General features: G+C 46.4%; 5 protein-coding genes and 1 pseudogene across 16 annotated transcripts; 2 read left to right on the plus strand and 4 right to left on the minus strand.

Annotated features, from left to right (window-relative positions):
- Positions 1-3,407: 3,407 nt before the first annotated feature.
- On the plus strand, positions 3,408-23,432 carry EEF1AKMT1 (EEF1A lysine methyltransferase 1). 5 transcript variants are annotated; one of them, XM_070800305.1, is made up of 5 exons: positions 3,408-3,542; positions 15,477-15,630; positions 17,185-17,267; positions 21,611-21,891; positions 22,647-23,432. In XM_070800305.1, exons 2-5 carry the CDS (start codon positions 15,484-15,486, stop codon positions 22,814-22,816), a joined length of 681 nt encoding a protein of 226 aa, XP_070656406.1. In that variant the 5' UTR covers positions 3,408-3,542; positions 15,477-15,483; the 3' UTR covers positions 22,817-23,432. The 5 variants fall into 5 exon arrangements, with proteins under 5 accessions (XP_070656406.1, XP_070656409.1, XP_070656408.1 ...); XM_070800308.1 differs by having other exon boundaries at positions 17,188-17,267; XM_070800307.1 differs by having other exon boundaries at positions 3,420-3,548.
- Positions 23,433-24,601: 1,169 nt separating this feature from the next.
- On the minus strand, positions 24,602-55,934 carry IL17D (interleukin 17D). Of its 4 annotated transcripts, none has more exons than XR_011569762.1 (5): positions 54,272-55,934; positions 53,522-53,817; positions 53,183-53,305; positions 51,554-52,705; positions 50,379-51,271 (listed from the first exon to the last, which is right to left on the minus strand). XR_011569762.1 is itself a non-coding variant. In XM_070800304.1 (5 exons), the coding sequence occupies exons 1-5, from the start codon at positions 54,284-54,286 to the stop codon at positions 52,281-52,283; spliced, it is 570 nt and encodes a 189-aa protein (XP_070656405.1). In that variant the 5' UTR covers positions 54,287-55,934; the 3' UTR covers positions 50,379-52,280. The 4 variants fall into 4 exon arrangements, 3 of the variants coding, with proteins under 3 accessions (XP_070656404.1, XP_070656405.1, XP_070656402.1); XM_070800304.1 differs by having other exon boundaries at positions 50,379-52,288; positions 52,578-52,705; XM_070800301.1 differs by having other exon boundaries at positions 50,379-52,705.
- Positions 55,935-58,776: 2,842 nt separating this feature from the next.
- Positions 58,777-120,054, minus strand: IFT88 (intraflagellar transport 88). Of its 4 annotated transcripts, XM_070800309.1 has the most exons (27): positions 119,933-120,048; positions 119,099-119,266; positions 114,338-114,433; positions 110,771-110,833; positions 104,384-104,440; positions 103,240-103,293; positions 102,558-102,621; positions 101,831-101,900; positions 99,248-99,338; positions 97,833-97,937; positions 96,501-96,603; positions 96,003-96,117; positions 91,546-91,777; positions 90,522-90,592; positions 84,032-84,118; positions 83,545-83,644; positions 80,873-80,959; positions 78,025-78,211; positions 77,062-77,170; positions 75,348-75,498; positions 74,500-74,615; positions 73,086-73,138; positions 72,150-72,215; positions 68,725-68,831; positions 62,626-62,692; positions 59,304-59,414; positions 58,777-59,085 (listed from the first exon to the last, which is right to left on the minus strand). In XM_070800309.1, exons 3-27 carry the CDS (start codon positions 114,425-114,427, stop codon positions 58,964-58,966), a joined length of 2,478 nt encoding a protein of 825 aa, XP_070656410.1. In that variant the 5' UTR covers positions 114,428-114,433; positions 119,099-119,266; positions 119,933-120,048; the 3' UTR covers positions 58,777-58,963. The 4 variants fall into 4 exon arrangements, with proteins under 4 accessions (XP_070656410.1, XP_019827084.2, XP_019827085.2 ...); XM_019971525.2 differs by lacking the exon at positions 119,099-119,266 and having other exon boundaries at positions 119,933-120,054; XM_019971526.2 differs by lacking the exons at positions 104,384-104,440; positions 119,099-119,266 and having other exon boundaries at positions 119,933-120,051.
- A 7,051-nt stretch (positions 120,055-127,105) lies between these two features.
- On the minus strand, positions 127,106-134,727 carry LOC109567052 (uncharacterized). Its single transcript, XM_070799960.1, has 2 exons — positions 133,780-134,727; positions 127,106-127,431 (listed from the first exon to the last, which is right to left on the minus strand). Exons 1-2 carry the CDS (start codon positions 134,725-134,727, stop codon positions 127,237-127,239), a joined length of 1,143 nt encoding a protein of 380 aa, XP_070656061.1. The 3' UTR covers positions 127,106-127,236.
- Positions 134,618-191,194, plus strand: CRYL1 (crystallin lambda 1). 2 transcript variants are annotated; one of them, XM_070800311.1, is made up of 8 exons: positions 134,618-134,775; positions 137,687-137,794; positions 152,543-152,669; positions 175,098-175,259; positions 177,063-177,257; positions 186,284-186,389; positions 190,208-190,314; positions 190,643-191,194. In XM_070800311.1, the coding sequence occupies exons 1-8, from the start codon at positions 134,726-134,728 to the stop codon at positions 190,751-190,753; spliced, it is 966 nt and encodes a 321-aa protein (XP_070656412.1). In that variant the 5' UTR covers positions 134,618-134,725; the 3' UTR covers positions 190,754-191,194. The 2 variants fall into 2 exon arrangements, with proteins under 2 accessions (XP_070656412.1, XP_070656413.1); XM_070800312.1 differs by lacking the exon at positions 134,618-134,775 and adding an exon at positions 136,378-136,812.
- A 32,153-nt stretch (positions 191,195-223,347) lies between these two features.
- On the minus strand, positions 223,348-230,784 carry LOC109567053 (snRNA-activating protein complex subunit 1 pseudogene; annotated as a pseudogene).
- Positions 230,785-254,712: the final 23,928 nt, after the last annotated feature.

Consider the following 254,712-nt stretch of genomic DNA (forward strand, 5'->3'; position numbering starts at 1 on the left):
GGGGACCTTAACCCAGGTACATCACCTGGTATTGGAGGGAGCTGTAGATGGTCTTAGAGGCCGCGGATGTAAAAGTCTGGTGGTGTTTCTTGGATACCATCTTTAAAATCCTAGTGCTCTCTTAAAGTACAGTGTGTTTATAGTGTGTGGTTTATGAATGATGACTTTGGTGAATTATTAGATTATGAAACATTTTTGTATGTTTCTTAAACATAGGATCCCAGATTGGGTCCTGTGCATTCTCTGTAATCTCAAGTGGCAGTTGTTTTAAAACTTAAATGGAAGCAAAGGGCGTATTTGGTGATAGCAAGGAGAAAATCTTTTGCTTGGGAACACCATACAATACCAGTGGCAGCAAGCACTGTCATTTCTAGCACATAAGTCAACATCCTGCTGAACTCTTTCAGTGTAAATTATTTTTAACATCTAGCAAGAGAATGAACTGTGATTAAGTCATTGACGCTTCTCAGAGCTGATAAATGGGAGGAAAAAAAAAAACCTGAAGGAAAGAGAGGGGTTTGTTTTGTTTTGTTTTATATATTGTGGTCTTGCCATGGAACATGTGGGATTGGCCCCTCACCCCTGCTTTGGAAGCACAGTCTTGACCTCTGGACTGCCCAGGAAGTCCCACAGAGAGAGTTTAAGCAGGGACGTGCTAAATACTTTTATTCCTGTAGTAGGTAGTAGTTTTAAGTTTTGGTAGTGTTCACTCTTGATTGCTTTGCCAGGTCAGTCTTCAGATATTCCCCTGAGTAAGCCCTGTCTCTCAGGCCGCAGTTTTATTTGCACAACTGCTCGTAACTGCACTGCCCCTGTTGGTACTTTCTCAGGACTGACCTGGTGAAGCTGTTGGGACTGGCAGAGTACAGGGTGGAGACACAAACTCAGTGTCGGGCTAAGCTTCTCAGGGTTTTCATTGATTACGGGTCTGTCATGTGTATCATCAGTCAGTCAGTCAGTTCGGTCACTCAGTGATGTCCGACTCTTTGCAACCCCATGAATTGCAACACACCAGGCCTCCCTGTCCATCACCAACTCCTGGAGTTCACTCAAACTCACGTCCATCGAGTGGGTGATACCATCCAGCCATCTCATCCTGTCGTCCCCTTCTCCTCCTGTCCCCAGTCCCTCCCAGCATCAGTCTTTTCCAATGAGTCAACTCTTTGCATGAGGTGGCCAAAGTATTGGAGTTTCAGCTTTAGCATCAGTCCGTCCAAAGAACACCCAGGACTGATCTTTAGAATGGACTAGTTGGATCATGCTGCTGCTGCTGCTGCTAAGTCACTTCAGTCGTGTCCGACTTTGTGCGACCCCAGAGACGGCAGCCCACCAGGCGCCCCCGTCCCTGGGATTCTCCAGGCAAGAACAGTGGAGTGGGTTTGCCATTTCTTTCTCCAATGCATGAAAGTGAAAAGTGAAAGTGAAGTCGCTCAGTCATCAGATCAGATCAGTCGCTCAGTTGTGTCCGACTCTTTGCGACTCCATGAATTGCAGCACACCAGGCCTCCCTGTCCATCACCAACTCCCGGAGTTCACAGACTCAAGTCCATCGGGTCAGTGATGCCATCCAGCCATCTCATCCTCTGTCGTCCCCTTCTCCTCCTGCCCCCAATCCCTCCCAGCATCAGAGTCTTTTCCAATGAATCAACTCTTCGCATGAGGTGGCCAAAGTACCGGAGTTTCAGCTTTAGCATCATTCCTTCCAGAGAAATCCCAGGGCTGATCTCCTTCAGAATGGACTGGTTGGATCTCCTTGCAGTCCAAGGGACTCTCAAGAGTCTTCTCCAACACCACAGTTCAAAAGCATCAATTCTTTGGCGCTCAGCCTTCTTCACAGTCAGGCCACACAAAAGGAGTAATTCCTGAACTGAGATTGATTTGAATGTATCTTTCTAGTCCAGTTTACTTGACGAGTAGTTTCCCTTTAGTTATTTATTTATTGGCCACATGGCTTGTGGGATCTCAGTTCCCTGACTACAGATTGAAGCCAGGGCCTTGGCAGTAAAAGCGCTGCATACTGACCACGGGGCTGCCAGGGAATTCCTGCAGTTTCCCCTTTGTTTCAATGATAATAAAATTGCCTCTTGGTATCTTAAATTTTTTCTATGATTTGCAAAACCTACTAAATTACAATGCAAACGTTTCAGCTGAAAGAGTTGTAACTATTTGAACTTCTGACAACTGTGGTCACTTTAATAAAAAAAAGTAATACACATTAAATGGCAGATAACTATTGTCTCACATACGGTGAAAGCAGTTGAAACTTTGAAAGCTTAAAATATTATAGATCTGTTTTAATCCAAAAATAACTTGCTTTAACATAAATAAGCCTTTCTGCTGAATAAGCCAAGGCAGTGTGTCCTATGTATGGAACACTACTACCTCTGTAAAAAAATATATACTGCCATAAAAGTCAGTTATTGTCTCTCAGCGCATATTTATTGTTCTTTTAGCTTGATACATGTTTTCTTTCCTGCTGCTTTCCTAAATTATAGCTGGTTTTGACGTACGCAGCGTAGTGGACTTGTCATCCAAACAAAAAATGAAAGCATGGTTTGCCGTAAGTTTGGGGGCCGTATTTAAAGTGGAAATTACGGTATTCCCAGAATAGCAAACCTGTTTTTAATTTATATCCTCACCTTATACCAGAAAGGATTAAAAGTATTCAATAGAAGGTAACGTGGGAAGATGACGGGATTGGTAAGGAGGATGAGGAGAAAGCGGGCAGGGATGCTGCATGGATTGGTGGCCCTGCGGGAGAACAGTCATGACACCGCTCGGGGTCTGCAAGCACCTCCAGTCCGCGCGCAGGCGTCGGCTCTGACCCGGCTCCGCGGAGGCCGTGCTCCCGCCCGTGAGTCGTTGCACACAGCGCTGCTGCTTCATGAGGGGAGGGTTTGCCCAGCTCGTAGGCGGTCTCAGAACGGGGACCGCGTCTTCGGGTCGCGGGAACCCTCGGTGTTAGGCGGGGGTCTACCGTGGCTCCGACAGACGCACCGCGGAGGGTGTGCGGGGTTTTATTTAAAGGCCTTCTCTAACGCAGCGGTGGCTATGTCTATCTCCCCATTAGACGGAGGAGGCGGAACAGACGGGGCCTTGCTGCTTGTGAAACGTACAGTGAAGTGCAAACGCCAGGTCTCTTGGTGCGCCTTAAAACCTGCAGCGTCTCTGCTGCCCCGGTCCTCGCGGACACGTGCTCAGCCGCGCAGCTCCCGGCGCGAGGCGGCCCTGCACTTGGCGCGGTGCCCAAGGGCCTCCCGGGAGCGCTCGTCTGCGCGTGCGCGGACCGGGCCAGCCCGCGGACCGGGCCAGCCCGCAGCCCCGCCCACGACCCGGCCCCCTCCTACCCCGCCCCGCGGGACTGCTGTGCTTGCGCGGACGCGCCCCCGCGCACGCTTCCGGCCTGGCGGGCCGCAGTGCGCACGCGCAAACGCAGCTGGCTGCCCGACCAGGCCCCGCGGGCTACGGAGCACGCGTGGATTCGAGCGGCGAGTGGAGTGAGGAGCCCGCGCCGACTCCGCTCGTCCGCGTCTCCCGACACGGTCAGGGTAGCGGCTCTGGTACTCGGGGCCGGGCGGAAGGGGTTGGGAGGCGCTGCCGTCTCGGGTGTGCTCAGGTCGGCCGCGGGGCCGGGCCCGGGCGCGTGGAGCCGCGCTTCAGCCGGGGTCTCAGCGTGTGGAGTAACGGCCGTCTCCAAGGCGTGGAGGGGAGGGGGGTGGTGTCTGGAGGGGGGCCGCCTGGGCGTGTTCCGGGAGGCGGGGCGGTTGTGGTGGCAGCCCGTGGCGGTGGACGGTGTGCGTGTGGACACCGGGGTCGCGGGCGGCGTCGTTCTGTGGAGGGGCACGGGGCAACCTGCCGCCCCTCGTCGGCCCCGTCCGCCCGCGTCCCTGTAGAGGCCCGGATGCTGGAAATATGGACAATTTAGAGATCCACCCTCCACACAATTTTTTTTTTTTTCTTTTTCAGCTATGAAAGTAGTTTTCTTAATCTGCTGTTCGGAATTATTTGCTTTGAAGTTAAAGCCAACTTTTTTGTTTTCATGTTTTTATTTCTAAGTAATTAGCTAACAGATTTCAGGTTGCAAATTGAAAGCCATTGTCAATCCACAAATGCAGCTGTGGAAACATCCGTACGCATTCATATGTGTACACAGGAAAGTATGTGGACTCGCGCACTTTTCCTTGCCCTTCAGCTGTTCCAGGCAGTGTCGTGGTGCAGCTGGAATCAGGAACCGACTGTACCTGCAGTCTCTCGCAGGAGACGTTGGATTTTAATATTTGCTAAAGTGGTGTTGCTTCTTTTTTATCTGAGCACTTGCTGTTGGCATCTGCCAAGGTGTGTGTGGTGTCTTCCCGCACTCCCGCGAGTAATCTGTGGCTCTTTCTCTGGCTCGTGAACGTGATGGCAGGCCTGGGAGATAATTTAGACTTTCTGCTCTTGACAGCGGAGAAGGCAGTGGCACCCCGTAGGCTGCAGTCCATGAGGTCGCTGAGGGTCGGACACCACTTGAGCGACTTCACTTTCACTTTTCACTTTCATGCATTGGAGAAGGAAATGGCAAGCCACTGCAGTGTTCTTGCCTGGAGAATCCCAGGGACGGCGGAGTCTGGTGGGCTGCCGTCTGTGGAGTCACACAGAGTCGGACATGACTGAAGTGACTTAGCAGCAGCAGCAGCAGCAGCCCTTGACAGAGCTTTCTAAAAAGGGAAAGAGAAAGCCACCCGCCTTTGCTTTACCTTGAATGAACACACACTAGGTCGTTAGGTAGGGATGCTCCCAGGAGATTGTAAGCGTTGTGAAGGAACACCATTCTGAGCAAATGTTGGTGGCCCCCCATCACCTCAGGTGAACTGGTGTGGTCTCTGGGAGACAGGTGGGCACCCTGGAAATACCTCACATCTTCCACTGAGGCTCTGAAAATGCACAGGCAGCTACTCAGCGTGACAATTTCACGTTTATACATGTGCTGCCTTGGAGTGTATGATCCAGTTTTCTGGGGGTGAAAGGTTTCATATTTTTGGGGTCTTTGGTCAGAGTAGCTTGAGTGAGTTGAAGAAATTACATTATCTACAAACATTATTTCCAAACCTACAGAAAGGGATAAAGTTTTTTTTGTAATTTTCAATACAATTTTTAAGAATCATTTTAGCCTTGAGCGCAGTCTTTGTTCATGTTTGGCTGTGTCAGGGCTCAGTTGCTGTGTTTGGGATCTTGTGTCATATTTAGCTGCAGCATGGGATCTCTTAACTACAACACGTGGGATCTAGTTCCCCAGCCAAGGATCAGACCTGGGCCCCCTGCATTGGGAGCAGGGGAGTCTTAGCCACTGGACCACTGGGGAAGTCCCAAAAGGGGGTAGTTTTCTTGATAGGTATTTTCCTCACTGGAGCATATTAAGTTTACCTAAGATGCATAAAGCTGTTCAAAGAAAACTGAACTGTCGTCATATATTCAGCTTGACCCAAAGCTGGCAGAGTCAGAGCTTTCTCCTGGACCTACTGTACTTTTCTCCTCCATATTACTTAAAATCATAATTTATGGTAATTTTCATTTTCTAAGAAGAGGACAAAGAGAAAAGATAGTCAAGGCTTTCTCTCCAAGATTCCTGAGACCTCTAAGCTTTCTTTTACTCTGACAATGAGAGGAGATGGGAGAATGGCAGTATGTTTGTTAGCAGAATAATCACCTTGCTCAGACATTTTTAGGATTCCCTGTCTAGAGTAGTAACCTTTAGAGAGATCCTGAAGGAAAAGAAAAGATGTGTCTTGTGGGTGTCCCTGGAAGCTAGTAAGCATTTGGACGACCTCTCAGAAGGCACTTGGATACATGTACTTTCATCACGTCCGCACTTCTCCCCACAGTAGAAGCTGGGCCTTCCACTTAGCAAGGATTAACATATATTTGACTAACTGAACAAGACAGAATCCTTGCAGTAGTGGTGCATTTGATTCATTAGAGCTGATCTTGGCAAAAATGTGAAGTTAGAAGGACACCTTTTGGGGAGTAAACCAGCTTGTGACTGAGATGGAGGTGATCTCATCACCTCTTGATCCAGCGCTGCAGGGAGCTCTAGAAGTGGTGCTCATGGAATGGAAAGCCCGTGAGTCCCCAGAGACTTGACTTTGAAAGGCAGTGTTCGTGGGACGTGTAAGCGTCAGGTGCCCTGTCATCGCGTGCGTGTCGTTCTGTACATAAACCTGCCCCAGGTGTCATATTCCATGATGAGGGTATTTGCATTCCATGGTTCAGCCCTGTGGCTTCGCTCTCCTGTTACTAATGATTGTGAACAGTGCCCCTCATCAGAGCACTAAGTCCACCCCCTTAGCAGTTCTGCTCCATTTCTCAGCAGCTTCTAGCACAAATGTGGGACCTTTGGGCAGCCCTCGCCAGGGTCTGGTGCCCAGTCAGTGGGCATTCTCTTTCCCTCCCAGACTGTAGCAGCTTCTTAAAAAACTCCTGTTCCCATGTGTAGCTCTAAAGCAGGTGAATGCCTGGTGTGTAGCATCTAGAGCTGTTATTGTATGGGTGATGCTGGAAAGGCTTGCAGTCTTCCATCACGTATGCACACATACATGTGCCAAAAGTTAAGGCTGTCAACTTTGTATTTTAAGAAAAGTTTTTAATTAAGGAATATCGGTAGAGACCAATAAGTAAATTATACTTTTATTTTGAAGTAAAAGAACTGAAGCAAGAAGTAACTTATTAAGGAAATAACCTGTTCATGAAAAGTATTTGTGTGAAGAAATACCATTTAAGTCAGTAGGGAGAGTCAGAGGGTCATGAGTGATACAAGAAGATGTGATTTTGGAAACTTTGTGGAAGAAAACATTTCCTTGTTTTTTTCCTATTAAACAACCCTGTCTTATAACAAGTTGGTTATATGATCGTGCATTTCTGAATCATTGATTAAAATCATTCGCTTCTGATTTGAGTTGTGGGTTCTATAACTCTTCAGCTTCCCTGCCCTCATCTTTCTTGTTTTTAAGGTGAATTATAAAACTTTAGAGTTTATAAGTACAGTATACTTTAAGTCATTGTTCTGTTAGCTGAGCTCACGTGTTTGGTCTTGGAGGGCCTGGCTTCCCTGCTGTTTGTGATCTCGTGGAGTCTGTACGTTAGCATCAGTGTCTCTGGCGACCCCTGTCCCTGTGACGTGCACAGAGACTGCTTTAACTCCAAACACACTCTGCTTCTGGGCGGCCTTTGGTGGTCTGCAGTCGCTCAGGGGTGCCTAGTAGTGACATTAAAATACCCACTAGCTGTCTGATGCTATGTTAAGACTGCTTATCTGTTACAAGGGTGTTGGTCCTTTCAGCAGTTCTTTGGACATACTGATCACTGGACCCCCTCTGGAAATGTCCCAGCCCCGTCCTGGAGCAGGCAGGAACCTGTGTCCCGAGGCCATCTGTGTGATTTCTCGTCGCACTGCTGCATCAGGGCACCTGGGGCACGGGGACGTGATCATCAGATGCAGGCAGTGATCTTCTCCACTTGCCTTAGAAGAAACAGACACTACTATGCGGAGCAAGTTTTCAAGATTCTTTGGTTACATTTTTTAATCACTTCTCTTTCATGGTGAACAAATGTTTTCTGTTAAGCTATGTGAGAACACAAGAAAGAGATCTTGCTTGTTTTAAGGGCTGTCCTTTCTATTTTACAAATTCTAAAGTATGGTCAATATCTCCTCCCTGTACTTTACAAACAGAAGCCACCCTGGGATGCTTGGTACCCTTGCAAAGCTGATCCCATCCACAGACTCTGTCTGTTTATAGATGTGTATGGAGTCTGTGATGACAAGAAGGGTGACCTGGAAGCATTCAGTTGCTTCCCAGAAAGCTGATGAGCCAGTCTCGTGGCATGTTTGATGCATGAGTCCCGTGTCATGACAGTTTCACCACAGTGTCAGTAAACAACCCATCTGCCTCATGTAGAACTGACTGGAATAGTCCGTGTCAGATGAGACATGTGTTAAGGTTGATTTGATCTGGTTAACAGATTGGACAAAATGATGTCTCTATAAAGAAGAATCACTTTTGACCAGATGCCAGAGGCTACGATGTACGTAGATTTCCTTGGATTGCTTTTTGAAGTCAGCGTTTGCTTCTCCGGCAGTGTTCTCTAAATCGTTTGTGATTTTGTAGATCCATGCCCTTTGAATATCTGTCACATGCAGTCCCACATTGACTGTTCTTTTCCTTCAGCATTTTCAGTGAGCATCATAAATGACAGTTGAAAGCAACTGCCCAGTGGTTTGTTGATTCCTTAATTTTAATGGACCTTTACTAAAAATATTAAGTGTTGGAGCCCTTAAGGATCAACTGATAAATGAGAATTTCATATTTAGGTTTCATGTAGAACTCTGTCCAAATTCTTACTCTGTATCTTGTGGGGAGGGGAAACAAGTCAGGGATTTACTTTTGCAAAAACACCTGATAGATTTTATATTCATCATTTATAAAAAACTTGTTTTGAAAGCATTAAATTTTTTTTTCATGATTCTGAATCCTGAAATACAAGACCAGTATGAAGCCTCTTTGTACCTTGCAGCTCGGTTTGCAGTGTTCTTAGACTTTCTCAGCCCTGCACAAAAGCTAATAATCTTTCCCTTTATCTTTTCTTCTGGGACAGTGAGCATGGTTCACTTGAAGGTGTATCCCATCTCTGTTGATATTTGCATTATGTTCATGCATTGTTTTCTTAACTTTGTCCGTACTTTTTAGGTCTTTTAGCGTATTTAGGACAGTTGGGGTCTTTGTCTAGCAGGAGTGCTGTGTGGCCTTTTTCAGACATGGCTTTTTTCTTTTCAACGGGCCATGCTTTGCTGTCTCTTTGTATGCTTTGTTCAAAGTGCTTTTGTTCATACTTTGTTTATAAAGTATGATTTTGTTCATACTTTGTTCACAGTATGATTTTGTTCAAAGTGCTGGAAATCAGATTTTCCCCCTTCTCCAAGATTTGCTTTTTCTGTCATTCTGTTGTTGTCATTGCTATTATTATAGTCTGTTTTTGTGCTAAACATCAGCCTGAGGAAGCTTGAGGTCTTTCTAAGCCCACACCTTTTCCCGGGCATGTACATGCACCTTCTAAATCCCTCCACGTATGCGGTTGCTGTTTATAATGGTCTGGTCCTTAAATATGTGGCCCGTGAAGGGGGCGGGGTGGTCGTAGCGCTTTAAATCCCCGCAGAGTTGCCTCTACTGGGGGTGGGGGGGTGGAGTGCTGCAGCAATGGCTGCCTGCCTCTGCCTCCATGATCAGAAGTACCATCAGCAATCAAAATCCAGGTTCCCAGTATTTGAAGAAAGGGGTCTTTATTGCCCGCTTTGCCCCACTGGTTACATACACGCTGCTCCTGGAGCTGTTGGAGTTGCGTTCTGAGACTCCAGCACGGCTGTCTGCCTGGCGTCCGTTCGTCTCAGGGCTGGAGGGGCTTGCATCTTCCCCATAGCTTAGCTCTCAGGTGCACGTGAAAGTCCTCTCTACCCTCATAGGATGTTTTCCCCTTCCGCCCACTGTCTGAGCAGTAAAAACACTGTCCCCGTTTTCTTTCTGCCTCCTTGTTTCTGCATGTGACCAGTCTTATGTGGTGCTTCCCGCTGTGCTGTGACTTGGATTTCTAGAACTGGCAACAGCAAACTTTCAGTGGCATTGACCTCGCTGTGTCATTGTCCTCACTTAGCTGTATAAGTTAACCCCTGAGCATAAAACCTTCCTGAGGCAAAAATAAGGAGAAGGGATAGGAAGCCACTGCTGAGTTAAGGGCCCAAACTGACTGAAATTAACATTTTAAGTCTTCTCCTGGGAGTTGAAAGCCTTTGAATAGACTAATGATCCAAAGCAGTTCCATCAGATAGATTGTGCCAGTACAATTCTCTCAGTATGGAGATAGTCTTCCCAGATCCTTCTAATAACTTTGTACACACTCTAACCATTCCTTCCCACCTTTAGATCCCACCTTGATGATGTCTACCTTCTGAACAGTCTCATCTCTCTGACCACTTTATTTTGTGCTCTGAGATGATAGATCTGTTAATCTGCATTTTGTCTAAAAGTGATCCAGTGATAGCTTGTTCACTTGTGTCCAGCTCTTTGTGACCCCGTGGACTGCAGCGTGCCAGGCTTCCCTGTCCCTCACTGTCTCCCAGAGTTTGCTCAAACTCATGTCCATTGACTCGGTGATGCCATCCAACCATCTCATCCTCTGTCGTCCCTCAATCTTTTGCAGCATCAGGGTCTTTTCCGATGAGTCAGCTCTTCACATCCAGTGGCCAGAGCATTCAGCATCAGTCCATCTTAATCTGTGAAGGTGACAAGTGACAAGCCAGAGCCAGTCGTGCTCCCTGCACACAGCGTTCACCATGCTCGTCATTTCCTGTCACTCTTCGTAGTGTTGCTTTAATTATTGATTTCTTGTGGTCCCTCTGCTGCCAAGTAGTCACATGAAGGTATTAAACTAGTGGTCACCACAGATTCCGTACTGTCAGTGAGATGCTGCAACTTGAACAGTACTGAAGGTAATATTTTTGTTCCTGTTGTGTGCCAAGGACGATTAGGTGGTTTGTAGATAGTAACTCATCTAATTCAGAACAACTCTATTAAATAAGTTTTAACATTATCTCCATTTCATAAATGAGAAAATTAAGGCATAGAAGAGTTAAATACTTGCTTAAAGCTATGTAGTTAATAAGTGGCAAAGCCATGATTTACACTTAGGTAGTTCAGCTCCAGTTCTTGCTCTGAATCCAGTATTGTTTTCCTAATGTCTAAATAAATAAGAGCAGAAATGCTTTTTCACAATCAGTATAAAAAATACCAGGTATCTGCTTCAGGTAAGAGCTGTTTGTATAAAGTATTAGAACCTCTCCATCTTGAGATGAGTCTGTGCAGAAATTATAGATCGTTCACTGTGAAACACTGCAAACATTTAAGACTACAGCCTGCAGCAGGAAGTTGTGTCGTGATGCACGACCCTATACACACACGTGTGTATTTTTTGCTAAAACATTTCACAGAGCACTACTGACTTCTACTATGAGCTATACATGTACTTGGATACATTCTTTTCTGTTTTTAAAAAATCTTATATTTTCCTACATTGAATTCATATCTTAATGGAAATCATTGTAGTGTGAAAAGTGTGGGTAGAAAAATAGATGAGTCCTTTCATGAGATTTATTCTAAGTTCTTTGAAAAAGATTATTACTTGGGGAAGGCCCAAACTGTTTAGAAGCCATTTCAGACACTTTTTGGTTACAGAATTAAGTCCATGGGTCTCTGCAGATAATATAGTAAACATTTTTTAAATTATGTATTCCTCACTCCCGGTGGTAACCACTATCTTTAATCTTTGGTTTTTCATTAACTTGCTTTTATCCCCATGTTTCTGAACTTCACTTAAATAGAATTATTGATACTATATGTATTCTGTAACTTTGTGATTTAACATATTCTTAAGATTGATTCTTGTTAGTATATATGGCTGTAGGTTTTTTTTTTTTTAACACTGTCATGAACTTCCACTAGGAGTAACAAGACTAAATTTCCCCTCCCATCTGATAGAACTGAAAAAAAAAAAACAGGTAAAATATGTGGGGAAAAATGTCTTTGAAGATAACGGGCACCAGGCCACAAAGGTCAGTGGTCCCTGAAAAAGGGAAATGAACAGACTGAACCTGATGGTTACTTCGTCTTACTGCCCGAAAGACTTTTCAGGCCGCTACGCAGGGAAGGGAACCCAGGGACCGCTCTGAGTTGAGGAAATACTGATAGATTCTGGGGAAGCCTCATGGGAAGCAAGCAGGGCAGAGTGAGTACAGAGGAGGAGCTCCAGAGAACTGCGGTACAAGAAATGTTCATTCAAGCACACGGAGAATGACAGGTGATGGCAGTATTAATCAATACAAAATGAAGTGCAATGTAAGTGGTTACGATGTAGGTTTTTTTAAAAGATTTTTTAACAGTGTGCTGTATTTCAGTTAAGTTCAGTCGCTCAATCGTGTCTGACTCTTTGCAACCCCATGGACTGCAGCACGCCAGGCCTCCCTGTCCATCACCAACTCCCGGAGTTCACTCAAACTCATGTCCATAGAGTCGGTGATGCCATCCAGCCGTCTCATCCTCTGTCGTCCCCTTCTCCCGCCTTCAATCTTTCCCAGCATCAGGGTCTTTTCCAATGAGTCAGTTCTTCGTATCAGGTGGCCAAAGTATTGGAGTTTCAGCTTCAGCATCAGTCCTTGAATATTCAGGACTGATCTCCTTTAGTATGGACTGGTTGGATCTCCTTGCTATCGAAGGGACTCTCAAGAGTCTTCTCCAACACCACAGTTCAAAAGCATCAATTCTTTGGTGCTCAGCTCTCTTTATAGTCCAACTCTCACATCCACGCATGACATGACTATTGGAACAACCATAGCCTTGACTAGACGGACCTTTGTTGGCAAAGTAACGTCTCTGCTTTTGATATGCTGTCTAGGTTGGTCATAACTTTTCTTCCAAGAAACAAGTGTCTTTTAATTTCATGGCTGCAGTCACCATCTGCAGTGATTTTGGAGCCCCCCAAAATAAAGTCTATAACTGTTTCCACTGTTTCCCCATCTATTTGCCATGAACTGACAGGACCAGATGCCATGATCCTAGTTTTCTGAATGTTGAGTTTTAAGCCAACTTTTTGACTCTCTTTCACTTTCATTAAGAGGCTCTTTAGTTCTTCGCTTTCTCCCATAAGTGTGATGTCATCTGCATATCTGAGGTTATTGGTATTTCTCCCAGCAATCTTGATTCCAGCTTGTGCTTCTTTCAGCCCAGCGTTTCTCATGATGTACTCTGCACATAAGTTAAATAAGCAGGGTGACAATAGACAGCCTTGAACTGATTTGGAAACACTTTGTTGTTCCATGTCCAGTTCTAACTGTTGCTTCCTGACCTGCATACAGATTTCTCAAGAGGCAGGTCAGGTGGTCTGGTATTCCCATCTCTTTCAGAATTGTCCAGTTTGTTGTGATCCACACAGTCAAAGGCTTTGGCATAGTCAATAAAGCAGAACTAGATGTTTTTCTGGAACTCTCTTGCTTTTTCCATGATCCAACGGATGTTGGCAATTTGATCTCTGGTTCCTCTGCCTTTTCTAAATCCAGCTTGAACATCTGGAAGTTCACGGTTCACGTACTGTTGAAGCCTGGCTTGGAGAATTTTGAGCATTACTTTACCAGCGTGTGAGATGAGTGCAATTGTGCGGTAGTCTGAGCATTCTTTGGCATTGCCTTTCTTTGGGATTGGAATGAAAACTGACCTTTTCCAGTCCTGTGGCCACTGCTGAGTTCCAAATGTGCTGGCATACTGAGTGCCGCACTTTCACAGCATCATCTTTTAGGATTTCAAAGAGCTCAACTGGAATTCCATCACCTCCACTAGTTTTGTTTGTAGTGATGCTTCCTAAGGCCCACTTGACTTCACATTCCACGATGTCTGGCTCTAGGTGAGTGATCACACCATCATGATTATCTGGGTCTTGAAGATCTTTTTTGTACAGTTCTGTGTATTCTTGCCACCTCTTCTTAATATCTTCTGCTGCTTTTAGGTCCATACTATGTCTGTCCTTTATTGTGCCCATCTTCGCATGAAAACTTCCTTGGTATCTCTGATTTTCTTGAAGAGATCTCTAGTCTTTCCCATTCTGTTGTTTTCCTCTATTTCTTTGCATTGATTGCTGAGGAAGGCTTTCTTATCTCTCCTTGCTATTCTTTGGAACTCTGCATTCAAATGGATATATCCTTTTGTCCTTTGTCTTTCGCTTGTCTTTTCTCAGCTGTTTGTAAGGCCTCCTCAGACAACCATTTTGCCTTTTTACATTTCTTTTCCCTGGGATGATCTTGACCCCTGCCTCCGGTACAGTGTCACAAATCTTCATCCATAGTTCTTCAGGCACTCTATCAGATCTAATCCTGTGAATCTGTCACCTCCACTGTATAATCGTAAGGGATTTGATTTAGGTCATACCTGAATATCTAGTGGTTTTCCCTACTTTCTTCAATTTAAGTCTGAATTTGGCAATAAGGAGTTCATGATCTGAGCCACAGTCAGCTCCCGGTCTTGTTTTTGCTGACTGTATAGAGCTTCTCCATCTTTGGTTGCATATAATCAGTCTGATTTCAGTATTGACCATCTGGTGATGTCCATGTGTAGAGTCTTCTCTTGTGTTGTTGGAAGAGGGTGTTTGCTATGACCAGTGCATTCTCTTCACAAAACTCTGTTAGCCTTTGCCCTGCTTCATTACTCCAAGGCCAAATTTGCCTGTGGTGTGTTTATATCAAATGTAAAAATAAGACGTTGGACAATAGTAACACAAAGGCTTGGAGGAGAGAAATGGAAGTTATATACAAATCGTAAGGTTTTTGTATAACACAGAAGTGGTGTAATGCTATTTGATCGCGTGCCATGATAGATAGCCTATAAACCTGTAATCCTTCAAGTAACTACATAACAGTTACAGGTGGCAAGCCAGCAGAGGAGAAAAGGAAATGTTTTCCATGTGATATAGTACCCTACTGTAGGAATACACAGCAGTCTGTTATATTATGTAATGTCCAGTGAGTGGACATTTCAGCAGTTTTAGTTGTTGCCAGTACACATTTCCACTTTGAACGTATTCTCCATGTCTATTTATGTGAATCACAAGAGTTTCATATAGTTATATGATGCAGAATTTCTGAGTTTGAAGCAGAGGTAAGGTAATATTGTTATCCAAAATGTTTTCATCAGTTTACATTTCAGCAGCAAAGTAGGCCGTTTCTATTATTCTACACCCCCCAAAACATTCGGTGTTACCTGTCTTTTCCATTGTAGTCAGTCTGGTAGGTGTATGGTTGTATCTCATTGTGATGGTAATTTGCATCCTCTCTCATCTCTTAATTTTCCTATCTCTTCCTCTACCCCTCCTTTACCAATCCTTCACTTGTCCCATTGTAACACCTAGGAGCCTTAGGTCACCTCAACAATGACATTCACACATAAAAAGCTCTGATTCAGAGTCTACTGTGAATTATCTGCATGTGACCACTGGGGTACCAGAAGAAAGCAAAACATCTTTACAGATTTCATTCTGCAAGGAGTCATAAAAATGTGAAAAGTCTTATTGTGAAAACTGTATACATGGAGAGAGTAAGCATGCATTTATTTGTTCAGCTTTAGTTAGTGGAAGATCTCTGCAGACATATGTATGCATGTGCTTGGCTGCGCCCGGTCTTTGTTTATGGCACGTGGCATCTCGTTCCCTGACCAGGGATAGAACCCGGGCCCTGCACTGGGAGTGTGGGGTCTTGGCCACTGAACCACCAGGGAGGTTCCTGGTCTCAGAAATTTTAAATACCTGTTTTCCTGATACAACTCACTTCCAGTTTGGATCATTGCTGTGAGTTAATTTTTTTAATTGTTTGATGGAAAGGAAAAACACACTAACATCACTTGACTCATTCCCTGCAGGTGTGAGATGAGTGACTCCGAAGACGAGGGGCCCCCCCAGCTTTCTTCATACGCCCTTGCAGCTCTGCAGGAGTTTTATGCTGAGCAGCAGCACCACCACTCTGACCTCTGTGGTGACGACAAGTACAACATCGGGATAATAGAAGAGAACTGGGTAAGTGACCATGCTCCGCATCCATCCGGACGTGTTGGCAGTGTGGAGTGTGTTCTGTACCTAGTCCACTGTTGGTCTTTACCCCACCTAACAGCCCAGTTTGTCTCGCTTGTCACTAGGAAGCTGATAGCCTGTTCAGTAGCTAAGACACTGGGAGTGCAGATTTTCCTCATTCTGACCCGGACTGCTTGGTGGTCAGAGGAGGGGACGTTTCAGATAGGGGAAGAGAGCGTGTCCAACAGACTGTACTTCTTGTAGACAGATTCATTCTGTCAGTTTTTACTGGAGCACAGCATTCCTTATGGGAAGGGATCATTGCAGTAAGGGGGCAACTGGTGTTAAACATGTGAAAAATTGATGAAAGGGGTTTTAAAGAAGATATTAATAGTTCCTGGTGCACAGTATGTATTTTAATTGTATTTTTATGAGCCAAATAAAAATAGGAATTTTTAAAAGTGAGTTGAGGAAAGCTAACCTAAACTGTAACGTAGAAATCTACCTTTTTTGAAGCATAGTTGAGAAATAGATGAGGCTTGAAATTTCTTTGACTACCTTAATCATCGATCTGCCTCTCTTCATCACTTTGCAGCTGGGAGGTGTGTGTGTGCAGTCTTTGACATTTTGTGTCAAGTGTAGATCTAAGTTATATAAAGTTTATATTATTTTATATAAAATTATATAAAATTCATCATCTGTTTGAAATTGGGACAGAAATGTTTCTTTTTATTTACTCTGGATGTTCCACCTACTCAGATGCCTCTAGTTTTCTTTCGTCATGTTTTCGTCTTTAGCTTGATGCTTTGAATAGTAAATATTAGAAACCTGAGTCCACCTTAAGGTAGTCTTTCTCTTTTCCTTTTGCTTGCTTAAATACTATGTACTTTCCGATTCTGAAAGTAATCTATGGTTGGTGTAGGAAATAGGTAAACATGAATAAAAAAACAAGTCATAATCTCACTACCTGAATTAACTATTTGTATATTTTTGGCACTTGTTTTGTTCACAAAAATGAAGAAATCTCCCAGGAGGCATGAGTGAAACTTTTAGATGTAGGTGACAAAGAAGATCTTAGAACCTTCTGGAGAAAAGCATGTCACCTCCAGTGTCTCAGGACGGGTCACATTGCACTTTTCAATAGCTTTATTAGAAACTAGAAAAAAAGTGAAGCACTGCCTTCAATATTTAGAGTGAAAATTTCATTCAGTCTAGGATTCTATGCCCAGCTGAGTTACCAATGAAATGTGAGGATAAAATGTTAAATGTGTAAGACATGGTAAGTCTCACAACATTGACTTCCCATGCACCACTTTTCAGGAGCTACAGGATGATGTTGGGAGAATTAGGGATAGTTTCGGAGAACCCAAGCAAATGCAACAGTGGTTTGTTTATTAACTCTAGAAGAATAGGAGGTGCCATACCAAAAGGAAGTGCAGAATATACTGCATGGCCCAGCACTGACACTGGCTGTTGACAGAATTCGTTTTGGTAAATAGATACGAATTAAAAGGACACGTGTATGCCAGGTCTAATACAATTCACTCGTTCCTGTCACAGCAGCTGAGCCAGTTCTGGTACAGCCCGGAGACGGCCATGCGCCTTGCTGAGGATGCAGTGGCAGCTGCCGGGGAGGGCGGCAGGTGAGATACTGGGTTCTCTTCTCTTTTGCCTTTTAATCTAAAGTAATACTTTAAATGTCCTTCCTGGATGAGAGATGGTTTGTAAGAAGGTTCACCTGTAATCTGCAAAACCTGTGGTTGATGATTTGAAGACCACAAGGAATAAAGAATGCTTTCCTGTCGCCGCTAGGGGCACACTCAAAACCCTGTTCCATGTAAGTCATCTTCATCTGTTCCTTAACATTTTTCTATTCCTTTTATTCCCCTGCTGCTGCTGCTAAGTCACTTCAGTTGTGTCCCGACTCCTAGCGACCCCATGGACTACAGCCTACCAGGCTCCTCCGTCCATGGGATTTGCCAGGGAAGAGTGCTGGAGTGGGTTGCCATTGCCTTCTCCTTTATTCCCCTAGAATTGCTTTAAAAGAAAAAAATCTTAATGTTTGATCTTTCTGAAATTTTGAGAATTATAGGTTTTGTTAGTTTGGTATTTATTTCTGTCAGAACTTTGTGTGCATGTGAAGTCAAATGGTCCTGAAAGACTTGTTGAACAAAATAATCCTGCCGAGGTCCTGCCCCGGCTGATCCAGGGTATTCAAAGCGGGGATGGCGTCGGCGACCTATTTATTTAAATATTTTATCAAAGATATAAAGAGTAATAGGATGAGGATAGCTCAGTAGGAAAATTCAGTGGAGAAAAGAGGCTGAGTAGCTTGGTTTACGCGGGAGACCAATAAAACTTCAAGACAAGAAGTTTGCATCACTTACGTAGGCCGCAGGCGTCCTTCCATTCTCCCGAAGGAGAGGAGACACTGAGGCCTCCCCGGTTGGATCTTAGAAGCCCAGGCATAATTAGTAAGCATGGGGGGTTCCGAGCTCCAGATGGAGACTCAACCAGAGTGAGAGAGCGAGCGACATGGGGAGACCAGTATTTTGAGAAACTGATCCTAATTCTTTATTTTCCAGAGTCTGTTTTTATACACTGAGATGTTATACTAAAGTCACGTGGGGACAGCAGTCCTGACTTTTATTAAAGTCAGGTGCTTCACACAAATGTATACAGAGGTCTTAGGGGTGTTACATCATCTTCTGGCCAGGGGGGGGCCTGCTGACAATTTACGACCCTCTCCTTGTGACAGCGGTCAGTCAGCCAGGACACTTATTTCTCCAGGGGTGATTATTCTTAAAACAGACGCCACCCAAGTAAAGTTACATTCCTATAGGGTGAGGGTGTAATGGGTTTTAGTTAAGGAAAGAATTTACTTAGCCTAAGGTCTAACGTAGTCTTCTGTATATTCATTAATGTGTGTAAGGGCAGGGGATGTGGAGACTTAGCAACAAACATTGGCTCAACAAATGAAAAACCCTTCACCAATACAGTTTCTAATCAGCCCATTATACTTATACTAATAGTTTCTAACTTTTCTAAGGAACCTGTTTTTAGAAGGTTTAAAGCATCTCCTGCCTCTCACAGTTGGGAGGCTGTGAGCAATCACATGTGGCCGGACAAGCCTGTCAGGCAAGCTAGAGAACCTTCAGAGGAGTTTGTAGGTTAAAACACTCTTATCACGTCCAGGAATTATTATTAACTGGAGCTCTAAGTTAACTCCTTCTCTGAAAGAGGTGGTGGGGGACAGCCCCCTGTAAAGTCAGAGGTGTAGGTGAGCACAAAGTAGTAAAGTAGGCAGGCTCTGGTTATGGGGGTAGATGCTCGAGGAGTTCCAGGGGGACTCCTGAGGCTCGATCCCGCCTTTGCGTATGTCGAGCCTCCTTCCTCATGACCTTTGCCACGGGCGGAGTACGTCACTCTGGCCCCCAACATAATCCATTGTTAATTTTCCCCTTGTCCCCCACTTGCCTTTCAGCTCTTCTACAATTCTAAACCTGTTTATATTGGCACTTGTTCATTTGTCACTTACAGACATCTCACCTTAAGAGACTAAGGATTTAGCTTCTTCATCCTCCACTGCACACAGGTGTGCTTCCTGTCCGTGCTCCCAGTAGTTATATCCATTTTTATGGTTGGACTCATTGGTAATATTTTTTGAGGCTCTTGCTTCTACATACTTCCCTGGTGGCTCAGCTGCTAAGAATCCGCCTGCAGTGGGGGAGACCTGGGTTTGATCCCTCAGTTGGGAACATCCCCTGGAGAAGGGAATGGCTGCCCACTCCAGTACTCTGGCCTGGAATCCCCATGGAGAAGTCCATGGGGTCACGAAGAGTCGGCTACAACTCAGCAACTTTCATGAGTGATAATTAGTTTGAAATTTCCTGTTTTATTCCCTTGGTTTGGGTTTCATATTAGTAGCTTCATAAAATGACCTGGGAAGTGTTACTATGTTTGTTTCCTGGAAGTGATTGTGTAGAATTGGTGTTAGTTATATCCTGTCTTGGTTAAATAGGGTTTATACGTCCATATCACTAACCCTCAAATTCTCCCAGTGGTGTAAATCTCTTAACCAACGAACTTAGACATATTTCAACTCCTTGGAAAAAATACTCCCCCCACCCCCCTGGCTTTGCCACCTCTTCTGTCTGGGCTGGTGTACGTCCGGCTCTGGTCTTGGTATTTCCCTCCACCATCTACCGAGTGTCCTCTTATCTTTCTTGTTCTGACCTTCCTGTATCCAGTATCCCAGTCCTTAGTTCACAGCTTTATCTTGGTTGGGTACATCCTTCAACACTTTTCACTAGAGGGAAATTTTAAAAACCTGTCTCAAAATATTTTTATTCTACCCATTCTCTTGATGTGTTAGTTATTGAGAAGTACAATGCCATTCTGATTTCTTATGAGAAACCTGTTTTTTGCACCCCTGCCCCCTGCTGGCTTAGGGTTTTCTCCTAATGCCGTGTTGTGTGTCCTGGCATGGTGCTTTCATTTGTCGAAAGGGGTGGAAACCTTTCTGTTCTCATAACTCGGGTCCTCCAGTTTGGGAAAATTGTCCTTTTTTTTTCTTCTGTTCTTCTTTACCTGATTCATTTTTCTTTCTGTCCCTTTCACATGTTTTGTCTTTCTTACCTGACCTTCTGGGAAAATTCCTCAACTTTATCTTTGAAACTTTCCACTGACTTTGCCATTTCTGCTGTCCTGTACTTTATCACCTGTAATTTCTTAGGTCTCTGGATATTTATCAAGGTATCTTGTTCATCCTTCTGAGGACATCACATTACAGGACTTCTTCTCTTCACAGTCTCTGACTCCAGCATGCCTCTCATGTTTTATTAATATTTTGGCTTTAGTACGCACTGACTCTCCTGAGTGGTCTGCTGACCCTCTGCTGTGTGCTCCTAGTTGAGATGGGCACGCTAAGGCTGGAAGCTCTGATACATGGGCAGGCTTTCTCTGCTTGGTGTCTGCAGTTAGCTGGTGTGGATCAGCTGTTTTCCCAGGAATGCCCGGTCAGTAAATCCAGGCTTTTTCTTGTGGGCTGGTAAGAGCCCCAGAGCGAGCCACCTTCCTTCCTGGGAGTCACGCATCTCGTTGACCTCATTCCAGGAGGTCAGGGCTCCCAACATCTGGTGGGTTTAATGTGATCCTTGCCATTCCACACGGCCCTTCACCACTAGCTGTGCCCCTACCCCCATCCGGACAACATCCTTCCCATTTTCTCCCACAGTGTGGAGGCTTGGTGCAGAGATGAGAATCCTGGGTCTTTTCCTCTTCGATAGACCTTCCAAAAACAGTCCCCCTGCCGCCCCTTCACCCCTACTTCTTGAGCTACCTGGTTTTCAGCTTCCTGAGCTGCGGGTGCTTTGGTGTTGGCGAGGCTCCCTCTCAGCTTTCCTGGCTGCCAATTTGGGATTTGGCTCCCTTGGGCCTGCAGAGTCAGAAGCCACCCAGACCACACCCTTGCCTGTCAGCTTCCTGAGCATGTTTCCTTTGTCTTCCCTCATTGTCTTGCTGTTGGAGGTTTCCTTCTCATGATTAATTGCTTTGAAGAAGCAAATCTAAATGAATGTGTTCCCTCTGCATCTTTATCTGAAAGTCCTAAGGCTTTTTCTTTATATATTAAATATATGAATATTACCAAATAACTTGAAAATATTTAGTTTGAGGCTTAAAAGTATTTGAAATAAATGTTAAAAGAGACCAACAGGAAAATAACAGGTAAATTCAGGTCATGGGCTGCGTAACTCTTGTACCTAATGTTTCACATTTTTTTACCATGAAACATACATTTCATACTCAAAAATTATGAGTTTGTAGATCTGTAAACACCAGATTCCTCCCAAAATTCACTGCTGTTATTACTTTAGTTTGTAGTGTGAAGAAAATCTGACATGGGCTATACTTTTTCAGTGAAGTGGTTATTTGCTGCTGTATGCTATCACAAAGCTCATTCATGAGCTGGGTCTCTCTGTTCCAGAATAGCGTGTGTGAGCGCCCCCAGTGTCTACCAGAAGCTGAGAGAGCGGCACAGAGACGATGTCTCCGTCTGCATCTTCGAGTACGACCGCAGGTTTGCCATATACGGAGAGGACTTTGTCTACTATGACTACAAGAACCCTGTGGACTTACCTGAGAGGATCGCCACACACAGCTTTGACATCGTCGTGGCAGATCCCCCCTATCTCTCGGAGGAATGTCTTAGGAAAATGTCAGAAACCATCAAGCTCCTGACCCGGGGAAAGATCCTGCTGTGCACAGGTTTGTGCTGGCCGACCACACACCCTGTGACCTCATTCCACTTATCTCCCTGCACCCTGGGGCTGAGGTGCTGCTGCCTCTCGGGGCCTGTTGAGAATTCTGTGGCACGACGCCCAGGAAGTGGGGTTTGGCGCGAGGTGAGGGCACCGGGAGTGCTATCTGTACTCAGCAGTGTCAGTACTAGTAACGTGTCTGGCTCAGCCTCTCTAGCTGATAAAGAAATATGCAACCTCTGGGGTTAAAGTGGATGTCAGAGGTCAGAGCAAGATGTTAGATGGTTTACCAGAACAGAAGATGTTCTCACCGGTGAGGGAGGGGGATTATCCTGGCGTTTCAAAATGAAAACATGAGCTGTAGGTCCCCCTACTTTCAGGCCTGCAGCCCCTCGCTCCCCCTGGTGCAGAGGACGGGCTGGAGGGAGACGTGCAGTCATCAGCCAGAAGCTGGTACAAATGTGTTTGCACAATTAGATATTACTCAGAAAGGGGCTGCTGAGTCCAAGTTGGAAAAAGTTTTTAGTAAAATTATCTTTTGTTACTTTGTAGAATATAAGTAATTTTTACAATTTCTAAGTATCTCAGCTTTATAGAGGCAGAAAAATTCTTGATAAAGGGAAAAATAGTAGGAACTTGGCAAAAATGTTGGAGGAAGTAAAAGGATAGAAAGCAGTGACCTTCCCCCTATTGCTGAGTGGAACTGGCAGCTCCTTGCCCCGGCCAGCGTGGCTCTGAGGCTTGTCTGGTGGTTCTCCTCAGGTGCTGTCATGGAGGACGCGGCAGCAAAGCTGCTTGGAGTGAAGATGTGCAAGTTTATTCCAGAACACACTCGAACCCTGGGAAATGAGTTTCGCTGTTTCGTGAATTACAACTCCAGGCTGGACTGTAATCTGTCAGTGCAGCTCCCAGTACAGGAAGGACCCAAGTGACGTTTCCTCTCTGAAAAACTACCACCTCCCCTGTCCTCATTTTCGAGGTAAAGACATTATGATTTCCTTAGGATGTCCCTGGAGCTCAGGGTGCTTTTGCCAACTTGAGTCTGTAGAATTATATCTGGAAGAACTTTTAGACCCCATCTAGTGGAGAAGGCAATGGCACCCCACTCCAGTACTCTTGCCTGGAAAATCCCACAGACGGAGGAGCCTGGTATGCTGCAGTCCATGGGGTCGCTGGGAGTCGGACACGACTGAGCGACTTCCATTTCACTTTCATGCACTGGAGAAGGAAATGGCAACCCATTCCAGTGTTCTTGCCTGGAGAATCCCAGGGACGGGGGAGCCTGGTGGGCTGCAGTCTATGGGGTCGCACAGAGTCTGACACACCTGAAATGACTTAGCAGCAGCAGCAGTCTGCTCTCCTCACTTAACACAGGTAAAGAGCTGTACGTAGTGACCAGCCAAGACCTCAGCCCCTGGCTCTAACAGCCAGGGAGTTTGTAGTTGAGGATGCAGTTTGTGTCCAGAAGAGGGAGGGCACATGCCCAGTAAATATTTGTTAAATGTTTCCATTCAGAGAGAAGGTGCAAATAAAGGTTACCTTTCTGGATCTTGGTGGGGAAAGTCGATTCTTCCATTGGGTATGTGCTGCCTGTTAACAACTAAGGTGAGCTAACCTGACGAACACAGTTAATGGAACTGCTTTATTTTTCACATGCAATACATTTACTCTCCTTTGTCCAGTGCTCTGATGTTTGCACTATTTATATTTGCAGAGTGGCTGGAAAATGTTATACAATAGTGGCAACTGAAATAATTACCCAAGGTTTGAAGGCAGTTTTTCTTTTTGTGTATTTCTTTGTTGTTGACCTGAACCCTTCTGAAAGGTTCAGATAATATCTAGTGGTGTATTCCAGATATACCACCACTAGGCTTACCGTATGTTGTTATTTCCAGAGGTTGAGCACGGAAGTAACATTCACCCCAAGCTGTAGAGAACTACCCACAGGTTTCAGTTCTGAATTTTTATTTGGAAAATATGAATTTTGCTCAGCAATGTTTTTCATGTACAACCTCTGTCAATATATAATACAAACTGGAAGTTCTCAGTAAAGCTTCCATTCAGATCAAGCCAAGGCTGATGGTAAGTGGGGAAGAGAGCACATAAACAGAGGCTGACTTCACAGTTGCTCTTAAAAACTTCAGCCATAAAATTAAGACCTTAATAAACATCGTTTGCTCTAAGAACTAGTTGAGACCATCAAAGCTGAGTCCAGAGAGAAAACCACAGCCAGCATGCCCTTCACCTACCTGTAGGTGTTACATAAATCGAGTTAAGAAGGTCTCACGTTTACAGATAGTTCTGGGGTTTAGCTGCAGTGCTAGAAGAGGCTCCATTCCTGCATTCTGGAAACTGTAAGTCTGCCCACTTAATAGCTCCTGAAGCCCTTAAAACTAGCCAGATACCTGGGAATTGGCACAGACCTTACATACCACGCTCTGACCTCACTGCCTCTTGTCCACAAACTGGCCCCTGACTTTGAAAAGTGAAAAACTTTCTACCTGTATAAACCTGTGGTGATTTATATCCTCATGAATAAAGACTGGGGTGAGCTGAGCTGCCCATAGGGAGGGCAGGTCCTGTCCAGCCATGTCCACTGGTGACCAACCGAAGAGTTAGCCTACCTGAGCTTCTAAAAATTCCTGCTGAGGAAGTGAAAACAATGTTTATAAAATGTTTACAGGTCAGGTAAAAACAATATACTTGCTCAAAATGGCTAATATGAAAATACTTTGTTCCTGCCCCTATTGAAAAAAATAGCTGAATAAACGGATTACACTCTACTTTTTAAAAAAGACTGCAAGCATCAGTCTGTCCTCTGAGGCTCACCCCTCCCGTGGTCCTGGGGGGCGAGGCAGGCCACCCTTCCCAGTCCCCATCACCTTCCGGCCGCCCTGCGCTCCTGCTCGAGGAAGTCCGGGGCAGCCCACCACAGGATCCAGTCCGGTCCTGTCCACCGCTGGGCACGTTTCCTCGGGCCCGGGGTCCCGGGTGGGCGGTCAGGGCCGGGCCGACTTGTCCAGGCTGGAGTTGGCGGCGTCCGCATCCTTGTCCGGCCCGGGCACGCAGGTGCAGCCCACGGGCACAGTGACATACTCCTCGACGTAGACGGCGCGACCGCCTGCGCAGCCCGGGGTGCGGCGCAGGACCACCGCAGGCACGAGCACTGGGGCGCTGCGCAGGCGCACGTCCTCCTCCCCGCGTGGCCCGGTCAGGCAGCCCCGGCACAGGCAGTAGGCCTCGGGCAGGTACCGCGGGAAGCGGCCCGGGTCGTAGGAGATCCTGCGGGGAGAGGGCGGCGCTGGGGCCCGGGCCACGCTCCCTGAACCACGCCCGGAGTCTACCGCACACCCCGAAAAGGGAGATGCCCCTCCTCAGCCTGGAGCCTGCAGCTCCTCCAAGGGTCCTGTGGCCTCCCACCCCGAACCGCCAGACCCGTTCAGGAGGCCCAGACCCAGGTCCCTCTGTCCATCAAGGTCCACCCACCGCCCTGCCCACGCGAAGGGGCTGAGTGACACGGAGAGGGGGCGGGCAGGCCAGGACTTGGAAAGTGAAGGAGACCCTAAACCTGACCACTCCATGTTCCTCCATGTCACCCTACTTCCTGGTCAGATGCCAAATCCAAAGCGTCAGCGGCCCACGGCGGGCCTACAGCCGCCGGCGGACTCTGACCACACCTCCCTGAAACCCGGAAGTCACTAGTGGGGACCAGCACTCCTCCCTAACATCCCCCACGTCACAAGGTTGCCATGACCCCAGACTCTCATCACTGTTCATCTGCCCTCTTCTAGAGCCTATCCCTTGTGACCCTTTAGTCTCAAGAGTCACAGCTGTGACCTTTGACCTCATGGGGGACACACTGTATGCCGGTCACACCTGGGAAGGCCCCGGAATGCTAGCCCCACGGGAGCACAGGACAGAAATGAACCAAACGAGATCAGCCCAAGGGGACCTCTCTGGACTGGTCTTCCCTGGCCTGCAGTGCCTGGGACTTCCGGGCAGCAGCTGAATTAAGAAGTGTCCAGCTAAGAAGGACCTTCACACAACCAGTTATGGAAGCACAGGTGCGGGAAGACACGTGACAGTTGACAGGGTGGGGAGGTGGAACCTGACCGGCTGTCAGCGTTGGAGGCAGGAGACCATGTCAGCCAGGCTAACTGCCCACAGCCTGGGGGCAGCCATGGCCCCTGACTTGAGGGAAGGTCCATGGCTCGCTTCCTCCTTTGGGTTCAGCATCTTTAGACACTGATGGAGCAGATGACTGAGCAGGAAGACCCAGAAATGGCATCTTGGCAGCAACAAGTCCACCTGATGACGCTGAGTACAAGCCACTTAGCAGGAAAGAGCTAGGACGGTCTGTGTGGGGTGATCTGTGGCCCCAGGGAAGGAGGGGGGTGCTTAAACTCAGGGACCACGCACCTGCCCCCAAGCGCCTCACTGCCCAGAGGGACATATCCGAGTCCTTGGCCACCACATGGATGTGGGGATAAGGTCAGGTGACCAAGACAGGCATCGCAATGGAGAGGGAGAGCCAATTCAGGCGTGGACCGTCCCCCGCCCCAATTCTCTTCTCATTGCTGTAGGGGGTGGGGGCAGAAATCTGTTGAGTTGAGCAGGAGGAGGGCGGCAGGGCCGGCTGGCAAACACCCCTGTCTGCCCCAGGACCTCAGATCCACACCGAGCCTGTCCAGTGTGCACACACAGGGCTGGTAACATGTTACGAGCTTTTCATCACTTAACTGTCAGCCCTGCCTTTGCAAGAGCTTTACCTTTCCAACTCTCCAAGCCCTGAACCGCCTCATTCCCATCCTTCAATGAGGGCACAGACCCCCCGGAACGCCTCCAGGCAGGAGTGGGGGTCACGTCAGGAAGAACATCAGCTCCTCCATTTTGCCTCCAAAGGCCTCCACAACCTGCTCCTGACGCACACCTCCCTGAGCTTGGGCAGACTGCCCGGTCCCGTAGTGGGACGCCTGGTGGGGGCCACGGCTGAGCTTTGCTCAAGGTTAATGAACTCTCCCCCATACTAATCTCATTTCTTAAGGTCCAGTGCAAGTCAGAATCTTAGAGAGTTTTCAGATTGCCTTAATCAAAGTTAACCTTGACTTTCCCCATATTCCTACAACACCTGGGGCCTCTCAGACATAAATGCACCTTTTCCTCCCCTTCCCCTGGGAGGGAAAGGTGAGGGCTGCACCTGTCGTCCCCTCTTGCTCCAAAGCCCACCCAGTGCCGCACAGCAGATGGTGAGAGGGTGGGTCTGACTCGACCCCTCAGCTTCCTGTCATTCACACCTTAACTTAGCATTAGAAGGACAAGAAATGTATTATAATATCTCCGCTCACATTCAACAAACACCTGAGTGCCAGGGATGTTTCAGGCAGTAGGAATACAGATGAAATAATACAGTCATCTGTTGTCCAAGGACTCACTCTCTCCGGGGTAAATGTACAAAGAAACAGTTAACCCAGCCATGGCAGCACGAGCGGCTTCCTGGCAAAGCGGAGCCCGGGTGGATTGGTCCAGGTGGAGGAGAGGAAGGGCCTCTGGGCAGAGGTCAGAGCCTAGACTTGGGACCACGTCAGTTAGGAGGGGCCACCCAGGAGAACTGGTGCAGCTGGAGCCCTCAGTGGAGGGTCTGACCCTGAAGGCAGCAGGGTGTTAAAGGAAGAAGTGACCCAGTCTCCTGGAGTTTAGGTCCCTCGGGGTACAGAGTGGAAGACAGGCTGAAGCCCAGGAGAGATCTTAGCTGAAGAGGGAGATTTTTACATTATTAGCACATGAATAGTAGTTAAATAAGATCATTCATGGAAGTGTAGAGAGAAACTCAACAGGTTTCATTCCAAGAGGGAAAAGAGGCAGGGCAATTAAATATTAAAAGAGCCTTGAAAAAAAAAAAAAAAAGAGCCTTGAGAAACCACCAGCAAAATGAAAAGGCAGCCCGCTGAACAGGAGAAAATATTTGCAAACCATATATAAGGGGATAATACACAAGATACACAAAGAACTCGTGTAACTCAAAACCAAAAAATAAAAATGTGATTTAAAAATGGGCACAAGACCTAAACAGACATTTTCCCAAAGAAGACATACAGATGTCCAACAGGCACATGGACAGATGTCCACCATCACTAATTATTAGACAAATGCAAATTAAAACCACAATGAGATGTCACCTATATCTGAAAGAATAGCAGTCATCAGAAAGACAAGAAATAACTATTGCTGAGGACACAGAGAAAAGGGAACCTTTGTGTACACTTCGTGGGAGTGTAAATTGGTGCAGACACTGTGGAAAATAATACGGAGATTCCTCAAAAAAGTAACAATAGAACTACTATATAATAGAGCAATTTCACTGCTGGGTATTTATCCAATGCAAACAAACACCACCTTTAAAGACATATGATCACTGCAGCATTATTTACAACAGCCAAGACATGGCAACAACCTAAGTGACCGCCAGTGGATGAATGGACAGAGAAGACGCGGTATATATGCAATGGAGTATCGTTCAGCCATGATCAAGAATGAAATCGTGCCATTTGCAACAACGTGGATAGAACTTGAAGGCATTATGCTAAGTGAAGTCAGAGAGGACGATAAACACCGTGTGATCCCACTTATATGTGACATCTAAACAAAACACAATCATAGACACAGAGAACTGACCAGTGTTTGCCAGGGCAGGGAGTGGAGGGTGGGCAAAACGGTACAGGGCGTCCATGGTACAAAGTTCTGGTTATAAGCTGTGGGGATGCACAGCACAGCATGAGGACTAGTTAACGATGCTGTGGCATATTTAAGAGTTGCCAAGACAGTAAACTCTTAGGAGTCCCTTGGACAGCCAGGAGGTCAAACCAGTTAATCCTAAAGGAAAGAGAAAGTCGCTCAGTCGAGTCCAGTGGAATTCTCCAGGCCAGAATACTGGAGTGGCCTAGAGGAAAACAGGCAAAACACTCTCCGACACAAATCACAGCAGGATCCTCTATGACCTACCTCCCAGGGTAATGGAAATAAAAGCAAGAATAAACAAATGGGACCTAATAAACTTAAAAGCTTTTGCACAACAAAGGAAACTATAAGCAAGGTGAAAAGACAGCCTTCAGAATGGGAGAAAATAATAGCAAACGAAGCAACTGACAATTAATCTAAAAACTATACAAGCAGCTCATGCAGCTCAATACCAGAAAAATAAACGACCCAATCAAAAAATGGGTCCAAAGAACTAAACAGACATTTCTCCAAAGAAGACATACAGATGGCTAACAAACACATGAAAAGATGCTCAACATCACTCATTATCAGAGAAATGCAAGTCAAAACCACAATGAGGTACCATCCCACGCCAGTCAGAATGGCTGCTATCCAAAAGTCTACAAACAATAAATGCTGGAGAGGGTGTGGAGAAAAGGGAACCCTATTACACTGTTGGTGGGAATGCAAACTAGTACAGCCACTATGGAGAACAGTGTGGAGATTCCTTAAAAAACTGGAAATAGAACTGCCTTATGACCCAGCAATCCCACTGCTGGGCATACACACTGAGGAAACCAGAACTGAAAGAGACACGTGTACCCCAATGTTCATCGCAGCACTGTTTATAATAGCCAGGACATGGAAGCAACCTAGATGTCCATCCGCAAATAGATAAGAAAGGCGTGGTACATATACACAATGCAATATTATTCAGCTATTAAAAAGGATGCATCAGTTCTAATGAGGTGGATGAAACTGGAGCCTATTATACAGAGTGAAGTAAGTCAGAAAGAAAAACACCAATACAGTATATTTACACATATATATGGAATTTAGAAAAATGGTAAAGATGACCCTATATGTGAGAGAGCAAGAGACACAGAGATAAAAAACAGACTTTTGGACTCTGGGAGAAGGTGAGGGTGGGATGATTTGAGAGAACAGCATTGAAACATGTATATTACCATATGTGAAATAGATCGCCAGTCCAGGTTTGATGCATGAAACAGGGGTCTCAGGGCTGTTGTGCTGGGACAACCCTGAGGGATAGGATGGGGAGGGAGGTGGGAGGGGGGTTCAGGATGGGGGACACATGCACACCCATGGCTGATTCATGCCAATGTATGGCAAAAACCATTACCATATTGTAATTAGCCTCCAATTAAAATAAATTAATTAAAAAAAAAATACTGGTGTGGGTAAAGCCTTTCCCTTCTCCAGGGGACCTTCCCAACCCAGGGATCAAAACCAGGTCTCCTGCATTGCAGGTGGATTCTTTACCTGCTGAGCCACAAGGGAAGCCCAAGAATACTGGAGTGGGTAGCCTGTCCCTTCTCCGCAGATCTTCCCAACCCAGGAATTGAACCAGGGTCTCCTGCATTGGAGGCGGATTCTTTACCAGCTCAACTACCAGGGAAGCCATTCTAAAGGAAATCAACCCTAAATATTCATTGAAAGGACTGATGCTGAAGCTCCAATCCTTTGGCCACCTGATGGGAAAAGCCAACTCACTGGAAAAGACCCTGATGCTGGGAAAGACTGAAGGGAGGAGGAGGAGGAGGCAACAGAGGATGTGATGGTTGGATACCATCAACAACTCAATGGATATGAGTTTGAGCAAACTCTAGGAGATAGTGATTTATCATGGTGATCATTTGTTACATATGCAGATATTGAATCATTATACTGTACAACTGTAACTAACACAACCTGTCGATTATATCTCAACAAACTAAGAGCCTGAGCAGAGAGACTAAGTGCCCGAGCATTGCTGACCTGGTTTACACCTCCAGATGAGTCGGGTGCAGTAAGGAACCGAGTCCCAATTAACAAGTGTTTTCATTTGGATGAGAAATTATATGATTGCTTAAAAAACATCAAACCCTTAGAGAGGGACATTCAACAAAACAACACTCCAGCATTGTTTTAGAGTGTCACAAAGTGCCACGACAAAGGATGGAGGGACCGTCACAGACTGAGGGCCCTGAGCTGCCCCAAGGCTGGACCCCAGGCAGTAAAGAGGCACCGCCAGGACCCTCTGCCCGTCCCGGAACCCAGCACCGCCTTCACACGCGTCCTCATCGTGCTGAGCGGTGATGCTGATGTCTGGGCAGAGGGCATGGGGATTTCCTCGTGCTAGTTTCACAGGTTTTTCTGTTACTTTGAAATTATTTCAAAGCATAGGATTAAATAATAAGAGAAAAATTTTTAAGTTTTAAAAATATGAGACAAGAAAATCTGAACCAGACTATTTGAAGATATTAAGGAAGTATTCACTTTGAGGTGTATTAATGGTACTGTGGTTTTGTTAAGAGTCCTTACCTGTTAGATAAACTACCAAACTTGTGAGTGTGTACACATGCACGCGTGCCTACACACACACACACACAGTGACCATGTGCCTCTGAACCTGACACTGTCAGCCAGGGGTCAGGACACTCCGCGCAGGCCCCGAGGGAGGCCTAGCAGTGAGGTGAGGACAGAGAACTGCTGGGCAGGGAGCAGCACACCTGGGGGAATGGCCGTGCATGTGTGGGTGCACATGTGTGTGCAGTGGGGCAGGGACCTGTAAGAAATCTGTGAGGTGGCAGGAGCCCTGAAGCCCAGAGCAGAGTCTGGAGTTCCGTCCCTTGGAGCCACGAAGGGCTGTGAGTGGCAGACAGGCTCAGGGCGACACGGGGGTGCTCAGGCAGTGTGGACACCGCCACGGGAGGGACAGAACTGGCCTGGCAGAGGCCCTGCACAGCTTCCACATTTGTGACCTAAGTCTGACCTTGGGGCACAAAGATCCCTTTCGCGGCTGGGGTTTCTCTTTTGACACGGGTGACAGTCCCCGTGTCACTGGCTAGGGGACCTGACGGCTGCTTGGATGCAGCGACGGGTCAGAAGCCTCATCCGACTAAAAATATCCACCCCTCTCCCACCAGTCGGCCTTGGGGACGCGCTGGCCAAGGCGCTTGGACAAGACCCCCGCCCATCATGTAGCATCTGGGTTCATGGCCAGGGTTTCTCTCAAAACACAGAGATGCTGCCAAGGGAGGGGCACCACGCATCCATGCCATGGCACCCAGCACCAGGGGGCCTGTGGGGACCACAGCGGGGAGAGGGGAGGGACCCAGATGCCTCGGGACACAGAACAGATGCACATTCAAGCGGATCCCCCGCAACCTCCTGCCTTAAGATCCCAGAAAGACTCTTGACTGGAGCACTTTGTGAAGAACACTGCCATCAAGAGCCACCAGAGGGGTTGTCCCTGTCACCAACAAGGACATACCACAGAGCTGCTCTGCGTGCGCGCCCGCCTAGGGGAACGGGAACCGGGCCAGGTCTCCTCTGCTGGGACCCACATGTGAAGCTTGGCCGGAGGCAGCGACAGCTGGCCGGCTTAATCCAGGAACAAAGGACGTGAGGAGGGGATGGAAACCGAGCCCAGAGGAATGTGGGTGACGGCAGGGCCAGGAAAAGCCGCCGGGCCCCAGACCATAGGAAACAATTTGAAGCAGCTCATGAGGACGGTGAGCAGGTCGAGGACAGAGCTGCCGAGTCAGTGCACAAACCCACCCTCCCTCTTTGCAAAACACAAACTAGTCCACAAACAACAGAGGCTGTGGGGTCGTCTCTTTCACAGCAGTCAGTCTCAAGACCCCAGACCCCAAAGCCGGGAAGAAGTGGGGAAAGGCCCTCCGCCACAAGCACTGGAGGAAGTGGCCTCAACAGCCCAGGGTCCCCAGATCCCAAGGTCAACAGACTTTCTTAAAGGGGTGGCCTGGAATGAGGGTCCTGAACCTACAATTTCATTCTGACCTGGATACCAACCAGCAAGAGGGGCACGTCACTCCCACTGGTTCTCGGCAAAGTGGAGGTCCCCCAGCTTCCTGAAGGCAGGACTGATAAAGTTACATTTTTACCAATGTTTTCTGCTTTAAAAAGATGCCTGTAATCCCGAGGTTCCAAGGTATCAGAGACTCTGCCCAAAGTAATCTGTCAAGTCGTGCAGTTCTTGTCAATCTCTTTTAAAACTTGGCAAGCTGACCCTAAAATTCACACAGACAGAAAAGGGCCCAGAATAGCCTAGACCGTGATGGGGAAGGACAGGGGGACCTCCCACCAGCCATCAAGGTAACAGCTAGTAACAGCAGTGGCCCTTGGGGAAGTTTAGGGGGCATGTTCCCTTCCCAAGAGCCGGAACGTCTCCTGCATGGGTGCAACTGGGGCAGAAACCAGGCTTCCAAACTGGTTTCCAGAAGCACATGGTGACGTGGGGCCTGTGACAGCCCTGACTTCTCACCCTTCAGGCCACACCCAGGAGCTCAGCCCTCTAGCCACCAGGAGGCCCAGGACAGAAGCCCCCCAGCTGGGCTGTAGCCCCAGGCACCTCGGAGGTGGGGAGCGTTTTCCGATACACTTCCATCTCAGGATGCCCCCCACCACCCGCTGGGACACCCCAGCCGAGGAGTCTAACTAGAGCTCAAGGCCACTGCTAACCCAGCATGGACAGAGTGGTGCTGAGACTGCCAGACATAGCCAGGCAGTTGAGCCCTCCCCAGGGCTTGGAGCTCAGCCCAGGGCCAGGCCTGAAAGCCCCCTAGACAATCCTGCCCAGCCAAGCGGAGGGCACCAGGCCCAGGTCTGAGGCCACGAAGCACCAAGATGGGGTCTGTGGTTCTCTGTGGAAAAGGCCCCACAGCTGGGGGGAGGGAAGGGGACGAGGGGACAGAAGACCTCAGCACCGGCACTTAGGCCAAGCCAGACAGGCCTTCGACATGGCCCTGCCTGACAGGAACCTGGGTGGTGCATCCCAGGGGAGGGCCGTGGGGAGGGCAGCAGGCCTGACCCACTCAGACCCCGAGGCCACCCCTTGGGAGCACCTGGCCCCATGCCGGTGAGGACAGCCAGGGTCAATCACCCCAGGCCGAGGCCACCATGCTGCCATCCTGAAGCTGAGCCAGACCCATGGGGTTCTCTGCCCGCCAGGCTGGTCCCCATTCCCATCCCTGCAGGGGGACCGGAGGCTCCCCGGGGCTCAGCCCCACCACCGGGGGTCTTGGAAAGGGTGAACCCACTGAGGCCACAGCAGTCGCGCCCACCTGGAGGTCAGGGAAGAGCCCGGAGACACTGGAGGACCAAGAGCTGCCCAGGGACAGAGAAGGGGCCAGGTAAGCCAGAAGTCCCTGGCCGTCTCCTCCCTCGGGGCAGATGCCACGCATTCTGGGCAGCCAGCAGGTCTCTTCAAAGGAAAACAGAACTCTTGCCACAGAGGCTCCAGGGAAGCAGCAGAATCTGGGGTCGGAGCCATGTTCTCGCGCTGTCCCTGGGGTGAGCGGGCAGGCCACCCCCTCGTGAGGAGCTTCTGGAAGGTTACCGTCTCCCTGACCTCGTCAGCTGGGGGCAGCGCACGCACCGCCCTCCTCCAAGCCTCACCAGGCGGCTCTGGAAGATGGATGCCAAGAGTTTGTCCACCCTCTGCCTGCCCGGCCCCATGTTGGCCTGAAGAGCACAGACACTGTATCCGGACATCAGGATCTGAGAAGTGACTACGTCATGGAACAGTCATGCACCCAAGGAAACCACGTAGAGCAAGACCCAGCAGTCGGAGAAGACAACCTTTAAGGCACAACACTCTCACCCTGTGACAAGGCTCCCAATGGCACTTGTATTTTTACTCTCAAACAGTGGTGGCTGGAGCCAAGCCTGCTGTGCTCTGAGAAGCTTGGAGAAAAAGAAAAACGATACAGGATCTTGACTTATTAAAGTCATTTATCCGTAAAAATATGCCAGGGAGTCACGCCAACATTTAACAAGCAGGTTTCAACAATGAGCTTGTCCTTTCTCTACCTCGGAGTCTGAGGATGCCCGCCCCCACCCCTATGTGTCACATGCTGTGGCTGGAGGCCACCCGCCTGGCCCTCTTCTCCCTCCCTCCCTGCCCTTCGTAACAGAAAGGACTCAGCGCCCGCGACGATGTGTAGACAAGACACAGACCCCGGTGAGGGCTGAAAGCTTCCTTTCTAAGTCATTAGGACAGTGAAACAGCCCCAGGCGGCAGTGAACTTGCAAAGGAGACAGAGACATGGCTCCCCAGGTTCAAAGACGCAAGGGCTGAGGGCGGGTGGGCCGGTGCTGCCCCCTAGCGGCCACCCCTGGGAGCCCCACTCCTGCCCATGGGCACCGTGCCCTAGGTGCCTGAACACGGGTCTGACCCTGCACTAGGGGAGGGAGGTCTTAGAGACAAAGCTAAGCAGGGAGACTAAGAAAGGGGAGGGCTGTCCCCAGCGTCAGGCTCTTTACCTCTCTACTCCACTTAATATTCTTTTACCGGGACTTCCCTGGTGATCCAGTGGCTAAGACTCCATGCTCCCAGTGCAGGGGACCTGGGTTCAATTCCTGGTCGAACTAGACTCCACACGCCACTACTAAGACCCCGCACAGCCAAATAAATACGAAAAAAAAAATATTATTTACAATTTTACAGTTCTTTTACAGTGAAGAAAAAATGATGTCCAGGGCATAGCCCTGGGCAGTGGATTCCACGAGGGGGCACTGCGAGGAGGGCGGCTGACGTGGGGTCGGGGGTGGGGGTTGGGGGAGAGAGCACCTGTTTCAACCTCCTGAAACCAACATCAACAAACACCCACTGAGGGGCTCGTGGGAATGAGGATGACCCCTGTGGGCACCCTGCTGGCCTGGCTGGGACAGGGGTGACCCCCTCCAAAAGCTTTTGGTGTTCCACCCCTGCTCCCCAGTTACCTGCACAGAGTTTGGGGTGCAGAGAGCAGAGCCAACTGAGTTCTCGTGGGAAAATTCCACTTTGCCACCGCCCCCTAACCCCGGGACGCCCGTGCAGGTCCCCCAGGCAGGCTCATCCCCCCGGCCCCACAGATGGCGGCCCCCACCCCGCCTGTCAGGTCCTCGGCCTCCCCTGCTGGTCCGCCCCCCTCCCTGTTCTGCTGCTTTCTCCCTCCGTTTATTCCCGAGCTGCTGCTTGATCCATGCGCTTGTCTACTACAGAATAAACGTAGGTGTGGTGACTTAAAGATCCAGGAGGAATCAACAAAGAAAAGTAGCAAAGCCTAAAAATATAAACCCCAAAGGAAAGTTATCTTTAGACTATACCCAAAATTGAGGAATATAAACAAGTAAAAATTACACAGCGTGTTGGAGGGTATTTATCTTTGGGGAGTCAATACAGCAATGTGTATCTTTAAACCCTAATAAACCTGTGTTCTTATAATAGGTTCCTTAATATGTCAGTGTAGCTTAAAAATATCTATTGAGCAACCACACTGATTTTATTTTTGTCATATTTGTTTCTAAGCTTAAGAGAAATAAACAGGATGCCACAAAGTGAATGAGAAAATATTTTTCTATTCTGGAGGCTGAATGTTGCTTTTCTAAGAGCCCATGGGTGGGAGCACAGCAGGGGAACAGTGGCCTCTGCACCTGCATCCTGGCTGGGCCCCCGCCCCGTACACCCAGGCTCTGGGTCCCAGGGCTCTGACCTCCGTGCAGCCTGTGAGAGCGCACGGTTCCCGCCAAGCCAAGGCTCTTGGGAAATGGGCGGCTGTCATGACCCACTGAAGCTCCGTTTCTCCAGTGTCTGCTCTTTCCTCATGACTGGTAAATTTCCCTTTCTGCTTTCCACTGTAAAATTCAGATGCTTTGCCCAACCCCTTTTTTTGGAGCTTGGCCATGATGGTGGAGCAGGAAGACCACGAACTCATGTCCTCTCACAGGCACACCAAAATGACAAACATTTACACCAAAATGACAAACATTTACAGAGCAGCTACTGATAACACAGACCAGAACCTACCAGGAAAGATGCTCTATGACTGAAGGTAATGACACTCAGGCTATACACAGAAGCAAGATACTATACATAGAAAATCCTAAAGACACTACCAGAAAACTACTAGACTCCGTGAATTTGGTCAAGTGTCAGGATACAGGGCTTCCCAGGTGATTCAATGGTAATAAATTGGCCTGCCAATGGAAGAGATGCAGGTTCACTCCCTGGGTTGGGAATATCCCACATGCCTCAGGGCCACAACTCCTGAGTCTGTGCTCTAGAGCCCGGGAACCACAACTACTGAGCCCATGCACCCCAGAGCCCTCACTCTGCAACAAGAGAAGCCACCGCAATGAGAAGCCCACACACCACAACTGCAGAGTAGCCCCATCGTCACAACTAGAGAAAAAGCCTGGGCAGCAATGAAGACCCAGCACAACCAATATTTTACAAAATAATAACTAAACAAAAAATTTTTAGACTTTCAGGATACAAAATATACATTCCTATACTCTAGATGGGGAAACAATGGAAACAGTGACAGACTATTTTGGGGGGCTCCAAAATCACTGCAGATGGTGACTGCAGCCATGAAATTAAGACACTTGCTCCTTGGAAGAAAAGCTATGACAAATCTAGACAGCATATTAACAAACAGACATGCTTTGCCAACAAAGCTCCATCTAGTCAGAGCTATGGTTTTTCCAATAGTCATGTATGGATGTGAAATAGTTGGACTATAAAGAAAGCTGAGTGCCAAAGAATTGATGCTTTTGAACTGTGGTGTTGGAGAAGACTCTTGAGAGTCCCTTGGACTGCAAGAAGATCAAACCAGTCAATCCTAAAGGAAATCAGTCCTGAATATTCATTGGAAGGATTGATGCTAAAGCTCCAATACTATGGTCATATGATGCAAAGAACTGACTCATTAGAAAAGACCCTGATGCTGGGAAAGATTGAAGGCAGGAGAAGGGGACAACAGAGAAGGAGATGGTTGGATGGCATCACCAACTCAATGTACATGAGTTTGAGCAAGCTCCAGGAGTTGGTGATGGACAGGGAAGCCTGGCAAGCTGCAGTCCAGGGGGTCGCTAAGAGTCAGACATGACTGAGCAACTGAACTGACTGATATTCTAACTAAACAAAATATTAGAAAGAGAAATTCAAGAAACAATCCCATTTACCATCTCATCAAAAAAGAATAAAATACCTAGGAGTAAATCTACCTAAGGAGGCAAAAAACCTGTACTCTGAAAACTATAAGATGCTGATGAAGGAAATAAAAGATGATACAAACAGATGGAAAGACAGAACATGTTCTTGGATTGGAAGAGTATTTTTTAGATAACTGTACTACCTACCCAAGGCAATATAGAGATTCAATACAATCCCTATCAAATTACCCAATGGCATTTTTCATAGAACTGGAACAAGAAATTTTTAAAATTCACATGGAAATACAAAAGATCTTACTCTTGAGAAAGAAAAACAAAGCTGTAATAATCACACTCCCTGACTTCAGACTATACTACAAAGCTACTGTAATCAAAACAGTATGGTATTGGCACAAAAACAGACATATAGCTCAATGGAACAGGGCAGAGAACCCAGAAATAGACCCACACACCTATGATCAACTCATCTACAACAAAGGAGGCAAGAATACACAATGGTGAAAAGACAGTCTGTTCAATAAGCACTGCTGGGAAAGCATGTAAAAGAATTAAATTAGAACATTCTCTAATTCCATACACAAAGATATGGATTATTAAACACCTAAATGTAAGGCCAGATACTACAAAACTTGTAGAGGAAAACACAGGAAAAACACTCTTTGACATAAATCATAGCGGTATCTTTTTGTTTTGTTTTTGTAGTATCTTTTTGAATCCACCTTCTAGAGTAATGAAAATAATAACAAAAATAAACAAAAGGGACCTAGTTAAATTTAAAAGCTTATGCACAGCAAAGGAAGCAATAAACAACCCACAGAATGGGGGAAGATATTTCCAAACAATGCAACAAACAAGGGATTAATCTCCAAAATATACAAACAGCTCAGGTAGCTCCCCTTCATGGATCACAGCCTTGCCGTGATGAAGGGGCTTGCGTAACTAAATGAAGCTTTGAGCCACGCCATGCAGGGCCACCCAAGATGGATGGGTCATGGTGGAGAGTTCTGACAAAACATGGTTCACTGGAGAAGGGAATGGCAAACCACTCCAGTATACTAGCCATGAGAACACCATGAACTGTGTAAAAAGGCAAAAAGGTATGACACCAAAAGATGGTCAGAAGGTGTCCAATGTACTACTGGGGAAGAGGGGAGGACAACCACTAATAACTTCAGAAAGAATGAAGCAGCTGGGCCAAAGCAGAAGTGACGCTCAGTTCTGGATGTGTCTGGTGGTGAAAGTAAAATTCGATACTGTAAAGAACAGTATTGCATAGGAACCTGGAATGTTAGGTCTATGAATCAAGGTAAACTGGACGTGGTCAAGCAGGAGATGGCAAGAGTAAACACTGAGATCTTAGGAATCAGCGAACTAACATGGACGAGAATGGGTGAATTTAATACAGATGACCGTTATATCTACTACTATGGGCAAGAATCTCTTAGAAGAAATGGAGTAGCCCTCATAATCAACACAAGAGTCCGAAATTCAGTACTTGGGTTCAACCTTGAAAATGACAGAATGATCTCAGTTCGTATCCAAGGTAAACCATTCAACATCACAGTAATCCAAGTCTATGCCCCAATCACTAATGGTGAAGCAGCTGAAGTTGAACACTTCTATGAAGATCTACAAGACCTTCTAGAACTAACACCAAAAAAAGAGAATGGAATGCAAAAGTAGAGAGTCAAAAAACACCTGGAGTAACAGGCAAGTTTGGCCTTGGGAGTACAAAATGAAGCAGGGCAAAGGCTAACAGGATTCCGCCAAGAGAATGCACTGATCATAGCAAACACACTTTTTCAACAACACAAAAGATGACCCTACACATGAACATCACCAGATGGTCAATACCAAAATCAGACTGATTACAGTCAGCAAAAACAAGACCTGGAGTTGACTATGACTCTTATCATAAGCTTCTCATAGCAAAACCACTAGGGAAACCCACTAGGCCAGTCAAGTACAACTTAAATCAAATCCCCTATGAATATGCAGTGGAGATAGGGAATAGATTTCACGGGATTAGATTTAGTAAACAGAATGCCTGAAGACTATGGGCATAGGTCCATGATACTGTACAGGAGGCAGCGAACGAAACCATCGCAAAGAAAAAGAAATGCAAGAAGGCAAAGTGGTTCTTTGAGGAGGCCTTACAAATAGAGGAAAGAAGAGAAGCGAAAAGCAAGGGAGAAAGGGAAAGGTATACCCAACCAAATGCAGAGTTCCCGAGAACAGCAAGGAGAGACAAGAAGGCCTTCTTCAACGCAAAGAAATAGAAGAAAACAACAGAAAGGGGAAGACTAGAGATCTCGTCAAGAAAGCCGGAAATATCAAAGGAACATTACATCCAAAGATAGGCACAGTAAGGGACTGAAATGGTAAAGATCTAACAGAAGCAGAAGTGATCAAGAGATGGAAAGAATACACAGAAGAACCGTACAAAAAAAAGATCGTAATGACCCGAATAACCACCATGGTGTAGCCTCTCACTCGGAACCAGACATTCTGCAGTGTGAAGTCAAGTGGGCCTTAGGAAGCACTGCTGCCAATAAAGCTAGTGGAGGTGACGGCATTCCAGAAGAGGTATTTAAAATCCTAAAAGATGATGCCGTTAAAGTGCTGCACTCAATATGCCAGCAAATTTGGAAAACCCAGAAGTGGCCACAGGACTGCAAAAGGTCAATCCTCATCCCAATTCCCAAGAAGGGCAGTACTAATGTTCAAACCACTGGACAACTGCACTCATCTACCATGCTAGTAAGGTAATGCTCAAAATCCTCCAAGCTGGGCCTCAGCATTAATGAACTGAGAACTTCCAGATGTTCAAGCTGCATTTAGAAAAGGCAGAGGAACCAGAGATCAAATTGCCAACATTCGCTGGATCATGGAGAAAGCAAGGGAATTCCAGAAAAACATCTACCTCTGTTTCATTGACTATGCTAAAGCCTTTGACTGTGTGGATCAAAACAAACTGGAAAACTCTTAAAGAGATGGGAATACCAGACCATCTTACCTGTGTCCTGAGAAACCTGTATGCGGGTCGACAAGTAACAGAACCCTGTATGGAACAACTGACTGGTTCAGGATTGAGAAAGGAGTACAAGGCTGTTTATTGTCACCCTGTTTATTTAACTTATACACAGAGCACATCATGTGAAATGCTGGGCTGGATGAGTTACAAGCTAGAATCAAGATTGCTAGGAGAAATATCAACAACTTCAGATATATGGATGATACCACTCTAATTGCAGAAAGCGATGAGGAACTATAAAGAGCCTCTTGATGCAGGTGAAAGAGAAGAGTGAAAAAGCTGGCTTAAAACTCAGTATTAAAAAAAACTAAGATCATGGCATCCAGTCCCATCACTTCATGGCAAACAGAAGGGGAAAAGGTGGAAGCAGTGACAGATTTCCTCTGCTTGGGCTCTGAAATCACTGCAGATCTAAGATCACTTCAGACAGCAGCCCTGAAGTTAGAAGACGATCGCTTCTTGTCAGGAAAGCTACGAGAAACACGGACACTGTGTTAAAAAGCAAGAACACCACTTTGCCAACAAAGGTCCATATAGTCAAAGCTGTGGTTGTTCCAGTGGTCATGTATGGATGTGACAGCTAGACAATAAAGACAGCAAAGCACCGAAGAAATGATTATTTCCAACTGTGGTGCTGGAAAAGATTCTTGAGCATTCCTTGGAATCAATGAGATCAAACAAGTCAATCTTAAAGGAAATCAACCCTGAATACTCTTTGCAAGGGCTGATGCTGAAGCTGAAGCTCCAATATTTTGGCCACCTGATGCAAAAAGTTGACTCATTGGAAAAGACCCTGATGCTGGGAAAAGATTGAGGGCAAGAGGAGGAGGGCGATAGAGGATGAGATGGTTGGATGGCATCACTGATTCAATGGACATGAACTTCAGCAAACTCCGGAAGATGGTGAGGCACAGGGAAGCCTGGCGTGCTGTAGTTTATGGGGTTGCAAAGAGTCGGACACGTAACTTGGTGACTGAACAATAGATAGCTCAATATCAAAAAACCGAACAATCCAATGAAAAAATAAGCAGATCTACACAGACATTTCTCCAAAGAAACCATACAGACAGCTTAAAAAGCACATTAAAAGATGCTCGACATCAGTAATTATTCAATTCAGTTCAGTCACTCAGTCATGTCAAACTCTTTGTGACCCCATGGACTGCAGCACGCCAGGCTTCCCTGTCCATCACCAACTCCTGGAGCTTGCTCAAACTCATGTCCATCGAGTTGGTGACACTATCCAACCATCTCATCCTCTGTCATCCCCTTCTCCTCCTGCCTTCAGTCTTTCCCAGCATTAGGAGAATCAGGAATTATTGTCTAGTAATAACTAATTATTAACAAAATGCAAGTTAAAACTTCAATGAGATCTCAAACGGGTCAGAATGGCCATCATCAAAAAAACCTACAAATAATAAATGCTGGAGAGGGTGTGAAGAAGAGGGAACCCTCCTACACTGTTTGTGGGAATGTAAACAGTGCAGCCACTGTGGTGAACAGTATGGAGATTCCTTAAAAAACTAAAAACAGACATACCATATGACTCAGCAATCCCACTCCTGGGCACATATCTGGAGAAAAGCATAATTCAAAAAGATACATGCAGCCCAATGTTCATAGTGGCACTATATACAACAGCCAGGACATGGGAGCAACCTAGATGTCCATCAACAGATGAATGGATAAAGGCGATGTGGCACATATATACAATGGAATATTGCTCAGTCATAAAGAAAGAATAAATAATGCCATTTACAGCAACATGGATGGATCTAGAGATTGTCATATTGAGTGAAGTCAGTCAGAGAAAGACAAATATAATATCACTTATATGTGAATCTTAAACAAAACAAGGGTAGAAATGAACTTATTTACAAAACAAAAGTAGAGTCATGGATGTAGAAAACAAACTTATGGTTACCAGAGGGAAAGGGTACGGGGACAAATTGGGAAACTGAGGTTGACATGTACATGCTACTACATATAAAATAGGTAACAAGGACCTGGGATCTACTGTATGATACAGGGAACCCTACTCAGTATTCTGTAATAGCCTAAATAGGAAAAGAATCTGAGAAAGAATCGATAAATGTATATACACATATAAGTGAATCACTCTGCTGTACACAGACTAACACAACACTGTAAACCAACCACATGCTAAAATGAAAAAGACTCAGATGCTTTGCCCACCACTGTCCCCCTCCAGCTTTTTCCAGGAGCTCGGCCATGATGGTGGAGCAGGAAGACCCCAATCTCACGTCCTCTCACAGGCACACCAAAATGACAAATACTTACAGAGCAACTACTGATAACACAGACCAGAACCTACCAGGGAAGACCTTCTACAACTAAAGATGTAAAGAAGGAACAACGGTGACACAAGCCGAAGGGCTGAGTCACAGCACAGCTGAGCCCCGCACCCCTGGGGGCAGGGGGTGAGCAGCCCATAAACGGGGGGACAACTACATTGCAGAAGTTCCCCCACTCAAGGAACAAGAGGTCTGAGCCCATTCCGGGCTCCCCAGCCTGGGGATCCTGTGCCAGGAAGACGCGCCCCTGGAATGTTTGGCTTAAAAGGCCAGTAGGGCTTACATCAGGGCATCCCTGAGGGCCCGGGGCAGGAGCAGTAATCTGAGAGAAGCCCAGGTCAGCTCCCCTGTCTACCAGGATGCTGGAGACTGAGCTCCTGGGGGCCACAGTCACGGGCATGGCCATTCCTTGGAGCTCCTCCCACCACATGGATGATGGTGCTACACATGCCACCGTGGGTCTGCTCCAGTGTGTCACCGGCCCTGCCCTGGCCACCGCCTGAGGCCCCAGTACTGGGACTCCTCAACTAAACGGCTAACTGAGCAGAAACGCAGCCCCACCTGCCAGCAGACAGGCTGCCCTAAGACCCCTGGGTCCTCTGCCCCCCTAGACTCACCAGTGAGCCGGCAACCAAGCCCAGAACCCCTGGACCTGGCCATGCCCTCAGGACCAGTGCCAGTAACTGGTGGGCTGACACCAGCTCTAGGGTCCTAGGGCCTGGCAACCAGCGAGCCCAGGACCCAGCCCCCCGAACCCTGGGTCCCCACCAGCCCCAGGACCACGGAAGCACCGAGGTCTGCCATGGCAGGACACAGCCCAGACAACGCCAGCCCTGAGATGCCTGGGCCCCTCGGCCAACTGCCCCACCCTCCCACCAGCAGGCTGGCATCAGCCCAGGTCCCTAAGGCCTGGCACCATTGATCTGGGACCTGGCTCCACCCATCACTAAGCCAGCACTTGCCCCAGGCCCCACCCCAGGCTCCAGTCCCCCCCTCACCCCCAGGCTACCATGAGCTCTACACATCTTGGACCCCTCAGCAAGTCCCCCAGGATCCAGCATCACTCATCAGCAGGCCAGCACTGGCCCTGGGACACCCTGCAACCTGTAGCAGCTGTGTCAAGAACCCAGCCCTGTCCCCCAGCAGCTGACACAAGATCCAGAAACACTGGCCCCAGAGCACCCCACCCTGGGATTGCTCCCTGCCAACCCCACCATGGGCCAGCACTGTCCCTGGGACCCCCAGGCCCTGTAGCCATACTCCTTATGACCAGCCCACAGTGGCCAGCAGCCTCCACACAAGACAAGGCCTAGTACCAGAGCCAACCGTACCAGGGCCCCAAAACGCCTCCCAGGCTGCCCACAGCGGTCAGCCCACCACAACAGAAAGACACAGGCAGCTCACAGAGGGTTCACTCCAACATACGGCTCTGGTGACCAGAGGGGACCTGTGTGCTACAAGAGGCCACTTCTCCAAGGACAGGACACACACCAACCTACCAGATACATGGAAATAAAAACAGCTAACTAGGCAAAATGAGGCAACAGAGGAACACATTCCAAAGCAAGGAACAAGATAAGAACCCAGAAGCACTAGGTGAAATGGAGGCAGGCAGTCTACTTAATAAAGATTTCAAGGTGGGACTTCCCCGGTGGTCCAGTGGTTAAGAATCCACCTGCCAAAGCAGAGGACATGAATTCAATCCCTGGTCAGGGAACCAAGATCCCACATGCCACGCAGTGCGACCAAAAAACAACAAAGAAGAAATTTTAAAATACCCAGATACAAATGAAAACAAAGGGCCAATGATTCAAAATTGATGGGATGCAGCAAAAACAGTTCTAAAACAATGAGACAGGACACCATAAAACTCTAAGAAGAGAACACAGGCAAAACATTATCTGACATAAATCTTGCCAATGTGTTCTTAGGTTGGTCTGCCAAGGCAACAGAAATAAAAGCAAAAATAAATAAATGGGACCTAATCAAACTTACAAGGCTTTACTTTTAAAATCCTTTTTCATTTTAAAAAGCTTTTAAATGAAAAGACTACCTACAAAAGGACTGGGAGAAAATATTTGCAAATAATGCAACCAATAAGAGTTTAATTTCCAAAACACACAAACAGCTCATACAACTCAATAACAGAAAACCAAAATACCAAATTAAAAAAGTGGGCAGAACACCTTAAAAAGGCATTTTCCCAAAAATGCTATACAGATGGCCGAAAGGTACATAAGAGGTGCTCAACACTGCTGATTACTAGAGAAATGAAATCAAATCCACTCAGAGCAGTGAGAAGGGACATCATTAAAAAGCATATGAATAACAAATTCTGGAGAGGATGTAGAAAAGATGGAACCCTCCTACGCTGTTGGTGGGAATGTAAACTGGTGCAGCACTGTGGGGAACAGTATGGAGGTTCCTTAGAACACTGAAAATAGAGCTATCATATGACCCAGCAAGCCCACTCCTGGGCATATATCTGGAAAAGACAAAAACTCCAATTCTAAAAGACACGTGCACCCCAGTGTTCACTGCAGCACTATTTACAAGAGCCAGGACATGGAAGCAACATAAACGACCATCAAGAGAGGAAGGATAAAGAAGATGTGATACATATATACAATGGAATACTACTCAGCCACGAAAAACAGTGAAATAATGTCATTTGCAGCAACATAAATGGACCAAGAGGCAATCATACTAAGTCAAGTCAGACAGAAAAACAAATACCATATGATACCACTAAAATGTGGAATCCAAAATGTCACACAAATGAATTTATTTACAGAACAGAAACAGACTCCCAGACACAGAAAATAAACCTGCGGTTACCAAAAGAGAAGGGGGGAGGATAGGTTAGGAGTTTGGCATTAGTATACACACTACAGTATATACAATGCGTAAAAAACACGGCCCTACACCATAGCACAGGAACTATATTCAATATCAATAATAAAACATAATGAAGAGAATATGAAACATATATATACACACACACACATGCCTATATACATGTATATCTGAATCACTTTACTATACACCAGAAGCCAATACAACATTGTATTGTGTGTAATGTAATCAAATGTAATCAAAATGTAATAAAAACTACACTTCAATTAAAAACGAAAAAAAGGAGCTTCCCTGGTAGTCCAACTGGTGAAGAATCTGCCTTGCAATGCAAGGCACACTGGTTCAATTCCTGGTCCAAGAAGATCCCACATGCCTTGGGGAGCTCGTGTGCCACAATTAATGAGCCCAGGCTCTGGAGCCCAAGAGCTGCAACTCTTGAAGCCCACGTGCCTACGATCCACAACAAGAAAAGCCACTGCAATGAGAAGCCCTCACACCACAACCAGAGAGCAGCCCCTGCTTGCTGGAGCTGGCAGCTGGAGAAAGCCCTCAGGTAGCAACAAAAAGCCAGCACAGCCAAAAATAAATACATAAATATTAACTTAAAAACATACCTAAGGGCATTTGAACAAAAAGTATGAAGACTATTTCAATAAGTATTTTTTAAAAATTAAAAAAAATAAATAGTTCTAGGAGGTAAGTTTATAGTGACACACACTCAAGAAACAAGAAAAATCTCAAACAACCTAACCTTGCACCTAAATGAACTAGAAAAAGTAAGAACAAAACCCAAAGTTAGTAGAAGGAAAGATAAAATCAGAGCAGAAATAAATGACACTGAGACAAAAAAAAAAAAATAGGAAAATAAAAAGATCAATAAAATTAAGAGTTGGCTCTTTGAAAAGATAAAGTTGATAAGTCTTTATCCAGAGTCATCAAAAGAAATTTTGGTTAAAACCAAAAATGAAAAAGGAAAAGTTACAGTTGATACCACAGAAATACAAAGGATCATAAAAGACTATTACAAACAACTCTATATCAATAAAATAGCAAAACTAGAAGAAAAGGACAAATTCCCAGAAATGTACAATCTCCCAAGACTTAACAAGGAAGAAACAGAAAATATGAACAGACCAGTAATCAAATTGAATCAATAACTTTAAAAAACACCCAACAAACAAAAGTGCAGAACCACATGGCTTCATGGGTGAATTCCAGCAACATTTAGAGAACAGTTGATCATTCTGAAGACTATTTAAAAAAAAAAAAAACTGAGGGAAGAATGTATCTGAATTCATTCTACAAGGCCAGAATCACCTTGATACCACAACTAGACAAGGATATCATACAAAAAAGAAAATTACAGGTCAACATCACTTGATGAACACATGCAAAAATCCTCAACAAAATATTACCACACTGATTCCAATAATACACTAAAAAGGACCACACACCATGATCAAGTAGGATTATCCCAGGGATGCAAGGATTTTTTCAGTATCAATAAATCAATCAGTGTGATACACCACACTGACCAACTGAAGAATAAAAATCATATGATCATTTCAATAGATGCAGGAAAAAGCTCTGGATAAAATTCAAAATCCATTTATGGTTTAAAAAAAAAAAACGAAACTCTCCAGTCCTGGGTATAGAGGGAACATACCTCCACATATACTGAGAAAAATGGAGCTGGAAGAATCATACCCCCTGACTTCAGACTATACTACAAAGCTACAGTAGTCAAAACAGTATGGTGCTGGCAAAAAAAAAAAGACATATTAGCTCAGACAGGATAGAAAGCCCAGAAATAAACCCACATACTTATGATCAATTAATCTACAACAAGGAAGCAAGAATAAACAATGATAAAATGATAGTCTCTTCAGTAAGTGCTGGGAAAACTGGACAGCTGCATATAAAAGAATGAAATCAGAACATTCTCTAACCTCATACACAAAAATAAGCTCAAAATGGATTAAAGACCTAAATGTAAGGCTGGATACTATAAAATTCTTAAGAGAAAAACATAGGCAGAACACTCTTTGACATAAACTGCAGCAAGATCTTTTTGAATCCACCTCCTAGAGTAGTGGACATTAAAACAAAAACAAACAAATGGGACCAAATTAAACTTAAAAAGTTTTTGCACAACAAAGGAAACCATAAACAAAATGAAAAGACAACCCATTGAATGGGAGAAAATATTTGCAAATGAGGCGACCAACCAGGGATTCTACCTTTAAAATACACAAACAGTTCAGGCAGCTCAATATCAAAAAAGAAAAAAAAAAAAAAAACCCACAACCCAATCAAAAAATGAGCAGAAGAACTAAATGGACATTTCTCCAAAGAAGACACACAGATGGGCAAAAAGCACATTAAAAAATGCTCTCAACATCACTACTTTTTAGAGAAATGCAAATCAAAACTACAATGAGGTAACACCTCCTAAGAACAGCCATCAATAAAAAAGTCAACCAACAATAAATGCTAGAGAAGATGTTGGAGGGAATGCAAGTTGGTGCAGCCATTATGGAAAACAGTATGCAGGAAACAGAGCTAACGTCTGATCCTGCAATCTCACTCCTGGGCATATATCCTGTCAAAAAACATAATTTGAAATAATACACGCACCCCAATGTTCAATGCAGCACTATTTACAATAGCTAAAACATGAAAGAAACCTAAATGTCCATCAACAGATGAACGGGTAAAGATGTGGTACATATATACAATGGAATATTACTCAACCATAAAAGAGAATGAAATAAAGCTATTTGCAGCAACATGGATGAACCTAGAGATTATCATAGTGAAGACAGAGAGAGACAAATATATGACACCCCATATATGTGGAAATCTATAAAAATGTAAAATGATCTTATTTACAAAACAGAAACAAAGTCACAGATGTAGAAAACAACCTTATGGTTACCAGGGGAAAGTGGGTATGTGTGTGTACACACACACACACATATAAGTGAATCATTTTATGGTACACCTGGAGCACTACATTGTAAATTAACTATACTTCAATTAAAAAATAAAAAAAAATAGAACTCTCACCTCTAAAACAGAGAGTTGATTTTCTAAAAAATGTGGAAAAGTAAAATTCAAGACAGAAAGAAAGAAAACAAGAATGCCCACTCTCACTACTTTTATTCAACATACTATTGGAAGTCCTAGCCACAGCAATCAGAAGAAAAAAAAATAAAAGGGATCCAAATTGGAAAGGAAGTAAAACTGTCACTGTTTGCAGATGACATGATACTACACATAGAAAATCCTAAAGATGCCACCAGAAAACTGCTACAGCTCATAAATGAATTCAGTAAATTTGTAGACAACAAAATTAATATAGAGAAATCTGTTGCATTTCTATACATTCACAACAAAAGGTCAGGCAGAACACTGACATAAATCATAGTGATATTTTTTCAATTCTTTTCTTAAGACAAAGGAAATGAAAGCAAAAATAAATAAATTTACAAGCTTTTGCACAGCAAAGAAAACTAATAACAAAGTGAAAAGTCAATCTACTGAATGGGAGAAGATACCTGCAACTTTTAAAACCAATAAAGAATTACTATCAAAAACATACAAACAACTCATACAACTCAATATAAAAAAAGAAATTAAAAAAGGGCAGAAGACTTGAATACCCATTTTTCCAAAGAAGATATATAGATGACCAACAAGCACATGAAAAGATGCTCAACACTTCTAATCAGGGAAATGCAAATCAAAACCACAAAGAGCTATCACCTCATACCTGTCAGAATGGCTATCATCAAAAAGATCACAAAAATCAAATGGTGGTGAGGATGTGGAGAAAAAGGAACCCTTGTGCACTGTGGGTGGGAGTGTAATTGGTGCATCCTCTATGGAAAATTGTGCACATTCCTCAAAAAACCAACAATAGGGCTTCACTGTTAGCTCAGTGGTAAACAATGGTGGTAAACTGGTGTCTAACAAGAGACACCAGTTTGATCCCTGGTCCAGGAAGGTCCCACATGCCTCGCAACCACTAAGCTCATGCACCACAGCAACTGAGCCTATGTTCTAGAGCCTGGGGGGCCGCAATCACTGAAGCCGACGTGCCCTGGAGCCTGTACTCTGCAACAAGAGAAGTCACCACAATGAGAAACCTGTGTTTCAGTGCAAACTGAAACTGGAGAGTAGCCCCTGTTCGCTACAACTACAGAAAAAAGCCTGCACAGCAACGGAGGCCCAGCACAACCAAAAGTAAATAAATAATTTTTTAAAAACTAGAACTGTTATACCATATGATCCAGCAATTCCACTCCTGGATATAAATCTAGAAAAAATGAAAAACGATACATGTACCCAAAAATTCATAAAACATTGTTTACAATAGCCAAGACATGGAAGCAACCCAGGTGTCCATCAACAAGCAAATGGATAAAGACATGGTAAATATATATAAGGGAATATTAGCCACAGAAAAAGAATGAAATTTTGCCACTTGCAGAACTGTGGACAGATCTGGAGGGTAATATTCAGAAAAAGACAAACACTGTTACCCTTTTGTATGTGACATCTTAAAAAACAGAAAAGAAGCAATAAAACAAAACAGATACAAAGAGCAAACTAGTGGCTGGTTGCCAATGGGGAGAGGAAATTACCGAAGGACAAGGTAGGGATTTGAAACTGTCATAGTTACTCTCCAACTCTCTTCCATGGAAGCTGGACCAGTCACACCGACACTGGGTTGGGAGACCCTTTCCCCTCACACACCTGCAGCCCCGCCTGATGAATGCCCCACGAGGAACGGTCTCTCGGCACAACACTACACCTGAAGGCAAGGTCTGTCCAGGACAGTCCACGGCCTCTGTCATCCTTTCATCACATCTTTTTCTTGGTTTGTAAGCACTCTTTATAAAACAAGCTCTTTGTCACATGGATTTTGTACCATATTTTCTTCCAGTTTGCCGCTGTATTTTTTTTTCAATTTTGCCAAGAAGAAATGGCAGATAATTATGCAATTAAATGTATCGATCTCCTCTTTTGTGACTTTGGGGGTCTCTTGTATAATGTCCTTTGTTGCTCAGTCGTGTCCAACTCTTTGCCACTCCATGCAGCCCAACAAGCTCCTCTGTTCATGGGATTCTCCAGCCAAGAATCTGGACAGGGTTGCCATTCCCTCCTTCAGGGGATCTTGCCGACCCAAGGATGGAAGCCAGGTCTCCGGTACTGGCTGGCAGATTCACCATCACCTAGCAACCAGGGAAGCCCATTAGAGGACTGGAAACTACTAAACAGGCCTTCTCCACTGAAGAGTATGAATATAATTGACCGCTCTTTATGTGTTTTTGTGGTTTATTCTTCCCACTTAAGTCTTTGAGTCATCTGGAACTCATTTTCATACAGGGGTGAGATCCAATTGCATCTTTTACAAGCTGGTTACACAGTCCCAACACCATTTATCAAATGACCTGTCTCTCCCTTAAAGACACTGAAAGCTACCTTATAGTCCAAGTTTCTATTTCAAAGCCTACCTTATTCCCATAAAGTGGTCTTTTCTGTGCCTTTCTGGTCTGGCGAGTAGTGGCTTCATCCAGTTCCCTTTGTTCTAGCCTTAAACACCACTCTGAGTCTGAGCTGACTCCACACAAGTAAGGCCACTATTCTGCTCAAGACCTGCCAGGCAAGAACACCTAAGAAGCCACCCCGCCATCCACAGCTTAGAATAGGTTCTTGGCTGCCACGTGCACGACTTTTTCTAATCTTCACAGAAACTCAGGAGGTCGGGAGGCAATCCGAGGTTGGGGCGGAGAGGGGTCCCCCAGCAGCCAGCCACCGGCAGCCCAGGCCCCGCCCAGAAGCCAACCCCCTGCAGAAGGTAGGGCCGGCTGCCACTTCCTCATAAGATGCACTCTCACCGGCCTCGAGACCCGTGAAAACCACACAGGTGTAACTCCTGCTCCTTGGCAGCACCCAGGACACTGGCTGCTGTTCTCAACAATCATCTCTCTCCTCCGAGGCCTCCCTCTCTGGCCGGGGATTCCCCTGGGGAGACAGGGGCTAGGTCTCCACACACACACCCTCATGCCCCCAACCCCCAGTCTCAGGGATGAGAACCAGCAGGCCCAGCTCTGAAAACTCATGTCTTCGCAAACAAGCTGTTCCTCGTGCTGCTGCTAGAAGACACTGCAAGACAGATGCGTGGCAAACACGCCCCTCATGGTCCCATGGTCACCGGGCCTCACCTGGCCTGAGAAGCAGCTACCCGCCTGCAGAGAGGAGTGTGTTGTCCACGATGACACTTGGCACACAAAGGGTGTACAGGAGGCTACATGAAGGGGGGCCGGACAAGAACCCACCCTCGGGCCCTGGGCGTGGTGGGAGGAGGAGGGAAGGCAGAGACCAACGCCAGGATGAGTCCTAAGAGTATCAGAACGAGCAGAAGCAGGGAGCAAGGGGAGGCGGGAAGGTGGGGCTGAGACCAGGGAAGCAGCCTGGGGTTCTTTACGGGTTCCCTGCACACAAACCCCAGCGTGGATGTCTGTCCTGAGCCCCTACCTCCGGCAATAGCCATCCTCCACTCAGCCTGGTCAGTTTCACTTCCCGAAGCAAGGCTGTTCCAACTGGTCCTGCCCTCACCTCCTCTACGCCCCAGTTCGAGTATCCATGTTCTCTTCCAGTTTACCCTGCTCAAGGACAGCTTCCTTGAATGAAAAACACCCTCAAGGATAAATATCAACTTTGCAACCCTGCTAAAGTCAAACCTAGGCCTGTGCTCCCACCACACACATGCACACCCGCACAAGCACATATATATACAGGCCTGGGTCCCTCACTCTCCTCCTTTCCTCCGGGTCACCCCTTCCCTTTCTCGAGGCTTCGGAGTGAAGGCTCCCCCGCCTTGTGCAGTCTATGAGGGCCTTGGCACGGGGATGGCGGGGAAAGAAGGGGACAGTCACACGTGTGCTGACACTGCAGCCACAATGGCCCTGTATGCACGCTGCTCCTTTCCTCCGAGATGACCGACCTCTTGAGAAACTATGGAAAGATTTCCAACCTCCAAAGTGCCCGGCGCCGCGCGCATCCTCACCCCGCCAACCACGGCATGCTCAGCTCCTTTCCTCCCACCTCAGTTACTCTCTGGTGACCCCCACCGCCCCTACCGTCGGCCACGGCTAGAAGACTCGGAAGATGCGTTACTGAGATCCAATGTCCAGCTGTCCCTGGACGGGCACAGGCACCCGGAAAACATCTGCAAGACCCGCACGGGCCGACGGTACAAAGCCCTGTAACAAAAGCCCACCCGGCTCGGTCCCCCGTGGATTCCACTTAACCACGTACCTGGCAAAGAGCAGGTGCTCAAGAAACCCTGGGGCGTCTGGCAGAACTACGAATTCCCCGGAGGACGCGGTCCCCTCAGAGGAAGGTGCAGGGCCTCTGCGGGAAGGCCTGCTCCGAGTCCGGGCCCCTGGCACCCCCCGCCCTCCCGGCGCCCCTCTCACCTGTAGGCCCAGGGCGACACGCTGCGCAGGTTGGTGGGCGGCCGGAAGCGGCGGTCGGCGGGCCTGCCCCCGGCCGGGCAGCTGGCGTTGCGCGCCTGCTCGCGCGGGCCCAGCTGCAGCGTGTGGTGGAAGGCGCCGAGCACGCCGGCCGCCAGTCGCCCGTACAGCTGCTCCAGGAGCTCCTCGGGCCGGTCCGCGCAGCCCCGCGCCCGTGCTGGCCGCCGGCCCGCCTTCGGGGCGCCCCCCGCCCGGCCCGGCGACAGCGCCAGCAGGACACCGGCCACCAACGCCCAGACCTGCGGGACAGGCCGCGCTCAGCGCCGCGCGCAGGAGGGGCCCGCACCCCCGGTCTCCCGCGCCCCCCATCCCGGGTCCCCGCCCCGCGCCCTCCGCCTCTGGGGCCCCGTCCCGCGCCCCACCCCTGGGCCCCGCGCCCCCGCCCGGAGGATGGGTGCGGACCACGCCGGGCCCCGCGCGCCCTCCCCACCCGTGCGCCGTCCTCGGGGACCCCGCGGCCCTGCCCCGCGCCGGCCCACGCGCCCCTCGCCGCCGCCGCCCCGAGCCGGGGTCCGCGCGGAGCGCGGGTGTGCGGTGCGCGTGTGCGTGTGCCGGCCGGGCTGCTGCGCCGCGGGCTGCGAGTGCCTGTGACGGCGCCCGGGCCCCTCGGCGGCCCCCGCGTGTCCGAGGCGCGCGGACCCCACGAGCCGCCCGGGCCCGGGACTGAGTCGAGCGCTCGCGCCGCGCACTCACCGGCGGCCCCAGCATTGCCGCGAAGTGGCTCCGGTGGTCGCGGAGGCGCGGACACGTCCGAGCGGAGCCGCGCGGCGCGGCGCGAGCGGAAGGAGGCGCCTCGGCTGGAAGGGAAGTCAGAGGGTCCGGCCGCGCGGGAAGAGCCCCGGGACGACGGGCACCTGGAGAGGAGCGCGCGGGCCTGGAGGCAGCCTGTCTCACCACGCCTTCCTGAGGGACTGGAGACTTAGTGTTCCGAACCGGGTGGGGAAGCGGCCGTTTGTCCTTCCCCCAAACGCCCAGGAAACGGCCCTTCTCTGCACCCACCCCCGCCCCCCAGCAGCTCAGAAAACCGAGCACCAAACACCCGACCCAGACTGCCCTTTTGTGGCTGGAAACCGGCACCTTTGGGCGCACCTTTGGGTGTCTGGACGCCTGCTCCTGAAGCCGGGACTCTACGCACGAGCAGTGGTGTGAAATAAGACCGATTCTTTGTAAATAAAGACAATATACTTACCTGGAGGGATTCTACTTCAAGAACAACCAAACGCGCTCGCTCGTTATATAAATCTACCTTAATGCTTTTAGGTGGCGGCCTGGTGAATACGGTCATTTCACAGCAGTTATACTTCGCCAATAAAAACAAAAGAATGATAAGAGCTGAAAGGTTTCCGAAGGTACAGAAAATACACGATTTATGGTTCCTTGAACGGTTTCTAGCTTTGGTATTTGCCTTGTAAATCATTGGTGAAAACACATTTCAGTTATGCTGTGTAGAAAAACAACACTTTTGTATGCCTTGAATACCCTATAACTGAAGAGGAATCGCCCTATCTACTGCTAAAAAGCCCACAGAAATTGCCAATTTAAGCAATTAACAGCTTGGTGAGTAAACGTTCCTTTTGAGGTTACTTTTTTGACTAGTAGATAAATTGTGTTGTTTCCTTTACGGTAAAATGGGAATAAACATAGCAATGCACAAGCATATTGTTTGTGGGTTGTTTCCCCCCCCCCCCCCCAATTTGGTAAAGGTGTGGGAATACTTTGAAAGGTAAGGCGGTACAGACCAGACTGTTCCCTCTGCATTATTCAACGAAATACCTTCCACTGTCTGATAACTCGGCAACTTCTCTCTCCTCCCTTGTTACTTGGAAACGAAAATATTTATTTTCCAACAGTTTTCATTTTGTGAAAGGTCATAAACACTGAACATGCTCGCCCACTTGATAGAACATACAATTAGTCTTTTTGATACTAAACAAAGTTGAGAAATTCTAACAGATGCAAAATCCAGTAGTCAGTACCCTCAGATCAGAACATACTTATGAAGTGAACATACTTATGAAATAAACATGTTAACAGTTCAAATCCCACCTTAAGACAAGTGAGAAAAAGGGAAGGAAGTTCTCAAAAGCCCAGCCCTCCATCTAGGCACCCAGAGCCACTGTGGGGGCAGCTGTTTCCACTCACCTTCTGGGTCAGGGCAGACCAGAACTCCTTCCCTCCTGTGAAGGTCAGCGCCTCTTCCTCTGCCGTGTCCTCTGTCAGCACCTGGATGTCCCACCCCTGCTCTTCACTCCCCACCTTGGACACCTGAGGAGTCTTTCAAAACTGGCCTCCAAGTAGCTACCCCGGCTCCACCCACCGTTCCCCATCAGGTCTCAGGTACTGGAGCGTGTGGAGGCCCATCCCTCTCCCCCGCCTCGCCCCTTGCACACACACCCCACCCCCCACCTCCAGGTATGATCATTGTGGATACCGGTTCCCAGTGCAGCCTGTGACTCACCTCAGGCACTAGCACTTTCTTCCCTCATCTTCTGCAATTCTCTGACCTCTGACCTTGCCTCTTCACCATTCCTTCCCACCCCAACAAGTCCTGGTGTCCTCCCCGCACCGTTCAACAGTTACCCCAGTCCCTTGATCCTTTTTAGCTACTCTGTTCAGTTCACACAGCTGGCTGACCACACACAGCTGTTTACGCCACATACCTGAGGCCTCCACCCACACCCCTGTGCATCACACTTCCCGACTCACGGTCTCTTTTCCCAAGATAACTTGCTTCCATGTCTGGCCTCGGATCTTTGCTCCCCTTCACCTCCATGCCCCGGGCTCTACACACTTCTTACTCGTGCTGCTTCCAGCCCTCCCATGACCTAACACCCACAAATTTCTGCTGTTCTCCCCCAGGAATTAGAGCAGCAGCCCTGGCCTGGGGTGACCAACGGCCTTCCCCCTGGAACGCCCACCTCCATAAAAGGCAACACCAGCAGCCGCTCAGCTCCTCAGCAGCAAGTGGCCATCAGCCTCCCTTCTGGGCTTCCCTCATCAGGACTTGGGTGTGCCTTTCTCTCACTTGTCAGGGCTGCACTGAACTGTCAACATGTTTATTTCATTAAGTACGTGGTGGTGTTTAGGCGCTCAGTTGTGTCCAATTCTTTGCGACCCCTTCCTCTGTCCATGGATTCTCCAGGGAAGAACACGAGTGGGTTGCCAGTTCCTTCTCCAGAGGATCCTTCTAACCCAGGGATTGAACCCAAGTCTCCTGCACGGGCACGCTCCACTTCCTAAACATGGGCTGAATTGGACCAATCCCAACAGCTCTCACTCCCAGAACAAGGCCAGCCCAGTGACCTCTCACCCAGGCCTCTGCGAGTGGTCCCCTCCCCCATCCCCATGACACCAGTGGGGTCACTTTCTAGAAGATAAATCAAGTCACATCACTCACCTTCCTCTCTGCTGTTGCTAGAAAAGACCTACTCCTGCCTCCCTGGTGGACAGCGGCTCCTTGCCCGCTCCCGAGCACACTGCACCCACCACATCTAGCCCCAGACACTCTAGCTCTCTGCCCCCAACACCCCCAGATCCTCCTGCTTGTGGGTTAGCACCTGCTCCTCCTGCCCAGGGCACTGCTGCCCTTGAATCATCACCTGGTACTGATACAAACGCCTCTCCCAGAGGGGTTCCCAGATCATCTCCTCCACCATCAACACTCTCCTGATGCGCCTTCATTTCATCTTCTGACTGCCCTCATCAGAGCTGTGGTGTTCCCAGTAGTCACGCGTGGATATGAGAGCTGGACCATAAAGAAGGCTGAGTGCTGAAGAACAGATGCTTTTGAAGTGTGGTATTGGAGAAGACTCTTGAGAGTCCCTTGGACTGCAAGGAGATCCAACCAGTCAATCCTGAAGGAGATCAGTCCTAAACAGTCATTGGAAGGACTGATGCTGAAGCTGAAACTCCAGTATTTTGGCCACCTGATGCGAAGAACTGACTTATTGGAAAAGACCCTGATGCTGACAAAGATTGAGGGCAGGGGGTGGCAGAGGATAAGATGGTTGGATGGCATCACAGACTCAATGGACATGAGTTTGAGTAAGCTTCAGGAGTTGGTGATGGACAGGGAAGCCTGGCATGCTGCAGTCCATGGGGTCACAGAGTCAGACATGACTGAGTGACTGAAGAGCAACTGCCCTAGAGCCCACTAAAACTACATTCACTATCTGTCTCCCCGGCCAGAATTTAAGCTCTTTGAGGACTGGGTGGTGGTGTCTTGGTCATGACAGTGTCCTCAGATTCTCCCACACACCAGACATCTCATGTATTTGCTGAACACCTGCCCCATTGGGTCACGACCTTTTTAGGGAGCAGGGAACGTGCTCTAATTAGGTGTTTCTCTCCTGCACCTAACAGAAATGTGCACACGGCAGAAACAAAATGAGACAGATGGGCCCTCCTCTCATGAGGTGTCACAGACAAGCCACTTCTCCTGACTGCCCACCAGTGCAAGTCCACAGGACACGGCCAACCAGTCAGGTGCACTGCGGAGGACGCAGGCAGTCCTGGCCTTGACCCCGCACCCAGAGTCCTGCTGGGGAAGGCCCCTTGAGGCTGCCATTGCTCAGGTGGTTGGTGCTATGAGGCTGCAGGAGGAGGCGATTACAGAAAAGATTGAGAGGCTTAAGATCTGGTATTTCCTGTCACTACACCTTCCTGCCTTCAAGACACAACTGCTTCACTAGTGCTGGAGCCCCCACCAGGCAAAACTTCCAGACTCAGTCCCCAAACACCAAGCAAGTTTGCTTGAACAACAACTCATCAAGGGTATATCTGAGCACAGTATTTTTCAAGCCACAAACCGTTAAGTCAATACCGTGCTTTCACTAATACTGTCTAAGAAATTACAGAAAAGAGCAGCACATACCTCAGTAATTAGGATACTTACGTGGGTGTGGGTGCCAGGTAGTGCTGCAAGATTTACTTCTTGTCCAAATTTCATTGTTACTGTTGTTTAGTCACTCAGTTGTGTCCGACTCTTTGTGACCCCTTCCTCTGTCCATGGATTCTCCAGGCAAGAATACTGGAGTGGGTTGCTAGTTCCATCTCCAGAGGATCTTCCTGATCCAGGGATTGGACCTGAGTCTCCTGCCTTGCAGGCAGATTCTCTACCACTGAACCACTAGGGAAGAAGATTTACTTCCTACTGTGGATCAGTGTGTTCAAAAGGGTAAGTCAGTCGCTGGCCTAAGTGTTATTTTCACGTTTTTATTCCATTAAAAACAAAACCTAAACCCATAACTCATAGAACAGAATACACTTATTAAAAGTTTGGACAGTGTGCAAAATTAAAGTTTGGATATTTAATCCAAAGTTCAACATGAGTATAATCTTGTAAGGTGACTTCTTTCCTTTAATAAATAACACATTAAAATTATACTATTCTGGAAGCAAATCATCTCCTAACTCTTCATCAGCAAAATCATCCTCTTCCATTCTCTTTTTGGCTGCAGTTTTGGGTCTTTCTATTTGAGGGCCAAGCGGATCCACATAGAAGGCGTCTGGGTTTCAGAGCAGATGGTGACATTAGAGGAACAGGAAAAACAGCAAATGTAGAACCGGTTAGACTCACTGTCAACAGTAAGCAACCCAAAGTGAGCAGGAATGCCTCCCAAGTTACGAGAAGCTTTGTCTGTGTTGCAGAAATTCCTACTGACCCCCAGGAGGATGTGTCTGCCCCTCCGCCATCCCGGCAGACCCACGGGCCAGGGGCACTCACCTGGCTCCTTGTTGCTGCTGCTCTCATAAGGCTCGTCTGTGCCAGGCAGTGCTCGAAGCTGGGCACTCAGTCGCTCGCCTTTGCTGCCAGCGCTACAGTTCTGGCCACTGTCTGGAAACGGAAACAACAGGTGTTGAACATGCCGGGGGAACACCACACTGCATTATGAATCTTACAGTAGAGTTATCTGCCAAAAAACAGGCTGGTTGTTTCATCTGACACCCAGTTTCCAAGGGATGTAATTCTTGTCTTCTGAAATTTTTAAGAAATTCCTTGGTGGGAACCTCTACTATAGTCAGAGCATCACTTGAGTAGTCTTTACATGGCTCACATCCTACCGGATGCTGCAAACACTGGCGAAGGTCTCCCAGTTTGGGGGGAGGGGCTGGGCCACCACCTGTGTGCAGCCTGGGAGCCACCGCAGCCTCACAGCCTCAGTGGGCTAGGAGGCCACAGACTCTCACTGGGTGGCCATGGGTCTGAAAAGTGGCAGCAGTGACCTCTCACCCACACAAGGTCGTTCCTGTAAAACACAGCAGCGGTTTTCCGGGTGTGGCCCTGGGACCACCACAGCTGGGACTGGGTCAGAAACACAAAGTCCCAGGCCCATCACTGGCCAGCTCAGAGAGGCTGGGGTTGGATCTGTTTTAACCAGCCTTCCCAGTGACTCTGATACACAATAAAACCTGAGGACCCCTCGTGAGGAAGGGCACTGAGGTTTATAAAACAAATTATTGAGAAATAAGGCTACAATGAGACCAGTCTGATGCACAAAAAAGAACCATTTTAAAAGGCCCTCAAACATTTCAAAAAGAGTAATTTTGTACAAACTAATAATTCTGATTATATGTTCCCTATGGTCCTCTCTCCTAGGCAACACTTTACAAGTCCAGTTGTAGGCATGGCATTTATTTCAACACACTACACTTAAACCAGCTCAGGTCTGGCCTCAACTGGACTCATGAAGAAACCCCTTTCCCCTTTGTGAACTGTGATTCTCACCCAGACAGAAGCGCCAGAGATGTCCACACTGAGACGTGAACACGCATCACTGGGTCTCCCGGGACAGAAGTGGAAGTGGTAGGACTGGGCACCCTTTAACACGCAGGCTGTGCTGTTTCTCAGTGAGCAAGTGAGGGTAGGGGACGCTGCTTAAGGTGGGCCATGTCCATGGGGGCCCCATGGTGCTGTAGGAGGGGCCCAGGAGGTGAAGTGGGGAGGAATCCAAGTGGTGCCACAGCCTGGTAGACTCAGACCCCAAAGCCAGGGAGAGCCTGGCCCCGGGCTTGAGAGAACTGGAGGCAGAGGCGCTGACAGGCAGGCTCCAGGATAGTGTGGGGGCCTGGGGAGGAGGTAGGGCCATCAACGATGACAGAAAACCAGGAACAAAAAGGCAAGTGTTGGGAGAGAGAAGCAAGAGAGCCGGGTGCCACCCCAGGGCCAGGCCTTGACACCTGGCCCATCGGGAAGCCCAGCTTCAGCTCCCAGAAGCTGTTTGTGCACCAGGACTGCCTGTTTGTGTTGGGCTGACATGAGCTGGATGAGAGAAGGGAAAATTTGCTAAGAAATAGCAGCAGCAGCAGCGGGGAGGCCCCCAGGAGGCCCCTCTCCGTACAGCTGTGGCCCTTCTCAGCCTAAGGCAGAATCCCAGGGCCTGGGGACACTCTCTGAGGCTGGACACTGCCCTCTGGGCTCTGGCTCAGCTTCAGCAGCTCTCAGGACACCTGGCTAGGGGGGCCGGAGCTTCCAAAGTGGACTTTAAACGTGAGGCCTTCTAGGGGCCTCAGCCACACTGCACAAGCCCATGATGACCTGGGAAGGCAGTTTGGTGGTGGGTTTGGGAGGAACCGATTGCTTACTCTGAACCGAGGACTTCTAGAGGGAAGCGTAGGATCCTGAACTTCAGTAAAGAACTGATGCTCCCCTAGGGTTATTCCTTAAAGGGACACCCAATTCAAATGTGCTCATAGCCCGGGAGTTTGCCTCCTAAGAGCAGGGGAGCGGGAGCAGAGGGCTGCTGGGGCCCTTCCTAGGATCTTCTCATGGATGCACAGGCTGATCCACAGTTTCCCGGCCACTGAGAACTGTTGGTGCATGCAGGCCCATGTTCCTCATCTACAAGCCCAATTCCAAACGGCGCTATAGCAGGTTTCTGGGGGGAACACAGCTTCATGTCAAGAATAAAACCTGCCTTGACCTGAAGCTATCCCGGGCCATAATTTATCCTCAGTGTAAACATTCCCATTTCACTGAAATAATGAGATGTCACCTGATACTGAGGTGATCCCCAGGGGTGTTACATAGCTGGAGTTCCCCTGGAGTAGTGGGGCTGCCCCTTGGGGCATCCAGGCGCCTGGCTGCCTGCAGTGGCTGCATACACCTGGGGAGCAAAGCCCTGCCCTCAAGGAGAGGCTGTCTGGGCCACAGCCCCGCTCCGCCAGGCAGTGCCCACAGTAGATCAGGGCTCGTGGGTCCTTCCAAGTCGATCCTGACTTCCTTGAGGGCAAGGGCCTTGTCTCATGTCGTTGGCACCCAGTGTGCAGCCAACAGTAATGAAGGAATGAAAGGAAGGCCTCCCTAAGCTGCAGGCCAGGCCTGCCTGCGTCGTGCCCCCTGGACCACAAGCAGACAACAGGATTAAGTCAGTCCTGTGTGCATGGCGGGGCTAAGTGTGGACACAACTTGGATCCCAATTTAGCACTTGGTTTTCTAATTAGTTTCCTTAAAACCACCCAACTTCCCCTAAATATAACTTCTACTATCCCCTGAAATAGAGAAAGAAGGTGGATTCTGTTGACGGGGAAAAGGGGGAGGAAAACATAACAAATCTTCTTATTAAGTAATGATGTCACAGAGCAGGAACTCAGGAGCAGCCCAAAGCAGCAGGGTTTGCATGGCTGGTCCAGAGGCATGCTGCCCAGTGCCCAGGCTGGCACCACTTCTGCACTGACATGCAGAGGTCCATCAGCATCCTGTGAAACCCCTCCTTACAACATCCATCTGAACACTGTGACACAGCAAACCTCACTGGTATGGACACTTGCGATGATTTACCCAACATGACCATTTACTCATCAATCAGCAGAAACAGGGCTGGTTACTTAACAACTAACACCTGCAAACACCTGTTCATAATATAGCAGGCTGATGCTTAGAAAAGTAACTTAAAGTAAGTGAGGTAAGTGACTAAAAGTGAAAGTAAGTGAGGTTTGCTGTATATAAAAAAACAAATAGGACGTTTCTGGATTGTTTCAAGGGGCTTGCAGAAGCCAGTGCACTAGGATCTGCCCACCCCGGCCTCTCCAGGGTCATGGACACTCACCACTGCCCGCACTCCCGTCTCTCCGGCCGCGGGGACACCCGCTGCTGTCCCGGCCAGATTTGATGCGCTAGAGCAAGAAGACCACATGTTAACAAGGACACGCTGGACACAAGTCCTGTTTCAGCGAAAATAAGAATATCCTGCAGGGACCACCATAGCCAAGCGTTGATTTATTGTTAAAACGCAGCCCCCAGGCCTGACTGGTCCTGCCTCCCAAGCTGGGTTCACGTGACCTGCCCTGGAGCTGGTCCCACAGGAGGAAGGCCCAGCTGTCCTGGAAATGAGGTGGGAAACCTGGAGACCCCAGTCCCACTACACACACGGATGGCACTCGGGCTTAACAGGGCAGGGTCACCCATGCTTCTGCAAGTAACTTAAAAACCAAGTACTTTCCAGATGTGAAAGCTCAGATCTTAAACACAGCAGCTAAAAAGGTGGAGGGAGAAGGGGACTTGAGAGAGTGTTGTTTCTGCTTTAGCCCATGTGACAACACTGGACCAGAACTGTTTCAGGGGGGAAAGGACAGCAGAGCTTTGGAATTCACCTTCCACAGTAAACGCACTATTAAATCTCACAAACACCTAAGGTCTGCCCAACAGTCTACTTTCCTAGATATAAAGCACCCATAAGTCATAAGAATTATCTCCAAACTGTGACATTCTTAGGTTTCTTTCTGAATCTTATGGTTATTCTGTGTTTTGTTCAAGTTAGAATCTTTGAATTAATACTGAACCTGCCTCCAACACTGTCAGTTTCTTGTACGTATAAAGGTTTGTTGAGAGAAAACAGTATTCAGTGAATAGAAACAGACAGTGTTGGACAACTATTTACAACTGAATTAAAATTTCTCAACAAAGGTTGATATCTTATTTAGATCTTTAATACTATGAACATAATTCCATAAATAACTCAAAGGGCACATTATTTACACCCTCAAACCTGACAACTCTCCAATTTATTTATAAATTATCAGGTCATGGATGGGGTTATTGATAATGTAGTCTGCTAGGAAGAAGAAAACACTTTTTCTCCATGATCCAAGACTCAAGTCTGTACAATGAAACACTCCTAAAACTCCAGTCTTCTAAATATCGGTAAACGTGTTCAAATTATTTTCTTTTAAAAAGAAACCTCGCTGGGAACCCCATCTCTCCCTTTGCCTCCACAGACAAAATAAAACCCAAAGATGATGTAACAAAATAAAAATATTTATATCTATACTCTGATTGTAGAAACTTGGTTTTCATCTGTGCTTAGATGTTCAGTCACGTCCAACCCTTGCGATCCCATGGACCATAGCCCACCAAGCTCCTCTGTCCATGGGATTCTCCAGGCAAGAACACTGGAGTGGGCTGCTGTTTGCTCCTCCAGGGGATCTTCCCGACTCAGGGATCCAACCTGCATCTCCTGTGTCTCCTGCATTGGCAGGAGAATTCTTTACCACTAGTGCCACCTGCGGAGAAGGCAATGGCACCCCACTCCAGTACTCTTGCCTGGAAACTCCCATGGACCGAGGAGCCTGGTGGGCTGCAGTCCATGGGGTCACTAGGAGTCGGACACGACTGAGCGACTTCACTTTCACTTTTCACTTTCATGCATTGGAGAAGGAAATGGCAACACACTCCAGTGTTCTTGCCTGGAGAATCCCAGGGACGGGGGAGCCTGGTGGTGCCATCTCTGGGGTCACACAGAGTCGGACACAACTGAAGCGACTTAGCAGCAGCAGCAGTGCCACCTAAGAAGCCCATAGGTGAATAATTACCAGCATATTTAAAAGACTTAGGCAATGATAAAATAATTAAACTCATAAAGACAAATGTCCATATAATCTTCCTCCCAGTAGGGAAAGAAGAGGGACACCTGCGGGCAGGAGGGACAGGTCCAGACTGGGGGAACCTCCTGGAAGAAGAGTAATGGAGCAGGTACAACAGTAACGGCTTACTGAGGGGCCCAGCCCCACAGCGAACAGGGCGGGTACAGACGCAGGCCCAGGGACACAGGCACATTTCAGTGACTGAGAAGCCTGTCTCATTTCTTTCTCAGCAGGTGGTCTGTGCTGATGCCAGGAGGAGAGACGCTGCCATCTTCTCAGAGTTTCGACACCTCATCAAGTTCCTGGGAATCTGGACTGATCTGGAGGAGTGAGGTACGGATACAGGACTGACATGTGAAGGAAACAGCTATGTGACAGAACAGCCACAAAAAATGACAGGGGTCTGCCTTCAGGGACACTGTAAGCTCCCCAGGTTGTTCTGCTAAGTAGGGGGAAAATGCAGGGTATAAGCAGTATTTCGTAAAAATCTCACTTTTGTAAAAAAAAAAAAAAAAAAGTTCCCATTTTAAAATGTGTATTGAATATATGTTTGTATATATTTATAAAAATGCTTGGGAATATAAATACCAAAATGATAATAATAGTGATCTCCAAGTCATGGTTTAATGATTTTCAGATTTTTCTCTACACATTTTAATTTGAATACTACTTACAAAAGTCATCTATCTATATTTTTAGAATAACACTTGTCTTTCCAATAACATAAAAAAAAAAAAAGAGAGAGATGCCATTCCCATTTTGGGGGAAAAATGAGAGAAGAATGTAAACAGAGGAGTGTCGGAAGATGGCATCCTCCCTGCAGTGAGCACACAACACTGCTCCCCCACAGGGACCCACCGTGTAGTGACCTCCGGCCACACTGTCGCCTGCCCCTGAGAGTGGCCACAGGACTCAGGGGTGGCGGTGGGGCTGCAAACTCTCCCAGTGACTGGATGTTGCTGACATCCAAGTCTGTGGCCATTTTCTAGCAATGGGACAGACTGGGACAAACCTGATTTCACTGTGGACAGTTTCCGAACGCTGACTGGGGGTAAGAAGGACAAAAGCCCAGGGTTCTGTCCACCACAGGGCTTTTATTCCCTAAGAGTTAGAGCCTTGTCTTAGAACAAGGAACAGATGTTAACAAGAATCCTTAAGAAGACTGACTTCAAATTCAATAGAAAACAGAACTGAAGACCTTTTTTTGTGGCTTCAGCTCCAAAAAACCCTAGAACATGGCTGCACCTTCCCGCCTCTGGGCCAGGCCCTGAGGTCCAGCCACACCCTCTCTGAGGACCACACTGTGTCTGTGGGCTGGGCAGAAGTGACCTGCATTCTTTCTATTCTCCCACCAGGTGACCAGCTTCTGGAACACCTTCCCCATTTGACTGTTTCCTGAACAGGTGAACCTAGGACTAGCACAGGGCGACGGAAGCCCACAAGGCCCCCAAGCCTCAACAAAAGGCACCAGAGCCTCACCTGGACAGTGTCGTCCAGTGCAAACCACTACATGCTTTGCACCAAAGATAAATGTTATATGGGTTACCCTCTGGTTTTCTTTCTTGAACTTTGTAAATGCAATAATATATAAAATGTGCAAAACATTCTTGCTACTTTTATTACAATTTCCTTTACAGTCAACTTAAAGCTGTGCCTTTAAGAGTTCTTCACATGGACTCTTTTTCCGTAATATAGAAAAAGGAATATAGAAATATAGCCAAAATGGTTTCTGCTCAAATAGCTTTAGGAAATAATTGGAAACTTAGGGGTAAGTACCAACTACATTTTATATTAGTTTTGAATGTCCCATGGTATTTTAAGTTGGCCAAAACAAAGAATTTCTTGAAACTGATTTCTCTGGGGTGGGTGTGGGGGGATGGGAATGACAAATATTAAGACAGGAATTCTTTTATTTATTAATGTTACAATATAACTGCTTTACAATGTTGTATTAGTTTCTGCTGTACAACAACATAAATCAGCTGTATATATGCATATAACTCCTCCCTCTTGGGGAATTCTCTTTTTGAATATTGTAAGAATTTAGAAATTCGATTTCTAAAATTGAACAAATTATGAGTATGCTTCATTTTTGGATGAGCAATGAAAACTTCCTGCATTGTGTAAACTGTCTCTCTCCCGTCCTCTTTTGCCTCCTAGTCATTCCCTTTTATTCTCTACTTCTCTCTAGTTTGGGCTAACATTTTTCTCTTCCTTGTTGTATTTAAAATAGTCTTCAATTTCAGCTCTTTTGTTTTGCTCTTTTCCAGTTGTACAGCAAAGTTTCACAAGATTCTTGCAACTAATGTTTTTATGTTCAGGGAAGCAGAAACACAAAATGCTGAAAACCCAGCACTGCTGTGGGCTGCAGTGTCCCACCCTGTCCAGCTATTTGTCACTGCCCCCAAGGAACAGGGCACAGGGTCCCTCCAGGCCCAGGAACTCGACCCAAAGCACAAAGGGAGAACAGTCATCTTCTCCATAAATGTTCCAGAAAAGGACACACTGCTCTGAAAAGTCAGTCCACAGAAACGAACTTCCAGCTTTAATATCTTATACAGGATCTAGGGGCTTGGGGAGATCCATTATCCTGACCCACATAAACGTGAATCCATTTACCTGTCCTATGGTGGTGGTTTAGTCGCTAAGTCATGTCTGACTCTTTGTGACCCCATGGACTGTAGTCCTCCAGGTTCCTCTGTCCATGGGATTTCCCTGGCAAGAATACTGAAATGGGTTGCCATTTCCTCCTCCAGGGGATTTTCTCGACCCAGGAATTGAACCCGTGTCTCCTACAATGCAGGTGGATTCTTCACCTTCTGAACCACCAGGTCTACACAAATCGTTCTTCATTTGAAAACAGTTTTTAAAGTCCATGACCTAATTTATTTTGTTTACTTTTCTCTTTAAATCAGACTTTGTATCCTAAGCTGGTGTTTGATCATTTGAAGGTAACCCTTCAGAAGCATAACTCTAGACCAGTGTTTCTTGAACATCGTGGATTAAAAAATTACCTGGAGAACTTGTTTTTAAAACACAGACTCCTGGACTCCAGAGATCTAACTCTGGGGCCTGGATAGGTATAGGGTGGGGCCCCTGCTCTGTAAGACCAAGTTAAAATTCTTTTAGCTTGATGAGGTTTTCCCAGGTGGTGCAGGGGTAAAGAAAGTGAAAGTGAAAGTCCCTCAGTCACGTCCGATTCTTTGCAACCCCGTGGACTACAGAGTCCATGGAATTCTCCAGGCCAGAATACTGGAATGGGTAGCCTTTCCTTTCTCCAGAGGATCTTTCCAACCCAGGGATCGAACCCAGTCTTCCGCATTGCAGGGGGATTCATCATCAGCTGGGACGCAAGGGAAACCGAAGAAACTGGAGTGGGTAGCCTGTCCCTTCTCCAGGGGATCTTCCGGACCCAGGAATGGAGCTGGGGTCTCCTGCATTGCAGGCGGATTCTTTATCAACTGAGCTATCAGGGAAGCTGCTTCCTAATGAAGCAGAGGTAAGAGACACAGGTTCAGTCCTGGGTCAGCAAGATCCCCTGGAGGAGGAGATGGCAACCGACTCCAGAGTTCTTGTCTGGAGAATCCCATGGACAGATTTTAAAAAGAATAAAACAGATCACATCCTCCAAGCAAACACAAGATAACCACATTTTGAAAGCAAATATGGAACTTAGGTTTAATTATCTAAGGTAATTAAATTCTTGAAAAAGTTTAAGCTTAAAGAATATATTTCTTTCTATGAAAGACAGATACTCAAAAATAACATTAAATTTTTAAATAGTCTAGTCTCAAACACAGGAGGGAGTACTCACTTTCAGAAGTAAAAATACTGCAGGGAACACAAAAGCATACAACCCTTCCGGCATCAGCACTATTCTCAGTGCCATGTCCTACTATACAACAGAGCAGCCCAACAAAAAACCACCACTGCTACCCACGAGTCCCTGCATCTTGGTTCCTACAGGCGTGGACTCTCCAGCTGAAGTCAGGTCTATAAATTAATCTGTGGTTATTTGTAGCGGGAAAATTACCATTGTTAGTCTATTAGTAGCCACCCACCAAGGACTACATTGAATCTAATGCACTTCCTCTGATTAGGAACAAGGTTTTGACAGAAATTTATGCTAAAACTACAGTTTCAGTTCTCTCCTTTCACGCTAAAGCACAAAAATAATTTCAACTTAGTTTTATTGACAGAAGCCCTGACATCACTCAGATGAGCACAAAAGGCTGACGTTTTCATAATCAACAGACAGCAGTTTTCAGCTTATTCATGTGAGATACCTGTTCTCTGATTTCTTTCATTTTTTCCAATCTCTTTAGTTTTGTTGCATATTCTTGAACTTCTTTCAATCCAATGTCTGTGCAGAGACGGACCAAGAAACGTAGACCTAAATTACGAAAAACATTTTCAGAGAAGTGTTTATACATGGTGTTCAAAGAACAAATCAATACACTTGATCCTCGGGGACACAGTCTGAATGATGCTCACAAACAGTGTTTGTTTCTCCTGAAAAATCTCTGCAGTTTGCCTTCCTGGCCTTCGGAGAAGTGGGCTCCTTGAAGGAGGGCTTAGAACGATTCGGCACACCAGCCCGCTGCCCTTCAGGGGAGACCATGACATCTACAATTCAAACCTTTAGCTCCTCACCTGTTTCTCCTTTATGCATTTACGACTCCTGACATGTTATATATTTATTGTCTTTTCTTTCCCACTAGAATCCAAGCTCCACAAGGCCAGGATTTTCATCTGTCTTGTTTTCTGCCATGTCCATAGGGCAGGAACAGTGCCATGTACCAGCACTGCAGTCACCTGATGACTTTTCTGGGTTCATCAGAAAAATACTCTGCTCAAAGTGAGGCTGCACTTGGGTGCAAGTGTTTCTCCTATGCTAGCATCAAGGTAGGCTACTGACTACACCTGTTCTGAAAATTACCCAGGCCCAAGTGTCCTGGACATTCCTTGTGGCATAGATCATCGTTCGACTTTTATAAGGAATCCTAAACTCTCTTTAAAGAAAGAAATGCGGCCTTGCTGGGAGGCGCTCGATCTGCTGCACAATGCAGAGGTGCTGTGACTACTGTGGTGGTCCTCCACCCATGTCAAGTGCGTCCCCAGGGGACACCTGGCAGCACCCAACAGAAGGTATGCAGCTGGCACTCTGTGGGTGGAGGCCAAGGATGCTGTTAGACATTCTAGAATCCACAGGACGACCCCACAACAGAATTATGCAATCCCCAACGTCAGTGGTGCAGACGCTGGGAAACTCTGCCTAGCAGACTGCTGGGTTTCCACTTCCAAAATGGAATCACTATTACTACTACTACTACTACTACTACTACTACTACTACTACTACTACTACTATAATGGGCTTCCCTGATAGCTCAGCTGGTAAAGAATCCACTTGCAATGCAGGAGACCCGGGTTCAATTCCTGGGTTGGAAAGATCTGCTGGAGAAGGGATAGGTTACCCACTCCAGCATTCTTGGGCTTCCCTTGTGGTTCAGCTGGTAAAGAATCTGCCTGCAATGTGGGAGATGCGGGTTCAATACCTGGGCTGGGATACTATAATGATTATTCTATCACTGCTCTGATTTAATGTCTAAAGCATCAGTTTCCCAGTGTGGCCAAGCTTAAGAATTATATTAAAAGTTGTTAAAAAAAGAAACAGAAAAAAAATCACACATCCAGCTCCACTGCAAACCTGAAGGAGACTCTCTGTGGGCTGGGCTATAGATTTGTGGTTTTTACAGGCTTTACAAGTAATCCCCATGTATCCTGTTTTTTTGACTGGTGTTTGGAAACTGCTGTGAGCTAATGAACCCACATCTGAGCAGCATTACAAAACCCCTTGCTCCTAGGCTCCTTTCAAGGCCGTAATTCTGAACTCTGCTTTTCACAAAAGCCAAATTGAGAAAAATATTACTGAAGGAACATGCAGCATATCTAACCCCTGGATTGGACTGTGCCACTGAAAACTTGGCCCAGAAAAGATATGTTTTTACTGAAACGTGCCGTTTTGTGTTCAGTCATGAGGACAACACTCAGAATGGTCTTTTCACACACGTATTCTACTTGTTGCAGGGATGTTAGCAGGAGCACTGATGTCTCTCAGTGACCTTGCCCACCCTCCTAGGCATTTCAACACGACTGCAGCAAGAGCTGAACAGATCTGCTTCCTCCAAAAGAACTACTTCCTATTTTGCTCATAAATAGTAAAGATTTCATTCATACAAACCACTGTGTTTTCTCTTTTTCCTTTAGCCCCAAGGCTGCTGCTGCTGCTGCTAAGTTGCTTCAGTCGTGTCCGACTCTCATAGACGGCAGCCCACCAGGCTCCACCGTCCATGGGATTTTCCAGGCAAGAGTACTGGAGTGGGTTGCCATTTCCTTCTCCAATGCATGAAAATGAAAAGTGAAAGTGAAGTCACTCAGTCGTGTCCAACTCTTTGCGACCCCATGGACTGCAGCCTACCAGGCTCCTCTGTCCATGGGATTTTCAAGGCACCAGCACTGGAGTGGGTTGCCACTGCCTTCTCCGAGCCCCAAGGCTACTCAGGGCCAAATACAGTTTACTGAGAATATACAACCTAGAATACAGTATTCTTCTCTGAAAAGTCCCATGGACAGAGGAATCTGAGAAGTTACAGACCAGAGGGTCACAGAGAGTCAGACACAACTGAACAACTGAGTAAACACACAGAATACAGTTATTTTGTCCTCTTCTGGATCCTGATCTTGTTGTTACTGTAACACTGCATTGTTACTTCAAATTGCATCAAATCCACTGTGCAGTAAGATTAAAATAAATAAATATTTTATACAAAGCCAATTTTTTAAAAAGGAAATAAGATATAACGTTTAAAAATAATCTAATAAAACTTCATTTGCTGTCAGTATCAGCAAGATTATTAGCATTCTATTATCATAAACTCTAAAGGTGTATTTTCAACCTCAAAAAGTTATACATTAAATGGATAGTTTAAAATGCCTTTTCTATAAAATACTAGAGTTTATAAACTTTTAAAAATCAATAATAAACCAAAATCTAGTCTTAAAATTTCATAAAGCTTTGAAATATAGATATCTTTGCTATAAAAGAGAATTAAGTGGTATATTTATTTGTTTTTAACTGAAGCCTCACTTTAAAAAAAATTCTTTTTTTTGGCCAGGCTACGGAATTAGCGGAATTTAGTTCCCTGACCAGGGATTGAACATGGGCCTTCAGCAGTGAGTAGGTGAAGTCCTTTCCACTGGACTGCCAGGAAATTTCCCAGTGATGTATTTAAGTCCACCAACAATTAAATTCTATAAAAAGGTGTGCATGTGTGCTAAGTCACTTCAGTCTAACTCTTTGTGACAATATGGACTGCACTCCACCAGGCTCCTCTGTTCATGGGATTCTTCAGGCAAGAATACTGGAGTGGGTTGCCACACCCTCCTCCAAGGGATCTTCCCAACCCAGAGACCAAACCTGCATCTCTTAACATCTGCTGCATTGGCAGGCAGGTTCTTTACCACTAGCACCACCAGGTACTTGCATAGTCAATTTTTCTGATCCTATATCACATATTTGAATACATGTACCACAAGTTATAGGTTGGTATCTACCTATGCAGCTACTGTAGCAAAGGTAATTATTACATCTTTAGACATAAAATGTGAGGACGTATGCCCTCACAAGTTATAAACTGTAGTCCCACTTACATTCTACATTTTCTGGAAATTTTCTGTGAATATCTTTATAAGTGTCTAATGCTTTCTGGTAGTTACCTATAAGTAAAAGAGAAAACAAACAAGCAGTTATAGAAATTCACAGGATTCAGCCAAGGACTAATTTAAATTCCATATACTGGCACTTCACTGGTTTAGAAGAATGACTTTCATGCTTGCCACAAGTGTAAGTAACCATTCTTAATACAACCTCTGGAAGAAAATGCACAGATAAATTGGAAAAAGGGGTAAAAGCAGATGTAAACCAGTGATGGCTGAAACTTAGTTCTACTTCTTAAAATAATTTGAGAGACTAATTGCAATGTTATTCACCTGGAAAAGATGAAAAATAACTTGTTTTGCAGTTTTTATTTTGAAACATTAATAAGTTTATAGAAGGCATTTTATTTTGTAATAAAGTAATTTAGCTTCACATATTAGCAAAGAATAAAAAAAAGTGAATTTTGGATCAAAGATGTTTGTGAAAATCTCAGGAAATAGCTTTGGCCCTGTGTAGGCCTCCGTGTATAAGAAGGCGGCCACCCTCAGAGTCTGGCAGGAATGACGGAGGTGAAGCAGGAGAGTCCAGCTCAGGTTTGCCGGGTTAGCTGAGGCAGCTTCTCTTCCCCTGACCTACACATCAGAGCTCAGACCGGAGGACCTCACACACACACTTCACAGACGGGCGTTCTGTGAGTTCAGGCAACTGATGTAATAAAATGTGTGTACACAGCAAGGTTGTACTGCCAACAGGAACATAACTTTTTTCTTTATTGTGGTAACCACTGTGTCTTTCATATAATGCCTCAAATATGTGTGCTTATCAAAAGTTAATATTAATAAATACACAAAGTCAAAACACATGTACATACATAATGACCTAAATGACAGAAAGAAGCAACATATATTAAAATGAATAAGAGCATTTACCACTTCTTCTAAAACAACTAGCTACCATCAGCTGCCATTTCACTTGTGTAGGCCTATAAAAGAAATAAATTAGATGAAATTAGATGAAACAAAAATAATCTGTGGTCATACAACTTTATAAAGCCTATTACCTATACCTATTACCTATACTATCTTCTGATTACTTTTTGATATATGATTAGATCATCTTTGTTATTAAAAACAGCATATATATAATGTCCTTCACCATCATCTGCTGTATTTATATCAGGAAATTCAGATTCAGAGTCCTTCAACCTAATTCACACCTTATTTAGATGTAAGAATAAAGCTCACCAATCTGGGTAAAGTTCTCAGCATTCTATATTAAACCTTTGCCAGTTCTTTGGCTTAGTACCTCAGGCTTGGAAAATGAGCTTTAGGCTTGCAAATTCAGTACCTAATGGCAATTTTTGACCTTGTATTTGAACAATTAGACTTCAACTAAAAAGAAAGTAAAAAAGAATTCTACTCATCCTTTTTTTATCCCCTTAAAAAGAAATAAATGAATTTTTTTTTCTAAAATAAACATGACCAGGATTTCTAAAGACCACTATTAAAAATTTCTAAGAAAAAAATTTGACAAAATAAAAGACTAGAGAATAACTTAACGCTCTCCTCACTTTATTTTTCCAAATCAAATATGTAGTTGCTTTACAGTATTAGTTTTAAGTATACAACATAGTGATTCAAATGACTCCGTTTAAAGTTGTTCTAAAATACAGGCTATACTCCCTGTGCTGCACAATATGGCTTTGTGTCTTATTTATTTTACCCTCATAACCACTCCCTCCCCACCTTGTCCTCCACCTCCACTTGCCCCACATTTAATGTTAAAATTCAAATACAAAGCAGAACATGGTATAACCCAATTATTTTTGAATCAGACATGTATAGAACATTCTGATATGAACTTAAAGCCATCTTTAAAAGTTTTATTCTTAATATATAATATATGGAGAAGGCAATGGCAAACCACTTCAGTGTTCTTGCCTTAAGAACCCCACAAACAGTATGAAAAGGCAAAAAGATATGACACTGAGCTGTATAATGTATATCAATTATACATTGAGACAAGTGAAACATTTCTATTAGGGTTCTTTCAGAAATTAAACTCTGCCCTTGGCAGAGTTTTCTAATTGATAAAGAAATAATTTTCCAATTGATAAAGAAATAATAGTTGCTTGCTGAGATGTGAAAAACACAAAGTACCTTAAAGAAATTTTTTTTAACTTGTGCATAAAAAGGAAATATATTTATCACAATAAAGACTGAGTCAAATGAAACACAGAAAATGGAAATGATGCATGAATGTTCACTACAGCCGTTCAGGAGAGCAGTAGGTCTATCAGATTTCAGGCATTTAACTAAACACAAAATCATAACAGTTACTTACTGTATAAGAGAAGCTCTTTCAAAGTACTGAATGGCTTTTTCACAAAACTGGGTGTCAATGTAATAGGCCCCGAGCCACTCGATGACCTCAATGTTGGACGGGAAATACCTATACGACTGGAGAGTGAACTAGTCAACAGTTCAGTCTGCAGCATTTACCACTGGCCACAGTAATTTACCCAGTGTGACATGTCTTAATTAAAACACACCAGCTGTCAGAAGCACTGTACAAGCTTTGAAACTGCACAAGATTTGGAGAACTTAAGATTCGCTTGACACATTTTTCAGTTACCTATAAACATCTTTTTGATGTACTGATACACAATCTGAGTCAAATTAAATATGTAATAGACTCAAAAGCAATGAAATCATCCTTCAGGAGAAAAATGAATTTGAACTTTTTATTTTTATTTTTTATTAAAATCAATCAAAAACTAACTTTATATTCCACAGATGCTTTATTTTAAATCACTATTCATTTAAAAGCTAATGCTGCTGCTAAGTCGATTCAGTCGTGTCCAACTCTGTGCGACCCCATAGACGGCAGCCCACCAGGCTTCCCCGTCCCTGGGATTCTCCAGGCAAGAACACTGGAGCGGGTTGCCATTTCCTTCTCCAATGCAGGAAAGTGAAAGGAAGTCGCTCAGTCGTGTCTGACTCTTAGCGACCCCACGGACTGCAGCCTAGCAGGCTCCTCCGTCCGTGGGAGTTTCCAGGCAAGAGTACTGGAGTGGGTTGCCAGTGCCTTCTCCGTTAAAAGCTAATAAGCATTTCTAATTTTTAAAACTTAAAAGGCCTGCTGTCTTCTTTAAAACAACTCATAGAAGGTAGGCGAGACCACAAACCCACCTCGTAGTAGTACTGGAATGCTTGCGACTTATCCCCCTCGCTGTCATACAGCCCTCCCAGTTTAGACAGGGCCCTGGAGTCAGTGGGAACAACGCTGATCAGCTGCATCAACCATTCCATAGCTTGACTGGGATCTTCCATTAACTCGTATCTTAGACAATTTTAATTAAGGATAACAAAATTTTTCTAAATTCATTGATCAAGAAGCAAACCTAAAGCCAACATTTCAATAAAAATGTTTCTTAGTCTATACTAATGTGCTATGTAACACTGTTTACTCCAGGTTTTCTTCAGGGATGAGGATGAAAAATGGGGTCTCACTGGAAACAGCACTTCTGTCCCTGTGTACACCTTGCTTTTCCTTCTGCTTCATTACTACCCACTAAGATCGCCACATTTCTACAAGAATTAACAGTGTGCTGTTTTATTCAACGTCTTATCCAAAATTTGTTTTTAACAAAGACATGTGAATGCTGTGTTCAATTATTCACCCTCTCTTAACATGAGCAACATTTTAAAAGAATGGTTTCTGTGTACTTTCCGATGAGTTTTTCTCTAATTACAGTACAAGCCCAAGACAGCTTTTTGTAGCTCTGTGCCTTGTAAATCCTCTGCATACATTAAAATAATTTATTCATACCAATACTTAGACTATTAATTATTTTGTATTAGCTACCTTAATGAAAATATTTCAATCCAAAGTTTCACTGAAAAATAAGTCTTCTGTTTTTAATGATGACAAACATGACATCACAAGAAAAACATAAAAATAAGGAAATGTATTCAAATAGTCTCAAACACATCAATTGCTTGTCTGGATCCAAACTGATCAGGAACAAGACACCAGCAGGTCATAACAGTGACATCTCAGGAGAAAGAACTCGGCAAAAAAAAAAAAAAAAGGCTAAAAGAAATAACAAACACTATCTGCTCTACAACTAAAATTTTTTACCCAAAAATTTTTATCTACTCTACCAGAACAGGAGACAATATGTAAAACATTATTATTTCTGATTTTTTGGCACGATGCACAGGTTGCAGGATCTTAGTTTCCTGGCCAGGAATCAAATCCAGGGCCTGGCAGTGAGAGCACACAGTCCTAACCACTGGGCTACCACAGAGCTCCCTGAAGGGTCTAATTTATGCTCAGTGAACAGCTGTGTGGACTTGACATGACACCCAATTACTTCAATTATTATTTCTAAAGATTAATAATAGCTGCCACTTCTAAACAATTCCTCCTATAACGCACATGACCCTTTAAAACACGATCACTCAAATAATATTTTCATCACATATTAAACTGCTGCTGCTACTGCTGCTGCTGCTAAGTCGCTTCAGTCGTGTCCAACTCTGTGCGACCCCATAGATGGCAGCCCACTAGGCTCCTCTGTCCCTGGGATTCTCCAGGCAAGAACACTGGAGTGGGTTGCCATTTCCTTCTCCAATGCATGAAAGTGAAAAGTGAAAGTGAAGTCGCTCAGTCGTGCCCGACTCTTAGCGACCTCATGGACTGGAGCCTATGAGGCTCCTCTGTCCATGGGATTTTCCAGGCAAGAGTACTGGAGTGGGGTGCCATTGCCTTCTCCGATTAAACTGATAGCTAGATTTTAAAATATATCCACATCAATTACTTCACTGGTTAAGCTTATCTAGTAAGTGGTACTCAGTCACCAGCTGAGTGAATTAATGAAACCATTCTTAAGGAAGATACACATTTGCTATCTGGTAAAGGACTTGGGCGCTATTTCTTAGGATTGCATGAAGTTTCAGGAAACAGTCCAAAGCTTCATCAAGCCGGTTTAGCTTCTTATAGGTAAGGCCTTGAGAAGAAGGAAAAGAAAAAACATAAATTATAAATACTAGCACTGGTAGTAATTTTCTCAAAGTAACAGAATGAATATTTAAACATAGGTAAATATTCATCCAGAAGTCAAAATAAAAATGAACACAATTTGTTAAAAAGGGAGAGAAGACAGGAAATTCCATTGATGTTTGGCAGACACCAAAACATGCCCAAAGCTTTCATAAAATGGAGGGTGGGGCAGGAATGACAAATGGATAGAAAGGACATAACAAACAGTTCAGAAACAAGCTGGGTTACAGAATTCAGTCACAGTGGGCATATAAAGTTGAGGACAACTAACGGACAAGTCATAAAGGTGCCAGGACAAGTGACCACGTATGACAAAAAATCCAGAGTCCTCTATTGAATTTTTTCCTCTTTCAAATAAATTCATAATTTATTCGAAAAACAGAAAAAACAAAGCTATATAAGTATGAAAAGAAAACAGAGGAAAATGATTTTGTAATCTTGAGGTGGGGAAGGGCTTCGTAAAGCAATAAACAAATGAGCCAAAAGTTTTCAAAAGCCAAATATGACTACATAAAACATAGAAAAATTCCCTTTCACAGAAGAACTAATAAAGCTCCTTCAAGCAATGGACTAGGAGACACATTTAAATGCATGAAGAAGCTAAAACAGTGCCTGGTGACTGACCTCCCGCCCCAAGGGCTCTACACTCGCCCGTCTTCTACCCCCCCACTTCCTTCACATGCAGCTTCACTGTCTGCCTATGCCACTAAAACTGCTCATTCCTCCCTGCCGGCTCCTCTCACCCAGCCCCAACCCAGGAGGGTGGAAAAAAAAAAAGGGCAACTTTCCCATTTTACTCACCAATGTTATAAAGCGCTTCAGTGCAAGAACAGTCATTTCTTAGAGCCTCTTTATAGAACTCGGCTGCCTTCTCATAGTCTCCATTTGCAAAGACTGTATTCCCTTTATTAGTAAGAGCCGACGGATTATATCTGTCAGAGTTCACAGCTAAATCTGCATAGCTACTGGCTTGTGCAAATTCATTTTCCTAAATAAAGTACCAAACGCACAAATTACCTGAAGCTCTTCTCACCTTCTCTGACTCTTCTGAGATTACAGACATGATAAATGGACTTTCTGAAATTACAGATAGGAGAAACACACATTTTACATATCCTAGTCTTGCCAGACTCATCCTATAGAAGGGTTTTAATCATCAAGAAGTTTCTTATGAATGACTTCTCCATAGTCATGGTCTGAACACCCCACCATTCAGAAGTCAGTGGCTCCATCTCCTGTCACCACAGATGGAAGGTGTGAGCTCCCCACACCTACAACACCTACACAGCTACCAAGGCACCACTGCCCCCATCACCACCCTGGCTGCATGGCCCATGGATCCCTGTCACCACAGTCCACGGCCTCCGCTGCATCACCAGTGTCACTGTGTCACTGCCTGATGAGGACATGGCCGTCCTTCACCTGCCCTGTGCAGGCCTCTCACATAACTGCTGGTGCCTCGTCATCTTGGCTGAGGGAGGGACCCAGCTTCCCACCTCCCCTCCCCTGTGGTTCTTGTTCAGCGGCTGTGGGGCTCCAGGATGTGAGGCAGCACTACCCTCCCCCTCCCTGGTGAAGGTCCTTCCTGATCTCCAGCTGCAGGGCTGGTGTGGAGACGCCCCTGGGCCCCAGGCTGTCCTCACTCGCTCCCTGCCACAAAGTCCAGTTCTTCCTCCTGCTGATGACCATGGCCCGGATCTGTGAGGGCAGCCGCGTCCCAGGGACCTCTCCACCAAGATGACGGGCACTGGGGTGTTTCCAGCCACTTATGGTTATCGTGAGTGACACTGCTCTGAGCACGCACATATGAGAATCTGTGGGGACTCTGCACTATGATTTATGAATCAGTACCTATCAGCCGGGTGCTGCTGCCATAAACACTGAAACATGCAACACTGTCTACTGGATTAGGTTGCAGGAAAAGCAGTGAGGGGCTGCTGCAGAGGCGATGAGCCACGAGTGGAGACTAGAAATGGCTTTGAGCCTGATGAAATGGCTTTGAGCCTGATGCTGTGGCTGGATGACCTCAGGGTCCTGGGAGGGAGGGGAGGAGCAGGGTGGGGAGAGCAAGACTCAAAAGCAGCCTCGAGGACAACCAAGGCCTCCACACCCTCCCCCCCAACCGAAGCCTCCTCCCCCCGTCCCACCCCTGCACCCTCCCCTCCCTCCCCTCCACACCCTTCCCTCCCTGAACTCTTCCCTGCCACCCCGCAACAGGACAACAGACTCCATGAGCACAGGGGCCTCTGCTCTCAGGGACCCTGGCAGATGAGCAAGCAGTGCTGTGAGACAGAGGGAGCACCTCCCAGCCTCAGGTGATGGGGCTCCAGGTAAATCCAGGCCCTTCAGGCAGGATGTGAGGGGGCCTTGGTGACATCAAGCACTAAGTCTTATTACAGAGCAACAGACCCCACACTGGACACAAGCCACACACCTTGGACTCTGTCACCCACGTGACACCCCAGACTGGTCACTCTACCTCAAACACTCCCTCAGAACCAGGAGCAGCGAGTCACTGCTCAGAGGCTGCAGTGGCTCTGCTCGGCTGACCACTCAGTTCTCCTCCTTGTAAGTTTTTCTTGGTCTCCTCCTGCACACTCATCCAACCTGATAAAAATCTGGTCAGGAAGTAAACCATCTTCACAAAGTCTACTGAAGATTTTCTAAATCTAACGGACTGGCTGCAGCGGAGACCGGTCCAGGAACAGCTGGGAACGCCAGGTTCTGGCCTTGCTGTCAACCCGTTCATGACCCTGGGGCAGGCAGGGGCCCCTCCTGGGAGTAGCTGTAGGTACAATGGCCCAGACCTATCCCAGCAGGGAAGGTCCTCAGGGTCAGCTGAGGCGTCAAGTGATGGCATGAAGGCCAAGCCCTTCCTCTCCCCTCCCTGCCCCTGTAGGACCCCTACCTCCAGCCTGGGATCTCTGTTCTCCCACACTGGCTCTCTGCTCTCAAGACTCCTGCTTCCCTTCATGCCTCCCACCCATCAGAGTCATCAGGCTGTAAGCTTCTCCTCTCCTGTCTCCATCTGACTGGCACTCTGGCCTCCTCGATCCCCACCCCTGCACTCTGTGCCCCACTTGCTCCCTGGACACACAGCTGCTGTCTTCATACCAGAGCCGGGCCTTCAACAACAACAGTTACTCTCACAGTTCTGGAGGCTGGAGGGCAAGGATCGAGGGGCCAGCAGGCCTGGTGTCCAACAAGAGCCATGTCCAGACCTGCAGGTGCCCACTTGCTGTGTCCTCAGAGGGCAGGGCTCTGGTCTCCTCCTCTTCTAATAAAGGCACAAATCCCCTCACAGCCTTGGCTAAACCTAAGTCCCCAGCTCCAAATACCATCACACGGGGTATGAAGGCTGCAAATATGAACCCAGGGAAGATGGTCCTCCTGTTCACAGCATCTATTATCAAAGTTTAAACCTCCAAGAGACAACCAGCCAAGTCCATCTCTCATCCTGACGTCCCAGCTGGGATCAGTTCCAAGGTCCTCATTCCAGGACAGCCCTCGCCCTCCTGTCCACAAAGCCAGTCCAGCACCCCCCAACCTCACCCTGGTGTCATGCTCCCCCAGCTCCTCCAGAGCCTCGCCTTGGCACCAGCACAAAAACACACGGCTCAAATATGTGCTTGTGAAAAGCAGAACTCACCAAGTAATACAGGAAAGAGAGGTTGGTCGCAGCTGCACTCTTCACTCTACTGTCCTTTTTTTCAAACATTTTTAAGGTCTCCACAGCCTAGAAATGAAAAATCTTCAAATTGTTACCCTGGTAACATGACAGCACTTAGACTGAAGTAGGGAACAAGATTAGCGTACCGGGACAGAGGACCCGGAAAGGCCAGGGGTGGCTAGTGTGTTAAGGAGAACAGGTGACAGGTCAGGAGGTCAGTGATTATCAGGACTTGTGAAAAAGGACAAACTAGAAACAGTTAAAATTTCACAAAGGTCCCATCACTTCACGGCAAACAGATGGAGAAGCAATGGAATCAGTGACAGACTATTTTCTTGGGCTCCAAAATTACTGCAGACAGTGACTGCAGCCATGAAATTAAAAGCTCCTTGGAAGAAAAGCTATGACATACCTAGACAGTGTATTAAAATGCAGAGACACTACTTTGCCAACAAAAGTCCATATAGTCAAAGCTATGGTTTTTCCTGTAGTCATGTATGGATGTGAGAGTTGGACTGTGAAGAAGGCTGAGCGCCAAAGAATTGATGCTTTTGAACTGTGGTGTTGGAGAAGACTCTTGAGAGTCCCTTGGACTGCAAGGAGATCAAACCAGTCCATCCTAAAGGAAATCAACCCTGAATATTCACTGGAAGGACTGATGCTGAAGCTGAAGCTCCAATACTTTGGCCACCTGATGCAAAGAGCTGACTCATTGGAAAAGATGCTGATGCTGGGAAAGATTGAAGGCAGGAGGAGAAGGGGGAGACAAAGGATGAGATGGTTGGATGGCATCGCTGACTCAGTGAACCTGAGTTTCAGCAAGCTCCAAGAGATGGTGAAGGACAGGGAAGCCTGGCGTGCTGCAGTCCATCAGGACACAACTGAGCGACTAAACAACAACAAGACATAGTGAAGTTACGAACACAACTGGTGGGTCCACAGCCAATTAGATTTGGCTGAGGGAGCAGTGACAGTGGTTCTGTGAGCCTGTGATGTAGTCAGTGTTTACCTGAAGACGACCATCTTCTCTCAGAGAACAATTAGAAAAGTCAGATAATTCACTAAAAATACTTTTGAGGGCACTGGAGAGCTACTGAGGCAACAGAATTTGAAGCCAAGATTCAACAAACACTGAGCCTAAATAAGCACAGTGAAAGAAAAGGCTGAGAAACATTCTTAAAACATGAGGGCCCTGTGGATGGAGGTGAAGAGAGGGACAGACATGATTGCAGCCCCAGGAAAGGAGACACAGCTGAGCAGCCTCAAAAGTGGGACAGGAGCGATCCTGGAGCATTACAAAGTAACCTGCTGCAGATCCAAGTGTGACTACACTCTGCGGCAAGAAGACTTTAAAGCATGTTCTTAACCCTCTGCAAGTCTGACATGTCCCGACCAAGCAGGACACATGGGATGTCAGACTTAGAAGAAATAACAAAAGTATTTAGAACCTCCAACATCGACTTAAAAACATGGACAGAATAAAAACATATTTCATATTTTAAGATTCTAAACTATAATATTCTGAAAAGACTAAATAATTAAATTCTAATAAAAGGAACATTCTCAGGTATTTTTGGCTCTGAAGTAGGCAGTTTTCAAAATGTTTTTTACATGTTTTATGAATGTCTCCAACATTTGTTTTTAAAAGTAAAATAATATAAATGTATTTATAAATGAAACCGATAAAAGTTAACTTAATAAAATTTAGTTGTAAATGGAAAAACAACGAAAATAAAGTGTTAGTTTGGGGTTTCCCCCACCCCCCCAAGAAGAATTGTTGTGGTTATTCAGATGCTAAGCCATCTCCGACTCTTTGCGGCCCCATGAACTGCAGCACACCAGGCTTCCCTGTCCTTCACTATCTCCCGCAGTTTGCTCAAACTCATATCCATTCAGTTGGAGATGTTATCCAACCATCTCATCCTCTATTTCCCCTTTCTCCTCATGCCCTCATTAGGAAAACAGGTAAATCTGTGTTTTGGTTTCTTTTCCTGGCTGATGCTATCTGAAGCTACAGGCTTCAGCTTTCCTGAATGTGTCCATCTACCACCACTGGCCTTCACCCTGTCCATGAGCAGCTCTAATGGAGTTCTTTCTCTGCTATAAAGATGACCATAGGGACCTCCCTAGCAGTCCACTGATTAGGACTCTGTGCTTCTACTGTTGGAGGCATGGCTCCATTCCTGGTCAGGAACTAAAATCCCTGCAAGTTGCCTAACATGGCCAAAAAAAGAAAGAAACAGGAGTAACAGGTCAAAATTAAAAACACAGCATTGTTAAAGGAAATTATGTTTAGAAATAAAAATATTACTCTACTTCAGAATAATGACAGGTAATAGTATTCTAGAAAAGAGTTTCATAATAATATCACTTTGATCAGTTAACATGAAATTCCATCTAAACACTTTTTTTTGGCTGGTTTTATTCATGAAATGAGAGCAAGTGCACAAGCCAAGCAGACCCAGCAGGGACAGTGACAACCGGGGCGGGGGGGAGGCCAGCAGAGCTCCATCTCACCCGCTCCATCCAGGGTCTCCTCCCCACGGCTGACTGTATTCAGACGTACCCAAACACTAGGCTGTCAGAGCCAGCAGGGCCTGGGAGGGGAGAGGGGCGGTCCCTGTGCATTTAAACACTTTTTTAAAACTTACCTGATTAAAGTCCTTTTGTCTCAGGTATGTAATTGCTTTGTTTATTTCCAGATCATTTGCCAGCTCTACATACTGAGAGGCTTTCACAACTTCAACACACCTATAAAATAAAGCATAAAAAAAGTTTATTTTAAGGGACTTCCCAGGTGGTACAGTGGTTAAGACAATGCACTCCCAATGCAGGGGGCATGAGTTAGACACCTGGTCAGGGAACTAGACCCTACATGCTACAACTAAGAGTTCACATGCCGAAGCTCAAGACCCCTTGTACCCAACTAAGACCTGGTGCAGCCAAATAAATAGATATGTAATTTTTAAAAACGTTATAACTTTTAGAGTGTCCTTTGCTAATTTACCATATAATATGATTTGCTTCATAAGCAGAAATCACTATTTGCAATTATTTATTCATTTTTCTAATACCAAAGTTTTAAATCAATAAAAGAAAACGCCATGTCCATCCAATCACAGTGAATTTCTCTCTTACCAGTCATAACCTACAGCAAAGGATGTTTCAATAACAGGAGCAATGAGTTTTGCAGCTGTCATGATATATTTTTCTGCCATGGCTTTTCTACATCAAAAAAACAAAAACAGATTTATTTAGAAATATGGTATAAAAAGTTTCAATTTACTCCTTAAAATATAAACTTATGCTACTGGAGAAGAGCAGAGAAACAGCTCTAGAAAGAATGAAGCAGCTGGGCAAAAGCGGAAACATTGATCAGCTGTGGATGTGTCTGGTAGTGAAAGTAAAGTCTGATGCTGCATAGGAAGCTAGAATGTTACACCTATGAATCAAGATAAATTGGATATGGTCCAGCAGGAGAAGGGAGAGTGAACACTGAGATCTTAGGAATCAGTGAACTAAAATGGATGGGAATGGGTGAATTTAATCAGTGACCATTATATCTACTACTGTGGGCAAGAATCCTTTAGAAGAAATGGAGTAGCCCTCATAGTCAACAAAAGAGTCCAAAATGCAGTACTTGGGGGCAATCTCAAAAACAACAGAATCATCTCGGCTCGTTTCCAAGGCAAACCATTCAATATCACAGTAATCCAAGTCTATGCCCCAACCAGTAATGCTGAAGAAGCCGAAGTTGAATGGTTCTATGAAGACCTACAAGACCTTCTAAAACGAACACCAAAAAAAGATGTCCTTTTCATCATAGGGGACTGGAACACAAAAGTAGGAAGTCAAGAGACACCTAGAGCAACAGGCAAGGTTGGCCTTGGAGTACAAAATGAAGCAGGGCAAAGGCTAACAGAGTTTTGCCAAGAGAATGCACTGGTCTTCCAACAACACAACAGACAAGTCTAGACATGGACATCACCAGATGGTCAAATTCTTTGCAGCCAAAGATGGAGAACCTATATACAGTCAGCAAAAAAAGACCAGAAGCCGACTGTGGCTCAGATCATCAGCTCCTTACTGCAAAATTCAGGCTTAAATTGAAGAAAGTAGGGAAAACCTCTAGTTTATGACCTAAATCAAATCATTTATGATTATACAGTGGAGACGACAAACAGATTCAAGGGATTCGATTTGGTAGGAAGACTGCCTGAAGAACTATAGATGGAGGTTCATAACATTGTACAGGATCGGGTGACCAAAACTATCCCCAAGAAAAAGAAATGCAAAAAGGCAAAGTGGTTGTCTGAGGGGGGCTTACAAATAGCTGACAAAAGAAGAGAAATGAAAGGCAAAGAAGAAGGGGAAAGATATACCCATGTGAATGCAGCACTCCAAAGACTAGTAAGGAGAAATAAGAAAGCCTTCTTAAGTGAAGAATCAAAGAAACAGATGAAAACAATACAATGGGAAAGACCAAAGATCTCTTCAAGAACACTGGAGATACTAGGGGACTATTTCATGCAAAAATGGACACAATAAAGGACAGAAATGGCAAGGACCTAACAGAAGCAGAAGAGATTAAGAAGAGGTGATGAGAATACACAGAAGAACTACACAAAAAAGGTATTAATGACCGGGATAACCATAATGGTGTGGTCACTTGCCTAGAGCCAAACATCCTGGAGTGTGAAATCAAGTGGGTCTTAGGAAACATTACTGTGAAGAAAGGTAGCAGAGGTGATAGAATTCCAGATGAGCAATTTTAAATCCTAAAAGATGGTGCTGTTAAAGTGTCCACTCAATGTGCCAGAACATTTGGAAAACTCAGCAGGGGCCACTGGACTGGAAAAGGTCAGTTTTCATTCCAAATCCAAAGACAGGCAATACCAAAGAATGTTCAAATTACTGCACAATTGCACTCATCTCATGTGACAGTAGGACTATGCTCAAAATCCTTCAAGCTAGGCTTCAGCAGTACATGAACCCAGAACTTCCAAATGTACAAGTTGGGTTTAGAAAAGGCAGATGAACCAGAGATTAAATCACCAACATCTGGTGGATCACAGAAAAAGCAAGAGAATTCCAAAAAAACATCTACTTCTGCTTCAATGACTATGCTAAAGCCGTTGACTGTATGGATCACAACAAACCATGGAAAATTCTTAGACATGGGAATACTAGACCACCTTATCTGCCTCCAGAGAATCCTGTATGCAGGTCAAGAAGCAACAGAACTGGACATGGAACAGCAGACCGGTTCCAAATCAGGAAAGGAGTACATCAAGGCTGTATATTGTCACCATGCTTATTTAACTTATATGCAGACTAACATCATGAGAAATGCTGAGCTAGATGAAGCACAGGCTGGAATCAAGATTGCCAGGAGAAATATCAATAACCTCAGATATGCAGATATACCACCCTTATGACAGAAAATGAAGAAGAACTAAAGAGCCTCTTGATGAAAGTCAAAGTGGAGAGTGAAAAAGCTGGCTTAAAACTCAACATTCAGAAAACTAAGATCATGGCATCTGGTCCCATCATTTCATGGCAAATAGATGGGGAAACAATGGAAACAGTGCTCGACTTTATTTTTTTGGTCTCCAAAATCACTGCAGATGGTGACTGCAGCCATGAAATTAAAAGACACTTGTTTCTTGCAAGAAAAGCTATTAACAACCTAGACAGCATATTAAAAAGCAGAGACATTACTTTGTCAACCAAGGTCCATCTAGTCAAGGCTATGGTTTTTCCAGTAGTCATGTATGGATGTGAGAGTTGGACTATAAAGAAAGCTGAGCACTGAAGAATTGATGCTTTTGAGCTGTGCTGTTGGAGAAGACTCTTGAGAGTCCCTTGGACAGCAAGGAGATCCAACCAGTCCATCCTAAAGGAAATAAGTCCTGAATATTCATTGGAAGGGCTTCCCTGGTGGCTCAGAGGTTAAAGTGTCTGCCTCTAATGCGGGATACCTGGGTTCGATCCCTCGGTCGGGAAGATCCCCTGGAGAAGGAAATGGTAACCCACTCCAGTATTCTTGCCTGGAGAATCCCATGGATGGAGAAGCCTGGTAGGCTACAGTACACGGGGTCACAAAGAGTTGGACACGACTGAGAGACTTCACTACTATTCATTGGAAGGACTGATGCTAAAGCTGAAACTCCAATACTTTTGGCCAACTGATGGGAAGAACTGACTCACTGGAAAAGACCCTGATGCTGAAAAAGATTGAAGGTGGGAGGAGAAGGGGCTGACAGAGGATGAGCCATGAGAGTCGGACACAACTGAGCTGAACTGAGCTGCTCCTTGGAAGAAAAGCTATAACAAGCGTAGACAATGTATTAAAAAGCAGAGATATCACTTTGCTGACAAAGGTCCATCTAGTCAAAGCTATGGCTTTTACAGTAATTGTGTACGGATGCTAGAGTAGGACCATAAAGAAGGCTGAGCACCAAGAATTGATGCTTTTGAACTATGGTGTTGGAGAAGACTCTTGAGAGTCCCTTGGAAATGGACAGCAAGGAAATCAAACCAGTCAATCCTAAAGGAAATCAACCCCGAATATTCATGGAAGGACTGATGCTAAAGCTCCAATACTTGGGCCAGCTGATGCTACCAGCTGACTGGGAAAGACCCTGATGCCAGGAAAGACTGAGAGGAGGAAAAGGGGGCGACAGAGAATGAGATGGTTGCATGGCATCACTGACTTAATGGACACGAGTTTGAGCAAGCTCCAGGAGATGGTGAAGGACAGGGAAGCCTGGTGCTGCGGTATATGGGGTCGCAAAGAGTTGGACACAACCTAGCGACTGAACAACAACAATAACAAGAAGCATAAACACTGTCTACAGGCAGCTATGCTAGCAATCTATTTACAAATCAGGTTGAAAACCACAACTGGGAAATGGGATTAGAAGGCCATGACGACCTGTGGGATCAGCAGTTCTTGGTCTATGATGCCTCTGATGAAAGAAGAAAAGCAGGGAGTGGAAGGGGGTGGGAGGGACTCAGGGGACAGACACAGGACTCTGCAGCTGAAGCTCTGGGACCTACCGTCTGGGGAAATAAAGGAGTGAAAACCACCACTGAAGAAGCTGTGGTATATACTAGAACTGAACTGCTACATGTCTCTACAGAGCTGCCTAATCTTCACCTTTCATACAAATGGAGTCAGATTCATGTTTACTGTAGCATATGTCAGTATTTCATTCATTTTATGGCTAAATAATATTTCATAGTATGGATGGACCAGATATTTTTTATCCATTCATGTTGTGGACATTTGGGTTGCTTCCCTTCTTGGATGGCTGCTATGAACATTTGTTAAGTGATTGTGCAGATGTATGCTCTAATTATAAGCATGGTCATAACTGGCCATTGAAGCATTTTTATCATGGTTGCTTAAAAATTTATCAAATAATTTTAACATCTCTGTCATTTCAGTGTTGGCATCTATGGACTGTCTTTTTTTTCACTGAGATCTTCCTGGTTCTTGGTTTGGTGAGTGATTACTGATCAAAACTTGGACATTTTGAGGAGTTCCATAGCAACCTAGTGGTTAGGGTTCTGGGTTTTCACTGCCATGGTCTGGGTTCAATTCCTGGGTCAGGGAACTGAGACCTCCTGCAAGCTGCAGCACAGCCAAAAAAAGAAAAAAGAAAAGAAAGAAATTTTGACATTTTTGGGGTGTGTATATGTGTGTGTGTGTGTGTGTATATATATATATATATATATATATATATATATATATATAATGATGGAATATTACTCAGCCATAAAAAAGAATGAAATAACGGCATGTGCAGCAACACAGATGGACCTAGAGATGATCATACTAAGTCAAATATGCTGTTTATATGTGGAATCTAAAAAAATGATACAAATGAACTTATTTACAAAACAGACTCACAGGCATAGAAAACAAAGGGGAATAGGGAGTGTATACATATATATTAATATATAGAGAGTAAATCAACTGTTTCAATAAAAAGTTAAAAATAAAATAATGTTCATTCAAGATCTTCAATACTACTTTCACCTTGATTTTAAGGATTTGGAAGTGATGTATTTTAAAGAGGCAAATGCTTTTGTATTTTATTTGGGGGAAAAAAACTGATAGGTAGAAAATAAAAAGACTGAATTTTATTGAAATCTTCTGTTTTTAGCTGTCTTTCTTGACATCACTCCAGCAGGCAGAGAAGAGATATCACCTCATCACTTGCAGATAAAGGGAGACGCCCACATTCCCCACGGCCTACTCTGACCCTCATCTTGTCCTTTGCAGCCCCTGGCTTTCTGACTCCCTATTTCTTCAGCTCCGAGTCTGGGAAGCATGAGGGGATCACTGCCAGGCTGCTCCTCAAGTCACCAGGGCCCTTGCTCATCTGCCCTCTTGTCTCTACATTTCTTCTCATTTTGTTTTATATACAATTCCCAGGGTTTTTATTTGTACTTAGTGGGACTAACATGGAAAAGTACATCTACTCCATCTTTCCAGAAGGATAAGCTTAATTTTTACTGTTAAACTAACTTCTAAGGATTGAGGGCTCTCCATACACAGAGCTTCCCCAGTGACTCTAGTGGTAAAAAACCTGCCTGCCAACGCAGGAGACCTAAGGGACATGGGTTAGATCCCTGGGTCAGGAAGATCCCCTGGAGGAGGGCATGGCAACCCACTTCAGTATTCTTGCCTGGAGAATCCCCATGGACAGAAGAACTTTGAGGGCTACAGTCAAGACGGTCACATACAGTCAGACACTACTAAAGCGACTTAGCATGCATGTATACATACAATGGAGTATTATTCAGCCTTAAAAATGAAGGAAATCCTGTCACATGCTAAACACAGATGAAAAGCCAGTCACAAATGAACAAATACTGTGATTCCACTCAGATGAGGTCCCCAGAGCAGTGGATTTCATATAACAGACAGCAGAGTGGTGGCTGCCAGGGACTGGTGGGTAGGCAGGAGTTGGAGGGGGCGGTGCAGTGGGTACTGAGCTGCAGTGTGGAAGATGAAGGCTTCTGAACACCAGTCACAAATCAATGTGAATGTTCCAATACTTAACACTATCTTTGAAAAGAAGAATTATCTACCATGGTTGAGATAAATTTTACGTTATATGTATTTTACCATGATTTAAAAAAACTGAGCCCTCTCTCATACGATATAATTCCTAAGATGCCCAATGAATACTCAGTATTAGAATGTTCAAGCCATACTTGACAGAGACTAGGTACCATACTGGAGAAAGGAAGAAAACATATAAAGAGAAAGAATTTTGTCTTTGGGAGCTGCAATTTAACTGGGCAGGATAAAAATACACAGAGATATGTTTAAACAAAGGTAATATGAACAAAGTCCTAATACTGCACCAGATGCAGAGGGAAAGCAAACTACAGAGAAACAGAAACTGAGTAAAAATAACTGGGATTAACATGAGGACTAAGATTATTTTGAAGGAGAAAACAGAATTCAGTAAAGACAGAAATGGTTAAACAGCACTATTCTAGAAATATATGGAACACAACAAGTTTTGAAAGGAATAATCAGAATGCACATTCAAGTCTCTTAGAGAAGTTAAGACCACATTTAATCATTAAGTGCCCAAAATATTACCTTTCACGTTCCATTTGTCTCAGATGATCATTTTTTATAGCTTCAATCACTAAATTAGTATGTGGGTCATCCTGGGGGAAAAGTGAGGGAATCAGAAGTAAACACTGAGCACTGAGTGGCTAATCAGCCTCAGCACTAGGCCACTGTACACAGTGGAGAGTGAGTAGTCTTTCTGAACTGTTTTCCTCCTGTGAAGCGGAACTTTCTTTCTTTCTTCTGATGACCTGTCATACTCTTCACTGAACTAATGCAGATTCTAGCAGCTGACACAAGGTCAGGCTGGAAAGCATAGGACCAAGAATATGGAAGCCATGGTTGTCAGTACAAACGGGTGAAATCCTAAGTCACATGTAATTGCTTTAATGACATCAGTAACTTAGTATGACCCTACATTGACCTCTACTTCCTGTTGAAGACACGGATGATTTCTTTCACTACATACATTATTTTTTCTCAATATGAAAGTTATATATGATATTTAACATCTACCCAGCATTTACTATGTTCCAGGATTAAGCATTTCACATGCACTCCCTCATTCGATCCTCACAACCCTATACAGCAGGCTGTTGTAATTAGTGCTATTTTAAATACAAAGGACAAGGAGAATAAATATTGAGCAGTGGGGCCAACCACCACACTGCCATTCCCTTGTAATGCACCAAGAAAATCTACCAGGTTCCTTTTATGAAATCAACATTACTATACCATCACGATCTATCAACATGGACAATTTCACATGATTTGACTTTACATAAGATAACATTAAGGAATGGTAATTTTTCACAAGATTCTCCATTTTGTTTTTTGAGTAAAATTGTGCAGTCTGTTTAAACCATAATCTCCAGCCCTATTTCAATAGTTCCATTGTCAACCTAATCTAAATAACATGAAAATGATAAAACACATTAATATAGGACTGGCAGAAAACTGAAGAGTCATCCATCCCAACTTCATCACTTCTGGAGACAGAGAAGCACAGCTAATTAGGAGCTGGCTATGTAAGAGTCTTCTTCATACTCACACTTGGCGAAATGTATTTATCATCTTCATCAATTTCTAGTGGAACAGCAATCAGTTTTTGGAATGACTTCTTCATTTTTTCTCGATCTCCAATGGCAAAGTAACTAAGAATCAGATTGAAGCCTGCCTTCAGATTCGGAGCCATACTCATGATGTGCTCAAAAGAAGAGATGGCGTCCGAATACTGCCCAGTTTTAATAAATGTGACTCCAATGTTCTGCATAATTTTAATCCTGAAAAAAAACATGGACTCCTTTTAAAAGTTTGAACTCCCCAGCTGGCAATCAAGTTATTCCACAAATAATTTCCTCCTTTTCTTTGCCATGTTACTTCTTGTTTTGTTAAAGATTTACTGAGGTTTATTTTACACATTATAAAATTCACTTGCTTTAAGTATGTGATTCAATAACTATTGCTGTACTAACACAGTTGTGAAACCACAGTCACACTCTAAGTCATTTCCATTTCCCTGGAAAGAACACCTGTGCCCACCTGCAATCACTCCTCAGTCTAGCCTCCTGCCCCAGGCAAACGCTGATTTCCTTTCTGTCTCTCTGGACTAGACTTGCCTTTCTAGACATTGCATGTGAATGGAGTTATACAGCATGTGATACCCTGTGCCTTCATTCAGTTAGCATAATTTTTGAGGTTCCTCCGTATCTCAGCATGTAAGAAGATGCCATTCCTTTTTCATTGCTGAATAGTATTCTACAGTGCAGCTATACCAGGTTCCATCCATTGACTATGTGATAGATACTTGGACTGCTTCTACTTTTTGGATATTATGAATAATTCTGCTACAAACACTCATGTACAATCCTTTGTGACGATATGTTTTCGTTTCTCCTGGTTATATACCTAACAGTGGAATTGGTCATATAGTAAATTTGCATTTAAATTTTTAAAAAAACAACATTATTTTCCAAAGTGTCTGTGCTATTTTATATCCCCAGTGCATAAGGACTCTCATTTCTCTGCATCTTCCTCAGCACTGATCACTGTCTATATTTGATGACAGCTATTCAAGATGGGCTCGATAAAGGACAGAAATGGTATGGACCTAACAGAAGCAGAAGATATTAAGAAGAGATGGCAAGAATACACAGAAGAACTGTACAAAAAAGATCTTCACGACCCAGATAATCACGATGGTGTGATCACTGACCTAGAGCCAGACATCCTGGAATGTGAAGACAAGTGGGCCTTAGGAAGCATCACTATGAACAAAGCTAGTGGAGGTGATGGAATTCCAGTTGAGCTATTTCAAATCCTGCAAGATGATGCTGTGAAAGTGCTGCACTCAATATGCCAGCAAATCCGGAAAACTCAGCAGTGGCCACAGGACTGGAAAAGGTCAGTTTTCACTCCAATCCCAAAGAAAGGCAATGCCAAAGAATGCTCAAACTACCGCACAATTGCACTCATCTCACATGCTAGTAAAGTAATGCTCAAAATTCTCCAAGCCAGGCTTCAGCAATACATGAACCGTGAACTTCCTGATGTTCAAGCTGGTTTTAGAAAAGGCAGAGGAACCAGAGATCAAATTGCCAACATCCGCTGGATCATGGAAAAAGCGAGAGAGTTCCAGAAAAACATCTATTTCTGCTTTATTGACTATGCCAAAGCCTTTGACTGTGTGGATCACAATAAACTGTGGAAAATTCTGAAAGAGATCGGAATACCAGACCACCTGATCTGCCTCTTGAGAAATTTGTATGCAGGTCAGGAAGCAACATGGAACACCAGAGTGGTTCCAAACAGGAAAAGGAGTACGTCAAGGCTGCATATTGTCACCCTGCTTATTTAACTTATATGCAGAGTACATCATGAGAAACGCTGGACTGGAAGAAGCATAAGCTGGAATCAAGATCGCCAGGAGAAAGATCAATAACCTCAGATATGCAGATGACACCACCCTTATGGCAGAAAGTGAAGAGGAACTCAAAAGCCTCTTGATGAAAGTGAAAGTGGAGAGTGAAAAAGTTGGCTTAAAGCTCAACATTCAGAAAACGAAGATCATGGCATCTGGTCCCATCACTTCATGGGAAACAGATGGGGAAACAGTGGAAACAGTGTCAGACTTTATTTTTCTGGGCTCCAAAATCACTGCAGATGGTGACTGCAGCCATGAAATTAAAAGACGCTTACTCCTTGAAAGGAAAGTTATGACTAATCTAGATAGCATATTCAAAAGCAGAGACATTACTTTGCCAACAAAAGTCCATCTAGTCAAGGCTATGGTCTTTCCTGTGGTCATGTATGGATGTGAGAGTTGGACTGTGAAGAAGGCTGAGCGCCGAAGAATTGATGCTTTTGAACTGTGGTGTTGGAGAAGACTCTTGAGAGTCCCTTGGACTGCAAGGAGATCCAACCAGTCCATTCTGAAGGAGATCAGCCCTGGGATTTCTTTGGAGGGAATGATGCTGAAGCTGAAACTCCAGTACTTTGGCCACCTCATGCGAAGAGTTGACTCACTGGAAAAGACTCTGATGCTGGGAGGGATTGGGGGCAGGAAGAGAAGGGGATGACAGAGGATGAGATGGCTGGATGGCATCACTGACTCGATGGACGTGAATCTGAGTGAACTCTGGGAGTTGGTGATGGACAGGGAGGCCTGGCGTGCTGCGATTCATGGGGTGGCAGAGTCGGACACGACTGAGCGACTGAATTGAACTGAACTGAACTGATTCTACCTTATTTCCAACCACTCCTTAATATAATCCCATTTCAACTAAATCCCTTTATTCATAATTCTCTGACCATCAGACTATGGTGTTTCCCAGCCTTTTCTCAGTGTCCTTTTGTCTGGAATGCCATCTCTGCTTCACTTCAGTAACCAACTCAAGTGTACCTCCTTCACTAAGCCTTTCCTGACCTTTCCTGAGAATTCCTGTTCTCAGTAATTATTCCTGCAACTTAAGAAATATCAATAACCTCAGATATGCAGATGACACCACCCTTATGGCAGAAAGTGAAGAGGAACTAAAAAGCCTCTTGATGAAAGCAAAAGAGGAGAGTGAAAAAGTTGGCTTAAAGCTCAATAATCAGAAAACTAAGATCATGGCGTCCAGTCCCATCACTTCATGGCAAATAGATGGGGAAACAGTGGCTGACTTTATTTTGGGGGGCTCCAAAATCACTGCAGATGGTCATTGCAACCATGAAGTTAAAAGACGCTTACTCCTTGGAAGGAAAGTTATGACCAACCTAGACAGCATATTAAAAAGCAGAGACATTACTTTGTCAACCAAGGTCCATCTAGTCAAGGCTATGGTTTTTCCAGTGGTCATGTACGGATGTGAGAGTTGGACTATAAAGAAAGCTGAGCGCCGAAGAATTGATGCTTTTGAACTGTGGTGTTGGAGAATCCCTTGGACTACAAGGAGATCCAACCAGTCCATCCTAAAGGAGATCAGTCCTGGGTGTTCATTGGAAGGACTGATGTTGAAGCTGAAACTCCAATATTTTGGCCACCTGATGCGAAGAGCTGACTCATTGGAAAAGACCCTGATGCTGGGAAAGATTGAAGTCAGGAGGAGAAGGGGATGACAGAGAATGAGATGGTTGGATGGCATCTCCGACTCAATGGACATGGGTTTGGGTGGACTTCGGGAGTTGGTGATAGACAGGGAGGCCTGGTGTGCTGTGGTTCATGGGGTTGCAAAGAGTCGGACACGACTGAGCGACTGAACTGAATTACCATACTACCTCTTGACTGTGGATTATACTATATAATACTATCTTTTTCTAAAATGTTTAAATTTTTGGTCTCACCTGGGTTAAAAGTACCTGAAGGGCACTATGTTCTATAAGTTAGATAACTGCAGATGATAGTGAGATATATTGCATAATTCAAAAACAAATGTTTGCAAAAAGTGGCATTTACAAATAAATTAACTTTCTCAAGGGAACTGCACTGTGCCCAGGAGAAATTATGAACAGTAAATATCCTAGAAACTTATGTTCCCCTAGTTATTACCAGACTAAGATAACTTACTGTTTCTGCTCTTAAAATATTATAATAGGAAATACCCCAGCACATTCCCTGCCCACCTCTTCTAAGAGTCAACAGTAACCCTTCCTTCACTATTTCCTTCTTGAGCTCCGGTAAGAATATAAGGAATTAAGTATCCAGTCTCGCACTCTGGAGTCTGCTATGTTCTAAACAGCTGCTGTCTGATTTGTGGTGGGCAGTAAGTTGCATTACAGTGCTAATGGCTTGGAGAGTTATTTCCTATATAGGCCCATTAGCTTAGTTTTATTCCAACTGATCACATATCATGCCTTTAACCTTTAGCTTCCATCATACAAATGCATGCAAGGGTCAGACCAAAATATTACAGCTATAAGAAAGATATAACACCTCTCATGTACACATACCACAAAGTACTCAGTCCACTGGCAACATGTCAGAAGAGTGACTTTGTTTCTGAAGAATGACAAATTTTACAAACTTACCTCATTTCTTTATGGACACTTGGAATTTGATCTAAGGCCATTCGGTAGAATTTAATGGCTTTGGAATAATTTCTTTGCTTTAAATAAATATTTCCCATATTCACTTTCAACCGTCCTAATTTAAAAAAATATTAATGAATATATAATATCTGATTTCTTTCACTTTTTCTATGAGACTAAAAAGTACACAGTATAAATGCTAAATATAAACAACAATCTCTTGTGGATAAATTCTACAAGGGAAAGCATGTTCCATGGGGTTGCTATGGCTAATTCTACTTGTGATACAGAACACAGTCTTCATTTACTATTAGGCAATATGTCTCATACCAACTATATTTTTTCATTTGTATTTGTGTGAATTTTCATATCCTTTAAGCAGGACACCATCATAAATTTAACTTGCTTAGAGCACAGATCATTTCATAACTGAGGAAACTGTAAATTAACACTACAAAAGAACTATACTTATCAGAAAAACTAACTACACACACCTACCTGCATTGCTAAACATCTTATTTTTCACTATAACTTGATATGTGTTTAGTGCTTCAGCATACATCTCATTAGCTGAATACTGACTGGCCAAGTTGAAAAGAACCTAAGGAAAAAATATTGCAAAGAAACATACAATGATCATCTTAGGTCCCTTTTGCCTATCTTTCTAGAGATTAAAATACTATAATAATGTTAGTTGCCTCTATCAAGACTCCCAAACCATTAAGAAATGAATTCACAGACAGTATCTTGCGTTCCAACATGAACCAGAACATTAGGACAGGTGGAGCTATCCTCTAAATTCCACCTAATTTTCCATGTATTCTTTCTAGTCAAAGGATTTGCTATCCTTTAATCTCAGGAAGACCCACAAAGAGTCTATGTGTATTGTTAGTATTGCTGGTAATAAAAAGAGTAAAGAAGATAGTGGATCAAATTCTCTTTGAAAACATAAACATTATGTGGAAATATCTTAAACCTTGATTTGTAGAGTATTGCTGCTCTATATGCAAATTTATAATTTAAATAATTGAGCTATAGTAAAGTATGTTCCTAGAGGAAAAAGATGATAATTGTAAATTATTCCCAAATCTAAAGATTCCATGGAATCTAAAAATATTAACTATAAATAGTAAGCATCTAAATTCTTCTTCCTCCAAGTTTCAATGTCCTTTTTTCCAGTTGTTTAGCATATGAAGACTTCTCCTACTGAAAATACAACCTTTTAAACATCAGTATATATATATGAAAGAAGTGTCTTTTCAGAATTGAATAAATTTTGCTAGAAACTAGCTGTTTTGTTTTTTTTTTTCCCTACTATCCTCACAGAACACTGTCTTATTAATCTAGTTTGAAGCTCTCTAAGACATAGACCAAAAAGTCCACGTTCAAATCTTATTATCTAACTATGTTGTTGACGGATGTTCACTAGACTTATTGTGGTGATCATTTCATAATATATACAAATATCAAGTTGAATACCTGAAATTAACAGAGCATTGAATCACAATTATACCTCAAAACAAAACAAAAGGAATCTTGTCAAAGTAAGCACACTGAATAGAGCCCAAATATTAGTAATCTTCAAGAGTCCTTAGCTGGAAGGTTTACTAGTATTTACTACAGTATTAAAAATGACCAAATTAAAGAAGATCACTATACAGACCAAAGATGAGAGTGGTCCCATTAACTGAAGAGCATTATTAACCTAATTCTGGGCACCTTAAGTCCAGTAAAGCTTAAGGAACAAGATAAAACAACAAAGAAAAAAGACTTCTGGAATCTATAAATTCTCACCAAGATAACCATATTCAACAGGCACTTTGTACTTACTGAGTAAGTTAAATCCAAGTTGATGTTCTCTGGCCTTGTAACTTGTTCTCGTTGCCTCACCAGGACTCTCTCCTTTCTGCCTGCATCTTTTGCCTTTTCCAAGGCCTGAAACCAAGTGTACATGGTGTCAACTCCTTCACAAACTCACATAGCTCTTGGTGCATCAGAGGCGCCTGTAGCTGCATTACCCTTACTTCCTGGGTGCTCTGAGCGTTCCTCCCATAAACTCCCCTCCTGTCTAACCGTGAGCTCTCATCCCTCATGGCAAGTCCATGTGTCTTCTCTGGGAAAGAAGGGGAAGCACAGGGTGGGGACTAATACCTGGAGCATACCTGCCCACACTGAGTTTCTCATCACCTCTCCTCCTACCACTTTTAGGTCTGACCATGCCTACCTACATGTCTGACCTACCAGCGTTAGGGCTTCCCTGGTGGCCCAGCCAATAAAGAATCTGCCTACAATGCAGGAGACCTGAGTTCAATCCCTGGGTTGGGAGGATCCCCTGGAGGAGGAAATGGCAACCCACTTCAGTATTCTTGCCTGGAGAATTCCATGGATAGAGGAGCCTGGCAGGCTACAGTCCATGGGGTCGCAAAGAATCCGACATGACTGAGCAACTAAAACTTTCACTGCATGCCCCTCTACTTCTTTTTTCCTTTCAGCTTCTGAATCTTTGGTGTTTTAATTCAATCTCATGAGACAGGAATTTAGGTGAGTTTGTTTGGTTTCTTGGATGCTCAAAGTACAGATAAGCCACAGATAACTGCTACCTAATAGGACAACAGATCCTCAGTTTCACTAAGATCTTACTCAGAACATTAAGAACCTTTAACTGATTTCCACGGAGAGACTGACCAGTCCCATTAATGCCTTAATCTGATAATTAAGTCACAGAAACTGTATCTATGTGGTGTGATGATCAAAGTAATGTGAACAAAGCACCTAAGAGAAAAAAAATTAATTAAAAAAAAAAGAGTTGGATTCCCAAAAAGCAAACCATGAGTTTTCAGTTTTACTTATGACAAAATATTTTAGGGCAGTGAGGCTTAAATAAGAAAAAAAGCCCTAAGTACTTTTTTTATGGATCACAGTAGCTCTGCCTTTAGCAGGCTGTGCATCAATCCAGTAATCCACCAGGCTGAAAAATTTAGTCAACTGATACTGAATTTTCTCCCCTCCTTAAATGACCAATGAGAAAAATTACAAAATCAGCCAACTGTTTTGACATCAGAGTTTATGAAGCAGAGTTAAAACTGTAGGCTCTCAAAATAATTATTTCAGTGAAAACTCCAAGGCCAGTCCACAGCAAAATGAAAATATTTATCTAGATGTGTGCATGTATGGGTGCATACACAAAAGTAGACACATACTCACACACTTCATGATCTTGAATCTTAACCAGTTTATGGACTTACCAATTTTAAGTCTCCACAACTGTTAGCAATACAGCTTTCTTCTACCAACTCATTTACTTTCTTCTCTAATTGTCTGATCTTTTCTTCTGGACTGTTAAAGAAAAAACCAAGCATATTCTGAATCATTCAACCACTAATAATATATATGAAATTTAACTTACTTTTAACATAGTCCATCATATGCTCATTAACTTTAAAAGTAGGTCACAGATAAGACAAATACATAAATGGCAATGAACAGTAAATGTATCACTCTTTTTAATAACTACAGTATATATTCATAATAATAGTAAATAATAGCTAATGTTTTTTCAGCATAAGGGTAATTTAATTTTGAGCTAAATGCTTTACCCTAATTATGTCACTTAATCTTCAAAAAAATATTTCATACAAGTACTATCGTTATTTCATTTAACTGACAGGGAAACTGAGGTTTACAAAGTTAAGTACTGGCAGTCCAGTGGTTAGGACTCTGCATGCTTCCATTGCAGGAGGCTCAGGTTCAATCTCTGGTTGGGGAACTGAGATCCCACAAGTGGTGTGGGGAGGCCCAAAAAAAGAAAGAAAGAAAGCTAAGTATTACGCCTGAGATCATACAGCTGGTAAGTTACAGAGCCAAGGTTTGAACACAAATAAGGTAACTCTGCTGCTGCTAAGTCACGTCAGTCGTGTCCGACTCTGTGTGACCCCATAGACGGCAGCCCACCAGGCTCCGCCGTCCCTGGGATTCTCCAGGCAAGAACACTGGAGTGAGTTGCCATTTCCTTCTCCAATGCATGAAAGTGAAAAGTTGAAAGTGAAGTCGCTCAGTCGTGTCTGACTCTTCGCAACCCTATGGACTGTAGCCCACCAGGCTCCTCCGTCCATGGGATTTTCCAGGCAAAAGTACTGGAGTGGGGTGCCATTGCCTTCTCCGAAGGTAACTCTAGGGCCCATGTTATTATATTGTTAATACCATTCCTGAAGGGAAGTGGATCCTATGGCAAATGAAAATTTTATCAATGGTGGAATAACTGAAGCCCCCATAAAAGAGAGAAAAATTATTATGATTTACTACCAAATAGATACCAGAGTTGGGTTTTTTTTGGCCAAGGAGCACGGCTTGTGGGATAACCAAGGATGGAACCCAGACTACGTTAATAAAAGCCCGGAGTCCTAATCACTGGACCACAACAGAGAACTCCCCACAGAGACTTCTAACAAGGTAAAGAAGTTTAAAAAATCTTGACTCCATCAGTAGCACACGAAGTATCCCCAAACCAATCACATTTTAAACCAGCCTGTTGTTTCATTACCACTTTCTTCCAACAAAGTACCACAACACTCTGTATGTACATCACTGCCTAAACAAACTTCTACTACAAATACATCAGAATAAACATCAATTCTCCTAATTCTCTTCAAACAGACTTTTAAAAAGAATACAGGAACAAATTAGGTCTATAAAATCATATTCTTCAGTAAAACCTGGGATTAAGGCAACAAATTTATTTATAGAGATCTGCAAAATTCTGAGTAAATGAATACAATAGATGGTGGCTTTGTAAAAGTTAGAAAGTTCAGAATTTAAGTACAGAATTCTATTTTCAAGTTGTCTGAAACATTCTAATAAATGTCTTTAAACAGTGCTTACAGAGTGTTACTTTTAAGCCTAAAATGTCAATATAAAAATTAAAAGCTAAAAATCTGTAAGAGAACTGCATGAAGACAGTGGCAGTAACTGCCCCATCCCCACCAGACACCAGGAGAATGAACCCTGTGTGCAGACCCTGTGGGACACCCCCACAGGCACTCGCCCGCCACCCTGTGTTCTGAAGCCAGGCTACAGAAGCGTCTCCTTCCCCAGCCAATCATCTGGTTCCATCAGATACCTGTGCTGAGATTCTGGCCAATGAGAAACAAAGACAATCTGCCCCGGGCAGATGTCTCCCAGAAAAGCCTTTGCTTCTCAAAGGGGACCTGAGACTGGGCATCTTCTGAGTCTAGGTGTGAACGACTACATGAAGGTTCCAGACTCCCATGACCCTCTTGGAATCATGAGGACAGGAAGTCCTTGAGAAAAGCCAAGAGTGAGCACACTGTGAGCGTTGGCTGCTGTTATTTGAAAAATGTATAGATTCACAGTGCTCAGGTATCAGTACATGCTACACAGCTAAATTTACGCCGTAGCTTTTAGCTACTCTCTACTAGCATGAAACTAATACTATAAAAAATTAAATTTCTCAATATCAATATAACAAACATATATTTTCTTAATTTTTTTTTCTTTGAAGTATGCTTTTAAAATAAGAATATCTATTACACACACAACCACATTTGGCCTTCAAGAGAATCAATACTGGCACCCATAAAAATGAGACACGCCTTCAATGTGCTCCAGTAAAACTGCACAGATTCATGGGGCTGCCTTTCTTAGACGTGAGTCTCTTCCTAGACGCTAGGACAATGCTTTGATTACTATTCTGCTGACACAAACTTTCAAAATACGTAAGGATTATGTAGTTGAGAAGTAAAAACTTCTCAAAGAAGTTTTGCAAAGAAGACATGCAACCACCATAGCAAAGAAGCACAGGACTTGCATACCTGTCTTCATTCCTGGCCTCCAGGGGTGGTGCCGGGCCCCACGACTGTCCAAGAGGGTCAAACGCAGAGCCTGGGACACAGCAGTCAAGAGGTCACATTCAGTGTGCATCCACACAATCAGAGGAAATGTGAAATCCTGCGCATGCTAATTCACCTATTTATTAAATGGAATGGACCTTTTTTATGCTTATATGAGTATTCTTTATATTGAGTAACTGGTAAGATTTTTAACATACATAAAACCATGTAAATAAAACTGCATTACCATGTAAAAACAAAAATACATACTCAGTACTTATTTCTCCCCACAGTAATCTATCTCTGTTATGAATTCTTAACTGTCAATCATGGGATTAATAACCTGGTATTGGCTTTTTAATTTTCATTATTGGTATCATAAACATTAATTTTGTCACAGAAGTTTTATTTTAAAACTATTATTTAACTTATCATCTATTTAAATACTATTTTCACTTTTGATTCTTTAGCTCTAACTCACAGACAAATTTTCAGTGCGCAGCGTGGCATGATCTGACATGACATGCAGTGTGACTACACCTCAACCGAGATGCAGAACACTCCCACCACCCTTTTCCTGACTCTAATCCTAAAATAATCAATGACATGTTAAGTTTTATTTAAAATGATAATATATTTAAACATACAAAAACAGTTTAAAAATTAAAAGATTTGAAAAAAAATTAATAGCTGAAATAATGTAACAAACCTCTCAAAGCTCCCTTGGTAAAGCCAGCGGCTCTCACTGCTGTCATGGGTCTAGTAACTCCATCCTTAGGAGAACAAGAATCATTTAAAAAGTGTTCTTACATATGATCTACCTCTTATTTACAGTTCTGCACATGATACACATCTTAATAAAACCCCAGTCTTGAACAGAGGTTTATAATCCCTCCCTACTGTTCCTCACTTCTGCCTCCTCACGTGTCAACCTGTCTGAACTTTTCCTTTGTCCTATAAAATTTCAATTCTTCAGTCGAACTGGACTTACTCCCAGTTTGAAAAGAAAAACACTCTTTTGGGTTTTCAGTAGTACCTTATATAGCTTAGTAGCTGGCTACTCCCTACTTTGGGCTGGTCTCCTGTAGGCCTATGAGAGAAACCATAGAAGCCACTGGAAATGACAGCGCAGGAGAACCGGGTCCCAGAGTCCATCCTACAGACAAACTAGAAGGCCTATGTCCATTTCCCTGTGGGATTTCACTTGAGACCTGAGTAAATAGTGATAAATCCAGAGACTGCCACCAAAGATTTCAAGCAGTTCAAATATTAGCTCACAGTTTAAAGAATCAGGGTCACTATGTAAGTAATATCTTAAAAAAAAAAAACTTTGGTAATAATATTCTAAATCACAAGAAAGGCCCAAGATGCAAACCCACACATGGGGATACCTGAATAGCCCCTGTCATCGGTCTTCCCATTGACGACGCCAGGGAGGTCTTGGACTAGTGAACAAAAAACTAAGTTAAAATGATTCCAAAAAACTTCTACACTTAATTTTATAAACCAAGCTATAAAAGTTTCTTTATAACTTTCTTTCCTTCATTCTACTGGCAAGTAAACCTTTTATCTCCCAAGGATATAGGATCAAACAATAAAACTCTAAGACAGGCATCAGCAAACTACATCCCTCGGCCCTTATATGGGACAGAGCCACACTCCCTTCGTCTACATGCTGTCTCTGGCTACCTCTCCACAGATGCACAACTGGGTCTCCCAGAGCCTAAACCTCCCGGGCTCTTCACAGAAAAGCTCGCTAACTCCTGTTCAGAAACATCACCAAAACCAAATTCATGAGTGATACCTGCTCTGACTGATTAATAAATGGATGTTTCACACAATACACTGTTATACAACGTTAAGGCCACTCTCTCTGTCCACAGGAAGGGGACAACTGGAAGGCCAGTGCCCAGGACTCTAGGTTCTGAAGCCATCTTTACGACCCCTAAGAAATATTATCAGAAAGACTAGGAAATGCTATTTCATCTCATTCCTTCATTTTCCTCCCATTTCTCTACTATTTAGCAAAAGTGAAAACATCCAAACTATTTGTAATTTGGGCCAGATTCAAAAGATTTTATGGATTTTTATATAGCATCTTTCCTCCAAAGATCTCAAATAAAAGCAAGACCCAATTATATATGCCTCTGAAATTTTTCTTCAATTTTATTTTTTCATGTATTACTTAGTAAATTTTTAGAAATTATAAACATTACATTTATATAAGACTAACTTCACACAAAATACACAAATGTAATACACATGACACTTGGTTATATGATATAGAAAATGAAAGGTCAATCAACAAACACAATGTTTACAGACAGGAAAAGATAGCAAAACATTTTATTTACAATCAAAATGACTAGAATATCCAAAGTTATTTATCAACAATTTATAATATTCATCACTATTCAAAATGGAAAATACACCTGGATCATGAGCTGAAAGGTAGCCAGACTTATTTAAAACTGCCTAAAGTGAACTTATATATGAGAAAATGTATCTTCATATCTTCAGCTTAAGAAAACATACCCCATATCCAGTAGCTACAGGTCTAGAAACTGCTGTGCTTGGTATTTTAGCAGTTATCTTGGGGAGGAAAAAAAAAAATAGTTAATAGAATTCAGATCAAGTTATATAATAGAAAACTGGAAAAGAAATGGAAAATACAGACTTATCAGTAGGGAAATATTTACATAACATTTAGAATAATTTCTTTTAAATTATTCTAAATATTAAGGAGCTGGAGTATTTTAAGTATTGAGAAGGTCTATTTTGGAACTCATCTGAAAGGAGAAAAGGGACTTTAGAGTGACCTGTGGGTCAGTGGGATACAGGAGTCTCCAATGGACACACCTACCATTAATTCTGCATGATTATTACCACCAGACACTGGGTCTAACAACAGACACTGGATCTGGAGTCAGGGACCCTGGGTTTGAATCTCAGCTCTCCCTCTACTTGCTGTGTTTACTTTACCTCTCTGAATATAAATGTTCTCATCTCTGAAATAAAGATACAAAGCATGTTGATCACAAAATTGTAGTCATAGTTGATCACGGAGCTTTTCACAGATGCACTGGGCTGAACAGACAAACCCTAGAGGGGGTCTGCTGAGGGGGGCAGCCCTGGGACTCCTCCAAACTTTAAACTGTAACCTCATAAGGCTTTACTCAGACTGGAAGGTCAATCAGCCTGTGTAAGACCTGAGCCCAATTTAGAAACATTTCACATTCAACTGGGTTGAGGTGATTCAGTGTTCCAAGCATCTCTGCAGCCATACACAAAAGTAAATTCTCTCCAATAAAAGACACCTGCCCAGATAAGGCTGTTGAGCATCTGAAATGTGGCTCAGGCAGTAACATCTGGATTTTAAATTTTTACTTACTTTTTAATGATTTAGATATAAATAGCCACAACATGGCTAGTGGTTATCATTCCAGACAGCACAGACACATGCTTTAAATTATCTCTAAAATATCTCACTTACAATGTCTGGCATTCAGTCTAAAACAACCAAACACATAGGAGCAAGAGTCCCTAATCAAAATCCAAGAGAAACAAAATGGAAAGACATGCAGAAGGGGAATCATATGATGGAAAGAAATATCAAACACAGGCTCTGACCAGCATGCTCAACATGTTCAGTGAATCAAAAGACAAGATTGACAATTTCAGTACAGAACTGAAAACTACGGAAAATGGATTAGTGGAAATCCTAGAACTGAAAATTATGTAAAAATTTGGCATTGTCCAGAAAGTAGTAAAATATTAAATTATACTAGACTTTGATAAGTTAAAAGATGAGTACTGTAATCTTTACAAAAACACTAAAAGAATGGTCAAGGAATGTAAACTCCCAAGATAACAGAGGGAGAAATGTAATAAAAATCAAACAAAAAAAGGTAAGAATGGAGAGAAATAAAACATAAGGAAGGAAAAAACAAAGCAAATACTAAGGCAACAAATGAAACCAATTTCACTAAATGTAAGTAGATGAAATACTTCACTAAAAGAATAAGATTATCTGACAATATTAAAAAAACAGAATTCTATTCATGTTGCTAATAAAAAATATTTCTCTAAGAAATATATCTCAAATACACAGATCTGAGAAAGCTGGAAGTGAAAAAATGGGGACGACATACAATGCAAACACTAGACAAAAGAGCACCTGGGGAGCTACAGCAATGTACGAACAACTGACGAAACAGACACAAAGCACTACTAGCTAGAAGGACATTTCATAACAATAAAAGACAACATAAAAATATATAAAACAAAAACCTAAACAAAGAAATTCACTATCATAGTGTATGATCTATTTTTCTCATTGATAATAATAGAACTTCAATTCCCGCGTACCCCCCCCAAATCAATAAAAATACTGAACATTTGAACAAAATCATTAACAAACTTGACCACTGACAGATAACAGGTCTTGGAAAAACATGAAAAGGAAGGATGTGGGTCCCAGCAAAACTTTTCTGTGAGAACAAACTGAAGGAAAGAGACTATTTTTCTGTTTAATCACTCACTAATGACTAGATCTGTTCTTCCAGTTTTTACTCTTGGCACTGGACTGATCTCTTAGAAAGACTAGATTCTGTGTCTCCTTGCTCCTTACTCACCCCGCACCCTCACCCACAAAGCCTTTCCTCACATACCTCAAGGCTGATCTTAACTGCACACATCCTTAAATATTCAACTGTACATTTATCTCCTGACTGTCCCAACTAGGAATAAAGAACTTATCTTTGTGGTCCCAGAGCAATTTATACTCTTTTTACAACACAAATTACAATATGCCTTGTAATTTCTATTTGTGTCCACTTTACTCTTTGCCCAGTGCCTCTCCTATAAAAGTTGCACAGTTTTTTCCCATTTAATACAGTAAATAGGGTGTGATGACAATATCATTCAAAGGGGTGGCGACCTACTCTCTGTCCTGGTTACAGGTAACTGTGAGACCTCTACTCCCAGCCTTGTTTCCTTTCTATAACATGAGGGTCTCTGAAGTCATTTCTAAACATCAATGAAGGGCCAGCTTGGAGACATTATCATATATAGTGATTTGTTGATACACCAAATCACTATCATATATAGTGACTTGTTGATATACCAAATCACTAAACTGAAGGCTTTCACTTATTCACTAAGTTGTGATATAAAGATCTGTGGAGTACCCACAGCAAACAAAGAAAAGATCAATAAATAAGACAGTTTACCTCTTCTAAAAGGTTACAGTCTTGTCATTAGCCAAGTGCAAGAACTTAATCTAGTTTTCCTTTCCATAATGAAGGTAACCTTAAAATTCAAATACAGCTTATGGAATGTGTAGGCAAGAACTGACTTTACCCAAAGAGAGTACTGGCTTTGCCCTTCACTACAGGTGGGTGATCTGTATGCCCCTGTAATGTCCTGCCTGATACATCCCTGTTTCCCTGGGGGGCTTTGGCCACCAGACAGTCTAACTCCCAGATATATTAGCTTGAACCTCCACGAGGGGCTAGAGACTAATGGGCAGCCACAAGGACAGTGTGTGATGGAGCCCCATTAACACCTTGGACATCAGAGTCATGGGAGGGCCTCCTTGCCGGCTCTACAAGTACCGTCACCACACAGAGGGGTCGGGGGGGTTAAAGCCACCCAGGGCTCCACAGGGAAAGGGCAACCAGACCCCCCATGTCTGACCTCCCAGACTCTGCCCCAGGTCTCTCTTCTCTCAGCAGATTTAACCTGTATCCTTCTCCTGAAATAAACCGTTAAGTATAATAGCTTTCAGTGAGTTCTTTGAGCCTTTTCAGAAAATTACAGATGCTGAAGGTGCCTGCAGCTGGAATTAGAAGTGAGGACAGTCCTGTGGACTGCCGTGCTCTCTAACTTTGAGGAGGGAACCCCACAAATATGACAGGCAAGGTCCTTCCCACTGGAAGTGGTTTAATGCAGACCTTTCATTATTGCAGAACAGTTAAGTATGGTGGGAGGGAAGAGGCCCTGACAGAGTGAGGGAGGCCAGGTGGGAGGACACGCCAACTACAGCAGGGGATTCACTCCCTAACAGCCTGTCGACCTGGCACTTCTGAGCTCTTTTAGGTAACTTACTGTGGGGTGGCCTGCTGCCTCTGAGATGCTAGGCACTGGTCCAAGTTATGAGAACTAAAAATATCTCCAGGCAAACATGTGCCAGGGCAGGTGGGCGAGTGAGCACTGAGAACCACTGCTCTGGAGCCATGGGTGGGCAGAATACTAGGCATAGAACTTTCTGTACTTCTCACTTTACCTAGTGCCAACCTTGTTTATTTTCAACTACAAAAGACACTCGGTAGAGTTCACGCACTGTGGAAGGCAGAAGTCTATTCTCTGTGTGACATATAAAAACTTTACTAATAACACTGAAAACAATCACTTTAGCCATGTATATACTGGTGGAGGATTAATTAGTGGACGGTCATTAATCCAAGGGAGGTGTAATTTGCAACTTAACCCCCAGTGTTTTCAAAGATCAATATTTACATAACATTAAAAATTAGAAAGACAAATTTTTTAAAAATAATGTTTTGGTTAAACATATCCCAGTGTCTTACATAAATAATATTTATATTCTCAAGAGCATAAAAATTCTTTGAAATTAACTTACTAGATATACTGTAAACTATAAAACATTGCTATAAGAAACTGAAAAAGAAATAAATGGAAAGGCATCCTGTATTCAAGGCTATAAAACTTTATATTGTTAAGATATCTATATTGAACTTCCCTGGTGGTCCAGTGGTTAAGACTATACCCACCCTATAATTGATTGGAAGTGGCAAAAGTGGGCATTATTCCTAATTCTAGGGGAAAAGCTTTTGGTCTTTTACCACCAAATATGTTGTTAGCAGTGGGGTTTTCTTATTTATCATGGTGAGTTTCCTTCTATTTCTAGTTCATTACGTGTTTTTATTGTGAAAGGATGTGGAATTTTGTCAAGTTCTTTTATTGCATCAATTGAGATGATTTGGGCTTTTTTTCCCTTCATTCTATTAAGGTGACATATCACATTGATTAATTTTTGTCTGTTGATCCATTCTCAAGTTCCAGGAATAAATCCCACTTGGTCATAGTGTATAACCCTTATAATATACTGCTTTGGTTTGCTTATATTTTGTTCAGGGTTTCTAGGTCAGTATTCAAAAAGGATATTTGTAATTTTCTTGTAGTGTCTTTGCCTGGCTTTGGTATCAGTGTAAAAGTTTTCAAAATATATTCTGGATTAAAAAAAAAAAAAGAATTGGGGACACGGGTTCGATCCTTGGTCAGGGAAGAACCCACATGCCTCAGGGCAACTAAGCCCATGAGCCACAACTACTGCAGCCCACATACCCTAGAGCCCACAGTCCATAAGAGAAGCCACCACAACGAGAAGCCCACACACTGCAACTAGAGAAAGTGCATGTGCAGCAACAAAGACCCAGCACAGCCAAATATAAATAAATTACTTAAAAAAAGATATCTATATTACTCAAAGCAACGCACAGATTCAATGCAATCTATACCAAAATCCCAATGTCATTTTTTTTTTTTTTAAGAAATGGGAAAATCCAACCTAAAACTCATTTGGAATCTTAAGAGACCCTGGAGAGCCGAAAAATTTTGAAAAAGATCTAAGTTGGGGGACTCCTATCTGCTGATTTCAAAACATATTTCAACGCTACTGCACTGGAAACAATGTGGTGCTTGCATAAGAAACCAACGGAAGGAATGACTTTCAACAAGGGTGTCAAGACCACACAAGGGGGAAGGTCAGTCTCCTGAATGGCACTGAGAATACTGGATATCCTCATGCAAAACAATGAAATTGGACCCTTAATCTTACAGAACATTCAAAAATGAACTCAAAGTAGATTAAAGGCCCAAACATAAGACCTAAAACCTAAAAGACTATAAAACTGCTAGAAAAAAAACAGAGGAAAATTTCATGGCATTGGACTTAGCAATGATTTCTTGGATATGACATCAAAAAGCACAGGCAACTTAAGCAAAAACAGACAAATGGGAGCACATCAAACATAAAGCCTTTTGTGGGTCAGAGGATCCAATCAACAGAATAAAAAACAGCCACCTACAGAATGGGAGAAAATATCTGCAAAGCATATATCCAATAAAGAACTCCTACAACTCAACAACAAAACATTAAATAACCCAGCTTAAAAAAGGGCAAAATACTTGAACAGACATTTCTTCAAAGATCATACACAAATGACCAAAAAGTATATGAAAAGATAACATCACTAATAATCGGAGAAATGCAAATCAAGACCACAATGAGAAACATCTCATACCCATTAAAACTGTGACTATCAAAAAACAGAAAATAACAAGTGTTAGTGAGGGGTAGAGGAACTGGAGCCTGTGTGCACTGCTGGCGGAACTACCATACAATCCAGCAACCCCACTTTCAGATATACACCTCGAAAACAGGGCCTCAGGATATTTGTGTCCCCAAGTTCACAGCAGTGCTGCTCACAACAGCCAACAGGTGGAAGCAACCCAAGTATGTGCAGAACAAGATGTGGTCCATCCAGACAATGAAATGTCATTAAGCCTGAGAAAGGAAGGAAACCCGGACACCTGCTACACCATGGATGAACCTTGAAGACGTTATGCTGAGTGAAATAACTGTTAGATTCCACTTACGTGAGGCACCTAGAACAGGCAAATACTTAGAGATAGAGAGTAGAAAGGTGGGGCCAGCAGCTGGAGGATGTTGTTGTTCAGTGAGGATAGAGCCTCAGTTTGGGAAAATGGAAAGTTCTAGGGGTCTGTTTCACAACAATGGGAATTAATTTAGCACTCCCAATGTGTACGTTTAAAAACAATGAACAGGGTAAGCTTTGTTAGTTGTTTTTTTAACCATAATAAAAAAAATTCACTTACTGGAGGTCTTCTGCCATGACTAGTTCTCACAGCTTGCTGAAAGGCTGTGTCATTCTCCAATTCCTAAAACAAAATGGCAAATTTAACATTCAATGTGAGGTGACAAATTTTTAAAAATGTTTAACCACTACTGTTTGGTGTTTAGGGTCCTCTAGGATCCATCTTTCTACATCTGCTGACGTCCACGTAGGGCTCAAGGACTCCTGTCCTCAACTTCCCCTTTACAGGACACGAAATACCAAAAGCCCTCTCTCCCTTGGGGAGAGGAGCACTGACAATCTAGTCAAGTTCAAGGACACAACTGGCTACTGGTTCAATGGGTACTGTCAGCGTGCCTGGTCCCAAGATCAAGTCTTTCTTGTCTCTCTCTTCCAAGTCAGTGGAGCAGCAAGAACAGAGAATCACCCACTCCGTCCTTTCTCCCTCCTCTCTTCTTCCATATCCTGGGCTGTGGCTACTAGCCTTACCTGAGAAGCTGAGGACAGAAAAAGCTGCATCCTCTCCCAGAAATTGGGCAAACTCTCTTGTCTCATCTCCCAAGTGAAAATGGTTTTTCATCTCAGGGAGAGGTAAAGTCTGAGACTCAGACTGGAGCCAGCTGAGGCTCCACTGAGTCCAACCTGTCATGCTTTGGAACCAAAGGCTCAGCTGACATAAAACGTTACTGTGCTTTGCTGATTCCTGACCGGTGCTCACGTTCTCCCTCAGGAACCTGAGGAAAGTCACATTAGTCAGGGGCAAGTTACCAGGGCTCCCAGGTTTCCTGGACAAAATGCTATTTTCCAACTGTCAGCATAACCAGTCTTTGCCTCTAGCTCCTTCACCACCACAAGCTCTGGGTCCAGCCCTCTATAAACATCAGTGCACACTTCTCACACTCGCCTCTGACTCACTCCAGTCTACTTCCCACAGAAATATACTTGCCGATTACTAAAAAACAAACAATACACTTAAAAAAAAAAAAAATAGAGTCAGTATCAATTAGCTTTTTAAAACCCTGGAGACAATGTGTTTTTATTACCTGGATGTACTTTACACATGAACAAAATACAACGTACTTTAAACATGATTATGTACAAGCATTTTTTAGTTTTACTTCAAATAATCTTTATAACCTTCCATATCAACTACATAAAATGAAGTAAGTACAACACTGCTATATTTAAAATGTATTACCAACAAGGCCCTACTGTGTAGCACATGGAACTCTGCTCAATGTTATGTGGCAGCCTGGATGGGAGGTGGGTTGAGGGGGGAGAATGGATACATGTATATGTATGGCTGAGTCCCTTCAAAAGAAAAAAAAAAATGAAGTACACAAATCTCACTCAGCCATAGAAACCAGGCAACTTTCATATGAGTGTAAGCCAAGGGCCCCCTGGGCACACCTTTTAGGAAAAAGAAGTCTAATATTCCAAATTATTAGTAAAATTCAATTAATCAACTCAAAAAAGTCTAACTAAATGATAAACTAAAACCTATCAACAAATTCTCTAATTACAAATACCAAACTAACACAACTTTTGTCATTTCTTTTCCTTTGTTCATGATTTGATTAACAATTTGCATGATCTATGAACACCTTAGCAACTGTTTCAAGTAATTCAATTATATATTAACTTATTCCAATTAATTAAAAGGAAACCATGAGTAAACCAAATTTTTATTTTTCTGTGTAATTTACTTTTGTGTATGATATTCTGAATATTTGCTTCAAGTTACTAATAGATAATGAAACCACATTGTAATGACCTGAAGAGTTAGGCAGTTTATCTGATATTATTAAAAACGATTATGATGATCATTTTTGCACTTGTGGGACTCTACCCAAGAAATGTTTGATCACAAGGTAAAAAATTACTTATGCATAAAATTGTTCATTGTGTTGTTGTTATTAATAGGGGCAGAAAACTATAAATAACTATCCTATAGTCAGAAAGTAATCAATTGTATATAGTCAGTATTATGCAGCCATTAAAACTATATTTAAACTTTTAGTATCATGAGATATTGTTTATGACATGGCCAAAAATAGATAAGCAAACAGAAAAGTAACTGTCAGTTCAATTCCAAACATTCTAAAAGAAAATTCTATGTATATGCATGAAGGAAAGACAAACAAAACATTAGCAGTAGTTATTTCTGAGTGGTGGGATTATGGACAATTTTGTTTTCCAACAATGGGCATATGTATTTTTTATACATGTAACTTTTATAACTGGGAGAAAGGGAAAGATTCAATGGCTTTCATAATTAACACTAACTTAGGAAAATGCCCATGTTTTAATACATATTTTTAAAAATTAGTCTGTATAATCATATCCCTGTATACAGATGTTTGTATTAAATATATAGGGAGGGACACACCTATCTATATAAAAAGACAAGGAATACAGCAAAACATGGGTGCTATGACCTGCTATAGTACAGGTCATCACCAGGTAACAGTATTTGTCATTTTATTTTTTTCCCCAATCTTCTGTATTTTTCAAATTTTCTATGATAAATAGTATCTCCTAGATTTTTATTTCATACAGAGTAAATGAATAGTTTCTATTTTCTCTTCTTGCTTTCTAAGTCTCAAATTCACAAACCATCATTCTTCTCCAGAGGAAAAAACTTCAAAAATGACTGAAAGCCATGTGAAACTCGAGAATAGAATGTAAGTTCCTAAATTAAAGTCCTCTGAATGCTAATATTTGATTCTCACATACTAGCAAGAAAATTTAATGCTCACATCCTTCATCCTTAAATTGTTTCACACACTAATTCAAGGTAAATTTATAAAGCAGCTTCTTTTGGTTTTTGTCTTTTACAATTTGGAAACTGTAACTCTCACAATGTAAACAGATTTAAAATAATCAAATAATTGTCTTAATAACAATTTCATCCTACAATTACTATACTACTAATTAAGCAGATATAGGCTTGTTGACATAAGTTAACATTCATAAAAGGAAAAAAGCAGGTTACAAAACAGTACACACAGTATGATACCATTGTCTCCAAAAACATATAGACATACAGTGTACATATATATACACACACACACATATATTTCTGCATAGGGAAACATTTAGCATTAAGCACTGTAACTTAGTTGATGTTTATCTCTGGGTGGTAACAGTTTCTATGATTTTAATTTTTTCTTTTATTCTCTAGTTTTTCTATAAAATACTTGTATAATTCAATTCAAAGAAGAAAAATAACTCTACATGACATTTCAAATTTAGGGCATTAAAAAAACCGATTTTAGGCACCTCAAGGGATCTAAGTCTTTTAACATACATATTCAGATAACTAATGCAAAAGAATACAAAAATATAATTGATCCGAATTCTTTTCCATAACATTTTTTCACATCTCTATGCTTTTCCCTTCTGCTGCGATTATTACTATTGGTAGAAGTTAGTACAGTCTTTAGTAATAGTACTTTTCTAGGCTTTTAATCAACTTAACTTAATCTAAAGCATTATATAGCAGAACCATCAAATCCAAAATTTTCACAAACCAGCTGGTTAGCAAAGACCAAAGTAAAAACCAATGAAACAATTTTTTTTTTTTTACCTCGGTATCATAGGTTGGATTGTAGTCATTATAGCCAGAATAAAGATCATCTTCATCTGTTTCTGGGGCCAGGTGTACATTTTGCATCATTTGTACCTATGAAAAATCACTGTTGTAAATGTATTCTTGAAATAATTCTTAATTGAAATAAAGTATAACAACCTTTCTGGTCAAATTTATGTCTACATATGTTATGGCTTAAATGTTTTTCGTGTCAAATTCTTAAAACTAGGTATCAAAACAGACACACAAGTCAATGGAACAGAACAGAGAGGCCCCAATAAATCTGTGCATTTAAAGTCAATTAATTTATGACAAGGGACCCAAAAATAAACAATGGAGAAAGGATAGTCTCTTCAATAAATGGTGTTGGGAAAAACAGCCAGCCACATTCAAAAAAATACATCTGGGCCCCTACCTTATACCATATACAAAAATCAATGCGAAATGAGCATAAGACTTGAAACTATAAAACTTGTAGAAGTAAACATAGATGGTAAGTGCCTTGACATCGGTTTTGATGATATCTTTTTTGGAATTGACACCAAAAGAAATGACAACAAAACTAAAAATAGGTAAGTGGGACTAAATCAAACTTAAAAGTTTCTGCACAGCAAATGAAATCATCAACAAAATGAAAAGGTAATTGGGAGAAATATTTGCAAATCATGTATCTGATAAGGGGCTAATATCCAAAATATATAAAGAACTCATGTAACTCAACAACAACAAAAACTCGATTGAAAAGGTAGAGGGGACTTCCCTGGTGATCCAGTGGCTAAGAATTCGCCTGTCAATGCAGGGGACAAGGGTTCGAGCCCTAGTCTGGGAAGATCTCACATGCCATGGAGCCTGTGCTCTAAAGCCTTTGAGCCACAACTGCTGAGCCCATGTGCCACAACTACTGAAGTTGGTGAGCTCAGAGCCTGTGCTCTGCAACAAAGAAGCTATAATAAGCCCACGCAACACAAAGAAGAGCAGCCCCAGCTCACCACAGCTAGAGAAAGCCCTCACACAGTAACAAAGACCCAAAAATAAATACAATATTTTAAAAAATGGACAGAGGACCTAAATAGACATTTTTCCAAATCAGACAATACAGATAGTCATGAAAAGATGCTCAACCTCACTAGTCATCAGGGAAATAAAATCAAAAACACAAGGAGATAGCACCTCACACTGGTTGGAATTGTTATTGTCAAAAACACTAGAGAGAAGCATTGATGAGGATGTGGAGAAAAGGAAACCCTTGGGCACTATTGGTAGGAATATAAGCTGATGAAGCCACTATGGAGAACAGTATGGAGGTTCCTAAAAAATTAAAAATACAGTTACTGAATGATCTAGCAATTCCACTTCTGGGTATTTATCTGAAGCAAATGAAAATAGTAACTCAAAAAAGTATCTGCACCACTATGTTTGCTGCATCATTACCAACAAGTAAGATATGGAAACAACCTAAGTGTCCATTGATGGATAACTGGATAAAGAAAATGTGATACACAAACACATGTGCACATACACAATGGAATATTACTCAGCCCCCCAAAGGAAATTTTGCCATTATGATCATGGATGGATCTATATGGCATTGTTGTTTAGTCACTAAGTAGTATCCTATTCTTTTGCAATCCTATGAACTGGAGCCCACCGGGCTCCTCTGTCCATGGGATTTCCCAGGCAAGAATACTAGAGTGGGTTACCATTTCCTTCTCCAGGGCATCTTCCTGACCTAGGGATCAAAACTGCATCTCCTGCATTGGCAGGCAGATTCTTTACCACTGCACCACCTGGGAAGCTTAGAGGGCACTATGCACCACCTGGGAAGCTTAGAGGGCACTATGCTGAGCGAAATTAAGCCAGATAGAGAAAGACAAAAACTGCATGATCTCACTTATCTGTGGAATCTAAAAACAAAAACAAGGGAATTCCCTGGCATTTCAGTGGTTAGGATTCAGTGCTGTCACTGCGGAGGGTCTGGGTTCAATACCTGTTGGATGAACTAAGATCCCACTAGCCCCATAGTTGAGTTCAGTCACTCAGTCGTGTCTGACTCTTTGCGACCCCATGGACTGCAGCACGCCAGGCCTCCCTGTCCATCACCAACTCCCAGAGTTTACTCAAATTCATGTCCATCGAGTCGGTGATGCCATCCAACCATCTCATACTCCATCATCCCCTTCTCCTCCTGACTTCAATCTTTCCCAGCATAAGGGTCATTTCCAATAAGTCAGTTCTTCACAACAGGTGGCCAAAGTATTGGAGTTTCAGCTTCAGCATCAGTCTTTCCAATGAATATTCAGGACTGATTTCCTCTAGGATGGACTGGTTGGGTCTCCTTGCTGTCCAAGAGACTCTCAAGAGTCTTCTCCAACACCACAGCTCAAAAGCATCAGTTCTTTGGTGCTCAGCTTTCTTTATTGTCCAACTCTCACATCCATACATGACTACTGGAAAAACCACAGCTTTGACTAGACAGACCTTTGTCGGCAAAGTAATGTCTCTGCTTTTTAATGTGCCGTCTAGGTTGGTCATAACTTTCCTTCCAAGGAGACAATGTCTTTTAATTTCATGGCTACAGTCACCATCTGCAGTGATTTTGGAGCCCCCAAAAATAAAGTCTGTCACTGTTTCCATTGTTTCCCCTTCTATTTGCCATGAAGTGATGGGACCAGATGCCATGATCTTTGTTTTCTGAATGCTGAGTTTTAAGCCAACTTTATCATTCTCCTCTTTCACTTTCATCAAGAGGCTCTTTAGTTCTTCTGCACTTTCTGCCGTAAGGGTGGTGTCATCTACATATCTGAGGTGACAGATATTTCTCTTGGCAATCTTGATTCCAGCTTGTGCTTCAGCCAGTGCAGCATTTCTCATGATGTACTCTGCATATAAGTTAAATAAGCAGGATGACAATATACAGCCTTGATGTACTCCTTTCCTGATTTGGAACCAGTCTGTTGCTCCATGTCCAGTTCTAGCTGTTGCTTCTTGACCTGCATACAGATTTCTCAGGGGGAAGGTCAAGTGGTCTGGAATTCCCATCTCTTGAAGAATTTTCCACAGTTTGTTGTGATTCACACAGTCAAAGGCTTTGGCATAGTCAATAAAGCAGAAATAGATGTTTTTATGGAACTCGCTTGCTTTTTCGACAATCCAGCAGATGTTGGCAATTTGATCTCTGGTTCCTCTGCCTTTTCTAAAACCAGATTGCACATCTGGAAGTTCACGGTTCGTGTATTGCTGAAGCCTGGCTTGAAGAATTTTGAGCATTACTTTGCTAGCGCGTGAGATGAGTGCAACTGTTTGGTAGTTTGAACATTCTAGAATCCGCCTGCAATGCAGGAGACCCTAGTTCAATTCCTGGGTTGGGATAGGCTACCCACTCCAGTATCCTTGGGCTTCCTCTGTGGCTCAGCTGGTAAAGAATCCACCAGCAAAGTGGGAGACCTAGGTTCGATCCCTGGGTTAGGAAGATCCCCCGGAGAAAGGAAAGGCTACCCACTCCAGTATTCTGGCCTGGAGAATTCCATGGACCAAGTCCATGGGGTCGCAAAGAGTAAGACACAACTGAGCGACTTTCACTTTCACTTTGAACATTCTTTGGCATTGCCTTTCTTTGGGATTGGAATGAAACTGACCTTTTCCAGTCCTGTGGCCACTGCTGAGTTTTCCAAATTTGCTGGCATATTGAGTGCAGCACTTTCACAGCATCATCTTTTAGGATTTGAAATAGCTCAACTGGAATTCCATCACCTCCACTAGCTTTGTTTGTAGTGATGCTTCCTAAGGCCAACTTGATTTTGCATTCCAGGATGAACTAAGATCCCACAAACCCATAGTAGAGCCCCCAAAACAAACAAACAAAAAAAAACCTACTGCAGTATAAACAATGAGCATGCTTTAGTTCTTTAGTGCATTCTTTAGTTCTGTACATTCTTTTTTTTTAATTGTTTAAAAAATACAGAATTTACAGAATTCTGTACAGAATTATCTGTACTAGCTTTAGTACAGACGTGTATTTTCAATTCTATTGAGTGTGTGTGTGTATATATATATATATATATAGGAATGGAATTGCTGGCAACATTATGTTTAACTTTTGGAGGAGCTGCTAGGCTTTTCCAAAGTGGCTGCACCATTTTACATCCCACCAGCAGTGAATGAAGGTTCCAATTTCTCCATGTCCCAGCCAACACCTGCTACTGGCCCTATTCTGATTAAAGCCACTCTAGCAGGCAAAAAGTGATATCTTTATGGTTTTGATTCAATTTTTGGTTTGATTTCCTTAGTGATTAAAGATGCTGAGCAACCTTTCATATGCTTATTGAAAACTGTAACTTTTTTTCTTTTCAGATGCTTTGCCCATTTTTAAAAATTGGTTTTTTGATCTGATTCATATTGATATTTGACAGAAAACAACAAAATTCTGTAAAGCAATTATCCTTTAATTAAAAAAAAAAAAAAAAAGAATTCCTTAGGAGTACCCTGGCAGTCCAGTGGTTAGGACCCCGCACGTTCACTGCCATGGGGCCTCACTCCCTGGTCCCACAAACCAAGTCTTGTGGCACGCAAAAAAAAAAAAAAAAAATCCCTATATATTCTTTATATTAGACCTTGTCAGAGAAACGATTAGCAAATATTTTCTCCTATTCTGTGCAAAATCCACAAAAGCAAATGTCAATCATATATAAATGTTCATTCCAAAATACCTCCAGAAAGTATTAAGTTATGATAGAAGATATATAAAAAATTTTAACTTACAAGCTCTAGGTCAGGTAATGTGAAACCAATGGTTCGCAAAGGTTAGCGTTTGCCAGAAACCTACGGATTTGTTAAAATCAGATTGCCACTCCCCGCCTTCACCAGTTTCTTATTCACTGGTGGGAGTCATCACCCTCATTCCTTGGAGTGTGGAGTTCTAACAAGTTTCTAATCAGAAAAAAAAAAAAAAAGTTTCTAATCAGGTGTTGCTGATGCTGATGTGGTCCACGGAGCACACGTTGAGGACCACTGTGCTCAAGGAGAACCTCCTGATTACAAGCCCCACTTAAGTCAATTTAGTTTACACGTCTGTCAGCAAAACAAGCCGCTTTACAACTGGAGATCCTTTCATCTGAGCTAACCAGACCAAAAAAGTTCATCTATGAGAAACTCGGGCTAAACCGACACGGTGGGAACAAATGCAGAGAGTGCGAGTGGGGAAAGGTGAGGCGCCCAGGTGAGGCGGTCGAGCTCCACCAAGGCCCGGTGCAAAGGCAGCTCCCGGGACGGCGCCTCCTGGACTCAGCGCGGGAAGTCCCCCCGGGGCCCCCGTCCCGACCGGGTCCCCCGGGGTCGGCACCAGACAGCCAGCCGCCCAGAGGTGGGGGCCGACTCCGGCCTGGGGGCGCCCACCTCTGTGAGGGGAGCCCGAGCTCGCGCCTCTCTCACCCGCCGAGCCTTCCCGGGAATTTCAGAACTTCCGGTCACGAACTCGCGGTGAGGGGTTTAGGGCCGCGCGGGGTGGGGGAAGGGCAGAGCCCCCTCCCGTGTCCCACCTCCACGGCCCCCTCAGAGGGCGCCTGGTACCCGCGCCGCCCCTGGGCCCTCCCCTACCTCGCCGCGAGTGGAGGAGGGCGACCGCAAGCGCGGCGGGGCTGGTGCGGCCTTGGCGGGACTCTTCAGAGAGCGGCGCGTCCGCGGCGTTGCCACGCGCGAAACCAAGGAAGCCGCTCCCACAGTGCTCCGCGAGAGGGCGGGACCGAGCCTTTAGAGCAAGAGAGACAGGCCTGGAGGGCGGGGGCGAGGGCCTGAGGGGCGGGGCCTGAGGCGGGGCCTGGATGGCGGGGCGGGGCCGGTCCCGTGGAAGTGGGCAGGAGGAGGGGCCGCACAGAGGCGGTCCTAGCGAGGCGGCGGGGATGGCGGAATCCGGCACAGGGAACCGGAAGGCAAGGAAGCCACAGTCTTCTAGATCCTGATGAACTCAGCCGGAGGCCGGGTCACCGGCGGGTGGTGCTAGTTGCTGTGGAAAGCTCCGGTGGCTGCGGCACTAGCCCGTGGGTCCTGGAAGCGCGTCAGGGCCGCGCTGGCTGTCTGGACTCACCCCCAGCCCCACCCTGCGGTTCTCCTTGCAGAACCAGCTGGAGCCCGGGAGGCTCTTGGGGGCCTCCCGCACCTCGTGGTCCTGTCTTGTGTGTTCCTGCCCTGGACACCCCGGGGGTGGCCTGAGTCAGCCCAAGGCCATAATGCCCATCACCTCAGTGTGATGCTCAGCAAGAGAATGAGGAGTGGACTTAATAACTGGTTCACATCATTAAAGTTTCTCCTACATTTTAAAATAAATCGGCAAGGAGGCGTCTAAAGACACCAGTAATTAGTGACTTTTAAACTTTAAGTTTTAAAGTTTGAATTGTGCTGGAGAAGACTCTTGAGAGTCCATTGGACTGCAAGGAGATGAAACCAGTCAATCCTAAAGGAAATCAACCCTGAATAATCACTGGAAGGACTGATGCTGAAGCTGAAGCTCCAATACTTTGGCCACCTAATGAAAAAAGCCGACTCATTGGAAAAGATCTTGATGCTGGGAAAGATTGAGGGCAAAAGGAGAAGCGGGCAGTGGAGAATGAGATGGTTGGATGGCATCACCGTCTCAATACATGAGTTTGAGCCAACTCCAGGAGATTGTGGAGGACAGAGGAGCCTGGTGTGCTGCAGTCAGTGGGGTCACAAAGAGTCAGACACAACTGACCGACTGAGCAACAACAGACTTCAAGTACATGTGGGGAGACAGTTCTCCATGAGTGTCTTGTTTCTGTTCTGGACCATTGTGATGGTTACTGTAATTTTCAGCTAGACTATGGTACCCAGTTTTTTGTCAAACACCAGTCAAGTTGTTGCTGTGAAGGTGTTTTTTAGGTGTCCTGGCAGTTAGGTCAGTAGACTTTGAATAAAGCAGATTATCCTCCATAACGTGGGTGTGGGTGCCATTGCCTTCTCCGTGTGCCACAGCTAAAGGACCCTAAACGGAGGAAACCTCAGTCTTGTGATGAACTATAGGCCAGCACGGGGCTCAGCGTTTGCCCTGGAGGCAGACATTATCTCTACTGTGCCAGAGAGCCCAACCTGCCTTTTGCACTGGAGGGAGGAAATGATCTGTCTTCCAGTGCATGCGTGTGTGTGTGTGCTCAGTCATGTCCGACTCTTCCCGACCTCATGGGCTCCTCTGTCCATAGGATTGTCCAGGCAAGAATACTGGGATGGGTTGCTATTTACCTCTCCAGGGGATTGTCCCAACCCAGAGAACAAACCTGCATCTCCCTGCATTGTAGGCGGGTCCTTTTTCACTCTGCCACCTGGGAAGCCCTTCCTGTACAAAATTCTTTCAAAATACAGTCTCCATAGAGACTGAGTGGAAGAGAAATGACTTTAAGGAATCCACTCTGAGGTTATGGGAGCAGCTGGAGGCCCAGGGCAGAACTGATGTTGTGGCTGAGTCTGAAGGCAGCTGGAAGCAGGACTCCCACATTCCCTGGAGATGTCAGTCTTTCCTCTTAGGTCTTTCAACTGATTGGACGAGGCCCACCCACCTCGAAGAGTTGGACACGACTGAATGACTTCACTTTCACTTTTCACTTTAATGCATTGGAGAAGGAAATGGCAACCCACTCCAGTGTTCTTGCCTGGAGAATCCCAGGGACAGTGGAGCCTGATGGGCTGCCGTCTATGGGGTTGCACAGAGTCGGACACGACTGAAGCAACTTAGCAGCAGCAGCAGCTGTGACACAAACTCACTGCCTGTGCAGCAGCACTGGGCTACCCCCTTGGGACTCAGGAGGCAAGTGGGCTGAGGGGGCATGAAGTCGAGGCTCTCGCTGGCAGTGAACAGTAAGCTCCTGTCCCTGAGCTGGTGCTTTCTGCCGCAGTCACACACCAGCTAAGCTCATCAGCTGGGAGGCGCTCTTGAGAGTATCTGTGCCTGGCTCAAGCCGCTGCTCACGGCGTGTTTGGTGAATTAATTGCTGAACACTGCAGAGCCCCCAAGTCGCTGTGTTTCCATTTTCATTATGTCTTTAGATCTCCCGACTGTAAATTTCCAGCTCCCTCAATTGTCTTTGTTTTGTTTTAAATCAGAAACAGATTCAAGTTCGTTTCAACTTGGTCACCCTTTAAGCACAATACTGTTACTTGCCAGAGTGTGCAGGATCATCTCTTTCGTTTCAAATGTTGTCATGAAGCTACTACTTATTAAGCACATGCCTACATCGCCAGACAACATGCTAAGGTCACATAACTTGTGTTACTAAAATATAAGCTCCAGAGAGAACAGATTCTCGTGTCTGTCCCCTCCCACCCAGAGGCCAGGTAGCCGCGTCATGCTGCCCAGTTTCCTTAACCCCTGACTCTCCCCACTGCCTCTTCACTCCCATCTTCTCTCGCTGTCACTCCGTCTGTTCTCCACATGATCATCCTGCAGTGAAAATCTGATCACATCGCTCTCTGCTCAGAACCTTCTGGAGCCCTCTGTCCCTCCTGGCCTTGACCTGTGAACAAAGTCTAAGGCCCTTCAGGGGTCAGGACTCAGGATTCTTTGTTGCGGCCAAGAAAAATCAATTGTTGCTAACTGAAGCAGAAAAGGAATTTTTTGGAAAGGTATCAGGTGACTCGGAATTGTCGGAGAAGCTAAGGAGCAAGGTTTGGACAAACAACAGCAGATCAGGCAGTAAGACCCAGCCAAAACCATCCCCCAGAAGTGAGTGGCCAAAGCCGTGACTTGCCCTCACTGTCTGCTCAGGACCTGTGTGGGATTTTCAAGTGTCAAGCTAGGAAAATCCCAGGAAAAGCAGAACAAATTGGCCACCCCACTTAGTCTGCTGCTGTGGGTTCCTGCTGGCTCCGTACCATGAGACCTGCCTTCTTGCAGGTGGATGCGTGGTCACACAGCTGTGCTCTGGGCTCTGGCATGTCCTGCTTTCCCACTGGGCCCTGGTTTCGTTCCAGCCCCTGTGGACCATTTCTAATCATCCTGTCCTTTATTTGCCTCCCTCCTGGGTCAAAGCCCCAGATGAGAACACAAGTTGGCTGTGTTTAAGTCAAATGCTAGGAATTCCTCGGTGGTCCAGTGGTTAAGACTCTGCGCTTCCAATGCAGGAGGCACAGGTTTGATCCCTGGTTAGGGAACTAAGATCCCACAGGCCGCACTGTGTGGCCAAAATATAAATAAGTAAAAATGAGGACACCAGTCAGATTGGATTAAGTCCTGCACTCAGGGCCTCCTTTTAGGCCCTCCTTAATCCCTCCTTAAAGGCCCTGTCTCCAAATACTGTCCCATTCTGGGATCCTGGGGGTGGAGCTTCCACATTTGAATTTGGGGGACAGGATTTGGTCCATAACACCTGGTGTATGTGAGGCCCTGTGGATCTACCAGTATCAGAGCTCATAACAGGTCTTTTTTTTTTTTTAAGATTTATATATTTATTTATTTTTTGGCTGTTCTGGGTCTTCATTGCTGCATGGGATTTCTCTAGCTGAAGCAAGAGGAAGCTACTCTCTAGTTGTGGGGTGCTGGCTTCTCATCGTGGTGGCTTCTCTTGTTGCAGAGCACGGGCTCTAGGTGTGCAGGCTTTAGCAGCTGTGGCACACGGGCGTAGCTGCTTTGCAGCATGTGGGATCCTCCCTGCCCAGGGATCAAACCTGTGACCCTTGCATTGTAAGGTGGATTCCTAACCACTGGACCACCAGGGAAGTCCCTCATAACAGTTTTATAGTTACTGTTTATTCATAAAAGTTTATTTAAGTACACCACTGGGTGTACTTAAATAAAGTACAGGTGTTATCACCACTGGGTTCCCACTCCAGCTTGGCAACACTTAGTTTATCTAATAAGTAATTTATTAGGCACTGTGAAGACCTTTCACCTCTTCTGCCCAGAAAAATACCATGAAATGCAGTGATTGCCTGTTAAATATTTAAAATTATCGTGGCAATTTATTTAACCATAAAAGCTAGAAGCCAATTAGCCTGAAAATGTAAATCGAAATTTTTTTCTCTCATCTTTTAAATAAATAACTGAGACCAAGTCTTTCCTGAGGTTAACAACACGACCAATAAAGCTTATCATCCTTTTTAATACTTATTAAGGGGATAGTCACCACTCAATGTCATGAAAATACAGTCACTGAAGTTCCATGTACTCTTTTAAATCTTTTACTGTTTGTAAGACATATTACTAACCTATATTCCACAGGGTGTTTGACCACAGGTTCTCTTTGGGTTGAAATGTGTAAGAGAAGGATTGAGTAGGCCTAATTTTGCATATTCTGCATTGAATGTCCTATGCTGCCTCCCTCCAGAGCCACATCAGTGAGAGTCATATTTCTTAACATGGAAAGCACTGCTTCTCTAACTGGCACCAGCCAAGGCCGGAGAAGTCAACCTCAGGGCCTTTGGGGAGGATTGTTAGACCCTAAATTCTGGGTGGACGGTTTGTGCTAGGCTCAAAAGATTTCTTACATGGAAGTTACAAATTAACTTGAACCTGCCAATAATTTCAATCTGTTCTAAAATAAATGGACATCGGACTGTGAATTACCCTCTGTCCATTCACACCACAGAAACCAGGCTCATTAACTGGTTGATATCAAGAGGTAATATACAAGGCAGTGTGAGACACTTCAGGTTGTACCTATAACCATCACCTGCCCACAGATGCTTCTTGAATCTGTGTCTCCTAGGTTATAGTCTTCCAGCTTGGCTTAAACAAAACTCTTTTCTATTCCTATTATAAATTGTTTATTGATTATTTTCATCAAAGGGGGGTGGGGTGGAGAAGGAAATGGCAACCTTTTACTGTGCTATTGAATGGTTTGCCTTGGAAATGAACCGAGATCATTCTGTTGTGTTTGATATTGCATCCAAGTACTGCATTTCGGACTCTTTTGTTGACCATGATGGCTACTCCCATTCTTCTAAGGGATTCCTACCCACAGTAGTAGATATAATGGTCATCTGAGTTAAATTCACCCATTCCAGACCATTTTAGTTCGCTGATTCCTAGGATGTCGACGTTCACTCTTGCCATCTCCTGTTTGACCACTTCCAATTTGCCTTGATTCATGGACCTAACATTCCAGGTTCCTATGCAATATTGCTCTTTACAGCATCAGACCTTGCTTCCATCACCAGTCACATCCACAACTGGGTGTTGTTTTTGCTTTGGCTCCATCCCTTCATTCTTTCTGGAGTTATTTGTCCACTGATCTCCAGTAGCATATTGGGCACCTACCGACCTGGGGAGTTCCTCTTTCAGTGTCCTATCTTTTTGCCTTTTCAAACTGTTCTCAAGGTTCTCAAGGTGAGAATACTGAAGTGGTATAATAATAAGTGGTATAAAAAGAAAATTAGAAGTTAAAAAAATACTCAGATAAAAATATTTACTTGTAAAGGATTGCAGACAGCTTCGATAAAATATTCAGAGGTGCACATTCTTTAATCTAACGCACAAAGCTTATTTATCTGAGTTCAAACACATTTAATAATTCACACCCAGTTATACTGAGTATAATAACTGCCAATAACCATGACATTACATAGTTACCTATGTAACTATGGGGCTTCTCAGGTGGTGCTAGTGGTAAAGAACCTGCCAGAATGCAGGAGACATAAGAAATGTGGGTTCAATCCCTGGGTCGGCAAGATCTCCTGATGGAGAACATGGCAACCCATTCCAGCATTCTTGCCTGGGGAATCCCATGGACAGAGGAGCCTGGTGGGCTACAGTCTGTAGGGTCACAAAGAGTTGGACACAACTGAAGCCACTTACACACACACTCACACATCTAACTATATATATGTGTGTGTATATATATGTATATGTGTGTGTATATAATAACTACATAACTATTGTTAAGGAAAAGTTCCTTAGTATTAATAAATATTTAAATTCAAAAATAAGATTTTTCTTCACATGAATCTCTCACTTTTAAATCAGTAGAGTGCCCTAGATTTAAGGTAACAAATCTGTGTTCAGAATGAAAGGAGATTGTTGATTAACACAGGGGAATGGGGCAGAGAGAAAAAAGAGGAAGTTAAAAAAATACTCAGATAAAAATATTTACTTGCAAAGGATTGCAGACAGCTTCGATAAAATATTCGGAGATGCACATTCTTTCATCTAATGCACAAAGCTTGTTTATCTGAGTTCAAACACATTTAATAATTCACATCCAGTTATACTGAGTATAATAAATGTTCAGACAACATTTATGGATGGAAACTAGTTACAGGCAAACTGAGGTGCCTCTGATCACTGCCCCCGTGGTCCAGGCTGAGCTTGGAGCAAAGTGGGCCAGGGTAAGGGTCTCTTCAGAAAGCCCTTGCTGGAGCTGCATACACCATGCACCCAAGATGCTCAGGCTTCACCAAGGCCCCGCTCCGAAAGGGCAGCTTGTGCAGCATGTGTGCAAAGTAAATTCCCTTTGCCTTGACTTTCCCTTTCTGCTTGCATAACAGCTTGCTTATAAAAAGCCTTATTCCCTAGTAGAACATGTCGATTTTTTCTACTTGCATGACTCCGTAATTAAGTCAGTTTCATAATAACAGATGGGAATTTAGCTTTCTAGCTCCAAAGTAGGATCAGTGAAGGCTGGAACGTGGCCTGGAGAAAAACCTATAACTTTTTATCCAATCCAAAATAAACACTCATTCTCTTATCCAAAATCACACACACACACACACACACACACACACACACACAAACACAAGTATGCTCAAATAACGAAAACTCCTTTAGAATATTGTACAAGGGTATTTTTAATGACCTGAAATAGTGAAATTAAGTGCTTTCTATTGTCAGCATAAATATTTTCATTGCTCTGTGTCAGTTGTGTTCAGGGTTTAATAGTAACGTTTGTTCATTCTTTCATTCATTCATTCAAATGTAGGAGAGTCTTGAGAAATAAGGCATTCCTGTAAGATGGAGCAGGATGGGTCAGCAGCATTAAATCAAATATAAAGTTTAGTTCCTTAGTCTCACTGGCTGCATTCAGCAGGTGTGTACTGGAGACACATGTGCAGAACTTTTCCATCATCACAGGAGGACCTGCCCATAGACTCTGTACCTGTACAGGATGCAGAGATCATTAAACTCACCTCACGCACCACCAGGATCAACTGGAATAAACTACAGATGTTTGTAAGCCCAGAACATGGCCTAAAGAATCATCAGTGACCTGGTCAGTAAATTCTGCTAAATACCCATAACAATACAGTACAGAATGTTGAGAAATGAATTACTGTCGCATTGATGCGTGCTCTTCAAAATTCTCCGTGTGAAGAACAAATATCACTTTACAGAAACATCGTTAGTCATCACATTCATTTGGTTCATGTTTTGGGTGAGTTTGTTTAATTCCAGGGGGAAGTGGGAGCGATTGGGGGAAGATGGTTTTGTGTATGTGTGTGTGTGTGTGTGTGTGTGTGTGTGTTTTAAGCCATGCAACTTGTGGGATCTTAATTCCCTGACCAGAGATTGAACCAGGACAGGGCAGTGGGAGCTCTGAGTCCAAACCACTGGACGACCAGGTAATTCCCAGGCTTTTGTCTCTTTGAGGTGGCTTGTACATAGAATTGTTGAACTGAGCCAAAACGCAATAGGAATCTCTCTTTTTTATTGCAAATGTGTCTCTATCCAGTAATGCCTTTGGAATGGAGATAAAGGACTTTCTCTAAAACCCCAGTAAAGTCAAGGGTCACTCAGGGTGAGGGTCCTAATTGATTGAGCCCCTTATCTTCAGTTTTCTGAGCCTCCTGCCACCCCCAGAATCCTGAGCCCAGACAAAGATAAAATCCTTGAATGACATCTTCTCTGGGTAAACTCAGAAATCATTTGGAAACAAGTCATAGTGATTATAATGGTTATGAAATCCTACCTTTCTGACAAGGAGTTACAATCTCTCCGGACAGAGCTACTATCAAGCACATGAATTTCCCTAGACAATATTTTACTCCTCACAGCCTCTGTCACATATGATTATACAGGCTGGGCACTGCACAAGGAGGGAACACATCACATATTGGGTATCACAGATTTGGTGCTTATCAGTTCAGTCAGTTCAGTTCAGTCGTTCAGTCGTGTATGACTCTTTGCGACCACATGAACCACAGCACACCAGGCCTCCCTGTCCATCACCAACTCCCAGAGTCCACCCAAACCCATGTCCATTGAGACGGTGATGCCCCAACCATCTCATCATCTGTCATCCCCTTCTCCTCCTGACTTCAATCTTTCCCAGCATCAGGGTCTTTTCCAATGAGTCACCTCTTCACATCAGGTGGCCAAAGTATTGGAGCTTCAGCTTCAACATCAGTCCTTCCAATGAACACCCAGGACTGATCTCCTTTAGGATGGACTGGTTGGATCTCCTTGCAGTCCAAGGGACTCTCAACAGTCTTCTCCAACACCACAGTTCAAAAGCATCAATTCTTTGGTGCTCAGCTTTCTTTATAGTCCAACTCTCACATCCATATATGACCACTAGAAAACCATAGCCTTGACTAGACCTTTGTTCACAAAGTAATGTCTCTGCTTTTTAATACGCTGTCTAGGAGAAGGAAATGGCAACCCTCTCCAGTGTTATTGCCTGGAGAATCCCAGGGATGGGGAAGCCTGGTGGGCTGCTGTCTATGGGGTCGCACAGAGTCAGACACAACTGAAGGGAATTAGCAGTAGCAGCAACAGCAGGTTGGTCATAACTTTCCTTCCAAGGAGCAAGCATCTTTTAATTTCATGGCTGCAATCACCATCTGCAGTGATTTTGGAGCCCCCAAAAATAAAGTCAGCGACTGTTTCCACTGTTTCCCCATCTATTTGCCATTAAGTGATGGGACCGGATGCCATGATCTTAGTTTTCTGAATGTTGAGCTTTAAGCCAACTCTTTCACTCTCCTCTTTTACTTTCACCAAGAGGCTCTTTAGTTCTTCACTTTCTGCCATAGGGTGGTGTCATCTGCATATCTGAGGTTATTGCTATTTCTCCTGGCAATCTTGATTCCAGCTTGTGCTTCATCCAGCCCAGCATTTCTCATGATGTACTCTGTATATAAGTTAAATAAGCAGGAAATATAATAATAATAAAAATGATTCCCCAGAAGATGGCAATAAACTATCTTGTTCTAAAAAATCAATGTAGCATGACAATTTTAAGCAGATGGGAATATAGTATCCTGAGGAGGAAGTGTCTTTTTCTCACTTACACAAAGGTGTGAAATAGCTCATTACTTGCTCTCAGTTCAGTTCAGCCACTCAGTCGTGTCCGACTCTTTGCAACCCCGGGAATCGCAGCATGCCAGGCCTCCCTGTCCATCACCAACTCCCGGAGTTCACTCAGACTCATGTCCATCGAGTCAGTGATGCCATCCAGCCATCTCATCTTCTGTCGTCCCCTTCTCCTCCTGCCCCCAATCCCTTCCAGCATCAGAGTCTTTTCCAATGAGTCACCTCTTCTCATGAGGTGGCCAAAGTACTGGAGTTTCAGCTTTAGCATCATTCCTTCCAAAGAAATCCTGGGGCTGATCTCCTTTAGGATGGACTGGTTGGATCTCCTTGCAGTCCAAGGGACTCTCAAGAGTCTTCTCCAACACCACAGTTCAAAAGCATCAATTCTTCGGCGCTCAGCCTTCTTCACAGTCCAACTCTCACATCCATACATGACCACAGGAAAAACAATAGCCTTGACTAGACGGACCTTTGTTGGCAAAGTAATGTCTCTGCTTTTGAACATGCTATCTAGGTTGGACATAACTTTCCTTCCAAGGATTAAGCGTCTTTTAATTTCATGGCTGCAATCACCATCTGCAGTGATTTTGGAGCCCCCAGAAATAAAGTCTGACACTATTTCCACTGTTTTCCCATCTATTTCCCATGAAGTGATGGGACCAGATGCCATGATCTTTGTTTTCTGAATGTTGAGCTTTGAGCCAACTTTTTCACTCTCCACTTTCACTTTCATCAAGAGGCTTTTGAGTTCCTCTTCACTTTCTGCCATAAGGGTGGTGTCATCTGCATATCTGAGTTATTGATATTTCTCCCAGCAATCTTGATTCCAGCTTGTGCTTCTTCCAGTCCAGCGTTTCTCATGATGTACTCTGCATATAAGTTAAATAAGCAGGGTGACAATATACAGCCTTGACGTACTCCTTTTCCTATTTGGAACCAGTCTTTTGTTCCATGTCCAGTTCTAACTGTTGCTTCCTGACCTGCATACAGATTTCTCAAGAGGCAGATCAGGTGGTCTGGTATTCCCATCTCTTTCAGAATTTCCCACAGTTTATTGTGATCCACACAGTCAAAGGCTTTGGCATAGTCAATAAAGCAGAAATAGATGTTTTTCTGGAACTCTCTTGCTTTTTCCATGATCCAGCAGATGTTGGCAATTTGATCTCTGGTTCCTCTGCCTTTTCTAAAACCAACTTGAACATCAGGAAGTTCACGGTTCACGTATTGCTGAAGCCTGGCTTGGAGAATTTTGAGCATTACTTTACTAGTGTGTGAGATGAGTGCAATTGTGCAGTAGTTTGAGCATTCTTTGGCATTGCCTTTCTTTGGGATCGGAATGAAATCTAACCTTTTCCAGTCCTGTGGCCACTGCTGAGTTTTCCAAATTTGCTGACATATTGAGTGCAGCACTTTCACAGCATCATCTTTCAGGATGTGAAATAGCTCAAGGTCCTGTATAAAGTCAGCCCTCTATTATTGGTGAAAATGAACTAATGCAGCTTAATAGGTGGAGAAAAGGAAAAAGAATTATCTAGGGTATATTTTGAAATTCTAGCTTCTAAAATGTCGACTCCTTGTTAAGATAACAGTTTCAATATATTACACGTGCTATATAGTATGGATAATATAGCATAGTTTAAGCTTTCCTAGGCCTCATGGGACCATGGGTATAAATGTGATTTATGGAAATAGGAATCTTTAATTTTGAGGTACTTTTTTTTGCAAGGATCTTGCAATTCCTTTGGATGTTCCTGGAGACTGTTCCTGAGGTTATAAATTCAGAGTTGAAATTCAAATTTCAAATCTTTTGAGAAACACTATTCAATCTTAGGATAAATATAAAACTCAGGGCACCTTAACTGGAAAGAAAAGTTCTGATCCAAGATTCTCAGTATCTCCCTCAGCCTCTGGGAGTCCTGGGCGCTCTGTTGGGGTGAGGGTAGAATGACTTCCCAGCTCTGCAAGGAGGCTCCAAGGGCCATGGGGAAAGTACACAGCAGACCTGCCATGGAGAACTGTGTGGACACACGTCAGCCGACACTGCCCGTGTTTTAAAAGGCATTACATCAATGAATACAGTAACCACCTTCAGAGTGAGCTCTTATCGTGCCCATTCTGGGGCACTGGGGAAGAAACTAAGTTTTGGACTTCCCTGGTGGTCCAGTGGTCTGAACATAGGACTCCATGTTCTCACTGCCGAGGGCACAGGTTCAATCCCTGGTCAGGGAAGCAATATCCCACAAGCCACACAGTGTGGCAAAAAAGAAAACGAAATTAAGTTTTGAGGAATGAATGAACTGGTCCAGATCACACAGTATGGAATGGAGAATCTGAGACGGAAGCCCTTGCAGGCCAACTCTGGAGCCCCAACAGCTGACTGTGAGCCTTTCTGATGCTGACCTGTAACTGTGGTCTTCATAGCAAGATGTTACGTTGGGAATTACAGTCAGTACTCTAAGACATCAGATTTTTAAAGGTGAATTGCTAACTAACCCTAATCCTCACCACAGATCACTTTTTCCAGAGTAAGCTGTCAGGAGAGTTTAGATCTTTGGTTCCCTAACTAACCTTGGGGTAAAGGATGGGAGCTGGACTCAAAGGAGGCGGAGGAGGGATGGTGGGGGTGGGGGTGAGAAGCCATTTGTGCTCTTCTACCTGCCACGAGGACTGTGGGTGGACAGAGGGAAAAGTGGACAGAAAGAGACCACTCAGAGAACTGAGAGTTGGGAGATAGAGGAAGAGTATTTGACTCCTTTTGAACTGTGGTATTGGAGAAGACTCTTGAGAGTCCCTTGGACTGCAAGGAGATCCAACCAGTCCATCCTAAAGGAGATCAGTCCTGGGTGTTCATTGGAAGGACTGATGTTGAAGCTGAAACTCCAATACTTTGGCCACCTGATGTGAAGAGGTGACTCATTGGAAAAGACCCTGATGCTGAGAAAGATTGAAGTCAGGAGGAGAAGGGGATGACAGAGGGTGAGATGGTTGGATGGCATCACCGACATGATGGACATGAGTTTGAGTAAACTCTGGGAGTTGGTGATGGACAGGGAGGCCTGGCATGCTGCAGTCCATGGGTCACAAAGAGTTGGACACGATTGAGTGACTGAACTGAACTGAACTGATTTGACTCTTTCTGGGGAATCTAAGGAGCTAGGAAAAAGTCACGGATTGAATAGAAGCCAGGAGATGGCTGTTACGTTGGAGTCCAATGTGGCCCAAGTTGGGGAGATAGGGTGCTCCGTGGCTGCGGAGCAGGAGGACCCCCTAGGAGCAGTGGGGCTCCCCCCATCCCCCAGGCCCATCTGCCCTCCCTGTATTACTGAAGGCAAGTGAGGCCAAACAATTCCACATGGCTGGAGCTTGTAGCAGACAAGGTTCATTATGGGGCAAAGCAAGGAGAAGGTGGTGGTGACGGGGGCTAACTACGGAGCCTGCATGCCACAACCAGAGAGTGTGTGCCTTGCAACAAAGATCCCGCATGACACAACTAAGACCTGACACAGCCAAATAAATAAATACATATTAAAAAGAAAAAAGAGTATGTGCTTAGTAAGGAGAAAAAGAGATATGGTTCTTAACCTTAAGTCTACAATTTAATTGAAGACTAAACATTAAGCTGACCTGAACACAGTGGCTCTTATGATAGAAACTTGAGTGAATGAATGACTCAGTGGACCAAAAGGTGCTTGCAGTAAGTTCAGATGCTTTAGGAAAAGGGCAGTCACCCATCACCCGGTCGAGTAGTCACAGCTTCAGAGAGGAAGTGGGGCTTGGGCTATTTAAAAGAAGACAAATTTTCAGGTAATTTGTGGTGAAGGCAGCATAGGAGCTGGGACTTCATTATAAATCCAAAGAGCTATGTGAGGGGTTCCCTGGTGGCTCAGCTGGTAAAGAATCTGCCTGCGATGCAGGAGACATGGGTTGGATCCCTGGGTGGGGAAGATCCCTTGGAGAAGGAAATGGAAACCCACTCTAGTCTTCTGTATTCTCCATTCCAGTATGGAGAATCCCATGGACAGAGGAGCCTGGTGGGCTACAGTCCATAGGGTCACAAAGAGGCGGACAGGACTGAGCAACTAAGCCCCCACGCATAGTTATTTCAACATTTAAAGCCTTATCTTGAGGACATCTTTGCTGTTTCACTTTTTTCTTAAGTGAGTTGAATGCCTTTTCAAATGCTGACCCATACCTTGTGAAATTGCTCTGGCTCTGACATTCCTCTTTCCGTTTGGGCTGGGGAAGACAGAGGAAGGGCCCTGCCGGTCAGGGTCACGCGTTTCCGCTGGAGCGCTGCCTTGACCTGGATGGCTGGCGTTGCCCCCTCTGGTGCTGCGCGGACAGCGTGGTCACAGGCACGTGCGGCCAGTTCCTCCGCTCTGTTTCCGAAAAGAGCCCGGGGCGGCGCGGGGACACTTCCTCCTCCTGGAAGATAGACCAGCTCGGCCTCTGGGAGGGGGGTCCAGGCCTTCCAGTGTGGCAGACACCCTCTCCCGCCCCCCAGCCCTCCTGTCTGCCGTCCCAGGGCTCCCCGGCCTCCGCCTCCTCTGTGGAGAAAGGCGGGTCTTCCTCGAAACCAACGACAGTGTGAACCCAGCAGTGGGGCCTGAGCTCGTGCGCCCGGACGTGGTGCTAAGACTTCACACGGGAAAGGAATTCCAGGGGTAAATTTGGGGGTTCCTTTAGCGGTCGCGCCTTGTCCTGGTCTGGAGGTGTTCCCCTCCTTGTGCACGGACTTTGGGGGTTCAGTAGGGAACTGACCAAAACAAAGTGAGTCACTACAGTCCGAAGGGGTAGCTCTCCCACCGGGCTCCCATCCACGTGACGCTCCCGGCACCTCCTCCGTGCACGCTCCGGGGAGAGGGAGGAGAGTGCTCCCCACGCTCGATGGTCTCAGCCGCTGCCCCCACCCCGCCCAGTCCTGAGCTCCCCGCCCGCCCCGCCCACAGCCCCGCAGGCCCTTCGGCCCCGCAGCCCCGCCCGGAGCCCTGCGCGCCCGCGGGGCGTGGAGAGGTGGAGGCTCCGCCCGCGCCCCACCCACGGGCCAGGCCCCGGGGCCCTGTCGCGGCCGCGGGGCGGGCGGAGCCAGTGCCCGGGTGGCGCGCGCCGCAGCTGTCTCCTTGGGCACCGCGCGGCCCATGGCGTCCCCAGGGTCCTCGGCGCCCGGCGGGGTGGCGGTGGTCGGCAGGTGAGGGCTCGAACCAGCGTGCCCGGGAGGGTAGCAGGTGGGCGCGGTCGTCATCGCCCGGGGGGTTGGCGGCGCGGCTCCGATGACCCCAGCGCTCCTCCCCAGGACTGGGCCGGCCCGGGCTACGGCGCGGGGCGCAGCTCTGTTCGGGCCCCGCGGCACCCGGTTGCTGCGCGATGCGGTTGCGGGCGGAGTTGGGTGATGCGGGCCGGGCGGGGACGGTGGCAGTGGGCGCTACGAGCGGACGCAGGGCTGTCGGGCCGCGGATCCGCACAGGTGTGTTTTCTCCTTTCCCGTCCGAGGGATGGGCGCGCAGAGGAGAGGCGGGGCCGCGATCTGGGTCAGGCGGGCGCGGGCGCGGCGGGAGGGTCTCGTGTGCTCGGGCCTGAGGCTGTCGCTGGGCGACCCCGCCTGGCCGGGGAGGGGTGGGGACCCACTGCGCGATCCGGATCCAGATTCACGCCTCCTGCATGGCGAGGGCGCCCTATCCTCAGGGCATCCGGGTTCTCTGGGACTTGGGTGTCGGTTAGCCTCTCAAGTCCCATCCACGGTTTCTGGTTGGTGCTCCATCCTCTTTTAAAACTCCTGCAGTTTTCATTTTTTAAAGAAGGCGTCCACGTGCACCTTTCCGTTGGTAAGCTGGCATAGCGAACTACCCACTGGTCGGTACTTCTTGTTGGTCATCAGGCACACCTTCTGGGAGGTTCAGTGTCGGGTTGCACTGCCAAGGGGCTGGCCTGCCTGACCAGTCACAGCGCGTCCCAAGAATAAGTCTTGTCCGGGCCCCTCCTTGAAGCCCCTTCGAGGAAGGGGTCAGGGTGCTTTCTGTCAGCTTCCCTTGCAGGGAGCAGTGGTCTTACCTGTGCCCGTGTACTTTCCAGGCACGAGGGCTACTGGCTGCCTCCTGAAGGGATATAAAATATAGAAGAAAGTGCACTTTGTTTTGGGCGTGGTGACCTTGCTTGCTTTGCAGCCTTTGTCACGGTCAAGTGTGTATCAACCACAGGCTGAGACTGGCCTGCTTGCTGGCACCCAGCAGTGTTCAGTGGAGTCTAGAGTTGACTGTACAGGGGACCCTTGGACCACTGGCAGGTGGAGGGCAGCCACCTGTCCATTCCCACCAGAGAAGCTAGGGTAATTTACTGTCGGTTCCTCTGCATCAGTGGTACCCAACTGCAGATCCCAAGTTTTGTAGGATTTACCATTTTAAAAAGCCTGCTTCTAGGTGGGCCCTGGGAGTCCAGCTCCTGTTGTTCAGGGTCCACTCTGCCCTTCTCCAGCTCTGATTGTTGTGCAAAGGAGCCGTGCTCTGGGAGTCAGTTTATTTCCAATTCCCCGGGGGAGGCTGACAAGGAATTAAGTTGATTGACTGCAAGAAATTGCAGAAAGTGAAGAGGAATTAAAGATCCTCTTAATGAAAGTGAAAGGAGAGTGAAAAAGTTAGCTTAAAACTCAACATTCAAAAAACTAAAATCATGGCATCTGGTCCCATTACTTCATGGGAAATAGATGGGTTAACAGTGGAAACAGTGATGGACGTTAATTTTTTTGGTCTCCAAAATCACTGCAGATGGTGACTGCAGCCATGAAATTAAAAACGCTTTCTCCTTGGAAGAAAAGCTATGACCAACCTAGACAGCATATTAAAAAGCAGAGACATTACTTTGCCAACAAAGGTCCATCTAGCCAAGGCTATGGTTTTTCCAGTAGTCGTGCATGGATGTGAGAGTTGGACTGTGAAGAAAGCTGAGCGCCAAAGAATTGATGCTTTTGAACTGTGGTGTTGGAGAAGACTCTTGAGAGTCCCCTGGACTGCAAGGAGATCCAACCAGTCCGTCCGAAAGGAAATCAGTCCTGAATATTCATTGGAAGGACTGATGTTGAAGCTGAAACTCCAATACTTTGGCCACCTGATGCAGAGAATTGACTCATTTGAAAAGACCCTGATCCTGGGAAAGATTGAAGGCACAAGGAGAAGGGGCCGACAGAGGATGAGATGGTTGGATGGCATCACCGACTCGATGGACATGAGTTTGAGTAAGCCCTTGGAGTTGGTGATGGACGGGGAGGCCTGGCATGGTGCAGTCCCTAGGGTGGCAAAGACTCGGACATGACTGAGTGACTGAACTGACTGACTGAACCTCTCACACCTTTAACACCTCAGGAAGCAGCCATCTCCACTTCTGGGGTGGCCCTGCTTCCCTTCCCTTCTCCCTCCCCCCTCCCTCTCCCCTCCTGTCCCCTCTGTCCCCTTTCTGTCTCCTGTCTCCCCTCCTGTACCTCTTGTCTTTCTCTCTCTCAACCCTATAGGTGACTTGGAAGTGTGAATTAACTGCTAAAACCTGATAACGTTTTTGTATTTCATTCTTGGGTTTCAACAAAATACAGGGGCCCGGGTTCCACCCTTGGTCAGGGAACCGGATCCTGCACGCCTCAACTAATACCTGGTGCAGTCAAATACATAATGAAATATATAGATATATATAATAGCATCCCCTTGTGGGATTGTTTTCAGATTAATAGAGGTAAGATGTGTACAGTTTTAACATCATCATCTTGAGTGCTGGTGGTGGTAGGAAAAACTGAGGAGGCGGGGGAGATGCTGTCTCTTTTCTCTAGGTCCAGAACTCCGCCAACACTGATCAGTTGGGGGTCCCCGGTGTGTGGACGCCCTGCCCCTCCCTGCTTCCCCCCGGGTCTGAAGGGCACTGCAGTGAGGACCCAGGACCTCTTGTGTGGAAGCAACATTTTTTTTTGGAAGCAACATTTTAAGTGGATATCTGCTGTCAAAACATGGAGTTGTAAGCCATCAGGTGTTTCAGTAACAGGACGCTGTGTGCTCTGACACTGGGCTGGCGCGGAGTGGCTCCACTTTCCAGCTGACCTGCGCCTCTGCCTTCTTTCCCTGCAGCGGGCTCATCGGGCGGAGCTGGGCCATGCTGTTCGCCAGCGCGGGCTTCAGGGTCAAACTGTTCGACATCGAGCCTCGGCAGGTGACCGACGCGCTGGTCAGCCTCAGGTGAGTCCCCTGAGCATGCGGAGGCCCTGCGGCCTCAACCCGTCTGTTCGAGCCCTCGAGGCTGGGGTCCTCCTTCTCCTGTGGGGTCGTAGCCTCGGAGCCGGTGAAGCCAGGCTGAGTGAGACGTGGATCCACCCCACAGCAGGGGCTCAGACTGTGAGGACAGACTTCCGGGGGTAGAGATGTGCGAGGGGGCTGGAGGAATCCAGTGTAGACCCTCGACTTGCGGCCCGAGTGAGTGAGCTGGTGAATGGTTCTGTGCCACATGCCCAGGAGCTGCACCTCCCCTGCGGGCACAGAGGTCCTGAGGTCCTCAGGTGTGTTCTTACCTGTTGCTCTGTATGGCAGGACTGGGATTAACTGGGATAAGTGTTGTCTGAGGTGTGAGAGTGTGCCTACTTAGCAGATGCTGAGCGTTGAGCTCACAGAGGGTGGCGTTTTAGGGACCACCTCAGGAACAAAAAGAATAAGAACCAAAGGAAAAAGGCTGAGACTGGGAGACCAAAGACAGAAGGACAAACTAATTCACAGGTTGCCCCTGCTATGATGCCATCTCTGATCATCTCAGGCCTTGTCAGGTAGTTACTCTCCTGGTTGGGGGCATAGCTGTGCGCATTGATTTGAATGTGCATTTTGTGTAACAGAAGATGCTGTATATCATTGGCTCTTTGAGAAGACAAATGTATAGTGCATGATGTCAGGCTCTAGGCCTTGAGAAATTACATACCTTAGGCCAACTTTGTTGTGTAGCAGATAAGAACCCAAAACCCGGAGAAGTAAAGTTGCTTCTTACTAGAGTAGCAGGTAGCTGGTGGCTAGGTGAAACAGCTTTCAAATTGTGATGCTGGAAACTTCTGAAAGTGCCTCGGACAGCAAGGAGATCAAACCTGTCAATCCTAAAGGAAATCAGTCCTGAATATTCACTGGAAGGATTGATGCTGAAGCTGAAGCTCCAATATGTTGGCCATCTGATGTGAAGAGCCAACTCACTGGAAAGACGCTGATGCCGGGAAAGATTGAAGGCAGGAGGAGAAGGGGACAACAGAGGATGAGATGGTTGGATGGCATCACCAACACAATGGACAGGAGTTTGAGCAAACTCTGGGAGATAGTCAAGGACAGGGAAGCCTGATGTGCTGCAGTCCATGGGGTCGTGAAGAGTCAGACACAACTAACTGAGTGACTGAACAAGAACCGATGAAACATCAATTGAAAGAAACAAAAAGCAAAAAATGAAACAACCACCATAAAGCTAAACACTCCCCAATGCTTTGTTCTGTGCCATTAGGGAAGGAGGGGGACTTGGCGCACAGATCTCTGTTTCCAGGCACGTGCCACTCACCAGGGACACGTGGATGAACAAGACAGAGCTAGTCCTACACATCAGGACAAGTTCAGCCTGGTGATCTTACCGTATGAATTCTCATAGTGACCCCCACAAGGCAAGACCTCATGTGGCTGCAAAGCCTAAAATACTACAATGTGGCTCTTTACAAAAGATTCTCAACCCACATGTTTAAAAGTTGAGATTCTGGTCTCCACTCCTGATGTGTGGGCTTTCCCAAACCAAGCTGTTCTCTGACCCCAGTGTGTGTCCTGCAACTCAGCTCAGCCCTGAGACAGCGTCATGTCCGGCAGGTAGGGGTCTCCATCCCACAGGGTTGCCCCACCCCTCACACTTCAGATTCCAGCTCAGTCCAGTTGTCATCTGTGCTCCCAACCTACTGGCTGTGGTTCCTACCATCCCTTCTTGGGTTTGCTTTACTGGCTAGAGTGGCTCCCAGGCTCAGGAGACCAATTCCCCAGTGGATTACTGGTTTTTTACAAATGGAATTAGGGCTACTGCAAACAAGCAACTCAAGCTTGGGACTTGAACCCATGGTCTTTTAACTGAGATCACACACCTGGTTTCGAGACTTAAGAAGCTCATGTTCTTTATGTCTCCTTGAGAATTCAGTGAGAGACAAAGCGATAGGGAATTGGATTTATTTAGAGAGAAACACACTTCACAGACAGAGTGCAGGCCATCTCAGAAGGCGAGAGCCACCCCAGGGTAGAGCGTTGTTAGCTTTCATGTGCTCAGTCGTGTCCGACTCTTTGCAACCCCACGGCCTGTAGCCCGCCAGGCTCCTCTGTCTGTGGAATTCTCTAGGCAAGAATACTGGAGCCCATTGCCATTTCCTTCTCTAGGGGATCTTCTGGACCCAAGGATCAAACTCTGGTCTCCTGCATTGCAGGCAGATTCTTTACTACTGCAACACCTTACTTATTTAATAGGGGTGGGTAATTTCATAGGCTAATGAGTGGGAGGAGTATTCCAGCTCTTTTGGGGAAGGAATGGGGACTGTCATGGTGCCTGGGGGTGTGTCACTTAGCATGCTGATGTGTTAGAGTGATTGCCTGCAATGTGGGAGACCCGGGTTTGATCCCTGGGTTGGGAAGATCCCCTGGAGAAGGGAAAGGCTACCCACTCCAGTATTCTGGCCAGGAGAATTCCATGGACTGTATAGTCCATGGGGTTGCAAAGACGCAGACACAACTGAGTGACTGACTTTCACACACTAAGGCTCAAGGTCTAGTGGAAGTCAACTTCCCTGCCATCTTAGGTTCTTATCTGTTTATGTCGTGTCCTCGGGCTGTGTCATTGTTTTAAAGGTTGTGCCCTTCCCTCCTGTTTCACTTCCAATCAACACCAGGATGAAGAAATACACAGGAGACATGTGGGAGGCAGGGAGCTTTCCTGCCCTCTGGTGTCCCCCCTCCCTGAATATCCACCTGTTCAACCTGGAGGCTCTCTGAACTCCCTCTTTGGGTTTTTTGGTGGCTCTGACACTTAGACACTGTTGATTAAATAACTGGTGATTGTACTCAGCCTCCAGCTCCTCTCCCTCTCCTGAGGTCAGGGGCAGGACTTCAAGTGCTGGCCCTGAAATTACTGGGTTGGTGATACAAGCAACCAGCCCTGTCCTGAGGTGCTTTCAAAAGTCACCTCATTAACATAACAAAAGACACTCCCCTGCACAGGATATTCCAAGGAGTTTTAGGAGCTCTGTGTCAGCTCTTTGAACACCAGTGCAAAGATGTATGTCACAGCATCACAATAGTAATAGATACGAAGATGAAAATATTAATATTAACACATTTTGTGGTAGTTTATCCCTATTGTTTAGTCACTAAGTTGTGTCCGACCCTGGGACCCCATGGACTGTAGCTCGCCTGTCCATGGGATTCTCCAGGCACGAACACTGGAGTGGGTTGCCACTTCTTTCTCTAGGGGATCTTCCTGAGCCAGGGATCAAAACCACATGTCTTGCATTACTTCTGAGCCACCAGGTTTATCACTGTAGACGTGGAGAAATGGTCCTTTCTTTGCTTCTAGGTTCTTTGGGTGATCTGAGAATTAAACTGATGTAAGGCAGATTGCCTGGAAAATCCCATGGACGGAGGAGCCTGGAAGGCTGCAGTCCATGGGATCGCTGAGGGTCGCACACGACTGAGCAACTTCACTTTCACTTTTTACTTTCATGCATTGGAGAAGGAAATGGCAACCCACTCCAGTGTTCTTGCCTGGAGAATCCCAGGGACGGGGGAGCCTGGTGGGTTGCACAGAGTCGGACACGACTGAAGTGACTTAGCAGCAGCAGCAGCAAGGCAGATTAATAGGAGAAAAACAAATGTTATTCTATGTGGATGGGAGCCCCGTGAAGCAGCGGGGGCCCACAATGAAGCAAGGGGCTGAAGCTTCTGTAAGGCCTGGTGGGTGGAGGGGCAGTCAGGATGTGGGGAGGCGGAGGAGGCCTTTCCTAGGAGGGAGAGGAGACCTGGCCTGCTGTGTGGTGTTTCTTGGGTGAAACACTCTTCTGACCCGGGTCCCCCCACCCCCGAAGTATAAACGTAGGCAGTTGAAGGCAAGTTTAGGAGAAGTTCCTGAACCTGCTGGGTTTTGATTGCCTTTAGATCAGAATAGTCCTTGTGCCACAGTGGCATCTTTTGGGGTGAAAAAACCCACTCCCCTTCATTGCCTTGTGTGTTTGGTGATCTCTGAGCTCGCATGCATTGGCTCTAATCTGTGGAAACCCAGGTCCTGCACGGGTCCTGGTGAATGCCCCACTGGGGGTTTTCTCAGCTACCCACCTGTTTGGGGACAGACTGGGGTCTGACATTGTCTCCTTCGTGCCTGACCTAGGGTCTCAGGCTCAGGTTCCCCTACATGTACCCTCAGGGCAACCCTGCCTTCTGCTGGTTTCAGTTCTTTCATTTTTTGTTGATAAATATTTTCTACTTAAACAACTCCTTTTTATTTTCTAGGTTTTCTCTTTTTAAAATTGTTATTCAGTCGCTCAGTAATGTCTGACTCTTTACGACTGCATGGACTGCAGCATGCCAGGCTTCCCTGTCCTTCATGGTCTCCCAGAGTTTGCTCAGACTCATGTCCATTGAGTCAGTGATGCCATCCAACCATCTCATACTCTGTTGGCCTTCTCCTCCTGCCTTCAATCTTTCCCAGCATCAGGGTGTTTTCCAGTGAGTCAGTTCTTCACAAAGTATTGGAGCTTCAGCTTCAGGTGGCCAAAGTATTGGAGCTTCAGCTTCAGCATCAGTCCTTCCAGTGACTATTCAGGACTGATTTCCTTTAGGATTGACTGGTTTGATCTCCTTGCTGTACAAGGGACTCTCAAGAGTCTTCTTGAACACCACAGTCCAAAGCATCAACTCTTTGGTGCTTAGCCTTCTTTATGGTCCAACTCTCACATCTGTACATGACTATTGGAGAAACCATAGCTTTGACATATGGACATTTGTTGGCAAAGTAACATCTCTGCCTTTTAATAAGCTGTCTAGGTTTGTCATGAATTTTCTTCCTAGTGTGGAGTTCATATAATTTTCACACGTCACAAAGTACTCCCAAACATTTAAAAATGTAAAAGTCACCCTTATGTCTCAAGCCACGGGGCAATAGTGGACTCTGGTTTGCTGACTGACGTACTTTTCATTTCCGTTGTAGTTTCACCTCATGTTGTAGATGCAATTCCACTGCACCTGTAACCAACAGAAAACTAAGATCCCTAATTGAAAAGTTCTTTGTCCTATCTCTTGGGGTATTTATATTGATAGACTTTATTATTTAAGTGTATCATGAAAGAGTTTGGCCACTTTTTAAAGTCCTTTCAGGCATCAAGGAGAACATTGGGAAATTGTAAATAAGGTTTTCTTTTTCTTAGGCTAGATTAAAGGCTTTCTTATAATATTTTCCTACTACTTTGTTTAATTAAGAGCTGATATTTTAAGTATTACTGGTGGCCAGTTAAATGGAGCTTTTGGATATCGGCCTAAGATTTTTGAACCAAGGAACAAACAAGCAACACCCCTTCCAAAAATCAGTTAGCAGCCTTATTTAGGAAAAGCAAATGTCCTGAATTATGTGTCTTTCCTCATGAGTGGCTTTCTTTCTAGACGCAGCCCTCTCCCCCCACCACGTGTAAGCTGACTGCACTTTAATGTGCAGAACTGGTTGTGCTTCTCTGGCAGGAAGCAGGATTTCAGGGTATCTCGTGACACCTCGGCTCAAGTTTTTGCTGGCGAAGCCGGCAGGAGGATCAACTATGAGTCGTGTCTCCTCACCCTCCTTATAGGGGGGAGGTACACTCAATTTTAGGTCTTATGACTTGCATAAGGCCACCTACATCCTTTTTTCTTTTTTTTTAATTAGGGAACTAAAAGATCTTAGATGCCACAACTAAGATGTGGTCTTAAATGCCACAATTAAGACCCAGCACAGCCAAATAAATAAATATTTTTAAAAAGAAGAAGCAGCAGCAGCATAAACAGTGTATCTTCCTGACTAGATTGAATTGACTGCTGTTTGGGGAGAATGGACACATGTATATGTGTGGCTGAGTCCCTTTGCTGTCCACGTAATCTTTTTCTAGCAGAGTAGGAAAACGAGTCTCTTAAAACCTCAAGTATTCAAACTCGTAACAGAAAGGGAACTTGACCTTGGAAAACCCTATTAGCAGATGCTTCACTGGTTGGCTTTTGTTCTCGGGCAAATGCTCAATGCTTGGCCTGTGTTAGGGCTCAAGAATTTGAGAGGGTGGTTGTATTTCAAGAAGAAAAACACAGGTCAAATAAACAAAGTTGAAATGTGGACTCAGATTGGGAGTGTTTTGTTTCTCATGACTTGTGTTCAGTTTCATTTCCACGTGGTGACACGCCGGGCTTGCCTCTCAGGACCAGGACCCCAGCCTGGGCCATGGTGACATCTGAGTGACAGCCCCACGTGGGGGCGGAGGGCCAGCTGCCTGGAGCCCTGGCTGAAATCGCCATCTTTGGGTGAACTCTGCTCGTGTCTCAACTGCCATCTCTGTCATGTGGAGATGGTCATTCTGAACTTGAGTCACTGAAAATGGATCTGCTTTTCCACGTGGACATTGATTTAGTAGACCAGCAGAAGTGGTCTCTGAAAACTGGGTGGCTGCCCTGGGCTCTGTTGCCTCGGTAGCTGAACTTCCTATCCCGACAGCTGGGTCTCTGACTCGATTAACTCGCCACCCAGATCTGTGCATTTGCTTCAACATCTTGAACCTGGATTTGATCTGGATTCCTCTGGACTGGTCTGGTTTGAAGCTGCCTTTTAGTTGTCCATGTAGCTTTGGTTAGAATAACTGAGGTTAATAGATCACAGAGTGGCCTCCCATGGCTCCCATCCAAGTCTTGCTACAGTCACTGAAAAATGTATGCAATCTGGGTGTAGTCATAAGAATCATGCACAAGACATTCATGGAGAAATTTTTTTTAATTTAATTAATTAACTTTTATTTTTTGCTGTGCTGGGTCTTCGTTGCACCACAGGCTTTTCCCTAGTTGTTGTGAGTGGAGGCTGCTCTCTAGTTGCGGTGTGTGGGCTTCTCATCATGGTGCCTTCTCTTGTTTCGGGCCCTCTAGGTGCACGGGCTCAGTAGTGGTGGTTCCCGGGCTCAAGAGCACAGGCTCAGTAGTTGTGGTGCACGGGCTTAGTTGTCCCATAGCATGTGAGATCTTCCTGCACCAGGGATCCAACCCAAGTCTCCTTCACTGGCGGGCAGATTCTTTATCACTGTGCCACCAGGGAAACCATCGCCGAGCGATTTTTTTCAGCTGTATGAAGGCCAGTAAAGAAGAAATAAGTTAGCGGGCAGGAGCCTGTCTGCAGGGATGTAACCAGGACGGTGCAGGGCAGTGAGTGACTGGACCTCCCTGGGCTGAGAAGTTCCCAAGTGACCTGAGTGCTGTCGCCAGAAGCTGACTCCAAGGGGCCGTGGGTCCCGTGGGTCGTTGAACCTGACATATCTGTGTGTTCACAGGTCATGCTGTCCCTTGGCTGTCACTAGGACAGTCCAAATGATTGCTTCATGTCACTTATTGACTCTTCCCAAATAGGAATGGTTTCCCCTTCTCTGATTTGTGTAAGTTGTTATTGTTGTTCAGTCACTAAGTCAGGTCCGACTCTTTTCAATCCCATGGACTACAGCATGCCAGGCTACCCTGTCCTTCACCATTTCCTAGAATTTGCTCAAACTCATGCCCATTGAGTAGGTGATGCCATACAACCATCTCATCCTCTGTTGTCCCCTTCTCCTCCTGCCTTCAATCTTTCCCAGGATCAGGGTCTTTTCCAATGAATCAGTTCTTTGTATCAGGTGGCCAAAGTACTGGAGCTTCAGCTTCAGCCTCAGTCCTTCCAGTGAATATTCAGGGTTGATTTCCTTTAGGATTGACTGGTTGGATCTTGCTGCATCAGTTCTTCAGTGCTCAGCCTTCTTTATGGTCCGACTCTCACATATGCTAATTGTATACTTAAAACTGGGGAGAAGCCAGAGTACTTTGACTGTCTCTGGCTGGTAGGGTGAGGAGTGACTGCTCTTGGGTTCAGGGAGTCACCCCGACGTCCCCGTCCTGTGGGCTCCAGGTGTGTGGACACATGTGTTCTCTGGGCGGGAGGGCTGTGAAGGCTCACACAGGATTAAGTAGGGTGTGGACACAGGAATGTGAGTTCTGGTCGCTTCTCCCTGTGAGGTTTCCCTGGGCAGTGGGTCTGGGCACGCAGATCCCCAGGTCTCCTGTGGCACAGATGGAGGGATGGTCTGCCTGCAGAGCACTGGCCTTTATCTACCTCTGGGGAGGTTTTCAGGTTGAGGTGTCCGAGGCACTGGACCGGTCACCCGCGTGAGTAAGTGGTGTGTTGAGGGGTGCAGCCGTCAGCAGACTGGGGACCGGGCCCTGTGCTGTCAAGCAGAAGTCTCAATTCAGTTCACTCAGTTGTGTCCAACTCTGCGACCCCATGGACTGCAGCACGCCAGGCCTCCCAGTCCATCACCATCTCCCGAAGCTTGCTCAAACTCATGTCCATCGAGTTGGTGATGCCATCCAACCATCTCATCCTCTGTCGGCCCCTTCTCCTGCCTTCAATCTTTCCCAGCATCAGGGTTTTTTCCAATGAGTCAGTTCTTCTCTTCAGGTGACTAAAGTATTGGAGCTTCAGCTTACTGGCCAAACTGATCACATGAACCACAGCTTTGTCTAGCTGGATGAAACTATGAGCCATGCCGTGTAGGCCACCCAAGATAGATGGGTCATATTGGAGAGTTCTGACAAAATGTGGTCCTCTGGAGAAGGGAATTGCAAACCACTTCAGTATTCTTGCCTTGAGAACCCCATGAACAGTATGAAAAAGCAGGTCTGGAGCTCCTGTTTTTAATAAAAACCTTGATATTCTGCCTCTCCCCCGCCCACTTCAAAAAATGATAAAAATGAGATGAATGAATGAAAAAAGAGTGTCCACACAGTGTTCCACAGTGTATGGATGTGAGAGTTGGACTGGGAAGAAAGCTGAGCGCCAAAGAATTGATGCTTTTGAACTCTGGTGTTGGAGAAGACCCTTGAGAGTCCCTTGGACTGCAAGGAGATCCAACCAGTCCATCCTAAAGGAGATCAGTCCTGGGTGTTCATTGGAAGGACTGATTCTGAAGCTGAAACTCCAATACTTTGGCCACCTCATGAGAAGAGTTGACTCATTGGAAAAGCCCCTGATGCTGGGAGGGATTGGGGGCAGGAGGAGAAGGGGACGATAGAGGATGAGATGGCTGGATGGCATCACCAACTCGATGGACATGAGTTTGGGTGAACTCCGGGAGTTGGTGATGGACAGGAAGGCCTGGCGTGCTGTGATTCATGGGGTCGCAGAGTCCAACACGACTGAGCGACTCAACTGAACTGAACTGATCTTTTGAGTCCTGGGCGGTGCTCCACTGCCCTCTAGAGGTGAAACTCGTGCACTGCAGTCACCTGACGAGGTAGTAGCGTATGAGGCCCAGAAGCTGGCTGAGCATCTCACCTTTCTCAGGTATTTATGTTTGTTCCCTGCAAAGCTTGATGCAGAAGTTCTAGAATACTCAGTGTAAAATATTGGAACTAGTGGAACTAGTGTTTTGTGTTTTTTTTGGCTAATATACTATAACTCTTCCAAATCATTTCAGTTCAGTTCAGTCGCTCAGTCGTGTCCAACTCTTCGCAACCCCATGAATTGCAGCACACCAGGCCTTTCTGTCCATCACCAACTCCCGGAGTTCACTCAAACTCATGTCCATCAAGTCGATGATGCCATCCAGCCATCTCATCCTCTGTCGTCGCCTTCTCCTCCTGCCCCCAATCCCTCCCAACATCAGAGTCCTTTCCAATGAGTCAACTCTTCAGATGAGGTGGCCAAAGTATTGGAGTTTCAGCTTTAGCATCAGTCCTTCCAAAGAATACCCAGGACTGATCTCCTTCAGAATGGACTGGTTGGATCTCCTTGCAGTCCAAGGGACTCTCAAGAGTCTTCTCCAACACCACAGTTCAAAAGCATCAATTCTTCGGCACTCAGCTTTCTTCACAGTCCAACTCTCACATCCATACATGACTACTGGAAAAACCATAGCTTTGACTAGATGGACCTTTGTTGGCAAAGTAATGTCTCTGTTTTGAATATGCTATCTAGGTTGGTCATAACTTTCCTTCCAAGGAGTAAGCGTCTTCTAATTTCATGGCTGCAGTCACCATCTGCAGTGATTTTGGAACCCCAAAAAATAAAGTCTGATACTGTTTCCACTGTTTCCCCATCTATTTCCCATGAAGTGATGGGACCAGATGCCATGACCTTAGTTTTCTGAATGTTGAGCTTTAAGCCAACTTTTTCACTCTCCACTTTCACTTTCATCAAGAGGCTTTTTAGTTCCTCTTCACTTTCTGCCATAAGGGTGGTGTCATCTGCATATCTGAGGTTATTGATCTTTCTCCCGGCAATCTTGATTCCAGATTGTGCTTCATCCAGCCCAGAGTTTCTCATGATGTACTCTGCATATAAGTTAAATAAGCAGGGTGACAATATACAGCCTTGACGTACTCCTTTTCCTATTTGGAACCAGTCTGGTGTTCCATGTCCAGTTCTAACTGTTGCTTCCTGACCTGCATACAGGTTTCTCAAGAGGCAGGTCAGGTGGTCTGATATTCCCATCTCTTTCAGAATTTCCCACAGTTTATTGTGATCCACACAGTCAAAGGCTTTGGCATAGTCAATAAAGCAGAACTAGATGTTTTTCTGGAACTCGCTTCCTTTTTCTATGATCCAGCAGATGTTGGCAATGTTATCTCTGGTTCCTCTGCCTTTTCTAAAACCAGCTTGAACATCTGGAAGTTCATGGTTCACGTATTGCTGAAGCCTGTCTTGGAGAATTTTGAGCGTTACTTTACTAGCGTGTGAGATGAGTGCAGTTGTGCGGTAGTTTGAGCATTCTTTGGCATTGGAATGAAAACTGACCGTTTCTAGTCCTGTGGCCACTGCTGAGTTTTCCAAATTTGCTGGGATATTGAGTGCAGCACTTTCACAGCATCATCTTTCAGGATTTGAAATAGCTCAACTGGAATTCCATCACCTCCACTAGCTTTGTTCATAGTGATGCTTTCTAAGGCCCACTTGACTTCACATTCCAGGATGTCTGGCTCTAGGTCAGTGATCACACCATCGTGATTATCTGGGTCATGAAGATCTTTTTTGTACAGTTCTTCTGTGTATTCTTGCCACGTCTTCTTAATATCTTCTGCTTCTGTTAGGTCCATACCATTTCTGTCCTTTATCGAGCCCATCTTTGCATGAAATGTTCCCTTGGTATCTCTAATTTTCTTGAAGAGATCTCTAGTCTTTCCCATTCTGTTGTTTTCCTCTATTTCTTTGCACTTATCTTTTCTTGCTATTCTTTGGAACTCTGCATTCAGATGCTTATATCTTTCCTTTTCTCCTTTGCTTTTTGCTTTTCTTCTTTTCACAGCTATTTGTAAGGCCTTCCCAGACAGCCATTTTGCTTTTTGCATTTCTTTTCCATGGGGGTGGTCTTGCTCCCTGTCTCCTGTGCAATGTCACGAACCTCATTCCATAGTTCATCAGGCACTCTATCTATCAGATCTAGGCCCTTAAATCTATTTCTCACTTCCACTGTATAATCATAAGGGATTTGATTTAGGTCATACCTGAATGGTCTAGTGGTTTTCCCTACTTTCTTCAATTTCAGTCTGAATTTGGCAATAAGGAGTTCATGATCTGAACCACAGTCAGCTCCCAGTCTTGTTTTTGTTGACTGTATAGAGCTTCTCCATCTTTGGGTGCAAAGAATATAATCAATCTGATTTCAGTGTTGACCATCTTGTGATGTCCATGTGTAGAGTCTTCTCTTGTGTGGTTGAAAGAGGGTGTTTGCTATGACCAGTGCATTCTCTTAGCAAAACTGTATTAGTCTTTGCCCTGTTTCATTCCATATTCCAAGGTCAAATTTGCCTGTTACCCCAGGTGTTTCTTGACTTCCTACTTTTGCATTCCAGTTCCCTATAATGAAAAGGACATCTTTTGGGGGTGTTAGTTCTAAAAGGTCTTGTAGGTCTTCATAGAACCGTTCAACTTCAGCTTCTTCAGTGTTACTGGTTGGGGCATAGACTTGATTACTGTGATATTGAATGGTTTGCCTTGGAAACTAACAGAGATCATTCTGTCGTTTTTGAGATTGCATCCAAGTACTGCGTTTCAGACTCTTTTCTTGACCATGATGGCTACTCCATTTCTTCTAAGGTATTCCTGCCCACAGTAGTAGATATAATGGTCATCTGAGTTAAATTCACCCATTCCAGTCCATTTTAGTTCGCTGATTCCTAAGATGTCGACGTTCACTCTTGCCATCTCCTGTTTGACCACTTCCAATTTGCCTTGATTCATGGACCTAACATTCCAGGTTCCTATGCAATATTGCTCTTTACAGCATCGGACCTTGCTTCTATCACCAGTCACATCCACAACTGGGTATTGTATATGACAAAAACCTCAGAGATTGTTCTCCTTAAAAAAAAATTTAACCCCAAGTCCTCCTTGGTGTGATGGCTTGTGATGGCTTCTTCACCCAGCTATCTGGTATCAGGAGAGGCCACACCCGCCTAAGGGATCTTGGACTCCTTCTCTTTGCCATGAAGCTGCTTTTGGTTGAAGATAATAAGAAATCTGTATTTCAGCGCATCTTTCTAGTGGGTTTTTTTTTTTTTCCCTCACAGTAACAATAGCAAAAGAGTTTCCCTTCCTCTATTTGTGGCTAAAACAAAAAGTTTAAAATGCACAGCTTTAAGGAAGAAACAGGACAAGGGAGCTGGCTGACCCACGTGGGCCCCAGCATCCCAGGAACGCCAGCTTCCCAGGGGAGGACAGGACGAGCAGGGACCCCACGGGTGCCTGGGCTCAGGGGTGACCTGCAGACCCTTGACCCAGGCCTGTCCCTCCCAGTCAGTGTTCCCACACTCAGTTGTGCCACAGCCTGGCCTTTCTTGCAGCCCCCAGCCCAGTGACCTGAGACCCAGGCCCTCAGATCACCGGCCATGCTTGAGCCGTCGCCCCATCCCAGGGCCTCCCTGACCTTGGCTGACACCCTCCGCCCCTGAGCGCAAACCCAGCTTGCTGTCAAGAACTCCGACAGCTTAATGATAAACCTGCAGCCTAAAACTATGTAAGAGTGACTGAGTCACTGGCACAGGAATCCAGAGAATGTTCTGGAGCCTGTGTGTGTTTGCTCGTCTGTGTATTTAACATGTCCTGAGTTACAGGCAGGACACACTGCATCGTCTGCCAGGCCGAGATGGGAATGTGGGCCCAGCTCAGGAGTCTTCACCCTGCCTGGTCCATATCTCCAGGCGCCTGCTCTCAGCCCTCTCCCCAGAGGCACTGAACTGAGGCCCAAGAAGCCCTGCTTTCTGCTTCTATGTCCCACAGGCATTGTTGGGGGGCGGGGGGAGGAGGCTGTGCCTCGAGGTATTGGAATCTTAGTTCCCTGCTGCTGCTGCTAAGTCACTTCAGTCGTGTCTGACTCTGTGCGACCCCATAGACGGCAGCCCACCAGGCTCCCCTGTCCCTGGGATCCTCCAGGCAGGAACACTGGAGTGGGTTGCCATAACCTGTACCCCTGGCAGTGGTTAAGCTCGGTCTTAAGCACTGAGAAGTCCCCTATCTTAATAACTGTTGTGTCCATTTTGGCAGTATTAAGTACATTCATAGTGTTGTACAACCATCCATCCACACAACTCTTGTCCTCTTGAAAAACTGAAAATTGTCCCCAATGAAGAACGACTCCCCTCCCACAACCCCCATTCTCTCTGTCTCTGTGGATTCTGTCACTACAGGTCCCTCATATAAGTGGAATCACATGGAATCTGTCCCTTTGTGATGGCTTATTTCACTCAGCATCATGTCCTTAAGGTTCATCTGTGGAGTAGCAGGTGTCAGAATCCCCTTCCCTTTTAAGGCTGAGGAACATTACAGTAGCAGCAGCAACATTACATTGTCACTGTGACAAAAGTCTGTGTAGTCAAAGCTATGCTTTTTCAGTAGTCACATACAGATGTGGGAGTTGGACCATAAAGAAAAATGAGCACCAAAGAATTGATACTTTTGAACAGTGGTGTTGGAGAAGACTCTTGAGAATCTCTTGGACTGCAAGGAGATCAAACCAGTCAATCCTAAAGAAAATCAACACTGAATATTCACTGGGAGGACTGATGCTGAAGCTAAAGCTCCAATACTCTGGCCACCTGATGCGAAGAACTGACTCATTGGAAAAGACTCTGATACTGGGAAAGATTGAAGGCAGGAGGAGAAGTGGGCAACAGAGGATAAAATGTCGGGCATAAGTTTGAGCAAATTCCAGGAGATGGTGAAGGACAGGGAAGCCTGGCGTGCTGATGTCCATGGGGTCACAAAGAGTCAGACATGACTGAGTGACTGAACAACAGCATTCCATTGTGTACAACAGTATTCCATTCATCTGTCTGTGGACATGGAGTTGTCCCCATCTTTTGACCACTGTGAACAATGCTGCTGTGGAAATGGGGGTACAAATATCTGAGTCTCCACTTTTACCTTCGGGATGTAGGCCCAGAAGTGGGATCGCTGGCTCACGATAGTCTTGTTTTTAATCTTCTGAAAAAGCACCTGATGTTGGCCACACTGGCTGCAGCTGTTAAGTCTGTTATGGCCAGTGGTGCTGGGGTTCATTGCTCCACGTTCTCACCGCACTTGGTTTTTCCTCTGCTCTTTCGCTGCTAAGGGCTGCACTGTGCTCTGCTTCACATTTCCTGCTGATTGGTGAAGCAGACCTCTGACTTTGAGTTGTTTTGAATGCTCATAGCTCACTCTCCACTGCTTTCCAGGAAGGAGATGAAGATGCTGGAGCTGTCGGGGTACCTGAAAGGCGAGCTGGGCGCGGAGGAGCAGCTGTCACTCATCAGCGGCTGCTCTGACCTGCGGGAGGCAGTAGAGGGCGCCCTGCACGTGCAGGTGAGTGGGGACACCTGCCCACCCTGCTGGCAGGGCCTGTCCCCGGGGTCCTTGGGTCAAAGGCAGGGGAAGGCGTGGGGATCGTGAGCCCGCAGGTACGGATGGCGTTCACGTGACCAGAAACACTGTCTGCCAACCCCCTCCCACCCCCTTCCCCCACTACCCCTTCCCCAGGATGGAGTTCTCTCTTGGGGGGTTAGAATGTTGAGCAAAAAGAAGGTCTTCTGGACAGCTAACACTTTCCTATTTTTATCTAACTGGATGAGAGACTATGTTGTTGTTTGTTCTGAGATATAAGAGATCACCCAAGAGAAACCCTTTAGTGTCTTGCAACGTTTGCATTTACTTTTTCCAACGACTTCACTCAGAGAATCAGGCCGTCCCCACCGCTGAGGGCACTCCAGGCCCAGTGGACTGGTGGCAGCTTGGTGCCCACACAGGCTTCAGCCCGCCAGGGCCTGAACACAGCTACCGCCCCATGAAGACCAGGTGTCTCCCAGCTTCCAAAACATGACACTTAAGCTGCCCGGGGTTGACAGGGCCTTGCTCCTGAGCTCCTCCTCACCCCATGTCCCGCCACTGCTGGTGTCTCGTCTGGTCTGTGACGCTGGTTGAGCTGAGAACTGGGAGCAAACCAGGCCTGAGCGGGGCTTCTGGTGCAGAGGCCTCAGGGCTGACTCTCCTTCAGTCCACACAGTAGAATTCCTCCTCTCTTCCCGCTCTTTCTACCGCATCCTGTGTCCCGTGCAGTGAAGGGCCCAGGGTGGACGCCAACCCGGCCCTGAGCTCTGAGCCCCTCGTCCTGGCCCGCTGAGGCCTCCATTCCTGTTCTCAGTGGTTGTGGTCACCTCAGTTCAGTTCAGTTCAGTCGCTCAGTCGTGTCCAACTCTTTGCAACCCTATGAATCGCAGCGCGCCAGGCCTCCCTGTCCATCACCAACTCCCGGAGTTCACTCAGACTCACGTCCATCGAATCAGTGATGCCATCCAGCCATCTCATCCTCTGTCGTCCCCTTCTCCTCCTGCCCCCAATCCCTCCCAGCATCAGAGTCTTTTCCAATGAGTCAACTCTTCACATGAGGTGGCCAAAGTACTGGAGTTTCAGCTTTAGCATCATTTCTTCCAAAGAAATCCCAGGGCTGATCTCCTTCAGAATGGACTGGTTGGATCTCCTTGCAGTCCAAGGGACTCTCAAGAGTCTTCTCCAATACCACAGTTCAAAAGCATCAATTCTTTGGTGCTCAGCTTTCTTCACAGTCCAACTCTCACATCCATACGTGACCCTTATTCCAGGCCAGGCTCCATTGCTTCCAATGAGAACAGTAGGAAACCCCTTTGGGGATCAATTTGATACATGATATTTATATGATGGAAGTGAATGCTTACAATGAAGTGTATGATGTGACCTGACAGGTGAGCATGTGACGTGTCACCACATGTTTCCCAGAACAGTGGTATCCACTTGGGTCTGTCTCCACTAGAGTGACTTGGCTTCTTTTCTGAACAGTTTCCAGTGGCCTTTGCTTTTTCCTTTGAGACATTTGCTGTACTTTGTAATCTATTTGTGATGATGGCTGGAAAGTTTCATCTCCAGCCTCAAGTACTATTTTTCAAGCCTTCTGTTGTTTCTTTTCTTCCCTGCAGTGATATGGTATGATCCACGCGGTAACTGGCAGTGTTATTTTTCTAAAACGATCTTTGTGTGTGTTTGTGTTAGTCTCTCAGTTGTGTCCAACTCTCGTTGACTCCAAAGGACTGCAGCCTACCAGGCTCTTCCATCCGTGGAATTCTCCAGGCAAGAACACCCGAGTGGGTTGCTATTTCCTTCTCCAAAAGCAGTCTTTATGAGGCTTATTATAAATTTTCCAGCACTAGCCATTGCAAGGGAAGCCCTGTGCCTTAGTGGTAAAGAATCCACCTGCCAATGCAGCAGACGTGGGTCAGAATCCTGGGTCAGGATGATTTCCTCCTTCCCCCAGGAGGAAATGGCAACCCACTCCAGTATTCTTGCCTGGAGAATTCCCTGGACAGAGGAGCCTGGATAGAGTCGAAAAGAGTGGGACATGACTCAGCAATTGGGCATGAACACATGCAGCTCTTGCAAAGTCATGCCCCAGGAATAATTAACATGTCTGTGTTAAATTTCTTCCTCTCCTGATCCCATTAAAGAAAAAAAAAAAGATTCTGGGTCTTCCCTGGTGGTCCAGTGGTTGGGACTCAGTGCTTCCATGGCCTGGAGCCCAGGTTTGATCCCTGGTCTGGGAACTAAGATAACAAATGCCACATGGAAAAAAAAAAAAAGACCTTGAACCTAAAGAATCAAGGCTCAGGGCTGCATTTGCTCTCCAGGGCCCTCACAGCACCTCCAGTCTTAGTGCTCAGAGACCTCCTGCTAGCCGCCTCCTCTGAGCGACTCTGTATGGCTTCCTCTTTCCCATTTAAGGACAAATTCTCATCGTAGAAAAATTCACCTAGGCTTTTTGGAGACTTTTTTTGTTTATAAAAAGAAAATGATCGTTACTTTAGGGAATTGCCCAAAGGCAGGAGGAGAGCATGTGAATTAACACAAACACTTCTTTAATCACAAACCTTCCAGTAGTGCGAGTTACTGAGCCCCGGGAATCACCGCCCTAGAAATGTGAGTGGTCGATTTGTCTTCCACCCAAGTCCCAGTGGGCAGGCACCTGGGTCAGAAGGTTTCCTCTGCTGAAACGTGGGAGGGAGTGAGAATGGAACCTGAATTTCTAGCACTTAGTGCAATTTTGAAATCAAATCTGGCCTGGCAAGAAAATCTAGCGTGCTGGAGAAATAAGTGTATTCTGAAAAGTTTCTAAAGCATTGACTGTTGCAAAGCATTAAGAGTCATTAGCTATGACACAGAGGCTTTATTTCATCTCTGCAACTTTTTACCTAAGATCCAGGTAGTTAGCTGGTAGGAGCCATGGGAATTTTGGTCATGGAATTGTGAGCTCTAAATGGACTTTCCTTATAGTCAGCACAGACAACTCAGATGTGTTTTTCCATGTCAATGTGAGAATTTGCATCTGAACCTTTACCTCTAAAACTGGGAAAATGCTTAGTCATTTTGGTAAGGACTTTGAGATTGTTAGTAATTACAGGAAGCAGTGTTCGTAATAAATACTATGGTTTAAAATTTATACATTTGCAGGGTCGGCCTTTTTTGGTCTTCTTCCACTGAGACTCAGAGTGATCTTCCTTTTGGTGGGAGTCGGGGGAGAAGGGGGACAGTAGCACTGAGTGTGCCCAGGAGTGCATGTTGAATCCTGAATTTCGTTTTTCCTTTTCCATGTGTGTATTAATTTGTAAAATTGGATTATTATTCACATATAATAAAAGCTGGCAGTTTTAATGTTCAGGTCTGTGTGCTCCAACAAATGCATGTGGTCATGTCACCGCCCTCCCCAGCTTCAGAGCATTTCTGCCACCCCGCAGAGTCCCCTCCTCCCACTTTTCGGTCTGGCCCAGGCCCGAAGCCACTGGTCTGGTTTTGTCCCTGCAGCTTTGCCTTTTCTGTAATGTGGTACAATGTGGACTCACCAGGACTGCACGTGCTTTGTTAGATTTACACATAAACGTGTCCTGATTTAGATGCTACCATAAATAGTACCTTCACAAATTTCAGCTTCTGCTTGTTCATTGCTAGCACATAGTAATAGAGTTAAAAGTGGGTTGTTTGATTTATTTAAATTGGGAGGGTTTTCCATATATCTTTGTTGTTGATTTTGAGTTTAAATCTGTTCTAGTCTCAAAACATACTTGACGTTATTTCAATTCTTTTATTTTGTTGAGGCATGTTTTATAACTCAGAATATAGTCTATTTTGATGAATATTCCACGTGCAGTTGAGAGAAATACATTTCGGAGTGAACTGTAATATGTAAATATGGGTAAAGTTGCTGGATAGTATTATCCAGTCTTTGCCATCCTAATGGATTTTCTGTTACTTCTCAAAAAAATATTTCTAAGAGGTATAAATGAACAATCATAGAGATAAATGAAATGAAATGATAAGAAATGCTCCATCTATAAGCCAGCTGAAAAGCAGGGTGGGGAAAAACACAAAACAAACAGAACAAATGGAAAAGAACAAGCAAGACAGTTGATTTTAATCCAACCCTATCAATAATTACAATAATTACACTAAATGTAATGGGCCAAAACATGCTAATTAAAAGGGTCTGTCAGAGGGGACAGAAGTTCAATACCCAACTATATGCCTGGTTTGAACTGAGAAATGAATCCACAATTATAGATGTCAATACTTTTCTCTCATTGATGGAGAGAAGAACAAATATCACGTATTAGGACATATATCTGGAATTTAGAAAAATGTACGATTTGCAGGGCAGGAATAGAGACATAGACATAAAGAACAGACTTTGGACACAGCAGAGAAGGAGAAGGTCAAATGAATTGAGAGAGTAGCATTGATACATTTACGTTCAGTTCAGTTCAGTTGCTCAGTCGTGTCCGACTCTTTGCAACCCCATGAATTGCAGCACGCCAGGCCTCCCTGTCCATCATCAACTCCCGGAGTTCACTCAGACTCACGTCCGTTGAGTCAGTGATGCCATCCAGCCATCTCATCCTCTGTCATCCTCTTCTCCTCCTGCCCCCAATCTCTCCCAGCATCAGGGTCTTTTCCAGTGAGTCAACTCTTCGGTGAGGAGGTCAAAGTACTGGAGTTTCAGCTTTTAGCATCATTCCTTCCAAAGAAATCCCAGGGCTGATCTCCTTCAGAATGGACTGGTTGGATCTCCTTGCAGTCCAAGGGACTCTCAAGAGTCTTCTCCAACACCACAGTTCAAAAGCATCAATTCTTCGGCGCTCAGCCTTCTTCACAGTCCAACTCTCACATCCATACACGACCACAGGAAAAACCATAGCCTTGACTAGACGGACCTTTGTTGGCAAAGTAATGTCTCTGCTTTTCAATATGCTATCTAGATTGGTCATAACTTTTCTTCCAAGGAGTAAGCGTCTTTTAATTTCATGGCTGCAGTCACCATCTGCAGTGATTTTGGAGCCCAGAAAAATAAAGTCTGACACTGTTTCTGTAAAATAGCTAGTTAGTGGGAAGTTGCTATATAACACAGGGAGCTCAACACAGATCTCTGTGACCATCTAGAGGGGTAGGATGGGGTTAGGGGGTAGAGGGGAAGTTCAAGAGGGAGGGGACACATATTATACTTATGGCTGATTCACCTTGTATGGCAGAAGCCAATACACTATTGTAAAACAATTATCCTCCAATTAAAAAATATTATAAATTTTTTTAAAAATAAGGCTTTATACATAGTATTTTGGCCTCTGAAAGTCTGTGTTCTAATAAAGCCTAGTCTAAAGTGTGTGTGTGCTCAGTCGTGTCCAACTCTGCGACCACATGGACTGTAGCCCACCAGGCTCCTCTATCCAAGGGATTTTCTGGTCAAGAATACTGGAGTGGGTCGCATCTTCCTTCTCCATTACTCTAATATATGGTCCACAAATTTAAAAAATAAATAAAGGCCAGATAGTAAACGTTTCAGGCTTTGAGAGCTGAGTACAGCCTCTTTTATATTTTACAGCCCTTCAGAAGTCTAAAAGCCGTTCTTGGCTGGGGGCCGTAGACTGGCCTGGATCCCAGCCTGCTGGCCCTGCTCCAGTTTGTTGAGGTGCTTTCCTCCCCACGACTTAGGGAAAGGAGTCCTCCATTAGCGCGTCTAGCCTGTGGGCCTTTCCGGGCTCTTCCTGGGGGCGCGTCTCCACATCAGTTTCCGGGTCTGCGTTTGCCGCGCGCTCTCTTGCTCCCCCTGGCGTCCGTGTGCTGCAACTGCAGGATCGCCGAGCGGGACTGAGTCCCATCCACGTGGGGTCAGGGAGAGGGAAACCAGCACCTCGCACCCCGGAGGCAGGCTCGTGGACGTGCAGCTCCTCCCAGGGAGAGGCTGTGGGCTGGGCTTTCCCTCCTGGCCCTGGCAGGGCTGGCTTAGGGGAGGCGCTCGTGGATGACACCCACCTTCACGCACTCATTCTTGTCTGTGCGACCGCCTGGCCCCGCCACCTCCTGGGCTGTGGCCCCAGGTGAGCCCGTCTGTCCATGTCCATCTCCTGCTTTCTCTGCAAGGCCCCTGCGCAGGTGGGATTCGGTCAGTCAAAATCAACGTGATCATTCTCAGTGTTTTTACAAATGACACCTGGTTGATGATCACTGTGTATCATTCTTCTGTATTTTGAGTTGTGTTTTTAAGGTCAGGTTCATTGAAAATGGCGGAGAAGGCAATGGCACCCCACTCCAGTACTCTTGCCTGGAAAATCCCATGGATGGACCACCCTGGTAGGCTGCAGTCCATGGGGTCACTAAGAGTTGGACTCGACTGAGAGATTTCGCTTTAACTTTCATTTTCATGCATTGGAGGAGGAAATGGCAACCCACTCCAGTGTTCTTGCCTGGAGAATCCCAGGGACGGGGGAGCCTGGTGGGCTGCCATCTATGCTGGTCGCACAGAGTCACACACACGACTGAAGCGACTTAGCAGTAGCAGTCATTGAAAATGGAACCTCGAGGTTTACACCCCTGTCTGGCCCTTGGTGGCTTGTTGCTGGTCTTGTGAATTCCCCTCACCCTTGTAAGTGTGGCCAATTAAGACGGAGGATTTCAGGATCACCAGTGTGGGGTACATTGATCTCCAGTGTGGGGTACATTGATCTTTAAGATGCTTATTAAATTGATAAATGAAAACAGGTATTTCACTAGCCAAATTTGTAGCAACGAACATGTCCTTGTCCCAACACTGACATTTGTAATTTGGTTCTAAAGTTACTATGAAACTGAATGAGCAACCCTGCTGCTGCTGCTGCTAAGTCGCTTCAGTTGTGTCCGACTCTGTGCGACCCCATGGACTGCAGCCTACCAGGCTCCTCCGTCCATGGGATTTTCCAGGCAAGAGTACTGGAGTGGGGTGCCATTGCCTTCTCCATGAGCAATCCTACTTCTCCCTAAACTTTACAAAATAGAAGCTCAGATCTCTCTTTAAAAAAAAGCACAGTACCACTCTTTTGGAAAGAAGGGGTGACATTGTAACAAATCCTGGAATGGTGACAAAACATTGATTGTATATAATATAAATATAGATAGAAATCTAGATATCTCTGTGTATCTAAACCTTTCTTCCTATAGTTAGGAACTTAACTATCCCTTATGCCTTAGGAGTTGCAGGTTGCTAAATTAATGCTCAAAGTCAAAATAAGCAAGTGTCTAATATAAACATTTTTATTTTATGAAATCTATTAATGGAATGTATAGATACCAACCAAGGAAATTATTTTTAATCTTATTATTCAGTTGAAAACGTGGTAAGTCCATTTAAAAGTAGCCATGGCATGCATATTTAGTGCTTGAGATGTGAGAGTGGGACCATAAAGAAGGCTTAGTGCGTAGAAACTGATGTTTTTGAACTGTGCTGTTGAAGAAGACTTTTGAGAGTTCCCTGGACTGCAAGGAAATGAAAACCAGTCAATCCTAAAGGAAATTAACCCTGAATATTCAGTGAAGGACTGTTGCTGAGGCTCCAATACTCTGACCACCTGATGGGAAGAGCCAACTCATTAGAAAAGACCCTGATACTGGAAAGGATTGAAGGCAAAAGGAGAAGCGGGCGGCAAAGGATGAGATGGTTAGATAGCATAACTGACTCAATGGACATAAGTTTGAGCAAACTCCAGGGGATGGTAAAGGACAGGGAAGGCTAGCGTGCTGCAGTCCATAGGGTTGCAAAGATTCGGACATGACTTAGCAACTGAACAACGACAATAAATAGTAAATACTTTCGCAATTGTAATATTATTTTCCCTTTTTGCTCTTGGTGGTGGGTGGTCATTGTTTACCAAGAACCTTAGGTATCATACAGCCCATCATGAAGTCCTGCCTTTTTAAGAGATATATTTTAAGGCATATGAGGAATCTGGGAATTTAATATTAATAAAAACCACCCGGGGCAAAACTCCATGCTAGTGAAAGTTCGAGGGCCCTGTGTCCCGCAGCGAGAGCCATGGAGGCCTGGGGTGGTGTTTGTTTTCCCGCCAGCTCTCTGGCTCTGGCTGTTCCTGGTGGCACAGGCACCCGGGGTTCAGATCTGCTTGCTCTGAGCCACCCTGATGTTTATTTTCATTTGAAAGTCAATATTCCAAGACTTGCTGCCTAGCTTATCTGTTTGAACAATTAGGGGAAAACACAGGGAGGTTTCTTTCAAGTTGGTGACTGTCCCCTTTTAGGATTGGGTTCAGACCAGCTGCCCAGAGGAGAGCTGCCTGCCTGACACATGGAAGCCTGGTCACCAGCACAGCCCTGACGGATGGTGTGTGTCGGGCATGGAGGCGTTCCTGGAGGAGGCACTTTCACACTAACTTAGAACCCTTTAAGGACCACCTTGTTCTAGATGGTGCTCTTGCTCTTTCCTGAAGTGACCCTCGGAAGGCTCGGTTTGGCTCTGGCAATGTGTCACCAGTGACAGTTACTTACGTGAGTGGGGTTCCACACAGTGATCCTGCATAAAGCCAGCTGTTAACAGCTGAAAGTGCCAGAAAATATGAAACACATGTTGTCCTTGCCTTAAAACTCCACTGGTTTCTGTCCTGAAACAGAATGGCTGTCCGAAGTGGTGGTTGAGATCCAGCTGCTGTTCCTTATAGATTCAGGGCCCACACCCACACTTTCCTGGGTGTAGGCTGATGTTTTTATTAACTGTCTGCTGCCTCCCTAACCTCTAAGGAGGGAATCCCCTTCTTTAGAGATGAAGAGTTGGAAATGGATGTCCTTTATTAAGAGCATTGTGGTACAACGGAATTACCCTGTTACTTAGACCCAGTTAACCTGATACGTTTGGGGTACTTTCCTGAGACATTATTCCTGAAATGTTAGAATAGGTGAGAGTCATTATTTTAAAAATGAGAAATGAGAAACAAGTTGTCTTGAGTCCTGCCACCCTCACAAAAGACCTGTTTTTCTTTTTATTTATTTATTTGGCTGTGTTGGGTCTTAACTGCGGCACTCGGGACTTTCTTTGCGGCTCACAGACCCCCTAGTCGCGGCTCACAGACCCCCTAGTCGCGGCGCAGGGACCCTCCCTAGTTGTGACTCACAGACCCCCAGTCGCAGCACACCGACCCCCAAGTTGCGGCTCATGGACCCCTGGTTGTGGCTCACGGTCCCCCAGTCGTGGCTCACGGACCCCCTAGTGATGGCGCAGGAACCCCTAGTTGAGGCGCACGGATCCAATAATTGAGTCGCGTGGACCCCCTAGTTGCAGCCCTTGGGCTTAGTTGCCCCTCGGCATGTGGGATCTTAATTCCCCGACCAGGGATCAAAGCCACATCCCCTGCATTGCAAGGCCAATTCTTAGCCACTGCGTCTCCAGGGGAATCCCATGGTACTGATTTTGGTAATGTATTTTCTAGCCTATTTGGGGTAGATTTTTTTCATCACTGGCCTAAAGAAGACACAGAATATGGCAAACGCTATGGTCAGTCGTTGCCAACAGCGTCAAGCTGCAGCTGCCTTGGTGTCTCCCTGGTGCGTTTTCTCTTGCATCCTTCGTCCGACCATTCAGCTGGGACCAAGTGCGTGTGTCCTAGAGGCGTGAGAGCTGTGCCTGGGGACAAAGGACGATTCTGGCTGGAAAGGACTCTCTGGAGGGAAAGCCCATTTTGTGTAATATTCTGGGGCCTGACTCTCATGCAGGGGAGAGGAGGAGAAGGTGCTCTGGAAGTCTCCTGGCTGGGTGAGATGGTTTGGGGCATGGAGTGTACCCCTGTCTGCTCGAGTTGTCACCTGTCCTTGGTCAAGAAAAGGATGGGAAAGGCTGGCACCCTGGCAAGGCCACAGGGCACTTCTGCCTGTGAGAAGCTTACACCTTCCTTGGGAAGTAAGTGGGACTGGAAGTAAATTGAACACACAGCTCAGAGCGGGGAGGGATGAGGGGAGGGTGTGAACGACCTTGAGGACAAGCAGCTTCTGCACGAGGAGGAGGGAGTCTTCCTATATGTCCTTCTTGAGTAAAATGAAGCACTGTGTGTCTTAAGGAAACTTCTGCTGCAGTGACCAGAAAGTTGTAGAATGGGAGTCCATCTGTGGGGTGATCTGATTTTTCGGGGAGAAATGCTGGGAAAAGACACAAGTGTCTTGGAGGTGGAGTTTTGTGAGGTTTGTCCTTTTACTTGGCCATATTTTCTAGATTTTTCGCAATGAACGTGTATTACTTCTGTGGTAAAAAGCACACGGATCCCCTGGCAGGTGCTCTGGGAGCAGCTGAGTCTGTGGTGGTCAAGACCCAGACTTGGGAGACAGACAGATGCGGGGTCCACGGCCCGGCGCATCTCTCCCTCGTTACACAAGTTTCAGCGCGTTCTCAGCTTGTAGGAAACAGCGGTCTCTTTTCTAAAACATGGGTCATACACAAAATGATTATCCTGAGAATTAAATGAAAAGGTGTACAAAGCACATACCACATACCAGCTGCTGTTGAAATGCTCAGGAAATACCAGAGTTTCTTATGCCAACAGCTTAAGTTTTTTTATACCTAAGTTTGAGCTGCGCAGTTTTGGCTTTCTTTCTGGTTATGAAGTATGCGTGAATGTACGTTTCCTGCAAGTATTAGAAGAATCATGTCTATGGCTTTGTGTGCTCAGTTGCTCAGTCGTGTCTGACTCTTTGTGACCCCCATGGACTGAAGCCCTCCGGGCTTCTCTGGTGGAGCCAGAGGAATGTCTGTGGAATTCTCCAGCCAAGAATACTCGAGTGGGTTGCCGTTTCCTCCTCCAGGGGATCTTCCTGACTCAGGGATCAAACCCACGTGTCCAGCGTCTCCTGAACTGGCAGCCTGTTGCTTTCAGTTTAGTTCAGTCACTCAGTCGTGTCCGACTCTTTGCGACCCCATGAATCGCAGCACACCAGGCCTCCCTGTCCATCACCAACTCCCGGAGTTTACCCAAACTCATGTCCATCGAATCGGTGATGCCATCCAGCCATCTCATCCTCTCTCGTCCCCTTCTCCTCCTTCCCCCAATCCCTCCCAGCATCAGGGTCTTTTCCAGTGAGTCAACTCTTTGCATGAGGTGTCAGTAGCTCCTCTGGGAGCTTTCCCAGGCCCAGGTGGGCTGCCCAACCAGGGCTTGTTCAGCCGACTGCGCACTGAGAACCTTGGCATGGGGCGGTGGCTGGGCCTCCCCAGAGCCGGCCGGTGACACCTGCCAGGCCTGCCGAGAGGGAAACAAGCGCTTAGTTATTATGTTAAATGGCCTGTGTGAGTACGTGATGCATCTCAGCTCCTGCAGCTGCCAGGAAAAGGTTCCCACGTCTTCCTGGGAGGCCTGGCTGGGCCCCAGGACCCTCTGTGGTGCTCAGACGTGTCAGGGTTGATCTCGTTGCCGGTTTCCAGCAGCAGATGTGGTCATTGCTTGCTGTGTGGGTGCTAGAAGGGCATCCTAGATGCCCTAGACAGAGACCTTGTCTGTACCCTGATTCTCCAGACGTTTCCTGGTACCTCACTCACCCCCGTCACCTCCCGCCCCCAGGCTGCTCCTTGCCATCAGCACCTGATCCTGCTCCTTTGGACAGTTTGGGGTCCTGCTTTTGTTCTCTTTGCTTTAGATTCTGTTTAGTGGGCTGTTCTAAGCAGTATCCTCTCCACCCCCACCACCCCCCATGCAGTCACCCCCTGCTGCCCACAGGGTTGGGGTGGTTCACAGACCCTGCTTCCTGCTTCCCTCCCCTCCCAGCACCCTGAGCTCTTGTTTCTTTAATAGTTTTGTTTGTTTGTTCTTTTAATGTGGTCCCCATCACATTTATTTTTGTTAAAAATTTTTTTTTTTTTTTTTTTTTGCTATATTGCACAGCATTTGGAATCTTAGTTCCCTGACCAGAAATCAAACCTGTGCCCCTGCCTTGGAAGTGAGAAGTCTTATCCACTGGACTGTGAGGGAAGTCCCTGTTTCTTTAATAGTTTCTTTTTTTTTTTTTTAAGAGTGACATTCAACACATATTTTTAGTGTCTTTGAGAGATCCACACTGTGATTTTGGGCTGTAACTTCTGACAGAATGGATGCTGGTGGCTCCTTGGTTAACAGGTGTCCTTGGGCCCAGAACTGCCTGCCCTGTGTGGTCGTGGTCGCCACAGGGCCATCAAGACTTGAGCACTAGACAGGTGCTGCAAACTGACACAGGTGTAAAATCCCCACTGGATTTCAGTGACTTACTAAGGAAAGAAGAAAATAATGTAAAATATCTCAATAGTTTTTAACACTGATTACATATTAAATTGACAATATTAGAAAGATGCTAACAATAACCCTGTGTACGAGACAGCAAAAGAGACACTGATGTATAGAACAGTCTTATGGACTCTGTTGCAGAGGGAGAGGGTGGGAAGATTTGGGAGAATGGCATTGAAACATGTATAATATCATGTATGAAACGAGTTGCCAGTCCAGGTTCGATGCACGATACTGGATGCTTGGGACTAGTGTACTGGGACGACCCAGAAGGATGGTATGGGGAGGGAGGAGGGAGGAGGGTTCAGGATGGGGAACACATGTATACCTGTGGCAGATTCATTTTGATATTTGGCAAAAATAATACAATTTGTAAAGTTTAAAAATAAAATAAAAATTAAAAAAAAATGACAATATTTGGGTATATTGAGTTGTTGTTTTTTAGTTGCTCAGTCGTGTCCGACTCTCTGCGACACCATGGACCGCAGCACACCAGGCGTCCCTGTCCATCACCAACTCCCAGAGTTTATTCAGACTCATGTCCGTTGAGTCAGCCATCCAGCCATCTCATCCTCTGTCACCTCCTTCTCCTGCATCTTTCCCAGCATCAGGGTCTTTTCCAATGAGTTGGCTCTTTGCATCAGGTGGTCAAAGTATTGGAGCTTTGGTTTCAGCATCAGTCCTTCCAATGAATAAAATGACAATATTTTGATATATTGAGTTAAATAAAATTTATTGGTATAACTAAGTTTATCTGTTTCTTCCTGCTTTCTTAATGTGGCTACTAGAAAACAGCATTGCATATGTGACTCATGTTGTGTTTCATTGGGTGGCTGGTCTAGAGCATGAAGTCTCCTTGGCCTTGCTTTATCAGTTAATTGTGGTCCCTGCTGTTCCCCTGGGCAGGGCCTGCCCTTTTGGTTACTATTTAAAGGGAAATAACCACTTGTTTGGAGAAGGCAATGGCACCCCACTCCAGGACTCTTGCCTGGAAAATCCCATCTGGTGGGCTGCAGTCCATGGGGTTGCAAAGAGTCAGACACGACTGAGCGACTTCACTTTCACTTTTCACTTTCATGCATTGGAGAAGGAAACGGAACCCACTCCAGTGTTCTTGCCTGGAGAATCCCAGGGACAGGGGAGCCTGGTGGGCTGCCATCTAAGGGGTCACAAAGAGTTGGACACGACTGAAGCACCTTAGCAGTAGCAGCAGCAACCGCTTGTTTTACTCACCTCTGCACATTTGATCAAGCCTCTGCCTGGAGCTGTGCACTGTGATTCTGATAGCACGTTTGTCTTCAGACATGGGAATATTCTGAGTGAATATCTGTGAATGTACTGTATGACACCATATCGACAATGCTGTTGATTGTAATATGTCTTCCAATGTGAGAAACACTAAGGAAAACAAATGCATCTTAGAAGGTGACCCACAATATTCTCTAACCCTTGACCTATTTGGTGTTTTGAGTTTCTTCCTTTAGTTAATTTGTAAATGATAAATCAAAATGTTTTGTAATGTTTTGCAAAGACCTTTAGAATTACGGACTTCATGTCAGTGAAGTGGAGGAGTCTGGCTTTGGAGGGGGGCTCCTTACCCAGACTCTCTGCCTCAGCCCCCTCCACTGTAAAATGAGGCGATCATGGAGCTGCTCCATTGTCATGAGAGCTGAGTGGGCATCTGTGAATTAAACAAGCTCCTTTTTATCAGCACCCAAGCAGCGCCTGGCTCAGAAGAAGTCGGCAAAGTGGGCTCACCCTTCAGCCCCTCGGTATCCCCATTTATGACCAGGGAACCAAACTGACCAAGGGTAAACATGCAGTCAGTGGTAGGTCAGTGTTTATCTTCTCATATCAGATTGGGTTTCTGAGCCAGAAGTGAATGTAAGATTTCTGGCTCAGTGATGCATTTTCCCTCACGATCCTGGAATTGGATGAATGTTGCATCTCATGTGAACTCTTTCCCACATCAGCAATTCTCAGAGTTAGAGAGACTGGGCAGGTGGGCTCTCAGACCCAGGAAGGACACCTGGAATTGCCTGAATCTTCGGATTTTTCACATTAAGCAAGTTATAAGTTGGAATTTTTATTTCTGATTTTAAAATCTTGGTTCAGGTTTTCTTTTTTTCTTTTTAATATTTATTTTATTACTTATTTGACCGCACCGGGTCTCAGTTGTAGCACGTGGGATCTTTTAGCTGTGGCATGCAAACTCAGTTGTGACATGTGGGATCTAGTTCCCTGACCAGGGATCCAACCCAGACACTCTGCACTGGGAATGTGGAGTCTTTCCTAATCACATTGTGACCGTGTGTGACCTCTGACCACAATCTGGTATATTAATTCTGTTTGACACTCCTGTTCCCTTTGAGAACCTTCATGAGTATTTTCTTCTTTACCACTTTTGTTTTACTTCCTTCAGAGACGTTTCTCTCAGGCTGGTAGACATGTATAAAACCCTGTTGTTTCAATGGTGACTTAGCGAGTGTTAGAGTTTTATATCCAGTCTTCATTACAAAACACATTTTGGGTAGGAGGAGGAGGTCTAACAAAGGCTTAACATAGATGTAAAAATACTTAACAGAATATTAGCAAATCAGATCTAAAAATATACATCAGTTCAGTTCAGTCACTCAGTCGTGTCCGACTTTTTGCAACCCCATGAATCGCAGCATGCCAGGCCTCCCTGTCCATCACCAACTCCCGGAGTTCACCCAGACTCACGTCCATTGAGTCAGTGATGCCATCCAGCCATCTCATCCTCTGTCGTCCCCTATCGAAGTTATACAAGGCTGGTTCAATACTTGAAAACAAATTAATGTAAACCATTACAATGCACTGCTGTTATTTTTGCTTTGGATGTTCACTTATATTTTAGAGCAATTGAAAACAAAACATTTATTTTATCTTCATTTACTCCATTTCCAGTGTTCTTCATTTCTTTATATAGATCCAGTTTTCTCTCTGGCTAGTTTTTTTTCCTTCTGCCTGCAGACTTTCCCTTAAAATTTATTCCTATTCTTAGATTCACAGGTTGGCTTGGAATGAATTCCTAACCTTACTGTTTTTCTCGGAAAAGTTTTTGTTTCTTCATTTTTGAAAGATGTTTTTACTGACTGTAGAACTGTGAGTTGACAGGTATTTTTTCTTTTAGCACTTAAAAATGTCACTCCATTACTTTCCATCTTCTATGATCTCTCAAAAAGTCTTAATTTCGTTCTTGTATATATTATGTGATTCTTTCTCTGACTGCCTTCAGTATTTCTTTGTCTGCTTTACTCAGCAGTTTGAACATAACATACCTCTTTATCCCCAAATCCACAACCATGTGTGTGGATTTGGGGGTAAAGAAGGGTATTTATCTTGCATTGTGTTCTCTCAGCTTCATGCTTGTGTAATTTGGGATTTTCTTTAGTTTTGGATATTCTCAGCCATTATTTCCTGGAATATTGTCTTCTGCCCCATTCCCTGACCCTAGAAATGTTTGGATTTCAGTCACACATGTGATAGATCATTTGATAATTTTCCTGCAGGTCCTGGATGCTCTGTATATGCTTCTCAATCTTTTTGCTCTTTGTTTTTCACTTTGGCTAATTTCCATTGACTGGTCTGCAGTTCACTGATTCTTTCCCAACTGTGTTGAGTCTACTGATGAGTCAGTCAAAGGCATTCTTCATCTCTCCTTTGTTTTTAATTTTTAGCATTCTCTTTGATATTGTCTTCCAGTTTCTATTTCTCTGCTGAAATCACCCATATGATGTTGTCCACATTTTTCACCCCAGAGCCTTTAGTATTTTTAATCACAGTTACTTAAAATTCAATGTCAGATTGTACCAGTATCTGAATCATACCAGGATCTGGTCCTGTGATCCCTCTGTCTCTTGGGTGTGCACTTTTTTGTATGCCTCATAATTTTTTGTTTTTGAAATCCGGACATTTTGAGCAGGACAGCAGATTTACGCCTGGGGTTTGACACACCTTTCTTCCTACAAGGCTTTTGTTGTAAGGATTTGAGTTGATCTAGTTAGGAGTTGGGCAAGTTTTAAGGTTTGCAAGTTTCTGTAGTCACCCTTGGTGCATACAAGTTTCAAATCCTTAAGCAACACCTGTGTTTAGGGTGTTCTCCCTCACTATGTTCTCCACCCTCAGCTTTCAGTCTTCCCTTTGCAGTGCTCTCAGAGAGAATCTCTTTCCATGTTCTTGCTCTGTCCCTTCCCAGAAGTGTTCTTTTCTCACTAGTTACTTAACACTTGCTTGCCTGGGAAGGGTCTTCTCTTGGGATTCTGATTAAGCCTTTGTCTCGTTCAGGCTTCCCTGGTGGCTCAGATGGCAAAGAATCTGCCTACAGTGCAAGAGACCCAGTTTCGATCCCTGGGTTGGGAAGATCCCCTGGAGAAGAAAATGGCAACGCATTCCAGTATTCTTGCCTGGGAAATCCCTGAAAAGAGGAGCTGGGCGGGCTACCGTCCATGGGGTCGCAAAGAGTTGGACATGACTGAATGACTAACGCTAGCATTCATTCCTCTTCCTCCCCCAGGCATAAGGGTTTTTATTTCAGTTCCCTTCCCCCACCTAGAGTGAGTTTTCAGTAATGGTAGGTTTTGTGCTTTTGTCTGCATCCACTTCAGCGAATTAAGATGTATTTATGTCACATGCTGAAGGACTCAGATGTTGGACCACAGTTTACCTGTATGTTAGAACTTTTCAACATTTCTACATGTTTTTAAAAAATCTTTAAAAAAATTATTTCTTTTTATTTTTATAATTTAATTAATTAATTAACTTTGGGGTGTGCTGAGTCATCACTTGCTGCATGGGCTTTTCTCCAGTTGCCCAAGTGGGGGCCGCTGTCTAGTTCGGTGGGGGCCGAGTGCAGGGGCCTCTCATTGCGGTGGCTTCTCTGGTTGTGGAGCACAGGCCCTGGGCACAGGGGCTTCAGTAGTCGTAGCGTGTGGGCTCACTAGTTGTGGCACACAGGCTTATTGCTCTGAAGCATGTGAGATCTTCGTGGACCAGGAATCAAACCTGTGTCTCCTGCATTGGCAGGCAGCCTCTTAGCCACCACCAGGGAAGTCCTAGAATATTTTAAATTATAATATTTTTTTATGTCAAGCATTTTAACTTAATTGTAAATAAATGATATCCTAAAAGGTATTAAAAAACTTGTTGGAATGAGTTGGGGATAGACACACCATCAGGCCAGCAGTTGTCACCTGTGTCCCTTCTCTCACCTCCATCCCCTATGGTTACTTGAGGAAAGACCTCTGCTGGAAGCAGACCACAGCCACCCTGGTCACCTCGACACCCAATCCCCAGGACATTCCTCAGGACAGCCTGCTCTGCTTTTTACTTTAGAAAAGTCTCTAACTGAGTATAGTTTATTCTAGATTACTATAGAACATTGTTTAGGATTTATAATATGCTTTAAAAGTATTTTGATTTTTAATGAAAAATATGAGGCTTTGGTTAGAGCACAGTGCAGTTTATTATCTGTGATATTGAAAACCTGTACTTTAACACATGCTATTTGTTCTACAATAAGAAGATTTATGGGATTTTTTTTTTTGTAATTATAACATCTACCTCTTGAGAAATCTAGTCATAGTAGTCTATTAATCTGATAGATTTTTAACAATTGTGCTCTTTCAAGAAATAGTGGGACTTCCCTAGTGGTGCAGTGGATAAGAATTGGCCTGCCAATGCAGGGAACACGGGTTCAGTTCCTGGTCCAGGAAGATTTCATATGCTGCAGAGCACCTAAGCCCATGAGCCACAGCTACTGAGTCCACCCTCTAGAGCCCATGACTCGCAACCTCTGAAGCCCATGCGCCTAGAGCCCATGCTCTACAACAAGCGAAGCCACCTCAGTGTGAAGCCTGTGCACTGCACCTAGAGAGTAGCCCCCACTTGATGCAACTCGAGGAAGCCCCCACAAAGCACAAAGACCTAGTGCAGCCAAAAATAAATAAATTGATAAATAATTTTTAGAAATAAAGAAATAGTTAATAATAATAAAAAAGAAATTGCTGATGATTAAACAGATTTCCCAGTATTCAGGTATGGATGTGAGAGTTGGACCATAAAGAAAGCTGAGTGCCAAAGAATTGATGCTTTTGAACTGTGGTGTTGGAGAAGACTTTTGAGAGTCCCTTGGACTGCAAGGAGATCCAACCAGTCCATCCTAAAGGAAATCAGTCCTAAGTATTCACTGAAAGGACCGATGCTGAAGCTCCAATACTTTGGCCACCTAATTCAAAGAACTGACTCATTGGAAAAGACCCTGACGCTGGGAAAGATTGAAGGCAGGAGGAGAAGGGGACGACAGAGGATGAGATGATTGGATGGCATCACTGACTCATTGGGCAGGAGTTGAGCAAGCTCCGGGAGTTGGTGATGGATAGGGAAGCATGACATGCTGCAGTCCATGGGGTCACAGAGTTGGACATGACTGAGCAACTGAACTGAACTGAAACATGTTGAAGCAAGAAATTGCTGATGATTAAAGAGGTTGAAGCAAGAGATGTATTTAGTGCAAAGAGACGGAAATTGTGATGTAGATCATGTCCACCCTCAAGTTGAGAATGGATTCCTTTCTGCCATGGTTACAGTAGGATTTTAGCTCAAATTTCCTTTCTTGCCATCTCTTTCCTGCTAAAATTGGCAAATAGAATTTCTTTGCATGTAAAATATCTTAAGCACCAAAGTCTTCTAGTTTAGTTTTTCTTTCTAAAGAAAGAAGTTCTAGTTTTTCTTTTCTATCTGGAAAGAACATTGAAGACTGTTTCCAGATATTTCGCACTGACAAATGTAGATTTTTCTAGCAACAGGATGCCTATCTAAGATGCATGACTTGCCTTTAAAAAAAAATCAATGAAATTTCATTTTCCCCATGAAAGTATTTGTTTTGGAAGCTGCACAGGGTTGCACAGTGAGTGGATCATCTGCAGAAGTCAGCGCCCTCTCAACCAGTCCCGCCTTTGCCTGGGGATCAGTCCAGAACCCCACCTCGTGGCCACGCCCCCTCCCCAAAACCACCCTGCAGGGTCTGAGTGCTGTCTTTGGTGAATTCTACTGATCTGTGTGCTAAGTCACTTCAGTCGCATCCAACTCTTTGTGAATAAAACACTAAAGTATATAAATTGTTTACTTTAAAAAATTATAAGTAAATGAAAGAGAACAAGTTAGACCTGTAATAATACCATCATCCAGTGTCCTTTTAAGTCTTTTCTGCTGCTGCTGTGTTATCTTCTGATGTGCCGATAACAGTTGTGATACTTGGAAAGTTCCTTACACTTTCCTTGTCCTCAGAATCTGAGCTAGTGGTTGTGTGTGAGATTATCACTTATTATAGATACATCTCTCCCACTTCAAAACAAACAAAACACAAATAATAGCCGTTGCTTAGAAAATGTCAGTTTAATGAAGCAAAGTCAAGCTAGTTACCTTCAGTAGTGAAAGAGAATTTTTGCTGACACTCGAAGTCTAGTGGCTTTCCCTGGACGGGCCCTGGAAAGGCTCCGTGAGCCCCAAGGCACTCTCACCTACTGGGAGCGGGATGTATGTCTAGCTGTTCGCTGTCACTTCCTCCCAGCTGTCCATGGTCACCAAGCGAGAGCAGCCGCTCTCAGCTTCACAATCCACCCAAAAGATAACCGTCCCGAGTAACAGTCTGCAGACCCCAGTTCTCAGACAAGCAGTGAGCAACAGCGAGATGATGAACTCAAGGCTTGACATAGACAGAGGCGTCTTAACCCTGGCCCAGCACAGGGAACACAAGTGGGTTAACAACGATGGCAACAATGAAACTTCAAGCAAATGCACTGTTAAAACCCTTACATAATTGTAGCAGGCTTGGATTTCCTCTGCTTCGAGTGTTCTTGCCTCTTTGATAATCAGACGATCTAAAGAAAGGCATAGAATTTCAGGGGAGAATCTGCAGGCCAGGCTCACAATGAGGCCATTCACAGGGCTCTTTCATTAGCCTGCACAGTATCGGCATCACGATTCATCTCTGGCTTCACTACAAGGCTCCATTTAAACCCAACCCAACTCGCAGACTTAACTGATCCAGGAATTACTCAATACAGCCCGCCAGCTACTGTAGCTTTTCCCCTTTGATAAGGGGTTTAACACAATGGGCTTCACAGTTCTTAAATGACTCTACTTTTTTCACCCGGTCTTTGAGATGTGGTGCTTATGTGACCTTTTGTTCTGAATAAAATTTCACGTGGTGTGACTATATTTTTTAAAACTACTAACAGACCCAATATTGACGCCTTACCCATGGAGGAAAGCTTTTAAAACCTTGTAGATGGTATAGAAATGAAATTCATGTCATTTACCCAGCTAACTTCACTCTATTAGATTATTAGATATTATTAAACCTGAAAATATTTTATTTTGGGGGTGATTTGGTAAAGTTACAGGCAGTACTTCTGCATTTTGCATCGACTTTTGCAGGCTGCTGGTTGTCTTCTGGTTTGTGCAGTTTCTGCCTCCACAGGACCAGGGCACCCTCAGCAAGTTCCTGGTGGGGAGGGCAGTGGGGAGCCTGATCTCAGAGTGGGAGACCATCAGGAATGAATGTATTTGGCCACAAACCACTGGGAGTGCGGTTGGCCCCCATTGCACCTGAGAACTGTGGGTCTCAGACTTCATTGAACACAAGTCATCAGAGTGACGGATAAGCATGCAGGTGCCCCGGCCCCATGCTGAATCTGACTCAGTACGTCTGCAGTGGGGGCCTGAGGATTTGCATGGTTAACAAGCACAGTTGATTCTGTTATCAGACCCCACTAAGAACTATTACCCCAAATTCACCGGGGACTGTGGGAACTCAGGGACCCTTGTTAGTAGGAGTGACTCCTGGTGGGATTTCCTGGGGCAGTGCTGGGAGGGGAGGGTGCACCTGAAGGTCCAGCTAGCATCCCCTTCTGTTCCCAGTCTCTCCACAGCAGGGCAGCAGCTGCCCTGAGCATCCAGTTCCCAGGGACCTGCCTGTGGGCCTGTGTTTGGGCATCTGAGAACGGCTTCCCACAGCCCCCATCCCCCCACCCCCTGCCCGCTCTGCGCATAATCTGAATTTCCGAACAGTCATTATCTGCAATATTTAATCCAAATTTGCTTCTCTACCCTCCTCCGTTACCCCCTTATTAAAATAATTTTAGAGTTTTAGTAACAAAGGTCTTTTTCAAAGGATTTCTGATAAGAAGTGGACTCTCAAGAAGCCTTTTGGGAATTATGGATGTAGCATGTGTTTGCTCATTTCATGAAGATAAGATTTTTCCTTGAAGATAAGTCGATCTGATGATCAGGACACACAAGTGGTGGTGACTATTGTTGATATTCATACAGTTCACCTGCAGTGCTGTTGTGTATTCTGTTTGTAGAATCCACCCCCATACAGTTGGAGGGCTTTTTTATTATGAGAATTTTCAGCCTGACACAGAACTAGAAAATACAGTTCCCAGAGTTACCAAGATCTGTCGTACTTTTTGACAGCTATTTTTCTCCTGTTCTTAAATATTTAAAAAATTTTTATTTTTGTATTTTATATAGTTCTTTTTAAATTTATTTTTAATTGGAGTATAATGGCTTTACAATGTTGTGTTGGTGTCTGCTGTACAATGAAGTGAATCAGCTCTCTCTTGAGCCTCCCTCCCACCCCCCATCCCACCCCTCTAGGTCATCACAGACCACGGAGCTGAACTTCCTGTGTTACACAGCAGCTTCCCACTAGCTCTCTGTTTTACACAGAGTAGTATATAAATGGGGGCTTCCCCAGTGGCTCAGATGGCAAAGAATCCACCTGTAATGCAGGAGACGTGGGTTCTATCCCTGGGTCGGGAAGATCCCCTGGAGGAGGAAATGGCAACCCACTCCTGTATTCTTGCCTGGAGAATCCCATGCACAGAGGAGCATGGCGGGCTGCAGAGTCACAAAGAGTCGGACATGACTGAAGTGACCGAGCACACACCCTGTATATGTGTCAGTACTGCTCTCTCAGTTCCCCACTGTGTTCACAAGTCCATTCTCTACCTGTTCTTGAATGTTGCTGGTGGTTCTCTAATTGGTTCATTTTGGGAAGGACGCAAACACGAGATGCTTTGCTTGGGCCTGAGTGTGGCGACCCTGTGTGATAACGTGAGGTTGTCCTTTTTAGGAATGTGTCCCGGAGAACCTGGAGCTGAAGCGGAAGCTGTTTGCTCAGCTGGACAAAATCGCCGACGACCACGTCATCTTGAGCAGCTCCAGCTCATGCCTCCTGCCCTCCAAGCTGTTCGCCGGCTTGGCGCACGTGAAGCAGTGCCTGGTGGCCCACCCCGTGAGTATGTCCAGCCAGGAAACCCAGCGAGTCTCGTTTGGGTTTCCAGGAGCAATTCATCTCGATGAACCTGCTTGTGCTTTTTAACTGCTTTTTAACATATGAGATGTAATTCATATATCACACAATTCAACTTGTACAATCTAGTATATTTTTAGTATATTTAGCTTTTTAGTATATTTAGCAACTTGGACGTTATCATCATTTTAAAAAGAATTTTATCCAGAATTCCTTGAATTGTATCTTGTATCTCATGCGTTGTGAGAAAGAGTGAACAAATCTTACAGACTTCTGGCCTCAAGTCACTCACTGTCACAGGCCTGGGGTGCTGTGGTGAGGTCGGCCCCCACCACCTGAGTTGATTTAGGACAGGTGGGGCATGTGCTCAGTTGAGGGGGAGAGACCAGGGCATAGTTACAACTATGACTCGGGGAACGGGGAGGCCATGTGTGGTCTCAGCGTGCCTATGGCGCCATGTCTCCTGGAGGGGTCTGAGTGGGCAGAGGGAAGCTGGCTGCCAGGGCGGCCCGGGGACAGTAGGGCTTAAAGGAAGTGTGGGTAGGAAGTCTGCAAGGCAGCCTGCGAGTGAGACTGAGACAGGAGTGAGCCAGATGCACAGAAAGACGCCTTTTACCTGTTTGTCCTGACCTGTGTTCTGCCCCTACAAGGCTCACAGCACTGCAGAGACCCCAAGCCCAACACCCCTGTCTTCCCATAAAGAGAAGTTCATCACGGACAGACATGCTCTCTGTTCTTATAATTCTGATGTTTAAAAAGGCCAGAGGTCACATATCTCTGTAGGAACTCAGTGACTCCAGTCAGGGGGCCAGTGATTCAGCTGAGAATTTATAGTTTATTTGAAGTAGGTGCTCCCCCAGGACAGGCTGGGAGCAGAGGAAACCTCCAAGGTGTGAGGGCCAGCTGGCTGCCCCTCCGGGCTGTTCCAGGGGAAATATGTTCTCTCTCCTGTGGAAATCATTTTAAAATGGATGCCTCTTGTACTTTTTGGTAAATGTGAGATTTTTACCCATTTTCACCCATACTCGGAGGAAAAACATTAAAATACAATATCGTTTGGGGAAAGAGTTTAGCGAGCGTGCATCTGCTTAGTGGTGAGGGTTATTAGCAAGCCTTTTGTCAAATAGCATTTTCTTTAGAGGTAGGAGAACTCTCTCTAAGAATCTTCAAGAAGGATTTCTCAAAGTAAACCGAGAAAACCAAAGCCAAGAAACCACAAGAAAACCAATGCTGGTCAGGCAAGCCGTCCCACTGCGGGCAGACTCTCTTCCTGTCTCAGATGACACTCGGTGCTGAGGCTCTAGGGCGTTGCCTGTGTGACTCCTGGGTGAGATTTGATCGGGGGAGCCAATGTTTGAGGCTCAGCATGGAGACATTAAGGGAGTTCCAGGTTTGAGGAAGATACTACCCATAGCACCGATGCGGTAGAATGGCAGTGACTCATGTGGGAAGAGAAGGCTGGGCGAAGGTTGGGAGAAGCCTGTGAGGGTTGGACAGCTGGTGGCAGAGCCCCGGGAAGTCAGTGGTAAACGTGCAGGGGGCCCACTGGCACCCGTGAGCTGGAACCTCAGGGTTGGTTACAATGCCTGCAGTTCTGCGCCCAAATTCTTTCTTTGTCTCCCCTCTTTGTGAACGACTTTATTCCTCCAGTTTCTTGTCATCGGATGGGCCCCTCATTCCTGTGTTGAACCTGCCCCCCACCCACCCTGACCATTCAGGATCGTGAGTGACACCCCGCATGCCAGAGCCGTCTTCTTAACTCTCTCCGGCCATCTCTCTCCCAAGGTCAACCCACCGTATTACGTGCCGCTGGTGGAGCTGGTCCCACACCCAGAGACGGCCCCCGCCACTGTGGACAGGACCTATGCCCTGATGCGGAGGGTCGGACAGTCCCCGGTCAGGCTCCTGAGGGAGATTGACGGCTTCGCCCTGAACCGCCTCCAGTATGCGGTCATCGCTGAGGCTTGGCGGCTTGTGGAGGTGTGTGGCGGGGCTGGGGCCCCTGGCTGAGCGGGGGCGGGCAGGTGGGCTGGGGGTGGGGTTGGGGGGATGGGAGGGGCAGGAGCCTGGCGGGGTGGGCAGAGAACCAGGTGCCCGATCTATTCCAGAGACCAGAGGCACCCCTTCCTCTCAAGAGATTCCTCTGTACCATCAGTCACAGAGGATATTCACACGTGATGAAGACTTCTATTCTTGCCCTTTCCTGTCATTTCCACAGCATTTTCTCTGTGATGTGCTGAGTTTCCCCACGGTCTCAGACTGCTCCCCACCCCCAGTGGCACTGTTTTTCAAGAGGAAAAAGAAATTATTTTTTGAGTAAACTTGTGTCCTTTAAAGGAACCCCATTTATTTCAAGAGCTTGAGGAAGAAACAGTGGATAGCTTTTAAACTTGTTAGTTCTATTCTTGTCTCACACATAGAGAGGAGTTTATATATATATATATATATATATATATATATTTATATACCTGTATATTTACATATGGACTTCCCAGGTGGTTCTAGTGGTAAAGAACCCACCTGCCAATGCAGGAGACACTGGTTCGATCCCTGGGTCAGGAAGGCCCCCTGGAGGAGAGCATGGCAACCCACTCCAGTATTCTTGTCTGGAAAATCCCATGAACAGAGGAGCCTGGCGGCTACAGTCCATGGGGTTGCAAAGAGTCAGACATGCCTGAAGTGACTTAGCACACAGAGGTTTGTCAGTTTCTTGAAGAGAAGGCTTTTGGTTTCATTGATTTTTTTCTTCCCCCTTATGGTTTTCCTGTTTTTCGTCTCATCAGCTCTGGAGAGAGGGTGTCCCTTCATCCTTGCAGCCAAGCAGGAGAGAGAAATTCTAGAGGAGATGGGGTGGGAGGGTAGGGCCCGCAACTGCGGGCCTGTCGTAGTGGGGAACAAGTGGGGGACACGACCAGGGGTCGGGGCGGGGTGGGCAGGAACGGGCTCCCGGGGCACAGGGTCCCACCCCCGGCCGCGACTGCATGAGGGCTGGTGGGCGCTCACAGCCACTCAGTCCTTTTTCTGTGGCCCGTTCGGCTGCAGAATTGGGCCAGAGCAGCCCTAGTTAGCAGCAGCGCTAATTGGCCGGGAAACACTGACAACTGCAGCCTAGGGGCCCAGAGTTAGGTCTGTGGGTGATGGATCCTGTTGCTGGGAAAGTGCTTTTCAGCTCATCCTCTTAAGCTGATGGGCATGATGAGGGAAGAAGCGCTCAGGTGATAGACTGTTGCCCAGACAGTGGCTGAGCTTGCACTGCTCATAAATTCCTGTCCTGTTGCAAGAGGGTCGTGGAGGTGAGCGGCGGTGAATCACAGAGCCTCTGAGGATTCTCAGTTCGTTGGAATGTGGGGGTGGTAATGAGCTTCAGATTGCTGAGCTCAGGTGTTGTTCACGCTTCTGAGAAACAGAACCTCCAAATGGATATCTGCCCGTGGGTCCTGAGCTGCAGGGCTTCCAGGGCTTCCATTCTGGTGTTCATTTCGGGACGTAGTATCTGCGGTCCGTACAGGACCTTTGGAGAGAGTCCAGGCCTCTGTGGCCCAGCTTTATTCTGGACATGGATGCAGCCACTGTGAGCACTGCTTTCAGCTACTAAGGTGCATCTCAAAGGTCACCTGGTAAAATGAGCAGACCAGGCTTTGTGTGGTAAACTCCATCAAGTGTTTCTGTTGAGTGTAGTTTAGGACAGTGCAATGTTTCCCTGCAGCAAACTTTAATCAAGTCTAATTGCTTACATACCTGATACCATGTGAATACAGCTGTTTCTTTAAATACATGTTTTATTTTTCTATTTTTGGCTGTGATGGGTCTTTGTCTAATAAATGTTTTCATTAATTTTTCTATTATTGACTGTGCTGGGTCTCTGTTGCTGCTCAGGCTTTTCTCTAGTTGCGCTGCAGGAGCTTCTCATCTCAGTGGCTTCCTTTGCTGTGGAGAAAGGCTCTCGAGTGTTCGGGCTCCAGTAGTTGTGGAACACGGCCTTAGTTGCTCCTCAGTATGTGAGATCTTCCCAGACCAGGGATCAAACAGGTGTCTCCTGCATCAGTAGGTAGATTCTTTACCTCTGAACCACCAGGGAAGCCCAACGTTGATTTTTTAAAACGATTTAATTCACTTTCACTTAGAACACAAACATGTCTGAACAACGAACACTAGGTTTTCACTTCTCCCCCCATCTTACCCAACCGCCAGACGGCATCTCCCTCATCCCGCTGGCCTCCTGCTTGGCATCTTGGCATCGTCGTGCAGCCTTTGATTTCAGGAGCGGAGGTGAAGATGGCAGCCTGCTTTTCCTCATCTCTGTCGTGTGAACAAAGGGTCCCTCCAAAGGTGGCGGCCAGATGGGGCAACTCCTCAGGCCTGAGAGGAAGTCCCTTCTCCGGTCACCGCGAGTCTGGTGCTCCTGGGCCAGACCTGCTACGGGGTGGTGAGCTCCTGGCCTCGTCCTGAGAGTGTGCTTAGACTTGGGGGAACAGCAGCTCCTTGGCAGAGGGGGCGGCTGGGGGAGGTGGTGCGGTCCAGGGAGTCTGGGGACGAGAGGACCCGAGGCTGTAGATGCGTGAGGAGCGCTCACACCGCTCTCACTTGGGCTGTGATCACCTGGAGGCATGAGGTCCTTGGCTTTCTTCTCTCCTTTCAGAGCCAGGGTCAGTGTGCGTGCCCCTAGTTCCCCAAGTCCAAGTTCATCCAGGAAGTTTACTACTCACACACACGACCTCTGAGAAGGACCTTCACCGAGTCTAGGGGTGGCGGAGGGAGTTTTTTCCACGAATACCACCCTGAGTGGGTCCCCTGCAGCCCAGTAAGTGCAGGCCCTCCCAGCTGTTCTGGAATAAAACCAGAACAAATGGACAGCGAGGAGGTGAAGGAAAGCACAGGCCCAGGCTGAGCCACATGCTCCCTGTCCCTGGATCAGGGAGTCTGCAGCCCCGACAAGAGGAAGCAAGTTCAAAGCCTGGCTCCAGGTGGTGGGTGTGGGGCTGGTTAGAAGGTTTCTTCAGAGGAAGCTGCTGGAAATAACAGGGCTGCTTCAGCTTGACTCACCTGGCACGTGGCCAGAAGGGAAAAGCGGCTTGAATGAAGTGCTGCTGAACAGACCTTGGCGACACCCGTCTGTGTATTTGGCAGGGAGATTCGTGTAGAAGGATGTGAAGGGAAGTCAGAGGAGTCAAGAAGGAGCTGGGCTCCTGCCTCCATGCCACCACACCCTCCACTGTAGGACTCTCTACATTTTATGTTGTCTAAAATTTAAACTTGAAGGTTTAGGGATTGGGAATTCCTTGGTTTCCCAGTGGTTAGGGCTCCACTGCTGAGGGCCTGGTTTCCATCCGTGGTCTGGGAACTAAGATCCTACAAGCCACATGCCCCCTCCTCGCCCTCAAGAAAAAGTTTAAGGGTTTAAAAAAATAAATTTATTGTCTATTTATTTATTTGGCTATGCCATACAGCTTGTGGGATCTTAGTTCCCCAACCAGGGATTGAACCTAGACCCCCAGCAGTGAATGTTCAGAGTCCTAACCACAGGACCACCAGGGGACTCCTACCAACCTCCAGATTAACCGACACCTGCTTTCTCAGCTGTTAGTTGGAAGAGCCTCCTGTCAATGGCCTTTTATTCAGAGGTCGATGGAACGGGAGATGCTTTTTGTTACAGGACAGGTCTGCAAAGACCCCATGGTCTCAGCATTTTTAAGAAGCCCCAGAGCTATATCAGAAGCACACCCACCGCTCAGCAAGTGTTTAATGTCTTGCATTGACCACTGGGAGCCAATCAGATAAACCAGAGGCCACTCATAGCTGACCTGAGTTACTCCACATGTGACAAACTGTGGAGCCGGAAGGCTGCAGGAGCTTTTCTAAGGCCAGTGGTGGTTTTGCGCAGACTTGAGCTTCCTGGGTGGCTCAGACGGTAAACAATCTGCCTGCAGTGCAGGAGACGCGAGTTCAATCCCGCATCAGTTAATTAGAACTCTTCCAGCAGCGATGGTCTGTAAGAAGTAGACCATTTTTATAACAGTGTTTACTGTTTTATAGGAGGTGACTTTATGAGTAGCCACAGTGGCGAGCAGTAAAGCCCTATTCAAAGGAGACATGCTGCTGATGTATTATTTTAGAGACAACTCCAGCCCCATTAACAGATAAACATAATGAAAACACCAACCACACATTCAATTAAAAAAAAAAAAAAAAACCTGTCTGGCATGCCTGGGGTTACTCTAACAGTGTTTAAAGCAAACGCATTTATGCTAGTGTTCTAACAGCTCTAAAAAAGAAACAAAGTGAGGTGCTGTTACTCTAACACCTGACTGCCTGTCCTCTCCCACAGGTGCTCGGGCAGTGAGAGGTTTCAGCTCCTCTGGTGTGAGCTGACAGGCAGGCCGGGGGCCCCTGATGGAGGTGGGGGGTGGGGTGGGAATGAGTGCCCAGGAGAGGAGGCAGAGAAGGGGGCCACAGGTAACAGCTGGACAGGAGCCTATTCGTCCCGCCCCCAGTGCAGGCGGGAGCTGGCCCTGGAGGTCAGAGGGGCAGAGACTGGGTTGTGTGTGCCTGCTGTTGGGCGGGGGCGGGGGAGCTTTCACTGCTTGATTCAAAGTGAAAGTGTTGGTCCCTCAGTCGTGTCCGACTCTCTGCGACCCCATGGACCTTGGAATTCCCCAGGCAGGATCACTGGGGTGGGTTGCCATCAAACCTCTGTGTAAAGAGCTTCCTTCCCAAGGACCCTCAGTCCTGGCCTCACCGAGCCCCGGTGCACTTGTATTTGCCCAAACAAGGGATTTTGCTGTGAATGGTTTTAAGGTTCAGACTTTTTGTTTCTATTGGCCTCTTTACCACCGGTGTTTTTCTTCCTGAGAGCTTTGTCACGAGAGAAGTAGGTAACACCACTGTGGCCCAAACAGCTCTGGACTGTCCTTTTGTTGTTCAGTTGCTCAGTCGTGTCCAACTCTGCAACTCCATGGACTGCAGCATGCCAGGCTTCCCTGTCCTTCACCTTCTCCTGGAGTCTGCTCAAGTTCATGTCCATTGAGTCTGTGATGCCATTCAACCATCTCATCCTCTGTCGTCCCCTTTTCCTCCTGTCTTCAGTGTTTCCCAATGAGTCAGTTCCTCGCATCAGGTGGCCAAAGTATTGGAGCTTCAGCATTAGCATCAGTCCTTACAACGAATATTCAGGACTGATTTCCTTTAAGACTGTCCCTTGGATCCGCACTAAGTCTTTCCTCTCCTTCCCTTTCATTTTTTGGTTTATTTCCACTGAAGGCTTTATTCTCAAAAATACTCACAGGGAAAATACCACTTCTGTTCCCTACCCTGAGTTAGAGTGCTTTTATTTTTTCTGCGTTCTTGTCTAGTCTGTGTTAAGAATACTTTCCTTGAGTTTTTGTTCATTTTTAACGGCTCGTGATATTTTGTTTCATTGATCTTTTTGAAAAAAATGAACCTTTCCCCTGTTGTGGGATGTTTTAAGGTCATTTCAGGTGTTCTGCCTTACGGTGCCTCTTTGCACGTTCAGTCTCCTCTTCTGGTCCTTCTCCCAGAACGACTCAGGCAGCAGGGTCGCCCCATCCAAAGGGATACCTTACCGGAGCTTGGGCCCACCTGGGGCTGCACATCCCAGGGGCCCTGCCAGCCAGAATAGTCCTCTTCGTGTCTCTCATCACCTCCCCCCACCCAGGATCCTGTCTGAGGCTCTGGACACAGGGGCGGGAGGGTTGTGATCCAGTGCCCTGTTGCATCAGCTAAGCGTGTTCAGTCAGCTCGTCTCCAAGGTGCTCGGAGCCCGGTCATCCTGAAGGAATGGCCCCGCCCTGCTTCCCAGAAAATGCACAGCTCATGGACCGCCAGCCTAGGGGTGACTAGAGCTGGCCGGCAGCACTGGGCAGTCCTTCCTGTGAAGTCCTGTCCTGTCCTTGCCCCACCTCCTCCAGGAAGGAGCTGTGGGTGGGGACGGGCAGAGGGGGCCTTTTTCGGTCTCGCTCTGGAGCCAGTTTCGTGGTGCACGTCGGACATGTGCTGCCTGGCAACGAGTGTAGAGAGGAAACACGCAAGTGTGTGTGCGTGGAGGGAATGAATTCATGGCTCTAGGTACTTCCTCATGAGAAAAGCTGGCCTCCTCGTCACCATGGTAGTTCTTAGTTTAAACTCCACTGTCTGTAACTGCCTTATTCTGAATCTTGGATCTGTACGGGCTATGGGGTTAGACTTTGTAAAGGTGGGCCCGGCGCCCCCAGTTGGGCTTTACCGTCTTGCATTAAGGTCATTCCCATGTGGTTCGAGCTTGACCGTCTCTGGGAATCTGGGGTTAAGCCTCAAGGGGCCTCTTTCCCTGAGACCCCTTGTCCTGAGCCTCTGACAGGGGTGATTCTGGACCATCTCAGGCTTCACTCATTCTCACCCTCAGATACAACATTTCATTGCCTAACACATAACCAAGTAAAACGTTTTTTTGCCTCGGTCAAGACACTGGATTGAGGCCTGAATGGCTCTGGTTGTGGGCTGGGAAACTTGTATATAACTTTGTCCCAATTCCTGGGGGGCAAGTCTGTTCCTGGTGGTGGTGGTGCTGGCTGAGGTGGAGAAGTGTTTGCACAAGAAAAAGTTGAAAATTCAGGACCACATGTGGTGAAAAGTAGAGCAAAACAAAGTAGAAGAAGATCAAGATCTGGGAATTAGTAATTTCTAGAAAAGGAAAAAAAAAGGGGGAGAGAGACCAGGAAAGATGGCAGGAGAAACATGAGAAAAGCAAGTGAATAAGAGGGCATGCAAAATAAATAATTAAATGACAGAATTTAGTAGGAAAATGGGCTGATTAGAAGGAAGACTACTTCTGTAGCTGGTGATCAGTAGAGGAGATAGTCTTCAGGCTTGCCTCACTCAACACATTTTGCATCCCTGAACTGTGCGCAACCCCCAGGACCTCCCCCTTCTTCCTCGTCTCCCCAGGTCCAGTCCAAGTCCCCCGGTGGGTATTTTAGAGATGTCTTCCCGCCTTCTCTCCCTGAGCACAGAGTACCAGACCCGGGATGCCTGAGGGTCCCCTGTGAGGGTTGGCCAAGCAGAGGGCTGGTCATTCTGTCACACACAGTGCTGACGGTGTTTGATACGTGTGATTAGCATCTAGTCAGCTGACTCAAGTAAGGAGATTGTTCTCAATAATCTGGGCAGACTTCATCCAATCAATTGAATGACCTTCAGGGCAGAGCTGAGGTTTCCACCAGTCAATCCTAAAAGAAATCAACCCTGAATATTCATTGGGACTGATGCTGAAGCTGAAGCTCCAGTACTTTGGCCACCTGATGCGAAGAACTGACTCATTGGAAAAGGCCCTGATGCTGGGAAAGATTGAAGGTAGGAGGAGAAGGGGATGACAGAGAATGAGATGGTTGATGGCATCACCAATTCAATGGACATGAGTTTCAGCGAGCTTCAGGAGATGGTGAAGGACAGGGAAGCCTGGAGTGCTGCAGTCCATGGGGTTGCAAAGAGAGCCAGACACAACTGAGTGACTAATACACAAAGAAGCCTACCTCAGAAAATCCATATGGAGCAGAGAGAAGCAGTTAGGAAGAGGAGACATGAAGACTTTTCCCTTTTCTAAACTTGTTCAGCTAATGAATAGCAACTGATAAAAACCTGACTGCCCTCTATGGATGAAGCAGGAGGGAAGGACCCTGAGCCCGGAGGAGGTGTGGGTCCTCCGGACCTGACAGTGTTGGGTGGTGGGAAGCCCTCTGACCCTTTGTCTAGTCAGGTCACTGTCCCCGCTCATGACACTTAACAAATCAAGAATTAACTGCTCTGGGGTGGCTCACTTTGTGGGTGTTTTGAAATCTTTGGAAGTCAGCTCTGAAAGTGCAGAACGTAGTTATGGAAGAAGAGAGCCAAGGCAAACAACATCACAGGCCAGGCTGGCCTCCGGGTCCACATCCCTCACAGTTTGGTGCTGGAATGAAAACCCCAGGCTGTTGGAATGTTGACCCAGGGACCAGGGCTGGGGGATTGGGAATCAGCCATCCCCGCCCAGCTGCCTCTCACAGCATCCCCAGGGGCCAGGGCGGCCCTGGAAGAGGACCAGGCCGAGACATGATATGGGAAGTGGGGCCCCTTGCCATCTAGCAGTCGTTTCTGGTGGTTCTGGGCGGCCCCATAGGCCTCGTGTGCACTGTTTCCTCCTGACACCCCCCTAACCCCCCAGCGTTGTCACCAAGAGTGGAGGCCGGTAGACTGAGCATTTGAGTGACCTGAGTGGATCTGCTCTCATCAGTGGTCATGTGAGCCCGAGGATAGTTTAGGACTAATAGGAAACTTGGAGGACTCTTCCTGCTGACAAGGTGCTTGACACCCTGGTACCAGCACCAGGGGCAGGGAGCCCAGGTTGCTGGGGGCATCGGCTCTTGGCGGAGGATGCGCCAGGACATGCCGGGGGTGCCGGCGGTCATGCAGGTTGTCACCACGCATCCCTGGGCCTTCCCAAAGGAACACATGGGCGGTGGAGGCCCTGTGAACGGCAGCCCCACCTCTGCAAACACACAGCTCTGAGATGCATTTCGTCAGAGAAGCACTCTTCTACAAACTCGTTAAAAGCTGGGCAAGGCCGGGCTTGCAGGCCGGCAGAGCCTGAGGATGGCTTTCCTGCTCCTCCAATGGCCTCAGGTCTTAGATGTCAGGGGACACTTCTGGCTGTTTCCTCTGACACCCTACCCCCTGTGCCCCCATCCGCCGTGCCCCCTCCTCCCCTTCCCTGAAGCTGTGATGGGAGCTAGAGAAGCCAGGACACTGGAGGTGGGGACCATAGGGACAGGAACTGAATTGGTGTCCAACCATTTCACAAGCTGATCTTTTCTCAGGGTTCGTTCGTGTATGATCGCTGTGTGATTCCACATCTGACGAAGCCTGTTCTAGGGCTTCTGGGGTGTTTGGGGTCCTGTTTAGAGAAGTGAGGATGAGAGCAATGGTAACGAATTGCCCTCCCTATGAGCTTACCTCCGGACCCCATTCTCTCCTCTCAGGAAGGTGTGGTGTCTCCGGGTGACCTTGACCTTGTCATGTCAGACGGCCTGGGCCTGCGGTATGCATTCATCGGGCCCCTGGAGACCATGCACCTCAACGCGGAAGGTAGGGGCTGCCGAGGGGTCTGTGCCAGTTGCTGCTTTCATAGTTTGTAAACAGGCTTGCCTTTTCTTAAACTGAGGAGAAGCAGCACCATGTAGGAGACGCTGCCTGGAGGTATGTGTCATGTTTTTCTTTTTCTTTCTTCCTTTTTTTTTTCTTGAGAAAAATAATTCAGGTATCACAAGAAATTGATAGGGAGAGACTGAGAACAGTTAATTCTCAAACAAATAGAAACAGAAGCTGATGAAACTCGAGAACAAACAGCGTTCAGACAGGAAGGAGGCCCTCGACAATTTTTCAAACAAAGCAGCTGATAAGAAAGCCTAATGGGCTGACCGTGATAGTGGTGGACAGATGTAGCTTTCAACTTCAGAGCATTCCAGGGAGCAGAGGGAGTCAGTTCTGAGATCTGGCTCAGGACCGTGGACATGTGCGTGATTCCTCACCATGCCACCAGAACGTATCGGGAATGCCTCCTTTTGGGTGTAGTTTTCGTAAAGCCAGAATCTCAGGTTAAGGCTGGTTACTAGTCTTAAAAGCTATAGTTTATCTGGAAATGGTAGACATATTTTAGGATGTGTTTTTAATCTAATAAAATAGTGCCTGAGAAAGAGGAGGCCAGCGCGCTTACTCTGCCGTGGAGTGCCAGCTGTGAGTGGTGGGTCTGGCTGGCGGGGCCCTGCTAGACTTGCAAGCTAGATGACCTCGTGCAGGTCAGTTCACTGCCCCTCAGTTTACCCACCTGTAAAACTGGTACAGCAGCCGTGACCTTCACAGGGGTGGTGTAAGCCGGATGGAGACACTGGGCTCGAGTCAAAAACGGTGAGATGAGCTAATCTCATGAGAATCTGTTTTTCCCCATCTTTTCTTATTCTGTATAAACAGCTCTTAAGCAGTTAGGTTCAAAGTCTTCTTTTTGGAGGGGGAGGGGGCCTGTGCCACGCAGCATGAGAGATCTTAGTTCCCTGACCAGGGCTCAAACCTGGGCTCCCTGCAGTGAAAGCATGGACTTGTAACCACTGGACTGCCAGGAAAGTCCCTCAGGATCTTCTAGAAAGCTAAGCTCTGTGAGTTTTTGGAAGTGGATATTGTTGACCAAGCAGAGGGCATGAATGCAAAGAAGAGGTGGGTGGGGTAGGGGTGGGGTGGGCAGCTGAGTGGGATGAAAGGTGAAGTGGCTTTTTTCCTTCCCATTGTCAGTGAGATCATTAGTCTAGAGTAATTCCCATACCACTCATCTTTCATGGTGTAGAGCAGCCAAAACTACAGTTGGAAATAAAACCCTCCTTTTTGACCCTAATGGGAGGGGAGAACTTTCCTTCACTGGACTTTCCTTCACAGCACGGGTTCCAACTCGCCACAAACTTCCCGTGTCTGGAGTGAGTGCAGGCTGCTGGCCTAGCAGACAGTGGGCGTTTATCCGAGAGCTGAGAGCCTGCTGCAGAAAGTGGTCTTATGTTGCTGCTGCTGCTGCTAAGTCACTTCAGTCGTGTCCGACTCTGTGCGACCCCGTAGACGGCAGCCCACCAGGCTCCCCCGTCCCTGGGATTCTCCAGGCAAGAACACTAGAGTGGGTTGCCATTTCCTTCTCCAAAGCATGAAAGTGAAAAGTGAAAGTGAAGTCGCTCAGTCGTGTCCAACTCTTCTCGATCCCATGGACTGCTGTCTACCTCCATCCATGGGATTTTCCAGGCAAGAGTACTGGAGTGGGGTGCCATTGCCTTCTCCAGTTCTTATGTTAGTAGGGCTGAAATATTAATTGGCTTTCGAGCAAGTTGGGGGGAAATTATGAATTGTATGAGTTTTACCGTATTTTATTCTGTTCTGAAGAAATGAAAAGCTCTTTTAAAACTACAAGTTTTATAAAAGGCAGTAGGAAAAAAGGTACAAGAAAGCCCCTGGGATTCTCAGGTGACTTCACTGGGGCCACGAGAGAGGAGTGCTTGTTGCGAAGTCATTAAGTAGCCGGAGGTGAAACAGGGCACCTGAATTGCATCCCGAGGCTCATGGTGGGGGAGGAGGGGCAGGGCAGCTCGTTTTCCCCGAAAGTGGGTGAGCTCACAACTACAGCACACCTGCTTGCTCTCTCCTCTCTGTCTTTCCAGCTTTTTCTGTTGGGTGTCACTGCTCCCTCAAAATGGGTAAGCTGTGTTTATGCCTAGATTGTATCACCTTTAGTTTAAATAAACCTACAAAAAGGCACAGTGAAGTAAATATTTAATTTCCAAAAATAGGTAAGTGTTTGGGGCATTTTCCATGTTGCAGACATGCTGCGTATCCAGGAGAACTGGTGGAGGTCGGTGGGGGGCCTCCCCAAGCTCTGAACTGTCCCCCATGCTTCTGGTAAATGCAGCAAAACCCTTCAATTTAAAAGGGAGCGTCTGGAGCTTAAGTGCAGGTGCTGATGTCAGAAAAGTAGTGTGTTTGAATTTTCATCCATCGGACCACTTTCTCTTCTGAGACAAAGTGGGTGTCATCCTTCTTAGAGAGAAGGGAAATGATTTGAGCCAAGTGCAGTTGAAATCAGTGAATTTAAGCTTTCACACAGATGTAGATACACAAAAACTAACCCCACAGAAGTTATGCATCTTTTTTTTTTTAAGGCGTGTCCATTGGAGATCACTTTTAAGTGAATCATGCAGTGTTTGTGATCCTTGGACGAGGGCATGACAACCCACTCCAGTATTCTTGCCTGGAGAATCCCGTGGACAGAGGAGCCTGGCGGGCTACAGTCCATGGGGTCGCACAGAATCAGACACCACTGAAAGGACTTAGCATACATGCACATGCAATGTCTGTGGGGCAGGTGTGAGCCCTGCTCTGGGTTGCTTCACATCCTGCAGTTTGTTTGTTCCCTGTTATCCTTTTAGCCTGTCTGACCCACTGCTGAGTCTCCCTGGTTCTGAAAGACACTGGCTGAGGGCCAGGGCAGCTCAGCAGGTTTGGAGGGGGGTTGTGCTGGGCTCCTGTGAGACCTGCCCCGGGCGCAGGCCTGCACTGACTGGCCTAGCCTCCCTGCCTGGCGGGCAGGGGCGGGCTGGGCTGTGTGTGTGTGCGGAGCGGCCGGTACAGGCAGGCCACCCCGTGTGCGGGCAGCCAATGGCTTCCTCTTGGAATCAGCCTCCCCCACGCACACCTGACGCTACCCTGAGGGCGGCGTCCCCTTTGCCCCTTCAGGGTCAGCCTCTGCTCCACGTGCTTCTCCACCACAGACCTAGGACTCTGTCCTCCACTGAGGCCCCGTGTCGGCGGACGCATTGGGAGGCGTGTGGTCAGGGGTCACCTGCAGCCCCTGGGGCTGGTGGGGCCCTAACCTGGCAGCCACAGCTGGGCCTGCCCTGCGCAGGTAAATAGCCCGTGTAGAGAACCTGTCGCCCAGGAGGTGAAGGGCCAACTAGAGCCCATGGGTAAGAGGCAAGTAGGGAATGGATGCTGTTGAACTTGCCATCTTTGGTTCTCAGGGGATGCATTTGAGTGGTATACACAGGTACACAGGTGACCTCATAGGCACATTGTTGAAGGAGACGTTTGTGGTGCAAAGAGGACTCACGTGACACTTGAGGACTCAGAGCTGACCCTGGCCATCCGAGGTCCCTGAGAGATGCTAACCCAGGCACCGTGGGGGCCTGGAAGTCGGGTCGCTTCTCAGAGCTTTACTGCTGGGAGAGGCTGAGTTCTGACCCCGGTGTGGCTGAGCAGGGTGCGTGTCCCATCAGCCGGCCCTCAACACCCACAGGGGCCAGACCCTGTGGACACACCCAGGTTTGGGTGGAGACGGAGCTCACTGACCCGGGGGTATTCTTGTTTCCTTCTGCTTCCAGGTATGTTAAGCTACTGTGACAGGTACAGTGAAGGCATGAAGCGTGTCCTGAAGACTTTTGGACCCGTTCCCGAATTCTCTGGGGCTACAGCTGAGAAGGTGCACCAGGTATGTGAGCTCCTGCCTGTGAAACAAGGTGTTGCCTGCAGCTGGGGTCTTTGCCTTGACCTCCAGGTTCCTGTTGCTGACCGTCCATGGCCCTGTCAGGGTCACAGGGGACCCTGCGAGCAGTGTGACCAGGGAGCTGGTGGCTCACCCTGGCCGTCAGCTCCCCCCGGGTCTGGGGAGTTACATCAGTTGAGGGTTTGCCAGGCTTCTTCTGTCTCTGAAAGCAGATTCAAGAGTGTGCACAAATAGGAGTGGTTTTCCTTCTGCTTAATTAGTTGTCCTTCACGCTTCTTTCCCCTTTCTCCTCTTTTTTTTTCCCCATTCCCAGGCCATGTGCGTGAAGGTTCCGGATGACGCAGAGCACTTGGCTGCCAGGAGGGCGTGGCGGGACGGATGCCTCATGAGACTCGCCCAGCTGAAGCACCAGCTGCCCCAGTGATGCTGTGGTGACCACTGCCGCCCCCGAGCGGGGACTACCAGCCCTCAGTCCTGAGGCCTTGAGACACCGGGGTGGGGAGGGGGACTGCGGGAGCCCGGCAGAGGGACCCCTGCTTGCTGTCCTCACCCCGGCAGGTGCCTGGAGGGGACGTTCCCCAGGCAGGGGTTGGTTACAGCCGCTGGGGTCTGTGGACCATGGATCCCCCCCAACTCCCAGCAGACAAGAGAGCAAATCGTCTGAAGATTTGACTGCTTACTTTCATGTGATTCCACGTGTTTACATATCATGATTGGTGGTTGTAGTTTCAAGTCATTTTAATCTGCTGCAAAATGTTTTTGTAATTATTTTCTGATCTCTTGCTGAGGACCCTGTGGTCCTACACATTTGAGGAGTTCCCTTCATTTTTCTGATCCTTATTCCAAATAAAAATGTTTGATTGCATACAGACATCTTTTCTTCTGCTCTTTCTGGGAAAGACGTGTCCTGGTGATGGACATCAAGTGACCACGATGGTCAGGTCATAAAGCAGATGCTTTGTTCAGAGCTTCCTGTCTGCCGTTTGGTGAAAACCCACACTTTGGGCTGGTGTTTCCCACAGTGCTGTTGGCCCCAGGGTCAGGCGTGTTGGAGAAGCCCCTTCTGAGGGTGGCGGGCAACCCCCAGATGCCCCAACAGGGAACACACGAAGATAACTATTACCCGGGCCCTGTGTCACCTCAGCCTGGAGAAGGGCTTGGCATGGGGGATGGTTCAGAAAGGGGGTCCTGAGGGTGACCCTGGGCTGTGGAGGCCGCACCCAGGACAGAGGCTCTGGACCAGAGGCTGGGGTGCAAAGCAGAGCAGCACCCTGCAGGGAGGGGCCCTGGATCATACAACCTTCCCCGGGGGCCGCCTCCTCAGCCCCGCTCTCGCCCTCACTGTGTCCTCGTCTCTGGACCTGTCCCAGCTTCCTAGCCTGAGAGGACAGCAGATAGGACAGTGGTCCCATGCTCTCCTGTGGGACCCTCAGCTGCCCTGAGCCAGCCCAAGGCCATCCAGCTGGGGCCGCTCCCCTGGTTCCCTCTGGCCCAGGGGGCCTTCCCAGGCGGCTCACCCCTGCCAGCATCCCTTCTTGTGGCCAGGGCCGGGCTGCCATCGGACAGCCCGCAGGACACCGTGCCCTCCAGAGGAGCTGCAGCTTTCGCTCCTGGGCTGGGCCCTGGGGCTCAGCTCTGGCCTGCTCTGTGCTTGCTGGACCCAGGCTGGGGTCCCTGGAGGGTCTCTTGGTGGGAGAGGAACACATCCCCCACCAGCAAACGTTCACCTGCCCAGGTGACTCTGGACAGGTGGGAGGGACCCCCAGCCTCTCAAGGACGCTCCTGTCCTTCAAGGGCTTCACGGCCAGTCCAGCCCTGGGACTTGGGGGAGTTGTCCCAAGGCGTCCCTCAGCTGGAGGTGGTGACCTTTTGTTTCCTTCTCAACAGGGCAGTCATTTGTATTCTGCTGAGGGAAGACTCTGTTTCCTTCCTTTTGGGCTGGCTTTTTTTTTTTTTTGGTTTCTGCTTTTTTCAGATCTCTGAGCCAGGTCACTGCCCTTCCCCCAACACACCAGATTCCACACCTCCCCCTGGAGTCCGGCCGCTCCAGCCCCACTCCTCCTGGCCGTCAGCTCCTGGGCTGGAGAACATCTCTGGTCCTGGCCCCCCGCCCCGCTCCCTGCACCCCCACCCCCACCCCGGCGGGTGCTGGGTTTCTGCCCAGTCCCACCTCTGGACCGACACAGTCTTTTCGCTTACCATGAGGATCTCAAATGATCCCTTCTGCTGCTGCTGCTGCTGCTAAGTCACTTCAGTCGTGTCCGACTCTGTGCGACCCCATAGATGGCAGCCCACCAGGCTCCCCCATCCCTGGGATTCTCCAGGCAAGAACACTGGAGTGGGTTGCCATTTCCTTCTCCAATAATGATCCCTTCACCTTTTTGGAAAAACTGCCTTTTAATTTTGTGTCCTTAGATACACCATGCTTTTTCTTTTTTTTGTTTCTTCTTTTTTTTGGGGGGAGTGGGGTGTTTAACCTGAATAATTCCCAAAATAACTTCACTTCCACCACCCCTTTCCTTCCGGAAGCTGGCTGGAGACCAAAGTCTGCCTCCTAACCTCAGGCCTCTTGTGAGGATGACCCTACAAGTCTCCCAGAGAGGAGACTGTGGATGCCAAGCACTTCCTCTGTTGCTCTAAGTGTCTTCATGTAGAGGCTGGATTCATGTGCAGTGTGGGTGAGTAGACACGGGTCTGTGGACTGGGCCCAGAGCCCCTCAAGGGCAGGGCTGCAGGACGGGTCCAGCTAGCGGGGGGCTGCTTGTACCCCAGTCTCCCCTGGGCTATTGTACCAGCGGAGACTGGAGGCAAGGAAGGTAATGCCTCCCATCTCAGGAGCAGCTCTGCCCTGCACAAGCGTCCAGGGGCCACCTCCTCCCTGAAGCCCTCTGGGCCCTCTGCCGGTCCCTGAGACCTCCTTGAGCAGCAGCACTCGTCCGACCCCCAGCCAGCTGCAGGGGCCAAGGGATCATTCAAGTCTTGTTTCTGGAGGTATCTCACACAGAGCAGGTTCTCAACAAAACTGGCCCCACAAACAAATGGACTTGATGGTCCACTTCAGGCCTCTTCTGGTAACAACTGGCTGGGTGGCTTGGAGCAACTCTCCACCGAGGACAAACGAGAAATGTGCCCACAGGGGCTTCCCTGGAGGTCCAGTGGTTAAGAATCTGCCCTCCAATGCAGGGGACGTGAGTTCCATCCCCAGTCAAGGAGCTAAGATCCCATGTGTTAACAAAGCAACTAAGCCTGTGCACCTCAACGAGGTCCCAGTGCAACCAAAAAAATTAAAAAGCAACAAGTACACAAACGTCTTCTCAAACAGAAGAGCTAACACAAGATGTGAGGAATCCAAGCCACAGTCTGAAAACCCAGGAAGGACATGCACGCAAGGATACCTCTTGAACAACCAGGGCCACCAGCCGGGCTTTCTCTGTGTCAGGAAGAAAAACAGCTACCACGAGCTAAAGCACAACCAATGTGTCAAAGTCTGTGAGCTCCTAATGCAACTAAGAAATTAAAAACCCTTGTCAATCGTGCTTGGAGCCTCACTCACACATGTGGTGCCCCCTGGGGACCTGGGCTCCTGGATATGGGGCTGGTTCCTCTGTCCTTGGTTCCCTTTCCTGGGTGACCCACTGGGCCCAGGTGCCCCACTGACTGCCAGGCAGCTCTACAGGCCCATCGTGGGGGTCAGTTCCCAGCTCTAAGTCCCTGATGTCAGATCCATAGCCTGAAATCCACCCCCAGATTCACCACCGTGTGTGTACGCATGTGGATACAAGAACTTGCCAAGGCTCAGAATCAAGTCCTGTGTTTGATGTGCACCTGTTTGTGTGTGTGCATGTGTGTGTTTGCATGTACATGCATGTGAGAGCAGGCTAAGCACTCTCCAGCTTGGCACAGGCTGGCATCAACCTGCCCGGTCCTGGTTGGAAGGGATGAACCAGGTGTCCCGAAACCACCACACAGGGACTCAGCTCTGCCTGGCTCTTGTGAAGAGATGGATTCCGGGTCTTTCAGAGTCCTGCTGACTCGGGGCCTCCCCAGCAGGGCCCAGGGATCTGTGTTTTTGCAGGAATTCCAGGTAACACAGGTGGGCAGCCGCAGCCATGCTCCCCCAACCCCTGATACCGTCTTGAAATCTCTGCAAGGCCCCTGGGGGCCCATCTGACCCTGGGGACCCTGACTTGGAGGGTCTTTTTTACACTGAGTTGAATCCGCCTCCTGGATTCGACTAACCCTTGGTTAGTCAATCCCTCTAACCCTTGGCTCCCAGTCAGTCGTGAACCAGCTTCCTGGCCTGCTGACTTCTGACCCGCTCTTTCCAGAACCCCTGGTGCAACAGACCCCAGTGGTCTCCTCTGACTTGATCATGACCTCCTTATACAACTGGAAAGGCAGCTGTGTTTCAAGAAAATGGTACTTTCTATCAGGAAGAAAAAGGGGATCCCCCAAGCATGTGGGCTACAAGTAAACTGAGCCCTTGAGAATTGGCGGCAGGCACATCGTGTTAGATTCCCTATGAAAGCCTAGGCAGCTGGACCTGGTTCGACGTTCGACACTTCCAGGGCTCAGACACCTGCCATGCGGGCAGCGCGATCCCAGAAAGAAACAATGGAGGAGCACCTCACCGGATGGGGTCTGGAAGCCAGAGTCCATGGCGGGCCAGCTCAGAAAATGCTCTTGACGGAGTGAGGAAAGCTTACACTGATATTAGCACATCTTTGAAAACGGGGCCAGTAATTCTTCTCTAAGACTAAGAGTTGGGGAAACTTCCTGATGTAATGTAGGAGAACACAGGCCACCTGAACTCGGCACTCTTCCTGGTGTTAAGGCCACTGCTGTTACTGTGCCTGCAACAATGAATCCAGAAAAATACTCATTCCACTCAAACCCTCAACACAGCTGAGTAAACTGCCTTGCTCAGCATGGTGGGAAGGTGCTTAACTCTGTCGGGTCCATCTTGATTATGGGCTACATTCCAGGTTTTTTTTGCTTGTCTATTGCTTTTCTAGAAATGACTGGGGGATTGTGAATAAGCTGTGGAGACTTTGAGTTGTGTCATCTTCCTCTGTCGTGGGTTGCTCGTAGGGTGAGGGGGGCAGTCAGTTTCTGGCAGGGCCTCAGGCCTGTGGGTTCCAGGTGTCCCTGTTGTGGGGCATGGCCTTCAGCCGCGGCTGAGCTGTGGTCCGTCTGATTTGTCAGGAACGGCCTGTGGGTTCACTGAGCCCCGTCCCTGAGCACAGGCTCAGGGTGCTTGGGCCTCCACCTCTTGCACAGACTGGTGAGGACAGAAGGAAAACTCACACTGAGTCAGTGCTTCCCCCTCCATCTGCCCTGCCTTCTGGAACATTCACCTTTGTCTTCGGCCCAATTTGATGGCCACTTTCTGCTCAAGCACCTGTTTTGCTTTATATTTGGTGACTGGCTGGCTGGTCGGTGTGGAGCTGGCCGGGGTCCCATCCTCCCGGGTGAAAGAGGCTGTGCCTGCACCTGCCCTTCAAACCACTGGTCCTTATGCCTGACCACTCTGTCATGGTCATGAAGGTGGCTAGTCCAACACGAGCGCCCCTCCACAGCTGGGATCAGAACCCCCTGAGCAGCTTCGAGAAGTCTGGAGGCTGTGTCTACACCCCAGACCACCCATCAGAGTTTCCAGGTGTGGAACCCAAGCATCAGTATCATTCAAAGCACCCGGTGACTTCTGTGTAACCAAACTTACTGGAAATGTTTCTTGAGCCCTTGTATGTCTCAGCATGAAAGTGTGAAAGTGTTAGTGACTCATTCATGCCTAACAGCAACCCCATGGACTGTAGCCCACCAGGCTCCTCTGTCCATGGAATTCTCCAGGCAAGAGTACTGGAGTGGGTAACCATTCCCTTCTCCAGGGAATCTTCCCAACCCAGGGATCAAACCCAGGCCTCCCACATTGCAGGCAGATTCTTTACCTTCTGAGCCACAAGGGAAGCCCTGTATGTCTCTACTTTTCATGAATTATTTTTCTTAATTCTATGGTAGCCTCATTATTTTCATACAAGGGAACTAAGTCAGATGATCAAGCATTCCAAGGCCACGTGGACATTCCAGAGCCAGGACTTGTGGCCAGTTTGAACTCAGACCCACACGTTAACTCCACGCTTCATCACGGTACATGGGGAGGGCACGCTTGCAAGAGACTGAAAGTTCAGATTTGAATGAATAGCAGTCTGTCGTGTTGCCATAACTTACTTGCAGTTTTCCCTGTTGTAGGAGAGTCAGGATGTGGTCAACATTTTTACTTTATAAATTATTCTGCATAGAATATTCTCTGCCTAAAGCTAAGTACATCTCTAATTGCTTACCCAGGACAGATTACTGGGAGTGGAATCAGGTTTTCACTAGATAGAAAGGTTTATAAATCTCGGTACACATTTCCAAGGACCCCAAGTATACACGAATGCTGGGTGCACCAGGGCTGTAGGCACATTTTCACTGGGAAATAAACAATGGGTTAATTTCCAGTACATCTTCCTTGTAACGACCTTAAATTGCTAAACTCCACATCTGCCCAGGGGGCGCTAGTGGTAAAGAAGCCACCTGCCAATGCAGGAGATGCAAGAGACCCAGGTTCGATCCTTGGGTCAGGGAAATTCCCTGGAGAAGGGATTGTCAACCCTCTCCAGTGTTCTTGCCTGGAGAATTCCATGGACAGAGGAGCCTGGCAGGCTACAGTCCGTGGTATCACAAAGAGTTGGACCTGACTGAGTGACTTAGCACACGCATCTGCCCATGGGCAGGTGCGTGGGCTTCCTGGTAGGGAGAAGAGGGTGAGGGTTTGTCTGTGTCCATGGCGTGAACTTACCTGTCCTGGATCAGGCAGGTATGTCTGCCGAGGCTGAATCACCCACAGCCAGGAGTCCCCTTAAGCCACCTGAGCATTTCCTTGCCATCTGTGCCTTGCCACAGCTGCCTTGCCATAAATTCTTCGTCATATTTATCCTTGGACTGATTTGTGAGGGTTGATGAAGCAATAAGATGAGATTAAAAAAAACAAGTTCCACCCTTTCTGGACTGACTGCATCCGTGTTTGGTGGCGAAAACAGGAAGCAGCAGGAAGAGAAGGGGGACAGACGGCAGGCGTGTGCAGGTCTGAGGTGCCCAGGGCATGATCAGAGAACTGGTTGGTGCTCTGAGTTCTTCCTTTGACACATGTTTATGACAGGCAGATGACACAGCATTTATAGATTCTTCAAAGCACTGACCCAAGTAGAAAATACAGTGTAAATCAGGCAAGTTTTCAGCACACACAACTCTGCAACACAGTATCCTGAATGTTCCTTCCTTTTTTTTCCCCTTTTTATTTTTGACCGCAAGACATGTGGGATCTTAGCTCCCCAACCAGGGATCAAACCCATGCCCCCTGAAATGAAAGTATAGAGGCTTAGCCACTGGACCACCAGAGAAGCGCCTTTCCCTTTTTTTCCCTCTTTCTTTTTTATTTTTTAAATTATGAAAGTACAATAACATATTTACGGGACACTCGGAAAATAAAAAACAAAGTTACATATTGTTCCACTATATATGATAATATATACTATTTTTTAAACTAGATCAATTATGATTTTTAGTTGGAGTTTAATATTAAACTCTCAAAAATGAATAGAAGAATATATAGAAAAGAAGAAGGCTATATAGTAGACCTGAAAAGCACAATGAACCAATTCAATGTAATTAAGACTTACACAATTTTCACGCAACAGTAGGATACAGATTCTATTCAAGTTCCCATAGACTATAAACTACGAGACACTGGAACATATCTGGGCCTTCCCCTTTTAATTTAATTTTATTATTTACTTATAACGGGGTGTGGGCTCTCTAGCTATGGCCCAAGGGCTCTAGAACAGGGCTTAGCTGCTGTGTTGCATGTGGAATCTTAGTTCCAAGATCGGGAATTGAACCCACATCCGCTGCATTGGAAGGCAGATTCTTAACCCCTGGACCCAAGGGAAGTCCTTTTCTGGAGAACTCTAACACAGAATCAGCAGTTCTTCCAGTTTCTCCAAAGCAGAGCAGCGCTACACAGAACATTTAAAGTCAAGTGAAACATGCTTCTAAGCCTAAGCCTGGAAACCGCTGAAAAGTCAGAGGAACCTCCTGACTCCCCGCGTGAATACAGACCAAACCCGGGTAAAAATGGGTCCCAGTAAATATTATTCTGACAGTTACTAAGCTCAGAACCAATGTCTGTCACGTCCACAGGCGTGAGGAGGTGGCGCCTTCCCCAGGTGACCAGTTGAGAAGGCGCCTCTGTGGTTTTCATCGGCTCCATGGACATATAGCTGACAAAGTGCACACTGACGTTTGTGGTGTGAGTTCTAACAGGCCTGAGTCTGGTTGCAGAACATTTGTTAAAACCTCCAGAACCTGTGTACCCTCGCTCACGCCCAGAGCTGAGTGGACACAAGCTTCCCAACCACGTCCCTGAATGGAGGACACAAGCTGCCTCCTGAATGGAGGTGTTTCCTGGAGTGGCCATCAGGGTCGCTGCCCTTCAGGTTTTGCTTTAGAGCTGTCTACATGGCCTTTCCTAACCCGCTCCTGCACTGACCAGATGTGCGGCCTGGAAAACGGGTGATGTTTGCTGCAAGCATGAATTTTCCCAGAAAAGGCAAGAATGAACAAGTAATAAAAACAGAGGGGGGAAAGTTGGCTGTTGTAGCTCATATTCACAAGCTACTAGATATTAATTAGGGATGGGGTGGGTGCGGGTTGGGGTGGGATGAGGCTGGGGTCTGCTCCTTGTTTGTGCCCCGGTTCTGCACTCAGAGTCCGGGGCAGGTGCAGTGTCTCTCAGGCACCAGGCATCTTACTGGACAAGCTCTCAATGGACTCTGCGTGTTTCCGTTGTACTTTTCAGAGCAACACCACATCATCTTTTCTGGAGAAAACACTTTATGTTGAGAATACAGAGCAGATTTAAAGGACTTGGAGTGAATTTGGGTTTATGTTGGAAACAGACATGCCAATCTATCCCCAGTCAGCTTGCTTTCTTTTCCTTTTCTTAGGGGTACGCTCTGGGGAGAGGGTGATGCCCTCTTCTCTCCTGCCGGAACCCACCCTCAGCCTCCTCCTGCATCTGCAGAGCAGGGCCGGGCCCTCTGGGCAATGGTGGGACCCCCTGGAGAGGAGGAAGGACAGCTGGGCCACAGAGCTCGGGGATGCTTCTTCCTCACCGTGTGTGCTGGGGAAGGCGGGAGGGTAGCGGGTTTGCGCAGACCGTGGTCAGTTCTGTTGCAGAGCTGCACCAGGGCCACATATCCTTTCTCCCACTTCCCAGGACGGTGCCCATCCTGTCTGTGTCCACGGGGCTGGGGGCCTGAGAGGAAGACCCAGGGCCAGGCCTCGTGGGCCAAGATCCTGAGCTCGTGGGCAGTGGACTTGGGGAGAGGGAGGTTCCGTCTGGCCCCGTTTTGGGGCAACCTTGGTACCTCTGCCCGCAGCTCAGCTCTGGTCCTGACCCGCCGCCCACGTGGAAGGCAGGCTGTCACCACACCCGGTGCACAGCACAGGAAGTGGGCCCTCCCGAGGGTGGTGGTCGAGGGTTTTTTCTGTTCCATCCTGAGCTGCAAACTGTCAGGGAGACGAGACGACCACAGGCCTGGTCCCTGTTCTTCCTCCGGGACTTTGTGATCCTCTCAGAGACTCGATTATTATACAGGATCAACCAGTGCCCTCATAGGCTTGGGGGACGCACACCCCGAGTGGTCTGGGGGAGCCTGTGGGGCAATGGCTCACGGGGAGGGCCCTCGGGGGAAGGAAGGGTCTCAGGAGACAGATGGGCTGAAGACACAGTTTGTGGTGAAGGCCCAGAGGGTCCAGCCTGGGTGCAGGACAGGCGTTGAGCCCGAGTGAGACAGAGGGAGGCCCACCTGCCAGACCAAGGCCGGGGCAGCGTGGTCATAAGGCAGAGCCCCTGGCTCCCCATCTGGGAGGCGTTCTCTCCTGATCTCGGGCCTCTGTGTGGGGCCGAGGCCTGGTTCCTGGCACCCATCCTCACATAAAACAAATATGAGTCTTCTTCTCCAGCCCCGATGTGGTTAGGGATCTGGGTCCAATTTGTGGGCGCTGGGGCCTGGGCAAGGGGCAGCCCCTCTGAGAACCGGCAGCCAAGGTCTGGTGGGGGTAAGTGTTAGTCACTCAGTCGTGCCTGACTCTTTGCAACCCCACAGACTGCAGCCCACCAGGCTCCTCTGTCCATGAGACTTTCCAGGCAAGGATACTGGAGTGGGTTGCCATTTCCTTCTCCAGGGGATCTTCCCAACCCAGGGATCGAACCCGGGTCTCCTGCACTGCAGGCAGATTCTCTACTGACTGAGCTTCAAGGGAAGCCTGGCGGGGGTGGGGGGGAGCCTTTTACTGGGAAGCCCAGGACAGGCCTGCAGCTGGGAGGGGGAGGGAAGGCGGGTGCCTATGTGCTCCTGCAGGTCCCTACAAGGTGACTTGGCCAGAGCCAGGAGAGCAGCTGTGGCTTCTAGGCCCGATGGAGATAGAAGAGCGACTTTGGGGCTGGAGGTGTCCAGATCAAAGGTGACATGCAGCCTCCTCAGGGCCCCGGCATTGCTCCAGAACTCACCCCTGTACCTGAGCCCATCTCTCCAGCCCTGATTAAATTGCACTGAAAGCCGCTGATGTCCTGCAACCACCTCTTCCCACTGCAGCTGGTGCAGGCGCTGCTCTGGAGCTGAGCCCTGACTCAGCCTAATCCTGGCCTCGCGCACGGATGGCAGTGAAGTTCGCAGCAACCCAGGATGCGTCAGGAGAGAGAAAGAGGCTTTATGAGGACGCTGCTAGTGGAATCCTTCCTGGGGGCTGAGACCTGGCAAAACTGGGCCAGAACCAGGGCCACCCTGCCGGGCCCTTGACACGTGACCTGGAGGGTCTGTAGAATCAGCACAGTGACCCCCCTACTTGCGGTTTCTCACGGTTGGTTTGGTGGCAAGACAATTAAATGCTTCCCAGAAGGCAAGCTCCTAGGAGAGAGGGAAGATGAACCTCACCTGGTAACTCATCCTGTCTTCCATGTTGAATGTAGCCACCAAAGGAAGACAATTCTCTCGCTCTCCCGTCATCGGAGCCTGGGTCACTCTGGCTGAGACTCTGGCGGGGGGAGCAGTCGAATTCCAAACACAAGAGGAGAGTCTGGCTTCACCCTGCCTCTGTGCTGCCCAGTGAGTGAGCCTCCAGGCTAAGAAGGAGAGGAGAGCATGAGGGCAGGCAAGCGCTATGTGCGTCCCCAGCACACGACTACTGGACGTGAGACACTTCATATCCACAGACTTGTATGATATCTGGCCCTTTCCTGACTTCTGCTTAGAATAACGTTTCCAAGGCTCACCCCTGTGTGTCAGTGCCTCACTCCTTTTTGTGGCCTAATATTCCACTGTGCAGAGGGGTCATGTTTTATTTGTTCATCAGCTAATGGTCATTTGAGTTGTTTTCAGATTACAGCGGTTTTTAAAACCATACAAAATACAGTTTCTCCGCACAGTAGACTTGCAAGGTTGGAGCCTGGGCTCGTGGGGAGGTGCTGACTGGACCCCATGCCCACTCCTCCCTGTGGCCTCAGGTCCCGTCATGGCCAGCCTGCAGGGATCTTGTCCAAGGAACACTGCACACACTCGGAAGTCAGCCAGCCTCACTTTTCCTGACATACTTGTCGATTTCCTTTACAGTCTACACTGAGAAGACCCATCCTGACAGGCCACATCTAGCTTCAACTGAGTCTCCTAAAGAAAGAGAAGGGGCTTCCCTGGTGACTCAGATGGCAAAAATCTGTCAGCAGTGCAGGAGACGTGGGTTTGATCCCTGGGTTGGGAAGGTCCCCTGGAGAAGGGAATGGCTGCCCACTCCAGTATTCTTGCCTGGAGAACTCCAAGGACAGAGGAGCCTGGTGGACTATAATCCATGAAATTGCAAAGAGTCGCAATTGGGTCTAGTAATTTTTTTTTTTTTTTAAGCCATGACTCAATGTTGCCTCGTTGTGCAGCATTTTTCTAATTTGATAAATTGGGCTTTGTTGTGTGATCAGATAGTGAGATAGAAAATATTGATTTTGGTTACAGGCTACAGCTGTGTCTTGGAACCATCTTCACACCAGGTGTGCAGGAGGAAAAGCACTGATTTAACATCAGTTTAGGGCAAGCCTGCCCCTCCACCAAGACATGACGAGGTTTGTCAGTCTTCCAGGGGTCCCTGTAGACCCTCTGGGCGTTCTCCTGTTTCTCCAGCTTCACTCCTGCTGTTGGGCCCCAGTAGAGAAAAACTGTGACTCCCAAACTTTGGCAAAGTGAAGGGAAGGTCACGGCAGGTGTCAACCTCGATCCACTGGAAAAAGGAAAACAGAAGTGGTTGTGTTCTGTGGGAGGTGAGGCTCCTGCGCAGCGTCTCCTGTTTTCAAAGCAGGAACGCGTCCACAGCTAATATTTGGATGGGCCTACAGGCGTGCCTCCCACCCACCGAGGCCTTGGCCAGTCCCAGCAGAGACAAAGGGCTCTTGCTGGGCACCTGGGGAGAGGGGCGGGCAGGGCCTCCTCTTACTCTTCTCGTTTCAGGCGGAGTCTTGCAAAGGGAGCGGTTCAGAGTAGAGCAGGGTGTGGGGCGTCCGCTCTGAGACCCTCTGTCTCTCCACCCAGGACAGCTGGTTCCTCCAGGCTCGGCCAAGGACAACACTGGCCCAGAAGCCTGGGCCACGTGAAGCTTCACCTCAGAGAGGGCGGAGGGAGCAAACAGAGCCCACTTGGTCTGGCCACCTCTTAGCCGGCTCTTCTGGGGCCTCACCCAGGGCAGCAATCATCCGGGCAGCGGCGGGCCGGGACTGAGCTCTGGCCACCTCCTGCCCACAGACAGCGGAGGGTCAGGGTGGGGAAAGCATGCCTGCCCAAGGCTCGCCTGGTGGAGGCATGGCCAGCATAGAAGTGACCCCAGCAGTGATGAACTGTGTACAGGGAGGGAAGGGGAGCACCGCAGGGGTGAAATGGCCAGGTTTTAAGGACAGAAAGTCACCCTGGGACAGCATGGAGGCTGGGGAGGGAGAGGTAGCACCCAAAGTCAAAGAAGCAGGACAGGCAAGGGCCTGAGGCAGTGAGGGGTGGTCTTGAGATGCTTGAGCATGAGTGAGCCTACCTGTGTGTGTGTGGCTACTCAAGTGATCAGTCAGCAATCTGCAAAGTCCTGTGGATATTCCCCTATGGACACTCATCAATTTTTTAATAAGTTATTTTAAGATTGTCAGTTTTCTCACTAAATTGTAAAAGTCATCTCTATTTGACCAACCTTAAAAAGACTTGAATAACTGGAGAGCTGTATTACTTTGCTGATAAAGGTTCTTATAGCCAAAGCTATGGTTTTTCCAGTAGTCATGTATAGATGTGAGAGCTGGACCATGAAGAAGGCTGAGCACCAAAGAATTGATGCTTTTGAACTGTGGTGTTGGAGAAGACTCTTGAGAGTCCCTTGGACTGCAAGGAGGTCCAACCAGTCAATTCTAAAGGAAATCAACCCTGAATATTCATTGGAAGGACTGATGCTGAAACTCCAATACTTTGGCTACCTGATGCAAAGACCCAACTCATTAGAAAAGACCTTGATGCTGGGAAAGACTGAAGGCAGGAGGAGAAGAGGATGACAAAGGATGAGATGGTTGGATGACATCACCGACTCAACGGACTGAGTTTGAGCAAGCTCTAGGAGATTGTGAGGAAAGGGAAGGGAAGCCTGGTGTGCTACAGTTCATGAAGTTGCAAAGAGTCCAACATAACTGAGCGACTGAACAGCAACAACAATTCCACAGCCCTAGCTGAAAAAACTTTGTTGTTTAGCTGCTCAGTCATGTACAACTCTTTGCGACCCCATGAACTGTAGCCCATCAGGTTCCTCTGTACATGGGATTCTCCAGACAAGAAAACTGGAGTGGATTGCCATGCCCTCCTCCAGGGGATCTTCCCGACCCAGGTATTGAACCCACATCTCCCACATTGCAGGCAGATTCTTTACAGCTGAGCCACCTGGGAAGCCAGTGGCTAGATGAAAAAACATAATTTTGCAAAAACAGAGACATTTCACATTAAACTATGGAAGTTTAATGTATTCCCAATGGGAAGCTTTTGTAATGTGAATCTAGATTTAAATTCCATCAAAAATGTAAATAAAGAATCATATTTTCAATCACATATTAAAACTGTCATAATAAAATAGATGGTGCTCATGCACACACATGTAGAAATAGATCAACAGACCAGAGGAGGAAATTTTGAAAAAAATTAGGTGTACATGATAATTCAGTTATTATAGTGGATCACACTGTTGGTGGTGTTGGAATAACTAGCTTGTCATTTGGAAAACAATTCACCCAAATGGTTTGACGCATGTATGGTCCACGTGTTCCCAGCACACAGCAGGTGCAACATGTTTGTGAGTTCATCAGCCAGCTCCATGGTCCTGTGTGGCCAGGAGATATCAGTGCAGAGGAGGGACCAATAGGTCCCCCAGCTGTCCAGCCACCGAACATGCCCAGGGTCCTGCCTTTTCCAGCCTAGGGTCCTGTCCAGGAAGACTTGTGTCACCTCCAGGGCAGTTTGTTCTCTGAAAGACTCCTATTTGAGCACGTGGGGTACAGTGGATAGAGTCCACCCTCCAACATCTGGGTTTACATATGGGGAGAGTCTGGTCCTTCTCCTATTGAGGGAAAAGCCCATCAAGCAACTTACAGTAAATTCACTGGTGGGCTTTCTGGGGAAGCTTTCAAAGTGAAGAATTGCAAAGAATTTTACTAGGTACATTCAACAATATAATTTTAAACAAATTCCACTGAGATTACTTGAGTGTCCAGAAAGGAGGCAGAAAAGGACTGGAATTGATAAGAAGCTGATGAGAGGGCTGCTGAGGGTGAGCAAGTGATGTTTTACAACAGTGTGAGTGCACTTAACGCCCTGAGCTGGTTACATGCTTGTTGGTTATAGATTCATAAACTGAAAGTTCTCAGGGACAATGGGGTCCGGTGATGGCAGGTGTCTGGTTCATGTCCAGTCCTTAAGAGACGTCACCCCTCCATGGCACCTGGCCATGACTCAGTGGCCTTCTCAGCTGCCCCTTCAACTATAAAGCAGTTAAGATGTTTGGTTTTGTGTACACTTTACCACATTAAGGAAGGAGAAGAAGGAGCCAATGGACAATAGTTTGAGCAAATTCCAGGAGTTGGTAAGAAGGGAAGCCTGTAGTCCATGGTGTTGCAAAGAGTTGGACACAACTGAGTGAATGAATGAGTCAAACCAAAGTTGAAACTCAGATCTAACTCTAATATAAACATATTGTGAATGCTGTTGTTTCCAGGGATGTTACCACAAAGCCTTAGCACATTCTAATGGGCAGTTTGTCCAAGTGACAGTCACTCCCCAGGGACCAAGCATCCCTTTGGCCTACAAAGTGGCCAGTTAGCATCAATGATGTGCTCAGTAGATGTTCCCTCACAAGCTGTGGTTTGAAAGGAAAAAAGTCAAACGAGGTAGGTTGTTGTTGGATTTGGTCTCCAAAGCTCCTGACTGGAGTCCAGTTTCAATGGGGTGGAGCCTCAGGTGGTGACAGAGACAAACCCAGGCCTTTCTCTGGAGCAGCCGCAAATCATCACTGTGGCCAGGATGAAGGGTCCAGGGGAGAGCAGTGAGAACCGCCCAGTGGTGCTGAGGCAGGGCATACATGGAATTAGCTGAAACCCGTTTTTCTGGGAGGGGAAAATATGGGTGAGCTAAGTGACCCAAATATACACCTGTACCTACCCATGATCCAGGGATGATAATTCTACCTATGACTCAAATCCTCTCCCTATAAAATGAGTCAAATAGTACCGCACTCCCTTTACATCCTAGAGATGGCGGGAGAATTCACAGAAGCTGTCTTTACCCGGAACCTTGGTCCGGCGTCAAGTACAGTCTGAGTCTTTATTTCTTACACCGTAGGGCCATAGGGGAGGAAGGTTTCCCACATAAAGCACAGAAATCACCCAGCGTGGTCTGAGTTGTTTCTAAAATTCAGTTTCTACCAAGTTTGAGCACTCTTGTTGGTTATAGATTCATAAACTGCAAGATCTCAGGGGCGATGGGATCCAGGGAAAGCAGGTGTCAGCCCAGTGTCCAGTCCCCAGGGGACGTCACTGCTCCTTGGACGGCGCCCCGCCACACCTCCCCAGCCTTCTCAGCCGCCCCTCCATCAGCACGGTGGACTGCTGCTGGGGTTGGTGCACAGCTGCAGACCTGTGACCCATCCCTGATCCAGTCCAACCCTTTCCTTTTAGAGAAGTGGATGCCCAGAGAGACGAAGTGGTGAAGCCAGGATGCAGCCAGGACCTCACCGTGGGTCAGAGGCAGGGCCTGCACGGGGTCTAGGCCTCTGACCTTCAAGTTCATATCTGTGTCGTCGTCCTTCTCACGCCTGCAGGACTAATGAGACCCACTGCACTGATGATGTATCCAGTGAGCAGGTCTGAGAGCCCATCGTGTACCAGGCACTGTGCCCTCAGCTGGCCAGGAAGCAGCTCACAGACCACTCACCCTTAGTCCACCCAGCCTGGGCTGGATCAGAATTCAACCAGAGAGAGGGTGGGGGCAGGGGGAGAGGGAGGGAGGGGAGACGGGAGGGAGGTGGTAGGGGGGACAGATATTATGGCTTTACTTTTTCCAAGATTTAAAACTTCTCAAAGGGAAGTTTGCAAAGTTAATAGCATTACTAATAAGATAACTGCTGATTATGCCCCACTACTGGCAGTCTTGTTTGTGAGTTTTGCATTTCTCCTGTGCTCTTCCTGATCACTGAGCTGTGAGAATCTGTATTTAGAACAGGACTATACACAGTTTTGATAAAAAAAAAACTATTAGGGCAGGAAATTCAACACATTGTTTCAAGTCTCATATCATAGTTTAGGAGAGAAAAAAAGATCTAACGTCATAGTTCTCAGTTACATTGACATTATCCACCGTGAATAAAATGTGAGTTGAAGCTCATCTGTATTACAGAGGGGACAGCACTGGACTCAGTTTCAGAAGCCCGGGTTCTGGTTCTATTTTCCCCAGGCAGGTTGTGACACCGCATGACTCAGCCCTATGCTGCTGACCATTTGCAGAGTGACTTAGTGCCCTGCCTGGCCAGCAAGGCTGTTATTAGGATTAATCACAATAATAACAGCGGCACTGCTATTGTGACTTACCTTCAGCAACACTCTTTCACAACTCTGAGAGGTGGGTGGGGTGGTTATAATTATTAGCCCCAGTTAAAGATGAGACATCCAAGGCTCAGAGAAGTGAAGTGATTTGCCCCAAGTCACCCAGTAAGAAAGTGGCCAGGGTCGGGGGAGCATTTGCTTCCCACTCACTTCTCCAGGGGAGGCCGCTGTGGTCAGAACACACACACTCTGTCCTGGGCACATGGAAGTGCAAGCCGGCTCCTGGCAGGGTTTCTAGGTGTGGAAATCAAGGCGAAGTATTTGCCATGAGCAGTATCTCTGCTTCAACTTTTTTGTGTGCTCCAGGCCAATCCACTGTCCTGCCAGCTCAGGACTGTCTCCACCTGTGGCCTGCTTGTTTCCCTCTGAATGGCACAGTCCACACACACATACACATGCACACACGTGTGCACATGTACACATATGTACTCACACACATACATATATGTACACACAGTCTTGCACAGGCACATGCCACCTACTGCAAACATGACTCCCAGTGGAAGGGCCCTGGATCAGCCCCTCAGTAATCAGGTTGTTTGTTCTTGTTGTTGAGTTTCTGTCTCAGGAGATGGTAATCAGGATTTATGCCGAACACTTTAAAAAGCTCTAATTCTAGGGTCTGGCCCCTGCTGTCGTGGAGAAGGAGGAGACCCGGAAGGTGAGTCCCTGTTCAAGAAAAGGCCCAGGAGGAGTCTTGTATTGATGGGACGTCCAGTGCCCCACACCCACCCCCTGGCTGTCAGACAGCCCGCTCCCTGGGGCTTGGCATCCAAGGGCTGTCCCCCTCCCACAGCTGACAGTCCACTCAGCTGCGTAAAATGGACCAGGGACCCAGTGGAGAAGCAGCCTGTGGGCCTGGGCTAGGGAGAAGACTGCAGGCTCAGGGGCGTCCTCACTAAGGCCAATGTCCATCTAGTGACAGGCAGCCGCCCTGGGGCTGCACAAGACCTGCCGCCCGTGTCTGGGGTGGGGTCCCCTGCATTGCTGAGGGGAGGCTGAGCTGGGACATGGTCACCATCACTCGGGGTATGGGAGGACGAGAAGCCCCCAGGGAAGCTGGTGGAGGCTGTCAGGACCAGGAGCCCAGACAGGTGCAGGGAGGCACACTGACATCCCTGAGTTTTCTGTCTATAAAAATAATATGGACTCTCCTTCCAGAAAAGGTTCAATTTTTCTCTCCTAGGTCCCTTCCCCTCATCCTTCTCCCTGCATGGGATCTGGGCGCAAATTTAGACTGCAGTCGATTCTCCTTCACATCAAGTCCTGAATGAGCCCTCCAGGTCAGCACAAGTGGGTTTGGGCCTGGAGGTTCCTGCCTCTCTCAGCTCTGCAGTTCTCCTTGGAGAACTCAAAGGTCCTCCTTTTCCAGGACCTTGTCGTCCACTTTGATGGTGTGTGCAGAGGGGCTTGCCTGCCCCCCAAACCTCCTAGGTGCAAATACAAACACCACCTGTGCTCACATCCCGGTCGTTCAACTCAACAAGTAAATGTAGGTCCCTCACAACTGTTTCACTCAAGAAAATCATTTAATAAGAATATGAAGTAAACAAAACAGTCAAAATGGAAAAAAATTACAGAAAGAGATTAAAATAGAGCTTGTCGACATAAGGAAACACACTGAGGATCAAAACCTGTTAACTCACAGACGGATCAGAAAAACAAGTGACAGAGCTGGACGCTGATGGATGTGGATGCCCAAGAAAGATGGAGAGGTCTGACATCACCTTAAGGATGAGAAAGATGAGAAAATCTAACTAGAAAGAAGCGAGCAGATGTGAGTAACGAGGACAACCAACAGGGGACGGAGATGGGAAAACTCAGGAAATGTAACAGAGATTGCATCCAAAAGTTGCAACTCGAGAGCATTGTCCAGAGAAAGAAAAGGAACAGAACTTTGAGTCAAAAGAGTCACATTTCAGGAAATTTCCACGCTGGTGGTGGTGGTTCAGTCACTAAGTCATGTCCAACTGTATACAACACACAAAACATGTAGTTAAGCTATCAAACTTTAAGGCAAAGGACGGAGTCTTCAGACCTGGGGCAGAAACATCAAAACACACAAGCGCCTCCCCCTCAGTGCAGTGTGATCCCTGACTTGCCCATGGCATGGCTCACAGATGCAGGGACAGCAGCAGGCATGCGAGGAGACCCAGGGGGCCCTGGGCCCGCCTGAAGGCCACGGAAGAGGCTGAGCAGTGAGGGGAGGAGACCAAGGGCTGAGGCACTGGGGTCCAGAGCCCTCGTGAGCTAAGACAGAGCAGTGCTGGGGCCACAAGCTGTGGAGGCCACACCCCTGCACAGATAAGAACAGGACGGACAAAAATGGTGGGGGGATGGGACAGGGGAGACACGAAATGACCTACACAGTCTCTTGAAGGTGAGTCAACAAAATCTCAAAACCTGAAGCACATACTTTGGACAACCAGCAATACTGACCCACCCTTCCAATTCTTCTTACAGCTTCTCCGTTTAAACTAAGAGTGGGGACTTCCCTGGTGGTCCGGCGGTTGAGACTGTGCTCCCAATGCAGGGGGCACCCACATGCCACAACCAAGACCCGGCTCAGCCAAATAAATAAATATCTTAAAAACCAAAACAACAACAACAACAAAAAAAAAACCAAGGGTGATTTTTAGGAAATAGTATTTCTTGCAGTAAGTTCTGAATTTCAAAAATCCTTCAGTTTAATTTTCTTCTATTAAATTCAAGTAAAAACAAATTTAATAGTTTTAGTAATAATGACGTTTCAGCATGACTGTATTTTTATGGAAGAATCTCTCTCCTTCTGTCCTTCTGTCTTCATCTCTGCCAGGGGAGATGTCCTGTCTAATGTTCACAGGAGGTTAACACAGTCGTCTTTGGGAGTGGAGCTCTGAACACCACTACTCTTCTATGTCCTGTGTTTTTCTACTTCATATCACAAACCTGAGGCTTCCCAGGTGGCGCTAGTGGTGAAGAACACATCTGCCAAGGTAAGAGACGTAGGTTCCATCCCTGGGTCAGGAAGATCCCATGGAAGAAGACATGGCAACCACTCCTGTATTCTTGCCTGGAGAATCCCATGGACAGAGGAGCCAGGTGGGCTCCATAGGTTGCAGAGTTGGACACAACTGAGCAACTAAGCATGCATGCCAGGATCTAAGATCTAAGGATCATGAATACAAGTAGCTAGCTTGTATTTGGGGTTTGGAAAAAAAAAAAGAGTCCTTTGCACCTAAACCAGTTAGTAGTGGCTCAGCTGGTAAAGAGTCCACCTGCAATGCGGGAGACCTGGGTTCAATCCCTGGGTAGGGAAGATCCCCTGGAGAAGGGAAAGGGTACCCACTCCAGTATTCTGGCCTGGAGAATTCCATGGACAGTCCATGGGGTCTCAAAGAGTCGGACATGACTGAGCAACTTTCACTCACTCACTCACTCACGTTTGACAGGCTTGTTAGAAAAGTCAGAAGAATGTGTCATCGCCCGCCAGGACTTCAGCGCGCTGCCCTCAACAGCAGCACCGGCGTGGTGCCAGGTGAGCAAGTGCCTTAAAGTTCTGTGTCCACATGGTGGGGATGGTGTCAGGAGGGAGGAGCTGGCTCCCCTACTTGGGACCGGTCCTGGGGGGCTCCTGCAAGGTAGGCGTACTGCTGCTAGGGGTTGTTTCTCACCCTTAGCACCCCCAGGAAGTGCTAGAGGACCGCGTCTGCCTCTCCAAGGCTGCTTCCAAGGTTCCAAGCTTCATTCACCCCAGAGCTAAGGTAGGAAAGTTGACACGACCAAACACGACATGACAGAAAACAGCTGTCTCACTAACAGAACCCGCTGACTGACGTTACTGACTGCCAGTGGGCTTTGCTAGTTCTGTGTTTCCCGTGTGTCACAGTGGGTGTTGATTCATCACTTTCCTGGTTTTCAGTACTTTGTGGTCATTTATATAAAAGGGGGCCTAATGTTTGGTTTTTCTACTTGGAAAGCGCGGCAGTAGATTTCACTTCTTTGCAGTCAACAGTTAATGGGCAGGCAGGAGCTGAGTTTGCTGAGGTGTGAGGGATGACCAGAGAAGGAGATGAGTCAGTGTGTAATAAAAGGTGTCTGATGACGCCAAGGTGGTGGGTTTTCTTCTGTCTCTTTGTTTGTACTATTTTTATTGAGCATTGGGAATAAAATGCGCACCATAGAGACGTTGCTGCAGAGGGTTTGAGCGTCTTTGGCCTGTTACTTCTGTGTGTTTTTTTAATAATTGTGGACTCAGCTCTGACGTTGCCACTTACATAACCTTCACAAACAACGAGCAGCCATGAAAGCAACCTTGTGTGTGACCCGAAGCACTTTCCTGCTGGGATTCCTTGTCCTGAGGGGATAAGCTGTTCCCCAGAGAGAATGTCACCGGTGGGGAATAGTCCAACGTCCTACGAGGGCCAGTTCTCTTAAAAAAACAAAGAGCGAAGGAAAGCATTTAGAAACATTACTATGAAGACAACTGTCATCTGCTCCTTTAAAGATGAGAAAAATGACAGCACCGTGAAGGGAAGTAGCTCCCTTTTAGGTAAAGCTCTGGCATCCCAGGAGTGTGAATCCCTCACCTGTTGAAATATTTTCATTGTTGCTGTTCAGTTGCTCAGTCGTGTCCAACTCTGCAACCCCATGGACTGCCACATGTCAGGCTCCCCTGTCCTCCACTACCTCCCAGAGTTTGCTCAAATTCACGTCTGTTGAGTCAGTGATATTATCCAACTATCTCATCCTCAATCTTTCCCAAGTTTTGGGTTTTCATTAGTCTAAGTAATACTTGAATATGTAAGGTTCCATCTAGTGGTTTGTGTCTTTAGTGAATGATTTGTGTCTTTAGTGAATGATTCATTTAGAAAAGGCAAAGAAAGTCTTGAAGAGCACTGTTGATGAGTTCCTGCTTGGGGGGTGGGTTGGCTCTGAGGTCATCTGGATTAAAGTCTGTGTCAGCTTTCAGATCAGGGTCTGGAGACCGCCTCCTCTGGCAGTTCTCTCCCGAGTCCTTATGCAGTCACCCCTCCCGGCTGCCTGAGAATGTCATGAGCAACCCCCTCCCCACCCAATGTGGTCCTGTTCCACCACCCAGGGCAGCAGGACTTGGGCCACGGCCAGTGTTCTAACCAGATCCAGCCAGGAACCAGGGGTCCCAGCACATGGACGCAGGTGGGAGGCAGGTGGGAGATGTCACCAAAGGTTCCCCAGCCGCGTGTCTCTCCACCAAGTCACCAAGTCACTGCAGTCGCCCAGTCCAGACAGAAAGCAAACTCCTTCATGCCAGGCTCTCAGCAGCAACTGAAGTCACTGGTCAGCGATGCAGATCCCTGCTGTAGCCCCAAGAATCACGAACACCTGGGGAGTCCTGCTGGGGAGTCTGCTGACCAGGCTGGCTCTGGACCCGGGAGGTGCATCCCACATCCCTCCAGCCAGGGCATCAACCAACGCCAACACCGCACAGGTGAGCCCCCCACTCTCAGAGAAAATGCTTGTGGTTGGGGCATTTTAAGAACTTCTTTATGAAAAGGAGGAAATACAGAAACGGTGCTGCTTTCTATTAAAAAAAAAATTTGAAAATTCTTCTTGTTTTGCTTTGGAGTGAAATGAAGACAAATAGTTGGACCTTTCGTTTTCTTTGTCTCAACTGTCCATTTTTGTAAGAAAGTGAATACAAGCAAAAAACAAACGGCTGTAGAAAATTCTGCCTGACTCAGCAATATCTTTAAAAGTAAATAAGTGCTGGAACCAGGGAATCCCCAGTGACACACACCACACCCAGTGGGGGCTGTGAGCCACCACCCAACCTCAGGACCCCTCCAGCCACACGTTACAAAGATCAGCCTTTGTTTTACCTACTCTTTGCTTTCACATCTTTATTTTTTTTAAACAGCTCTATTGAGATTAACTTACACACAAAACAATTCAAAGTTCACAATACAGTAGTTTTGGAAAAATTACGTTATTAACTTTTAACATTGTAAATAAACATATAACATAAAAGATGCTATTTAACAATTTTTAGGTGTACAATTCAGTGAGTGGCTTTAAATGCATTCACAATGTTTACAACAAGCACCGTTATCCATTTCCGGGTCATTTCCATCACCCCAAACAGACTGTGTGACCTTGAAACACCGACTCCCAGCTCCCTGCACCTGGCCCCTGGCAGCCAGCTTGTGCTTTCAGTCGCTGCAGGGTTGGTGTAAGTGGACTCATGCAGGATAGTCTTCTTGTGTCTGGGTGCTCTCACTGGGCCTGTCCTCCAGCTTCCTTCCTCTGCAGGGTCAGCTGCCCATTGCTCGGTGCACGTGCCCCATGTATACTCCACTCTGTGCATGTACCCTGGGTATACTCCTCTCAGTGCAAGTGCTTGGGGTATACCCGCATATGTAGTGGACACAAGACTTGTTCCCATTGCTGTCATAGCAAAGGATGCTGCTGCGGACAGTCACGTACAAGCATCTTCAGAGCTCTGGTTTTCCATTCTTTAAGGTATATCCCTAAAAGACGCTTACTCCTTGGAAGAAAAGTTATGACCCATCTAGATAGCATATTCAAAAGCAGAGACATTACTTTGCCAACAAAGGTCCGTCTAGTCAAGGCTGTGGTTTTTCCAGTGGTCATGTATGGATGTGAGAGTTGGACTGTGAAGAAAGAATTGATGCTTTTGAACTGTGGTGTTGGAGAAGACTCTTGAGAGTCCCTTGGACTGCAAGGAGATCCAACCAGTCCATTCTGAAGGAGATCAGCCCTGGGTTTCTTTGGAAGGAATGATGCTAAAGCTGAAACTCCAGTGCTTTGGCCACCTCATTCGAAGAGTTGACTCATTGGAAAAGACTGTGATGCTGGGAGGGATTGGGGGCAAGAGGAGAAGGGGACGACAGAGGATGAGATGGCTGGATGGCATCACTGACTCGATGGACGTGGGTCTGAGTGAACTCTGGGAATTGGTGATGGCCAGGGAGGCCTGGTGTGCTGTGATTCATGGGGTCGCAAAGAGTCAGACACAACTGAGTGACTGAACTGAACTGAAATGAACTGGGCATGGGGTCACTGGAGCACGTGTTCAGCTTGTTTAACTTTCTGAAGAGTCACCGGGCAATTTTCCACAGCGACTGCATCATTTCACATTCTGGTACATACCAGAGGTGTACAAGGGGGCTCCAATTTTCCCACATCCTAAAAAAAAAATATATAACCATCCTTAAGGGTGTGAGGTGATGTCTCCTTGTGGTCTTTAAAAACTTCTTATTTTATATTGAGATATAGCCGATTAACAATGTTATGGATAGTTTCAAGTGAACATCACAGGGACTCAACGATACATGTGAATGTATTCATTATCCCCTAAACACCACTCCCATCCAGGCTGACACATAACATTGAGCAGAGTTCTCTGTGCTATAAGTAGGTCCTTTTTGCTTATCCATTTTAAATATAGCAGTGTGTACATGTCCATCCTAAACTCCCTGTCTCTCCTCGTATTTACCATCTTCCCCACCAGCAATCATAAATTCATTCTCTAAGTCTGTGAGTATCTTTCTGTTTTGTAAGTAAGTTCATCTGTATCTTTTCTTTTTAGAATCCACATATAAGGAATGTCATTTAATATTTATTTCTCCTTCTCTGTTGACTTACTTCACTCAGTATGACACTCTCTAGGTTCATTGTGGTTTTATGTTTCTTTAACAACTGGTGATGTTGAGCACCTTTTCACGCATAATACCTACTTAGCATCTGTATATCTTTGGAGATACATCTATTTGAGTTCTATGCCCATTTTCAAATTGGTTTTTCTTTCGTTGTTGAGTCATAGAACTTCTTTATATATTCTGTATTTTTAAGCCCTTGAAAGAAAGTGTTAGTTGCTCAGTCATGTCCAACTCTTTGCAACACCATGGACTGTAGCCTGCCAGACTCCTCTGTCCATGGGATTTCCCAGGCAGGAATACTGGAGTGGGTTGCCATTCCCTTCTCCAGGGGATCTTCCCGACCCAGGGATCAAACCCAGATCTCCTGCGTTGCAGGGAGATTCTTTACTGCCTGAACCATCAGGGAAGCCCCATTTAATCCATCCCTTACTAGATATACAATTTCTAAATATTTTTTCCTATTCAGTAGGGTGTTTTTTGGGGTAACATCCTTTGATGTATTTTAAACCTTCACATGTCAGTCAGTAGCTCAGTAAATTCCTCCTCATTACCAGCCATAGCAGAGTGACTATGAAAGGAAATATAGGGTCATTGAGATTTGCTCCGTCTCTGAAATTACTGATGGATTTCACAAACTCCTCAGTGCACAGGAAGTCTTGGAAGAATGGCTTACAATTCTTATCAGCCTGGCATCAGAATGAAGCGCCTGTCTTATGTCCCAGATCGACTTCTCAGCCTTCACTCCACTGAGTTCTCAAGCTAGGCTCACAGGGGCTCCATGACAAAGGGAGAACAGTTTTGATACTTAAAAATGATCATTTAAAAGAAAAAAGTATTGTCATTCTTTTTCTTGCATTGTTTCCTCCTGCTTTTTGCACCTAGACTCTCCCGCCCTCTTGCTGGTGATTTTTATTTTTAGGTTTAACCCTTGATACTACACCTAGTATTTTTCTTTTCCTTTTATTCTCTCTCTTTTTTTCCCCTCCCACTGGGATTTCCATTAAAACTTATAAAGGTGATACTGCTTAAAAAGATATATCGTTAACAGTAGAACTCAGAGGAGAAATCATTTTCAGGTGACTTCTGACTTTTGATTTTTTTTTTTAAAGGAGTTTGCAAACCACATTACTTGTTTTAATTCACACTGGGATAAACCTCAGTGAACCTCCCTCAGACTGAGGATCTGGTAATAATATGGTGTGTCCACTCTTTCAAATGCCTTTATCTTTTACCATCAAATAAATCTTAGATATTTTCACATGGAGGAGTCAAAGGCCAAAATCCTTGTATTGAAACTGCAGAGAATAAATCACTGGAATAACTTCCTGGTAGGAGTCAAATGGTCAACCAGAACAGAGATAAACCTGGATTTAAGACGTCTCACCTGTCATCACGCCTTGCCCAGGTTATTATAGTAATTAGGCCACAAATAGACCAGCACAGAAGCCTATCTCAGCCAACATCAAGACTAACTTCATCCCCAAATCTGCAGCCAGGCAACAGGGTGGGGGCTGAGGGGTGGGGGTGGGAGCTGTCTGGACATAAGAGGAAGGGCAGTGACAACGAGATGCTCTTGCAAGCTAGCTGGTCCCCAGGCACCGACCACCAGTGACCTTTCAGCTCCCTCCACTCCTCTGTCTCTCATAAGGAGGTGCTCGCACCACTCCTTCCTGACTTCAGGGCAGATCTGGGCAGAGGCCCTGAAAGACAAAAGTAGGGTGGGAAGGAAGATTCGCCTTCATAAAACTGGCATCTGGACCAGAGGCAGAACCTGACACTCTGAGCCTGGTCACCCAAACTCTGTCAGCAGTAACTTCTGAAGCTGAATATTCCTCACTCTTTTTGGCTGTGACTCACAGGAGGAAATCGGTTTTATATCATCTCACACACACACACACAAATATCTAAAACAAAATCTGTACAAAATAATACCTTGCAAAATGCCATGTGTTCTGATGTTTTATCTCTATTCTTATTATTTAGAAAATCCTGGGTGTGACCCATGAAACTGATTTCAAAGCCCGCAGATGGTCTGCAGTGGTTCATAAATCAGGAGGCTTCCCTCAGGCGGCAATGAGTACAAGGACCACCCCCCCAACCCGACCTCCCAGCTTCCCGCTTCAGTCTCCATCTTGGGCGTTTTTGGAAACTCACATGACTTCCTAGATGAAGAACCATCATCTCTGATAGGCTGTGGGTTGGAATGTAGTGTCCACTTACATGTGTCTGCGGAGATGCCCCGGTCCCTCGAGCTCAGGACACCAAGCCTTTTCAGGACCTTGGGGACAGATGGGGCAGGAGCAGGCGCACAGACTCACAATGAGACCAACCATCGAGGGCGGCAGCGAGCGCTGCACACGGCATGAAGCTTGGCTGGTGTGGCCCTCTCATTTTGGGGCTTACATGTTTATAATAAACTTTATTCTGAGAGCAGTTTCAGGTTAGCAGCAAAGTTAGGCAGAAGGTAGAGAGATTTTCCACGTGCCCACCGCCCCCCACACAACAACCCCCACCCCCAGTTATCGATGTTGCCCACCAGATGGTGCATATGTTACAGTTGATGAACCTACACTGACAGGTCATCATCACCCACATCCACTCGCTCTTGGTGTTGTCCATTCTGTGTATAATGTGCCCAGAGCTCTTCTAGTTACAATATTTAGGAAAGAAGGCCTAAAATCCAGCAGAATCAATAAACTGATCTTTTTACTTATAATTTATACCTCATGTATTTGTAAAATACATTTGGTGTAACTTAAAACATGAGGTTGTAAAATAGTTGGACATGACTGAGTGACTAAAAAACAACAAAACATTAGAAAGCATGAGGAAAAGTGCATGCCGAGCCACTTCAGTCGTGTCCGACTCTTTGTGACCCCGAGGACTGTACCCACCAGGCTCCTCTGTCCATGGGATTCTCCAGGTAAGAATGCTGGAGTGGGTTGCCATGCCCTCCTCCAGGGGATCTTCCCAACCCAGGTGTCACTTAAATGTGAGATGACTGCTCTCTGGGGAAGCAGAGAGACCCATAGGAAGTTTTCCTTCTGTTTCTAAGCTGAGGATGGAGCTATTGGATGGTCTTCCACCTTCCTTCCTAACTCTGCTCTCTCCCCATACCTGCTTCCTCATCCCACGTGCTCTCCTTTGGAGCTTCTGGTCCACACCCAGAAAGCACCCCCCTACTGGGGTACACTGTCACCTCCTCCCAAACCTGTCCCCGTCCAAGCGACACAGTTAGTACCCAGACAGACCCACCATCTCCTTGTGTGGCCCATGGGATGAGATGTTGCCTCCACCCACTGCTCATCCAGGCAGCAGAACCACACTGCCCTGATCTCCACATCGAATGAGTCACCCAGCTTTTTCCAGCAGGCATCCTCCTCTGCAGCCTCACTCTGCCCCAGGGCCTGCCCTCCTGGAGCCTCACAGGAGCGTCCTCCAGCCTCCCGTCCTCCATCCTCTGCACTGTTCCACGGGGGTTTCTTGAAAACTGAGCTCTGAGCAACATGCACGGACCTAGAGATTGTCATACTGACTGAAGTAAGTCAGACAGAGAAGGAGAAATATCATATGACATACCTTCGATGTGAAGTCTAAAAAGAGATGGTACAAATGAACTTACGAAATAGAAAGACTCACATAGAACAAGCTTATGGCTGGAACTGGGGAAGAAGAAGGGAAGAGAGAGTTAGGGAGTTTGCGACGGACATGTAACAGTGCTATATTTAACACGGAGAACCAACAAGGACCTCCCTGCACAGCACAGGGAACTCTTCTCAAGTTAAGTGGCTGCCTGGACAGGAGGAGAGTTTGGGGAGAATGGACACATGTGTATGTGTGGCTGAGTCCTTTCACTATTTACCTGAAACTCTCACAATATTGTTAATCGGCTGCTGCTGCTAAGTTGCTTCAGTCGTGTCTGACTCTGTGCCACGCCATAGATGGCAGCCCACCAGGCTCCCCGGTCCCTGGGATTCTCCAGGCAAGAACACTGGAGTGGGTTGCCATTTCCTTCTCCAATGCATGAAAGTGAAAAGTGAAAGTGAAGTCGCTCAGTCGTGTCCAACTCTTAGTGACCCAATGGACTGCAGCCCACCAGGCTCCTCCATCTTCTCTAACCAGATCCTGTGAGTACTAACTGCTGAAACTCACGCGAGAATATTCTCTGCCATAAAGCCCATCAACGGGGCTAGAAAAATCAGTCAGTGTCAGAAGTCCCAGTGTGGGACAGACCCTCAGGGCTGAAACAACCAGCCATCATGAAGCAGCTGGGGTCGACATGCTCCAGTACAGCTGTCAGTTTTGCACGCGTATGGCAGAAAGTGAAGAGGATCTAAAAAGCCTCTTGATGAAAGTGAAAGAGGAGAGTGAAAAAGTTGGCTTAAAGTTCAACATTCAGAAAACTAAGATCATGGTATCCTGTCCCATCACTTCATGGCAAATAGATGGGGAAACAGTGGAGACAGTGGCTGACTTTATTTTTCTGGGCTCCAAAATCACTGCAGATGGTGATTGCAGCCATGAAATTAAAAGATGCTTACTCCTTGGAAGGAAAGTTATAACTAACCTAGACAGCATATTAAAAAGCAGAGACATTACTTTGCCAACAAAGGTCCGTCTAGTTAAGGCTATGGTTTTTCCGGTGGTCATGTATGGATGTGAGAGTTGCACTGTGAAGAAAGCTGAGAATTGATGCTTTTGGACTGTGCTGTTGGAGAAGACTCTTGAGGGTCCTTTGGACTGCAAGGAGATCCAACCAGTCCATCCTAAAGGAGATCAGTCCTGGGTGTTCATTGGAAGGACTGAAACTGAAATACTTTGGCCACCTGATGGGAAGAGCTGACTCATTTGAAAAGACTTTGATGCTGGGAAATATTGAGGGCAGAAGGAGAAGGGGACGACAGAGGATAAGATGGTTGGATGGCATCACCGACTCAATGGACATGGGTTTGGGTGGATTCTGGGAGTGGATGATGGACAGGGAGGCCTGGCGTGCTGTGGTTCATGGGTTCACAGAGAGTTGGACATGACGGAGCTGAACTGAACTGAACTTTAAATTTTCTTCTCACTGGTATCTAGTCCACCCAGACAACAGCAGGATTCTTCCTGAAGGGATATTTCCATTTGATGGATCAAATATAAGGAGAATATAAATAAGAAAATGTGGATAAGAATACAAAAGAGGAGACATCCACATTCTGTATTGGAAGCTCTGCAGCCTGACAAATGCCTGAGGTCCTCTTTTGAAGAGAGGGTCCTTGCATGAGACCCCCAACCTGCTGGGAGGGGACAGCCTGGTGCCACAGAGTAAATGGGGGCTTTGGGGCTGATAGATCTGTTCAGAAAGTGGCCTCCCAAGCCTGAGGCTGAGGCAGTTAATGTGACACCTCTGAGCCTTGGTTTCCCAGTGTGTACAATGGGAATCCACCACCTAGCCCTGCAGGGTTATTTTGAGGGTTTGAAGAAATGCTTGTGGTTACCCAAGAACACCCCCTAGCACTAACAAGAGACATGTGTGTGATTTTGTCCTGTCTGGTTCAGAACCACTGGGAACACAGAGCCCCCACTCCAGGTCCCTCCTTGGTCCTCCCTCTGCTAGAGGAGGTCTCAGGCCACCTCCTGCCCCTGGAAACTGTCCTGAAAACTACTGGATATGTGAGTGGGCTGCCCCCACCAACCAGCAAAAATGTGGTGGGAGCCTTCTCTCTTGGTTCACCCCACAGTCTAATCCAACAGCAAGATGTGTGCTGCTGTCACTTAATTGTGTCCAACACTTGGCAACCTATGGACTGAGTCCACCAGGCTCCTCTGTCCATGGGGATTCTCCAGGCAAGAATACTGGAGTGGGTGTCATGCCCTCCTCCAGGGGATCTTCCCAACTCAGGAATCGAACCCGGGTCTCGAACCCGGGTCTCCTGCATTGCAAGCGGATTCTTTACTGTCTGAGCCACCAGGGAAGCCCTGTAGCAATATGGAGATACACTGGAAGGGCCAGCACTGGAGGTCACAGCACGGCCGCCTGTGAGGATGGGGGCCTTGACCGCCAGCGAGATGGCAGCTCCCCACCGTCCTCCAGAGTTCTGAGTACGTGAATGAGGAGATCTGGCTGAAAGAGGACCACAATGGCTGGTCTGTGGAGCAGGGAGGCAACCTAGACTCCTCCAGGCAGATGGGCGATGAGATAGAGGAGCCTGGACCATGAGGAGGCCAGAGCAGAGGCTGGTTCTCCCTGACGGGTGTGTTTGGTGTCAAAGAGAAAGAAAAAGTCCAGACCAGCTGAGAAAAGCAGCCCCTGGCCCCACCCCAGCTCATCTCCCACCTGGGAAAGCACCCAGTCCCTTCCCCAGAGATAAGACACAGGGCATGGTGGGGGGTGCTGGGGCAGGAGACGAGCAGCAGCCACCGGCAGGAGCTTCTCAGGGAGAGAGTGTTCCGAGGAAGCAGAGAGAAGTGGCGCCATGTCTAGACAACATCTGACCGGCAGCTCTCTGCAGATGGATGTGCAGGAGGGCCCGTGCACGGCCTCGACCAGGGCGATTGTGGGCACCTGTGCTGCCACAAGAAGCCTATCACCTACTCACCATCATGTCTCCATGTTCCCCTCGACTTCAAGGGCTTGAGGGACCCGTTCATTCATTTTTGTTTCATCAGTGCAGACATAGAACCTGCAACAGTTCAATCCGCGTTTCCTGAAGAGAACGGAGCTTCATTTTGGTGCAATATTCAGCTACGTGAAGAATAACGCTCATTTGGCCACCACACTGAACACTCAGGACAGGCTCATTCCTTTAGCTGACCTGTGATAGGAGCTGAAACAACAGTTAATTGTTTCTGTAATTCTCAGTGAAATGAATTCTCCTGTGGCTGCCTGTATGAGATTACTTTTTCTGAACAGTCAAAACTGATCTTAAACTGGGCTGAGCATCACGGGATTTTAGTTCTGGTATCCTAAGTGAAAGTTGCTCAGTTTTGTCCAACTCTTTGTGACTCCATGGACTAAAAACTCCATGGAATTCTCCAGGCCAGAATACTGGAGTGGGTAGCCTTTCCCTTCTCCAGGGGATCTTTCCAACCCAGGAATCGAACTGGGGTATTCTGTACTGCAGTTGGATTCTTTACCAACTGAGCTATCAGGGAAGCTGAGTATTTTTTTTTAATTTACAACTTAGTGCTATTATTTTATTATAATCAAGTCAGCAATACAAATAGCTTACTTTAATATAATAGGTAACCAGTACTTGGACATATTTTAATTCACCCACTGTTAAACACAAATATTTTCTATTTGAACTCTGCCCAATAAGCTTTCATTTCACATCTAAAGCAAATCTTATCAAGTGCTTCATACCCTATCTTCAAAATATAGTCATGATTACACACATATGTGTTAATGTACAATATTTGGTTTTCTCTTTCTTACTTCACTCTGTATGTGAGTCCCTAGGTCCATCCATGTCTCTGTGCTGTGCTTAGTCACTCATTCGTGTCCAACTCCTTGTGACCCCATGGACTGCAGCCCTCCAGACTTCTCTGTCCATGGGGATTCTCCAGGCAAGAATACTGGAGTGGTTTCCATGCCCTCTTCCAGGGGATCTTCCCAACCCAGGGACTGATCCCAGGTCTTCCGCATTGCAGGCAGATTCTTTACCATCTGAGCCACCAGAGAATCTCTGTCTCTGCAAATGGCAAAATCTCATTCCTTGTTATGGCTGAATAATATTCCATGTGTATATATGTGCCACATCTTTTTTATCCATTCCTCTGTTGATGGACACTTAGGTTGCTTCCATGTTCTGGCTACTGTATATAGTGCTACAATAAACATTGAGACGCATGTATGTTTTAGAATCATGGTTTCCTCCATGTATATGCCCAGGAGTAGGATTGCTGGGTCATGCAGAATCTAGAAAAATGGTAGTTGTTGCTGTTCAGTCTCTCAGTTGTGTCTAACTCTGCAACCCCATCGACTGCAGCACGCCATGCCTCCCTGTCCTTAACCATCTCCCAGAAATTGTTCAAATCCATGTCCATTGAGTCAGTGATGCCATCCAACCATCTCCTCTGTCATCCCCTTCTCCTCCTGCCTTCAATCTTTCCCAGCATCAAGGTTTCTAATGAGTTGGCTCTTCACATTGGGTGTCCAAAAATATTGGTAGAGATGAACCTATATAAATCTTTTCTGTCACAGAGCTCAATATTAAGTACTCTACACCAGGGTTTTGTTCTCTGTTTTCTTCTCCTCTTAGGTGCAGTGAACTTTGTTTCACTAAAACTTTTGTTCCCCTCATCCTCTTCTGTAACCACAGGCATACTCAAACTTAAAGATTTATCTTCCTTATGCGTGTCACCTCTGGCTCTGGAAGACACTTCCACTTCCTGCTGGTTTCAACGTTTCTTTGTTTCTTCTTTTCCTAGTTGCTTTGGTTTGTACTTGACTGGGTGCAGAATCAGAGTCAGAAAAGTCACCTTTGACCTGATGGTGCCTTTTTGATCTCAATGCCTGAACAACTGAAAACACCTTTGATTTTATTTTCGTTAACGATGCTGCCCTTTCACATCTCTCTGATTGTTGTGAATTTCTCTCACTCTTTTCTTCTCCATCTTTAACTTTCAGTTTTAAGGGTGGATTCTTTCTGTCTTTGTGCCACTGCTGATGTTCCAAAGCTATGTTCTTGATATTATTAAAAAATCATCCTTTATCAAGTTGAGGGATTTTTCCGGATTGGGCTTGTCAGCTGAAATTACATGTTTAATTCTCTGATAATGGTCATGAACATTCATCATTTCCTCTAATACATCATAAGTGATAAGTTTCATTATCAATCATTTGGGTCCTTAAATTCTTCAGTAATTCAGCTCGTTGAATTTTTTCTTCATTCTGTATGACGGGAATTTAAGCATTGCTGTAAAGTGAAATGCTCTGTCTAGTCATAGCTTCCTAAAAATACAAGCTGCCTCAAAATGTTGTACATTTATCAAATCTTGCTGAAATTTTAAAATTTCATCCCAATCCTTCAGACACAGTTGGGTGTTATATAATCCATATAGCAGATACAAAATACCAGTTCTGATCTGGATGGTGTATGGAGGTAAAAAATATCACCAAGCCAAAGCCAAAGCTTCTTTTGCAGACGTGCTCTTTTCTAAATTTCTCATTCTACCACAGAAGATGGTTCCAAACTTCACACTCTTCCAGAGCTCAGAGAAGTCCTCGAAGTGCACACTATCCATCTCCTGGAAACAGCTGAGCAGTGGCTCAAAGTCATCCTTCAAGCCTACAGGAGTCCCCACATCTGCAAAAGAAGCATGCCATGTGCAGTCCAGCTGCCGGCGGTAGCTGAGGAGGAAGCTAAGTATTTAGTAATACCTTTTGTATTAATCAGAAGGGAAGTATGGAAAATGAACTATTAAGTAATAATAAAAAGGAAGAGAGATTCTTCCCACTATCATTTTTTTGGAAGTAGTGAGTTTCCATCAAGACAAGGAGTGAATTATAATCAAAGTGAATTATAATCAAGGTCATTTCCTGTCTAGAGAGTCCTCATTGACTTGTCTCATCTCATTTATGACATTTGTTCTGTCCATCTCAGTTCTTCAGAGTCTGTTTTTTTTTTTTTTTTTGCCATGCCACACCCTTTTGGGATCTTAGTTCCCTGACCAGGGATCAAACCTGGGCCCTCAGCAGCGGAAGCACATGGTCCTAACCTCCAGGCCACCAAAGTAGTCTCCACAATCTGTCTTCAAAACAAGAAATCAGTGACTTCTAACAAGGAGGAGTAACCCACCACCCCTGCCACAAGTTAGGGGGTCTCCCATTTTGTCTCACTATTCAGTGTCATCACTTTCCTTCAGCCTAATGATATTGAAAAAAGGGGGGGAATATGGCAGATTGAATGGGTGTTTTATCTCCTCTCCTCCCCAAGTCCCATTCAAATGACCACAGAGTTATATTTTTAAAGGTCTAACTCCCCAAGGATAAAGATCAGCTGGAAACAGTAGTAGATGAGACTGAATCCACAAAATGTGGGAACGAAAAGTGGACAGGTGAGTGGCCAGAAGAGGACTGAGGCAGGGGGACTCCAGGAAGAACAACGTGAAGAAGGAAGTGGGGCTGGTGGATACAATTACGGCCTGGGAGATTCCCCCCAGTGGGGGAGAAAGCCACTGGCCTGCACAGCCCCCTCGTCACCCATCCGACCAGCTGCAGGAGAGCTGACCTCGGTTCCACTGACCTTACTGCACTCTGTCACCAGCTTCCCAGCAGTGTCTCCTCCTGGGTCTTGTCATCACTCAGACCTGCTCCACATCCGGAGACTTCCTGCTGGGGTGCCTCTCCCGAGGCCTGCTGGCAGCTTGCACCCATGGAACCTGCTCTTCCTCCTCATCTGGAGCTGCTGCTCCCAAACCTGTCTGGTCCTCCCATCCCATCATCACCCTCCCCTGGAGGCCATCGCCTGCCACTCCACTCGTTTGGAATAAGACACTGTGGTTAAAGACATGATGAGTTCATCATCACTTCAGTTCAGTCCAGTCCAGTCGCTCAGTCATGTCTGACTCTGCAACCTCATGAATCGCAGCACGCCAGGCCTCCCTGTCCATCACCAACTCCCGGAGTTCACTCAAACTCACATCCATCGAGTCGGTGATGCCATCCAGCCATCTCACCCTCTGTCATCCCCTTCTCCTCCTGCCCCCAATCCCTCCCAGCATCAGGGTCTTTTCCAATGAGTCAACTCTTCGTATCAGGTGGCCAAAGTATTGGAGTTTCAGCTTTAGCATTAGTCCTTCCAATGAACACCCAGGACTGATCTCCTTTAGGATGGACTGGTTGGATCTCCTCGCAGTCCAAGGACTCTTAAGAGTCTTCTACAATACCACAATTCAAAAGCATCAATTCTTTGGCGCTCAGCTTTCTTCACAGTCCGACTCTCACATCCATACATGACCACTGGAAAAACCATAGCCTTGACTAGACAAAACTTTGTTGGCAAAGTAATGTCTCTGCTTTTTAATATGCTATCTAGGTTGGTCATAATTTTCCTCCCAAGGAGTAAGCGTCTTTTAATTTCATGGCTACAGTCACCATCTGCAGTGATTTTGGAGCCCAGAAAAAAAAAGTCAGCCACTGTCTCCACTGTTTCCCCATCTATTTCCCATGAAGTGATGGGACCAGATGCCATGATCTTAGTTTTCTGAATGTTGAACTTTAAGCCAACTTTTTCACTCTCCTCTTTCACTTTCATCAAGAGGCTTTTTAGTTCCTCTTCACTTTCTGCCATAAGGGTGGTGTCATCTGCATATCTGAGGTTATTGAGATTTCTTAGCACACTACTAAATTATAATACTAATTCCAAACCTGATTTTGAATCAAGGTGTATTATTTCTGTTACTTAGAAGTCTCATCATTTTGTGCTGCACAATGAACACTATAAATGAGTAAAAATGACCAGTCTCAGTGAAAGGATTATTGATTGCTAACACAATTATCCATGGAGCAGGGTTCTCACTGCAGGACTCTGAGGGAGATGATGTGCCTGTCGCCTGATGAGGGAGTTTCAGGACTTGGCTGAAAGCACCTTCCCAGAATGACCCTCCAGAGAACTGTCCGAACAAACTAGAGTTTCTAGAACATGGCAGAAATTCAAGAAAGTGTGACAAGAGTGGATTCTGACTGTGAATAGCATCAAATGCCAGAAAAAAGGGCCTAATTAAAGAAAGCCCCAGTGGAAACAAGTCTTGGGGAAGCTGGCAAATTGGCCTGGACGTGGGATGCATTGCTATTTGGTCTAAGGTTGCGATGCCCCCAGCTTTTATTTTTTTAAGCAGTAGAAATCCTTCTTCAAATTGAAACAAAAGTAGAACTCTGACTAAAACTGAGGTCAGGGGTCTGGAACCCCACTACCCAGTCCCACTGACTTTGGCAGTGATGCCAAGCCTGTCTCTAGAACTAGAAATATGGGCCTCTCTCCTGACCCAACCCCTCTGGCTCCTGTCACCACATGCAGTGATATTTGCTAAAACACTTGTCCAGGAATACCTGAGCATGTGTGTGGGGTTGCAATAGCTAACAAATATGGGATCTGATTTTTTTTCCTAAGAAGCTTTCTCAAATTCTTATATTTCAAAGTGACTACATGTTGTTCCTTTTGTTTTTTCTCAACTCCAGCAACCAGACACCCAGTCTTAGGAGAATCCGGGTCACCCTCTTCAGCATCTCTCTTAGTTACTTATCTGTGAATCAAATAATAAGTAATTACATGTTATATATATGCATATTTAATAGGCAATTGAGAAACAAATTGGAATAGGCATAATTTCTGCCCTCAAGAAACTTGAAATCTAACACAGATTAAAACTGATAATGGTAGGGAATTCCCTGTCGATCCAGTGGTTTGGACTCTGAGTTCTCACTGCAAAGGGACTGGGTTCAACCCCTGGTTGGGGAATTAAGATCACACAGGCTGTGCCACCAAAAATCCAAAAAACAATTGAGAGATCAGAAATACGCACAGAAATTATGGAAGCCCAGAGAAAAGTGTGTTAGTCACTCAGTCACCGGTCACATCTGACTCTCTGCCATCCCATGGACTGTAGCCCACCAGGCTCCTCAGTCCATGGGATTCTCCAGGCACGAATACTGGAGTGAGCTGCCATTTCCTTCTCCAGGGGATCTTCATGACCCAGGGATCAAACCCGGGTCTCCTGCATTGCAGGCAGATTCTTTACTGTCTGAGCCAGAAAGTATGTGAACCAGATGACAATGAGAGAAGTTAAAGGATGCTTTCCAGAGAAATGACATTGGACCAAGTTTTGAACAAAAAAAAACAAGATTAAGATAAAAACAAATGATTTGCTAAAGTGATGGGCAAAGTCCAGATTGTGAAAAGCTTTGTGCTTTTCCTCTCACAAAGATAAAACCCCAGTCATGGGGAACAGTTGCTAAGGTGAGGGTGGGGTGCCAGCTGGGACAGCAGAGGAGTTACAGGGTAGGTGGGTGCAGGACTGCTCTGCATCCTGGGGTGGAGGTCACAATGACCTGCCCCTACGCCAACATTCATAGGCCCACGTGCGTGCTAAGTCACTTCAGTAGTGTCTAACTCCTTGTGACCCCATGGATTGTAGCCCGCCAGGCTCCTCTGTCCGTGGGGATTCATCAAGCAAGAACACTAAAGTGGGTTTCCATGCCCTCCTCCAGGGGATCTTGCTGACCCAGAGATCAAACCCACATCTCTTATATCTCCTGTATTGACAGGCTGGTTCTTTACCTCTGAACCATCTGGGAAGACAAGCAGAGCCACCAAAGATCATATATTTCTCTTGATCAAAAATAAATAACTGTCTCAAAAATCACGACTGCCTGTCTCAAGGTCACCCACTCAGTGCACTGGGGGAAGAAATAAGTCTCCATCAGTGGGGTTTTTTTCCCCTATAGTTATTTGTCAGTTTTCTAAAATATTTATCTGTAAAAAGTACAATATCTGCCAAGTGCAACAAAGTGGAATGCAATAAAATGAGGCATGCCTGTGTTTTTTAAATATTTTGAAATGTGCTAACATTATAATGTTAAATTTTAAAAGGCAAGAATAAAGAGCTATACAGGGTAAGTCCTGACACGCAGAGAAAACAGAGTGGAGGAAAGACAGCAGGATGCCTCCATGGGCCGAAGCAAGGGCAGCTCACCTCACAGGGCTGCACTTGATATGAGGAGAAGATGGCAAAGAAACAGAATCCAAGGAGAACTCACTACCATGTTGCAAGTGCACCTGCTGCTACTGTGTGCCCGGGGTGAGTCACTAACCTCTGCAAACCTCAGTGTTCTCAGATGTGTAACAGGAAATGACTCCTTTGTTGAAAGGATTAACTGAAAGGGCATGTGTACAGCCATCTATAATGTCTTACACAATCGTGGTTCTAAGTGATGCATTTAAATAATAAATGATACTAGTCCTTGACGTTTGTTGAATGCTTCTCCAGGTTCAGACACTGTGATCTGCTGCTGCTGCTGCTGCTAAGTCACTTCAGTCGTGTCTGACTCTTCGCGACCCCATGGACTCCAGCCTACCAGGCTTTTCCATCCATGGGATTTGCCAGGCAAGAGTACTGGAGTGGGGTGCCATTGCCTTCTCTGACTGTGATCTGAGTGTTATTTAATTTAATCTTCAAACCACCCGTGGGGTTAGGGATGATTCTTTCCATTTTACAGAAATTGAAGGGCAAAGCAGTTAAAGGAACTTGACCACAACAAAATTCATCAGAAAAGCGATGAGAGACCAAGGAGGATGCAGACCACATCACTCTGAGACCTCGACAGCCCCCAGAGACCCACTGAACCAGGACCGACGCCGGGCTAGAGGCTCAAATCTGCCCCAAGGTTGGTTCAGACCTGCTTCGGCTCAAGGGGTTCCCTGGTGGCTCAGATGTTAAAGAATCCGCCTACAGTGCAGGAGATCTGGGTTCAATCTCTGGGTCAGAGAGATCCCTTGGAGGAGGACAAGGAAACTCACTCTAGTATTCTTGCCTGAAGAATCCCATGGACAGAGGAACCTGGAGGGATACAGTCCATGGGGTTGCAAAGAGTCAGACATGACTGAGCAACTAAGCACAGCACACAAGCCCCAACGGGTGTGAGCTGGTGCCCCCCATCTCCGTGTGTGTGTGAGTGTATGTGTGAGTGTGTTGTGTGTGAGTGTGTTGTGTGTGTGTGTGTGTGTGTGTGTGAGTGAGACATATGGAACTCACCAGGGTGTTCAAGTGCCACCTGCCCCTGCTGTGTGCCCCGGGTGAGTCACTAACCTCTGCAAACCTCAGTGTTCTCATATGTAAAACAGGGAATGACTCTTTTGCCATAAGGATTAATTGAGAGGGCATACATACAGCAATCTATAATGTCTTACACAATTGTGGCTTCCTCAGGAGGATCCTGGTTATTCTTGACGCTTTGCATTCCCATATACATTTTAGAACCAGCCTTTCAACTTCCGTGAAAAACTGTGTTGGGCTTGCATTGTGTTCCTCTGGGGAGAAGTGAAACCTTTATCATATTGTGTTTTCTGCTCAAGATCGTGGGATATTCTTCTTAGATCTCTCTGAGAATTTTTGTTTTTGTTTTTTTTTGGGTCTGTGTGTGTGGTGAAAAAAAATCCACACAAAACAAAATTGACCATCTTCACCATTTTTAAGTATATAGTTCAGTGGTGTTAATATGCAGTTGGTGCTCATATCTATTGGTTCCCCATCATTGAATTCGACCAACTGAATCATAAATATCCCCCCAAAATTCCAGAAATTTCCAAAAAGCAAAACTTGAATTTTCTGTGCTCCAGCAACTGTCCACAAAACCTGTACATTGTATTAAGCTTGTAAGTAATGCAGAGATGACTCACAGTGTGCAGGGGTGTATACAGGGGTTGTGTGCAAACACTATACCGTTCACTTACTTTTTGCTGCCCTCCCTGGGTCTTTGCTGCTGCACGCAGCTTTCTCTAATCGTGGCGAGTGGGGCCGCTTTGCATCACCCACACTTCCCAGCTCCCGTAACTGTCCACACTCCACCTCTGACCACATCCCTCTCCTCCCTGCATGTCCACTGCTCCGCTGCATGCCCCTCCCTTCAGGGGCCCTGCTGCCCTTCCTCATCTCCCCGGCCCAGATCCCGAGAAGCCCCGTTTCTGCAGCTCTCTCAGCAGCACCAGCCCCACTCTGCCCCGTCCTGCTCCCTGCACCTCCAGCCTGAGCTCAGGCGGCCTTGGTCTGATTCATCCTCTCCCTTTTCTCATCCCACCACAGGTTGCCGAGAGTCACAGGAGGAGAGGTACACGCAGTCCTGCAGCTTAAGGAACCGAGCTAAGAGTTCCCAGCAGCCCTTTCTTAGGGAGGGCTCCCTCTCCACCCTCCCCCTGAACCATCAGGACTCTGCTCAGGCCCGTGACCCCCGGCCTCCCTTGCCCAGCAGCTGCCCGTACCCCCTGCTCCCCAGCCTGACAGCCACAGGGGCTGGTGACAGAGGTGCCCTCTTGCCTGCAGTGGGCAGATATGCTCCAGGAGCCCTCTGTTCTCCCAGGACCCTCAGCCTACCTCCCCTCCTTGGATCAGCCCACTTCCTTCTCCATGGCTACACTGCCTCCTACGAGCAGCCACCTAGACTGGTAGGCGTCTGGGGCTCAGAATGGGGCCTGCCCCCTCACCTCCTGGCCTGGGCGACCGTGTCCTCCTGTCCAGCTGGTTCCCTATCCTTCTGAGTCTGTGCAGGTCCAGGCCCGGCCCTGCCACTGACTTCCCATCAGTGACCCACAAACCTGGGCCGCACTTTTCTTCTCTTTATTGTTTAAAAAAGCTGCGTAGCCAGCGTGTGGATTCATCTCGGTGAAACTCAACCAGGGAGGAGCGCGTGTGGTGAAGAGTACCCCACTCGCCGCAACTGGAGACAGCCCCCATGCACCTTCTGGGGTTCCCACCTCAGGTCACTGCAGAGCACATGGGGGCCCTGGGCACAGACTTCGTGAAAGTGGAGAGACCAGGCTTGCCAGCTGCAGACCCCTCCCGTGTTTAATGAGCCAAGTCTCTCAGCATCCGGACCTGGTCATTCCGTGTTCCTACTGGAAGGAAGGTTTTCCTTTAGCAAAAACATTAGATACAGAAAAGCAACAATCTACCTTTGAAACTTAAAGTGTAAGCAGTGATTCACAGAGCTCACAAAATGGAGCAAAAAACAGATCCTCTGTAAGAAATTAATCACATTCATTAAACACAAATCTAAAATAACTTGCATTACATAAAATTCCGAGAAATAAATAAATTGAAGAAATGGTTATGGCGATTAATAAAAATCACCTGTTGTTGTCCCAGTTTCATGTCTATCTTGCTAATTGATTCTCCACCCTGAAAAAAAAGACCATGTCTCATTCCTTTATATGAAGTTGTGTAGACTCATCTCTAGGAATACGAACTCCAGGCATCGGAAGCTGGGCCTGCCCCGGCTCTGTAAGCGGCTGTGGCCGTGGCCATGGCTGTGGGGCCTGGTGCGGGGCAGCTGGCATGGGCAGGCATCCAGTGGACTCTGTCAGGTGGACATTCCACACCAAAGCTGCCCATGCGGCACCTCCGGTCACGTGGGGGATCAGGCCTCGCCGTGTGGTTGGTGGGGCTGAGAACTGGGTTTCTATTTTATTTTACGAATTTAAATGTAACTCAACCACTGTGGCCAGTGGCTCCTGAATTGGGATGAGCAGCCCTGATGGCTGTTTCCTGCAGAAGTGCTGGTCTCCTCGCTGTGCTGATGCGGAATGGCGAGCTCAGGCAAGGAGCAGGCTTGCAAGTCCTCCTTTTCCCACTCCAGCCGGAGTTCATCCTGCAGGTCCCCGGAAATGCTGCTGACTCAGAGCTTCTCTAAGCAAAACAGTCATCAGAGAGGTCAGAAAAGTGCAAAAGAGGAAAAGATCTGTGTTAAATACAAGACTGTAACTAAATGCCATCACACACCCTCTTAAAGGCACAGTTTAGAGTTCTTATGTGTGAGAATGAGAATGACAGCCTTTTTCATCCAACTATCCATGGAATGGAAGCTAACACAGGAGAATCCATAGATGTGGGTCTCACCAGGAAGACTATACAATATTATGGTTAAAAATGTCTACTTAGTTGGAATTTTTTAAAAGCTACTTTTGATGTGGATCATTCTTTTAAGTCTTTATTGAATCTGTTACAATGTTGCTTCTTTTTTCAATTTATTTATTTTTCACTGAAGGATAATTGCTTTACAGTATTGTGTTGGTTTCTGCCAAAAACATCAGCATGAAGTTGCTTCTGTTTTATGCTTTGATTTTTCAGCCACAAAGCATATGGGACCTTAGTTCCCTGACCAGGAACCGAACCTGTACCCCTAGCATTGGAAGGCAAAGTCTTAACCACTGGACCACCAGGGTAGTCCCTGAAAGTTTTTTTAAAAAGTAGTGGCTCCCTAACTTTTGGGTCATGTGATCTTGGGCAGGTTGTTGAGACTCTAATCCTCACTTTATCTGTAAAGTGAGGAATCAGGATATATTTTACAAGGTTGTGCTAAGTCGCTTCAGTCGTGTCCAACTCTTTGCAACAGTACCAGGCTCCTCAGTCCATGGGATTTTCCAGGCAAGTGTACTGGAGTGGGTTGCCATTTTTTCTCCAGGGATCTTCCTGACCCAAGGATCGAACTCAGGTCTCTTGCACTGTAGGCAGATGCTTTACCATCTGAGCCACCAGGGGATTGCTGAGGGTTAAACAAGACAAAGATGAACAAGGCTTCAGCCCAAACATGGCAGACATTGGATAAATGTCAGGTGTCATCCACTTGTTGTGACCCACTCTGCCCACAGTAGGTTCATGCTTCTCCACTGGTCTTCATAGTGCAGGTGGTCTCCCATTGATGGACTCAGGCTCCTCAACCTCGGCAGAAAGCTGAAGACCATGCGGCCTGGCCCCTAGCAGCCCCCAGTGGGGACCAGAGGGTCATGAATCGCCAGGAAGCAGGTGCAAGGTCAAAGGGGAAGGGGGCGTGAGCTCTACACAGTGAAGACGGGAGCCAGTCCCTGGACGACCCCGCCAGACCCCTGAAAACTAAACTGGGTAAAAGGGGACCCCCAAAATGTTCATTGTTAATTGGAGTCCCTCTTTCAAGAAGAGAAATGTATCAATGGTCCCACAGTCCAGTGAAGGCTGTGCTTGCTGTTTAAGACACATCCTCCTCAGCACCAATCATAGCAGAGTTGTGGGTGTTTGTGGGTTTCTTTGTGTGTGTGTTTGTGGGTCACGTGTGTGTGTTTGGGTTTGGGGGTTTGTTTTGGAGAGAGACAGCTTTCGCTTGCTTGATTTTTGTAGAATAATAAATAACAGTCGGCAAGAAATTCTGCCAGGATGTGGCCACAGCGGTCAAGTTCCCAAACAATCTTCAGTAGCCCTCAACAACCAAACGCAGAAAGGACCTTCCCGGGGGAAAGACGAGGAAATACAGTGGACACCGGCCAGCCTCTACATTTTTGCAAAAGTCCAGCGTCAGAGAAGCCTCCTTGCTCGGCCTACATCTACCGATTGGTCATTCATGATTCAGGTTAAAAACAAAACAGAAGCAAGCATTGTTCTGATCCTTGCCCTGATAACATCCCAAGAAAACTTGAGAGCTGGCAGGAGAGAAGAGCAGATAATGGTCAATGCTGTCACTTGACTTTAGAAAGCACTGATTTTTTTCTTTTAAAGGAACATCTTCAGTTTCCAAGCCCATACACGATTTCTCACTGCAGCTCAAAATTTTCCACTGGGCTCCCTCCTGGTGATTTTGGAGGCACGCAGCAGTAAGTGGCAGCTTGCAGCTAGCAACAGCAAGCGGTAGCTAGAAGCAGGGTCTTAGTCTCTTAGACCAGGAGTCCTAACCACTGGACCGCAGGTGCCAGCAGTTAGGGCTAGGGTCCCTAGTCTTGTCTGCCTAGTCAAGAATGAACTCAGTCAACGAGGCAGAAGGTACAGAGTAAAGAAAGAAGTTTATTGGAAAGAACTGTACTTGCCAAAAGATGCATGGGTGAGTTCAGAGAGAGAGTCGTGCCTTTGGGAAGTTTAAATCCTATATAAAGGGTCAGTTTTCTGGGTCTGTGTCTTCCCTCAAGCCAATTACCTTGCTGTCCCCACTGTCTCAGGACCCTTCCCTGGGATGCACATGCACACCCTCACCATGATGGATCTTGAAGTGAAGGCTTCAGGGAGGAGCAAGACTTGTTATGGCCTGGAATTATCCTCTGACTTCTGACTCAAAAGAGCCTTTCTGGGCATGTGTCGTGTCTCCTTTATCAGACAGGATTTTTTCCTTTCTTTGTTCTTGCCGTGATTACTCCCCTGGAGGTGTTTAACAAGAGACAAAGATTGGCTATTTACCTGTTTTTGTTGGCTATTACTTCCTCAACTAGAGCCTATCTACCTCTTATCTCAGGGAATGCAAAGAGGAGGCTGGTTTATTGTAAATTTCCAATCTGGAGCCCATCTATCTCCTCTCTTACTGGGAACTGACAGGGCCCAGCGCAAATGCAGCAGGATCTGCTGGCCACTGGGTAGGCCCGGCCACAGAGGCCAGGAGGTCGGCTCTGTCCTGGGACCACCTGCAACTCCCCCAGAAGAAGGACCTTCCATTCCCGCTTTGCCTGTAAACAGTGTTCCTCAGATCAGCATTAAAGGTCTTTTGCAATCACAGTTGATTTTTCTAGACTGAAAAGAATTGTATTTATTAAGGGCTTTGCTTGGGCTTCCCAGGTGGTGCAGTGGTAGAGAACCCGCCTGCTAATGCAGGAGACACAAGAGACGTGAGTTTGATCCCTGAGTCAGGAAGATCCCCTGGAGGAGGAAATGGCAACCCACTCTAGTATTCTTGCCTAGAGAATCCTCATGGACAGAGGAGCCGGGCGGGTACAATCCATGGGGTCGCAAAGAGTCAGACAAGACTGACCACACACACATACACACACACACAAGGGCTTTGCTCATTTGTGATAAATCACTGAATCCTCCAAATAGCACTTTGAAGATGCTTCTCTCAGCCCAGCAACCTTTCTCAGGAGGGTGATGGACTGAGGTCAGAGGGAGTGGGGGAGGGGCTGCCTGCACCTGCCGGGACCCTGATCGTCACCCTCCCCCACCCCCGCTGCTCCACCTGCTGCTTCTCCACGTCTCTGTCACCGTCACCTGCAGCCGTGACCACTACCTGGAACCATACTCCCCTTCTCTTCACCACCTGCCTGTCCTCACCTCTCCCCCAAAGCCTGTCCTAGTCACCCCACAGCCCTGGATCTAGTCTGTCTGTTTGGAGATGCTGCGGTATTGGCTGGTGGAGCGGACAGTCCAATTCAGACTTGGTTTCCAGGTTCTGATCATCAATAGTCACTTAAGCCCAGACTCCTGTTGCATTACCTCCCAGAGGCGCCGAGTGTCCACGTTCCCAGGCAGCCTCACCCCCGCCCCCAACAAACACTTGGGGTCACGGCCCAGAGGATGGAGTCCTGACACACACGTGCCTAGGTGAGAGCTCAGCTCCTCAGCCACACTCAAGGCCAGTTCCGTGACAGAGAACAAAGCAAGCAGGACGGGGTGACAGCCGACAGGTCAGGCTGAGGAGCCCCCCAGCCCTGTTCTCAAGAATCTGCTGGAGGACGCACTCCAGCAAAATGAGGGGGTGAAGCAAAGAAGATACGAGACAAGACTCCAGGAAGCAGGAGCCCAATATAGGAGGGGCAGCAGGCAGGCCTGCGGGACCGTCCAGATGGGGGTGGGGAGCAAGCAGCCAATGGAGCAGAGGGGTCAGAACCACGTCCGCTCCAACGGCTATTTCCGAGCATGTGACAGGCGCGTGGAAGAGCAAGGAAAACTGAACAATAGACACACAGAGAACCCGGCGAAAGGAAGTGCGGGCCCTGTGCCTTTGAGGGTGGGTGGTGGCAGGAGAAGGACTGTAAACAGCACACTCCGTCCAGAAGTGATTTTCTCTGTAGTTAACATAAGAACCAGTTTTGTTGTCTTGTTGTTTTTGTTTTTGCCGAGAGGCCTGTGGGATCTTAGTCAGGGATGGAACCCTTGCCTCCCTGCAGTAGAAGCACGGAGCCTTCACCACTGAATTTCCAGGGAAGTCCCTGTGGAACCAGCATTTATTTTACCAAAATATGAGATGTGGATTTGTTATGAGGACGGAGGAAGGGGTGGGTGCTGGGTGGGAGCCGCCGGTATAAGGAGAAGCCAGCCCTCCAAATACTACAGAAGCAGGCAGAAGACCCAGATCAGGAAACAGCAGAAGAAGCACATTGTTTAGAGATCAGAGCAGGGGTGGGAGTGAGGTGGGGGGGTCACTGTCAGAAATGAGGGCTTTGCTTGCCGCGGGGTGCAGTGCTGCCGTGAGTAGAAAGGTGGGGGAAGACTGAACTATTTCCTTGAAAGCCTTTTAATTCCACTTGAGACCTTAAACTATGTACACTTATTATTTAGATAAAATTTCCAAAATAGTACTTTGGTCAGAATTTAGTTAAACAGTGTGAAATACAGTTAAACCCTGTATTTTACAAATTTAATAATGGATGTAGATTTACTAGGACACTTGGCAAGGGTCTGGTCCCAAATGAGAAAGACCTGGGAAGCAGGACCTCCCAGGCACACAGTCCCGCCCACCACAGCCCCCAAGGAGTGAGGAGTGGGGTCACTGCTGATGGCTTCTGACTTAATAACGGGTTTGAAACACAAGACCTCTGACAAACACCTTTAACCTGTTTTCATGATGGAGAGGAATTTTCAATTCAGTTCAGTTCAGTCGCTCATTTGTGTCCGACTCTTCGAGACCCCACAGACTGCAGCACACCAGGCCTCCCTGTCCATCACCAACTCCCGGAGTTTACTCAAACTCATGTCCATCATGTCGGTGATGCCATCCAACCATCTCACCCTCTGTCATCCCCTTCTCCTCCTGCCTTCAATCTTTCCCAGCATCTGGGTCTTTTCCAATGAGTCACCTCTTCACATCAGGTGGCCAAAGTATTGGAGTTTCAGCTTCAGCATCAGTCTGTCCAATGAATATTCAGGACTGATTTCCTTTAGGATGGACTGGTTGGATCTCCTTGCTGTCCAAGGGACTCTCAAGAGTTTTCTCCAACACCACAGTTCAAAAGCATCAATTCTTCGGCGCTCAGCTTTCTTCACAGTCCAACGCTCACATCCATACATGACCACAGGAAAAACCATAGCTTTGACTAGACGGGCTTTTGTTAGTAAAGTAATGTCTCTGCTTTTTAATATGCTATCTAGGTTGGTCATACTTTTCTTTCAAGGAACAAGCGTCTTTTAATTTCATGGCTGCAGTCACCATCTGCAGTGATTTTGGAGCCCCCAAAAATAAAGTCTGACACCGTTTCCACTGTTTCCCCATCTATTTGCCATGAAGTAATGGGACTGGATGCCATGATGTTAGTTTTCTGGATGTTGAGTTTTAAGCCAACATTTAGGAATTTAGGGAAACTTAAGAAGAAGGGATGGTTTCTGACCTGAAACACGCAGGTCAGCTGTCTACACTGCTCAGGCCATTTTCTCCCTCCCCCCTTTTCCCCACCTACGGGCCCTAAAACAAGGGGTTTGGGGAAACCAGGAAGACTTTGTGCGGAGCTCTTGTCCCTATGAATTTGGGATTATCCCAAATTCCTCCGTGGTGGCAATTCACATCTTCCTTATTCACACAGCAGCATCCTGTCCCCATAGGAACAACTGAATGAAATTTAAGACTTTGAGCCCCACCCGAGAGCCCGTGGTTACCAGCATCCCCGAAGGCCATCACTTAGGGCAATTCTTGGTGTCCAGACAATGCGATGATACATTTCCCAGGGGCTGGTGGAATCCTGGGCTGAATGAACCCCGGCAAGCATCGGACGTGGTCACAGGCGCAGAGAGAGAACAAGGATTCGCGTCCCGAAGGGTTTGTGACTCACCGAGGACGCTGTGAACCGACAGAGCCGGCAGCTTGAGAAGGTGCCTGAGGAGAAGGGGGTGGGGGCTGGGGTGATTTTCTGCTGGAACCGTCAGGCAAAAACCTCAGGAAGCAGGCAGGGCTAGTAGACTGGCCGTAGTGACTGTGGCCACTCATCCCAACTCTTCCTGCCACTGCTGGCTCTCTGTCCCGTCACCCACCATCACCCTGCTGTCCATCTACTGAACGAGAGGACGTCTGGCTCTAAGTGGAGGTGGTGAGGAAGCAGTTACGGAGCATTCACTTAAAACACTGTCGTTTAACTAAACTGCTGACCCTTCCTCACACACCTGCCTGGGGTTCCCAGGGACCCATTGTTTTTCATTGTCTAAAACTTCATCATTCCTGGTTGTGGCTCAGGACACCAACTTAGAGCAAAACGGACAGGAACTGCCAGCCACATCTACACAATTGTCAGAAAACTGAGAAACCATAAGATTTCAGGCAACGGTTACTCACCACTTTGGAATACAAAATACTGAGTTCCATGGGCTTCATCTATCTAGTCACTACTATAACCCTGTGTGCAGGAGACAGGAAGTGTCAGTTGTGTCCAACTCTTTGTGACGCTAAGGACTGTAGCCTGCCAGGCTCCTCTGTCCATGGGATTCTCCAGGCAAGAACACTGGAGTGGGTTGCCATTCCCTTCTCCAGGATCTTCCTGACCCAGGGATCGAACCTGCGTCTCCTGCATTGCAGGCAGATTCTTTACCATCTGAGCCAACAGAGATGACCTGGTAAATCCTTGTTCCTGAGTTAATGAATGAATGGTCAGCACACTTATAAAAAATTCTCCAAGTCCGTTTCTGGATATTTATCGGAAGAAAACACAGCAGTAACTTGAAAAGATCTTCACCCTCACATTCACCACAGAATTATTTACAACAGCCAAGATCTGGAAACGACGTAAATGTCCATCAGTGTTTGAATGGATAAAGATGTGCTCCCCACACAATGGGACAGTATTTGTTCAGCCACAAAGAATGAGATCCTGCTGTTTGCAACACGCGGGTGGACCCCAAGGGCATTTTGCTCAGTGAAGTAAGTCAGACAAAGACAAACACTGAGTGACCTCACTGCAAACAGCAGACAGGCACCGAGCTCATAGACATAGAATACAGACGGATGGTGGCTAGAGCAGGTGGCAGGGGTCGGGGCGTGGGCGAAAGGGAGTCAAAGGCTGCAAACTTGTAGTTATATAATAAATAAATCATTAGAATACCACATACAGCATGGCGGCTGTAGGTAATAATTCTGTATGCATATGTGAAAGCTGCTAAGAATAGACCCTAAAAGTGCTCCTCATGAGGAAAAAAACAAAATTCTGTAATATGGATGCTGATCAATGTTCGTTAGACTAACTGGGATGATCATTCCACAGAATGTACAAATATAGAATCACTATATTGTATGCCTGTTACCTATATGATGTTAGATGTTAACTACACCTCAAAAAAAAAAAACAAAAAAAAAACAGAAAAAAAAAAACTGAAGCAACAAAAACAAACTCTCCAGGGAAAGAAACAAAGGGCAAAATGTTTAATCCTACAGATACGTCACTGCTGTGAAAAATGCACAGAACATTTTGAGGCTCCAAGAAAATGTTTTTAAAATCCCTGATCTCGTGAAAGTGAGAGGCTGAGCTCAGCCCCGTGAAAGCACTCTCTTCACGAGAATGAATGTCAAACTCTGTGCGTGAAAAAGAAGGAAAATCCTGAGAGTCACCCAGGGAGAGGTGACCTGCCTGCTGTGAAAGCGCAGAAAAAGGAACTGAATAAATGGATCAGATTTAAGGAAACGACTCACTTCTATGGTGGGGGTGACGGTGTTTAATGGGGAGAACAAGGTGAGAGGGAAATGAAAGAAAAACTGGGGAGACTCGTTCAGGGAGAAAAAATTTAAAGATAAAAAGTTTTCATTTCGAAGCTTCCCTCTTCCCAGCATCTTTCTGAACAGAGCTTGACCAGAAACAAGAACGGGGGAGCAGAATTTACCCACAGGGAGCTGGTGACCGCATCAGGGCCCAGAGGGGATCCCCAGACCATTGTTCTCATGAAGGGACCTGGGGCCGCGACTGGGGACTTGCACACCCGCTCGGGCCACACTCGCGTCCATGTCCACTCGGCGGCGTCTCTGAGCCACGCGGGGACGTAATTCCTCACTGGACCAGTTGGTGCCTCTCCAGCTCAGCCACTTCTGTGCGAGCAGCCTGGATGCAGAGACACCTTCAGACATTTTCAAGACCTAGGTCCGTTGCTGGTGAAGGTTCTTCCGGGAGCTGCTTCCGTGGCCACGGGGCCCAGGTCAGAAGGGCGAGTTCAGGGTCCTCTCTTACTCCTGAAGGGATGTGGGGCTCACCCCTGTCCTGGTCTCAGATAGGGGTCCTCAGGTGTAAATAGCACAGGATGACTGTGTAGACGGGCTCTGTGCCCCGTCCACCAGCAACAGCATGGCTCCGGAGACAGAGACCCACGGTAGACTGAAGGCGGGGCCGTGGCCACACCAGGCAAGTCCAGCAGAACCAACAACCGGGCCTGGGCATCCGGGGGCCCTGACGGGGCTCAGAATGAACCCCACAAGGAGAGAGCCCCACAGGGGAGGAGGCTGCCTGGGCAGGTTGGCCCCAGCTCAGCTCCCACTGGACAAGCTGCACAGGACACCCCACGTGAGATGGATGGAACCCACAGTGTGCTCAGTCATTTCAGTCGTGTCCGACTCTGTGACATCATGGACCATAGCCCACCAGGGTCCTCTATCCATGGGATTTCCCTATAGGAATACTGGTGTGAGTTGCCATTCCCTTCTCCAGAGGGATCTTCCCGACCCAGGGTTCAAACCCGCATCTCTGGTGTCTCCTGCAGTGCAGGCAGATTCTTTATCACTGAGCCATCAGGGAAGCCCAGAACCTACAGAATCACAAGAAATAAAAAACCAATGGATGTTTAAGCCACCAAGATTTGGCGAGTTTGCTACTCAGGACGTATAACTTTAGAAATAACGCTAATAGAAGTTCTAAAGACGTTTCCATCCTTGACAAAGCTCTATTCCTTCCACAGACCACTCTGAAGAGGAAGTCGTCACTGAATGACTAAATGCCTCTGGGTTCACATCCATGAACAGAGCCTCTGTCCTAGGGTGGGAAGATGGAGCGGCAGGGAGGCACATGGGCACCTGCCAGGCACCAGGGTCATCCAAACCCACCAGCTCAGCCACCTCCCCAGCCCTCCCCCAGGGCCCACACCGTTGGCTTGTTAGAAATAAAATTCAGATTTTTACTCTTTTTAATTTCTCCTTTTAAAATTCAAATATCCACTGACATAGTCACTCCACATACTACAGAAAAGCAGGGCAAACAGCCCCGGAGATGTGAGCCAGGTCCGTGTCACCCCAGAGAAGCAGGGGGCTGCCAGGCCCAGGTGCTTTGCCCGGGGTGAGGGGTGGAGGCACCAGGCCCGGCGTTACAGCCAGGCTTCAAGCAGGTCTGCATAGGGGGCTGGTCCTTCCCCTGCCCAGTCACCCTTGGACCATCCACGAACCTGTCACTCTTCCTGAGCTGGCCACCTCCCCGGTGTTCCTCAGGGGATCAGCACCCAGATGCTGCCTGCCCAGCACAGCTTTGTGATCAAGAGCTGGGGCAGTGACCCTGGGCCACACGCCTCTCATTTTCCTGACAGGGAGGTCAGAGCTGGTCTCGTGAGCAGCACCCAGAGGACGGTGGGGCGGTGGGGGAACGGGGTGACTGGAAGAGATGGAGACCAGAGGTGGGCTTCACGCTGACCGCGGCCGCTCATCTTAGGAAGCAGAATCAAGGGTCAGCTTTCCAAGGAGAGGATGTAAAAAGCCTCCAAGAGGGACAATCTTTCATGGCTACAACATTTACCCCCAAACATTACTACATCCCCTTCACCTGAGTCTGGGTCCACACTGCATCACAGATGACAGAGGAAAACTGGTTGTCACTAGAAGTATTTATGACCAACCTCATAGAAGTTGATTGTTTGGGCAGAGTTGTTGTTCAGTCGCTAAGTCATGTCCAACTCTTTGCGACCCCAAGCACTGAAGGACACCAGGCTCCGCCACCGTCTCCTGGAGTTTGGGCGGAATTACTCACGTGGTAAATGAAACCTGATGCTACGTTTCCAAGACCTCAAAAGGCCTGAAACTTAGGCAGGAAAGAGCTGGTCTTCCCCAGGAGCTCAGTGGGCAGACAAGAAGAGCAGTCATGCAGACCTGGCGTCACGACCCGCTACCCATTCCCCTGCAGCTGTGGGTCTCTCTGAGAGTCTAGTTAAAGCTACAAAGTCTTCCTGAGAAAGACACATGTGACCACAAGCTTTGTGTATGTTCACATGGAGCTTAGGGACCAGAAGTCCATCCTTGTGGCTTTGCTGGCAGAGCGTGGGCTCCAGACTAAGAATCTTCCACGTGATGCCTGGGGTCCTGCCCCGAGGCCGGGAGATAGGAGCTCATGTTCTGCTCTGCCGTTTATGAGCTGTGGTCACACCACTTAACCCTCGACCACAGACTGGGGATCACATTGCATCTCAAGGATTGTAGTGAGGCTTAAAATCAGTTGAGAAGATTCACCTGCTAGTGCATTATCTGCACACAAACACCTGTGAAAGCGATGCCTGAACAACACATGGGTGACACTCATCTGCAAGTCCTAAGAAAGTGCTGGTTCAGCTGAAAGACCAGGTTTCCAGGTCACTGCTGGACACAGGCCGCCACAAACATGAGCAAGTCAGAGACAAACACCATACCTGGAGGAATCAGGGCTGGGGACCCCCAGGGCCCTGCCCAGACAGTTCTGTGGGGATGGTTGTAAAGGACAGAAATGAAGGGTGAGCAGGTGGCCGTCCTTCTGGGCACCTCTCAAGTGAGGGAGCTGATGAAACAATGTCATAGATGAGCTGGACCAAGAAGAGAGAGGCCCTGATTCTGTGAAAAACTGGAAGAAGGGCTGAGCTCATACAACCAGAGTCTCCCAGGGGCTCCTGCAAAGGCAACAGACGTCTGGTCCATGTCCGCGTTCTCCTGGTCACCTCCGTTCCCGGTATCTCATCTCTACTCCTCACAGAAGGGAGAATTCCTGCCACCCCCATTTCTTCAGGCGTTTCATTCCAGGCATATGAGGTAGTGGGAAGAGCTCAGGTCGGGAATCAGGAGGAGTCTGGGTTCTGACACATCCCCTGTCTGGGCAAGTGCCTGCCTGTGTGTCTGGCTCAGCCATCCAATAAATGCTTATGAAATGAAGAAATGAATGACCGTCTCTGAACCCTGAGCTTCCTTCTGTGTAAGGGCAAACATTGACCTCATCTGGGAATTGTTTTGCAGTGAGCTCCCATGTGTGAAGGCGCTGCAGAATCCATTGGCAAAGACAGCGGGTGGTGTGTGCGCATGGCCCCCCTCCACTGCTGAGGACCCTGAGAAATCACATTGTGGGGCTCCCTGCCAGCGGGCCACGGGGCTGCCAGCGGAGTTGGCCGTCACACCTGCAGGGGTGACCCAGGCTTTGCCTCGATGTCACCTGAGCCCATGCAGCATTTGAGGCCCACAAAGGTCCACCTTTCAACCACACCTGCCTATTTATGTTAGCGTCACCTCTGCGGGGCCGAACCGCGTCCCCCCGGCTCAGGGTAAAAACCACATCAGGGTCACTCCTTATACCATACTGAACTCCATGGACCTGGGTGTCAGCTATCACAGGACACAAGATGTTAGTTACATGCAAGAAAATTTGCATGAAAATTTGCAGCAACATACCACCCATAGATGGTAACTCTGCAGAGAACTTTTCTTAATAAAGGAAGAGTCTAAAATTAGTACTCGGGTTAGAGAAGTGGGCACTCACTGAACAAAATTCTCTGAAAACCTGCTGTGGGCAAGGCACTTGCCCTGCCAGAGGCTGGTGCTGGGTGCTGGTGCTGGGTGCTAGGTGCTGGGTACTGAGTGCTGGATACTGGGCACTAGAAGAGGCAGTGATATTTCTGTCCTCAGGGGTCTTTTCCCCTAAAAACAGGTAAGTAAACTCTCGGCATCCCATATCACCAAATGATCTCAATGCAGAGTAATTGTGTGAACAACACACAGAACAGTCAGAGGGAAATGACAATCACTCCTAGAACCAAGAAAAGCAACTGAGCCCTGAGAGCAGGAGTGAGTTTCCCAGATGAAGAAAGCGAAACCCAGACCGCAGGAACAGCCCCACCCAGAGATGCCAAGTGCAGAGAGGGCCATCCCCCACAGGTGTTCCCGTGGCCAGTGGGGTAGGTCCAGTGGGAGGTCAAGGGGGTGGATGGGTGGGGTGGGGTGGGGATACAGTGGGAACATGGTGGGGCCCCCTTAGGAGCAGCTCTGCTGCTGGAAACTCTCCCTGAGATGCCCACGTGAACACCCAGCCCCGGGGCCGACAGCCGCTAGCCTCCAGAGGCCCCTTGGCACCAGAAAGTACAGCCCTGGACAGAGGGTCCAGGCCCCAGTGTCCCCAGGGCCCCGCACCCCCCCATGCATGAACCCTCAAACAGGCAAAGTGAACAGAAGAATCAGCCAATGAAAAGGTGACGAGGACCTGAATGCCGTCGGCAGACAGGTGAGAACAGAGAAACCACAGGCAAGATCAACGTGCTGCCCCCAGGGAGAGGAGGGCCCAGGGATACCCTGAAGCCAGTGAGGGGAGGCTGGACCCCTGGGATGAGGGGTCCTGGGGAGGCTGGGGCCACCAGGAGGAGGCTGAGGCCTGGGGAGGCTGGGGCCCCAGAGGCTCCAGGCCCAGTGGGACATCAATGCCAGGACGTGACCAGTCATCGGCTGTGAGACAGTCAGATGCCAGGCCTCCAGATGCTGCTGGGCAACATGCCTGACTCTCCTCGGAGCCGTGCAGAGGTTTTCATCAAAGACGAAACAGAGCAGCAGTGGGCACAGCCTTGTTCCCAGGAGAGACTGACGGTTGTCTACCTGGATGGCCTGAGCTGTGAACTGATGGGGGAGCCTCTGGAGTGAAACAGCTGCAGCTCTGGGTCCAAGTCCTGCATGGGCTCCGACAGCGCAGCTGCTGAAGTGCCCTCAGGTTCTGCAAACAGCCCCAGGGTGTAGATGAGTAACTGTCTGAACCCTCTTTGCATCTCAGATAATAATGCTTTGAGAACCCAGACCTGTGACGTTGGTCTGCTCCCTTCCTGTTGTGTTGGTTTGCTGTAAAGTTCAGTTCAGTTCAGTTCTGTTGCTCAATCCTGTCCGACTCTTTGCAACCCCATGAATCGCAGCACACCAGGCCTCCCTGTCCATCACCAACTCCTGGAGTTTACGCAAACTCATGTCCATCAAGTCGGTGATACCATCCAGCCATCTCATCCTCTGTCATCCCCTTCTCCTCCTGCCCCCAATCCCTCCCAGCATCAGGGTCTTTTCCAATGAGTCAACTCTTCACATGAGGTGGCCAAAGTACTGGAGTTTCAGCTTTAGCATCAGTCCTTCCAATGAACACCCAGGACTGATCTCCTTTAGGATGGACTAAATGGATCTCCTTGCAGTCCAAGGGACGCTCAAGAGTCTTCTCCAACACCACAGTTCAAAAGCATCAATTCTTCGGCGCTCAGCTTTCTTCACAGTCCAACGCTCACATCCATACATGACCACAGGAAAAACCATAGCCTTGACTAGATGGACCTTTATTGGTAAAGTAATGTCTCTGCTTTTAAATATGCTTATCTAGGTTGGTCATAACTTTCCTTCCAAGGAGTAAGCGTCTTTTAATTTCATGGCTGCAATCACCATCTGCAGTGATTTTGGAACCCCAAAAAATAAAGTCTGACACTGTTTCCACTGTTTCCCCATCTATTTCCCATGAAGTGATGGGACTGGATGCCATGATCTTCGTTTTCTGAATGTTGAGTTTCAAGCCAACTTTTTCACTTTCCTCTTTGACTTTCATCAAGAGGCTTTTGAGTTCCTCTTCACTTTCTGCCATAAGGGTGGTGTCATCTGCATATCTGAGGTTATTAGAAGCCCCTAAACCTTCCAAGAAAATGCACTGGTCATAACAAACACCCTCTTCCAACAACACAAGAGAAGACTCTACACATGGACATCACCAGATGGTCAACACTGAAATCAGATTGATTATATTCTTTGCAGCCAAAGATGGAGAAGCTCTATACAGTCAACAAAAACAAGACCAGGAGCTGACTGTAGCTCAGATCATGAACTCCTTATTACCAAATTCAGACTCAAATTGAAGAAAGTAGGGAAAACCATTAGACCATTCAGGTATGACCTAAATCAAATCCCTTATGATTATTCAGTGGAAGTGAGAAATAGATTTAAGGGCCTAGATCTGATAGATAGAGTGCCTGATGAACTATGGAATGAGGTTCATCATTCCATATGGAATGACATTGTACAGGAGACAGGGATCAAGACCATCCCCATGGAAAAGAAATGCAAAAAAAGCAAAATGGCTATCTGGGGAGGCCTTACAAATAGCTGTGAAAAGAAGAGAAGGGAAAAGCAAAGGAGAAAAGGAAAGATAAAAGCATCTGAATGCAGAGTTCCAAAGAATAGCTAGAAGAGATAAGAAAGCCTTCCTCAGCGATCAGTGCAAAGAAATAGAGGAAAACAACAGAATGGGAAAGACTAGAGATCTCTTCAAGAAAATTAGAGATACCAAGGGAACATTTCATGCAAAAATGGGCTCGATAAAGGACAGAAATGGTATGGACCTAACAGAATCAGAAGATATTAAGAAGAGGTGGCAAGAATACACAGAAGAACTGTACAAAAAAGATCTTCACGACCCAGATAATCACGATGGTGTGATCACTGACCTAGAGCCAGACATCCTGGAATGTGAAGTCAAGTGGGCCTTAGAAAACATCACTATGAACAAAGCTAGTGGAGGTGATGGAATTCCAGTTGAGCTATTTCAAATCCCGAAAGATGATGCTGTGAAAGTGCTGCACTCAATATGCCAGCAAATTTGGAAAACTCAGCAGTGGCCACAGGACTGGAAAAGGTCAGTTTTCGTTTCAATCCCAAAGAAAGGCAATGCCAAAGAATGCTCAAACTACTGCACAATTGCACTCATCTCACATGCTAGTAAAGTAATGCTCAAAATTCTCCAAGCCAGGCTTCACCAATATGTGAACCGTGAACTTCCTGATGTTCAAGCTGGTTTTAGAAAAGGCAGAGGAACCAGAGATCAAATTGCAAACATCCGCTGGATCATGGAAAAAGCAAGAGAGTTCCAGAAAAACATCTTTTTCTGCTTTATTGACTATGCCAAAACCTTTGACTGTGTGGATCACAATAAACTGTGGAAATTCTGAAAGAGATGGGAATACCAGACCACCTGACCTGCCTCTTGAGAAATTTGTATGCAGGTCAGGAAGCAACAGTTAGAACTGGATATGGAACAAGAGACTGGTTCCAAATAGGAAAAGGAGTACGTCAAGGCTGTATATTGTCACCCTGTTTATTTAACTTATATGCAGAGTACATCATGAGAAATGCTGGACTGGAAGAAACACAAGCTGGAATCAAGATTGCCGGGAGAAATATCAATAACCTCAGATATGCAGATGACACCACCCTATGGCAGAAAGTGAAGAGGAACTCAAAAGCCTCTTGATGAAAGTGAAAGTGGAGAGTGAAAAAGTTGGCTTAAAGCTCAACATTCAGAAAACGAAGATCATGGCATCCGGTCCCATCTCTTCATGGGAAATAGATGGGGAAACAGTGTCAGACTTCATTTTTCTGGGCTCCAAAATCACTGCAGATGGTGACTGCAGCCATGAAATTAAAAGACGCTTACTCCTTGGAAGGAAAGTTATGACCAACCTAGATAGCATATTCAAAAGCAGAGACATTACTTTGCCAACAAAGGTTCATCTAGTCAAGGCTATGGTTTTTCCTGTGGTCATGTATGGATGTGAGCGTTGGACTGTGAAGAAAGCTGAGCGCCGAAGAATTGATGCTTTTGAACTGTGGTGTTGGAGAAGACTCTTGAGAGTCCCTTGGACTGCAAGGAGATCCAACCAGTCCATTCTGAAGGAGATCAGCCCTGGGTGTTCTTTGGAAGGAATGATGCTGAAGCTGAAACTCCAGTACTTTGGCCACCTCATGCAAAGAGTTGACTCATTGGAAGAGACTGTGATGCTGGGAGGGATTGGGGGCAGGAGGAGAATGGGACGACAGAGGATGAGATGGCTGGATGGCATCACTGATTCGATGGATGTGAGTCTGAGTGAACTCCGGGAGTTTGTGATGGACAGGGAGGCCTGGCGCGCTGCGATTCATAGGGTTGCAAAGAGTCGGACACGACTGAGCGACTGAACTGAACTGAACTGAAACCTTCCAAGCGGCCACCACACAGATCCTGCAAAGGAGGGTTCCTGAGTGCGGAGGCCAGGGCACCTCTGACAGACAGGAAGGTGAGAGGAGGCCGAGGGGCCAGAGGGGAGAGGGTTGGGGGCCACAGCAGGGTCCCCACCCTCGCTCCACACGTGCTGGGCCCTGTGTGAGGACTGGAACATGGCGAGTCCTCACCTATTTGCTGAGCAAATGGAAAAGAAAATCTGTGGGGATCAGTGTGATACAGACACGTCTATTAGAACAAGCTGTTTCAACATTTCAATGTTTTGTTGAAATTTTTTGTGAGCAAATGCTATTAGTTAATGAACACTCTTCTGTGAATTAATGCCAGACCTTAAGCTAAAGAGCCCAGGGCTTTCCTTTATTGATTTTCTTAATGAGCAGACTTTATTTTTCTAGGTTTAGGCTTATAAAAAAGCTGAGCAGAAAGTGTAGAGGGCTCCCATATACCACCTCTCCCCTACACAGTTTCTCCCAATTTCAACATCCTCCAAACACATGGTACCCTTGTTATTAATACCGTGGACGAACCCACATTGACATGTCATCGTTGCCCAGAGTCCGTGGTCTACACTGGGGGGTCACTCTTGCATTGGACTTGCTACGGGTTTGGATACATGGACAATGACGTGTATCCACCATCATCATCTCATACAAAGCAAGCCTCCCTGGAATTCCTCTGTGCTCCACCTGTTCATCCCTCCCTCCCTCAAACCCTGAAACCACTTATCTTTTTACTGTCTCCATAGTTTTGCCTTTCCCAGAATGTCATGTAGATGGAATCATACAGTGTTTGGCCTTTTCAGATCGGCTTCTTTCATTTAGTTGTGTGCACATAAGTTTCCTCCATGTCTTTTCATGGCTTCACAGCTCATATCTAAATAATATTTCATTGTTTGGATGCACCACAGTTTATTTATCCATCACCTACTGAAGGACATCTTGGTTGCTTCCAAGTTTTGACCATTATGAATAAAAGTGCTACAAACATTTGTGTGCAGGTTTTTATGTTCATGTGGACATAAGTTTCCAGCTCCTTTGGGTAAATGCCACAAGCACAGTTGCTGGATTCCTGTGGTGAGACTTGTAAGAAACTGCCAAACCATCTTCCAAAGTGGCTATAAGTTTTGAATTCCCACCAGCAGGGAGCGAGAGTTCCTGTTGCCGCACAGCATTTGGACTTCAATGGATTTTCAGACGTTTTCATAGGTGTGTAGTGGGATCTTGCTGCTGTTTTCCTTTGCATTTCCCTGGTGATATACAATGTGGAACATCTCTTCATGTGCTTATTTGCCGTCTGTGTGTCTCCTTTGGTGAGGTCTGGTAAGGTCTGTCGGAGAAGGCGATGGCACTCCACTCCAGTACTCTTGCCTGGAAAATCCCATGGACGGAGGAGCCTGGTAGGCTGCAGTCCATGGGGTTGCAAAGAGTCGGACACGACTGAGTGACTTCACTTTCACTTTTCACTTTCATGCATTGGAGAAGGAAATGGCAACCCACTCTAGTGTTCTTGCCTGGAGAATCCCAGGGACGGGGGAGCCTGGTGGGCTGCTGTCTATGGGGTTGCACAAAATTGGACACGACTGAAGTGACTTAGCAGCAGCAGCAGTTAAGGTCTGTGGCCTGTCCTTTCCTTCCCTTAACAGCTCTTTCGCAGAGCAGATATTTTTAATTTTAACGTAGCCCCAACCTAGCAATGGGCCTCCCTGGTTGCTTCAGATCGATCAGATCAGATCAGTCGCTCAGTCGTGTCCAACTCTTTGTGACCCCATGAATCGCAGCATACCAGGCCTCCCTGTCCATCACAAACTCCCAGAGTTTACCCAGACTCACGTCCATCAAGTCAGTGATGCCATCCAGCCATCTCATCCTCTGTCGTCCCCTTCTCCTCCTGCCCCCAATCCCTCCCAGCATCACAGTCTTTTCCAATGAGTCAGCTCTTTGCATGAGGTGGCCAAAGTACTGGAGTTTCAGCTTTAGCATCATTCCTTCCAAAGAACACCCAGGGCTGATCTCCTTCAGAATGGACTGGTTGGATCTCCTTGCAGTCCAAGGGACTCTCAAGAGTCTTCTCCAACACCACAGTTCAAAAGCATCAATTCTTCGGCGCTCAGCCTTCCTCACAGTCCAACTCTCACATCCATACATGACCACAGGAAAAACCATAGCCTTGACTAGATGAACCTTTGTTGGCAAAGTAATGTCTCTGCTTTTGAATATGCTATCTAGGTTGGTCATAACTTTCCTTCCAAGGAGTAAGCATCTTTTAATTTCATGGCTGCAGTCACCATCTGCAGTGATTTTGGAGCCCAGAAAAATAAAGTCTGACACTGTTTCCACTGTTTCCCCATCTATTTCCCATGAAGAGATGGGACCGGATGCCATGATCTTCGTTTTCTGAATGTTGAGCTTTAAGCCAACTTTTTCACTCTCCACTTTCACTTTCATCAAGAGGCTTTTGAGTTCCTCTTCACTTTCTGCCATAGGGTGGTGTCATCTGCATATCTGAGGTTATTGATATTTCTCCCGGCAATCTTGATTCCAGCTTGTGTTTCTTCCAGTCCAGCGTTTCTCATGATGTACTCTGCATATAAGTTAAATAAACAGGGTGACAATATACAGCCTTGACGTACTCCTTTTCCTATTTGGAACCAGCCTGTTGTTTCATGTCCAGTTCTAACTGTTGCTTCCTGACCTGCATACAAATTTCTCAAGAGGCAGGTCAGGTGGTCTGGTACTCCCGTCTCTTTCAGAATTTCCACAGTTTATTGTGATCCACACAGTCAAAGGTTTTGGCATAGTCAATAAAGCAGAAAAAGATGTTTTTCTGGAACTCTCTTGCTTTTTCCATGATCCAGCAGATGTTGGCAATTTGATCTCTGGTTCCTCTGCCTTTTCTAAAACCAGCTTGAACATCAGAAGTTCACGGTTCACATATTGGTGAAGCCTGGCTTGGAGAATTTTGAGCATTACTTTACTAGCGTGTTGCTTAGCAGTAAAGAATCCGCCTGCTAATGCAGGAGATACAGCTTCAATCCCTGGGTCAGGAAGATGCCCCTGGAGAAGGGATGGTAACCCACTCCAGTATTCTTGCCTGGAGAATCCCATGGACAGAGGAGCCTGGGAGGCTACAGTCATGGGGTTCACAAAGAGTTGGACACACTTTAGTGACTAAACAACAATAAGCCTAGCCATGATTTCTTTCATGGACCATCGTTCTGGTGTTGTAGCTAAAAAGTCATTATCAAACCTAAGGTCACCTTTAGATCTCATCTCTTAGGCTGTCTTCTAAAGTTTTACAGTTTTGTATTTTACATTTAGAGCTGTGATCCATTTTGAATTTATTTCTGTGAAAGGTCTGTGTCTAGATTCCTTGTTTTTCCTTCCTTCTTTCTTCTTTCTTCCTTTTTCACTTTTTTTTTTTTTTTTGCATGTGAAAGTCCAGGTGTTTCAGAACCATTTATTGAAAAGACTATCTTTTCTCCATTGAATTCCCTTTGCTCCTTCATCAAAATTCAGTTCACTTTATTTACCTGAGTCTGTCTCCAGCTCTCTGTTCTCCTCCATTGATCTGTTTTTCCATTCTTTAACCAGCACCACACTATCCTGATTCCTGTAGCTTTAGAGTAACTTTTCAAGCTGGATGGCAAACATCCTCCAACTTTGTTCTTCTTCAGTATTTTGCTGTCTATTCTGGGACTTTTGCCCCACTGCTCTTTTTCTGGTATAAGTTTTATAATCAGCTTGCTTGTTAATGTATCCACAAATATCTCCCTGAGATTTAGATGGAGACAGCTCTATATCTAGAGACCAAGTTGCGAGAAGCAGACATCTTGGTAAGGTTGAGTCACCCTGTGCAAGAACACTACTGTGGGTTGAATTGGGTCCCCAGATGATATGCTGAAGTCCTACGCCCCAGGACTCGTGAATGTGAACTTCTTTGAAAAGAGAGATTTCCAGGTGTGATTAGTGAGGATGAGGCTGCACTGGATTAGGGTGGCCTTGAAGCTCAACATGACCATGGCCTTCTCAAGAGGAATGAACAGTGACCGCAGGGGAGACACAGACAGCCAGGGAGGCCGTGTGACACCGGAGGTAGAGACAGGAGGGAGGCCACCACCTGAAGCTGGACAGATGAGGGAGCGGCTCCTGCAGTCTTCAGAGGGAGCACAGCCTGGCCCTAACTTTGCACAGAACTTCTAGACTCCAGAACTGTGAGAGAAAAAATTCTGTTGTTTTGTTCACTTGGTTTCTGATAGCTTGTTTACAGCAGCACTAAAAATCTAGTTCAAACATGAACTATCTCTGTTTATTTAGATGTGCTATCTATTTCACCAGAGGTTTTTTTTTTTTTTCCATATAGTGCACATTAGTTAGGTTTATATTTAAGCATTTAATTTTTTTTTTTTGAAGGCCAGGATGGGGCAGGGGAGGTAGCTTTCCTGGTGGTTCAGATGGTAGAGAATCTGCCTGTAATGCAGGACACCCAGGTTCAATCCCTGAGTTGGAAAGATCCCCTAGAGAAGGAAATGGCAACCCACTGAGTATTCTTGCCAGGAGAATCCCATGGACAGAGGCAGGATACAGTCCATGGGGTTGCAAGTGGCTAATGCACACACGGTGGTGGTTTAGTCGCTAAGTCGTGTCCAACTCTTTGCAGCCCCGTGGACTATAGCCTGTCAGGCTCCTCTGTCCATGGGATTTTCCAGGCAAGAATACTGGAGTGGGTTGCCATTTCCTTCTCTGTAATACACACACATAATACACATTTAATTTTTTGGTGCTATTACAAGCTTACAGTGTTTACAATTTCAAATTCCAGTTGTTCATTGCTGACATATAGGGAAGCAATTGACTTTTGCATATTAATCCTGTATCCTGTAACTTTCCTATAATTGTTTATTAGCTCCAAGAGAATTTTTATTGATTCTTTTTTGTCATGTATAAAATAAGACAGTTTTGTTAATTCCACTTCCTTCCATATCTGTAAGAGTTTGCATTTCCTCTTCTTGTGTTGTTACATTAAATGGCACCTCCAGTAGGATGTTGATGGACATGGTGCGGCCTTGTTCCTGATCTTAGGAGAAAGCATTGAAACGTTAAGAAACAAATAACAGGAAAAAAGTCAGCACCATGGGGCTGGTACAGATCACAAGAACAGGAGAAAGAGATGCTTTTTGTCTGGCATTGAGCTGGCCCATTTTGGTCACCCGAGCAAATGCAACACAATCTCGTGGCTGCTCTGGAAGGTTCTTTCCTCGATGGTCCTGGAACAGCTGCCATCACTCCAGAGCAAAACTGCTCAGGCGGCATTGCGTGGATCCCATGTTGGAGTGGGAACGTAAGCAGTCCTTCTTCAAGAGCAAAAGCCGTTTCTAGGATCAGCTGTTGTGTCGAGAGACAAATCAATCAAGATGCAAGCCCTGATGGAGCCTCATCTGCTGAGTGGGAAGCACCCTGCCTGGTGCTGTGGAAATTAGAAAAGGTCTTGCCCGCTTGTCGCTCAGTCGTGTCTGACTCTGTGACCCCATGAACTGTAGCCTGCAGACTTCTCTGTCCACGGGATTCTCCAGGCAAGAATACTGCAGTGGGTTGCCATGCCCTTCTCCAGGGGA

This window comes from Bos indicus, chromosome 12 (assembly GCF_029378745.1).
Source record: "Bos indicus isolate NIAB-ARS_2022 breed Sahiwal x Tharparkar chromosome 12, NIAB-ARS_B.indTharparkar_mat_pri_1.0, whole genome shotgun sequence".
NCBI lineage: Eukaryota > Metazoa > Chordata > Mammalia > Artiodactyla > Bovidae > Bos > Bos indicus.

Bases quoted from the DNA above. Each gene is read 5' to 3' on its own strand.
- EEF1AKMT1 (XM_070800305.1), top strand. From the start codon at position 15,484: ATGAGTGACTCCGAAGACGAGGGGCCCCCCCAGCTTTCTTCATACGCC. The intron at 17,268-21,610 runs GTGAGATACTGG...TCTCTGTTCCAG, and splicing joins GCTGCCGGGGAGGGCGGCAG to AATAGCGTGTGTGAGCGCCC. The intron at 21,892-22,646 runs GTTTGTGCTGGC...GGTTCTCCTCAG, and splicing joins AAAGATCCTGCTGTGCACAG to GTGCTGTCATGGAGGACGCG.
- IL17D (XM_070800301.1), bottom strand. The intron at 53,306-53,521 runs GTGAGAGGGGCG...CTTTTGTTACAG, and splicing joins GTGTCGCCCTGGGCCTACAG to GGCTTTGTACCGTCGGCCCG. The intron at 52,706-53,182 runs GTAGGGGCGGTG...GTCCTTGAGCAG, and splicing joins TCTTCTAGCCGTGGCCGACG to GGTAAACTGGAAGAGAACAT.
- IFT88 (XM_019971525.2), bottom strand. From the start codon at position 114,427: ATGATGCAAAATGTACACCTGGCCCCAGAAACAGATGAAGATGATCTT. The intron at 83,645-84,031 runs GTAAGAGAGAAA...TTTATTTTATAG, and splicing joins TTTGCTGTAGGTTATGACTG to GTGTGTTGAAGTTGTGAAAG. The intron at 74,616-75,347 runs GTGGGTTTGTGG...TTCACTCTCCAG, and splicing joins CATTCCAGTACTACTACGAG to TCGTATAGGTATTTCCCGTC.
- CRYL1 (XM_070800311.1), top strand. From the start codon at position 134,726: ATGGCGTCCCCAGGGTCCTCGGCGCCCGGCGGGGTGGCGGTGGTCGGC. The intron at 134,776-137,686 runs GTGAGGGCTCGA...CTTTCCCTGCAG, and splicing joins GGGGTGGCGGTGGTCGGCAG to CGGGCTCATCGGGCGGAGCT. The intron at 186,390-190,207 runs GTAGGGGCTGCC...TTCTGCTTCCAG, and splicing joins CATGCACCTCAACGCGGAAG to GTATGTTAAGCTACTGTGAC.
- LOC109567052 (XM_070799960.1), bottom strand. From the start codon at position 134,727: ATGGGCCGCGCGGTGCCCAAGGAGACAGCTGCGGCGCGCGCCACCCGG. The intron at 127,432-133,779 runs GTATGGGTCAGC...CATCCTGTACAG, and splicing joins AGCCAGAGCAATTTCACAAG to GTACAGAGTCTATGGGCAGG.